We start from the raw sequence: 228,710 nt of genomic DNA, 5'->3' as shown, positions 1-228,710 counted from the left end.
CCACCCCTCTTTCCCCTTCCACGGCCCCGTCAACCAGAGGATGAAGCTGCTGGTGGCAGCATTTCCACACTGTCAGGTACATCAGGAACTGGAGGGGTTTCATCAGCTGTGAGCGCAACTGGAGCAGCAGGGGTTACAGTGACAGTGACAGTAGTCTGGACAGCGGGGGTGATGGCTGGTGCTAGTGCAGTGAGGGGAAAGGCAGGTGGTGCAGCCAGAGCGAGTGTCGGCGAACTGGGGGGAACCGGAGAAACACAGTGATCATCAGTAGTTGGAGAGTCAGATTCTGGATCTTTGCGCCCTGCATTGGTGAGGGCCAATGTCATATCCTGCGTTCCGGACCCGGACCTATCACACTTATCATTTCCGGATTTCCGGATCCGGCCGACTTCTATGTATCATCCGGATCTGACCCGCGTCTAACTTCCGTGCCTTATCCCTTTGGTATTTCCCTTATCAGTTAGTACGCTTTATTTTCCGTCCCTTATTCATTTCTGTCTTCATTTTACTAAGTTCCGATAGACTAGTGATAGTCGTCCCATATGTTTTCTTCATAGCTTTACATAGCTTCGCACTGCACTTACTGTTCTCCGTTATGTCCTCAGTAGTATATAAACCCCTGTACAATCTCTGTAGTTTCCTCAGTTCGAATATCATATTAGACTCTGCTCATTCTCTCCTCCGTCCGACTTGAGTTTCTCTCTCGTCGACCTCCGCTCGTCTTAGGATCGACTCCTATAGACTTGTCACCTCCGCCTCTACCTCTGGTAGTCCTCCGCTGTTTCCTTTCTAGTTCGGACTTCGTCCAGATTAGTCTTATCTCTTGTTTCTGAACGTCCGCCGGAATTCCCGCGCATCGGACATCGCCCGACGCTCTCCGGACATCGTCCGGTAACCTTCGGACATCGTTCGACAACCCTCGGAAGTTAGGGGCACGTACTCGGGTAAGGGGCGCAGCGCACGAGCTGAAGCCAAGCCCTTCGGATCCGACCCTTGAGCACGTTCTTAACAGCCAAGCACATTAGATCAGATGTCAAATCCTCGCCTTCAGCATCTGAAGTCGCAATATTGGAAGATGATGTTGACTGCCAGACATGGCAATCAATTTGTCGGCGGATTGACAGAATGCGTGGCTCTTCCCAAAGTGTCACCCACAACTGTTTGTAGGCTGTGAATATTGCCGCATATGGTAGACAAGACTTTGCGCCAACTCCATCTTTGGTGAATGAAGTGTCAGGGGACAGAATGAAGATTAACTAAAGAAATGTTAGATACTGTGAATTGATTGTAGTGAAGGCTTAAAGAACTCACTGCAACCCAACCCCAGGCAAGAAGACCAGGGGTGCATGAGGTGATGCCCCATTTTCAAGCATTGCACTTGGCATGAGGCCATCCAGCAATATCTAGCGAATTTTTTCCAAACATCATGATCCTGATTGCTTAGGTGAATTTGGACCAGACAGCATAAGAATAGATTCAGACAGTGATAAATAAAACAAGTACCTTTGAGAGCGGCTCCCAATTTTTGAAAACCATGGACATCGTAGGGTCCCTTTCTTGCATTGTAAAAAGGACAGGTGGGAACTTCGACAATGTTGAATGACTACCTGGACCAGTCATACCGAGCATCTTCTGGATTTCAGGGATTGTATCTCAATTTGTAAAACCAATGTCGAAGTACGACAGATTGAGACTGAAAATTTGACCTGCCATCACCCTTAACTTGCCGATTTCGCTCGAGCGACCGCCTTGAAGTTGTTGTTCTAGCTGCAGTACATATTAATAATCATTGTTAGGTCACACAACATAATAGACTGACGTACCAACAATTGAAAATGTGAAGTCTTCACAAACTGATGGAGATGGTCTGGAAGAAGTGAGTATAGCTCAGTCATGAGACCAAGCTCTTCGGCACTTTTGCTGGCATAGCGACTCCTGGATATGATTGCAGATGGAGGGTTTGGCACAGGGAGTTTGAGGATACGATGCTCAGGTGGGAACATATCCGCAACAATTCCGTACTTGTGGGAAAAGGTTGAGAGCTCGACATCGAAAACTTTCAGCTCATCTGGAACTTGAGCGCTTGAATGCCAGCGTTGATTAGATGACAAAGTCTTGTTCTTCTCGCCCAGAGTGCAGTTATCATTCTTGAGTGCCTGGTTTTCCAACTGCAAGCGCCGAACAATCTTAAGACATGAGAATCAGTATATTGAATAGTTGCAAGCATGACATGACTACAATACCTCAATGTCCCCATGCAACTGTTGCCTGTGGCTGTTGGAGGCTGTTTCAGATGACTGATGACTAGCAGTTGATGAGATCCCTGCTGTAATAGATGGAGAGTCCAAATCGTCGAAGTCCAATTCAGACTAGTGATGTGCACAGCCTGGCCTCAGGCTGTGGGCCAGCCAAAGCCAGGCCTGTATAGGCCAGGCCCAGCCAGGCCAAAGCTTTGGTCAGGCCGCAACTTTGGCCTGGTGTCATATCCCATATTCCGGACCTACATCCGACAATATTCCCACGCCTCATCCGGACCTTCGGACGCCCTATCCATGTCTCCAGTCCTCTATCCATCCGGATCCCTGCACCCCTGCACATCCACATCCACATCCACATCCACATCCACATCCACATCCCTTTACCTCCATACCTCAGCTAGCCTGCATCAGTCATCCTTTGTTCCCATCACCCTCATGTCTATCCACGCGTCACATCTGATCCGATCCGGTCCAGTCCGGTCCGATGTATAGATCTGCTTCCGATCCGATATACGATAAGCTTCTTAATTCATTCCTGTGCATATAATGTTAACACAGCCTATTCCTCTATTCAGTATTCCTTGTCCTCGGTATCTCGGTTATACTTACTACCGGTACACTTACTGATCCGTTGTAGAGACTCATGCCTCTCATGGTGTGATATGGCACTTTTCACTAGGGAGTTCATTGCACGAACTTGCAGCACCATTCTGTGTGCTATCTGCAGCTATCCCTATATGAGGCGCAGCTATCCCGCGCAACGCGCGCCATGCGCGCACCATTCCCACGCTTTACGATGTATACGCGCGCGCGCTTTCCCGCGCTTGATCGCCCTATAGCGCCAGCCTTCCGGAAGCATCCATCCACTGTCCACCAAGCTCTCTAGTGCGTGTATTTCCATTTCCCTTATTTACATATCATTCCACCTTTATTTATATCATGGACCCTTACTTACATACATATATCTTTACATACCTTACTCGGTAGCGATTCGGCTCCGCATGACAGCGCTTAGGCGCCATATAAGCACCAACATCACGGACCACTAGGAGATTACTGGACCTCCCACTTACCCACTTACTACCTAGCAGAGTATAGTTGCAATCTATTCCTTGGCACCTCGCACTCACATCTCTTGTCTTGCATCATATCACCACTTAAGCAAACTCACTCTTACTCTCACTTGTTTCCGCTCACGCGCGTACCTTCGCTTTCCCGCGCTTCACATCAGCCGACCAGTAGCACCTTCGGTGCGCACTACTAGATCCTTGCTGCACTCGCTTCCCCTTTAGGGTCGAACGCACTTGTCATCTCAAGTATAGCAGACTAGGCAACGCGCTGTAGGGATTCATTTCTGGCTGGGCTTGTAGAGACTGTTTTTACCTTACCTTATGTTGGCACTTTTGTAGCTTACATAAGAAGTTATCTTTTCACCAGTTACCAGTAGGAGTCAGAGTCTTCAGTAGTTTTCTATCATATTTCCTCTTCTCTGAGCCTTGAGCCTGGTCCAGAAACCCTTTAGGGTCGAATAGCAGCTAGGTTCTGCAAGACCCAACATTGTTCAGACTCACTCTCTGAATTGTTGTACCTTCAGCGCGACCTTACAACATTTACAGATACAGTCTGGAGCATCATTAGTTCCTCTCGGTATTGTTGTTTCTACACCGTTAACCTATGCTTCATTTCCGACTCGCGCTTGATAACTTTGCTTATGCTTCATACATAGCCTCGGACACTTGCTTACTGATCTTTACATTATTTCCTTAGTATATAAACTCTTGTATATGTCCTGTAGTTCCTCAGTCTGAATATCATATTAGTCCTCACACTAGTCTTCACACTAAGTCCTCGTATCAGTTCTAGTCTTCCGACTTAGTCAATATCCATCTCAGGCCTAGGGAGGAATTCCCTAGGCCGGAACTCTGCTTATCCGATACTCTGCTCATCTGCTCATCCGATCCTCCGAAGTTTCCGGAAGTTCATCCGGATCTTTCCCATGGTCCTCCGGACCTATTCTGCTTCGGACTTTGTCCTTGCAGCCTTTCCTCTGTTTGCTTCTACTTAGGACTTGTCCTAAGTAGCCATTACACGTATTCATATCAGGATGAAACCTCATCATAATTTCCGGAAGTTCCTCCGGAACTTTCCTGCACTTGTCCGGAAGTTACTTGCACTTGTCCAGAAAGTCCTTCCGAACTTTCCTGCACTTCAGATGTCCTTCGGATGTCCTTGGACTTTCTTTGGACATCATTCTGAAATTAAGGGCACATACTTGGGTAAGGGGCGCAGCGCACGAGCTGAAGCCAAGCCCCTCAGAATCAGTCCTACCCTTTGTGCACGGTCTTAACACCTGGCCTATGGTTCTGAAAAGCCAGGGGCCATGGCTTTGCGCACTATTTGGTGAGATGTTTACCAAAAAAAAATAGAATGTGTATTCAAGCCAAAATTGGTTTCAGCATCTGGCACAATGTTCTCCGGCTTCGATCTTGCTCCCAACATGTGCACTCAGGTGTCTCAAATTCATCAACATTTCAAATATACTTCCAGGAACATGGTATGTCTCTGTCCCCTCTGCAATATCAGGCATCTGAACATCCAAAACAAAGTCTCAAACTTGTCAAAATTTCGAATATATCAATATTTAACTCTAGGAACATGGTATGTCTCTGTTCTCTCTGCAATATTAGGCATCTGATCATCGAAAATGACCAAACTAGCTACAAAAAGACCAGCAATATAATATGAGGTGAGATACTCGTCTTCCCCTTGTTGAACTGACCCTATGCTGCCCACTATTCTCTCAGATGACAAGGGCGAAACTCATGTTGCTGTACGTCCAGTCCACAAAACCAAACCTACTGCAGCACTCCTTCATTCAGCGGAACTGGCAACTCTTTACCTCGGACAAGGACGAAGACATTCCGACAATAGTGCCGTCAACTTGGGCTAAACCATGGCAGGCCGATTTCATGAACTATATTGACACATTTGAGGCACCACCTTTGCCTGGCACGAGCATGATCCAATGGTGGGGTGTATGTTCATTTTTTTACTATCTGTTTCATATTCCTCACCTTTGAACAAGATTAATGGTCAAAGATATGGGCCAGTATGGTCCTCGATTGCGCGTGACTATCTATCTATTATGGCATTGTCTGTTTTGAGCGAGCATGCATTTTCTCAAGGTGGAATAACTATCAGCAAACGATGCAACTGGCTCAAAGGGGATGTCATTGAGGCCCTTCAATGTGTCAAATGTGCTATCCGCCACGATCTTCTGTTCCGTGAACCAGGGCCATTGTCTGTTGTGGAGGATGAACTTCAAGTTGACGAGTTCGAAATTGAGGATGGATTGGCAGAGAAGAGTGAAGATGCAGAGAAGGCTAAAGATGTGGGTTGGGATTGTCTATTGCTTGATGATGATGGTGATTCGGATTCAGAATCTAATAGTACTGACATCGAAACCTAGTACATATGTTTGTTACATTTCTTGCACCAAAATTTCACATTTCATGTACTCAGGCCATGGCTCAAGCCAAAGCCAGGCCGAAGCCAGCCGTCAATCATGGCTTTGACCTGGCCTGAAGATTCTATGGGCCAGAGCCTTGAAAAGCTGGGCCAAAGCCACGGCTTTTGAGCCAAGCCAGGCCAGAATAACACTAATAATTTAATTTCAGACGCATCAGATTGAATGATGTGATGGGGAGCCTGCTGGGGCATAATGTTAATGAGAGAGATATCTGCAGTGGGTTGAAAGACTCAGTGGTCATAAAAAATACGATGGGGTGGACAACTTATAGGTGCAATAGTTGACGGGCAATGTCGGAACAAAAGGAACACATGGTCATACATGAGGTAGCTTGATATTGCAGTATAGCACCAATAATCAAACAAATTAGCCTCATGGCTTGATGGGAGGCAGAGAAAACGATGTAACTTACCTGTAGACACGGCGACATGAGTCATAGCTGCATCACATTTATGTCGAGAGGTTGTAACTGCCGTTCCATGATCCTTGAAGTATCATCAAACTGAGTCTTGTCGATGTAACAATTACAGTTACAGTGTCAATGAATGATGAAGTTGGTTGAATCTAGGTTGGAAGACTGATTGAAACCAATGGACTTGGCAAAAATTTCAGCATATTATTACATAATCATCTGTCATTGACAAATTACAATGCGGCACTCAGTGTGTGGTATAGTGCATGTGGAGAGCTGTAATTAAGTACAATGACACATCTAGAAGTCCTCTTCCAATGAGTTAGGTTCCATCACGTGACTGACATTCACCTTTGAGTAGTCCAACACATGCTTTTTGAAGAAGTTGCCTTGCTTGAATCCTCAATGGCGACAGCCTGAGGATGGTGTGGACAACGTTTGAGGTGGCTAAAGAGCAAGCAGGCAAATCAGTGTGCATGCCCTCATCACGGTGTAGAAACAACAATACTGAGAGGAACAAATGATGCTCCTGACTGTATCTATAATGTTGTGAGGTCACACGTTGCCTAGTCTGCTATACTTGAGAAGACAAGTGCGTTCGACCCTAAAGGGGAAGCGAGTGCAGCAAAGATCTAGAGGTACGCACTGAAGCGAAGCGCGAGAAAGCGCAGGTGCGCGCAAGGCGCGGGATACACGCGCGCGCGTATGCAGAAACGATAGAGAGTAAGAGTAAGTTTGCTTAAGTGATGATATGATGTAAGACAAGAGGTATGAGATGCGATGTGTTAAGGAATAGATTTCTACTACGTTCTGCTAAGTAGTAAGTGAGTGCAAAGTTGGGTAGTGAAAAGTAAGTGAGTAATGGTATGTACTGCTGGCACTTATATATGGCGCTTAAGCGCTGTCATACGGAGCCGAAGCGCTTCCGAGTAAGGTATGTAAAGATATATATGAGTGAGAGTCCATGATAAAAATAAAGGTGGAACGATATGCAAATAAGGGAAATGGAAATATACGCACTAGAGAGCTTGGTGGACGGTGGATGGATGCTTCTGGATGGCTGGCGCTATATGGCGCTCAAGCGCGGGAACACGTGCACATATATACATCGCAAAGCGCGGGAAAGCTGCGCCTCATATAGGGATAGCTGCAGATAGCACACAGAATGGTGCTGCAAGTTCGTGCAATGAACTCCCTAGTGAAAAGTGCCATATCACACCATGAGAGGCATGAGTCTCTACAACAGTTGATGCGCTCATTGGAGAACATAAGGCCAGGTAGTCTCCATGGCATCAAAGAGATATTCGGGGTGGGTGGAATCCTTGATGTAAGTGTCGATGGGGAGCAAGTGGGTTTGGAAGCGACGGCGGGCTCAGAAAGTTGAGGGATACCATCAATCCAGACTTGTTGCGGTGTTGGACCAGTGGTTGTGCTGTCCTGGGTGCCTAAGCGACGGATTCAAGGCTACCCGCTGACATGCACAAAACTTGTTTTGTACATGAACATGGCAAATATTTAGCTTGTAATACCCTTCATAATAGCCTATGATGCTATCTAGAATTTTATGTGTAGCACCCATATTTTATTTGAGTAACTTCAGACTCAAAATTGAGTGCACTACTAAATGTTCAAAATAACACTTATCTTTCTGAAAGATTGGTTTCAAATGCACAATTCTTTACTTAGTCAGCAATTTCTCACACCTCCTATAATTTTCTCACACATTTTCACATGTTCTGGAACATACTTTGTGACATATCCTGACATCATATTACATAATCGGCATGTTTTGTGTCACATCTTGAACATGTTCACTTACGCGAGCCTTTCATTTTCTTACGCGAGCCTCTTAGTTTTCACAACGCTCAGAGGAAAGACTGAGATACTTTATACCTTATTACATAATCGGACTCATGAGATTTGGTGGCACATTAGGAAACCATGCAGAGACTTCATTATGACAAATATGCAGGACCAACACTATGGTATTTAACAAGTTAACATCAGACTGCAATAATCTCAACAAAGTTTGAACACAGCTTTGGAGTACAGCATTCAGGCAGTGCAAAGGCAGTGTATACAGCTTGCTAGCACAGGTTAGCATAGCCACAGAGCACAGCCACTAATGTTGATTTGAAAGCAGCATTAGAATCTGGTGGAATAGTCTGGAAAGTTCTATGGTATTCTTTGAAACTTTAGTAGTAGATTAGTAATCAGTAGCACAGCCACTAGTAGAGTAGTATATAAGGGGCCCATTTTCCCTTCTAATAAAAAGAGCTCCATCTCAGAGCCCATTTCCAAGTATCATCTAAAGTTTGAGAGTGAAAGAGTGAGTGAAAGATAAAGAAGAGTGACCATAAGGCTCTTTTTAAATTCTCACCTCAAAGATTACTGAGTGACACACTGAGTGAAATATTAGCTTATTTCATTCCACTTTTTGACACTGTTTCCCACGACATACAGAGGCATAATTGAGGCCACCATTGAGCCATACATTTTACACTAGCTGGTACATGGTTATCAGTCATCTAGTGCAGATATATTCCAGTTCTCTTTCAGACACAGGAAATCGATTCTGTGGGGAGAATATACATATTTTCATTAGCAAGAGAAGACAAATAAGACTAACAGTCAGTCACTAATATTAAGAACTTGGCCCACTTAAGACTACATCAATAGGGTGTACTCTGTTCTGTCCTGTGTCATACTCATCGTGTAGTGCCTGAGCAGCAGAGAGTAGGTTTCGAAGCCACGTATTAGTTCGGGCTGATCCGTGTTAGAGGCTTAGTTTGATCTCCAATTGGTTTGTGAAGGTAGGGAGTATTGATATAGCTCTGAGAATCATCACATAGACATCCATCTGTATTCGTTGAAGTCATAGCACTGCATCACGCCAGTTATTGACTTTCTTTAGGATCATAGCACTGCATCAAGCCAGTTACTGATTCTACTTTCCCCTTTTTAGTCACTGAGTCATTCCTTTGAAACTCAACACACTTTTTCCCACGAACAACCACATTATCGACTGTTGGTATTTGTCTGAACCGTTGACCGTGGTAGGATACTGAAAATTGGTGAATTTTACTGTTTTCACATCCTAGTAAGACACCACTATGGAGAGCCAATGACCAATATTGTGCAAATCTTCCAGGTCGCCAGCTACAGAGAGCCAATGACCAATATTGTGCAAATCTTCTGGGTCAGCAGCTGCAGAGAGCCAACGATCAGTATTGTGCAAATCTTCTAGATTGCCACACTGTCATGAGTGCCCAATGCCCCTGCCAGCTGAAACAGGACGGCTGAAGACAGCAGCCAAATTTTCCAGGAGGGTCCAGGACCATTTCATTCTGCGCGGTCCAGGTGAACGAAAGAAGGGGGGGAGGGAGATGATGCTTACCCCCCTGCAACAATAGCACAGACACAGAACATGACAGAGGAGGCCCATTTCATCCCACTCGTGCAACTCCCTGCACATCCACCTGCTAGCGTGCGAGCTTGGACTGGACACACGATGAGATGCCTGCAAGAATGTCCATAGTACATTTACCATATCTAAAAAGTTAAGTTGAAGATTGATTCACAAATGAAATTAAGTCACTGACTTTCAGGTAGGTCAATTTCACCAACAAACTTCTTGCAAAGCTCTTCAAGCTTGTCCTCAGTGTTCTGAGAGTCCAGCGAGACTGAACACTTGTGATAACTGATCAAAACAGGAAGGGTGTCCTCATCATCAGCGGTCTAAGAGTCCAGCATCGAGACTGAACACTTGCGATCATCAATCAAAACAGGAAGGGTGTTTGTTCAGATGGCTTGGTTGGCAAGACTAGTGAGGTATTTGCCAGGGATGTAGCAGCCTAATTATTCAGGACATGTTAGCTAGGACAACATAGATTAAGTTAAAAATGTGCGAACCTTCTTGCTTGGTGTTGGAGCAGGTGATGATACACGAACTGGTGCAAGAGTAGAAGCGGTAGGTGGCATTACTATCTCTAAATGTCAGTTCAACGAAGAGGCTGCCGCTGAGGCATGTATATTCTTGGTCTGCGAAATTAAGTTGTAACATCAGGTCACTGACAAAACAAAGACTGGGCCTTCATTACCTTCAAGTAATCATTGGTCCAGTGTCATATCCCGTATTCCGGACCTACATCCGACAATGTTCCCACGCCTCATCTGGACCTTCGGACACCCTATCCATGTCTCCAGTCCTCTATCCGTCTGGATCCCTGCACCTCTGCACATCCACATCTGCACATCCAGATCCCTTTACCTCCATACCTCAGCTAGCCTGCATCATTCATCCTTTGTCCCATCACCCTAATGTCTATCCACGCGTCACATCCGATCTGATCTGATCTGGTCCGGTCCGATGTATAGATCCGCTTCCGATACGATATACGATAAGCTTCTTAATTCATTCCTGTGCATATAACGTTAACACAGCCTATTCCTCTATTCGGTATTCCTTGTCCTCGGTATCTCAGTTATACTTACTACCGGTACACTTACTGATCTGTTAACCTATGCTTCATTTCCGACTCGCGCTTGATAACTTTGCTTATGCTTCATACATAGCCTCGGACACTTGCTTACTGATCTTTCCGTTATTTCCTTAGTATATAAACTCTTGTATATGTCCTGTAGTTCCTCAGTCTGAATATCATATTAGTCCTCGCACTAGATCTCACTCTAAGTCCTCACATCAGTTCTAGTCTATCGACTTAGTCAATATCCATCTCGGGCCTAGGGAGAAATTCCCTAGGCCAGAGCTCCGCTTATCCGATCCCCGCTCATCCGCTCATCCGATCCTCTGAAGTTTCCGGAAGTTCATCCGGATCTTTCCCACGGTCCTCCGGACCTATTCTGCTTCGGACTTTGTCCTTGCAGCCTTTCCTCTGTTTGCTTCTACTTAGGACTTGTCCTAAGTAGCCATTACATGTATCCGTATCAGGACGAAACCTCATCGTAATTTCCGGAAGTTCCTCCGGAACTTTTCTGCACTCGTCTGGAAGTTACTTGCACTCGTCCAGAAAGTCCTTCCGAACTTTCCTGCACTTCGGATGTCCTTGGACTTTCTTTGGACATCATTCTGAAATTAAGGGCACATACTCGGGTAAGGGGCACAGTGCACGAGCTGAAGCCAAGCCCCTCGGAATCAGTCCTACCCTTTGTGCATGGTCTTAACACAGTGTTACTTCACTGTATGTCTTATGCAGTCGTTAATGGACTGTTATTCTGTTGTCCTTCTGCCACATGTTTGGCGTGCTTGTCAGCTTCTTCATTGCCATGTACGTCTGAGTGGCCGGGAAGCCATCTCAAGGTGACATGGTGTTGGCATCAGTTCTCGACAAGGTATTCAGACGTTCCCGGAAACGGTCAATTAAGTATGAACCTGGGTTCGAGGAGAAGCTCTCACCGGCTTGAATAACTGCCTGATTGTCCACGAAGACAGATACAGGGTAAGTGATGTCTATCTCTGTTGCAATGAGCTCGGCCACCAACGCCAATCCCACGGCTTCCACCTCAAAGACGGTGTGCTCCTCGTCTGTTCCCAGGTGCAATAATAACTTGCGGGGGTACACCCCTTTGAGCTGGTAGGTGGCCTTTGGTCTGGAATCAGAGTCTCAATCTCCATAGGATTAATGTGATATTGCCTTGTGAGATGGTGGAAGGAGGTGTGATGGGAGCCTACAAAGCATCTGTTGGTATTCATGGTATGTAGCATACAAAGGACTACAGGGAGTCTGAGAGCAGTGAGAGTAGATGTCTATCGAGATTTATTGGAATCTGTGTTCCTCTACAAGACATACCTGATCGAATCGCAAAGTGAAGCTGGTCCTAGCAGTAATTGAAATATCAACAGTATTCTTCTTCATGTTGCACTTTGCTATAGTTAGGATCTCACCGCGAGAATCACTGTCCAGAATGAGACACTTTTGGTTTTTTTTTGCGTGGCGGAGCTGGACTTAAATCACTGACGTTAATATGGTAGTGTTGAAGCGCGGCTCCAGCACCGTTGGATGTGCAAAACACCACGACGCAGCCATCAGGTGCGGGTCCATTGTCACTGCAGAACGGGTCGGGACAAGCTGTGGATACAAAGCGATTATGCAGCCTGCCTCCCATGAAATTTGGTGATACTTTTAGTACCACGTGATATTGAGTCAACTTCAATGCAAACTCCTTGTTGATCAACCAAGGTAAGGGGCCTGTAATGAAATAAGCCGAATGTTAAGGAGTTTACGTTGGAGACTTACTGTCGTTTTGCTGCTTCTCCTTTCTGTCTGCAATGGCATCCTCGATATCCTCTGCATTGTTAGTAACCCAGGGGTCGTATGCAGACCACTCACTGGAGCTGGGATCCATACTGGAACTGGATGGGACTACGGGGTCAGGTGGTGGGGTCTTGCTTCGACATTGGGGCGTTAGGTACGATCTCCTCTGCATGTCGCAGAAGGAGATCATGTCTGGTCCTTCTAGTATTGACCCATTTAACCTCATGCTGTACCTTAAGCAGTCGTGAATAAAAATGAAACAGACAGTATGCTCTGTGCTCACCTAGTAGCAATGTCCTCATGTTTGACTGTGGTGCGCGCTTGCCCATGCACAGCAATGGAGCAAGTCTCCTGACCGAGTTGGTATAGTGTGGCTCAATAACCCTTCCATGCACCTCCAATAATGAAAACTTCTTTTCCGATGACATCGCAAAACAAATCCAGGTTCAAATCGGATACTTTCATGACAAATCCAATAGGAACGTCCACCTGTCATAACTCAGACACGGTCAATTCAAGGAAAATAGTACTTACGAGTGCGCAATCACCCTCAGATATCAGGGTCAGGTGCGCATTTGGAAAGTCCATGGTTTGCATGACCCCTTTTGTCTGGAACTCTGGCCCACGGGTGACAATCACAACATCTCCAGGCCTAACATCATAACCCCTTTCCTTAGTAAACTGGAGAGTCTTGAAGGGGCGGATGCGCTGTATGAATGCCGCAGGGACGTTAATGAGCTGGTCCTGGATGACGCCCCCAGCCCGAAACCACAGCGTATTTTCTCCCATATGAAACCACATCACAATCCTGCGTCGTCCCATGTACTCTCCCACACACACTTCTATGTCGTCGCCGATTTGAAGAGATTTGAGCTCGGGGAGAGGGTCGAAATCTGGCTGTGTTGGCAGCCGGGATTGAAGCACGTGATTTAGAGGGCGACAATCTAAGTAGTATTTAGATACTTCCACCTATGTAATGTCAGACAGGGTTATAGGACATTATATTCACTCATACCTCTTCATTGGTGGCCTCTTGACACACATGAAACAAGTCCTCAGACTTTTTAATGATGTACCCTTCTAAACCTGTGTAAGTGCCCGCTACAACTTGAACCATGTTGCCAACCCAAAAGACACGTTCGATGTCCTGGAGTTGGAATTCCACTTCTTGTCGATGTCCATCAAGGGTGAACTCTAAGCGTGCAGAGCCAGACGCATGGTCTGTCGAGACGACCGTACCCATTTCTGAACGGATTTCTCCTGTGATGGGCCTGGCCGAATCTCCGACACGCAAGAATTGCAGTGAAAAGGCCGCCAGAGTTTTCTTGAAGAAAGGTACATCCCACCCGGATTGCAGATGTAGTCGAATATCGTTAGCATGAGGGGAGGTAACTAGCTCCAGGCTGTCATGGCAAAAGTTTTTTGATAAAAGCCCCATGTAGTACCGCTCTCCTTTGTAGGACCATCCTACAACTCTATCGTCCTGAAGGATGTCGGACACTGTCTTGTTATTTGGCAACCAAGCTCGGTTGAGAAGCGCCACAGATCTCTTAGGCATGTCATAGGGAAAGTCGTGTGGGGGAATTAATACTGTAACAAATTCATTCGATTGTTTAGAATCGAAGACATAACCGATGTCGCCTTTATACTCTCCCTGAGTAATTTTCACCCACCCTGGGTTGGGGAGTGTGAAGCGTGAACGCCCGACCACTGCTTGTTCTTCTTCCAAAATGCAAATATAATCTTTCACGGAGGAAGAGAGTAGATCAAGCGACATCGCAATCGTTCTAGGGCTATCTGAGATAGCATAAATCTGGCTTGGTATCCAAGGTGATATGGTAACCGCAAATCCCTTGCTCCTGAGATGTTCAGCGACATGTTGCGTGGCAGATCCTGCAATGCATTCAGTATCATGCCAGGTCATTAAAATATACACTCACTGTGAACATGGAGAAGGTACATCCTGCTTTGGACTGCACCAGAGGACAAGGCTGCTCTAGGATACGTGTTTGGCGCATTCCCTTCGTACCTGTCAAAGATGTGATCGATCGCTACAGATAACTTATCCTTGGCCGATAAAGTTGCTGGCAAGCGTGCAACATTTAACAACCCCATAGAAGAGCCATCATCGCCCTCCAACTGGAAGTTTTCCTCTTCTTCTTCCTCCTCCTCCTCCTCCTCCTCTTCCTCATTATCAGATGCTTCATCATTGATAAAGGGATTTTTTAACTACATTCATTATTTAATATAAATGTTGCGGACAAAATGAATGCATTTCTTACTCTTCGGACACGTGCATTTTTCAAGCGACTGGCCGCCTTTGGGGCAGACATGGATGTGGCAAAATCTTTGCGCCGAGTCACGATTGTCAATGGACCGGAGGCGCACTGGGGCACATGTCTGGCCTTCAAGGCAAGAAGATTTGCTAAGGTGAGGCTGTCATTACCATCACCGGAGAACAACACATCACAAGCTTCTTTCCAATCGTCAGCATTGTATCGATCGCCCAAGTGCAAAGTAATGGCTGCCTCCATCTGAGGGTAGGTCATGTCTGTGGTGAGATATTGTTCCAGGATGTGCTGAAGGTACAACAATTCAGATGGTGAGTCTGAACAATGTTGGGTCTTGCAGAACCTAGCTGCTATTCGACCCTAAAGGGTTTCTGGACTAGGCTCAAGGCTCAGAGGAGAGGAAATATCATGAAAAACTACTGAAGACTCAGACTCATACTGATAACTGGTGAAAAGATAACTTGCTTATGTAAGCTACAAAAGTGCCAACATAAGGTAAGGTAAAAACAGTCTCTACAAGCCCAGCCAGAAATGAATCCCTACAGCGCCATGCACCATGATCTGCCAACGGTGATGGCGCTCTCATCCCTGTGTTATCCGCATGAGAGAAAATACAGACGGCATGATACAACAACTCACCTTCATGGTTCCTGATGCGTTTCAGGATAGGTTCATCACCATGAGACTTGGATGCTGTGCGCTTGGACATCCTGCAGTTGACATTGATTAATTGAACATACATAGTTTTGTTGTAATGAAATGCTCACAGTGCACTATTCTTTCTATATATTCAATATTCTGAAGACTATGATTATCTATCTATCAACGTATTGAGGTAGTGGTGATGACGGAAAGAGAGATATTAATGTGCAGGAACCATATTTATAGTGAATGACTAATTTGGAGGCGCTTAGCAAATACAAGACAGACAAGAATGTCATTGTGGAGACAGTATTGTATAATCACCCACATATCACCGTCATACATGCCGAAAACTAATATGTCTCTACTTGCAGCATGGTTGAAATTTATGGTATGCGGGATGGTAGTAGCGAGTTTGATGCTGAAAATCGGTATCAACAGTCCTTTGAAGTCAAACACCCAAACTTGAACGTGTCTGTCGCGGGTCCCACTTGCAATATGAGTGTCATCCCCAGTATGGTCATATGTAAGACACATGATCTCCTTACCTGTTCCAATCCTCCTTGACACTTTTGCATCAAAGTCCTGCAAACCTTCTCCCTGCTGTTGCCAAATCCCTATGAGACCAAGCCCTGTGCCATAACATAATGTTTCGTGCATCGCTTCATGGTGGGTAATCCAGCATGTGCAAGTCACCGGATCGCCTGGATTTCGAATGGCTGGGGTTTGAGGTGGAATTGGGAGCTGAACTCGCCTCTTAAGGTCCCAAATTCTCATTCTGTCACAGCCTGGTGCTCAATGAGTTAAGTCAAGTTGTATTTCATCATGTCGGACTCACCCCCGCTTGCTAATGTACTGCCATTGCGAGAGACCACTAAACAATTAATGGTGTTCCTGTGCCCGACAAGGTGCCCTTCAAGGCGATAATCGTTGGAATGATTGATAGGGAGTAAAAACATTGGGAGCGTCAATGTAAGTCCATCGATGTCTTGCAAGTCTTTAATATTGGCTGACACAATAAGGTCCATAAAAACTGACGACAACCAATAACGACATCCTGCCTAACAACGTTATCCTGTGGGTGTCCGGTCTATACCCAGCCTACACCACTCGCATAAAAACGTCTTCTTGCTCAAGTTGGGTATCAGGTCAGTCATGCTTTCATCCTCTGTGCCTGTAGCTCCTTTTTATGAGTCTGAAGGCCCTCCCCAGGCTCTCCCATTATTGACGTATCACACAGAAATGTTTTGTCCAATGACAACGTTAATCTCGATATCTTGGCAAGAAGAGATTATATTCTTCCCTCGTAAACCCAAACTCACGGGGCGGACTCTAACTCCTTCGTGCATGTTCACTACCACATCTTGCGCGGTGACACCTATCCCTTTGAGCCCGCTTACCTCCAAAGTCACCAAGGTTGTCTCATTTTTGGCAGAGCAGATCAGCCAGCCATCAATGGGTTCTTCCTTGTCGTCCATAGCTTCCTATGAATACAAAATCCCCAAACCAGATGGTGAGGCAGGACGTCCTAGCCATGGTGGATACAACCTTGAAAAGGCCCTCAAGTGGGATGCTGGCCGCTTCAAGGCGTTCAAAGTGAGACCTCATTCAATTAATGACATTAGGAGTGTACTCACGCTTTGATCCAAAAAAATTGTGACACAATGTAGAGACTCATGCCTCTCATTGCATGATATGGCAGTTTTCACTAGGGAGTACATGGCACAAACTTGTAGCATCACTCTGTATGCTATCCACAGCTATTCCTATACGAGGCGCAGCTTTCCTGCGCAATACGCAGCATGTGCGCACAACTTCCCGCTGTAGAAACAACAATACTGAGAGGAACAAATGATGCTCCAGACTGTATCTATAATGTTGTGAGGTCGCGCGTTGCCTAGTCTGCTATACTTGAGACGACAAGTGCGTTCGACCCTAAAGGGGAAGCAAGTGCAGCAAGGATCTTGTAGTGCGTGCTGAATGCGCTACTGGTAGGCTGATGCGAAGCGCGAGAAAGCGCAGGTGCGCGCAAGGCGCGGGAAGCGCGCGCGCGCGCGTGAGCGGTAATGAGAGAGAGTAAGAGTGAGTTTGCTTAAGTGGTGATTAGATACTAGACAAGAGATACAAGCGCAAGGTGTCAAAGAATAGATTTCTACTATGTTCTCCTAGGTAGTAGGTGGGTGGTAAGTGGGAGGTCAAGTAATTGTTCCTGGTAGGTAATGCTGGCGCTTATATGGCGCCTAAGCGCTGTCATGTGGAGCCGAATCGCTACCGAGTAAGGTATGTAAAGCCATATGTAAGTAAGGGTCCAAAATAAAGGTGGAACGATACACAGATAAGAGAAATGGAAACATACGCACTAGAGAACTTGGTGGACAGTGGATGGATGCTTCCGGATGGCTGGCGCTATAGGGCGCTCAAGCGCGGGAAAGCGCGCGCGTATATACATCGTAAAGCGCGGGAAGTCGTGCGCGCTTGCTGCGCCTTGCGCGGGAAAGCTGCGCCTTGTAAGGGAATAGCTGTGGATAGCACACAGAGTGATGCTACAAGTTCGTGCTATGTACTCCCTAGTGAATACTGCCATATCATGCAATGAGAGGCATGAGTCTCTACACCGCGCTTTACGATGTATACGCACGCGCGCTTTCCCGCGCTTGATCGCCCTATAGCGCCAGCCTTCCGGAAGCATTCATCCACTGTCCACCAAGCTCTCTAGTGCGTGTATTTCCATTTCCCTTATTTACATATCATTCCACCTTTATTTATATCATGGACCCTTACTTACATACATATATCTTTACATACCTTACTCGGTAGCGATTCGGCTCTGCATGACAGCGCTTAGGTGCCATATAAGCGCCAGCATTACCTACCAGGAGAACAATTACTCTACCTCCCACTTACCCACTTACCACCTAGCAGAATATAGTTGAAATCTATTCCTTGGCACCTCGCACTCACATCTCTTGTCTTGCATCATATCACCACTTAAGCAAACTCACACTTACTCTCACTTGTTTCCGCTCACGCGCGCTGAAGGTGAGGAATCTTGACTGTGGGTGAAAACACTAAAAGTAAGGGGGCTCTACAGCGAGACCTGGATACGAGAATACAACTCGACCCAAAGGACAGCTACTGAGAGAAGTTCCTCGCGAATAAGGTGGAGGGAAACTCTGTCAACTAGATGGGTGCTGGTAGGCACGAGAAGATAACGCGCACGAAGGCGCGCGTGAGGCGCGCGTGAGCGATGCGAGGGCGCGTGAGATGCGAGAGGCGCGCGCGTATGCGGGAGCGCACTTATGAGTGATAAGGGATGTGGTTTCAAGTATAGTAGAGGCGTGAGCTGTAGCAGATGGAGAAGTATAATCAGATTTCTAGTACTAAGGTGCACTATACAACTTGCAGTATACTGAGATAAATGGGGGGAAAAGTAGTAACCGAAGTAAAAGAACTTCCCTCTATTTAAGAAGGGAGATAGCGCTATGCGGCGCTTCCGAGCGCGGTACTGAACCGAGTAACCATATCAACTCTAAATATAATCTAAAGTCTAAGATAGACTTTCTGTATGTAAGCGCGGGGATCGGACCGAGTGCACATCAATTCAGTGAAAGAGATAAGAATAACGCACCAGTAAATCAGTGAGGACATAGGACGGACAGACAGACAGGTAGGCGCGAGAAGACCTAAGGGGAGGCGCATGGACGCGCGGCGCGGAGGTGCGTGAGTGCGTATAAGGCGCGCGAACGAGGCGCGTACGTATGGCGCGCGCAGGAGCGCGTATGACTGATCCTTCGGATAAGAGCTGGAATATGTAAGGAATATGTGGTTTGTGGGGCCATATGTCCGGCATTGAGAGGCGCGAGTCTCTACATCTCCTGGGGACTTACATTCTGAGTGTCCCCACTCAGCGCTATAGCGCGGGATTTTGGACTTGGTGAGATGGTGATAGACAGGGTCATGTGATCGCGAGAGTAGGACCATTCCTTTGATGATCGCGAGCATTGCTGATCTAATTGATAGAGATCATTGATAAGAAGGTGGACGTGTTCTCACGATCTCTTGACTTCTCCCTTATCATTACCATCATGGCCCCCTTCACTGCCACTATGCTGAGCCCCTTCAGTGACAAATTCTGTATTATACGGGCCACCCGACCTACATAATATCCCATATGAGACGGGCCAGCGGATTATGGGCCCATGTTGTGTATATCCTCGATGATGACGGATGGGCCGGGACACATATTATTTCTGATGGAGACGGGTGGGCCCATGTATGCCAATGATATATATATCCTTGATGTTGACGGATGGGCCGGGGGAATATGATCATTGATGGAGATGGGTGGGCCCATCAGGGTAATATGTAGAGTAGGATATTATAGACAGCTGGGCTGAAGAGAGATGTAAGGCAAATATTGTTATATAGACGGGTGGGCCGACGGGGGTGTATTACATATATGGGTGGGCCGAGGTAGGGGAATATTACATAGATGGGTGGGCTGACGCGGGGTGTATTACATATACAGGTGGGCCGACATAAAAAGTATTACATATACGGGTGGGCCGAGGGTGTGATAAAATATTTATTACATAGACAGGTGGGCCGCGGTGGGGTATAATTATATAGACGGGTGGGCCGACGTAGTATGTATTATATAGACGGGTGGGCCAACATAGGATGTATTACATAGACGGGTGGGCCGACGTGGGGGATAATACATAGATGGGTGGGCTGACGTGGGGAAATTGTACATAGATGGGTACATATATGGGTGAGCCTGGATACGTATAAATGTCAAATTTTCAGTGCAAAACCCCAAACCGAGATTTACCAACCCCCGAAACCCGAAATTGTGGACTGCCGGGTGTCGGGTTTCGGGGTTTGGGGGTCCCGGAACTCGGAACTCGGTATGTGAGACAAAAATATATTTCATACACGGGTAAGTCAATGTGTCCGTCAATCAACTCGATTGTAAATTATATTTTATTGATCTCCACAAATATCCCAAGTTCCGAGTTCCGAGTTCCGGGACCCCCAAACCCCGAAACCCGAAACCCGGCAGTCCACAATTTCGAGGTTCGGGAGTTGGTAAAATGTGTATGGATAGATGAAAGGTTGATTTAAACATTTTTGAAAGATGTCCCATATGAAATGTTAAGTCCCGAATTTTGAACTCCGGGTTTTGGGACTCCGGGTGTCGGGACTTCGGGCTTCGGGACTCGGGACTCCAGAAAGCCGGAAATCGAAACTTGGGACTTGACATTTCATATGGGACATCTTTCAAAAATGTTTAAATCAACCTTTCATCTATCCATACACATTTTACCAACTCCCGAACCTCGAAATTGTGGACTGCCGGGTTTCGGGTTTTGGGGTTCGGGGGTCCCGGAACTCGGAACTCGGTATGTGAGACAAACATATATTTCATACACGGGTAAGTCAATGTGTTCGTCAATCAACTCGATTGTAAATTATATTTTATTGATCTCCCCAAATTTCCCAAGTTCCGAGTTCCGAGTTCCGGGACCCCCGAACCCCGAAACCCGGCAGTCCACAATTTCGGGGTTCGGGAGTTGGGTCCCGGCACTCGGAACTCGGTATGTGAGACAAGCAAAATATATTTCAAACACGGGTAAGTCAATGTGTCCGTCAATCACCCGAACCCCGAAATTGTGGACTGCCGGGTTTTGGGTTTTGGGGTTCAGGGGTCCCAGAACTCAGAACTCGGAACTTGGGAAATTTGGGGAGATCAATAAAATATAATTTACAATCGAGTTGATTGACGGACACATTGACTTACCCGTGTTTGAAATATATTTTGCTTGTCTCACATACCGAGTTCTGAGTTCCGGGACCCAACTCCCGAACCCCGAAATTGTTGACTGCCGGGGTTCGGGGGTCCCGGAACTCGGAACTCGGTATGAGACAACAAAAATATATTTCGGGGGTTGGAGGTTAGTAAAATGTTTATAGATATACGGAGGTTGATAGAAACATGTTTGAAAAATGTCGTTCGTCTCAAATGTCAAATCCTGAGTTCCGGGCTTTGGGACTCGGCACCCGGCACCCGGCACTCGGGGTTCGGCACTGAAAATTTGACATTCGGGTGTTAGGGTGTAGGGTGATATCTACCTCAATCTACAGTTTCGAGTTCTGGATATTGGGACTGATTATTGAATCATTCAATTGTGGCATAGGTAACATGCATTGAAAAAGATTTATGTACATCTATCACTGAGCAATTATGTAGCCATTGCAACCTCCTCACCAGGAAGATCAACCTTCCCCTCAACATCCATATCCTCATCAGAGGAATCATATTCTGGCAGGAGGTTACCTTGTTCATTAGGGACCACAATATCGCCGGAGGATTCTGGCAAGAGGTTGCCTGGTTCATCCGGGAGCACAATTTTGCCGGAGGATTGTGGACCCTCAGGCTGAACTTGGGTGGGCTCAACATTGAGACCTACCATAGCAGATCCATCCTCAACCATCAAGGGTGTGGGTTCCATGACTGACATGTCCAAATCAATGAGGTTGGAAAGTGTGGAGGGGAGGGGTGAAATGGATGGGGGGGGACCAGATTGATCAAGCAAGATTGTTGCATCGGCCGGTGTGTCCGGAAGTGAAAATGAAGGGTGCGGGTCGACCATCGTGCGCCGGAGGCTCTCATGGAGGTGTTGCAGGGTATCAATCTTAGCATCCTGCTCCTGCACCCGAGCCTCAAGAATAGCGATGCGAGCTGCACCATCCCAAATCGTGATTGCCATGGAATGGAGATCCGGCATGGGAACATCTAGTGCTGCACGAGGCACTGCGGAACTCGAAGACCGAACAGCTAAGTAAAAAGTAAGGTCAGCCGGTCATCAAAAGTGTTGGTGACCTACGAGCTGGCGCAGGTGCAGGGGCAGGTGCAGGTGCAGGTGCAGGTGCAGGTGCAGGTGCAGGTGCAGGTGCAGGTGCAGGTGTCTTCTTGGTAGTGATGGTCTTGCTGCGACCACGTGACTGCACCTGGGGTGTACTTGCAGCAGGGATGGCCGGAGTTCGGGACGGGCCACAAGATTGACTACGAGTCCGGGCCCTTGACCCGGAGGGAGACGGAGCAGTGGATGGAGCAGGGGCAGGTGTCTTGGAACGCGTCCGTCCCGTGGTAGACTTCCCTCGGGTCCGTTTGGGCGGGGATCCCAGAGATGCTGGGTTGCATTTGATCTTCTTGGTGGAGCAGCGGATGCAAGACAGGCAGGGGAGGCTGGACCTCTTGTCCAAACGAGTCGCACAGGGCCAATTCTCCTTGACGCAATAATGGCAGGGGTTGTTCTGTGGTATCCATTAGTAGATGGACTAGGGGAATTAATTGAGCACTCACTGGGCCGGGAATGGTGATATCAAATGTGGTAGTGGCCGGAGGGTCACCGTCCGAAGCGCTGGAAGTATCACCAGTGGACTCCTCAACTTCCGGATGACTGCCGGAGGTTGCCTGATAAATTGTAAGTACACATGTGAATTCCGGGCGAGCTTGTAAGACTTACCCGAGCCTCCGGACGACTGATGGGAGATTCCTAATGCGATGGGCATGAGTATGAATGATACATGCGAGTTCCGGACCTGTCCGGAAGACTCACCATGACCTCCAGACGCTTGCCGGCAGTCAGCTGTGGACACATGAGCATATATATGAGTTCCGGACGACTAAATCAGACTTACCGAAGCAGGCCCAAATGATTGCTTCTTGGGGGAACCAGGTGAACGAGGCAACTGGGGCTTCCTTACAACAATGGTGGAGAGCTGGGGAAGGACGACCTCCGGCACTCCACGCGAAATCGGCTACAACAAATTGAGAGCATGTCACAAATGAGCCAGAACACATACCTGAACAATTGGGTCTTCATCATCTTCCGACTCCACAAACGGCTTTGACTTGGGGAGTCCAGTTGACTTGACACGCTTGTGACCCTTCATCGCCGACTTCGTAGGTTGGGAGGAGTGTCCAGAAATCATGGGGGACTTCCTCTTGTTGCTCCCTCCGACTTCCGGCTCCAAGTCAACAGAAATGGCCTTACCTTTCCCTTTGTCCCGGAACTCGGAGGTCGTCTTGCCGGAAGGTCCGGCGACATTGCCGGCGACGACGGGAGGGGAGTGAATGACAGTGGCGGGGGAAGGGACAGGTGCGGGGGAAGGGACAGGTGGAGACGGAAGATTGACAGTCAGTGGGCCAGTGGAAGGATTAGAAACAACAGGGAGATCACAGGAATTGTCACCCAACGCCTCCCAGGCACGGACCTGCTTGCGCCAGGTGTGTCTAGCCACCCAGGGATCATCATGGCCAATGCTGTGCCAGTTGGGCAACACCTGGGGAGTCATGGAACGCACCCTCATCAGCTCCTTAGAACAGGAAGCCACAATGCCAGGGATGTAATCCCCTTTCTCATGCACCCGGATGATGTCAGCCTACCCGGATATTAGAAACATCAATGGTAAACTAATTTAATAAGTGCAACTTACCAACAGATTGGTGACCTGCCTTGCCAGAGCAATGTGGACGTGCCGGGCGCCGGCAATGACGCCCACAAGTTGAGCAGTGGATGCCTTGAGGTCGGCCAATGAAGATTGAACTGGAGTAGACATTTGGATTGAGTTGACAGATGTGAGAATGTTGAAAGCAGGGTGAAATCTGTTATCACTAGAATGAAGTTTCAAAGAAACAATACAATTGAAGGACAATGTTGAAAATCGTTGATTGTTTGTCTTTGTTTGGTCATGGTTCAACTTTCGGCAATCGCTGGCCATGTGTTGAACTTCGATGTTATCTGTTATCAATCAGTTCATCAGTTCATCAGCTCATCAGATATCATGAGCTCTCAACCTGGGGTCAGATTTCATGACCCTCCGGTCACTGAATCCACCTCAATGGATGTGGATGAGACCTCCCAGTCCCGGATGTCCCTTGGTATGTTTTGTTTCTGCTGATTTCAGTGAATTGATCTTACATGGTTTAGATCCATTAGATGATATATACCTTGGGCCGGATGATGAGTTAGACTCTGATTCTGGGTCATCCGGTGGTTTGGATTCGTTAAATGCGATTCCCGGTATGTTTCTCAATTCAAATGTACATATTCTCCATGTGCAAATCCATCACATACTTCCAGATCCATCATATCCGGCCCTGGCAGATGGACTGGCCCTGTACGATGACCCGGACTTGTATCTTGGTCCGGAGGATACCTTTATTTCGTCTGATGATGCTCTGGCTGTACCCGATTTTCCTATGGCTGGTGAGGTTATTCTTTTCATCTCATGTTCATTTTTCATGGCATTTCCCCAGTGAATGAATCGACTCCCGAACCTCATCCGGCCACTCCGGCTGTACCAGAGGCACCCATACCTTGTACGTGTATTCATATCATGTCATGTGTTCCATTCATGTTATCTCCCAAGCGAATTCAGAAACTCCCGAACGTCAATCGCCCGAGCCGGAACTCAACAATGCAGAACTGCGTGCCATGGTTCAGGAGTTCATGCCAATCGGATCTTATGATCAAGCTGAAAGTATGTATACAACAGTTTATTATTTATCTCTGCTAATGTTCTGCAAGTTCAAACAATTGTAGATCGCCTGGGTGATTACGAACAGAGTCATGGAAATCTTCCTGCCCCTACAGTAGCACAACTTCTTGAGGCTGACAGACCATTCAGGATGGCATGGGCTGAAACATGCGACAAACTGCGGAAAGCAGATGCGGACCTCCGGAGGATGCAACGGGTAAGGGAGTCAACCTCCGAAATGCTGAAGGTATTAGATACCCTCATTGAGTTCTTTGAGGACTCAAGTAACATGTAAATATCGATCAATGTCTGATAGTAGACATATTGCAGTATACTTTACCTACTCAGTACTTAGTCCTTCCTCGCTGCCCGGTGTTCTGTGCTCGGTACTCGGTGCTCGGTGCTCGGTGCCCGGTGATCGGGGTTCGGGGTTCAGTACTCGGGGTTCGGTGCAGTATACTTTGCCTGCTCAGTACTTAGTACTTGGTACTTGTATACTTTACCTACTCAGTACTTAGTCCTTGGTACTTGTATACTCCACCTACTCAGTCCTCGCTGCCTGGTGTTCTGTGCTCGGTACTCGGTACTCGGTACTCGGTACTCAGTGCCCGGTGATTGTTACGACTAGGATAGGTCGAGCTCTCCCTAGGCGGATTGCCTAATCTGATAGCGGGCTCGCTACTGGAGAGACGGGGATCTTCTCTCGAATGAGAGGTTCTGGGGTTCCACTAAAGGTAGCGTCGGCTTTCCTTTAGGTGCGGCTTAGACTGAGTGATTGGGATGATCACACAGAGGAAGTTCTGATGAAAACCTAGTAGAATCAAGTAGGGAATATACATGATTCTGTCTGCTCTATATACTGTCGTCCGTGTGCACAGACCAATACTTTGTATGGTAGGTAAGTATAAGTGTGTCTATACAAGGGCATCTTATCTGATGCCATGCGGGCGATTATCTGTACATGAGGCGTTGCACGCCTCTTCTATCAGTCCTCAAGGCTAAACATGCCTTGTAGTTTAACTGCGCATGCTGCGGCATGCGGCTTCTCTTCTGACCATGAGGCAGAGCTTCCTCATGATCCGGGTCGAGGACCATCTAGGTCCATCCAGATGTTGCCTAGGCTGGTCTAGGTCATCTAACGGCATCCAGGCCGTTCTAGGCGTCTCTATGAGTCTCCGTTGAGTCGGTAAGTCTTTCCAAGACGGTATATATGGCGGGATAGGGGCTAAGGTCATGGTGACCTCTGTAGGAGGGGTTCTCGGTTACATGTTATTGTAACAGTGATCGGGGTTCGGGGTTCGGAACTCGGGGTTCGGTACTCGGGCCTTGGTACTGGAGATTTGGGATTTAAGATTAGGTCGTTAGTACTTTGACATATACACAATAGCACATATGACATTACACATGACGGCAGGAAGATATATCTACATTAAGTGCGTCCCCATGCTCTGGTTACTCTAGGTGTACTGTCTACTGGCATTTGCAACTTACTCCGGGTCGTCCTCGTGGATGGTTCAACTGTGACTTTCTTGCCCCGCCCCCTTTTCTGTGCCGGCGGCGTGATACTCTCTTCCATTTCAACATCCTCTCTAACTTCTCTGGTCGCGTCTTCAGTTAACCCAGCAAGGAGGTCGCCCATTCTTGATGTCAGTAATGCACCTTTTTTGGCCGGCTTGGCCCGGCGAGGCTTTGGAATTGCACGTGGGACTGCCGTCCCTTTTGGTGTAGGACCTCCTGTCCTGGGTTTCTTCAGCGGATGTCTCCCGTCAGCCAGGTCATCATCCACATCATCCTCTGTATGATTAGTGGCACTCTCCTTATCACTCTCAGCTTCTGTCGACGAATCCCGAGGCCCTCGGATGGTAACCCTCTGCTGCTTTCTCACTATACTAGTCTGAGGAGAGGGCGACTTGCCAGATATGACAGATGGTACCATGTCCCCATCTTTGTTCTTCCATGCTTTGAACAGAAATGTGGGACCTTCTCCTGTTTCCTGCCGAGCATGCCAGAAATGGAGCAAGGCAGTCGTGTCCCAATTTTGCAGCTTTGAAGGCTCCTTCAAGTCAACATCTGCCGGAAGATACGTCCGGGCCAAGAAGTCATCCTGACTTTGTACAATGGCACTCCATGGTACAACCGCCTTGTCCTTCCCGGAACATATCCCTGTGTCCATGCATTGAACAATTTGTCAGATGATGCGACGAGAAACTCACGATAGTGCGATGTAAGAAAGGCCCTCACTATGGCCTTCTTCTCCTCAAGTTTCGTGTCGGTGATGTCGGGAAGGAGTGGCATACCCTCCCCGTCCATTTCGAGTTCGAAAGCTGGTTTTCGAATTCTTTTTCGACCTCCCTTGACCTGACGTCCTCCATCCCGTGCCCCGGCACCTATCATCTTGATGCTCAACATGTTCAATCTGGTATACATGGTTCAAACACTCACCGAACTGTTCCTGCGCGTACTCCTGCCACACTGGCTCAATGTCCTCCCAGTCCTTCGTCTTCATGAAGCTGTGCCCGTCTCCTAAGGCCTCGTTATCATCATGCCTGCATGAATATTTTGAGATGAAAGATCCGTGTCAATGGGTAAATGTACTCACATCCCGAACAGCACCTCTCCCTTTTCATTCTTCCAAGCCGACATCACAAAAACTCTCATCCCACATTGCCTCCACATCTCGTTCGAAAAGTGCTCCATATATGCCGGACCCTTCTTACGGGCGACTTGTGCTTGTATCTCCGGAGGCGGACAGTTGTTGGACCACTCTTCCGCTGTTTCTTTCGCCTTCTCCAACTCGTCGTCGTCCAATTCAGCCATGACTCTCTTCACCGCCGCCTGATAATGTTTGAACATACCAGGATCTCCGGGCTTTACCCCCGACTCGTCCTCAATCCTCTTCAGCACCTCTTCACGTTTCTGCTGGTAGACCACCATCCTGGGCGTCCATTTCCTCCCATACTTGATGGTGTCCTTCCTTTCCTTCTTTTTCTTGTTGTTGAACAACCAAGTCTTGTACACCTAAGATTTGATGAAAAAATGTGATGTTGAAAATTTAGTTTTTCAACGCAACAAAGGAGCATCACCTGCTTCCTCTTTTTCCATTGTTTTTGGTCCACCTTAGGAGCAAACAACCTGGCCGCCCTTGCTATGGCAGTGAAAATCCCCCTCTTCTCACTCCTTTTGGCGGCAGTCCACTCAGGAAGGTAGTTCTTCAACTCCAAAATCTCCTTGTCTGTGAGCTTCTGAGACTGTGGTTGACGCGCCCTGTGTCTTCCGGAAGTCGTGTTGGTGGAATGACCTGTTCTTGCCATAGTGAATCAGAATGCAGAACGGGCTGAGGATTTGCAAGGTAGAAGTATCAATGAATTGTGCGAAGTTGAACTTCGAGCAAAGCCTAATAATCTGTTAATCGGCCCATATTTGACAAGAATCCATTAATGGAAATGAATTTGTAATGAGCCAACAGGACTGCACAGCATCATATTGCAATAACAATTCATTACACCTGAGCTGATGCCTTGCTTGCAACATTAGTAAACAAGATGAAGATAGGTAGATGCACCCCAGTGCAAAAATCTCACAGGGTGGAAGCAAGGGGCAGCAAAGGTAGGAAGACTTGGGTCAAGGTCCCACTTGCAAGCACGAGGCGACATGCCTACAGATCCATGCCTAACTCTCCCCCAGAATCACCAACAATTCAGCCTGTTGAGGCACCACCTCCTTGGGAAGACTTTCCTGACAATACTTATGAGCAGGACCAAGGCTCCTTTGAGCCTTTGCAACTCCCAAAAACCATGGCAAGTTCATGTACAATGTTGGAGTGTCATTCAAACTATGGCTAAGCATTCGAAAATACAGAGTCAAAATGACTACCTCAGGCAATGGCTGCCAAGGCAGGAATCATATCTACATCACCTCCTTGATCGAGAAGCTCCACCAGAAGACAGGAGATGCATCATCTGCGAACAGGATGGGGTGTACAAATGTCAAGATTGTCTTGGCGAGCCACTCTATTGCACGGGCTGTTGCAGGAGTCAACATCGTAGCAATCCTTTCCACTGGATCAGTCAATGGAATGGGCGATTCTTCGAGCGGAGTTGTCTCGCTCATGTGGGACTCATTATACACCTTGGCCATGATGGCAAACAATGTCCGGAGGTCACTGATCGGTGGAATTTGTTTGAAGAAGATAAACCTGAAGACCTGCTCGAGCCTGAAGATCTGCCATTTGTGTCCGGACCCGAGTTCCAGCCAAAGGAAAACACCATGGTCATTGTAGACAAGTCCGGAGTTCATCGCCTGGAGATTCGATGTTGTGAATGTCCGAATGCCATGAGTCCGGACATTCAAATGTTTCGACATGGATTTTTCCCTGCATCTTTCAACAGGCCAAAGACTGTGTTCACCTTCAGAGTGCTCAATGATTTTCTACTGGACAGCCTTGAATGCGGCACCTCGGCGATGAACTATTACAGCAAGCTCCGGCGAATGACCTCCAGCATGTTTCCACACCTTGTTCCGGTAATGCCTTACCCTCTTCATCTACTGGACATCATATTGACAAAGCACATTGCAAGGACCGATACAGAGAGCTCATGAGGGTCGCTCGACAGTGGAGGCAGTTGAAGACAATGAAATGGCATGGCTTTGGCCATCGTTCTGATAACCCGAGCACAGGAGAACTCGCATTATTTTGCCCGGCGTGTCCTCAGCCAGGGATTAATGTGCTGTTGTCAGAGGATGAATCGCTTAATGAGTGAGTCCTATTCTCAACCAATGTGGCCTCCATAATAATACTAGCGATCCAAGCTGGAAATACACCTGGTCATTTGTAATGGACGGAAATTTCAAAGCCGAACATCTGCATCCCATTAAGCCATTCGATGAAGTTTGGCTATCCGATGGGCTTGGATTCATGGTAGGAAAGGACCGGTATAAAATGCATCTGGCATAGGCTGCTGACACGGTGGAAAAATCAAGCTGCAACAACCACCGGGCAGTAAATCAAGCTAATGCTGCTCGGCACAAGCTGGAGTCCACCGGTATCGGGGGAGTTGCCTGTGCCAGACACGGTTGCTTTGTCCCTCACTCCATGGTGGATTTTCAGAAAGGCGAAAGGCAAGCCACATCCACCATTCCTCATTCACGAGTTAACCATGGGTCACTTGCAGACAAATGAACATGGACTACGCCCTTTGCGAGGCTTCCCGGCACAACATGGAAGGCATCACCAGGGCTGTCACCTTCTATGATATTAATTGTCAATACAACAAACACTTTCGGGTTCGGGTGGATCGAAGTCGATTTCTAGACATGGCACCACAACTAACCATCATTCCTGGAATTGGGTTGTGGCACATTCATGGCCATCAGGACAGCTGCTATGTCCGATATGCTTCTAACTTTATTGAAGGCATTGGTCGGATTGATGGAGAGATCATGGAGACGCTATGGGCACAGCTCAATCTGATTTCCCCTGCTGCTCGGGGAATGTCATCTCCGCACCGAAAGGAATGCCTTGATTATCAGATGAATGACTCCAATTTCTGCAAGATGATTTGCATGAAAAGGACTCTATGCCGGAAATACAAGCTGGCGAGGAATGGCATCTCGGAAAGTGGAAAGGCATTCGACAGACTCGATGAAGCAGCACCCTCACATTTGAAGACAGAATGGTTAGCCAGGGAGAGGATAGCTCAGTCAAGCAGATTGAATGATCCTGCGGTGATGGATGAATATGAGATCAATATAAAAAAGGGTACGTTGAGTTCCATTGTCTCCATCGAGGTCTGAATTAATATTGCACTCAGCACCAAGCAAAAAGGAGATTGAGCTTAGATTATTAGAGGAGGGTAACGCCCGGAATGCAGCACCCTCTCGCAGATCTGTGGCGACGTGGATATCAACAGGGTTAGCAATTGAAGAGGCTCAGATTGCATTGCTCATAGAGGTCCGAAGGATCGGAAGAAGATCCACTGAGACACAGAGATTAGACATTGCCCGTCAACGCGATCGGCTCCAAGGCCAGATAGATGGATTTGCTCGGTCTGCTCTAACACATCTCGGGGAGGGATTTGATGCAGATGATGAACCTGAGGACTTGAACGTAGACATTCTAGATGATCTCGATGATGACCCGGCGGATTTCACAGAGACATCTCATACATGGACAAACTCTCCCGAGCTCACTGTAATCCCGTTGCCATCAAACCTGGGTGTTGATAGATGCAGACGATGCATGGCAGAGAATCTGATTCCCCTGGAGATGTCTCTTCGTGAAGGGCAGGCCAATGATGCCCTTCACAATCTCCGCATTTACCTTTGCAACAAGGCCATCCTGTTCCGAACAACCGTTCGGCAGGCCAAATCCCAGGCCCTGAAAACTCGAGCTTGGTCCCAGGTGACGTCGGTGCAGCAGGCAGTCTCCCTCCATGCCAGCATATATACAAAGACCAGGAAGCAAATGATGAAACTTGAGCCGGGGCAAGACCAGCTTCAGAAATACAAACCCCTGCTTCGCGAGCAACTCAAAATCAGCACTGCAGTGGGTGACCCAAATGCCCGAGGTCAACGAAATGAATCTTTGGCTTGGTTTTGGTCTGTTGAAGTCGACCTCGGGGGTCCCGATCAATCGTGGAATGAGGAATGTGAGTTCCTGCTTGCATGTCATATCCCACGGTTACCTGACTGGACCCATCCCAAGTTTACCGAGTCCATTGGCTGCGGGCAAAGGCACTACGAGATCGATGGAGGGAAGAAATGATATTGGTCAAATTGGAGATGGATTGGACATGTAAGTTCTTTTTGTGGAAAGCAACCCAATGGGGCGACCACATGCAGGAATCATTGGAGAAACACCTTCCGGGTCATGGATGCTATGCCGGAAGGCAATCGCGAATGTATTCATTGCTCGCACAGGATGCGCAGGCAGCTTTTCAAGACCTACAAAACGTGTTGATAGAGGCTGGAGATGAATGAACATTGTTTTCTCATGAAGTCCCTTTTTCCACATACATAATTGAGGCCCGGGAATTGTCCGGGTCAGCCCATGTCGGAGTTTGAATTTCGTATCCATCCATCAGTGATTCTTATCTTCACATCTTCACCATCTTTCACTTGCATTGCCAGCACCATAGTCCTGTATTAGCCATGCCTGCAACTCCTGCATCCACTTCTGGCACTCTGAATGCCGGAAGCCATTACCGACCCCTGAAGCTGAGCCTTGGAACTATTTCCTGCACATTGGCAATGGCTGGATCGCGGGTCCGTGCATGCATCTCTCAATATCAGACGGAAGCTGCCAACAATGGTCTATCTTCTGACCGGATAAAGTATTTTAAAGCCGGGCTGCAATGGGAGATGAATGTATGTTACCACTGCCCTGATGACTTTGTTGGTCAATGCTAAAAATTTGAGCAGACTTTTGTCACACCACTCCTGCAGTACTCAGCTTCACAGAATATCGTGTCGGTTCTTCCGGTCCCTGTCGCTTATATCCTTAAGTTGTATCCCATGCTAACCTGGAACACGGTTCCGGATGACGTCTTTTCATTCCACCTCCTTTCATTTGATGATGAGGCAATTGCAGGACATCCGTCCCGGATTGTGTTTGCATATACATGTCCATGGTGGATGGGAAACACCACAATCCCGGATCAACCATGGCAGTGGGATGAAATAATGGCTTCCTGCGTCTCTCACTACCAGTATTGGGCGGTAAGATGTTAGCTGAATTGCCTTGATTGATGACTTATCTGTTCTAGCTTAATGTTGAGGATGATGCTTTGGTTCTTCCAGAGAAGTTGAGAAACACTTCGACTCCACCACTTATGGGACTGAGGTGGATTAAAGAACGCATGGAAGCATTGATGGAGGAGCAAGATGAGGGCATCAAAGCCAAGATGGCAGAGGTGAAGATGTACACTGACATGTTAGAGAAATTGAGGAAAGGCAAAGGAGTGTAGTCCCATTCAGTGTTCATTGTATACAAGATGTAAAATATTCTATGCATTCAAAAATCTTGCATCCGAGTCCCGGAAGCCCAGGTCCCGAGTCCCGAATTTCGGAGTTCGGGGTTCGGCGACCCGGAGCTCGGCAACTGTGTTGGGTGTCAGGGTATGCGGAGCATTGGAGATAGCATGTGTCAGTATTTTGCGTTTCATGGTTCATGTTTGGCTGACACATGTGATCTCCAATGTTCAGGATACCCTGACACCCAACACAGTTGCCGAGCTCCGGGTCGCCGAACCCCGAACTCCGAAATTCGGGACTCGGGTTTCGGGACTCGGGACTCGGAGTTCGTGACCTGGGACTCGACAGTGTTCTGAATACCGAGTCCCTGACGCCTGATTCCATAATCACGAAAGATGAACCATGAAACGCAGAATACTGACACATGCGATCTCCAATGCTCTGGATACCCTGACACCCAACACAGTTGCCGAGCTCCGAGTCCCGAGTCCCGAAACCCGAGTCCTGAGTCCCGAATTTCGGAGTTCGGGGTTCGGTGACCCGGAGCTCGGCAACTGTGTTGGGTGTCAGGGTATCCGGAGCATTGGAGATCGCATGTGTCAGTATTCTGCGTTTCATGGTTCATCTTTCGTGATTATGGAATCGGGCGTCAGGGACTCGGTATTCAGAACACTGTCGAGTCCCAGGTCACGAGCTCCGAGTCCCGAGTCCCAAAACCCAGGTCCCGAGTCCCAAATTTCGGAGTTCGGGGTTCGGCGACCCGGAGCTCGGCAACTGTGTTGGGTGTCAGGGTATGCGGAGCATTGGAGATAGCATGTGTCACTATTTTGCGTTTCATGGTTCATGTTTGGCTGACACATGCGATCTCCAATGCTCCGGATACCCTGACACCCAACACAGTTGCCGAGCTCCGGGTCACCGAACCCCGAACTCCGAAATTCGGGACTCAGGACTCGGGTTTCGGGACTCGGGACTCGGAGCTCGGCAACTGTGTTGGGTGTCAGGGTATCCAGAGCATTGGAGATCGCATGTGTCAGTATTCTGCGTTTCATGGTTCATCTTTCGTGATTATGGAATCAGGCGTCAGGGACTCGGTATTCAGAACACTGTCGAGTCCCAGGTCACGAACTCCGAGTCCCGAGTCCCGAAACCCGAGTCCCGAATTTCGGAGTTCGGGGTTCGGCGACCCGGAGCTCGGCAACTGTGTTGGGTGTCAGGGTATCCTGAACATTGGAGATCACATGTGTCAGCCAAACATGAACCATGAAACGCAAAATACTGACACATGCTATCTCCAATGCTCCGCATACCCTGACACCCAACACAGTTGCCGAGCTCCGGGTCGCCGAACCCCGAACTCCGAAATTCGGGACTCGGGACCTGGGCTTCCGGGACTCGGTATTCAGAACAGTGTCGAGTCCCGAGTTCACAATGTCGGGGTTCAGGGTTTTGTCAAATGTGTACAGCAATAACAAATGTTAATTCGAGCATATTTATACATCTTCCCCCAGTCTCAAATATCAAGTGCTGAGGTCCGGGTGTCGGGACTCAGTACCCCGGCACTCGGGACTCCCATATGTCAAGTCCCGAGTTCCGATTATCGAATACCGAGGCTCGCATCCAAATTATTCAGTCCCATATATCACTTCGCAAATGCTCACAATTGAGTATTGAGGTCCAGATAACTATTGGTACATGGTATTCATTTGTTGGAATGTATATAGGTCACAATGCATGCTCTTTGTTTGATCTTTCACACACTGTATGGACCATCCACACTAGCCCATCCACATGATGGAACACCAGCGTAAATGTGAACAGAATCCCTCATATACCATGCCCAAGCAATCCGATCCCCTTCCACATCATAAACTCCATGTCTCACAATCCTTCCGGAAAACGCAATCATACAGCCGGAATTGTACTTGAACTCCAGCTGAAGGCTTGGCATTGTCATCCGAGCATTAGAATAGTTCCCCACGGTGGTGAGAATGTCGAAGCATTCAGCAATGGACAAATGGTCTCGATGATTTGGGGTTTCCCGATTGGAAATGATGGAGAGGGTGTTAAACACCGATGCCCAGTACTGCAGGGCCTCCGGCATCTGTGGCAGATCCTTGCTTACTGCTATATGTCCGAGGTTTGACAAGGTTCGCAACCCTGCCCAGTACTGCTCAGGATGCATGACTCTGAGTGCCGCGGACGCGATGGCTGCTGGCCTTGAAATGGCTTTGAGGATATTCTCGCAGGAAGGTCCCTTCAATGATGCAGATACCTCCGGATCGGACACATTCTTTGGGATTGGTGAGTATGACTGCCGGAATCACCATCTCATCAGATCCTACCTCGTGTCCCTGTTGAAACCATGCCGGAGATAAATTGATGCATCCGGGAGTTGCCCCAACATCTTCCGAGCCCCGGTTGAACCACTTTTGATTAGTTCGCCAATTGCCATCAGCCCTTACACTTTTTTCGAGGCTTGGAGCGAGCAAATTGGTGGCTTCCCTGATTTCCTTCTGTAGGTTCCATTTGATATTCAATATCCATTGAGTAACAATGTATATTACACACCTGGGTGGTGTCGGTCAGGGCGTCTGGGAGGTACCATGCAATGATGGCACCGGATGCATCGAGAATTGTGGCAGGTTCGTCGACCAACCTTTTGCCTTCATGGCCAGGAGGACACCTCTCAAGCAACCTAGCCTCTCTCTGTTCATTATGCCCGGTGTCCTTCGGGGAGATCAATTTGCTATATCTTGCAATATCCACCTGCATCTGAACTGTCATGCAGGAATTTGAATGATAAAACGAATTTTCCGAATCTGCAGGAAGACCCACTGGGATTTTTATATGCCTTTATGAGTACATCAGCCAAGCGATCGCACGCCATCACCAGATCAGTGTCTAGGTTGGGGGAAGGTATGACTGGGCCTCCTCCAGTCTTCTCTGCCTTGAATTTCTGTTCGGTATATTCCCCTGCTTCATAAGTCACAGTCAGGGCCCAAGTGCGCCAGATGTTTATACTATCAGGAGTGGAAGGGGAAGAACCGTTCATGCTGGATGTTAATCTTGGGAAATCAGACACTGAATGCTGAATGTCCGGACTTTGGTGTTAAAGGGGGTGGAGATAGAGAGGATCAGATAAGGGAGCCTGAGATAATTTTGGCTGTCAAAGATGTATTATTATCCATTGCTCAATGAAATACTACCTGATTGGAAGTGTGCTGGTCATCAGATATTCATTTGTCGACTCCCGGGTCCCGGAACTCGGAAGTCGGTACGGTTGACCCAAATTTGGGTGGTCGGAACTTGGCTTCTTGTAGGGCAACACAAGCCTCGCACCCCGGATTCCAAATTCTGCAAGACAACCTGTGCACCATCAAAGGCCATGTCAGGAGATCACCTGCTGCTCCGGGAACTCGGTAACTTTGATTTATTACCTCCTCTGAGTACGGTTGACTCACATTTTGGTGGTCGGAACTTGGCTTCTCGTAGGGCAACACAAGCTTCGCACCCCGGATTCCACATTCTGCCAGACAACCTACGCACCATCAAAGGCCATGTCAAGAGAGCACCTGCTGCTCTCTTCAGAAACATCTCAACTTCGGTTGGCCATTTAACACGGAAAGTATTAACTAAATTATGTGTTGAGTTCCGGGTCCCGGAACTCGGAACTCGGTACAGTTGACTCAAATTCTGGTGGTCAGAACTTGGCTTCTCGTAGGGCAACACAAGCTTCGCACCCCGGATTCCACATTCTGCAAGACAACCTGTGCACCATCAAAGGCCATGTCAGGAGATTACCTGCTGCTCCGGGAACTTGGTAACTTTGATTTATTACCTCCTCTGATTTGGTTGATGTACAACTACCTCAGCTCCATCATGTCTACAATTATGATACACATGGGCCCACCCATCTATATTTTATACCACCCTCGGCCCACCCGTCTAATACAACATCCCATACAACACCCTCGGCCCACCCGTCTAATTAATATGCGTCTGGGCCCACCCGTCTAATACAATATTTTATAATACCCTTGGCCCACCCGTCTAATTTAATATGTGTCTGGGCCCACCCGTGAATGTGATAACAAGTACCTACCCATCTATCCCATACACATCTACCTTAATACACCCATCTGCATAATATCCAACTACCTCGGCCCACCCGTCTACCTAATATTCATGTACATCGGCCCACTCATCTACTCTATATATTCCCTGCATGGGCCCACCCGTCGCCATCGGGAATAATTTGCCTCCCGGCCCATCCGTCATAGTCGAGGATATTTTTATCATGGGCCCATGGTCCGCTGGCCCGTATCATACGGGATATTATGCACGTCCGTTCCCTCGTATTATACGAAGATAGGTCACTGTAATATGTGATAGTGCTCCCGGTTGTTGAACTGCTGTGCGATGAGCCCACACGTTGGGACTTGACCTACATCATTCTTAATCGCTTAAGAACACTTCGGCAGGTAAGGCCTCATTTCATAATCCTTGGCATCAGCTAAACAGCAGCCCAGGCTGTTGACGACTTCCTTGATGATAATGATCAAAGGGCTATATTCCATCTGAAGTTAGAGCCAGTGGAATGGCAAATTTTGCAAGATCTTGAGGTGGTCCTAGAGGTCGGCCTTAATTTGTCCAAAATTGAGATATACTTACCATTTTATATTAGGCACCGCATGCCATTCAGCAAAGCATGTCTAGCGAAAGCACGCCTGTGCTAAGTTGTACCATTCCAGCTTTCGAAAGGTTGGTCAAAAAGTGGAAGGACTTGGCACAGCGCTTTGCGCACTTGGCACCTTTTGTCGCCATTGGTTTAACTTGGACTGATAAATACCATGACCGGATGAACCACACAGGAGCATATGGAGTCGCCATGTGTCAGTCCCACGCATTTCTTTTATTCAAGGCTGATTCTCATGTGTGTTTGTGTTTGTACAGTCGTTGATCCTGCGATTCGTATGTCTTGGATGAATGATAATTGGGACATGGTCCGAGTCAACAAGGCCAGGGATTATATTCTCGAACTGGTGCGTTTATTTACCCTCATAAAAGTGCAACTTTGATCTGATATGCTGTAGATGCGGAAGAAAAGAGCAAGAGATACCTCTGACTCCGCACTCTCTCTACCCTTGGAACAGTCAGATCACCAGGCACGCGCTGCTGCAACACTAGGCTCAATGATCTATGGACTTTCTGACATAGATATGCTGCCGCATAATGAGGGTGGCACCCAAACAGTAGAACAGGAATTTAGCTCTTACAGCACGGCTGTCCGCAGCCCACGGGGAACAAATTTACTTGCATTTTGGATGGTAAGAGTTCTATGTCTCCATTACATTTTGCTAATCATGATGTGTCGACTAGACTGCACAGCCCATATTTCTGACCATCTATTCAATCGCAATGGACTATCTCCCCATCCAGGCCTCCGCTGTTCCCTGCGAACACATTTTTTCATCCAGCAGTGAGACATACACAAAGAGAAGAAATCACATCAGCCCACCTCTGATGGAGGCCTTACAAATGGTCAAGTTTTCGCTGAAGAAAGAGCGACTCAACTTCACTGAAGGTTGGCAAGCCTCGCAGAAGGACATGGAGTATGACTTGATGTGCGCCCTAAGCTCGGGTGATTCTTCGATGTTTGGCTCTGGTGATCTTTTGACCTCTTTCACTCCCGAGACTCCTGAATATGAGGCCCTTCTCAGAATCATCGCAGAGCAAGAATGTGATGATGTTCCAGATGTTCCTGCTGTTGTATGATCATAATTTTCACTCAATTCTTGCTCATGTTTGCTTCTTGTCTACTACTACCCATACTTGTCCTAGTGTCTTGCTCCTCCTCGCTCTGTTTTTCTAGACTAGCTTTAATTGTTGACTCGTTTTTCCTCGTGATTCTTGAAAATGTCTTTCTAACTGTGCAACCAACATTCAGCACCTCTCTACTTTGGCGTGTTGAGTCTCCAACAAATCTATTGATTATATTTACAAGATCCAAGCAGTTATCAAGTCAGCTGTATGTCAGCGCCTTGTTGATCTACTCATGCACAGTTCAACCTCCATGCAAACACCCGCTCTTTGTTCAATTGGCAACATTGTTACTGGAGATGATCTTCAGACTCAGGTCGTTATCGCGTCTGGGGCTTTACCCGCTCTTCTTTAGCTGCTATCTTCCCCAAAAGAGGGTATCAGGAAAGAAGCATGCTGGGCGATCTCCAACATCACTGTTGGGTCACCTCCCCAAATTCAGGCAGTCATTGATGCCAACATCATTCCTCCACTCATCAACATCCTTTCCAATGCCGACTTCAAAACACGGAAGGAGGCCTGCTGGGCAATTTCGAACGCAATGTCTGGCGGTCTTCACAAATCAGCGCAGATCCACTATCTCATCTCACAAGGTTGTATCAAGCCACTCCGTGACCTGCTCACTATGATGGATAATGTCATATCCCACGTTCCGGGTCCGGACCTATCACACTCATCATTTCCGGATTTCCGGATCCGGCCAACTTCTATGTATTGTCCGGATCTGACCCGCGTCTAACTTCCGTGCCTTATCCCTTTGGTATTTCCTCTATCAGTTAGTACGCTTTATTTTCCGTCCCTTATTCATTTCCGTCTTCATTTTACTAAGTTCCGATAGACTAGTGATAGTCGTCCCATATGTTTTCTCCATAGCTTTACATAGCCTCGCACTGCACTTACTGTTCTCCGTTATGTCCTCAGTAGTATATAAACCCTGTACAGTCTCTGTAGTTTCCTCAGTTCGAATATCATCTTAGACTCTGCTCATTCTCTCCTCCGTCCGACTTGAGTTTCTCTCTCGTCAACCTCCGCTCATCTTAGGATTGATTCCTATAGACTCGTCACCTCCGCCTCTACCTTTGGTAGTCCTCCGCTGTTTCCTTTCTAGTTCGGACTTCGTCCGGATTAGTCTTATCTCTTGTTCCCGAACGTCCTCCGGAATTCCCGCACATCGGACATCGGACTCCGGACATCGCCCAACGCCCTCCGGACATCGTCCAGTAACCTTCAGACATCGTTCGACAGCCTTCAGAAGTTAGGGGCACGTACTCGGGTAAGGGGCGCAGCGCACGAGCTGAAGCCAAGCCCTTTGGATCCGACCCTTGAGCACGTTCTTAACAGATAACAAGATCATTTAAGTTGCCCTTGATGGTCTCGATAACATTCTGAAGGTCAGCGAGATGGACAAACAGGCTGGAGGTCCCAGATTCATCAACCAATATGCTCTATATGTCGAAGAGGCGGGCAGTATGATCACCATCCACAACCTCCAATCACACGACAACCTAGAGATATATAAGAATGCATTCAATATCATGGACAAGTACTTCCCAGATGAGGAGGAAGTGGATGCAGCAATTAGCACACCTAGCCTTGATGCTACTGGTACATTTGCTGTGAGTTCGCTGATATTGTCCTTTTTCATGTACTAATTATCTGCACATTTCCAGGATGTCACTGCTCCTCAAGGAGGCTTTAGTTTCAGTCAGCAGTAAACTGTTGATCTTGTTGATTCACCTATCTCTTCCACTGTGTGCTACTCTCACTTATATCTTGCACCAACCATTATCGCTCAACTCCCCATTCTGTTTGCAATCTGTGATCTCTCCTTACCCTTTATGCTTGTGCGGTATGTTACATGTAACACGTCTAACGGATGCAAATTCCTTTATGACAACAATATATGTCAGAGCACGAGAAAATGATTCAGTGTAGTAGCTGATAATGCTTATTATTGGTAACCTGTACTACCCAATGATGTCTGTTATGCGATACATGAAATTTACAACATTGATCTGAATGCTGATACCAACATGTCTCGCCCGTCTTGCTTTGTGCCACCACAAACTGTACCATCATGGCTTCTCAAATCCTCCCGCTAGGCGAGTACAAAAGACAACAAAATTATTGATCACTTTCCTGACAGCTGTCGCAGAGCTGAAAAAAATGCTGTGGGAAACATTATGTCAGCTTGCATTCATGTCATCTGTCTCTGTCATGCGTACACAGCGCTTTCTGTCACATCTGAAATTTTTGCACCAAGCCCAACTTCGTCACCGCCATTTCCTGCCATTTTCTCGAACTGTGTGCCACTCTCATCATGAAGTCTATGCCCGAAGTATTGAGTGAGTGAATCCGCTGTTGTTCAAGCGTTGACTTCCAATCCGTTGACACTGTCCGATCATATCTGTCGCGAACAAAAAGAGTTGTGCATGTCAGTTGTGGCCGAGCAGACCATTGAACGGCAGAACCAATGGCCAGTCCTCGTTCCTAAACATACTGTGACTGGGCACCAGGATGCATATTTGAGAGCTTCGCGGTGGACTGTCCCCAACAAATCTATTGATTATTTTTATAAATATAATGGCTGCCAGCTGGCTTGACCTGCCAGCCATGGCTAAATTGGCCGAGCCGAGCCCTTGAGTATGTAAGCTGTGCATTTGTAACGGCTTGGACAGCTACATTTTAATTTCGGCTGCAGCCGGGCTCGAAGCCGGAGCCGCGGCAACACTACAAGTTGCGGTGTATGGACTTTCATCTTTAGAATTACGCATTGTTTCTAATTATTACAGCCATCCTCTCTCTCACCTCCGAGGAATGGATCTAGACTCAAGTGGTCCTCGTCCCTATCATGTGAACTGTATGTACTCATCACTGGGGGGTGCCGCATCACCGCCGGCCTCCATGTACTTTAACTGGGAGCAATAGTGAAAGACTACTTACATGGTATGTTGTTCTGCTACACAAGCGACGGCACTGCAAAAAAATGGTTATATGGAGGAGGTGCCAGGCCATTCACCAGGGCACTCATCCCCAATGTTGTCAAGTTCTTGTTTTCGAATCACCACTGCCTGCAGAGTGAAATGAGCTCCTGCAGGTAGGTATACGAGTGCTTGGGAGGCCTTCGCATGATTGATAGCACCACAGGTGAGTCACTGCGAAAACCTATCGTCTCACATAGTAATTAAATACATTTTATCTTAAAGTGTTCATTTCACTCCCAGTCCTATTAGGTCCTTCTTTCTATGTACACTCATGTGTCTCGCAAGTTGGTCCGGCCTCGCGAAAGACTTTTCACACCCACCCTGAGGACAGGGGTAAGGGCGTGCACCCGTGTGCGTTCGCAACTAGAAACATGGTTGAATTCAGAAACTAGACCTACAATAACCGCAAAAAAGCCTACGTGTTTTGACAGATTCGACGACTCAGCGAAGGCCCTGAAGAAAGACAATAAAAAGACAATAAATCAGCACTCTAACATCAAAAAGAAGAAACTCATACTTCTCGCAATACTTGCACTTGAACGGCTTGAAGCCATTGTGCGTCCGCTTGTGGATCGTTAGTGCACCCGTGATAGCAAACGCCTTGCCGCACCCGGGAAAATCGCAGACGTATGGTTCTACAGTGCCCAATGAGCTGATTGTCGAACACGAAACAACAGAAAACGGAAAAGTACACACTCTCTTGGGTATGTCTCCGCATATGTTGCTGCAATGTAGCTGTTTCCGAGAAATGTGCATTACATATTTTACACTTAAATGGTTTATGTCCTGTGTGCGACTGCATGTGCCGCGCCACCTTTTGTTTACTTGAAAATCCTTGCGTGCCATTCCGAGAGCAACCCTCCCAGCAGCACTCGTAGTGCGCTTTACCGCTGCCGATGTGGGCAAAGAGGATGTGGTTTGTAAGGTCATCAGGAGAAGAGAATGTTTGCGTGCATCCGCTCCATTTACAAGGTTTGATGGCGTCTGTGAACGAGGAGTCTGGCGAAGAAGACTTGTCCCGAGGTGAAGGATAGGGCGGGGCGTCTGTGGGTGACTCATCACAGGAAATAATTTCTGTGCGAGTTGGTGGTGTTTTCGGTGGTGGTGCAGTGCGCACCATCGTCGATTGTGTGAAGGGGTAATTGATACCAAGATGATCTTGCATCAAATGCGTGGTAAGAACATCAAGGACAGTATCCGTAAATCCAGTTGTCGAGGAGCTTGAAATTGATTCTGTACAGGGTAGCATAGCACAGTCTCCCCAGTGGCACGACAAAGCATTGGGGTCGAATTGTTGATTCTGGAAAGAGTCTGAGCATACCTGTTGAAGGGCTGATCCCTCCGTTAAATTGGGGGGGCGGAGATGGTCCAAGTTCACATGCCCGACTAGCTCCATAAGGGACGGGAATATCACCTTGCAGTCTGCCCACAAACAAGGAAACACATGTGGTGAGAACTGTGGCAGATGTTGCGGCAGGCCAACGGGTGTGAATTGAGTCGCCGCCTGGGAAATGTGGGGTGAAGAAAACGCTGAGCTAGTAGATGACACTGGGCATTCGGGAGATGCGATACCCAAAGGCCGTGCTATGTCACTGCGTTCTGACAAGAATTGGGACACATGTTGTTCGCTGTAGTCGCTCTCGTCGCATCCACACAAATCATTTGCGGACTGCGGGTTCCAGTTGAACTGTGTGAGGCTTGGGTCAAGGGTTTTTGGCTGAGACAGATAAGAATGATAGTCAGTGCAACATTGCAGCTTAAAATACAAGAAATTAGAAAATGCGTGCAGACACACAATATGGCGTACCAATTCTTCAAGACCAGAACAATTGCCGCAGTCCTCATCAGGGACACACGCGCCATCGCACACAACGTCGTCATCAGCCACATGGCAACTGGGCTCAGGGTGGGTAGGATCGTTACAGGCGACGACGACACACTGGTCGGTGCACTGCGAGGTCATCTCTAGTATGGGGCATGCCGCTTCTTTGCATTGATTCATCGACCCTTGTGGACAGTGTGAGCACGGCGGATACAGCGGGTGAATTGATGAATCTCCACAATCCATACTAGCGTCAAAGTCTGGGAGGTCATAAGGGCGGAAAGATTGGTCATGGAGCTGCATGAACAAATAAGTGTTCCTCGTCCGCAAATCGGAAAGCTTGTGGTAAGGTGGGCTGATCCTCAACGACGCCGATGACGACAAGCAAAGGGGATCTTTATGTGATGAATACCTGGAGAAATAATGAGTTAGAGAAAGGGAGATGTTCCCTTGATTGACTGGGTGTGTGATTGCGGTGTTTTCCATTGCGAGCTTTATTGGCTTGATGACTGTGGAGGTCCTCTTCAACGTTACTTGGTACGGTACGGGAAAATTGGTTATGGCAAGGGTGTCCGCCGAACCGCAGTTAGGAGTCACCGGTCAATTTCCAAAATAGGTGCTCTCCCGGTCAACTTCCGAATTAAGTCGCCCCTATTCGGAAGTAACAACGTCACGTGCCGGTTTGCCCGAGTTTTAAAAACAGTCGTATATTATTTGAGTCGTGGCCCGGGAATCCTTGTCAAGCAAGGTCCAGGTAATCACTCGAGTTGAACCAGTTGTATGCCTGCAACTTATCTTATGCAAACAATCAATCTACACGTAGTATTGGCTGTGAGATGGAAACGACGATACCTGTGGTATGCCTGGGTGACGCAATTAATCGAACATATGCATAATCTATGATAGCATGCGAAACTTTGAACGTTAAACCTCACTCGAGCTTGAAAGGTTTGACTACAAGTTAGGAACTTTCCCTCTGATGGTGTTACGAAGTAACGGACTATTCAGATCGTTGTGCATGTAGTGCTTACCCGGGCAAAGTAAGTCTCCACGCGCGAAGTGAGACATACCGCTAGAGCCCTTTTAAGAAACGGTGCCCTGTGAGTTCCGATGCATGGGTGTAAGGTGTAGGTATAGGCACGAAGTGAGAATCATAGAACGCTCAGGGTAAGTAGTGCCAAAAACAAAACAAAACAAAATTCCATGACAGGTCAATACGTACGTCCAGAAAGTTAGACCAATATGACAAAGCAAGAACGGCTAAATAGCGTAAGTAGCAACACAGCACAGGTTGATAAAAGCCCATCATACATAGTCACTGTGTATCAACAGCGCGCATCAATTTCCCCGGTATCTACCCTCTGGCTGGCTGCCTCTGCTTCCGAGCGCACCTCTCTGCTAACTCGTTCGACATGGCTTCTAGGGCCTCCATCGCCCCAAGGGCCTCAAGGTCATGAGTCTTGCTGTCGGCGGACGTGGTAGTAGAAGTTGTCGGAGGTGGGTGCGTAAATGTACTGCGACCAGGTTGTTCTAACACCATTTCGGCAAGTTCTCGGAATGGTGTGGTGTCTGCCGATGCATTATAGGAAACCAAAAGTGGAGCAGCAGTTAGTCCGGTAGTCATTCGGGTGGGTAGCACTCGTCCTGGGTCCTTCTTCAGTATGTGTAACTTTTGCGAGAAGGGATGGATTATACCTAGTCTCTTCGCGACATCGTATCCCTTCAGTCGTTCCTTATCAAATTCAGGGTTAACAGAAGAGCCTTCCTCCAACGCAAGATAATCAATACGCTTGTCGATAATAAAGCGATCGTTCACTGTCCAAGGTGCGTCATGTAGCACTTCGTCTACCCAGCGACAGTGCCGCATAAGCTCGCAACGCTCGAGATGTGAGAAATGAGGTGTAGTATTGTGAGCTCGACATTGCTCATCCGAAAGCACTCCAACGATAAGATGTACGGAAGGGAACGAGAGCTTCGCTTGACGGAGTTGATGTACGTGCCTAGATGAACTTTAGTGATCATGCAGCAGTTACTGGTGGTGTACTCACCCAATGGTTAACACATCGAAAACGCCGTCAACATACACTCTAAGAGTGACATTGTCCCGTGGGTACTTTCCTGTACTAGATGAGTTAAGTGCATTCTGCACATATGCTTGTATATCCCCGGGACTCAGCGCCACCGCGCTGAGTCTTTCCCTGGCTGCATCAGACGGGGGAATCTCATAAGTATTCAAGGCTGGAATATGATGCAAGTCGGCAATGCTGGACTCCAAGGAGCGCTGACCAGGGTTAGAGATGAGATCATAGTCCTCGTCGCTCAGGACAGACGAACTATCCATGATGGAATAGAAAACACGTCAAGACCGTACGTACGCGGTGGCGTTGGAGGCCTATGCCAGTAAAAATGCGAGACACGAGGCCATTCCTCCTTCTGCAAGGAACATCGAAGTAGAACTTGATCTGCTTCGTGGGAATTTATAAATTGGCCATAACCAGTAACCCGGCTTTAGCTAGGCTTGTACATTAATGTAGGCGATATGATTGTAGCATGTTGTCCTGACTGACATCTTTCTTTCTCTGGGACTCCACTCTATCACTCAGAGCAACCTCGTGCTTCTCCCGCGAAGAGGACAATTGCAAATACACTAATAACTGATATTCATGCAGCCAATGGCAATATGTTACCAGGCAAGAAGGCAGACCCCTTGTTCTCTTCATACCACTTCGAATCGTGAGCAATCAATACCTGCACTCTCGGAATTTCCAACAGCAACCGGATCCTCTCGATATTCTCCACAGCTTTATCTTTATCTTCATGCATGCACCTGACGCAACCTGACGAATCAATGCGACGTGCCACCTCTTTCTCGCCCGTAATCAATCTGTAGTCGTGAGCAGAATCTCCTCCAAGGAGAATCCATGCGCCATCTGAGCTGGTGCGCGCAAGTATGTTTATGTGTCCTCTGACGTGCCCTATAATGCTGACTTATTAGGTCATACGTTCTAAGGGTTCCCATACCACAAACCTGGCGCGTCAATCACATACATGCTGCCATCGCCGAAAAAATCCAATGCAAGCGGAAATGGTCCGATCGGGAGACTGAAGTCGGATAGAGGAAGAAATTTAGTGCGCTCATGCGGAAGAGCGGTCGAAGAGAAGTGGGAGTCCGGGTTCATAGGATATCCTGAAGCCAGGAGCTCCCTGCATCCTTCTCCCACAACAAATGTAGCTCTGGTGAATGGCTCGTGGTCCCCGATGCTAATACCGAACAGTCAATTTTTTGGATCTGTCAGCTCTCCCTAACACTCACTGATCCCAGTGTAAGTGGCTAATGATGACAGTTTCAACTTCATCAGGGGAAATACCTCCCTTAACCAGTGACTCCGCGACCGTCTGGTTCACAACAGGGGCGAACCCCACGGCCTTGATGCGCTCCTGGGACAGAGGGGTGTATCCTTCGAGGTCGCGCCGTATACCTAAGTCGAAGACAACCCATGACTTGGTCTCGGAGTGTCGTAGCGCAAAGGCGAGAGATGGACACGACACAAACTCTCCCTGCGAGTTGTCGTCTACAACCAAATCGCAGGGGATGCGAAGATGTCCTCCCTCAAGCGCCGATACATACATAAAAGGCTGGTCTGCATTGGGCGGAGGAAGCATCAGCCCAGTCGATTGCCCTGACTTGATTGATGGTGGGAGGCGAAGGGGCAGTATGCTCACATATATGATTTCCCCATTTATATACCCCCTCGGAACATGACTCAGATGCCTGGGCAAGAACTCCCCTTACTCGTGCGAAAGACTTTGGTTCCCTGCAGTTACACCAAGGTACGAGCAAAAAATTTATTGACACGCGATACACAAGACCGTTCTTGCTCGTATAGGCCCCCCCCCCCCCCGCTTTTAGCGACGCATTTACTGTCGTGTCCGCAGTACATCTGCATATCTCTTTAACGTGAAGACTACGTGTGTGATATGATAATACAAGATAAAGATCGACGGTTCTTCATAGGCTCCGGCCGCAAAGCGTTTGCATGGTTGACGTTGGAAGGGTAAATGAATGGTGGAGACCAGAGCGTGATAGCGACGGGTCAACGGTGTGTTTGTGATTCGAACAGTGTGAACAGTGGGCGCTTGGATGAGTTAGAGTTTGGACTACACAAAGGGAGACGAGTTTTGTCGAACGAGAGCGTTGGACTGACTCGGCATATATGGATGGATAACAGAGGAGTGAGCAGCAGGTACAATGCTGGGGGCCAAGAAATGCGGCGTCAGCGAAAGAATGACTGTTGGAACCAATGAAGATGGGCTCCTTAGAATCTTGCATGGACTTGAAGGAGCAATGCTCGTACCTTGAAAGTGACGCGAATCCGGGAACCGAGAATTTTTGGAGGGGACTGGTCACTCCTGAGCAAGTGTTTGGAGCTGGGATATCGACTTCACAGGTCTCCGCCCGATTTCCGCCGTATATTCAATGCTGTACTGAGTGCGTGCAGTTGCACTGAATGACCTTTGTAACTGCGACAAACTTACTGCAGAGAAATTGTAATTTCTTTCAGTGGAATGATGCTTCCATCTAATCAGGTAGCTACCAATAAAGTCGGCCCTGATATATCCTCTTTCTGAAGGTCATGCTTTTCTGGAATGACTCCAGGGTAGAAAGCTGTCCACCCCTGATAAAGAAACGTCATGGGGCATTCAGCACCTGGACCTTCGAATTGCTGAGCAATCCCCTGGTTCTCCGAATATTCTCCAGGGCGAGTTACTCGTTCACGTGAATGCGTCTAAAGCACCCATTGACATCGGTATAGTGTCCGATGTCGGTTTCTCCTGCGATTGATCTGAAGTCTCCTGCAGAATTACCCCAGAGCAGTATCCATAAGTCCATGACCCTCCAGCAGATGTACGCGCTGGTGTGTTCCCCCTGCGTGTGTGTCCCGCGTATATCAAGGTGATTTGAATGTCAATGAAATGGTATGCGACAATGAACTAACCTGGTGAATATATTATATGCATACTTTCTCAAGTGGCTCTGGATACGTGTGGCTGATGAGGAATGGTCTTCAAAGAATGTCGTACTCACTGGTCCCAGTGAATATGACTGACGACGGTGTCAGTCTGTTCTGGTGGTGTCACACCTGCTTTCAGAAACTCTGCCGCATAAGTTGTAAAACTTCCGGCCGGAGACACGGTCGTTATCTTGATAAATATCCTGAGTACTGACAGCAGGAGACAGTAGATTATTAGTAAGGATCGATATACATAGATGAGCCTCACAAGGAATGTCTGCCGTGTTATGATTCATCCCCTTCACGGGTCTCCGTCGTTCCATGTCATCCCTACCAACGGATGCTATGATGTGAGTATAAGAGCTCGGCATAGTATATGGCCTCAGTTACTAGGCTAAGGAATCCAATTCAATCTTTTGGTAAATCTGCACTGGCAAGCCGAGTTGAGATTCAACGTCAGGCAGTACATTACCTGCTCAGACTCGGAGTATTAGTAGGCAAGAGTCGAAGACCGTCGTTTTAAAGAAATACAATGACTTCGAGGGAGCGAGTTTTGTCTTCATTTACATACATAGATGATGGAGTCATCGCGCACATGCATGGAAAAAATGAAAGTACGGTGACGCGAGCCTGAGGCCCGGGGCCGTACTGAGTAAGTAGTGCCAGACTGAGGCAAGACGCGTTCGAGGTCACGTTCTTGCAAAATAAAACTTTCGGTTCCGTCGATCACGTATTTACCGTCAGCCGTATTGAATTGAGTCAGTGAACCGAGCTATACCTAATTAATTGCCATCGCGCATAATGCATCAAACTTTCCCAAGAGTCATCATACCTCGCATATGGCACCCGCACATTTAGATGTATGTCGTTCCACCAATGGCAGAACACCGAGGAAGCACTGGCATGAAAGTGGCTGGTCTAGGTCGCTGCTTACATTTCGAGTGCTGATGTACAGCCTGGTAATCATTTCACTAGTGCTCTATACGTTCTGCGACTCCGCTTTCTTTCCAATCTGCTATCTTCCTCGTTTTTGGCTTGCAGGTCATTGTAATGGGCTTGCTGAGTCGCTATCTCCGGGCGTTAATTCTACCACATGCCCCCAGTGGACGGCTTTACATCCGACTAAGTATCGTGGGCTCAGCGAAGACTTGGATGTGGCGTACAACTCAGAAGACTTCAAGCAAAGAGCTATTCAGGCCCTCGGAGATGCAGTCCGCGTACCGTAAGTCCTAATGTTGCATATCACTGTGGAAACATGGACGTGCTCTTAGGACCGAATCATACGACGATAATGGACCGGTCGGTGAAGACAGCCGATGGGATACATTCGCAGAACTTCATCGAGTTCTTGAAGCCTCGTTTCCTCGCATGTACGTCGGGTTCTTCAAGTCTGTTGACGTTTTCTAACTCAATTTTTTAAATTTCTAGTTACAAGTCCCTAAATGTCACCAAGGTCAACACATATGGTCTGGTTTTTCACTGGCAGGGATCGACTCCTGCAAAGCCTTACATCTTGACCGCTCATCAAGGTTATCCTCTTTTGAACGTCCTACTGAATCTCGATTGACGTCGTTCCAGATGTTGTGCCAGTTGAAGAACAAACAGTTGAAGAGTGGAAACACGATCCATATTCAGGGTACTATGACGGTAGGCAAATTTTAAACCCCATGAGGTGCTACTTACATTTGTATCATCACAGGCACGTGGATATGGGGTCGTGGTACTTGTGATGACAAAGGCGACTTGATACGACAATTGCTAGCCATCGATTCCTTGTTGAAGCAAGGTTTCTCTCCTGCACGCACCCTTATACTTTCGTATGGATTCGACGAAGAGTCCAAAGGCATAGAGGTCAGTAAAGCCTCTACATACGAGCTCCATTATTGATAAGTAGCTTCAGGGTGCTGGTCATCTTTCTCGATACTTGGAAGAAACGTACGGGCGCGATTCTTTTGCCTTGCTTCTTGACGAAGGAGGTACGTGGACTAAATGTTGCACAGTGGTACAACTCAACTTTGCGTTAGATCTTTACACGGACATGGGTGGCATTGTTTTTGCGACTCCCTCGACATCCGAGAAGGGATATCTTGATGTGAAGATCACTGTTTCGACTCTGGGTGGTCATTCGAGTGTACCACCTTCTCATACGGTGCGCGTTGATTGCCACGCTTTCTTACTAATAACTAATCAGCAATATCGCACAGAGCATTGGTCTCCTCTCCCGTTTCATAGCAGAGGTGGAAGATAACCCGCACCAAGCCAGCCTTTCCCGAAGAGGAACCCCGTTTGCGACGACGCAGTGCCTTGCAGCGTACGATCCAGCGTACCCCGAAGACTTGCGAAAGCTCGCAAGAAAAGCAGTTGCAGATGATGCAGCTCTGAAGGTGCTTCAAGAGCGACTTCTGGCTTCAGATCCCCTGTACAAAGCAATGCTTGGGACTACACAAGCAGTAGATCTCATTGAAGGTGGTGTGAAAGTTAACGCTCTCCCAGAGCGTGCTAGCGCAGTGGTGAATCACCGCATCGCAGAGCATAGGTCTTACTTCTTTTGTATGATTTCTAGGACTTTGTTCACTCCTTACTTTTAGTTCTGTTGCTGAGTTGCAGCAGCACATGATCGACCTTTTGACCCCATTGGCAACCAAGTACGACCTCGCACTCCTCGCGTTTGGGAACAACGTGACTCGTGGTGGTGCTGGTCAAGTCGTTCTGTCTGACTTCCTCGGGACAGCCTTGGAACCTTCACCCGTGACGCCTACCGGGTATGGTCCTTGGGCACTCTTGCAAGGAAGCATTAAAGCTGCTTTTGAGAGCTCCCCCACCCGTAACAGCAGCAAGGTCGTGGTTGTACCCTCTCTATCAATTGGTACGTTGGTTGAACTGGTTTGTACTGTACGATTCTAATTAATGGTATCAACCAGGCAACACTGGTGAGCAACTGTGATCTCCTAACAAATCGTCCCTTCATGTAGTCTCAGACACACAATTCTACTGGAATTTGACCAAGCATATTTTCCGCTTCTCGCCGTCCTTTGACACGGATCGTTTCAATGGAGAACACACTGTCAATGAAGGCAAGCGTTGTAGTGTTACGTTGTTTTCCTTGCTGATGCAGTTCTCAAACCTAGCTTTCCGTGCAGACAGCTTGAATGAAGGTGTTCGTTTCTACACCAAGTTTATCTTGAATGTGGATGAAAGTGATTTACCGTGAACCATTGTTTTTTTGTTTTGCTGTCGTTGGTGTCGGGAGTCCTTACGCCCGCACCTAATAACTATTTTGCTGTGAATAAATGTTTTTGCACTGCTTTTGGATACCCAATACGCATTTGTTGGAAATGCTGCACAACTACAGGCTTATAGATACACACCAGTATATGATATACAACTACAACACTTCACATTTTTACGTGTTATTATTCTGCCTCGGTCTCCGTCTCTGTGCCACTGGTCCTGCTATTGACTTCAGATCCCTCTTGTCCTGTCGAAACAACACGACCTCGTCCATCTGTCGCAGCTGCTCCAGTCTCAGATGTCTGACGTCGAGCTTTGATAGCAGAATTCGAGCAGCGTCGCTCACGTGCCTCCACTTGAGCCTGAGCATGAGATGGACCACGTACAGTCCTGCTCCACACTACTCTGCCTCTGCCATCAGTGACAAATGGGGGATCCGCATCGTGTTCGCATTGCGGTCGGCCAGTCGGCGTCGTCTGCTCCTCCGTACAGTCTGCTGGTGCTTCAGCAGCTCCCGAAGACATAGATAACGACTCGTTGCTCTCTGGTGGGTCAGGCATAGTACTTGTAAGTGTAGATGATAGGTAAGGGTCGTTATCATTGTCATTGTCATTGTCATTGTCGATGTTGAGAGGATGTGACATAATATTCTCATCTGCTTCGTCCTCTTCGTCCTCGTCCGAGATGTCAATAACCATGGTCTCCCGACTGCGGGAGTTCAGTACCGTACTGAATCTGGACGTATTTGATTGCTGAACGGTAGATGTCATGGAGGCTGGGGAGATAGACGAGGGACGGGGGGACGGTGTGCGGGGCATTGCCCAGGGAAGGAAGCTGTGAGAAAGTGGTCCAGAAACCTCCGCAGAGGATGATGGCCTAAAAGGCACTGGATGTGTTGTTGAGGGTCCCACAATTGGAGATGCACTCCTAGCCCTAGGTGGTATTGAAGCAGTGGGTACTGTTACAAGACTTTCGACAAGTGGATGTGGACTTTCCTCGACAGCGAGGGATACGAGGGTAACAGGAGCCACAAAATGCGCAATTTCTAGTGACTGCTCTGTAGCTATACTCTCCGCCTATGGTAGAGTCAAAGCTACTAAACATACACATGTCATGCAACTAAGTGATCTTAAAAAGGCTCACCAGTAATTCGAAGGACTGATTGTCTTCGTCATCATCATCCATTAGAGTATCTGTGCCTGCACCAGACTCCGCATCCATGCCATTCAATAATGCTGGAAGATGTTGTCGGACGAAGCTGAGGGTGACATGTAGATTATTCGTTGGGTCTCCGAGGATGCTCTGCAGAAGCCTAAGGCGATCTGCGAGATCTGCTTCCGAAGCAGACCCAACAAACGTACGGCCACGCTGCCGTTGTTGTCTCCTAAATACCTGAGAAGACATAAATATAAAGGTACAAGATGCAAATGACGCTATACCTTCATAAAGTGATTTGCTCCATATTGGAAAACGTGTCGTGTACCATCAGGATTGAGATGTTGGTAGAAGCAATCGAGACCAAATGGACAACAGGGCTTGCCAGAAGCTGATGTTTCGACAAAATATCTACATGACTGTGATCAGGCCGGCGAGAGGAATATAGGGAGATCGTACTGACTTGCATGGAACGCGAGCCATACTATTCTTGTAACTGTCTATTATCTCCTGCTTGCGTGGGTGATCATGAGGGAAGAAATGCGTGGAAGGTGTAATGAAACGCGATGGACTGCGGCAGTAAGGACAGCGTTTTATTACTCCTGACATCACCATGTCCGGCGACTTTCCTTGTGGCTCTCGCCACTGGCGAATACACTGCGTGACAGTGTGAGTTTGTGCATCGAAAGAAAGATAATGAGAGGATCGACCTGAAGACAGAATACATGGCCGCAGCCAACTGGGGGACGATGTCAGAAGACGTTCAAAAAGCCAAGATAGTGACTCGCTTAGAAGACCGTATGTTTGAGGTTTCTCCATGCATATGTTACACATATTTTCATCCAAGTGCTTTAGCTCCTCATCAACAGGGTCCTTCACAAGTTCATGACGAAACCAACACCGAGTACCCCGAGTGCAGTGTCCTGATATTCGGTCAGTTATACCACGTTATCATCGAACTGCACCTTGCTTGCCTTGAATGTAGTATCTGCACACCTTGGATTTGTCGTACGGAGTAAGCTTTTCTTCAGCACCGTGGAGGAACTTGCAATCATCACCAGCGTAGCAGCCCCTGGGGGTTTTGTAGTATCGACAGATTCCCCGTGGCTTGGAGGTCACCGGGCGATCCATGTGAACATCTGGTGTTTATCCTTCAAAACTACAGATGATGAGTATTAGAATATTCCACTGCCAGCAAATGATCAGTTGTAGACAGTCGTGGACGACTAATATTGGTGGGACGAGAAACTTTGGAAGGTCAGCTGTTTCCCACGATGCTGTTTGAGTCCTAAGCTTTTACGAGATCAAATGCATGTACACCGCGGTCATATCAGATTAGATATTCGAGCGCCTGCGTCGCGGCAATCTCAAAATATTTAGCAGCTCCGAGTAAGCCTCATATTTCCCGCAGGGGACTGTCATCGTTTGTCTAACAATCTTGATGGCCGCGGCCATCCTCCTTCTATGTACTAGTAGAAGCCATTCCAGAGTCAAAGCACAGGTTAACTTCATTGAGGCATCAAATACTCGTCTGTTAGACAAACACTGGGTCCATAGTGAAACTAAAATTACACAAAGTGTTCGCGGACACAAGAAATGCGGTACGGAAAGCGATAAGTTTCATCGGTAATTTGCGCGCCGAGCATGAACGCCTACAACGCCAAAGGAATTCTAAATCCACCAGTTCTCCCCATCATGTTGTCAGAATCGTATTTTGCGCGGATTGCTATAAGCTTTGGCAAATGTTCCTTGTAGATGTCCTGGACTGGAGTATCGGCGAGCGAGGTGTTGCAATACTTTGGCAACTTGTCATTAGTGCACCCCTCTGCCTCCGCCACCTTTTGAATGGACTGCAGGATCTGCTTCATCATCCCGATCCAGAAACTATCGTTGCTCTCTCCTTCCCATTGGAAGCAGGCGAGCAATGGCCCATTCGGCCGGCCTTTCTCGTGTGGCCAGGCAGCGGAAGTGCTTGTGTCAAACATGGACGGTAGGAATGGCCAAATATCGATGACGGCTGTCTTTCCCTCGTATTCCTTCAGCTTGCTGGCAGCGAGCTGAGAATAAGAGCAATGAGAAAGATATTGAAACATTTGGATGCTAAGGATGATCATACCTTCGATTGGACCTCGATCTCATCCAAGAGCTTTTGGGTGAAGTGCGAAACCATCACAGTCCCCCAACGCGCCCTGCAGAGATGTGAGTGAGCCGAACGTCAAATTTTTTGTTTATAACATACCTAACATTCTCTTCTCCGACACCAGATTTAGGGGGATTCTTCGCGTACGTCTGCAAAGAGAGTTGCGTCCCATCAACTTGACGGTGCGACGGCGGTGCAGAGATGCGGGACGGATCATGGATGTGGGAAAAAAGCTGGTCCATGAATGCAAAGTTTTCAGCAAGCTTTTTGTCCGCTTCGTCGTGGTCCTCGTGATGAATCCATTTATCGTCAGAAAGCTCGAGGAGCTCCTCAAAAGGATTGTCAGAAGGAAGCGGCCCGTCATAGAAAAGGTCAACAGTAATCTTGTCCTTGTATCGACAGTTAATGTCAGTGGGCAGTAAACTTCAAGGGTTGGACATACCTCCCGCTCTCCACGGATGCAGAAATGTCTGTATGCACCAACGATCGCTGCCTTCTTGTCTTTGCACTTATCAATGAAGTTCATAATTGCTTCCTTCACCTTTGCGGCCTTATCTATTGGAAACGTCAACATGTTCCGCTATATACGAGATCAGCATGAAAGACACAGTAAAAGCATGTTGACACTGACGTAGATAGGCCCAAGTGGATAGGTTTTGACAGTGAACGAAGTAACAATGCCGAAGTTGTTTCCGCCCCCCTATTTCCGTAAGGACTAGGATTATACCTGTGTATTTGATAGACTCACTCTTATAGCAAAGAAAAGGTCACTGTTGCGTTCAGCGGATGCCTTCACTGATTCTCCGTTGCACAAGACGACTTGAACCTCGACTAGATTGTCTATTCCAATACCGTGCTGGTTGGTCAAGAGGGAGTAACCACCACCCAATAGCCAACCAGCTACTCCGACACCAGCAGCGGTAGCCCCGCCGACGATGTTTCGCTTATACTGGGCTATTTCCTTGTAGACCTCATCGAAGAGACATCCCGCTCCAATGCGCAGATTCTGGGTTTTGCTGTTATATTCGAGTTCATTGAAGTTGGCCATGGAGATCTGGATGCCTGTAGTGGAGCTGAATCCAGGATTGGTGGAATGTCCACCCCCTTTGACCTACATAGTAAAGTCATGAAATGGTGAGAAGACTGATAATAAAATACTCACCGCAAATTTCACTTTATCATATTTCATGAAGACTTTCATCTAAACAACATTCAATCGGACAAAATCCAGTCAGAAATAGAGCACTGACGATCTTTTTCAAGTCATCAATGTTGCCAGGTTGAACTGCGCAGCGGGCTACTTCAGAGCTGCTCTCGAATTGGTGAGAGACACTGAGATTATAACCAGCGCCACCTTTAACATGATACTTCAATGCTGTGGTGTAATGACCAAATGAACGCTTTACCAAAACGCAAAAACTGCGAAACATGCTTCGAGTTTTTGCAAATCTTCTGCATTTCCTTGGTAGCTTTGACATATTCTTCCTCGGACCAAAAATCGGTGTCGTAACTAGCATCTGGGTCCCTGTCACTGTGGTTGTCCGAGTGATCCGGCTCGTCATTGTAGTCAATCGATGCATGAATTCCTTGGGCTATGGAATGTTTGCCAGTATTTCCCTAAACTTTGTATCGGCGAGATAGACTGATAACACAGTAGCAGTGCGTACCATACTGCAAGCACAGTTATTACCCTACGGTAGAGTGGCTTGGGTTAGAATTCAAAAGCTGCTTCAGTGAGTGACGCACTGGATCATCTGAATTGGCGCGGCCTGCGTGAACATCACCATTAACCTGCTGTAGAGCAAGTCAAATTGGAAGTCCGAATCAAAGCTGGTGTGATCAGGGACGTACTGAATCAGCTGGATCGTGGGATCCTGCAGCATCGGCAAGATGCTGCAACACAAAATAATATTAGTGTCGCCAGTGGTGAACCAACTCAGCGATACAAAAAACATACAAGAATCATGATAGTGAATAACTTGAAGTCGCTTTAAAGGTTTGTGAATTGAAGAAGGATCTCTCAGCCAGCGGATGTGTTGTGGACTAAAATCCTCGATTGGGTTTTCTTATAAGGTCCACGTACCACACAGCAATGCTTTGATCCGGCGTAGTGTATGACTTATTCTAGAGCCTCGCGCCCATGCTGCGGAGACAGGCACGAGCTCCATTAAGTGACGAACTATCAATTGTCCGTGGACTGACTATCAGCGAACCGAGGAGTTCTTTAGGGTGCGTTACGCTGATTGCGAGGCCTTTGCGTCGTAATAATCAGATTCAGACGTTCCATATGCCATAAATTAGTACATTCTGAATTGAGAACCGAGAATGGATATCGGACCTTGATGCATGATGGCTGTGATCCATCAGAGCGCGGTCCAAGGAAGAATCAATATATCGTCTAAGGAAACAAGATGGCGTTACTAAATTCGTGAGCCGCAGATATCACTAGTAGTAGTAGATATCACGGCATTTTATAAGCGCCTATGCATTACATAGGAGACAAAACAATATAATCACGCTCGGGTCAGACTTTTACATTGCTTTATCACGTTATGGCAGTGGCTCACCATTTCGACTGCGTACCCCGGCCTGCATTAATCTGGACTGGATACCGTAGTTCAAAGCAAAGTGGAAGACAGCCCAATTTGGATCTGAAATTATGTAAATTAGACCTCCAGCATAATTGAAATGTGTGCATAATACTCATAATGAAGATGCATGCATCTGCATCAAACTTCGAGCCACTAGTACTGGCACAAATGGAGAACATGTGACTGATGTATCTTCGCTTCTGATCAGCAGACACAGCGGGGAAACTGACCTTGAAATTACATTACATTCGAAGGGTGCTCTAGCCAGGTCCAGATCATGTTGAAACCCCCATTAATAGCATCCTACCGTACGAGAAGTACTAGTAGTCTTGCCCGCATTTATGTAAACACAGGAGTCTTCCAAAGTACTTCGTGCTGCCGTTTGAGCGATCACCAGGCAAGCGAACAAACGCGTTATCTCGCCTCCATCTCGCTTTCACCTCGCACTGCATTCGCTTCATAGTCGAGAGTTGCCAACTAAAGGGTGTTGTGGGTGTTATTGCGACTTCTGAGTCACAGCATTGTTGCTCTTCCAGATATCCAAACGAAAAAAAAATGGCGATACAACAGATTCATCGCCGCGCCAGATATCGGTGTGTAAATGTGATCACATTTGGTGCCAACACCAGCTGCTTGAAGCTTGTATCTATTAGATCTTGGCACGGACGGTTATAGTAAATAGTACAAGACAGAAGTAAATTTGATCACGGAGGACAAGGAGCCATGTCTCTTGGCTTCAACGAAGGATCCCGAAATGAACGACATGTCATGTCTAAGTCATCGTTGCTGTCCGCGAGTGCCGGGGTGATATCGATAGAGGTAGTCCAGCGCATGGATAGTGGTGCCGGCAAGATATGAGCAGTGCAGTCCAGGGTTGAACGTTGAACGTTGAACGTTAACGTTGAGGCCTGATAGTCGATGCAAAATAACTCGGTGACAACGTGTCCGGCATTGTTGGCAGGATGATGTAGAATATGTTTGGCGGAGAGAAGGTAGACTTTGGCGAAGAACGTCGATTGTAGCCATACGAGAGTGGGCGCCAAAAGTTTAGAGTGCGCCCTCAATCACCGGAGAAGGACGCGCGCAGCGAAGATGGCGGACGAGTAGAATTTTTGGTACGGTGGAGGGCGCACGCTGCTGTATGCACTGACTTGGGAGCTAGACGACACGGTCTGGACAAGCTAAGAGATAAGTAATTAAAAATAGGCACGCTCAAAGTTAGGTGCGCACTTCGCACACCGCACACCGCACACGACCCCCTCGCAAATGGAGGGCATCTAGGAATTCGAATTTCCGGGTCCGTCCGGCCGAGTCCGGCTGGATCTGTCCGGCACTATAATTTGTATGCAAAGGAGCAACAAAGGAGTATGACACTAATATATACATTACACGAACATCCGAACTGCAGCGCAGTGCACAGATGTGGTCCGAGAGATACCCTCGTGAGTCACGAGTACAAATATGTAACAGTTTAGAATCTGCAACAAATCTGCAAGGTTCACAGTTGAGTCCATTGCAATTGGCAGGCAAGCACATAAATGTAGCACCTTTGATGGAGGATGAGAAAGCCAGTTATTGGTAGTAGGTGAGCACAAAAGTGTAGCGGAAGAAAGCCGGCCAGCCCGGTGCACGAGGAGGACAGGCAAATGCCCAAACCATATCTATAACTACACAAAGCTGTAACCCGACAAGGCAAGGCTGGTATATTGCTAACTTAATATTGTGTTTGAGACAGTAACGAGTCGTAAAAATGAGCTCATTGTGTGATGCGACGTTAAGAACTGACAAGTTGTGCACAGACGGATCTGGACAGACCCGCACGCAGCCGGACGGAGACTGCCGGAAATTCGGATTCCCAGACTTTCTGCGCAAATGCACCCCCACCCAAAATGGTAACCTTAGATAATCGTCGGACTTTGGACTAAACTTTGTGGCACGCAGCGCCGAACAGTAACTAGTAGTCGTGAATTGTCTAAGGCAGCATTCCTAAACCTATACCAATTGTGACCCTTAGGCCTTAATCCTTGCCAATAGAGTACTTTGTTAGTATGTTGTACATAAGTATTTTGATTATTTTAATCAATTCAAAGTCGTATTTTGAGTGATCACATGATCCATGTGATATATGATATAGTAGTTGTGAATTGTCTAAGGCAGCATTCCTAAACCTTACCTGAACCAGTTCCAAACCTCATCATCCCCAAACCTTATGGGCCTGTTTTTAACCTTTCTGCGCAGTATATTGTTCAGTATATAGGATGTGCTTTTCCATATATCATGTGGATCATGTGATCACTCGAAATACGACTTTGAATTGAATTGATTAAAATAATCAAAATACTTATGTCGAGAAATTTACAGTGGCACTCGGCCAAAAGTCCCACGTGCGCTCATGTGGTCTCGATCTTTGCCCTTTTCGAGCCGGATCACTGTGTGACGGCGGTCATGACCTGTGATTGTGCCAAACGGACACAAATGGGTACAAAAAAGCAGAGCGCGTGATGCCCGCTGACGTGCAGGCTCAGGCCTGCTCTCTCACTCGCTCGCTCAGATGTTTGTCGTTGGTGTGGACCTCCCGGACCTTAGAGGACGTTGGACACAACAGCTTCTCTCAGCGTGAGTGCAGGACTACTTCAAGAAAGCTTGGGGTTGCCCACTAAGTCCATCAATGTTTCTGTAAGTCTGGCTTCCTTTTTTCTCGACCACTGATGAATACCTTGTGTAGCCCCCTCGGGTGGGAACATCTGGCATCCTGCAGGCCCATGAGCTGGCCAAAGCCAGCCCCCATTAAGCCGGGCCTAGCCAAGCCAAAGTCATGGCCTGTGCAGGGCTTTGGCCCGGCCCATCATTTTGATCGATGAGACCACATTAGTGACCTCAAGCGGCTGAATCAAGTTCGCGCTCATCCAGCTATTCCCAATCACGATTGCTGCAAGCCACCTTCACCTGCACACTTTGATGTGGCATTTGTAGTCGAGGATCACCAGCTATGGGAGAGTGGTACAGGCTTGGATGGTATGTCTGAATCACTCTCGTTGTTGTTGGCCCATGATGCTGATACCTTGGCCACAGGCTTGCGGCTCGCACAGATACGTGCAATTTTCAAATTGCCCTCTCACTACAGCAAATTTCCTCATTCATTGGCATATGTCGAATGGTTTCGACCTCTGCGCGATCTGGAACTTGTGACCAACCTTTATCGACTTGCACGTTTGACTCGTAACCAACGGCATTTCACATCCGTTATCAGTGTTCGAGACCTTCTGCAAGCAGCACACCTGATGCCCAGGTTTGGATTGAGTAAGGTAGATGTATCATGGATCAACGGTGATGTTCTTGAGCTTGCTGACGAGTTTTATGTTAACCCTGACATTAATTTTCACATCTTTGATACTATAGAGCACTTGTACTAGCGGTCACGCACAGCTTGTTGTTCATGTAGTTGCATTGCTATAACATGGCCCTTCGCATTGACGACTAGACTACCTACAGCTATGGAACACAAGGGTATGTCTACTGTTGCTCAGGTGTTACATGACTGTCTACCCCGGGCTACTGAGTCTCCCAGTCACGACATAGTGTTGATGTGGTGCTACGACCCGAATTGCTTTTTCCAGATGCATTCACTCCAATGTTGGAAGGGGCTTGCTGGGCACCACAATTACGCGGTACTCACTCTTGTGCCTCAGTATGTAGTTGAAATTCAGTGTGATGCTTTACTAGTGTAGTTCTATGTGTTACAAGTCTTACGACAGTGCGGGTCAATCAAAATTGAGAGCCAAGTGAATTTTAAAACACGGAGTGACATCATACCTCTGAAATTTTGGAACTGTCCCACCAATTACCTCTGTCTTGTGTTTTTACCCTCCCACATGGCACAATCAAAGAAGGGGGCATCGGACATCATTCAAAAGAAGCCAAGGCGGAGGAAATAATCAGCTACCCTGAAGTCAGCTTTGGCTGACATCCAGAAATGCAAGGAACTTGGAATTGAGACGCACCTCCAGGCAAACAAGATGAGGAGCAGCTATGCTGGCCATGTACACCGGGGACACGAGTGGCTTGCAAGCCATTTTGATGCACCAAGCTGCTCTGCTGATGAGGGGGACTGCTCTGTGCCCAAAGAGCCTTCGGTACAGCCAGTGGCACTGTCAGTGCTTTCTTTCATTAGAAACAATCCAGACAGCAATGTGTATGCAGATCCTGCCTTCAAAGATGCATTTGGGTGCATGCCAAACAGGTGCTTGGACAAAGCGCTGGCACTCTTCATGTCCCTGAAGGGGTTCCATGAAAACCTCAGCAAGAACACAGTCAAAAGTATCCGTGCAGCATTCAAAAAGCTCTGGGAGCAAGCGTGAGCAACACCATGCAGGGCTGGTATGGATGAGCAGTGAGCACTGACTTGTGGCCACTTTCAGGGACAGTGGCACCTTTCGTGGAAAGTGGAGTTTCAATGAGGCGAGACAGCACTGGGAGGGCAATCCAGCTGACTCGGCAGAGGTCTACGACATGATGGCTTCTGTCAAGCACAAGGCAAGCGCAGAAGGCGGGGACCGAACTCACTCAATGGCAATGACAAAAGACTTCATGGATCGCATGCTCCAATGGCATGAGGCCGCATGTCCACTGGAGATTGCACTGCAGGCCATCCAGCTAGTGATGAGCGGCACACTGCCTTCGCAGGTCCAACTGACTCTTGACACAAGGACAGCTCACTCACCATCTTGAACAAGTCACTTTCGATGCTGGTGCATGGACCTTATGGAGCAGGTATTGTCCCGCCTGCCCAAATTGATGTGCGCTCACTGACTTGCCATTTTGGTAGATGCTTTGAACTCGTCAAATTGCAGCGCAAAGACGTCTCGCTCGACACGATCCTGCTGGACACTGTTGTGAAAAAGTATATTGCACACGAGCCACTGACACTCAGCGACAGCAACACCTATTTCGAGATATTCCTCTCGAACCGAAAAGGATGGCAGAAAAGGGTCGATAAGGGTATCTGCGAGGCAGACCTTAGGTGTAAGTTGATTCAGATTAGCATGGAGTGATGCCCTGCTAATGTAGTGGTGTATGTGCCTCGTACCAGCCAACCACTACAAGATATTTCCCCACCCAGACATGCCTTCCTGTGACAGCTTCATCTGGATGTTGCTCTGGATCAAATGGCTTGAGTTTTTTCATTACGGGCGCACACTCAGGCCAAACAACTTCATCTTCCCTTCAATGGGTGCCAATGGCATCATGCAGCCCGGACAGCCTCTCTCGCATGACACTGTGCAAAAGTGGATCAATGAGGCGACGACAGGTGCTGGCATCCTAGGCTGTTTTTCAACTCACTGCTTCTGCTGTGGAGGTGCCCAGTATTGGTTCATGTTCGCACCAGTTGGTCAGCGGTGGTCACTTGCCATGGTTTGATGGTGGGGAGGATGGGCTGATGGTGAACAGGTAGGTGCCTTCAATGGCCTATGTTTTCTTGCTCTCACTCATTCATTCCATTCTCAGCGAAACATGCTCATTTGTTACCTTCTTGATGAACTACACACCTATGAGACTGACTACAGTGATGCCCTCGCTCCCTTCTCCTGCAAAGCTAAATCCTCCCTTGCAGGCGAGCAGGCACTCGTGAGGCCAGCATCCACTGAGGAGCTGCGCATGGTTCATGCATCTGTGACTGCAGATGTCAATCGTTTGCGAGTTGATGTCAGTGCAGTCAACGACTTGCTTCGGTCACTCACCAGCATGGTTCAGGCCACTTCAAGTTGCCTGAAGGCTGCTGGACACCTACACCTACCTCACCTGACCATGGCAACACAACTCGAAGAAGATCCCTGCTTCACCCTTCTCTCTGCATCCAGTGCAGAGTCTCCTCATAGTATTTCAACTCCTCGGCATGTCCATCCACCAGCAACACACTCCCATCCTCTGTCATCTGTCCACAGGAGCCATGGCCATGCACACATCACTCCAACTACTCAACCACTGCCATCTGCTGCTGCCTCGACTCAACAACTCCCAAGCAATGGTCTCATCATTCCAAGGCTGCCACTCGTCTGTTTGAATGGGTTGAAGAATCCAAAGGCTGAGTCCTGGAAGGACATCATCATGCACTGGCTCGTTGGTGACCCCGACAGAGGGTTGAAGACGCTGCTCAAGGACTGGCCGCAGGAGTGGTACCAAGGCCCGAACTGGAAGCTCGCAATGCAGTTCCAGAACAGGGCTGTTGTCGCGTGCGAGTTCATCAACCAGTGAGTGCTTCCAGCTGTGATCCATACGACGGTGCTCACACTGACCATATTGTCTAAGTCACTATTTATGGCAACTGAGTAGGATGGGGAGGGCGGAAGGACAGGCAAGGTAGAGTAAAGTGCAGTAAACTGCGAATTCTGGTGGGTAAAGTGAGTGAAGTGCGGGACAGTGAAAAATTTACGGTAAAGTTTGTAAAGTTTGTAAATTTTCCGCCTGCCGGGATATCCCTCAACATCTACTAATAATTGTAAATTTTCACTCACCTTCTCGTTGATTTACAACGGGAGGCCTGCAGAACCAAGGTGTGACTCTGATGCATCTTTGTCGTTCTCGAACCCTCATTTGAAATCTTTGATTTCACACTTGCATTCATTCTGAATTTCTGACTTTGTTCTACTAAATGATGGTCCGTGGAATCATGTATAACAATCTCCTACTACTCTACTGATACAATCCATCTATCCATCCATCTTCTAAGCCCAACTGTCCGTTGTCGCAGCTGCATCTACCATCGTGGGGGCTGCGCGTAGTATCTTCAGGTTGCTCGGCATTGTGTGACCATGACATACCCTTGTTGGGTAGCGGAGGAATCTTGGGAGGAATCTGCTTTACAGCATTTACATTAGGTAATTGTAAATTTTCGCAGATAAACAGACTTATGTACAACATACTAACAAAGTACTCTATTGGCAAGGATTAAGGCCTAAGGGTCACAATTGGTATAGGTTTAGGAATGCTGCCTTAGACAATTCACGACTACTAGTTACTGTTCGGCGCTGCGTGCCACAAAGTTTAGTCCAAAGTCTGATGATTATCTAAGGTTACCATTTTGGGTGGGGGTGCATTTGCGAGGGGGTCGTGTGCGGTGTGCGGTGTAGAAACAACAATACTGAGTGGAACAAATGATGCTCCAGGCTGTATCTGTAAATGTTGTGAGGTCGCACGTTGCCTAGTCTGCTATACCTGAGATGACAAGTGCGTTCGACCCTAAAGGGGAAGCAAGTGCAGCAAGGATCTGGTAGTAGGCGCTGAAGGCGCTACTGGTCAGCCAATGCGAAGCGCGGGAAAGCGAAGGTACGCGCGCACGTGAGCGGAAACAAGTGAGAGTAAGTGGTGAGTTTGCTTAAGTGATGATAGATGAATAACAAGAGATACCAGATGCGATGTGCTAAGGAATAGATTGCAACTATACTCTGGTAGGTAGTAAGTGGGTGGTAAGTGGGAGGTAAAGTCCTCTGAAAAGTAAGTGAAGTCAAAGTATGTAATGCTGGCGCTTAAGTATGGCGCCTAAGCGCTGTCATGCGGAGCCGAAGCGCTACCGAGAAAGGTATGTAAAGATATATGTAAGTAAGGGTCCATGGTAATAATAAGAGTGGAACGATATGCAAATATGGGAAATGGAAATATACGCACTAGAGAGCTTGGTGGACAGTGGATGGATGCTTCTGGATGACTGGCGCTGTATGGCGCTCAAGCGCGGGAACACGCGCATATATACATCGCGAAGCGCGGGAATGGTGCGCGCATGGCGCGTGTTGTGCGGGAAAGCTGCGCCTCATATAGGGATAGCTGCAGATAGCACACAGAATGGTGCTGCAAGTTCGTGCAATGAACTCCCTAGTGAAAAGTACCATATCACACCATGCGAGGCACGAGTCTCTACAGCGGTGTGTGGTGTGCGAAGTGTGCACCTAACTTTGAGCGTCCCTAATATGTCTCGCAGGGCCACATCTGTGGCAGGGCCTGCTATGAGTCGTGTGTGGGAATCATCCTTCCTTTCTAAAACTACTGCCATGTTTATCTGATGTGAATCAGGCCCAAGCTGCACGCTGAGCGGATCGAACACTTAGCAAAGATATATAGGATGTCAGTGTGTGATGAGTCCTTTTCTCACTCTGCAATCCCGTCCTAGCTTCTCAGGCCTGAACAGGTGCGCTGACCATGCGCGGTTTGCTTTCTATAGACCTGACCGTGGTCTTGCAAGCCCCGTAGTCGCGATGGAGGGATCATTGGTGTCAACTTTATGTTTCAGATCTCTTCCTAGCTTCTCAGGCCTCAGAAGGCGCGCTGACCGTGCACGGTTTGCTTTCCATAGACCTGACTGTGGTCTTGCAAGCCCTGTAGTCGTGATGGAGGGATCAATCTCATTCCGCTCTTATTCTCTGTTTTCTTTGACATTTTCAGTTACTCAGTATGTTCCTCTTGTTCAATCTTAGTCTGTTCGTGTCGATGAAGATGTCATTTTATGTTTTTTAGTGCTATGTTATTCAATGGGATGTTTGGTCACTAGAGTGGTGTAGAAACAACAATACTGAGAGGAACAAATGATGTGTTCGACCCTAAAGGGGAAGCGAGTGCAGCAAGGATCTAGAAGTAGGTGCTGCTGGTTGGCTGATGCGAAGCGCGGGAAAGTGCAGGTGCGCGCAAGGCGCGGGAAACGAAGGCGCGTGCAAGGCGCAGGAAAGCGAAGGTGCGCGCACGCGCGTGAGCGGAAATGAGAGAGTAAGATTGAGTTTGCTTAAGTGGTGATATGATGCAAGACCAGAGATGTGAGTGCGAGGTGCCAAGGAATAGATTGCAACTATATTCTGCTAGGTAGTAAGTGGGTAAGTGGGAGGTAAAGTGGAAAGTGAGTTAGGTGAGTAATATTATGTACTGTTGGCGCTTATATACGGCGCCTAAGCGCTGTCATGCGGAGCCGAAGCGCTACCGAGTGAGGTATGTAAAGATATATGTAAGTAAGGGTCCATGATGAGAATAAAGGTGGTATGATATGCAAATAAGGGCAAATGGAAATACACGCACTAGAGAACTTGGTGGACAGTGGATGGATGCTTCCAGATGGTGGGCGCTATAGGGCGCTCAAGCGCGGGAAAGCGCGCGCGCATATACATCGTGAAGCGCGGGAAGTGTGCACACATGTTGCGCGTTGCGTGGTGTCTTACTAGGATGTGAAAACAGTAAAATTCACCAATTTTCAGTATCCTACCACGGTCAACAGTTCAGACAAATACCAACAGTCGATAACGTGGTCGTTCGTGGGAAAAAGTGTGTTGAGTTTTCAAAGGAAGTACTCAGTGACTAAAAAGGGGGGAAACAGAATCAGTAACTGGCTTGATGCAGTGCTATGATCCTAAAGAAAGTCAATAACTGGCGCGATGCAGTGCTATGACTTCAACGAATACAGATGTATGTCTTATGCGATGATTCTCAGAGCTATAATAATACTCCCTATCTTCACAAACCAATTGGAGATCAAACTAAGCCTCTAACACGGATCAGCCCGAACTAATACGTGACTTCGAAACCTACTCTCTGCTGCTCAGGCACTACACGATGAGTTTGATGCAGGACAGAACAGAGTACACCCTATTGATGTAGTCTTAAGTGGGCCAAGTTCTTAATATTAGTGACTGACTGTTAGTCTTATTTGTCTTCCCTTGCTAATGAAAATACGTATATTCTCCCCACAGAATTGATTTCCTGTGTCTGAAAAAGAACTGGAATATATCTGCACTAGATGACTGATAACCGTGTACCAGCTAGTGTAAAATGTATGGCTCAATGGTGGCCTCAATTATGCCTCTGTATGTCGTGGGAAACAGTGTCAAAAAGTGGAATGAAATAAGCTAATATTTCACTCAGTGTGTCACTCAGTAATCTTTGAAGTGAGAATCTAAAAAGAGCCTTATGGTCACTCTTCTTATCTTTCACTCACTCTTTCACTCTCAAACTTAGATGGTACTTGGAAATGGGCTCTGAGATGGGAGCTCTCTTTATTAAAAAGGAAAATGGGCCCCTTATATACTACTCTACTAGTGGCTGTGCTACTGATTACTAATCTACTACTAAAGTGTCAAAGAATGCCATAGAATGTTCCAGATTATTCTACCAAATTCCAGTATTGCTTTCAAATCAACATTTAGTGGCTGTGCTCTGTGGCTATGCTAACCTGTGCTAGCAAGCTGTGTACACTTCCTCTGCACTGCCTGAATGCTGTACTCCAAAGCTGTGTTCAAACTTTGTTGGAATTCTTGCAGTCTAATGTTAACTTGTTAAATACCACAGTGTTGGTCTTGCATATTTGTCATAATGAAGTCTCTGCATGGTTTCCTAATGTGTCACCAAGTCACATGAGTCCGATTATGTAATGAGGTATGAAGTCTTTCAGGTCTTTCCTCTGAGTATTGTGAAAAACGAGAAAGGCTCGCGTAACAGTGAACATGTTCAAGATGTGACACAAAACATACCAATTATGTAATATGATGTCAGGATATGTCACAAAGTATGTTCCAGAACATGTGAAAATGTGTGAGAAAATTATAGGAAGTGTGAGAAATTGCTGACTAAGTGAAGAATTGTGCGTTTGAAACCGATCTTTCATAAGGATAAGTATTATTCTGAATGTTAAGTAGTGATGCACTCATTTTTGAATCCGAAATTACTCAAATAAAATATGGGTGCTGCACAGAAAATTCTAGATAGCATCATGGGCTATTATAAAGAGTACTACAGCTAAATATTTGCCATGTTCATGTACAAAACAAGTTTTGTGCATGTCAGCGGGAAAGCTGTGCCTCATATAGGAATAGCTGCGGAAAGCATGCAGAGTGATGCTGCAAGTTTGTGCCATGTACTCCCTAGTGACAACTGCCATATCACGCAATGAGAGGCATGAGTCTCTACAGCGGCTCATCCATGAGCGCTCTGTTCTTTTGGGACTGGCATGCGCTCCTCACTGTCCTCCATCCAGCCTTCACTGCATGCTCTACCAAGCCTGGTTGCGGATATGACACTTTACAACACTCTCCTATCACAAGCGACTTCCTTTACATCTCTCAGACAGCTCATCTTCCGCAGTATGATTCTTCCCAGAAATTTCCACTCCATCGTGTATGACTTTCCACACTTGCATGATTTGGCGGTTGTGCTCTGCACCATTCCCTTCGTCCGCGTTGAAGGTTCAACAATACAGCAAGGCACAAATGAGGCTCCTGACTGTATCTATAAATGTTGTAAGGTCGCGCGTTGCCTAGTCTGCTATACTTGAGACAACAAGTGTGTTCGACCCTAAAGGGGAAGCGAGTGCAGCAAAGATCTAGTAGTAGGCGCTGAAGGCGCTACTGGTTGGCTGATGCAAAGTGCGGGAAAGCGCAGGCACGCGCGCGTATATAGAGATAAGAGATGTAAGTGCTACTTTCTAGGGAGAGATTCCAACTAAGCTGAGTTGTGTGGTATGAACATGGGGGTTGCTAAACTACTCTCTGGTATGTACTACTGGCGCTTATGTATGGCGCCTAAGCGCTGTCATGCGGAGCTGAAGTGCTAGTGAGTAAGGTATGTAAAGATATATGTAAGTAAGGGTCCATGATAAAAATAAAGGTGGAACGATACACAGATAAGAGAAATGGAAATATACGCACTAGAGAGCTTGGTGGACAGTGGATAGATGTGTCTGCATGGCTGGTGCTATAGGGTGCTCAAGCGCGGGAAAGCGCGCACGCATATACGTCGTGAAGCGCAGGAAGTGTGCGCGCATGATGCGCGTTGCGTGGGAAAGCTGCGCCTCATATAGGAATAGCTGCAGATAGCATGCAGAGTGATGCTACAAGTTCGTGCCATGTACTCCCTTGTGAAAACTGCCATATCACCCAATGAGAGGCACGAGTCTCTACAGTGTTCCTCCAGATATTGGCCACACTTGCTTGAAAAGATCTGACGATGATGACTTGAATTTCCCTGTACTTGTCTATGCCTGCTTGCAAAAGCCTCAACCCTCCGCACTCTCACATATGATCATACCATCTGGGTCCACGGTGCTTTTACATCTTCCTCTCCATCTCCCTTGCTTACTGCTCTCGACGTCAAGTTCCCTGTCCAGAAAGACTGTTTCAGAGTTCCACTGGGTTTCATCCCATTCCTTGAGACTCTTTCCTCCCTGCGCATTCTCATCTTGCAAAACCACAAACCAGCCCTCTCATTATCGCCAATCGCTCTTCCAGCTCTCTGTGCAATTTCTGCCCTATTCTCTGCCATCACTTCTCTCAGTTCTGGCCATAGTATTGTTAAACTTGACATCCGTGACGAGGCTGCGCTTACGCCGCTTTACAAAGCATTTGCAGCAGTGCACTCTGATTGGTCAATGGTGCAAGAGCTTTCACTGTTCGTAGGGGACTGGGATGATGAGCTTATGCTGGTCATCATCACACATTTTCCTAAGGGGAGGGCCAAGCAAGGTGCGCTAAATTTCTCTCATTTTCGACGACACTGATACTCATTTCCAGGACACCATCATCGGGATGCATGTGTGCGTGTGATGTAGCCTAGTTCTTTTAGATTGCTATTCTTCCTAGCTTTGTCGGAAATAAAAATTTGGGACATGTGTTTCCTGTCAGAGTCAACGGTGGAATCGTCAAAATACATGGGAATCATCTTATTGACGAGCAGCTGCAGATTACAACATTGGACGGTGCTTGTGCAATGCCAATGTCGTAAAGACCATTCTTGGGGATCGGATCTTGCACTTGACAGCGATATCTTAGAAATAACATCGCTTGATGACAATTGGAAGCTTACCTTGACTTCTCCACTGTAGTGTGTTTGGAATCATCTGCCACTGGCAGTGGAGGGAAGATAAACTCTGACATGGGTAGCCAGTGCAAAAAGTTGATATAGGCACGCTGAAAAGTTGTCTTGGCCTCCCCTCCTGCCTTTGACCAGAATGTCGGGCCAAAAAGGTACTCCAGAAACTCGACAATGGAGACCTTCTGACAGTCTAGCAGTTCGGCATCCACACTTCTGCTATATTGTAAATCCTGGACCATGCCTTCAGAGGGGTCTGACTGGCGTATACAGAGATCCTTAGCAAGAAGCAGTAAAAGTCTGCTGGTCAACTCTCTGGTCTGTCCAATGTCGACCATCCCACCATCGACCTTCTCCCTCAAGACCTGCAAAGCATTCTTCAAATGCTTGGGTGCTTCATGGAGCAACATTGCTGCGACGCAAGACAGAAGGGGCTCTGATGGGTAACCAGTAAAACTCCAGAACCTATCTTCAGTCATTGAAAAGCATATCCACAAGTGACTAGCCACTCCTGTTTTGAGATAAGAAATGACATGGGGGTGACCAAGGCAGATGTTGAGACTGGATCTCTGAGACAGTACTGCAAGAGCCTGGTCGGTAGCCTTTGAATCAAATCTCACAGATTTGCATAACTTCTGTGCAGCCAACAACAGAACCCCATCGATAATCTCCTTTTGCATGTATGTTTTCCATCTATTCAAGTTCATGGTGATTAATAAAACTGAACACGAGGATAAAAATAAAAGACAAAGAGTGGACGACCGAATCCGATGATGTGGCAAAACTTTCCAGCATCCTCAGTGCGTGTACCAAGGAGAGGGCTCGCGAGTTGATCCCAACCAAGGGCAGTGTAAGGCAGATACAATAGTTTTCCACCTACCGATACCCGCTCAGAATTGTCTGCAATATTGTGTGTGAAGGCTCAAAACTGAGATGTAAAGTACAGTGATCAACCGGACCATTGTACACCAAATTGGAAAATCTTACATTTTGACTCAATTGTGCAGGTATGGTATATTCTGTCTGGTACATTTTAAAGTATATGGTCTCATCATTGACTGGTTGAATTTTTTGCTTTTTTTATCAAGTGGTTGGCAAGCATTGGCCTGTACAACTGGCAGTGTACTTTCACACATTCCCGGCTCATTTGTACACATCCTGTTACTATATTTGGATTATATGTCACACTATGTTACTATTGTCACACTGCCCTTATGTTGGGACAACTTCGAAAAAAAAACAAGATAACTCACAATCCACCATGAATGTGCGCACTACATGCTTTCAGCATGACATTTCCGACACTTTATTTCATTGCAGACATAAGGATTGGAGAAAACTGTGTGATGTTACACCTGTTTTAAGGCTAAATCATTTCATATCCATGATTCTTGGCCACTATCACCACCTTTCTACATTTTTCACTCTTTGAAATAATACAAAAATTAGTGTAGCTTACAGAGTGATAACAATAGAGTATGATGTGCTAATTCTTTTGGCACATTGATGCAGAATTGAGTGAGAAATAATGATTGTACAGATGACCAGTGGTGTACACAGGACTGGTTGATCACTGTAGGTACTTACTTATCACCTGAGGAGCTGCAAAATCGGCCACATGTGAGGTTGTAGCTGCAAAAACGATCCAGACTGGTGTGTTAACCTTGCAGGAGTAGAAGTTGATTGCCCTGCACAGAATATGCGATGGACAAAAACCCTTGCTGCTTGACTTGTGGAGAGGGTGTGCCTCGTCGAATGCAATCACAAGTTTTGGCTCATCACCGGAAACCTCCTCTTTCTTCCCCTTCCCCTTGCCCTCCTTACTGCCCTTCCCGATAGCAAATATTTGTGGCATGGCATCCACCATATCCTGGGAAGCCTTCTTGAGAAATAACTTGCCTTCCAATTTCGGAACGTCAACCTCCGGAACCTTGACCTTTGGAACCTCGATGTTAAGACCATGCACAAAGGGTAGGACTGATTCCAAGGGGCTTGGCTTCAGCTCGTGCGCTGTGCCCCTTACCCGAGTATGTGCCCTTAACTTCAGAATGAAGTCCGGAGAAAGTCCAGTGAAGTCCGAAGGACTTCTGGAGGAGCGTGGGAAACTTCGGAAGGACTTTCCAGACGAGTGCAAGAAACTTCCGGATGAGTGCAGGAAAGTTCCGGAAATTACAATGGAGTTTCGTCCTGACGGGGATATGTGTAATGGCTACTCAGGACAAGTCCTGAGTAGAAGCAAACAGAGGAAAGGCTGCAAGGACAAAGTCCGAAGCAGAATAGGTCCAGAGGACCACAGGAAAGTTCCAGAGGAACTTCCAGAAACTTGGAGGATCAGAGGAATGGTGGATCGGAGGGTCGGAGAAGCGGAAGAGCGGAGGAGCGGAGCTCCGGCCTAGGGAATTCCTCCCTAGGCCTGAGATGGATGATTACTAAGTCGGACGAATAGAACTGTTACGAGGACTTAGTGTGAAGACTAGTGCGAGGACTAATATGTGTAATATTCAGACTGAGGAGATACAAAGATTCTACAGAGTTTATATACTACAGAGGACTTAACAGAGAGTCAGTCAGCGCAGTCCGAAGCTATGTGAGCCTGTGGACAGAGGATGTAGAAAAGTCAAACACTAGTCTATCGGAAAATAGTAAATGAAGACGGAGATGAAGACATAGGAAAATAAAGCCGGAAATGAAACGAGGTACAGAAAATGAGGAAGTCTAACTCAAAAAGGAACATACAAAGGGATAAGGCACGGAAGATAGATGCGGGTCGGATCTGGATGTCCGGAGATGAATGCGTGATAGGTCCGGGTCCGGAACGCGGGATATGACACTAACTTGAGAAGGAACATACAAAGGGAAAAGGCAAGGAAGATAGATGTGGGTCGGATCTGGATGTTCGGAAGTCCAGAGACAGGTGATTACCATAAGGGGATGGGCGCTGATTTAAGGTTTGGGTTTGGACATGACAGATAGGTCAGATCCAGAGATCCGGAGATGTGGATATCAGATCTGGCGTCCGGATATCAGATGCAGGAGTACAGGGATCCGGACAGATAGAGGATTGGGTCTGGAGACATGGACAGGAGGTCCGGAGGTTCGGATGAGGCATGGGAACATCATCGGATGTTGGTCCGGAATGCAGGATATGACACTCGACCTTCTTATCTGTTGGGTGTGAGCTAGTAGAGCAAACACTACATTCAAAACACAATATGTACCCTTCAAAGACATGCCCCCTAGTTGTGTGAGGGTCTTCTTCAACCTTGACTTAACACTGATACTCCCTTGGGGCACTTTCAGCTTGCTAGAGAACTGAAATAAAAGTTAGCTTGGTTCCATTTGTCGAGCAACTATCAGTACTAGACCTACTGTTACAATAACATTTAGAGAGGCCCCTATACTCATTTTCCTTTGCTTCTTAAACGGGCCGTCCGTACCACGCTTATCTCTTATCATGCCTATCTCTTATCTTGACTCTTATCTCGCCAAGCGGGCTGTCCGCCTTTCCTTTCTGCTTCTATCTTGATAACGCATTTACAAGCTCCGCTTGAACACTGGTATATAAACCTACATACCTACAGTTGTATTCTCTACTTTAATCTACTGGGTTTTACCTGGAACATTGTCCTTCAGTAAGGTCTCCAACCTTACTGTCTAAGAACCACTATTCTAAGGGAGTCAGCGACACTCGCCTTAGCCAGAATACTTGATCTCTCAATCGAGAGCAGACTTACGTCTATCTGGCATTCCGCCGATTGTCTAATCAGACAGAGATAGCTCGACTCATCCCAGTTGTAACAAAAGATTAAAGTCTTATTACCTGAACCGTTGCCATCTGCAACGAAACCGACACCACGACTTCATTAACTCCTTTGATCGGAGCCTTGAACTTAGGAGCTCTACCAACCATTCCTCCTTTGAACACCATGACGACCCAGAACAAAGAAATAGAACTAAAGATCGGTTCCCCTCCTGAATTCGATGGAGACAGAGAAGAATCAAAGAGATTCATGATGAAATGTCACGCATACCTCGACATTAACGACAAAGTCTACGTTGATGATAAGAAAAAAATCATCCTCGTGTTATCCTACATGACGAAAGGAAACGCAGCAGCTTGGGCGGAAGACTTCATGGAAGCAGCCCTAGACCCCAAGAGGAAAGACACCTCTGGACAAATGATCGGCTACGGAACCTGGGCCAAATTCAAAAAGGACTTCGACGAAGCCTTTAAACCCATGGACCCAGCCGGAACTGCCATGATGAAGATACGAGGATTAGAGATGAAAGGAGATCTCCATACCTATATCTCCAATTACAAACTCCTCGCACACCGAGCAGGAATGACCGAACAAGCCCCCCTCATCGAATTCTTTCGACAAGGCCTAGACTACGGACTTCAGGACAACCTGCACCGGACAGGTGAAACTCTCGATAACTTCGACACCGTCGTCAACTCCTGCATTAATCTCGATAACGCCTTCCAAAGATGGAAAGCCATCAAGAAGAAAGAAAGACCCCAGCAACAGAAGAAAAAGAACTTCGGAAATAGACACTACGTTCCAAAAAGGGACGACGACATGGAAGTCGACCGCATAAGCCGTCTCTCAGATGCAGAATTAAAAAAGCATCTCAAAGAAGGACGATGCTTCAAATGTCACCAAGTAGGACACCGTGCCAACGACACCTCCTTCCACCCCAGAGAAAGAGGACAGATCCGGAGAAACAAAGAGGAAGAAAGTAGCAGCGACGACGAAGTCGAAAGTCGCACTTCCTCCTCCAGAACCCCCATCAGAAGAAAGAAGGAGAGGAACGAAGAAGAAACTCCAAAAAGGAAAGCACCTATCCGAAGGAAGACTATGAAAGAGAAAGCCAAAGAAGTCGAAGAAGAGGAAGACAGCGACTTCACTGAAGTAGAATGTCGCTTCGTGGAGATGGATTTTTAGAAAGGGACACTGCCTCGACGTCAGTAACTCCCACTCATGTACGACTAATACGTTCTATCGGAACCAGAAATGAATTAAGAATCCCTGCATCCATTTTTTCCGATAAACGCGTACAAACCGTCGAAACATCCATGGTCATCGATTCCGGAGCATCCGGCACCTTTATCAGTGACACCTTCTGTAAAAGGCACAAAATAAGAACCCATAAACTCTCACGACCCTTCCCTGTTATCACCGCCGATGGATCAGATGCTCAAGGAGGGCTTATCTCTCGCTATTGCGTACTCACGATCAAAATCGATCAACGAACCATGATCGGGAAATTCAATGTGGCAAAGCTAGCCAAACAGGACAAAATCCTCCTAGGATTCCCCTGGCTTGCTGCACTGAAACCCCAGATCAATTGGGAAGCCAAGACCGTATCACTCCCATCAACGAAGAGGTCGCTTGCCATAGAGAAGAACATTGACAAAAAGAGACGCCAGAAATCTCTCCCGCCACTTTTCAGAAAGAAGAAAGAAGTCAGAAAAGAAACGACCCGAACTTGGACAAATTCCAAACTACGGAAGCCGATACAGGTGAAGGTGGCAACTAAAGAAACCACCTCCCCCTATACCGCTTCTGTGGAAGAAATAGCTGACGAAGAAATACCCAATTATGACACGAAGGAAGACGTCTGGTCAGAAAACTTCAAATCTCCGGTCATTGATCCACTAGCCTATCAATTGGCCAATGACGAAGTACTCGTCGAATATGCCACTGATGGATCCACCGTACGCATCATAGAAGATATAACTTTCGATACCCCGCTCGTTCGAGACGGGACATCAAAAAGGGAACAAAACTACGGAAAGACGAGTAATAAAGCCCAAGAATTCGCGGTCGCAGGAGAAATAGAAAAACAGAAAAAAACTTTCGAAGAACTCGTCCCCCACTTCCTCCACCAGTATCAAGACGTCTTCGCCAAGGATGGTCTTAACAAACTCCCGCCGGAAAGGCCTGGGGTAGACCATCGTATCGACCTCAAACCAGGATTCGTACCCAAGACTTCGAAAGTCTATCCATTATCAGGAAAAGAACGAGAAGCTGTCAAAATGTTTATCGAAGAAAACACCAGAAAAGGTTTCATTGTTCCCCTCTAAGTCACCTCAAGCCAGCGGATTCTTTTTCGTAGGAAAGAAAAGCGGGGAACTACGTCCCTGTCAAGATTATCGGTATCTCAACGATTGGACCGTACGAAATCAATATCCCCTCCCCTTACCAAAATCCCTCATTGAACAACTCTATGACGCCAAGTACTTCACGAAGATCGACATAAGATCAGGGTACAATAACGTAAGGATCCACCCAGAAGATCGATGGAAAGCGGCGTTTACCACTCAAGAAGGGCTGTTCGAGCCAACAGTCATGTTCTTTGGATTAACAAATTCCCCCGCAACCTTTCAGGCGTTCATGACCAATCTCTGCCAGAAACAGATAAACCAAGGATGGTTAGTCATATACATGGACGATCTTCTGATCTTCTCGAAGGATCTTCAGCAGCACCAAGCACGAACCATCGAAATCCTCGACATCCTTCGAAGAGAGAAACTATTCGTTAAGCCAGAAAAATGTACCTTCGATGCACGAGAAGTAGAATATCTTGGAATGATGATCCGACCAGGAGAAGTAGGGATGGAACCCGCCAAAGTAGACGGGATTAAACATTGGCCAACCCCGGGAAACCTAAAAGACACGCGGTCTTTCCTGGGATTCTGCAATTTCTACCGAACATTCATCGCTCATTACTCGGATATCGCTCGACCCCTTATCGACCTCACGAAGAAAGACCACCCTTTCGTCTGGACTGACAAATGCCAGGAATGCTTTTGACCTGCCTTAAGAACGCCTTTTTATCGCAACCAGTACTACGAAACCCGGACCCGACTCGTCAGTTCGCAATTGCTACCGATGCGTCGTTAGCAGCAACCGGAGCAGTATTACTGCAGACTGATGAAAATGGAATGTACCACCCATGCGGTTACCTATCCCAATCACTCAACCCCGCAGAACGAAACTATGAAATTTTTGACAGAGAACTGCTGGCGGTCATCCGAGCACTCTCGGAATGGCGCCACTATTTGGAAGGAAGCCCCCACACCGTGGTAGTATTCACGGATCATATGAACCTCCTATACTTCCGCTCCGCCCAAAAGCTGACACGAAGACAGGCTCGTTGGCAGCTCGTCCTTTCCAATTATCAGTTAGAATTGCATCACGTCGCAGGGACCAAATTAGCCGCCCCCTGATGCCCTTTCCAGACGCCCGGACCATTCACTCGGAAAAGACGATAACGAAAATCGTGTTCTCCTCCCTGATACCATGTTCGTGCGACTAATTGACAATGACTTGTCAGAAAGTATTGCACGCAACTCCGCCGAAGACCCCGTGTACCAGAAAGCCCTAGAAGCATTGGACGGAGTATGCCTTCCCCCAATGAAATCCGCCCTCTCCGACTGGACGTGCATCGATGGCGTCCTCTTTTATAAAAATAGAGCCTACGTACCAGCAGCCCAACGGCATGATGTGTTATTTAAACACCATGATCATCCCACGGCGGGACATCCCGGCCGGTTCAAGACGGAAGAACTCGTCAAACGAGATTTTTGGTGGCCAGCCATGGGAACTTACATCCGTAAATACGTCGACGGATGCGCTTTATGTCAGCAGATGAAGGCCGACACACACCCTGTTACTCCGCCATTGCGCCCGATCCCCTCCATCGCCACTCGCCCCTTCTCTCAAGTCTCCGTCGACCTCATCACCGACCTGCCTGTGTCGGGAGGTTTTGACTCTATCATGGTCGTGGTAGACCATGGGCTTACGAAGGGGGTAATTATTTCACCCTGTAACAAAAACATCACCTCTGAAGGAGTGGCTAAACTATTTCTCAAAAACGTATTCAAGAGATTCAGTCTCCACGAGAAAGTGATCTCAGATAGAGGACCGCAGTTCATTTCGAAGTTTTCCCGAGAACTCGCCCGACTCCTCGGATATCAAATCGCCGCATCAACTGCCTACCACCCCCAAACGGACGGACAAACGGAATGTCTTAACCAAGAACTAGAAACCTACCTACGGATCTATTGCAGGAATAACCCGTTAGAATGGTCTAATCATCTTCCTATTGCCGAATTCGTCCACAATCATCGAAAACATGATGCCAGAAACACGTCCCCGTTCTTCCTCATGATGGGCTACGAACCACGTGGGATCCCTCACATCTTATCAGTATCAGACACGCCAGCAGCAGAAGAAAGACTCAGAAACCTCCAAAAGATACGTGAAGAGGCACTTGCCTGCCATAACATCGCTATGCAACAAATGGCGGAAAGATCTCGCCATGAGAAGTACCGACCATGGAAGAGAGGAGATAAGGTATGGCTCACAGCCACCAATCTCCTGACATCGTTACCTTCTAGGAAACTTGCGCCCAAACGATACGGCCCATTCGTTATCACCGCAGTCTTATCTCCCATCACGTTTACCCTGAAACTCCCAGATCAGTGGAAAGTTCACCCCATGTTCCATGCTTCTGAACTATCGTCCTATCGCGAAACAGAGATACACGGACCGAACTACACCGAACCTCCACCTGACATTATCAATGGCGAAGAAGAATATGAAATAGAAGCTATTCTTAGCCATAAGGGCACGGGTAAACGAAGACGCTATCTCGTATCGTGGATAGGCTACTCTTCCGGAAGCAACGAATGGATACCCGAGGAGAACTTGCGGAGTTCAAAAGAACTTCTGACAACATATAAGAAGAGGCACAAGCTGAACTGAACGAACCATTCCCCTGCAAACGAAACCCAAGTAACATGACTCCCCCATTGACACCTTCCCCCACTGGATCCTCTTCATCCTCGCACTCTCTCGGAAATTCTTCGTACAAAACGAACATCCTTAATCTAGACGACGACGCCATCGTCGAGACCACTCTACTATCCCTTCCCCACGCAATTGAGCTTGAGAAACAGCTCGCTGAAGCACCCGCGTCCGCTGCCGCCCCTGTCATATCCCAGATTCACATCATACGCGCCACCGCCGCCCTTGAGCTCAGACTCAAAGAAATCGAAAACGATGCCCTCAGACTCGCATGCCAGCACCTCCAAAGACAAATACGCAGCCTTGAGATTCAGCTGCTTCCTTCTGCTTTTAGCACTATCTGCAAGTCAGTTATACGGACTGTTGAAGAACGAAACCAGACCGAAGTCGGTCGCCCACCAAGCCCTTTTACTAGCGCTCCCCCCAGCAACGTACTTGCTGCAGATACGGCTGGAGAAGAAACTCAGCCTGCTGCTCAACCAGCACCAGTCGAAGAACCACTCCCCATCCCCGAACCCACCGTCGTCTTCAAATGAAAGACCCGCAGAGGGGCTACCGTGCACGGAGTGTCGAAGACTAGAGCTTCTAAGGGAAAGAAGCGTGAAGTCATTGACCTCACCGAAACCCCCGACGTCATCACTGTAAAACAACCTCAGTTTTCCGCAGACAATTTCGTCTGCCGCGTCTGCAAGAAACTTGGGCATCGTCACAAGAATTGCCCCGAATATTACTGCCGCATCTGCCAGGCCCAGAAACCCGGCCATCTTTCCATCTATTGCCCTTACGCTGCAAAGAAAGAACTGTTCCCATTGGTTTATACCGATGACGGCTTCTACGAAGCATTAGCGGCATGGGAGGCCAGGAAGGATGAAGAACTTCTGGAAGAAATAGAGAGGGCGAACCGGGATTACGCCACCAGGTATAATGAACCAGAGTTCTGCAACGCTGACGCAGATCCCATCCACTACGACTACATGAACGAATACTGCGACAACGAAGAAAATTGAAGTCGGTGACTTCAACCGTAACAGGGGGGTAATGTTACAATAACATTTAGAGAGGCCCCTATACTCATTTTCCTTTGCTTCTTAAACGGGCCGTCCGTACCACGCTTATCTCTTATCATGCCTATCTCTTATCTTGACTCTTATCTCGCCAAGCGGGCTGTCCGCCTTTCCTTTCTGCTTCTATCTTGATAACGCATTTACAAGCTCCGCTTGAACACTGGTATATAAACCTACATACCTACAGTTGTATTCTCTACTTTAATCTACTGGGTTTTACCTGGAACATTGTCCTTCAGTAAGGTCTCCAACCTTACTGTCTAAGAACCACTATTCTAAGGGAGTCAGCGACACTCGCCTTAGCCAGAATACTTGATCTCTCAATCGAGAGCAGACTTACGTCTATCTGGCATTCCGCCGATTGTCTAATCAGACAGAGATAGCTCGACTCATCCCAGTCGTAACACCTACTTCCAATGGTGTATGAGAAGAAGTTCTTATTTTTGTGATCTTGTCAAGAGTCTGGATTAAGCTTGAGTATTGTTCCATCTGTCTAGCATGATTTGGCTGTGCTTACCACCTCGTAATGAGAATTGACTATATTAAAGAACTTGATACGAGCTTCGGAGTGCATATCACACATTGCATCATTCCATACTTTGATAACAGCATCAGGATTACCAGAGCGTTGTGCAGGTAGTCTGTCACTCAGATCCTGCTGGAGCGTCTGGAATATAGCTGTGCAAAAGGCACAACAACGAGCAGTGTACTCGGCCTGAGTACAGTCCATATTGTCCATCAATATATGTGCAGGTACTGAGTCTTGCTTAGGAAAGCCTCTATTGCCTGGTTCACGAAGGTTCATGTACAAAACTAGAACACCTTTGTGCCGGAGCTACTTTGATACCATTAGCCACCTAATACATGCATGCACAGCATAATCCTGACCTCAGTCATCAGTCTTGATTTACCTGTCCCAGAACTTTGAACAATGGAACAGAACTTTGCGTAATAATCCCTAGAAAACTTGATGTTGTTACTTCTTAGATATGCATAGAAGCCATCCACCGCCTCCCCGATGTAAGGTCCCTTGACAAATGAATCATAAAGGAGTTGGAACTTGCTCTCATCTAAAATATGTGAGATAAGACTGTGCATGACACAGCACAAAAGCCTGTCTGTATGCCAACTCCAAGTCAGCTCTGATTATGGTGGAAAAACTATTGTTTGATATTTGTAGGACCTCTGCCGCATTGCCAGTAACTTAGAGGGGGCATCTATATAACTTGAACACTCACTTGTATCGCAGATATGGGAAAAAGATCCTGTCATACAAGCATGGTGGATTATCTTGTGCAGTTGATGTTGTTCCATTGCCTCCAATGTGAGCATGCTGGCATTCAAGTTGAGCGGGTTTTTCCAATTATCATGTGTGAGCACATGGTTAGTCCTCAAAAATGTGAGGGCAAGCACTGCAGCATAATCCTGCCAGTGTGACTGTAAGGCCAAAGGCGAGTTTGAGTCTGAGTTGCAAATTGCCTGCAGTATATCAGGTTTAATTGCCTGGTGTATTGTTTGATCAAGCTTGTTGTGTTGTGTTGGTGTGAGTGGCAGGGGTTCTACAGCAATATCCAGTGACCCTGATTGCCCTGGTTGAAAGGACATCTGTCATATCCCACATTCCGGACCAACATCCGACGACATTCCCACGCCTCATCCGAACCTCCGGACCTCCTGTCCATGTCTTCAAACCCAATCCTCTATCTGTCCAGATCCCTGTACTCCTGCATCTGATATCCGGACGCCAGATCTGATATCCACATCTCCGGATCTCTGGATCTGACCTATCTGTCATGTCCAAACCCAAACCTTAAATCAGCGCCCATCCCCTTATGGTAATCACCTGTCTCTGGACTTCCGAACATCCAGATCCGACCCGCATCTATCTTCCGTGCCTTTTCCCTTTGTATGTTCCTTCTCAAGTTAGACTATACTCATTTTCTGTACCTCATTTCATCTCCGAGTTCATTTCCTATGATCTGTCTTATTTTCTAATACATTTCCACATGCTCATACATAGCCTTACCCCTCTGCTTACTGATCTGCACAAACTTGCCTCTAGTATATAAACCCCAGTAGATACTCCTGTATTTCCTCAGTCTGAATATTACACATATTAGTCCTCGCACTAGCCTTCACCCTAAGTCCTCGTAACAGTTCTAGTCCTCCGACTTGGTCATTATCCATCTCAGGCCTAGGGAGGAATTCCCTAGGCCGGAGCTCCGATCCTCTGATCCTCCGCTCATCCACTCATCCACTCATCCGATCCTCCATTCCTCCGATCCTCCAAGTTTCTGGAAGTTCCTCTGGAACTTTCCCGTGGTCCTCCGGACCTATTCTGCTTCGGACTTTGTCCTTGCAGCCTTTCCTCTGTTTGCTTCTACTCAGGACTTGTCCTGAGTAGCCATTACACATATCCCCGTCAGGACGAAACTCCATTGTAATTTCCGGAAGTTCCTCCGGAACTTTCCTGCACTCATCCGGAAGTTTCTTGCACTCGTCTGGAAAGTCCTTCCGAAGTTTCCCACGCTCCTCCAGAAGTCCTTCGGACTTCACTGGACTTTCTCCGGACTTCATTCTGAAGTTAAGGGCACATACTCAGGTAAGGGGCACAGCGCACGAGCTGAAGCCAAGCCCCTTGGAATCAGTCCTACCCTTTGTGCATGGTCTTAACAACATCATGGGGCGAGACTGTTGATGTATGTTGAAGGAAATCACTAAAAGAGCCAGTTTGGTGACGGACAAGAGTTGGACAGCACTTGAAAGTTAAAACTATCACATGTTCAACGAGCTATCACAAAATATTGACAACAATAATGTAGAATGAAACATAGCGACTTCATGAGTTCTCATAGCAATACTACACAGAAGTTGGCACATGCAAATGCCACATAGGCCAGTTAAATGGTTTCAGTGATGATTGTTATCAATAACAATAATGGCACCTACGCACTGAGTTAGACTGGTGACCTGTCTATCAATGGTTTACCTCATAGACAGGCTGGTCACCAGTCTAGTGCTGAATCCCCGACACCATTTCCGCATGATGCCAATAGATTGGTTATCAATGACCAGTCAGAGTTGAGCGTTACAATGCCTGTATATTCATCTCCAGAAGTGTATTTCTTTCCATCCAAGCTGGAAACATGCCAGAAACGGTTTGACAAAATGTATGTACCACGTAAAAATAAATACTCACAAATGTATTGCCTGTGACCTGGCTTGTGGCAGTCTTCACATAAGGTATGTTGGTCCCGATCCAGGTATTTTGTCTGTATGAAATCAACAGCGCATCAGATAAAGAAATGGTAGGAGCATGAGCAACTTACAGTACGTCAGTGGACTCCCCACATCGATGTCAGTGGTGTATGTTGTCACATCATTGATTACACTGATGGAAGAGCTGCCACCAGCTTGTCGGGCTTGGATTTGAGCACTATCTGAAGCTACAATGTTCTTGATCCCGTACAAGTTTATTCTAACAGCGAGCTTAAGAGTAGCCATGCTTGATGCTGTTCGAGGATGAGGGGAAGTGCTCACTGATAGTGAGAGGAAGGCAAGTGCCAGCAGGGCAAGAAGAGATGATAGTGATCTGGAGGGAATCATCTTCTTGATGCAGCATCCTGTATAAAAGCATCAGAATGTTATTCTGGCAATATCTGAATCACAGAAGTGGACAGAACCCTACGATAAAGCCCGAAGAAGCCTGAAGAAAGCGGATACTAGTAGAGTCGGCAGAGGTTTTAGGAGACGGGAGTACATTTGAGTTCGACAAGAGCCCTCCTCCACTAATGTGGGAGTTGGGGATAGTACAAGACAGAAGATAACACAAGTAAATTTGATCACTTCTCTGAAGGAGCCATGTCGCTTGTCCAGCTGGCTTCGACGAAGGATCCAGAAATGAATGACATGTCATTTCTAAGTCATCCTTGCTGTCCGCAAGTGCAGGGGTGATATTGATGGCTGATAGGGGTAGTCCAGCGTGGGCTCATGTTTTGGATAATGGTGCTGGCAAGATATGAGCAGTACGGTCCAGGAAAATATGGGGTTGAGGCCCAATAGTCGATGCGAAATAACTCGTTGACAATGTGTCTGGCGTTGTTGGCAGGATAATATAGGATGAGTTTGATGGAGAGAACATCAGTAAACTACAATTTTGTTCCCAGCACTCACAGTGTTAACACCAACTGTGACAGTTCTCCCCAGTGCCCCACAGCATTCCAGACCAACACAGTGTGCTACAGCGACGTCGCAATTCTCACACGCTCAATCTAGTTCAAAGCAAATTTTCAACTAAGTCCCAACTTCTACTGACTCTCACCACAAGTATACGGGTAAGTAAACCTTTTTTCTCTCTAGTAAGTATGTAAGTTGATATGCAGTCAATCAGCTCTCACACCCTCTTGCAGCATTCTCACACCCTCACAATTCGCACCTCACCCGCATGTCACTCAGCAGCTGATGACGACGATGTTGTCTAGGTATGTTCATTTATCTACACTCATTAATTGATTTTTGCATGTAATATAGCAACTACAACATGACAACGACAACGACTCGACTTGGCCATGACAACTCAATGACAACGACTCAACAACAACAACAACTCAATGATGACAATGACGACTACAATGACTTGATGACGGCTCGATGACAATGACTCAATGACACGACCAATGACTCGATGATGACTCAACAACGATGACGACAATAACGATGACTCAATGACGACAACAACAATGACTCGACGACACGACTGATGACTCAATGAATACAACTCAATGACAACACCAACAATGACTCGACAACAACAACTCAAGGATGACAACGACTTGACGACTCAAACTTGACAGCTCAACGACGACGGCTTGATGACGATGATGACGATGAATCAACGATGACAACTTGACGACGACAACTCGATGACAACACGACAACTCGATGATGATGTGGACGACTCAATGACACAACTCGACTCAAGTAGATTACTCAATGTCTAGTAGTACTTGTTCATTTTGCAATGCATTTGTTTTCATTTACTTTTACATGTGTTTGAGTTGCAAAAAAAGCGATTTCTAATGTATTCTGTATAACTAGAGGGCTACTGTGGAGCTCTGGGAAGTTCTGTACAGAGCTGTACAGAGATTTACAGAGATGGGCCTGTCTGTCCAGTGGGGACCAAGCTGTGGCTCTTGTGAACTGTACAGCTCTGTACACATCACCAAAATTACCAAATCCAGAGATGGTCATATATTACCATGTCGGAGCTACCATACCTGCCATATGTATCTGGTGCAAGGTCTCAATGTAGGGCAATGTTAGGAAACTCAATTCTGACATTGCGACTGCCATATGACATTAAGCTAGTGTACCGATATATCAGACATTGCTATGTACATCAGGCATTTGAATTCCACTCAGATTTATCAGATATTGTAATTGTGTTCAGATACAACAATGAAATGCATCAAATTACTGGTAGTACAAAGCAGTAAGGTACAATTGAGTGAACGGCTCCGAGCCTAGTTCAGAACACATTCAAACTCTCAAATGCAAAAAAAATCTTACAGTACAAATAGCTACTAGACTCTCACGACTGCGGGCACCAGCTCGAGGCACTGGTGCTGCTCATTTTGTTTTGTGTCCAGTAGGTGGAAGAGATGTCGGAGGTTCGCTCGGAGGAGAAGGTTCACGTTGAACAGGCGCCAGGGAGCTGCAAGGAGGTGCCGGCCCAGGGGAACTGCAAGGAGGCACTGGAGAGGCATTGTTCTGAGGACTGCTGGGGTTGCTCTGATAATTGATTTAGAGTAAGATGCCATCAGTCATATATTCTGCAAGCCCGTCTCAAAGGACAAAGATGTACTGCTATAATAGTGTGAGGTGAATGTCCATGACCATAACCAGTGGTTATCTTGAGAGCTCTAGCGCAAAGTCGAGTTAAAAGCAGAAATGGAAGTGATCGAACCACTGTCGATGATGCAGACATCAATCACTCTCGCATTTGCCAGGGCCAGCAGCAATAATGACAATGAGAACCTCGACTTCAGAGTGGCGTACGAACAGAACAGGCATCACAAATTTCAAAAGAACTATAACTTAACAATGGGGAAAATGTAGAGGAGTGCATCAAACACTTCGAACACTAAGCAAGATAAGACAGAGTAACATTGACTGTGCAAAGCACAAAGATGGGCAACTCACCTTTCTTTCTGTCTGAATCTGACATATGATGTCTTATAAGTGTATGTTGGATTTGCAGAAGGTAGTAATGGTCAGACAAACTTACATATAGTAGATAGTTTCGTACCTGATGTGCAGATGAGTCCGTGGAAGCTGTACAATCAATATCGATGATGCGAGTAGACGATGCTGGATCTATCCAATGTATGAAATAAGTACATAACACATGCATATATGCGCATACACTCACCTAAGTTGGCCATCCAGACAATGGAAAAACACTGTGCTGTTGGCCAGGTTGAGGTGGTCTTCAGTATGAGTGATGGTGACAATTGCAGAGACGTGTCAAGTGATTGGAATTAATGTGTTGGTATTGGTATAGAATTAGTGGGAGATCATAGCAAAGATAGCACGTCAACATAGTTGATAGGAATTTGCCGGCGGGCTTTGAACAGTCATGTGATTGTATTTTGCAATGTCGTTACGACACATGCTTCGAGTGTGCATCAATATTTGACCTTACACACCAATATCAATGTTTGGATGGGATTTTGTCATCGTTCCAGCTTCCTGACCTCCCAACATGCTTGCCACTGACAGCACTTCGACAATTCATTGCCCAAACACTGGATCAGACCACAGCTCGCCTTTGTCATATCCTGTATTCCGGACCTACATCCAACAATATTCCCATGCCTCATCCGGACCTTCGGATGCCCTATCCATGTCTCCAGTCCTCTACCCATCCGGATCCCTGCACATCCGCACATCCACATCCAGATCCCTTTACCTCCGTACATCAGACCTCCATACCTCTGCAGCTAGCCTGCATCATTCATCCTTTGTCCTATCGCCCTAATGTCATATCCTGCATTCCGGACCAACATCCGACGATGTTCCCACGCCTCATCCGGACCTCCGGACCTCCTGTCCATGTCTCCAGACCCAATCCTCTATCCGTCCGGATCCCTGTACTCCTGCATCTGATATCCACATCTCCGGATCTCTGGATCTGACCTATCTGTCATGTCCAAACCCAAACCTTAAATCAGCGCCCATCCCCTTATGGTAATCACCTGTCTCTGGACTTCCGAACATCCAGATCCGACCCGCATCTATCTTCCGTGCCTTTTCCCTTTGTATGTTCCTTCTCAAGTTAGACTATACTCATTTTCTGTACCTCATTTCATCTCCGAGTTCATTTCCTATGATCTGTCTTATTTTCTAATACATTTCCACATGCTTGTACATAGCCTTACCCCTCTGCTTACTGATCTGCACAGACTTGCCTCTAGTATATAAACCCCAGTAGATACTCCTGTATTTCCTCAGTCTGAATATTACACATATTAGTCCTCGCACTAGATCTCACTCTAAGTCCTCACATCAGTTCTAGTCTATCAACTTAGTCAATATCCATCTCGGGCCTAGGGAGAAATTCCCTAGGCCAGAGCTCCGCTTATCCGATCCTCCACTCATCCACTTATCTGATCCTCCGAAGTTTCCGGACGTTCGTCCGAAACTTTCCCGCAGTCCTCCGGACCTATTCTGCTTCGGACTTTGTCCTTGCAGCCTTTCCTCTGTTTGCTTCTACTTAGGACTTGTCCTAAGTAGCCATTACATGTATCCGTATCAGGACGAAACCTCATCGTAATTTCCGGAAGTTCCTCCAGAACTTTCCCGCACTCGTCCGGAAGTTACTTGCACTCGTCCAGAAAGTCCTTCCGAACTTTCCCGCGCTTCGGACGTCCTTCGGACATCATTCTGAAATTAAGGGCACATACTCGGGTAAGGGGCGCAGCGCACGAGCTGAAGCCAAGCCCCTCGGAATCAGTCCTACCCTTTGTGCATGGTCTTAACAGCCTTCCAACCTATCACACCTACATAGGCTGAAAAGCTGGACCTTCGCATTGCCCATATCGTACATGATTAGTTTCCCTTCTCCTTCCATTCTGGTTTCCTCTCATTGCCTATTGCACTTTTCGGTTTCAGTTTCTCTAGTATTTCACGGCTGAATGCTTCTGCTGTCGTCCAGCATGACCTGAACCATCCCATCAATGCCTTTTGTACCATGGCACGGATCACACTCATGGACTGGTTGTGCATGCTGAATGGTTGTCACTACCCCTTAGCAAGATGATCAGTCCTTTGTTCATGCCCATCAGCGCCTCCCCTGGGCATGGATTTGGGCACGACAAACCCTCCTTGATGTCAATTGCTCTATTGTGCCCACTGATCAGTCTCATTTGCTTGAGGGGCACGTCAGCATATGTTATATCCTAAACATTTCGCCATGGCTTGCTTCATCCTTCCTGAGCGCTGCCTTGCCAGCACCGACACGACATGGTTTCACGCAACTCTCTCGCTTCAGATCTTGGTCTGCACAAAATACGGCCTCACTATTCCGTGTTGAGCCTTCACATAACTTGACGGCTGAACTGTCTACTGCTGCGCCATCGCTACGGCGTCATCTCCCTTCGTTGATATCTTGGCTTGAACATCTCTGCCTCAGCACGCTACTAAATGGATCATGTGAGTCGCTGTTTTACTGTCTATTCACGCTAACCCACAAGAGCCCTACTCCGTTTTGACAGATCACAAAAATGCAGTCCACATGATACAAGAAGTACTTCTTGGTGCTCTACCCCACGTCTGGAACAATCAGCCAGTGCGTTCCTTGTACCGCTGGTTGTTTTCACTTCTACACTCTCCAACACCTGCACCATCGCTCGTCTGGACCATTGCTCATACCAATGGCCTAACGCCAGAATGTCTCACCAACAATTATGTTGATTGGATGGCTTCGTTTGCGCAATAACACTGTGGTGCCCCCGCAGCTGGATAGTACGATGATAGAACCTAAGGTGTTGTTACGATTAGTGCAGGCATGGCACATGCATAGTATTCGGTTGGCGGGACGTATTTGGGGAGAGTACAAACGATGTATAAGGTCTCTGAATGCCGTTCCTTCTGATAGGGTGGCATATGAGTCTTTGGACACTTATGCGTACCTGTTACCAACAAGTTTACGAGCTTTGCTTTAATTTTGAATGTTTGACTGGATTCGCAGGATGTTTTTGTGTCATTGGTAGTTGCAACATTGAGCCATTGAGGAACCTAGTTACCTGAGCTCATGTGAGTGTAGATAGCCAAATATAAAAATTCAAAAGTCAAAACATTTTGCTGTAGTGTACCCTCACTTTCCCCGCTGCAGCATGAACTCTCCATGAGGATGAGATTGTGGCGGACGATGGCGAGGAACTCGATGATAAAATACTTATGGAGGAAGGTTCTGGCACCCTTTAGGTACTTTACTTCAGTTTCACCCATTTTTCATTGTATTACTCTATATAATACATTGGATGTATCTGGATATGTCTGATATCTAGCTGACAGCTACTCTACTGGATGACTTGTGTCTGACAGATAGTATGTTTGATGTCATTGTATCGCTACGATATTTCAAATGTCGGATATCACAGGTATATATAATTGGCGACATCAGAAAATTCAATATGTCATGTGATGTCCGGATTCGGTAATTTTGGTGATGCAGCTCTGCACAGAACAAAGCAATTTACTGATGAAGGCAGGCTTTGGCGAAGAACATTGATTGTAGCCATACGAGAGTGCGGGCGCCAAAAGTTTAAAGTGTGCCCTCAATCACCGGAGAAGGACGAGGGCAGCGAAGATGGCAGACGAGGAGAGTTTGGTATGGTGAAGGGCGCGCGCTGCTGTATGCACTGACTTGGGAGCTAGATGTCACAAGCTAAGAGATAAGTAATTAATTTGGTTGAGTGGTGGGATACAGGGGTTTAGTGAGGATTTCAAACTCAGCGAGACGCCACAGTGCCACACCAGTAGTTCAGCGTACTCAATTACTCAAGTTTGCTCTAACGGCTAGCCATTAGTTACTAATGTCACTATCCTCGACGTCGACAATCAAGAACCAGCTCAATGCTGCTCTGGGGCAGAAGGCCCCAGCCTACTTTGAAACACTCAGCCAGTTTGTTTCTGGCAAGGTATCCAGGATAGAATTTGATGAATCCGTTCGCCAGGCGCTGGATGCTCCGAATTTAGGTAAGTGCAATTACTCTTGGTGTTTCGCAATGACACTGACATCACTCTAGTCCAGCTACACAACTCCCTTATCATCTCGTTATTCGACTTTACCGTCCACCGTCGACTACCCACACCCCCTCCTGATGTATCGAAGCCCCCGCCACGTAAACGTCACCGAACGTTGCCTTACCAAGGCCCGAATGACAACGATGATACTTTGCGATCGTCTAGACTTAAGCGATGGACTGTGTCTCTGGGGAAACGCGAACGCGACCGCATACGAACACTGCAGTCTGTTCCCACCGAACGCCCGAGACCTCGGAAAGAAACTGATGAGATAGCATGTGATAGAGGGGTGTTGTTGTTAGGCGAGCGCGGAGGTGCGCATAATGGTTCGTTACATTTCTATGACCACTGAAATTCTAGTTCGTCAAAGATCCGCCTGGCAGTCGCTTGTCATTAAATCTTGCATCGGTCTCAAGAGCTCCGACATTACAACATATCTCGGATAGAGTCAATCTCATAGCAGCACAACATAACCTTGGCGCACCATCACGAGCAGTATCGTCGCTATTGATGCTTGCATTTGAGGTCCGTTATCCTTGAAGTATTGGCATGCAATCCTCACATTTTACGCAGGCCAAACTAAAGCAACTCATAACACACGCACTTTCTCTTACTTCGACGTCGCATGCAATCGCCTCCATAACTCCATCCACACGTCACTCGCATAGCCGTGTTCTCACTGCATCGTCTTTCGATACCCTATTCACAATTTCGCCTGCTGTGCTGCCGAATAAATCAGCCGCGGCTATGCGCTTAGCCATTGGCGACAACGACATTATGGATGATGAAGATGTCATCCTACTAAAGGATCGGGAGGTCCGAGATCAGCGATGGCAGATACTTGCTCTGCTTGGCGAACGAAGCACAGTCAATGAAGCCCTTAGGAATCTCAGATGACAACCTCTGTTATTTCAATTGCTACCCGCTACTTACTACCCAGTCATCTCACTAGCACAGGACGTGCATCAAGGACTCGAAGGCCGAAGTCCTTTACGAATTACGGCAGCACAATTTACCGGATAGTGGTCTTGACCAGGGCATCATGAGTCAGATGTTGGGTGTCGAATACTCAGTCTATGATATGATTGATATCCTAATGATTTACATTTAGCCTATCATCCACAAATATAAGCTTTGTTCCCAGCCTGAGGCCTGAGCGCCATATATTTCAGCATCCACCAACATCAATTTTTATATCGTTCAAACAGCTTTAATTATTCCTTCTAGCTCATATAAAAATGAAATCTTTGGTATATATTGTCTGCGAAACATCCAGGCTCGGGGTTGTTTAGTCAGTCACGTTGGAGCTTACCAGGCGAAATCAATTTAGGCAGAGGACGCATTGCATCGAGTACTTAGATGAAGTAGAACAAAAAATATGGCCAACGTGGGGATCGAACCCAAGACCTTCGCGTACCAGGAGATTGGTATTAGCACGACGCTCTAACCAACTGAGCTAGTCGGCCATGTCGAAACGGATTAAATATGTCGTAAAATTGCGCGTGCCTCTTGCCATTAGATTCCTAACTATAACAAACACCCAGCGGCATTGACAGGATAAGCCCAAGTATGTATAAAGCAATTCACTGGCACAAGTTAATATCAAACTATGCCCGCTTCTGAAGTCTTACCACGTCGAGGACAGCGCAGTCGAAATTATGCAGGTACCCAAACAGCCCGGACAACACGATAGAAAAATACCTGAGACTAGTTTCCCTCTTACTAAAGCCAGACATCAAGCTGGACCTATCACTTCGTTGACAGACCCGACGTGTTGCTGAATGGCAAGTTTGCACACGGTCTTCATCCTGAATCGCCTCCTTTGCAGCCAAAAGAGCACGAAACGTCCAAAACCAAGCAAATTCCAGATGGTAGGTTTCTTACATTGCAATTTGCGCTATACTGTTTGTTGAGCCTTTTGTTATAGTTTTGCGCAATCGCATTATCACTTTTTTGAAAGATTTCTCAATGGAGAGTGAGACTGTGAGTTCTGATACCTAGTTCAAGATCTCTCACGATAATCTTCCTAACTAACACGTTTTGCAGTGCTTCTCTAACGTTTCAGATGAAGATTACGATTTTATCCTGAGGGCGATCGTCGAAGATGACAATCGACACTACAAGTAAGCAATAGGTATTAATTCAATAGTATCTACAGCTCTTTCCTTGCGGCAGATTATCATACACTCCATCATCACAGCAACTCGTTGTAAGCCCGCCTACCCCAATCCACGAGAGTGTTCTCGCGTCTCTGCGTACCTCCATTGATGCAGCACTTCTGTCAATCGGCATCGACGAGTCTTTTGGCAGCTTTATAACGCAGATGAACTCTACGCTTAGGGGAGTTGGGCAAAGCGGGTCCACGCAGGAACCCCTCGGCATCCCAGAGCTCTCCCAGCTCATCCCCCCTCCGACACGTCACATGACATCATGTGACTTCGTTGAATGAACACTCGCAGCGCTGAGCGTGCTGTACTTCACTGACCTCTTGCTAATACAAGTTACAACTAGGCCATACTACTGCTTTTCATCCTCATCCACGCACTTCCACCTGCCTTTCATATGGTTACCTATGTTTTGCATTATTTAACCCAACCCACGTGCGTTGTGTTCACTGTTCTGGGTGCTCTAGTAAGTTTTTCCCTAATTTTTAATGCTTTCCACCTTGTCTCTCAGGCTACTGCTCATCATTTTCTTGCCCGCTAACATCCAACATCATATGGTTCATACAGAATCATGTTACCCTCCTATGCTTAGAGCCATGTAGCACCCTTCCTACTACTAGTACTAGCTCTCAGGAGGTTAACTTCGCATTTTTTACTATATATGCATGTTAAATTAATACAATCAATCTCATTTTATGCACTGTTCATTCATGAAGTGAACCAACTACAAAAAATGATATAATACTCGAGCTCGCCGAGCGTTGACTCCACGCTGAAAAGTTGATAGTAAGTCACATGAGGTCATGTGACGTGTCGGAGGGGGGATGAGCAAGGTTCTATGTCAAACGGTGCCATATGCATGCGCGCGATATAAGTCCCGAAGTCACGTGGGAAACCACTTTCGTCTGGCCGCAGCTGGATACTCTTACCAGGGCATAGCGCCTGATGAGAGGCATCCTCATCGAGTATCCACTAACCCAATCCGTAGTACCTCCCTAGATCGGGTCGTGCCGCAGACGGACACTGTTCCCACCTGCCCTAATCTCTGGGGTCTGTGCGCCAACTCCCTTTCTACATAAAAGGCTTAGAGGTAGCGTAGCTAAACAGAAACAGAGGTAAGGCGGTTGGGGCAGCGGTAAGCCCCCTGACGAGACCCTTCGCGAGGTCGAAACCGCTACTGACCCATAACCGTCTTACTTACCCTTCCCTCCCATCTCCTAACTGCACCTTATCTTAGGAGACGGTGGTCAGCAGGGTTGGTGCATAGGGGCGGACAGCCTGGGCACCTAGGCATAGACATTATTCTATGCTACCTCGCGGAGGCCTCGTGCCTCGGCCCCCACTGCGGGCCTAGAATTCAAGAGCTGTACTCAGTACTCAATTTGAACGCAAGACAAAGTAAGAGCGACCTAGATGAAAAAGAGAAGTAATCACAGTGAGATTCAGAGCCTTGAGGCACGCTAGTTACTTCTTGAAAACGAATAATAATATTAGTGAGATAATTAAAAATGTCGTCAAGCAGAACGAAAACTTACGGAGGCTGGACCAGGCCTGGATGTCTTTCTCCGCTTGGCAGATTCTCCGGTATTGGTCCCGCCTTGCGCTTCAGAATCAAGGCCTCGTGCCATGTGGCGTAACGCGTGTAGCCAGTTTGCCTTGCAGCATTCTTTAGGTGGAAAAGTATGGTTTTCCAATTGATGGGTAATTCAGGAGGCGTCCACGCATGGGTGGCCTCGAAAGGGTCAACACTGTCACATGTAAGTGCTCAGTGTTGTATGTCATGATAAGTTTGAAAATAATACCTGTCGTTGGATTCTTGAGCGACGTTGGACTCGTCCTCTTCCATGGCACAGGCGTCCTCACGCTCGTCGTCCTCATCGTTCTCGTCCTCTTCTTCGTCCTCTTCCTTCAACACTGTGTCTAGATGTTGCAGCGTGCGGTCTCTGACCTTCAGTAGTGCGCGAGCGATTATATTTTGCACCGCTCCAAGGCCAACTTCGTCCATTTCAGGACTTAATTGCTATTATCAACTTGAGTTAATATTACACTTGAAACTGGAGGCGAAACTCACCGCGCTTGCAAAATGGGTAGGATTATCATCCACCCCGTCACTTCGCCAAAGACAGGGTTGTCGCGCTTATGAAGCCATTTGCGATAATCGGCTACCTGGTTCCCAGTCTTCTGTTCGATCTCTTTAGAAATTGTCGAGGACGCTGATGGCGGGTGATAGCGTTTGTTTTCTGAGATAGATAGTAGCGTGATAACTTGGATATCTTGATTTAGATTGGCGCCACGTTGCAGCTGCGTGAGAACGTCGAAATCAGCCTGTGAAGAAGTAATCTCTGTATTCCAGAGCTGTAAACATCCACCATCGACGTCATGGAACTCCAAGAGCAACTCTGGGATGCAGCTCACCTTGCTCATCCCCCCTCCGACACGTCACATGACCTCATGTGACTTACTATCAACTTTTCAGCGTGGAGTCAACGCTCGGCGAGCTCGAGTATTATATCATTTTTTGTAGTTGGTTCACTTCATGAATGAACAGTGCATAAAATGAGATTGATTGTATTAATTTAACATGCATATATAGTAAAAAATGCGAAGTTAACCTCCTGAGAGCTAGTACTAGTAGTAGGAAGGGTGCTACATGGCTCTAAGCATAGGAGGGTAACATGATTCTGTATGAACCATATGATGTTGGATGTTAGCGGGCAAGAAAATGATGAGCAGTAGCCTGAGAGACAAGGTGGAAAGCATTAAAAATTAGGGAAAAACTTACTAGAGCACCCAGAACAGTGAACACAACGCACGTGGGTTGGGTTAAATAATGCAAAACATAGGTAACCATATGAAAGGCAGGTGGAAGTGCGTGGATGAGGATGAAAAGCAGTAGTATGGCCTAGTTGTAACTTGTATTAGCAAGAGGTCAGTGAAGTACAGCACGCTCAGCGCTGCGAGTGTTCATTCAACGAAGTCACATGATGTCATGTGACGTGTCGGAGGGGGGATGAGCTGGGAGAGCTCTGGGATGCCGAGGGGTTCCTGCGTGGACCCGCTTTGCCCAACTCCCCTAAGCGTAGAGTTCATCTGCGTTATAAAGCTGCCAAAAGACTCGTCGATGCCGATTGACAGAAGTGCTGCATCAATGGAGGTACGCAGAGACGCGAGAACACTCTCGTGGATTGGGGTAGGCGGGCTTACAACGAGTTGCTGTGATGATGGAGTGTATGATAACTCAGCGCTGCGAGTGTTCATTCAACGAAGTCACATGATGTCATGTGACGTGTCGGAGGGGGGATGAGCTGGGAGAGCTACTGAGTACTGAGTCGATGTATTGTCTTGTTAGTGAGTTTTGGTCCGACATTACGTGTACTAGTATTGCATCCACTTTATTGCGTACAAGAGTTCCCTCCGGACGGTCTCCATTCATAATAATTAGTATACTACGTTTGCCGTTGTTTCTTCCTCCTCTCGAAAAAGCGCCTGAATGTCTCTACGACAACTTGACAGCGCAGTGTACAGTTGTCCGTGTGCGAACGAATCGGTGCGCAAGTCGGGCCTTCTGTAACGTTAGCCCTTGGCTTCGGTTGATCGTCGTAGCATAAGCCGCACGCAATGGAAACTGCTTTCGATTGACCGTCCAGCTCGAACCCGGCGGATTGAAGGTGAAATCGCAGTGTCGTAACGTCATTCGTAGCGATTGGAATATTCAGCTCCGAATTTTGTTCTCGCGATCTGATTCTTCTGATCATAAAGTTTTGGAAAAACCAGGATGGTTCATGGTGCCACTCTAAATCTCAGACCCTCGATCCGTACATATCAGTTTTCTGTCTCAGTATGGCGACTGACTCGTTTCCCCAACGCTTACCTACGCTGGATCGGCTTGGGGTCACTGATCCTTCCAATGTCTCCTCATCCGAGGTAGCCACCGAGTGGCTCAACGCTTTCTCAGCTGCAATAACTCAAAGTGATACCGCAGCTGTTGGCGACCCCTTTCTCGAGGATGGCTTCTGGAAGGACGTGATCGCACTGACGTGGGATTTCAGGACATTCGAAGGAAGGAAGGACATCAAGAAACTCTTGGATGCTCGTCTCGTTGCTACGGGTCTTAAGGAACTGCGTCTCCTACAGGAGCCCTTGAATGAACCTGTTCTGCAAAAAGTTTATCATGATTTAATTTGGTTGCGGTTTTGCTTTGGTTTTACCACCAAGTATGGCAAGGGTACTGCAGTCGTTTATCTCGTTCCCCTTCCAGATTCAAAGTGGAAGGCGTACACTCTGTTGACCTGTCTGAATTCGTTGACCAATTTCCCTCAAAAGGTGTGCAATCACATTCCTTCGAGCTTTCTGACTCTGCGGAAGCTCGGTCCCCTCAGAAACAGGGAGGCTGATAATGGCAGTTGGGAAGAGAAGCGGCGCCAAGAGACTGAGTTCTCAAACAATGACCCAACGGTGATCGTCATCGGTGCGGGGCACAGTGGCCTGGAGACCGCGGCACGCTTAAAGTACATTGGTGTATCCACGCTTGTCATCGATAAGAAGCCTCGGGTTGGGGATAGCGTTCGTCCCATAACAATTTTGGTATTCAAATATAGCTGAAGGCTTGAGGGCGGGTTCATAGTGGAGAGACCGTTACAAGGCTCTTTGTCTGCATGATACCATTTGTTCGTGCCTTTTCTTCTACGGAAAGGGAGTGACCAACAAACTTACAGGGTACAACCAAACGCCTTACCTGAAGTAAGCGGTTTGTCAGAACTCCTTTGGTTCTTTTGTAATCCGGTTTGCAGCTTTCCACCAACATGGCCAGTCTACACCCCAGCTGCAAAAGTACGTGTAGAAATCAAAGCAATAGAAGAAGGTATTTTGAATTAGGCGGATATTGTTATTTGATGACGTTTCGAAGATCTGCTTATGATCAGGGCTGGAAGACCTGTACAATGTGCGAGTACTTATTGTGTGAATTAAAAATTGTATGTACAATGAATTCAAGGGAATTTTCACTAGAGCCCCTCATACAATGGTGACGGTAGTGCTTGACGGGCTGAACACAATTGATACCGAGCCGACAGCTATTCGTGTTTAAATATGTCAGATATCCAGTTGTGTCCAAGTACAACACTTGTTTTGACGTAGCATAAGTCTAGCAGCATATATGATAAACGTTAAACCTCAGTCGATTGATCGCCGTAGATAATGCATCTGTGCAATACATAAACCGGCTATAGGGACATCTCCAGATCATCCTCAAGTTTTCTTCTCTTCCTACTCCTTTCACGATCAATGGTCTCCAGCTTCTCTTCCCAACACGCAATGGACCGTTGTCTTTTGAGCTCTCGTCTTTGTTCCTCGACAGTTTTGTCTCCCACCTTCCCCCACAACTTTCTGCCCCACTCATCCAGGTCCTTATACTTCTCGGCATTATGAGCCTCTAGCCCAACCGTCTCGAGAGCTATAGTCCGCAGGCCTCGGAGGGTGAGGCACTCCATGTAGGACCTCTCAGACGGACGGAAGGGTTTCGTGATGCGTGGAAAACGGAGCTCGTAGTACTAGATTATCTGTAAATGTGAACTGCAACTACAAGGTGTGGACAAAACGTACCTTACTCTGTGGCGCCTTGGTGAACCCCGCGCCACATAACTCTACCAGAATCGGGTTTCGAACGAACACAGATGGCCTTGGCAGCGTTTGGGACATAGTGTACGTGTAGCACAATTCACCAATAGACGGCTGGGTGTTCAGTATTCATTATAATCCTAAGCCCTAGCACAAACAGATCACCTTGGGCCCATCAACCGCATCTGCGCGTATCCAGAAATTGAATTCCTCAAGCTGCTCACGAGATAAACCATATGAGGCAGTGAAGTATGCAACAAAGTGAGGTTTGCAACCAGGCTAAGAGAGGCATATTAAACCGCATGACAATGATGATTTCTGCACTTACATCGATGTTAATTTGTGACGAGTTGCTTAGGACGGCAATGTAGAATGTAGTTAGAGTTGATGGCGACACTAAACAACCGTGGTTCATCTTCACAACTTCAAGGTCCCGTAGAGAAGACACACCTCTCAGCTCTCTAGCTCTGTCTTTCTCCCAAGCAGCAGCAATTACGACAAGGTCTATAGTATCACCATATCCAGGGACATAATCCTTTTTCAGCTATACGCATGTGTTTCAGAAAACCTTGAGATGTCATACATAGGTCGATGAATTGTTGGCCTACCTTGACCCAAGGGAGTTTCCAATCTCCATAGGTGCTATCTGAAGCTTTGAGTACCAGCCCTTCCTCATGTTCTGTGATACATTTGGCCCATGTTTCCCTCAGTCTCTTTTGTCCTTCAGCCTCTTGTACTTGCCCGTCTATGATAACTGTCCGCTCGGCCAACATAGAACGCCCTGGAACTGGGGTGATGATACTTTCAAGTAGTGACCGGCGCATATAATATGGAGCATTCAACATGGAAGCTGCGCCCACCTGCAAGACATCAAAGAAAACGAGTGCGAGATGCAAGGTGGATGCCGTTGTTGAATTCGAATGAAGTGAAGGGCAAGAGTCTCTGTGGCTGTGGGGTGAATTGAGAGTCACGAGCACAAAAGAAATACATGCTGTGTGTGCGAATTATGCTGGGTCTCACTCCTTCGATATCCGCCTGCCCGGGCACCCTCGGCAGTGCGCGATATTAAGCCACGTATGTGCCAAAACTCTGGAATAAATCCAGGTTATGTAGATGCCACAGTATGTGGAAAGTAGAATTACCTTCTATTCTATGCCGTTCGTCAGAATACGCAACCATCTCCGCATCAAGTATGATGTCTCCCATGCTATAGCCGGCAAGAGCCTGTATGATGATACTTTCCAAGACGTGCTCAGAGCATGAAGTGGGAGTATTGCGAGATGAAAAAAAAAACATACGGGTGTACTGCAATGCGGTCCAGCGTAGAGTCCCTCTTGCTCTTACTGAAAATCGTGATTTGTGGATCACTTTGGCCGCCAAATCTTACATGAATTTGTGCACGCTCGCCATCATACTTGGTTTCCGCCCAGATAGCGTCACTTGGCTCGAGAACATTGAGTGCATGCATCGGGCTCCGGCCCTTGGCAGATTTCGGTATCTTCAGATGATTTGAATTAGTTGGCGAGTCACCACATACTTCAAAGAGCGCACCTCAACCGGGATACCCCAGCGCGGCCTTGGGTGGGAAATCGCACCTCCAGCTTCAAAGCATAGGGCAGCTTCAGTTATGTTAGCACGCTTTTTGTACATCTTCAACATGGAGCCACTTGGGTCCCAAGTCTTCATGAACTGCTCCTTTGTCAACACCGACTTGCTATTAGTGTTGTAGTTAAGAAGAGCGCGACTGGTGGATGTAACAGGGGGAGCGTATAGGATGGGTCTTAGATCTTTCAGAATGATCTGCGTGAGATATGCAGCATCGAGGGCAGGAAGAGATTCAAATAAAGACCGCAAAATAGCAGATTTAGACCGAGGTGGCGAGAGTGAATGGACCGTATGGAGAGTCTTGTCAGAAAACGCGGAGGTAGATGCCAGCTCGTCCAACAATACGTTGATATCCTGGAGACTCTTTGGCCCAATGAATGGCTACGTTTTGGTTAACTGAAGCTTTCAAACCAAATATTCAGTGAGATACCTCGGCATTTGATGATCGTAAAGCAAAAATTTCCTGGCCGAGGCATCCTGAGTTCTGCTGCTTACTCCACTGTTTCAAACGGGCAGTAGAGATAGGCGGAAAGGTAGAAGTATCTAGGCAGTCTGGCAGGAGCTGTGAAAGCATTGCTTCTTGTAGGTCATACTTCCTGTGTGAGTCCTCTTCAGGAAATAGAAGACGGAGAACGTGTGTAGTAGTATCCCGAGGTAAGGGTGAATAGTTATTCTGAAGGTTTTCGACCCATTTTGCAAGAATTTCGGAGGGAGAACGGCAAGAAGGCGTCTTTTTGTTGACCCGTGACGATGTAATATGTACTGGAACATTGGCAATTTGGTGCAGCAAAGAAACAAAGCTGAAGTCAGGGGTTTTAAGTTTGACCGACTCAAATGATAACAACTTTTGAACGCACAAGGAAAACGGAATTTGCTTTGCTTGCTCGTTAGCCATCCTGCTCAAACATGTTTAGTCGAACCAAGGTCATGTTCAGAAAATCATGGTGTACATCACCCGGGAGATTCGACGACTGAGAAAGTAGAGTGAGAATCAAACACGTCGCGTAAACGTGAACGCGTGCTAACACGCTACAAATAATCGCAAATAGCCAAGAATATATGATACATTGGACATTTCAGATCGCTAGCTATTTCGAAGCAGGGTATCTACGAAAAAATCAACGAGCTGGCGGACCAAACATATGAGACGGGTATAGATGAAAACAAATGACCACGATCGAGACAGGTAAATAGAGTACAAGCCTTGATCTCGAACGCAGGGTAAAGTAACAAGGGTAAGGTCGTCAACTGTGTCTGGCCGTGTGCATTGGTGAATGTATAGGGGACGATGGTGCATCAACTGGTAATCGGGCCGACGCGGGAAGGCCTATCATACGACTGTGTCTGTTGCCTTTCTTGCCAACCGCAATGTTTAGGCCACGACTGGCGGCAAGATTAGATGCTCGTGACCGCTGCTCCAACGAAGATCCTTCAGATCGGAGGAGCGAGACATGATCGACACTTTGTTGTGAGTCTTGTGGGTGGTGGTGACTTGAAGATAGGTGAGCACTTGATTGAGTTAAGTTCGACTCAATGGTTGCATCCTCGGTGGTATCATTTCCACTTTCATAATGAAGGGAAATGCTGTCACCGTCTTCAGAGGGTGTTTCGTCGGAAGGAGCTAAACATAATTGTAAGGAGTGGGAGATGAACTTGGACAAATACATACCATTCAAGGTCCTTCCAGACAAGCCCAACAACTGATCAGCAGCAGCATCCGTATACTGTCGACTATTCCTGCGACTCAGCTCCTCAACGTTGTCCTCATCACCCTGTTCAGAGTCAACATTGAACACGCGGTTGAACTCGCCTAGCATCAGACTAAACACGCCCGCAGGGATCCCAAGAGTAGGGCTGAAGACAATGCCGACGTTGCGCATCGTCATTTTGTTCGCCGACGAGTTTTGAACTATGAGTATGAGATGGGCTGTGAGAGCACGCAATAGGCTATAGTTGGCGATCGGCAAGGAGGCGATGAGGTCAGATAGCTCTCGAATGCGTTCCTGAGCGTCGACGAAGTCTGCTACAGATGTCAGCATAGGCAGGCCAACAAATTATAAGGACACTCACCGATCACTGCTAGGAATTTCAGATGCAACTCGCGTGTCAGTATACTGGCGGGCAACTCCCGCAAAAAACTCTTCAAGAGCCCAGCGATGGCGTGAGGATCCCAATATTCATCTGATGCAACAAGATCTACGTCCCCCTCTGCGAATAAGAAGTCAGACATTCATTCAGAACTCAGAGTGTCATATAACTGACCAGCATTGAAGCGATCTTTGAGCCCTTTGATAACAGCTGAGCTCCCGCTGAGACGGTATATGCCCTCTTCTTGCTCTGCCTTCTTTGCCTCCAGATACTGGATACACCTGAAAACTACTGCAGGCAGACGAGCAATCTCTGCGACCTCAATGGACTCTTCGAGTGGCACACCAAAGACAGCTCTGGGGATATGAACTATCGCCTTGTCCACAGGCCGTCCAAAGTTCCAGAAGGACCGTGACTTCGCCTTCTCTCGTCTGTCATTCGAAGATGCGGAACTCTCGGAAAGAGGGTCCTTGCCGCCAAACTTGTATCCTGCTGGTATGGGTGCTCCGTTCATTGGAGCAGATATCTTTGCGCGATCACCTTTTAGAGGTGTAGCGCTAGGTTCGGGTGATGGTGCACGATCACCAAAGTTTGCTGCGGTAGGACTAACTATAGCAGATAATCCTGGGTGGACTGACTTCCTATCACGTCGCTGCTCCCTTGACTTGTTCTCCGGTGAAAATGGTTCCAGCTTAGGGTGGGAACCACGCTGTAGATCCGAATAGTGCCCAAGCTCAGAGTTCGCTCTCAAATACAACAGATTTCCACTACTTCCCTCTAGCGGCGAGGAAGTGGGCAACGAGTTTGAAAGCTGCTCTGTGCTCCCAGAAGACAGCCCTCGCTCCAAAATCCGCCGAGCAGTCTCCTCTGCAGTGTAATGGTCTCGCTCGTGGTGAGCTGAAGGATCAAGTTCTTTGGTGGGACTGGCCGAGTGTGGGCGCGAATCCTGGTTGACCACAGGAACTGGTGCAGAGTGGAAGAGCTTCGCGTTGGTACCGTCTTGAACAAGCTGGCTGATGGGGACTGCGGCACCGCGCAAGATATCATCCTTAGACATTGTCCGCATGGCACGCTTTCCGTTAGGCGTAGACACTGAACCATCTTGAGTGGAACTCGTGCTCGATCTTGGCTGCGCGGATCCAAGTCCTTGCCCAGGAGGAACATTGACATTGATGGATATCGGACTCGGGGAAGCGGAAATGGATGTGGCAGGATCTTCGTTGAACGTTCCAGATACATATCGCACAAGAATGTCAACCCAGCTGTCACGCTCCACGTCGCTTTCTGCACAGAGGACATGGCGCGAGTGAGATCCATTTGGAGCTTTCTTTGCCTCGATGATGAGGAAAGCATGACGGTAATTTCTTTCGTCATCATTGTCAGCTGTGCGTTGTTGTCGCCCGATCTGCGCAGAGGTAATCACGATCGAGCCAAGATGGGCGCCTCCACGCTAAGGGAGACAATAAGACGACTGCGGATGATGACAAACGGAGGTTGCTTACGCTTTCATAATACTCTAATACCGGTCCCTGGAGGACAAAGTATCGTGACTTCCACCCACCAAAGTTCTTCCCCCGCTTCGTCAGGTATCCTTCCTTGTGTCCAGCCTGCATGACGGGCTTATGGGTCTCTCGAACAATGTCGGAAGTGAAGAAGGCAATAATTTCATCCTTATTTTTCACAGGTAGATCGACCAATGATTGGAGGTACACCTCGAGTGCGACCTGGGCATCGATCGTGTATAGATATGACTATCACTTATGAGCATATTATACTCACCTTGCGTTGATCGGACTTCGCAGGTGCGTGGTCCCTCCAAATCTTTCCCTCTGGTAATATCGCCATCTTCTTCCCGATACCCTTCCCAACGCTAGCTCGCATGCGATTATCGAGGGTCAGTACATCCGAGTACAGCTTCTCCACTTTCCATGGCTCTTTACCATGTCCCGGGTGTACATCGACGACGAATGATAAAACCTCCTTCCCACGGTCATTTGGTTTTACAGACGAGTGCGAGACAGCGACCCGCGTCGTCACGAGGTCGTCTGGTAACAGAGGAAGCGCACGGAACGTTGCGCTGGTACCGGATGAAGTCGGATTTATCGGCGACAAGTAGGAAGTAGGTAGAGGAGATTCAGGGATAAGAACAGAAGCATTGTCGGATTGTAGCAGCTCCCGCTGCGGCCAGTGCGCTCGTGAAGGCGTGCTCGCCGCTGCAGATGGCTGTGGGTTTGACTGTGTCGGCGTGAGCATTAATGCAGGATCCAAGGGTTGCACATGAGATGAAGGAATGTGAATAGCGCCGTGCGAGGGAGGCATTGGAAAATCTTCTACTGCTGCATGAGGCTTGTTCTTCGAATTTGAGTGCTTTGCTATCGTCTCATCTTCACGTTCATCATCATCCATATCTAGGAACTCTCCCACCTCATCCCTTTGCTCCTTTGTCAGCATGATCGTGGGAGATTCCATCCGGGGCGCAAGAGACTCCTGTCCAGCATGACACTGCATATCATCGCTAAACCCAGCCATATGCTGGCACATAGATGGACTTGGCAATGGACTCTCACCCATGTTGGTAATATAAAGCTTCGCCTCATCTGGGAGTGAAACAGAAGATATTCGGGACGCCTGTGATGGGTGCTGTGAGTTATCAACCGTTGGGCTGAGCATGCCTGTCTGAGATGCAGTGCTTGAGATATTGGTGGGAGATATGGCTGAGCCGTTGGGAGACACAGCTGAACCATGAATGGTGATGAGAGTATTGATGGATGATGTAGGGGGCTGGAGTGTAGCGGTAAGAGGATGGGCTGGTCGAAGGGAGGCAGGTGGTGGCAGGTGAACAGACTGGAGAGATGGTGGTGGTGCAGGGGGTTGCTGCGAGGGAGGTCGTGAGTCGGTTGTACGCGGTACTGGAGGCCTATCTAGGTCAATACTTGATTGTGAAGTTGAGCCTGGCGAGGTGGCCCCACTAGAGGAAGTAGCAGCAGATGCGGCAGCAAGTGATAGTGAGATACCTCGAGGAGGTACAACCAAAGGAGAGTTGAATGGACGCGTAGACATTGTGGTTTGAGGCGTTTGAGGTATTTGGAGATCAGAATCACGAGTATTAGTTTCTGGGAGGCAAGGTGGAGTAACGGGGCGGTCGTCGTTACGAGACGGTGATGCTGGGAAGGCAGTATTCAGAAATGTGACCAGCACGAAATGAAATAATAACTCACATGTGGCATCCAATTGGTTGCGAACCATCCTTGATCGCAAGTCAGTGGACCCATTGACAGACATACTCGACATCGTAGCATTGGATCCTGACGACCTCAAACTCCTGGCTTTGTCCTTCTCGCGATCCTTTTCCTTCTTTGCCAGCTCAGTGCCCATTCCTGCTGCTTGTAAGCGAGTCTTGTAGGTATCTCGTTCGCTACGGACACGTTCAATTTCCTTGAGCACCTGGTTGTATGCGGCACGTTGCTTCTCAATAAGTTTCCAAAGCTGTGTATTTTGAGTTGAGAGAACGTTGCGTTCTGATAGAACTTGATCCAATGCAGCGAGTATTGGATTTGGTGCGCTGGCATGCGTGGCAAGGAGTGTTTCGAGAGTAATAGGGTATGTGGTGGTGTTGGCAGTTTGACCCAATGTAGAGGCCGTGACTGAAGCAGCGGAAGAGGATGCCTGAGGTTTCATTGTCATTGGAGATGATGCTGACTGTGAAGTCGAGCTTCGTTCGCGGGAGGGCGTGGCAGTAGCAACTGGAGTAGACATCGTAGCAAGTTGTAGCAGGTCAAGCTTTCGTGATATTGCACAACAACAAAAACTTTGAACAAAACTAGGGAGCCAAGCGAAGCCTGAGATGATATTATGGCAAGTGAGCCCCAGTCGCCGTACAAGCGCTGTGCACGATTCAACGATCCGTCCTAATAATTCAAAGTGTGAAATTGAGTTATGGCGGCCTATGATTATCACATTCATATACATACCAGTTCAAAGTCTGGTTGTAAAGACGACAATAAGATCTTCTTTTTTTTTCGCAAGTCCGTGTTCTGGACCGTCGCTCACGGTGTTAGATGTCAAGCTCGCGACTGTAGGAAATTTGAAGGAAGTCACGTCGAAGGCTCGAAGCTCAAATTTAGTGGCTGTCCAGCAACCACACAGTGACATGGACACACAATCAATATTAATGAATTATTGAGTCAGATCTGTCAGACTAATTAGTACCAATTCGTGTTGTTGACCAGCTCCAGCCCGAAATCCCCGGACTCCATTCACCAAAAACACAGAACTATCCAAGGATAATCATGATCTACAATGCTGTTTATGCGCAATCTCAACATTCCAGCAGGCACCGGCCAGGAATTTCAATGTTGTAGACGATTGCACGTTTCTACTAGTACTATGATCTGCACCGTGAAAACTTAGTGGTCATCATGATGATACATACCCCGGCGCGCGCGTGAACCCTTCCTTGATCGGTGCTGGCACCTTTATAACACTATCCGATTCGCCGGATCATCTATCCCTGCCGTCCAGGAGCTCCATAGCTTAACATCGTGCAGTGTAGAACATGCAAACATCCAGAGTCGACGGCGGCCATAGAGAGGCCTGCCAGTGGAGTTTCATTGTATTTATGCAAGTATGTATGTACTTCATTGATGGATCAACGTTGATTTTGTGGGCGAGTCCAGGCTAATAATATTCATCATCCTTATTGCATATTCTGTTGTCAGTAAACTGTAAAGCTCACATCAAAATTTCGAGGCACCAATTGGAGCAGAAATGGGCAAGTCAATGTTTCATTGACCACGTGCACCACATCGTGACTTATGGAATGAACCGGCGGAGATCTCCCGGGCAGTCGCATGTTCGCAACCATCAAAAGTGTAACAATCGCATGCAAGTATGTTTTCATACTTGCCATGGATTGCCCGTTGCTTACCGTGAGCATACTATGCCGTGGAACTGATGTTTGCTTCGTGCCTGATAAGTGACATTACGGATAGTGTTATAAAACCTCTGTCCGCAAAGTTCCTACATCTAGGGTGTGTTCCCCGATCAAACCATTTCGCTAAAAATGTAGATGTGAGCATCAGATGTCATTTTAAAATACACAGCCTAGGGTTGCCACATGATGCATGATTCCGCGGCTGTAAAACGGGCTATGCAGCTCAAATGCAGCTTGCGTCGTCTTTGCAAACCATCAGCATGGCAGGAAACGAAGTGTGGCGCACATTCTCGTTTGAGACGTGCGTTCAATTCATTAGTACGTGACCTTTGGAAAGCGCGCGCTATGATACTACTGAGTCGGGGTATGCGCTGGTCGCCTCAAAAGCGCCTCCTACCTCATACATGATACACCCTAGCTACCGGCTCATTAAAACTAGTAGAACCTGTCAAATACGCCGTGCGCCAGCGTGATAGTGAGTACCTTCACTCACCAAGTTGCCGCCAGGATTCGATCTTTTTCTAGGGGAGTAGTGCTGGATGCTTGATAGAAGACGTCGTTTCAGCCCGTCGCAGTGTGACGGCAAACCCCCCCCCCCCCACACACACACCGGGCGCCACCTAGTGTTGCGGAGGTAAAGAAGGCTGGTAGAAGAAGTTCAAAATCTCCCACTGAGTTGTAGGGCTCTCGGTTGTACGGACTGGGTGAGTTTCTGAAGATACGGAAGACGCCCTCTGGTATATGCGAGTGGCACAGTGGTAGAGAGGAGAAGGAAAGGAGGGAGTGTCTCTTAAATAGCACACGCACGTATATCTTATTTATTTATTGAGGGGGAAAGAGTGGTAAGGATGACAGTGACGGGCGGGTCCTCTGGGAGTCTGCGCTTGCCTTTCCGAGCTGGTTTGTTGATCGAGGGGTTGGGAAGGCTGGGTAGTGCATCTGTTCCTTTTGTCTGAGAATCCCAAAGCGTCTTAGCGGAATTGATGGTCCTGGAGGAACGGAAGATGGGCTAGAGTAGGGTATAGAGCCAGCAGCGGTGTGCGATGAGGGTTGCTGCGATCGAGCTGAGCCAAATGAGTTATTGACGCTTTGTCTACGGTGATAGTCTTGATATGAAGAGCTTACTCAATACCCAGCTGCGTGAAAGGAGATGCTAGATAACACTCGGGGAGATATAGGAGGCGCCCGGAACATAGGGTGAGCTGGCGGGGTCTATAACTATTCGGAGTTGAAACAGGTAGGGGGCCCTGCGCGCTGGTAACGGGGCCGGCATAAAAGCATATTAAGAATGTAGCATGAGGAAAGGGAGAGAGGAAATGGAGACGAACAGACAGGAAAAGATGGTTACGAGGAGCGTGGAGACTCGGAGAACACGGTTTATAAGTTATATCAGTATGGAGTGTGACACATTGCAATGAATCGAGCTTCATTAAGTTAGACATTGCTCCCCTCGTTGTTGATGACGGCGTACCTTTGTCACATGGTGGGTCAGTAAGTTATGGCAGATCATTGGACCACGGAGTCGCTCCTCCTTATCGAGAACCGCCTAGACTGCACTATTAGAATTGAAATCAAGCTGGTTCCTGTGTAAGAGACGGCCGAGTTCACGCAGATTAAACGTACCTTGGTGCCTTCCGGCGTTATTATATAACCCATCCTCTGAGAACGAAGGTCAGGCCCACCGTGACGGCGTACGAATACACACTTGCCAATGTATTTCTGCTCGAAAGGCACGTGCGATCGATAAGTACTCAGAGTCTGCAAATTCGTTTAACTTGAAGCAGCAGAAAATGTGTTGTTTTCTATGAGACCTGTAAAACCGTAGACAAGCCCAGCCTGAGACTGATACTCTGCCAGGTCTGAACAGCACTATTCTCCCCTAGGCGGCCAAATGGAAGGAAGACAGTCGAACGAACCTAATTTTAGAACAGCATTGATCCGTGAATACAGCACCTTCCTTTCTAGGATAAGCAGCGGATAATACCAAAAGATGAACCTTGAACCTTTCCAAGTTTGACTCAATTGACCTTTAGTTTTTCTTTCGCTGGCAGGTTCAGCTGAGCTGAATCATAACAGCACAGAACGACAGGCATACGTAGACCGTTTAGTCCTCAGCTCTTTTCCTCTATTCATCATGATCTCTTCAACAATCCGCATTGCATTTCGTGCGCGACCGCCGCACTTTCTTCGGCTTGTTCCAGTGGGCAGGAACAGAAAGATATCCCACTCGATAGCCTCACAGTATCCTACAAACACTTTAACATCGAGTCGGGCAAGAGATGACACTGCTCTCGTAGAAACGGAAAAAGTAAAACCAGGTCATGCTGTCATTTCCACATTCGATTTGTTCAGCATCGGTGGTGAGTCCTTGTATCATTGAGTTTTGAGTGCGTGAACATGAGGCTGAATGGATAATTGGCTTGTTCAGTGGGCCCAAGTAGCTCTCACACAGTTGGGCCCATGCGCGCTGGCAAGATTTTTATTGCTGACCTGCAGGAGTTGCAAGTGTTGGAGAAGGTACGTGCTTCCGCTCTCCACCTCAAATACGTTTGAATGAACTTGTTTTGGAAGGTCAAAACTGTGAAAATAGTCCTGTGAGTGCAAGAGCGTGATTCTTTCTGCATCAAGCTGATAGTAGAGGTCTGCATGATAGCTATGGATCGCTGGCTGCTACGGGTAAATATCTGGATTTCCGAGTTCTGTTCGCTAATCGACAGCTCTCTTCACATAGGAAAAGGGTGAATATATTATTCCACCCCTCCATGATGTCAATTTCTCGCTGTTTACCATTGGAATCCTATTTCTGCAGGCATCACACTCCGCAAGCGGTCCTCCTCGGGCTTGAAGGTTCAGACCCTGAAACCATCGACACGGGAACAATCTCTTCCCGTTACGAAGCTATACTTGCAAATAGAACTCTTCATCTTGGAGGTATTCGCCGCATTACCTTTGATATGGACCGTGATATGCTATGGCGGTGGGATCAAGTACTGAAGACACACCCGAATGGCATGCGTTTCTCGTGCTTTGGCGAAGAAGGCGAACTCTTGGCAACTAACGAATACTACAGGTATGTATAATAACCTTGAGATTTGATGAAGAAGTTGAATAAATCATTAGCGTTGGAGGAGGATTTGTAGTAAATGAGAAGACAAAGAGTATATCTCCCAATATCAATTTTGGATATGGGTCAGCGGCTAACTAATACAACAGTAGACGAGAATTTATTTTACAAAGGTGTCGACAAGAGCGCGGTGCATGGAGCAAGGTTGCATCAGACCCACAACGCCATCGAAGGTGATCAGACCCCAGCTCAACCGGCAGCGAACGATCCTGGGCATCCGCCGTATCCGTTTGAGTCTGGAAACAGTCTCCTAGCACTCACAAGAAAACACAACGTACGTTTCACTCCTTCATGGAGGTGTCTGATTGTCATTGGTCAAATAGCTCACTATCGCACAAATCGTGCATGATAATGAACGCTATTTTGGTCTATCCGAGGCTGATATCAACGACAAGGTATTCTTCTGCTTTTCCATATTAGCTTCAAATATGGTTAATTGCATGTAGCTCATGCGGATATGGGCGGTGATGGACGATTGCATCCGATCAGGGGTGAGCACTGCTGAGAAGACTCTCCCCGGTCGTCTGGGTCTCCGACGCCGTGCCCCGATGCTGTACAAACGCTTGATGCGAGGGTCAGTTATAGTTCGCCGATTACTTACCAATAAACATGATCCTTAACCAGTTGGTGAAACAGGTTCTATCCTGGGATTGCAACACCTGATTTGCAACTCATCGGCTCCGCATCTACCCCTCCTGTCGCGGCAATAGATGCACCAGAATCAGATATACAATCTTCGCCTTATGCAGACGGAAGTGACGGACGTGGTGGAGTACGTGCATCAGGAAAAAATACGCATGCCCCATGGGTTACAGGCTCGTTCGACCATGCAATTCTGCCAATGCCTCCGGTAATAATTCACTTTCACCAATCTGCAGGATCTTAACATTGCTTACAGCGTAAGACAATGATACCCGCTGTCGACTTCCTTTCTTGTTATGCAATTGCTGTAAACGAAGTCAATGCCAGTGGGGGGCGCATCGTCACCTCACCAACGAACGGTGCGGCGGGTGTCATCCCTGCTGTGCTGAAATATGTCATCGAATTCATCAGCGATGACCCCGAGAAATCGATCAAGACCTTCTTACTGACCGCAGCGGTATGCGATGCAGATCAAATTCAAGCGAAAATCAGATACTTAACCAAAGTTTACAGGCAGTGGGCATGCTATTCAAGAGGGGCAGCACAATTTCAGCTGCGGAAGGAGGGTGTCAGGCGGAAGTTGGTGGTGCGCTGATTCAAATTGTTACAGAAAATGATGGTGTTCATGCCACTATCATCAGTTGCGTGTTCTATGGCCAGTGCTGGTTTTGCTGCCTGCATGGGTGCGTCGCCCGAAACTGTCCTTCAGGTCCGTGTTTCTGTTTTGTTCCATGTCAGCTTCTATTGAGTATTTTTCAGGCTGCAGAAATTGGCATTGGTAAGATCATCTTATTTTCTAATTTTATGCCTTTTGTTTATGGTCCGCAGAACATAATCTGGGATTAACTTGTGACCCCATCGACGGGCTGGTCCAAGTGCCTTGTATCGTAAGTGATTGTGAGAGTATCATGAAGCTCACCTGCTCATCTACCCCTGCAGGAACGAAATAGCCTGGGCGGTACGTCCGCGTTTCTCCATTTGATGATGCTATTTATTGATGTGGGACTCGCAATGTAGCTGTGAAGGCTGTGACCGCGGCTCAGCTTTCCATGGCTAGCACTGGTGTATACCGTGTAACCTTGGACGAGGCAATTGAGGCGATGCGCCTCACCGCGGCTGATATGAGCGTCAAATATAAAGAAACTAGTCTATCCGTACGTTACTGATTCATTTTCAACATCTTTTTCTCGCTCAATGCCGAATTTAGGGACTTGCTGTAAGCTCGCTTGAGTCTCAGACGATTCACGACCATGACATCTTTTTGTAGACAACCGTGAAAATTCCGCTGACTGTGCCTGCATGCTAAGTAATCCGCTTAACCAACCACAATGACTGGATTTCATTCTTTGTTGAATATACCTGCTTTCTAGAATATAGATGGTCTGCTTCTGATTCTGATCAATAGATGACTCAGTAATTTTTATCTGTACCTTGAATAATTGACATTGGTTTTTTTGCATATAATCTATGGAAAGTGTCAGATCGGTTTAGGAATGTTATGTAAGTAAGGATTAGGTCTGAGATCTGAATGATCGCAACTCCCAGACGCTCGAATTAATTTCGTTCACATCGAGTTAACTTGGGTCTGCTCATGCTTTTGCCTGCATCAACTAGGCGCGACATCACTAGATCTGGACCACTGCAAATCCTGCACTCTCAGCCTCCTGATGCAACCCAAGCTGCAGCTTGGGTAGTAGGCTCCCATCATCTGGGATTGTCATCATCCTGTTACCACCACCTGCAGCAACTGGAATACGAGGCTGTGTCCCGTCACTCTCGTCAGTCCGAGTCGAAGACAAACGGACAGAGACAAACCTCATACACCATCTTCACGAGCTCTGGGTGCTCTGAGCCTGCGTTTTTCATTTTCCACGAAGGTTATCGTTGAATCCCAGTTTTTGAATTTCATCTCGTGCTAGTCACTTCGTCATCCTCGTAACGACTCAACGAGTCCGCAGCTCCATCGACGCAGTCCAGTTCCACCCTCTGGGCGTCCGAGTCTTTGAACCAGGTAGCATATGGCTCATGTGCATCTCTTAATGCTAAGTGAGAGTGATATTATCAATACGAGAGTCACGCAGTATTAAGCTTCAAGTGTTGTCTCACTGCGTCAAGCCTCGACCTCACCCTGTCAAGTCCGATCCACTCTCTATACTCCGAGTCTGCACCACCACGTCAAGCCCCAACCATGGCATGTCAGAAGCCTCGTTTAGGCTGGGTCAAGCACCACTCACACCACGACAGGTTCTCCCAAACATCTTCGCAGTCTCTGTACTAATATCAACATCCACACTCTGCGGCGTCCAGGCTTACTATCAGTGCCGCGTCAACCATAGCACATACCGCGTCAGACCTCGTCCATCCTCACTACCTCAACTGTCACACTGTCCGTATCACTTAGGTATATTTTAACGATAACATGCTGTTGAAGATGGCTGATCTCATGATAAGCTATCCCACCAACAGCTCCGTGGCTGACGTCGACCTCGAGTGTCTGACCGCACTAGAAGCAAGGATGTTCGAGGATTCCGAAGAAGCAGGACCTGCAGGCAACCAGCAGTGGGGTTTGGATGCTGGCCAACATCACAGGCGATGGAATGTGTATCTCGACATTCCTGATGAATGGGTTCCTGGAAGAGGTTATAGCGAGAGTGAACTTGAAGTAAGGAAGACATTACCTGCTCCGTTCGATAGATATCTAACTTATGTGATTGACAGCACGCCTTATTCAGTGATAACTCTGATGCTGCATCTTTGGAGTCTGCAGACGAGTTATCCGAAGCTGTAGTTCCTTCGCTGCCGGCTGAAAAATGTCCGCCCGTTAAACGTCGATGTGTTCCACAGGCTCGAAGGGTCCGGAGAGGGAGGAAAAGAAAATAGGCATTGGCTTATGTACCTAGTTGCACATGTCCCTACGGCAAATAACATAACAAAGGAATGGTCGTAAACTCATCCAACTTGATCTGGAAGTAGAATGTGGAACATATAGGAATGGCGCGTCAGTGGCCGCGTCAAGGCTCGTTAGTGCCGCGTCACATGCGCGTCACGACCGCGCTACGCCCTTTAGTGACGCCCACCTAGCGTGTGCCACATTGGCTCCCAAACGACGACGACACTTTGAGCATCCCTATCATAATCGTCTATATCTCGAGTAGTACTATGGATTCAGGACATTCCAGAGTTCCATCGCCATCACAACTGCCAGCTTCATTCTCAAAATATCATCATCCCTATTTCACGTCAGCTGAAGTACAACACCTATCCGAGAAACAACGCGGAAAGCTGTCTGCCACGCAAGAGGAGAAAGCAAGGCAACAAGCGTGTGGATTTATAGAAGCCGTGGGCTCGAAGATTGGCTTGTGCGTTTCTGCCTACAGAGAAATATATGCTGATGTTGACGGCAAAAGGACAGTCCTAGGAAGACTTTAGCTACTGCCCAGAATCTGTACCACCGCTTTCACCTGTTCTTCCCTCGAAAGGACTTCAACTATCACGATGTCACTCTGGCAGCATTGTACGTCTCCACCAAGATGCACGACACGCTCAAAAAGCCTCGGGAGATTCTCATGGTCTCATATGCTGTGCGATTCCCAGAGCTTGCAGCCAAGTCGAAGTCTGTTGGCGGAGAAGTCGATATGGATCCCCCGGTGAGTGATGATCTATGGATTTCAACTGCTCTTCTACTGACGTGGTGTATTTAGACGGCTGAGAACGACCGCCAGAGACTGCTGGCTGTGGAGCGACTGATTTTAGAGACAATATGTTTCAATTTTACCAGCAAAATGCCGTTTTCGTATGTGATCAAAATTGGGAGGAAGTTGAAAGGTGTGTCTATTCCATTCAATGCTTTCTACACTTTGACACTCAACCTTCTGCATATTTAGCATCGAAGAAGTTGATTAAATGTGCATGGCGGCTCACTATCGACAGGCGTGTCACATTCTTTATTGTAGTTCACCTTATATTCATATCTGAGCGAAATTACAGTCACAGGACATTGGTACCAATCATGTATCCACCGAACACTGTCGCATTAGGATGTCTCTATACTGCATCCTTGCTGACGACCCTCGAACCGCCGCCATCTCCCCTTGTAGAGGCACAATTGGACTCGCGGGTGGCAACCATTCTAAAAGAAAAAGGCGATTGGGAGCGGACGTACATGGCTGAAGCCGAGGACTTGGAAGGTTGGGAACTTCTCCACTTACGTTCCCCAACTGATTATCGCCTCCCACAGAAATCGCGCATGTACTTATCGACCTACTTATACAAGCCGCGCAAAATCCGTCGGCCAATACGTCTCCACGCACTCCGGCATCCCCTTCCCCACACCCGTCACCACGAAATCAGCATTTGTCACCCGTTGGCACCCCGCAACCTCCGCCAATTCCATACAAAGCGGATCAGCTCATTCGTCTTAAGATTATGATGCGGCAAAATGAACACCCGCTGCGGCCACAGCAACCTCTCGGGAGTGCTGATCCAAGCGAGTTATATAATGGAAATGATATCGCCATGCTAGGGAGAAACCAAGGGACTGTTAGATTTTTGTTTGGACCTCCAGGAATTGTTGGTCAAGGAGTGTAGGGTGGCGAGGATTTGAACCGTGAATTTCACTTTACAAAATTATCTTTGAGTTAGGTTGTAGCGGGTCCGGTAGCGGCCTCCGTGTGAGTTAATTTTGAATCACAGCTCCAAGTTGAATTGCATCCAACTTGGTGGAAATTTAAACCCTTTATACACCTGTGACAGAGTCTTCAGACAAGATGGACCAAGATGAGACCTTGCAAGTTCTAGCACCGTTTGCTGGCACACAGACCATGCTTATCCTTGTTGGACTGGTGGCATCAGGAAAGGTAATTGCATTTGATTTTGGGATGGTAGTCCGGAAAGATGGCCGACGCAATTCTTGCAGTCCACGTTTGCTCAGGCACTCGAACATCACTTTCCGCAATTTCGTAGATGTAATCAAGATGAGCTTGGGACGAGGCAGCGCGTCGAGAGTTTAGCTCACCGCGCGCTCCGCGAAGGCTTATCGCCTTGTATTGACAGGTGCAACTTTGATGCAATGTAAGCCTTTTTCTATCACGTTGTATGCAAATTGAAGAAGCTGATATTACGGCTGTCACTACCTACAGACAGCGATCACACTGGATCAATATCGCTCGCCAGTTTCCTGGTACTTCGATCAGCGTTATTGTTTTCGATACCCCCTATCAGGTTCGTTGAGGTTCACGAGAAGGAATCAAAGCTAATCGTAGCTTTATCATACACTGCATCTATATATCTAGGTTTGCTCTGCTCGCCTTCAGGAACGTACGTGAACTTGTTTGTGAATTATTTATCGCAGAGATTGATGATGACGTATTGCTTAACAGGAAGTTCACATCCAACCATTAAGGACCCCCAACAAGGTCAATCTATTCTGGCTAGGTTTGCATCAGACCTCCAGTTTCCTCAACCGAACGAAGGGCATGATCACATTCTTTACTTAAAGCCTTCGGACCACCCTCGTACCGAGTATACGGGGGAAGACATTGGTTTGATATTACAACGGCTCCAAGCATCTTCTACAAATTTCAAACGGGGAAACCTTTCAGCCCCCAATCAGATACAAGGTCGCGGGTACGGGGCTCATCGCGGTGGCAGGGGCCACCGCTTTCCGTCTAGTAGACTTCCCAAGTCCTATTCTGGAGCAAGACTAAATGACAAGACAAGTACTTCGCACATAGCCCAGCGTTAAATTTTCAAATGACCGGAAACCACGCTTTCTGATGCCGACAAAACCCGCGCGGGAATCGGCATTACGAATCTGATTTTCTTGCTGAGCTGTCCGTGCTATCCGTGTTTTCCGCGATTTTTATGGTCTTGCCTAGAATCTTTGCGCTCACCTGTAGTTGAAGTAGTGATATATGAGATTTGAGATCACGATCGAGATTTGAATTACTAACGTTCCGAATATGCATTGCGGCACGCTCGACGCCGTATTCTTTGGCACGTTTATACTGCTTCAGAGCCTCTTCGAGTTGCCCAGCTTCACAAGGAGCGAAAGTTAATTTTAGGAACAATAAGCCATGTCATAATTTACTCACTGGCTTCCAAAACTGCGGCGAGATTGAAGGCGATCTCAGGGTCTTCCGGTGAGAGGGAAGCCGCAATACTGGAACACAATAGTCAGTGAACCGATAAGGAAGCTCTAAGCAGTTTACGTGCTGGAGATGATGCAAAGCGAGGTCAGGACGTGCAACAGGAGATATTATGTATGCGCTTGCGAGGTCTTTCGGATACTAATGTCGTCATCCAGATTTAGACAACTCTTAAGATGAGGCACGCACTTGTGTGAGCATCGGCACTAGCGGGTTGCAGTGCTATTGACTCCTTCCAAGCCGCAATGGCGTTGTCAAACTCCTCTAAGAATTAATTACTCAGCACCCTGAAATCTTTGGATAAGTGGGACAAACTGAGGTGATAATGCGTGACGCCCAAGTTGAACAGAGAGCTAGCGTTACGCTTGATTTCGACACTACGATTGTAAAGTTCTTTGGCGCCTTGAATGTCACCCTCCTCTAGCTTCTGGGTCCCCTGTTCTAGACATTGCATGGCTTCCATCTCTGCAGGATCCGATGCCGTCGAATGCAGTGTAGTGGAAGTTGCCCATCCTTAAAAATACCGGTTTAGCGCCAAATGAAAGTAGAAAATGCGGTGCTGACTTTTGAATACATTGTTCCATGATTCACCCGCACAATTGCGACGGAACGCATAGCCGGGACGCGCTGTGGCAATGACAGGTGCTTCGTGGCCTGCCGTGTGTACTAAAAGCCTTGAACGGGGAGCTCGGCTCGATTTGAAGGACGCATTTGTCCTCAAAGAGAAGCTAGCAGGCCTTGAGAGGGCGCGTGTGCTCGCGGTCGCAAAGGACATTTTTCTAATTGTTCAGGTTTAAAGCGGTAAGTACGTTTGGAGACGACCCAAGTAGGTGGTCCTTTAGGTAATCTATTCTCACGCACCCTCGCGCCGTTCCAAAATTTCGTCGGCTATCCGCTCGTTGCTCTCACTCGCCACCAAAGCTGGTTGTTCTTAAGCATGTCTTCAAGTGACCCTCAAAACTCGGCCTCCGGCTCGCAGGACCCAACGTCTTTTTTGCGGTCGGCCACTTTCTCGCGTGATGGACCAGCAGTGTCCGTGGAGAATGCTGTAACGGCTAACGACTTGCTCCTGGGTGCATACGACCCGGCCAAATTACATCCTCTGGCTCAACTTGGGGATCAATTAGACTATCTTGTACTAGATGACGATAAGACGAGCGAGTTGCCAGGGGCTGGCACAGCCATTCCTTCTCGAGGTTGGAGTGATGATTTATGCTACGGAACTGGCACAATGTATCTCAGTGGTAGGTCTTCTTTCTTTCGGCTCCTTAACATGAGTTTTGCACGAGTTTGTACGTCTACGGCTCGTGCCCTCTCTTATTCTATCTTCTCTCACCTTATCGTATTGCTGTCATCTCCAACTTCGGCCATTCTTATTGTTTTCTGTTGTCACATGCTCATTTATCTTTCCTTAAGGTCTGGCTTTGGGTGGCTTTTGGGGTGTGAGTGAAGGCGCTCGAAGACCTCTAGCCGTATCAAATACCCGCCTCCGGATCAACAGCGTTCTTAATTCTGTCACGCGAAGAGGAACGTTCATAGGTAACTCAGCTGGTGTACTTGGTGAGTTCACCTTTCCTGTTGGGGTATGTCACTGATTTTTCATTACTCATAGCCCTTGTCTATAACGGAATCAACTCCACCATTGACTCTTTTCGCGGAAAACATGACACAGCCGGCAGTATGGCTGCCGGTGCATTAACAGGCGCCCTCTACAAGTCAACAGGTACAAATGCTTTTCCCCCAGCCTCTCTGTTTACGTTCTCTAATAAAAAAACTTTTCTCCGTTAGCCGGGGTAAAACCCGCTCTTGCAGCAGCATCAGTGATATCGGGAGTGGCAGGGATTTGGAGCTACGTGAAGAAGAGCGTATGATAGACTGCTGTAACATATACCGTCCTAATATTTGCTTACCTATGTGAGATTTTATTCTGACATGTAAGCGTCCCAATGGGATTTACAGAACCTCGGCCGGTCGTTCAGGCCTGTTTTGATCACTACTGCGGGAGATCCAAAGAAGACGTGCCTTCAGCTTCCCAAATACTGCTCCGAACAGATTTGGAACCCTATATCGGTCGCCTTCAGATCTGTCAGTGTCAAACTTTTTGGGTACTGAGATTCAGAATTCTGATACCTTTCAGTCTTCCTCTGACCCCGAGCTCCGCTCCCTGGAAATAGGTATTATATGATATGATCACCTACAAACGAAATGGATAAATTCCAAGCTCCTATGCTCTAGAGTATTGATCAATCCTCCTGTAGGCTCAGCGTGCGCCTTGTCTCCCAGGCAAATATCTCGTGACATATGCATACTCGCTCTATTGACTCCTACTGGTCTAGGCAATACTCATGGGAAAAGGTGTCAGCCAAGAATGGTTTGAGCTCTCCCTACAAGTCGTTGAATTATCACGCTCACGATGTTGACCATGCGTCGCGCACGCGCTCCAGTGTCGAAGGAGATGTTGCAGTGAGTGCTTGCTCGCTGTCTATCCTCACGCACGCATCGGAGCCTAGCTCACTTTCCACCATCACAAATGTCTCAGCGTACACGTCAAATACGTCCGGTAACGCCTATCACACCCATAAAGTGTATATCATCGTACGTGGTCCATCTGTTCTAGGGCTCCGGCTTGCTGAGCAAATTACGCTTGATGCCCAGCAGCTACAAGAAGCTCTTTCACGAATTGCCCTGGGAAAGCCCTCAGGGTTCACCGAGGTCCGTAGCTGCCAGCGACCATTCGAACACACAGTCACCGCCGTCGTCCTGGAGTATGCCATCTCAGTCGGAGTCATCTAGCCAGCAGGGCACTGCTTGGAGCCAGGCTTCTTCCGTTGATCGCACTAGTCCATCCATGTCTAATCAATATATTTCGAGTCAATCTCGGGTCCAACACTCCTCCTTCCTAAACGATGGTCAAACGAGGCGAGTTATTTGTAGTATATTGATCTTTCTCGCGTTGATGAATTGGTAAGCTAGGTCATACCACCTTGATGTCGTGCAACACCCCCAAAGAACCGCGGAATTTGGTTCTGCTAGCCTCTCCCGTTTGCCACTAGCTCCGCCAGTAATCGTGCAGCTCACTGTACGCGATCGCTTTGGAAATTCCATCATTCCGTAAGTTCCGTCAGCACCTCACAAGGGTTAGCGTACACGAATATAATTTTTTCCGATAGTGAGATGGAGCTGCCATTCTTGATCGCCCACTTGTCACTATTCACGGATGATGGGTCACCGTTGGATATGGGCACCTCACCAAACGGAGAGGCACCTCCGCGGCGTTTGCTTTACGGAAACCTAGTGTCGTCACCTCAGAAATTGCGCGACCTTCAGGGCCGTCTTGGATTATATTTTCTGTTCCCCGACGCGAGTATACGTTGGCGCGGCCGCTTCCAGCTCGGGATTTCTCTATTACGGATATCAGAGTACGTGGAGCAGGAACGAGGCGGGTGACCATGACTGAATTTATGCAATTCATTTCTCATATTCGCAGGACTAATGCTTCTGGTACTATGAGTATTGCATCTCAGGGGACTGTGCTTGCACAGGCTCGCACACGGTCATTTGATGTCTGTGCCCATGAAAATTACGTCGCACCGCGTAAGGATCTGGCTTTGTTGTTGATCTTTCTTGCTGATGTGGCGACTCTTTCCAAAACAGCCATTACACGCTTAACGCAAAGCTTTTTGAGACAGGGTGCACGAATTCATACCTTCACGCCAAATGGTCCTTAGACCCTAGAATTTGCGTTCGGACTTTCCGACGCATGCCGGTCACTTTCGCATAACCTTCGCAATTTTTTTTCGTTTTCGCTTTCTGCTGTATATCATAGTTGGTGCACTCATTCGACCTTTTTACACTGACACCTGTTTCTGCTATTTCTTGTCGCTGCATGATGCTCTCGACCTGCTGACTGCATATATCATCTGGCTATAATTGCAAACACACGTTGAGGAGATAAGTTAGATTATTCAATTAGAGTTTGCATGCTGCATCGTTCAGTGTCTTGGTGAGGTAATAACGAGTGTAAAGTGAGCGAAGGGCGTCTGCATGACAATTAACCCGCAACGTTGACAGGTCGAGCGCCTCTGAGTGTCATCGTCGATCTAATGCCGCTAAGTGATCACAAGATTTCGCCTAAAGCATAACTGCGGCCGACGACGAGAGAGATCACGCAAATATTTTACTAGTACGCCTGCAGGGATTCATCTCCGGTCCATGAGCGATGGTTAGACGGCCAGTGGTAATGAATCTAATGATTGATGTGACACACCAAGCGCCATGTTTGCCTGCTCTGAGACAGGGTGGTTCCCCAGTAGTACTTAGCATGGAATTGGTAGTTCACAAGATATTTTGGCTCGAATGCGACTGCGGTCGGACCTATGACTTTGCTGCGGTTACAGTGTTGCACTGCCCAGGCCATTTGAATCACTGCTGGGAGTCAACCATGCCTCGTGCAGCGTGAGAAATGCGCACGAGATAAGTTTTGTGCAAAGCGACAGCGGGTTTAGTTCTACTAGTACCCTCTCCTTCTCATTGTCAACGTTAATTAACGGTTTCCTCTATTGAACAATGGCCAACAAGGATTACTACAGCGGTCAGCAACAACAATACTACCCACCCCAAGGTTGGTTACACATCTTTCGGTGTTTTGATATCTGAAACCTGAAGGACTCCAGGTCCACCACCAGGACAGGGGGGTTACTATCCCCAACAACCCCAACAATCGTACGGAGGCCAGCCTTACGGTCAATCTTATGGCGGCGGACCTGGTTACCAACCTCAACCGCCACCGCAGACAGTCTATGTGTCAGTACATAATCCTGCACGTCTGAACTGCGCGCTAACACGAGGCTGAAAATTTTCGTAGACAACAACCTGCTCAGTCCAGTGGTGCTGGTGGAGGCGCTGGCTGCCTGGCTTGTCTCGCTGGTGCATGTCTTTGCTGCTGTGCTGAGGGTAGGTGTTTTCCGAACCCTTGACAAATCACCGGCATACTAAAATTTACACCAACAGAGGCACTTTGCGACTGTCTATTGTAAGACTTGGAGATTGCGTAGCAGGGCTACTGTCCGCTGGCACGGCGCAATATTGCCTAGTTGATGAGAACCCGCTCATGATCACGCCGTATATGTCGGCCGGATGCCTTTATGCTACAATGGACACGAACCTTTACTTTCTCTCCTTAGTCATGAACCATCCTGATTTCTATTCGTTGGACTACGATACCGTACTTCGTGATAGTGTCGTTTCTGAATGACTTTGTGAGGCCTGAGACATTGTCATTTTTTTTTGTAAAATTATTCGTCAGAGATATCATACCCTTTCCACTTTTTGCATGTTTGGAGAAAGTCTGAAAGACGCAAAAGGCTGTGAAATCCAGGTGATTGTATTGGACGATCGGAAACTACGGTACTGCCGACTAGGCCTCCGGTTCGTTCCGTGACTGATATGTGTGATGCGTGACACTGACAGTCACCACTTCAAGCCTTTCCGCTCCTCGAAAATCTTGAGGACTTGAAACCAAAATGTTGTCGAGGCTTCCCGTGGCCGCGCTCAAGAGTCAGTCTGCAATAGGCGCATCTCGCTCTGCCTTCAGCGCCCTCAAAACGCGTGCTACGTCGGTCAGTTCTACTTCTCAATAACTAACCCGAAGTTTGTCTGCTCAACCTCCGACAGCAGGTCCGATTTACTTCATCCAGTTCAGCGTCCTCAGCTAAACTTGAGGTTGGTTCTCTATGTGTCTTGGAATGTTTCTCAAAGAATTCACTCATTTTTAAATGCAGTCACTGTTCACATCTCGCGCGTCACTCATCTCCGCTGCCCTTTTCTCTGCTGGCTCGATAGCATGGTATACCCATCTATACGGCTCCCTCCCCTTTGTTGGCGAGGTGCATGCAAATTCGCTGGCCGACGACGGTCTCCATCCCGCTGCGTATCCTTGGTCTCACAAGGGCTTGTTCGACAGCTTTGACCACTCTAGGTATGTCCGCGTTAACTACCGTGAAATATCTTATATGACACTTGTACCCTAGCATCCGTCGCGGTTTCCAGGTTTATCAGGAGGTTTGTGCTGCATGCCACTCGCTCGACCGTATTGCCTGGCGCAACCTTGTTGGGGTGTCCCATACTGCCGACGAAGCGCGTTTACTCGCCGAGGATGTAGAGTACACGGATGGCCCAGACGATAAAGGCGAGATGTTCCAGCGTCCCGGAAAGCTTTCCGACTACCTTCCTTCTCCATACCCCAATGAGGAGGCTGCTCGGGCTGGTAACAGTGGTGCCCTTCCTCCCGACTTAAGCCTAATCATCAAGGCTCGTCATGGTGGTGCGGTAAGTGGTTTGAATCGTTCTTATAATGAGGAAATTCGCTCATATGTCGCTTCGTCAACCAGGACTACGTGTTTTCCCTACTGACGGGTTATATCGACCCCCCTGCTGGTGTTGAAATTCGTGAAGGAATGAACTACAACCCTTACTTCCCTGGTGGTGCCATCTCTATGGCGCGTGTCCTCTGGGACAATCTCATTGAGTACGAAGATGGTATGTTCCTCTTCCGTAAGCTAGGCTGGCCATGTATTGAAGATTGTTATAGGCACCCCTGCCACAACCTCTCAGATGGCCAAAGATGTTGTCACCTTCTTAAACTGGGCAGCCGAGCCCGAGCATGACGAGCGGAAGAAGATGGGTATCAAAGCTGTTATCCTCTTCTCTGCACTATTCGCTGTTTCCATCGGGGTGAAGCGGTTCAAGTGGACCGTAATCAAGAACAGGAAAATTTGTAAGTTCTAAACCTCATTGATACTGTTAGCAGATCTTGATCGAGTTCGTAGTCTACAACCCGCCCAAGGATTTGAACCATTAGAGAACTTGCGTACATAGGGCGGATCGAGTATCCCATAGACTCTTACGGCCATCAGATGCTGCAATTTATGTTGCATCCTTCTAATGAGACTGCTTTTCAACCGCGAGAGTTTTTTCATGTGTGAATTTGGTTGCCTTACTGAGGTCTTTGGGAGCGAAAGCCTCAAGGCATATGAGAAAGACGCTGTACCACCGACGAACGTGGGAAACTCGGGATGGGACATGCTGGTGCTTCGTTTAGGAACGTTGTCCTTTCTTCTTGCAACCTTGCTCAAGCTTTGATTTCCCTTCACCAATTTCTATACCGACAATTGTCCTCATCCCAATATTACAGCATAACGCACACTAAAAGTCTATCACTAAATCACCATGTCGTCTGAGTCATGGCCTCCACCACTGAAGTAAGCGCCCATACCTTCACTTTAAGCTAGCGAAGCTGAAGTCGGTGGTTTAGAGAATGGGTGGCACGATGTCTGGGGCAAATGACAGATGCTAATAGGGCAGAGGCTCAGGCTGAGCTGAGAGAGTCAATTGCTAACGCTTTCGCTGAAAAGACTCTATGGACAACCGACTGGGCTGGTGTACAATTAAAAAGGTGCGGTCTGAGTTCGTCGCAAGCTGAGTTACAGATTTCAGTGACTTGCGACATCCAGTCTGATGCCCAAAGCTCCCCCGGTGCTCAATACCCTCAAGCGCAAAATGTCAGTGTCATGCGCTTCCAATGTTACCATGACCCATTGATGCTTTAAAGGAATGACACTCCACCGATGAGCAAGAAAGCAAAGAAAGCTGCGGCGCAGAAGCGCAATGATGCCAACCTCGACTTCGGGGATCAGGCGGCTCTTAATCGCCGAGCCGAACGTTTTCAGCGAGAACATGATATAGAGCGACAGAAGAGTATGCGTGGTCAGGCCTCTCTCCAGGCTAATAATCAGAATGCTCACCTCTTCAACCGGATATCGCGTTCTGACTCGCCGAGTGCCTTTGGTACTAATCCTGACGACCCTGAGGCGGATCCCGTCCGTCTATGTCCATTCCCGCACCCAATGTGAATGCTTATCTTATTGCTTAGAACGTGCTTGACTGGGATAAGTATACAATCGTTGGGACGAATCAGGAGTTATTTAAGGACTATCTGCGTCTTACCTCAGTATGAGATTTAATCATTCGATACAATCGTTTTTTTCTTCTGACTTTTCGCACAGGAACCAAAACCAGAAACGATCCGCCCATACTCAGTTCTCCAACAGACACTCGTCGAACTCAAGAAGCGCTGGAAGGACAAGGTGTCATATAATTGGATATGTAATCAGTTCAAGAGCCTGCGGCAAGATCTCACCGTGCGTTATCCATCGCTTGTATATTTCATGTTGACACGTGCCCCTCTTGGTAGGTGCAACGAATAAAAAATGAGTTTACAGTACAGGTATACGAGATCCATGCACGCATGGCACTCGAAAGCGTAGGTGCTGGATCTTTTATACGGCTTACAGCTGATCTGCTGCTGCAGTCGGACATGGTAGAATATAACCAATGTCAGGCAACACTTAAGAATTTATACGACCTCGGCATACCAGGCAAACACGAAGAATTTACCGCCTATCGTATTCTCATGCTCCTGCATGGACGGAATAAAAGCGGTGTGCCCCTTCTTCCCTTCTCGTCAGTTCAGGATATGACTCATACTTGCATTCCCGCTTTACTGCGTAGAGCTTAATCTCTACGTAGGTACGCTAACACCACGACAGAAAAGGGATCCCGCAGTGCAGCACGCACTTCAGGTCCAGCGCGCTATCTCCATGGGCAACTACCATGCTTTGTTTGAGATGTATTTCAATGCACCAAACATGGGGGCGTATATTATGGATTATTTCATTGATCGGGAGAGGACCAGGGCGTTGATGACTATGACAAAAGCGTGAGTATCTATCATCTCCATACGATTATAACCGTATCTTATTCGTCTCCATCAGATACCGCACAATAACAGTGTACTTCATCCAGAATGAGCTCGGATTTGAATCAGTGTCAGACACACTCAAGTTCTTAGGAACGCACGGTTCTGCCTTTTTCGTCAACCCGAACGCCCTCGATCGGGACAAGACGGTTGAGTGTAAATCTGCTGCACCACAGTTGGCACAGATTTACGAGGAGAAATACCGCAAGGTTGGGATCAAGGGTGCAATATAGTTTGCCTCATGCACACTGGCGCATCCCCCTTTCTGCTTCCAACATCTTCCTTACCGCTCTTATCCTCCTGCATCGCTCCCTGCATCACCTGTCCGTCTTTTCCGTCCCATTCACATGTCATCAACTTCATCTTGCCCGCTCGATCTCACCTGGATGGTATACCATAGAAGGAGGAGAGAAAACGATAACTTATATATCGCAGCGACTACTCCGTTCCCCAGCCTTTCCTCAGGCCTGTTTCTTCTCTCACCACAGTCACAACAGTCTTCAAGCCTCGCGTCAAGAGAACCATGAACAGAACACGGTATAGAGTCTTATTCTTGGCGTCTTGCGATTGTAGTTTCTTTAAGCCAGAGGGAGAGGATCGGAATCAGGATGGTTTTATTTTGGGGGTAGCTGATTCCGGTCTTCCAGCAATGTAACAGTTTGTTGATGGAACTTGACTTGTTGGGTTTATGTGGTGAGCGTGTTGGGGTGGGAGGAGGTTACTTTTGTGTATCTTATGTATCGTCTTACAATTGAAGTTAATGCCATGCGCGTTATATATAATTTTTAACTGAGTGTGATCGTTGAAAACGTTAATCAGTGGCAACGATGAAGTCGGTGCTAGCGCAATGTCAATGTAACACTGAACAACTTTAACAAGTCGGATATGGTGTAACGGTTAACATTGCTGTCTTTCACACAGCGGCCCCGGGTTCGACTCCCGGTATCCGAATCATTTTTCGTTTCCCGCGCAGAGAGCGTATGTTGCAATTCGGTCCATACGCTCTCTACGCGGGATTTGATTTTGAGGTGTAGCTGGTGGACCTGATTTTTTAGGGATCCGAGTAAGCGCGGACCGTCGACATCGCACGTAACTTGCACTTGAACTGATGGCTGTAGCCTAAATGTGAGCTTAGGTCTCTCTTACGAATCGAAGTGATGTGCACTGTGCAGGGCGTTCCACCGTGGTGACTACATTATATAGCAAGAACTAAGAACTCCCTAAAGCTAAAACATTTCCATCCTTACGTTTGCATTTCCGGTAGCGGGACCCCCACAGTGAGACTGAAACAGCAGAGTAGCGATACGCAGGAGGGAGGGATCATTCTCCGTTCTCCGTGCTTGAGTTTGTTGAAGAAACTCAGTGTGGCTGAGTCGGATGTTTTATAACGCGTCTTACACCACCCCCTAGTCACTACCAAACCCTCTTTCAGATCTCATCAATGTCAGACAAGCGGAGAGCAGAGATCGAAGCTAAACGTGCAAAACTCGCAGAACTTCGGAAAGCTAGAGCAGACCGCCAACGAGCAGAAACTGAGCGACGCCAGGCAGAAGTTCGTTCACCTTCCCTTTACTCTTACGAAGCTCAAGCTTCTCTAGCCCGGTCCATCTAGCGGAGCCCGTCGCGACGTTGACGACCTCGTCAACCAACTCGTCGGAAGTCGCAGTGGCCTAGACACAGGCGGGGACCTTACCCCCTCCTCGTCCCTCCCCAACACCCCACCCCGATCGTCTACAAATCTACTCCACGGCTTGACGGTCTCACCGTCTGGCAGGGTGAGCAGGCAGAGCGATGTCGGGAGCGATAAAGTGAGTATGGGTACGACTATGGTGGGGATGATGGAGCATGTTGATAGGTATGTACTCCCGTGGCTTCTTCGACGCTGGCGGTGATGCTCATACTACGTGAAGGGTGTTGACGCCGAGGTTCATACCTGACCTTATAGATGTCGAGCAGGAGCTATTCGAGCTTCCACAACGCGTAAGTTCCTCGACGCCATCCTCTCCCATCTAAAATCCTCACTCATACCCAGGAACGCGTGATCTACAACAAAGAGGTGCAAACGACAGCCATAGAAACTGAAACACCCCAAATATCAGAGAATGAGATCCGACAACAGATCATGCGCGAACGGGAGTTGGAGGCGGAGAGGATTGCCCAGGATAAGGAGCTCGAGGAGGAGAGTGTACAGCTTGAGAAGGAGATTGAGGAGGAGATTCGGGGTACGTTCTCCTTCAGTTCTCTTCACTTCACTCTGATACTTCGAAACTGAGACTGTTCAAACTTATAGAGCTTACGGAAGAGGAACGCTCGCATATACTCAGTGCACCTGAATTCCTGGACTTTGTGGAACAATCGTCGAAGATCGTACAACGTGCGTTGAACGATGGGTATGACTACATTCGTGATTATACTATAGGCACGGAGGCGAATGGGTGCGTTTCCTTTCATTTTGCTCATGTGGTGTCAGTGTGTTAATACTTATTTCAGGGACGATTCAGAGGGAAAGCGCGTCAAGCGTATTTGTGCATTCTATGATGAACGCTACGGCAAGAATAGGTCGATTACAGATATCGATTGGTCACCCAAGGTCTCGGATGTCGTTCAAGCACGATGATTCTTACTGACTTTGATACAGTACCCGGAGTTGAGCGTAGCGTCGTATAACAAGAACCCTGCTGCATTGAATGAGCCAGATGGGATTGTTGCAGTATGGAACCTCCACCTACTCGACAGACCGGAGTTCGTGTTTCACTCACAGGTCGGTGAGCATCTCTATAAGTCATGTGTTTATTTGACTGATATCTTGTCAAGTCTGATGTCCTCTCCGTCACGTTCTCCCCATTCCACTCAAACTTGGTGTTTGGTGGCACGTACTCGGGGCAGATTCTACTGTGGGACACGCGATCAAAACATCTACCTGTGCTGAAGACGCCCCTCTCTGCTGCTGGACATACACACCCTGTGTATGCGATGCAAATGGTCGGTACTCAGAACGCGCACAACTTGATTACCAGCAGTACAGATGGCACCGTGTGTAGTTGGCTCGTTGACATGCTCGCCCAACCACAAGTAAGGCTCTTTCTACCAAATATTGAGCTTAATTGATGCCTAAACTGCTAAATTTGTCCTCAGGAAACCCTAGAGCTTATTCATGCAGGTCACAACAAAACAGGCGAAGTAGCCATCACAACGCTGGACTTCCCGGATAATGAAACGACCACGTTTTGGGTCGGCACCGAAGAAGGCAATGTCTATCAAGCCAATCGCTACGACCGCGCGGGTGCGAAAGCCGGATTGAATCAGTATGATATCTACAAGGGACACGCGGGGCCTGTCATGGGGCTGCATTTTCATCCTCTTGTGGGACCTATAGACTTCTCCGATCTGTTCCTGACTGCGAGTGTGGATTGGACGGTGAAGCTTTGGCGCGCAAAATCACTTGCGAAACCGTCAACTGCTGCGCATGCTATTTCTCCTATCTACTCTTTCGACGAGGCGGATGATTATGTGTATGATGTGAAGTGGCATCCAGCGCATCCTGCTCTATTTGGAACGGTTGACGGGTCTGGGAGATTTGATGTTTGGAATCTGAATACGGATACTGAAGTGAGTTTTGGTTGCTTCAGTGATCCTGATCTAGATCGGGCACAATTTGATGCCGTGCACGGGACTCCGTTTCTAACTTGCACTTCCATTCCAGGTACCAATCGTCTCCACAAACGTCGGGTCCGGTCGAGCTATCAACAAGTTACAATGGGACAGAAAAGACGGACGACGGGCCGCACTCGGAGGGAGCGACGGGAAGTTGTATGTCTATGATATCGGTGACATGGCACTTCCACGTGAATCTGAGTGGACGGATCTCCAGAAGACGGTGGCGGGTTTTATTGGGGGTGCGCAGGCGAACGGAGTGGTAGACGGAGATGCGACGCGGATCGTTGCTGGGCGGTAGTGCTTGGGAATTTCTGTTGTTGTTCCGTGCCGTGTCAGGTTTATGATACTTGCATTTTTCCCATGATACTTTAGTCTTTAGGACGGAATTAGAGTGGGTTACGCGAGGTCTCAACAAAAATATGGAGAGCAATTAATAGTATTATATATGGGATTTTTATCTGGGAATGATAGTGGAACAGCGATTCCGCCCATCCCGAAGGTGCTAGTACATAGCAGCTGTTTTGCCGTGTTATGTTTCCCAATGAGTGCCCTGCGCAACGCCTCCATCAAGACCTCCTCTTCCATCTCCTACGCACTTGCCCGTACTAGTATATTCGGTTCTCTCTTTCCAAGTTCAACTCGTAAGATGTCTACAGATAGTAAATTTGTTCAGGTGCGTGTCGCTCGTTCAACTCTTGGGATTAACGCTGAGTGATGGCATAGGCTCCACACAAGTGAGTCATGGTTCAGGTCGTGTAAAAGTTGTCTGAGACTGACAGACCGCGTCCGTCATTTACAGGCTTCTGGTGTATGTCTACTCGTGCCTTTGCCTGTGTGGAATGTATCTCATCTGAGTCTTTGCGTTCTCAGCATCCCAGGACCGATTGAGGTCACGGATGAGGTGCGTATACTCTTGTGTCGTTTCTGCATGAATCGTAACGCTCATAAAAATGTTTATAGGTCCTCTTTGCCAATGCACATCCGTCGATGTCGCATATGTCACCCGACTTTGCAAGAGTCTTTGGTGACTGCATTCGCATGACTAGGCAAGGACACAGTTCACGGCCGAACAATAAACTCACGTGTTTGTCAGACAACTTCTTTACTCAGAGGACGCGCAGCCGTTCCTGATCGCTGGGTCAGGCACATTGGGATGGGATCAGGTATGAGTCTGATGTCAATTTCACGGCGCAAAATGTGTTTATTGATGGCGCTAGGTCTCTGCAAATCTCGTAGAACCGGGCGAAAACGCGCTCGTTCTGCATAGTGGTTATTTTGCCGATAGTTTTGCAGACTGGTAGGGACAATGATGGGGCAAGCGTCGTGGTGTTTGCTCATTCTTCATGGTTCTCCAGTTTGCAGACCTATGGTGCCAATGTCGACCAGATCAAGGCTGAGATTGGTGGTGCTGTTAAGGAGGCTGATATTGAGAGCGCACTTCAAGCGAAGAAGTACAAGATTGTTACAGTAACTCACGTCGACACCTCGACAGGTTAGTTATATTTTTCAGGGTGCCTGATATTACATAGGTTCCTGATATCGGACTGATCTATCTTGGGTAGCCGTTTTGTCCGACATCAAAGCTATTGCAAACGTCGTGAAGAGAGTTTCTCCAGACACACTTGTAATTCCCCAAAAGACTCCTCAGTTCACGTGTACTCATTATGGATTGATACTAGGTCGTTGTTGATGCTGTCTGCTCTGTGGCGAGCGAAGAAATCCAAATGGATGCCTGGGGCATTGATGTCGTATTGACAGCCAGCCAGAAAGGTTTGGGCACGCCACCGGGTCTCAGCATCCTCGTTGCTTCTCAGAAAGCCGTCCAGGTTTGCCTTTTCCCCGATACCATGACGTGCAGCTACTGATACAAACTTCTCAAGGTATTCGAGAACCGTTCAACACCAGTCACAACCTACTACGGCAGCTGGAAGAAGTGCGTTCAGTCCATGTTTTCTATCCTAACATAGATTTATTCCCAAATAGATGGCTACCCGTAATGAAAGCCTACGAGAACAACTCTGCCGCCTACTTCGCCACTCCACCCGTCAACCTCATCTATGCGTTCCACGCGTCCCTCACCCAGATCATGCAAGGCTCTGTCTCGCTCGAGCAACGATTCAAGCTCCACCAGGAGGTCAGCAGACGCGTCAAGAAGGCAGCAGAGGAAATCGGATTCAAGGGCGTGCCTCTCAGTGAGGACGTCCAGGCGAATGGCATGTCTGCAGTGCGTACAGTATTTTGATTACTTTGCGACCGAGACGTTGATACCGTATACAGCTTTACTTCCCCGACGGTTTCACAGCGAGCGATATCGTTCCTCGTCTGTTGAAGAAAGACGTCGTTGTCGCTGGCGGATTACATGCTAGCATCAAAGGTCAGTAAAGTTTTCTGCGAGAAGTATTTGTTACTGAAAATCATCCTGCTCCAAAAAGACAAATACTTCCGTATAGGGTGCGTTGTTTTCTGTGAAATACTTGTGAGGTGGTGTGACTGACATACTCTCAGGCACATGGGTGTTTCTGTAGTTGACCCTAGTCGAGGGGACATTGACAAGGTTATCAGCGCCGTGAAGGAGTCACTCGCAGAAGCTAAGGTTAGCAAGCAATAGGAATTAGAGTGAGATGATTTTATGTGGCACATACGATACAGTGTTCGAATGGACATCTCAATTTCATACGTCATTCCATGACCAGCAAGTTGTAAGGTGACTTGATACCCAAAAATATATCTCATAGATGTAGCGATTGTAAAAGGTCGAGGACCTCATGCGGCGGCGGCGGCCTCACGATACTGCCCTTCTCCGCCCATGCCTTCGTACCACTCTTTCCCGGATGTTGTTGGAGCAATGTATCCCGCCCTGATGACAAAGTCACCAAAATGCTCGCCCTCGTTTCGCTCGAGCGCATATCGCTTGATCATAGGTTTAAGGATGGCGAGGATCTCGGGTTCCGATACTGTTTCCCGGTAAATCTTGTTCAGGCGCTGGCCGTAGTATCCACCACCAAGAAGCATGGAATAAGATCCAGGCGCTTTGCCTACGAAGGCGACCTCTGTAGAGATATTGAGCGGGCACTTTATCGAGGCGAGAGTGTCTTACCAGCGACATATGGTCTTGCGCAGCCGTTGGGGCAACCAGTCATCCGCATGACAATGGAATCGTTGCGAAGCCCATTCTCCTCACAGACTTTCTCGACCTTGTCAATGAGTACTGGCAGATACTAGAAGACATCACGATGAGATCAAATTTTTGTAGGAGTTCTACAAAGTCGCTACTCACACGCTCAGACTCAGCCATTGCGAGACCTGAGTGTATTCTCATGTCAGAAACGATATATATAAGTGCAAAATTACTTACCGCACGTCGGGAAAGCCACACAAGCCGATGACGACAGCCGCAAACCAGTGTGGTTCAAGTTGTCCAACTTGTATTTGGCGAGTATTCTCTTGATCTCGGGCACGTCTTCCGTAGAGATTTCTGAGACCATAATATGCTGGTTCGCGGTCAGACGGAATGTGCCCTTGTGTATTTTGGCAATTTCGCGAAGACCAGTTTTAAAATCACGGTCGGGCTCGTCCTGAATACGCCCGTTCTCGATGAAGAGCATAACGTGGTGCCTGCCATCATCTCCCGTTGACCAGCCAAAGTCATCGATGTTGCGGTCGAACGTGTATGATCGTGCTGGAGCCAATGGATAACCAAGTCGACTCTCAACCTCTGCTTTGAATGCATCCAGTCCCATTCGGTCAATAGTGTATTTCAATCGAGCGTTTTTGCGACTGAAGACTAATTAGAACGTGAAAGTGTGGAACATTTAGAAGACTTACTCTGCACGATTACCGTTGTCGCGCTGTGTAAGCATGATCTTTTCTGCTACGGCAGGACCTTGTTGGACGGTACAGAAACCAATAACATCGGCAACTCGAGGGTATGTTTTCTTATTGCCGTGGGTTACTCCCATGCCACCACCGATAGCAACATTGAAACCAGCCAATTCTCCTTGCTCATCGACGATGGCGATGAAGCCCAAGTCGTTTGCAAAGACATCAACGTCATTAGTAGGTGGTACCGCAACTGCAATTTTGAACTGTGGCAACGTCAGGATTGGTTTGAAACGAGTGCAGCACGAAGCGTACCTTTCGAGGAAGATAGAACTCGCCGTAGAGCGGCTCAAAGTCCTTCACAGCCTCACCGGCAACCATTTTCTTGTCCAACCAAATTTCATGGTATGCTGTTGTTCTAGGCAATAAGTGAGCGCTGACAAGCTTCGCGAAGTTGTAGACCTGCGCATGAAGTCGGGACAAAGAAGGAATAGCGGAACAGATAACATTCCTAAGGCGGACGATCAGCAAGAAACATCACCGCAAGCTGCAGAACTCACCGATTGACGTCGCCACACGCAGCTAAAGTGTCCAACAAGACCTTGTTGATTTCCTGAATGGAAGGCTTCAAGTGTTGCTTGATGACACCGTGGAACTGGAATGTCGCTCTTGTAGTGATCTTGAACGTCCCATTGCCATGTTCATCAGCGATCCGGTCCATTTGTAACCACTGCTCAGGCGTGCACACACCACCGGGCGTGCGAACGCGAATCATGAAGCTGTAGGCAGGTTCGACTCCTTGAGCTTGACGCTCGTCACGGATGTCGCGGTCATCTTGTTGGTAGATACCGTGGAACTTTGTGAGCTGGGTGTCACTGGGATCGAGGGCGCCCGTGCTAGTATCTTCGAGACCCTCAGCAATCGTGCCGCGAAGGTAACCCGAGGCCGCCTTGATATGCTCATTGGTGATCGGGTCAGGTTCTGCTTCTTTCACTTCAATGCTGTCGACACCGAACGTTTTCCACACGAGGGGCTCCCACACTTTGTACCCGGTGTCTGGTCCATCTGCATCCTGGTCATCAGCGAGCCCGATATCTGCAAAACGCTCTCCCCCCAGCTGCTCCAAACGAGCGTCGAGGTCCTTGCCCGGCTTGTTGTAGTAGTGAGCATCTTCTGGGCGTGGCCAGTAGTGGCTGTCACCAAGGGCGAAGACCGAGTATCGAAGCTTCGAGAAGGGCTTCTCTCCACGAAGAGCAGCAGCGTTGAGCGCCTTGAACAAAGTCCGACCGTTCTGTGGGGGCTCACCCTGACCTGCCACAGATGTAACGAAGGCCACATACTCCTCTTGAGAGAGGGTATCGATGGACATAGAGTCAATGGTGCCGATGGATGTTGACAAGCCTCTGGCTTTACCGCGGTTGGCCAATCGCTTCGCAAACTTCTCTGCGGTGCCACCGTCCGATGCATACAGCACTACCAACGGTGGTGCATCAAGCGAGACAACCAAGTCATCATATGCCTGTTGTGCCTTCTTCCTTCTCGCCTCCTTCACATTCTCACCCAAGCTGCTTACCAGTTCCGTAGCAAGCTCGGGCTTGGAGCGTACGAGTTGTGACAGATGGTTCTGCCTGTCAAGGAACTGCTGTAGGTCGTTCTTCACAGCGTCCGAGTCGAGCGCGAATGGCTCTTTGCCTTGTGCTTCCTTCACAGGGTCCCAACGGTAAAGCGGCCAGTACCCAGCGTCGACAGCGAGCTTGGTCTCCTTCAAAACCTCAAGTGCTGGTGCATCCTCATTTTGGTAAGGCAGGTATGCGAGCACGACGCTGGGGCCCTTGTGCCTGTCCGCCTCCATCACTGCTTGCAGTACTTGAGCATACGACGAATACACTGCGACACTCGCTACATAAACATCGCCGTGGTTCATTGCATACAGACCGGCGTCTTGCTTACGGCGGTGTGGATCGGCGGAGTTGCGGGATGTGTAGGGAAGGGTGTCGATGATGAGAATGTTGATGTTGAGTCCGGATGCGATGGCGTGGTGTAGACCAGAGGCGCCAAGATCGTAAGACCAGGCGTCTGAGCCAATGATCCATCTCGAGCGTGTGGGGAAGTGTGCACGGAGTGCAAGAATGCGGTCGATGATAGGACTCGAGAACTTTGAAGACTCGAGAGCGGTGATGAGTTCATTTCCCACCGAGCGACTCTTGGCATCGTCGTCCTTGACAAGGACCCACTGGCTACAAAGTTTATGCAGCTCGGGGCTGATGTCCTTAACCTCCAATAACTTCTGCACAGAGCGAGTGAGTTCATTTCGTTGATCGAGTTGTCCTCGGACGCGGCCCAATGCAAACTCCGGACTGGTGGCAATAGCACCTTGTTTAAGCACCAAGTCAGGCGAATTGGAAACTTCGAGACGTTCGCCAAAGACGTGAGACAAGATCTTCGTATAAGACGACTCGTGCTTGGGTACGTGTGGCACTTCTAGCGAAAGATTTGAGGAGGTGCTGGTGCTTCCAAGTTGAATTGGAGCAGAAGAGGGAGCTGCTTGGAGAAGTTTCAAAATTGCAAGGGGAATCACTTGAGCAGGGTCACTGAAGTAAACGCTCTGAATGTGGGGTCGCTGCTCTACTTCCCGCTGATGAATTGCATTGACAAGTTCAAGGTACAAAGGCGTCCATTTAGTGTTCCAGCGTTGCAGCTGCTCGAGAATGATGACACGTGATGCAGATGGTGGAATGACATCGAGTATGCGGGAGGGGAGGAGGGGAGTGAGCAAGCTGAGTGAGACAATCGACACTCCGTCGATATCCACAGAAGGGATATCACCCAACCCAAAGATGACAGTGTGGGGTTCGCTGGGACCATGTACAGAAAACGGGGGGCATGCGCGACGAATACGAACGACCGTAGATAGCGCTGCGCGCTCGTAAAGCTTGAAAAGCTCTGAGCCAGGAGATACTATAGTTGCTGAATGACCGTTGAGACCATTGGTGCCATTTGCACTGATTGCATGACCATTGTGCTCGTTCATTCCATTGTGCCCATTCATTCCATTGGTCGACGCAAGCTTCTCCGAGAGAAGGAAAGGCTGCACCTCACTCTCCGGTATTACCTCCACTGGATCATTTACTGCGTTATAAAAGACATGCACGACTGCCTTCTTCTCCGTCCGTGCTAACCGAGATGCCAGGAGTGAGTTATCGTGTGCTTGTTGCGGGGTTCTGGAGACGAGGAAAAAAGGGATGGCAGAATGGAGCAAAAGGACTTCGGACAAGTCATTTTTCACGGCAAGATGCAAGACAAGGGGAAGTGAAGAAAGTTCAGCGGCATCCAGAACAAGCCTGATTACAGTCTGTGCTGCTGCTGAAGAGGTAAACGAGATGAGTCCAGCAGCCGATCCGTTTCTGAGTAATGTTGACCCTGGATCGCCGCCTAGGGGCACCGACAAGATTGTCGGACGTCGACTGGAAGTTGCAGAGAGTGAGCTATACTCTTTTGCGAATTGTGAGGTGGATGGAAGGGTGGGCTGGGAATCTACGATGATATCCGAAGCCAAATAAGCCACTCGGGCCACACTGGAGGTAGCGCTTGACATAATGACTTTGATGAATGTCGGCTGCAACACATTATTAAGCAAATTGTCAGTAAGAAAAACGATGACCTACCCTAACTGCAAGCAGAGCGGATGGAGAAAACACTGAAGATGCGATGAGACCATTTGAACTCTGGATTCAAATCGGCTGACAGCAAAAGCACATCATCTTGTGCCATTTGTTTGTCCGCATCCCACCGAATTCCGAATTCAAGTTTGCCTGTTCACCCACGGGTGACATGGGCAGGTGACCTTACGAAACTACCAAGTAGTACTAGTCCCTGGTAAAATAACAAAAATATCATTCAAGATACAGGTATATCGGAGCCCTTCGCAATATGGAACAACGCGGAACTCCCCCTCCTGGAGTTACCCATGACACAACTCGAGTAACAAGCAGTCATCTTATCAAATTCACATCGTAGGAGTCTGCCCGGCTTGCTCCTCCAGCTCATTCAGATAGTGATACGCTCTTCCAAGCATCCAAATGGGGAATGAAAATTTGAAGTTCGGGTATGATATAGTGCAATTCTTGTTAAACACTCCTTCAATCGCCTCCTGTGGCCATGATCCATCCTGCGTCGTGACTAAGTTTTTGGAGATCGTCATTATTTTGTGCTGAACTCACGGGTAATTGCCTATCGATGACCAACTTGACAGCCTTTCGAATAGGCTCGGGATCGGGATATTTCGCGTACATGAGGGCCATGGTCGCCCAACAGGTCTGTACGACCTGAGAGTTCTCGTGCTGTATCCAGGTACCCTGTTCACAGGACTACGGAACAGATTAGGAATCCAGTCCCGGATGTAAATTTGGATCCACCTACTTTGTAACTTTCGCCCCAACCACCATCTTCTCTTTGCCATGAGAGAAGGAACCTACACGCCCGTTGTGCGTGGGAGCTGTTTGAATAATTCTCTCCAACTAGCGAAAGACTCTCAAGAGCAAACTGCGTTGCATATGTGAAGCAGATTCCCCAGGAGCCAACCCAGCCGCCATCGGCTTTTTGCGCCTTGTGTAAGAACTTGATCGCACCTTTGATAGTTTTTCTGAAATAGTTGTCAGGACGGTAAGCAGAACAGCGGCTCCTTGCTTACTCAATGTCAGCAGGCCGGTAGTCAGGATAATGTTTCCTAAAGATAGACAGCGACGTAATCACGGAGGTTGTGCACTCTGGATAACAGAACTCGATCATGATGTCACCTACAAGTCGTCATTTGAATAGTGAAAGTTATGAGAGTAAATGACTCACCAAAAACCTCTGCAGGGTTCAGCCATTCCAGCCACTTGGGACCCCTGACCAACTCATAACTGGCAAAACCGCCATTCGAGTTCTGCATAGTTAACATGACGTCTACAGCATCAAAAAGTCGTTCGTCTGAGATGATTTTCTCCGAGCCTCTGTCAGAGTGTTCAGTTGACAGTCCAAAAAGATCACAGTGATACTAACTCGACTTGGTTTTGTAAATACAAGACCGCTTTCAGCCCCTCGCCGGTACAATCGCTGACCGTGTACCCCTGCTCTTTGGTGCTAAATGGCCAAGCTCCCTTGGTGGTGTGACGGTAAGATGTCTCGTAGTGCTTCGGGTTCTCTCTGATCTGGCAAACGTCCAACCATCCAAGCGCCTTCGACAAACTCTCCTTATTCACCTCCTCCTTCGCAAGGCCGGTCTCAACGAGCGCCTGCGTGATGAAGCCAATATCCCATAGCTGGCTCCCATTCGTCCCACACATCATCATGCCTTCCTGGCCAAGCCACATAAAGTCTGCGCGTTTAATAGCGTGCTGCTTGTACGCTTCACTGTTGGGGCCTTCGACATGAGCACGGCAGATGAGGTTCATCATTTTGGAGACAGGCCCAAGGGTCTGGTATTCGGTGTTCTCGTCCTCGAGAACGATAAGGTGGTATGCACGTGCGAGAGCTGCCCTGCGGAGGGGAGGGATAACGCAGCCCTCGTACATTGAAAGAACAGAGTTCATAACGTCCAGGACAGTGGTATGAGGGGAATACAAGTCTGCTGCACACACGTTATTACGTTGCGAGGGCCAGTGGATCTGATAATAGTTAGTTGGGTATAGTTCCTGCAAGTTGGAGCGTCAGCAAACAAAATGTAAGATTCAGCAATAGAATTCTCGCATCTCGGAGGGCTCGAATCAAATCATTTTCCTGCATTTTAAATCGGATGCCGTAGAGATAGCTCATTGGCACATAGACAGTCCGGGTATGTATCCACCAGCGATGAGGATGGAAAGGCAGCCAATCAGGGAGGAGCCTTTCAAATAATTGAGGCGTTAGTTCAGGCGTCAAGATGAAAGCTTGCAAACGGACCAAAGCTCCGCAGGGACTGGGTTCACACCAGCCCAATCATACACATTCAAGATTGCGAGCCAGAACTTGCCCCATGCGGGAGCACCAGTGGCTCCTCCTGTACTTGAAGAATTAGGCCACATACACCAACAAAGTTGAAGGATGAGCGCACCAAGTTTGTGCAATGTCTCACGGGCTCTTACAGCAGCTGGATGGTCTTTCTGCACACCGAGAATCCGGAGAGCGGTATAGTTTAACGCTGTCCCAAAAACGGTCGAGTGTCCTTCAATGTGTCTGTATGGACTTATAAAACGGGGCGAATAGCAAATATTGCATTACAACTTACATTCCCCAACCACCGTCTTCCGGGTTGACATGGTTCAGAAGATAGCGAATCATCTCCAGACGCTCCTCCTCCTTGAAGCTCATGCCAGACACGTATGACCCAATAACAAGGCCGGGGAGAAGGAACATGGGGCCACCGTACTCGCCCGGCCAATGTCCATCATGAGACTGAAGGTGCTTGTAGAATGTATATCCATTGCGGGCTGCATCCAGCGCATCCTTGGGCTTAGGAAGGTCGGGCAAATTCTATTCGGCTGAGGCCTGAGCGCGTTTGCGAGCCAAAATTTGAATGACACGCTTACGAGTGGAATACCAATCCAGTACTTGTCTACATCATTCTGAGGCCACTTCTCGCATTCCTCGTCTGTTTGGAGGTAGTGCCATGTGTGCCTTCCGCTGTCATTTACGAGCAACCTCCAACGGCTGTAGTCAGTGAAGGGCTTGTTTCCAGACTCTGAGATGTCGAGCTGGGGCCACAGCACAGAAACTTCAGCTTCCGTTGGCATGTACATCATGGTTGGAGAATGAGAGACAAGATTCGAAGTCTGCTGAATCCGTTTGTATGATACAGCCGAGTAACCAGTATCCCGGATAGTAAAGTTGGTTCATGATGTAAACAACGTGTCCACAACCGAAATCACGTATTTCTAGCGTTCCACGATGGTCAGTTTCCGAGACTCGTCCGTCGTTATCATCGAGTCCGGCAGAACACTCATCAGAGCAGGCGTTGGCTTGCAAGATCTGCTCAAGGCGCCATCTATTGTTCGTATCATTCATTTTCGTATCTGAGATTCCATATTGATACATGCTACAGGAAATACAAGCTCGCGTCGGTCTGCGACGCAATCCAGGTGATAGTGCAAATGGCTCATTCTCTCTGAAGCCAGGCGAGAGTAGCGATAATCTGCGTCCCTCTGCATCCAGCAGTCGTGCATCGACTTTGCCTTCTCAGCCTAATCCCTCGGCGAAGGTTCACGACTATCTCGTCGGCTCACAACTAGACGAAGCTCTCGAAGCTGGTCATGATATTATCGTCTCATGGCCATTTGCAGATGGTGATGTTCGTGATTGGACTCAAGCGGAGGCACTCTGGTATGTTTGTAATTCTATTCTTGTGTCCTCACCTCACATAGTGTGACCAAGGAAATATGTTCTGTTCCATACACTTCAACTCAAGCGAACTCAGAACGAGTGTCCTGTTATGCTGTCCATGCCAGCAGGCCTCTTCAGAGATTCGTCAGAACGCATATGCCAAATCTTTTTCGAGCGCTTCAATGTCGCAGGCTTCGGTCTTCTTGACCGCCCCATGGCCCAGCTCTATGCCGCTGGACAGCTCAGCGGAGTCGTGGTCGATATCGGTCACGAAATAACCGACATCACCCCAATTTACGATGGATTCATTATGCAAAACGCTCGTTCGTCTACACCTGTAGGCATCAGAGATTGTCAAGTTTACCTCGCCAACCTCCTGCGCTTCAATCAGTCAGTCATGGCGGCGGCATCACCTCCGGACAAACCGAGTGACCCGGAGGTTACTCAGAGATTCTTAGACGATCTGGTTAAGCATGTTTGGGTGGAAGGCCTTGTCCGCGTTCCATCAGACGGGCAAACGGTAGATATACCAGAAGATGAAATCACAGATATAGCGGCAGTCCTCGTTGCTGGCAAGGAAAAGGCCGTCATTGAGACGGGGATGAAAAAAAAGCTGACTGCCAAGGCTTCTGCTGCAGAGCAAGCTCGGGCGAGGGAGATTGAAGCACTTGATCTTGTCACTGTGGAGTTCCGCGGACACTCTATCACTCTGGGCAAAGAGCGGCATCGGTTTTGCGAGCCGCTTTTTGATCCTATGCTGCTGAACGAGCTGCCTGTCGAGCGTGTGGATCCTTATGAAGGGAGAATATTGCCCTTGCAGGAGGCTGTTGCATTTTCGGTTCGCCAAACGGATGTCGCCCAAAGGCAATACATTTGGCAAGGTTTGTTTATTAATGGCGATCTTACAAATCATGTCAAAGGTGCGTGATCATGTACCACCAGTAAAGTCGGAATTAATCGTGCAAAGGCATCGGAGCTGCACTGCAGTCGCGGTTAGCGCCTTTCATCCTTAGCACTCCAGATCAGGCAACTGACGTGCAGCCGCGCTCGATTCGAGTACTGACTGTGCCTGAATACTTTGCTGAATACCGAGAAAAAGGAGATGGCTTTGCGGCTTTCCTTGGTACTAGCATTGTTGCGAAGGTATGTGTATTGTTCGATCGCATTCAAGGTCTTTCGGTTGATGAGCCCCCTTAGATCGCGTTCAATGAGTCGCATGGGAAGAACTTTGTGTCAAAGACTGATTATAATGAGAAGGGGCCACACGCTATTCTAGAAATGTCTCTAGCTTCGTTGTAACGACTTTTGCTATGTTCACTGCAGTTCTGTAAAAATTGACCCCTCGATTGGGGGTGGTTCTGTCGGAGTTGAACCCGTTTTGGCCAAAACTGTACAGTTCATCCATCATTCTGAAAGTTAGATTTTGTCATATCCACAAGCCGCTCGTCGTCATCAAGCTCCTCAAGACTCCCCGACATACCTAAATCTACCAATGGCCCCTTCCAAGAAGTCTAAGGCAACCAAGTCGTCCGAGTCCATCTCGTCTCGTCTTGCGCTCGTCGTTAAGTCGGGGAAATACACCCTTGGTTACAAGTCTGCCCTCAAGCAGATGCGCAGCGGCAAAGGTGAGCACTCTTTCGCACTCACGGGGACTGGAGCGTGAGGCTGAGAAGGTCCCTTGTACTGACAATAAATTTGCTTTGTGTTTGTTTTACTCGCATCCGCGATGATTTAGCCAAGCTCGTTCTGATTGCTGGCAACTGCCCACCACTACGCAAATCTGAGCTCGAGTACTATGCCATGTTGTCAAAGACGACCGTGCACCACTTCTCTGGCACGAATGTCGCACTTGGCACTGCCGCTGGAAAGCTTTTCCGTGTCGGGTGCGTCGTCCCATATATCTCGATTCCTAACTCACGCAAGCTAAACGGATTCTCTCAGCGTCATGACTGTTACCGATCCTGGAGACTCTGATCTCCTCACCTTCGCAGAGGGAAACACTGCATAGACCCAAAATTGCAATGAGACGTCGGAAGTATAGGCTTATGCTATTATAGCCATACTTTGTGCATCAGTATGCTAGTAATTATGTTTACTACTTGTCGTTATGATTCATGCATGTAAGGATGCCGCACAATGTTCACTGCACATAGCCTATCTTGTCTTTAAACGTCGAGGGAACAAGTACGACAAACTCCAACTCTCGATGTCCTCTATCCATGAGCGCACAAGAATTGTACAGCCAAGCCGCAAGCTCCAGGGTCTCCCAAACAGAAGATCAATTCCATGAGTAGGCACAGTTAACGGCAGAAATAAACCTCGAGAGCCGGAAAACAAAACGGAGAGAAAGAAAAGTCATCATATTGAACTATACACCACAGAAAAGCAGTGCAATACTGTCGAATAGCAGTATATAATGTATCAGTTAGCAGTATGGGACAATGAAGGCAGTACAAGATGACGACAACGAACAGTACATGATGCGACAACGACAGCCAATCAGCGACCACGGCTCTCTGTCTCTCGCCCCTACAGTCGCAAGACTTAAGCTATGTTCCTCCATTGACCACTCCATCTTTTGCAAGCTCCCCGAATTTCCGCTCGAAGATGGAAATACCGATGGTCGTAGGAACGAAATCATTGCGCGGAAGTGGGCTAGGCATGGATTGAGGATACGAGAGCCTTTGGTTCTCGTTCAATGACGGCGGCTGCCTTCGTACGTGGAGCACAAGTGGCTTCGACTGCTGAGGTGGAATCACTTGGCGGACCAGATCATCGAGTGGAATGATGTGGTTCAAATTTGAGTCATCTTCGTCTGGTGCATCCAATCGTCTCCATTTTCGGGAAATTGGTTCCACCGGCGCGAGTGGACCAAATGGTTTGTGAGGTGGCAGTGAGACGAGAGGAACGGTGAATTGCCAATTAGGTAGTTGATGATACGACGGTAATGGTGGGGGATGAGTCACAATTCGTCGTGATGGTGGTGCGGTAGCAACGAGCCTGTCAAAGGCCAGAGTCACTGGGCTATTGACGAGATCTTTATGATCGGTCGTGAAGTGGAGCTCCAGTTGAGATGCTCGCGGAAAAACTCGCTCACAATCTGAAAATAGGACACTGAAAATGAAGTAGATTGCCATTTTTAGAGTGTGACATACCTTGGACTGGACAACTGATTGCAAGACGAGACAAATGGCTGAGGTCCACATGTGCTTTCAGTGCATCCTTTGTGACGTGCACACGACCTGCACATCTAAGATATCGACATTGGTACTGTCCCTCCTACAAGGACAGTAGATAAGCAAAATGAGGTAAGTTATGGATGAAAAAAAACTCACTATGTTGGATATGCGATCACAGTGTCTTAAGGTATGCTGTGTAATAAGGAAGTATGTATTAGTACTGACCAGTAATGGAGGATGATGCAGATGAAATGGGCAGAGTGAGTGAATACTCACTCCAAGAGCACATTAGAAAACCTTCAGCATGGCCACTCAGCACTGTTGACTGGAGAGCAAAGTGTGACAGCTGAAGATTTTCTAATGGACCCCCAGAGAGAAGTACAGCTCAGCACACCACCATCAGAACATCTATGACTAGTCTCTAGTACATCTAAAGTAGATCAAGAGCAAATCTAAATTCACCTTTGTTAAATTATACCAACTGTTGAGAATAACTGTGCACCCTTCCCACTCGCATGGCATGGGTCTGATTACTTGATGAGCGATATTAGTAATTTCATGAGGGGAAAGGAGAAGATCTGAGGGCCCAGCAACCTCAGACATCTAACAGAAGATTGGTGGTTGAAAAGGTTGAATGATGTGTTTTTCATGACAAAAATAAACATAGGTAAACATTCATGACCACCTTGTGGTCAGACGATGACTAATGTTTTCACCATATTGTCTTCGCTGTTGGACTCTACTAGGCTCTGCCAAATATACCACATTCACCTGATTGTCTGCGAAGTGTAACATAGTCACTTGAGATCAACTCCCATTACAATCTAAATGGACTAGGCTGGCATGTCACCATCACTCGCTCGTGGGATGATTCAGATTCATTCTCAGCTGAACATGATTTCGAGTACTAATGGTTGTTCTTGAGTCATAGGGACATCTCTAGGCTTCGTAAATCAAGGGTTGGAAGTCACATTTGTATCCACACTACTTATATGTGAAGTACTGTGCCTCATGGCAGGGTCAAAATGCTTTGTTGACAATCATGTCCTGAAAGTGCAGTCACCAGAGTCTGTTAGTAGGGCAGGGATGTGGCCTAATGCCCATTCTCATTCATTTCATTTTTGTGGGTTTATGCAATTTTGTTCCATCAGGCTGGTAATGAACTACATCTACTATCATGCTCCAGTAAGCATTTTCAACCGTGCTTCAGCCGCTCGGGCCCTTCGTTCCCGTTCCACCTTTGCTCTCAACTCAGCAGTTAAGCCAACGACGCCATCAACTGCGCCGGACGAACCTCCGAGCTTTCGGGGAGCTGTAGGGTCTTGAGAACGAGGCTCCGACTTTGCTTCCACCTGTTCGTCATCAATGTCAGACTGTTTACTTTCTCGTTCTCTCTCTCTGGCCTCCCGTTCCCGCATTTTCTCTTTCAGGCCTTTCTTTCTTTGTTTTTTCTTCTCGTCCCTCGCTTCTTCCCTTTCCTTGTTGAAGGTGCTTGGTACATGTGCCGCCCCGAACCAGTCCCACCAGTCAGGGTGATCTCCCGCGCACTGGCGAAAAATGTCACGGATTGCTCTTGCACGAGCTAAGTCATAGGCAGTACGGCGCGAACCTGTACCCTGTAAAGGAGGCGCGTTCGATATGTCAGATTCGTTGGCAGCTTCCTGATATACGCCTGAAGACGGAACAAGGATAGTCGGATCGGCGTGCAGTTCGTACAACAGCCAGCGTGTAACGTCTTCCTGGCCTGATTGCACAGCGACCTGGAGCAACGATGCATGTCTATCTCCTATCCATTCTGGTATGAGGGCATCGATACCACCGAGGGAAGCGCCTTCGCGCTCCCAGAAGGATTTCAGAGGCTCTGAGCGACCTTTGCTGATCATTTCTAGTAATCGAGACCACTTCTCACGGTAGGCTTCCTCCTCCTTAGTCAATCGTTGTGGTTTTGCCTTTTCAGGCACCGCTGCGGGCACGACGGAAGGTGTGGCTTTGGGCTTGGGCAAGGAGGCAAGGAACGCTTCGTCCTGCGCTCTAAGTGCTTCTTCTGTAAGGTGTGACGTCTTCACTTGAGTGAGCTCCAGGAGACATCGCACAAGCTCAGATTGAGTCTGAAAGTAGAAAATATAAGAATTACGCGAGTGACAACGGTAAAAAAAACGTACTGGTCGGCGCGTCGGAAAAGGGAACGTTCTCAGACGATCGTCTCCTTTGTTGATGACGCAATTTTCATAGTCGAGAAATATGCGCCTGTTAGAGACACTAGCACGTAACCAAATTCTTTCGCAGTCCTGAATGTCATCAGCCCAGTCAAGAAGAAGGTTGCGGATATCCTAGGAGTGTATGTTCAGCTATAGCGAACGAAAAGGAAGGCTCGCTTACATCTCGGAGAGCTTGCTCGCCGTAACGACGAAGCATGGCACCTGCACTAATCGCAGCACCCTTGGAATTGTCATTTACCGATTGCGAACCACCCTGTTTACGGCGAGCTAGACGCGATTTTTTTTTCAGTACAATGAATAAGACGATCATAAATACACTTACTAGTGTAACGGTGAAATGTCTTATGTTTCAGAATTGACGTCTCCGGCTTGGGTTTTGGCGGTTTCTTCTTCGTTTTTGCAGAGAAAGTAGAATCCTGGTCTTCTGCAGGTCTACTGACTTCTACTATTGCGCCCGCAAAGTGACCTCCGGCAACCATAAACATAGCCCACTTTCGTCCACCTTCCACACGTTCTTGAATGCTCTTCAGCTCCGCCAAGTACGACGGAGCAGGGGTATCTATTGGAAATAGCATTCTGTACACCCCGATTTGAGTGGATGGAGGCGAATGAAACCAGGTAAGCGCTGTAAGTGGTGTTTGTCGCTCCTCGCTGAGCGAAGGTGATCTCGACGTTCGCTTGATTTTGTTCACCAGGACCTTGACTGCATCGGAGTCATCAGAACTCTCATCAGATGATGCAGACCCTGAAAGGGAATCTTCAAGGCCTAGCTTATACGAGGTATATTTCGTAAAAGCGAATGACGAGTAGTTTGAAGTGCGTACCGTCAACAAGCTGCGCAAAGGCTAGCTCCGTCACAGGGCTGCCACCCCTCAGGCGAATCTTTACATTGTATCGATGCCAGTCGGATCGAAAATGGGATCGTTGCTCAGTTACATCTGCAAATGTCGCTCCGAGACAAATGTTACACGCTCTCGCGTTGTCTGATACTAGAGGAGCTGTGTGTATGAGAGTCGAGACTTCCGGGGGTGGTGGTTGACTGATTAGATTCCGAGGTATAAGGGTCTCCAGCAATTCGGGAGGAAGCGAAAAGACATGGTATCTCTGGGCCATTTGCGCAGGGTTTGTTATGAGTCTGCGAATAAAACCTGAGCGAAAAATGGTAGCATAGGGCAAACCACGGACCCGTTAAGATGACTGGATGAGAGTCACCGCTAATGTCATACTTCGGAGATGGCCGAATTTAGTAGTTGGACTGATTGGCCACTAAAATAGGTTTACAACCGTACCATCATGGTGTCTGCAGATTTCGCTGAACGGCCAGTCAAGAAGCTCGTGCTATTCGATGTCGATGAGACGTTAACGCCCGCACGCCAGGTAATCCAGCTTCCAGATGACTATCATGCTTGATGTCAAGATCTCCCGACAGAGGGCATCTCCAGAAATGATCCAGCTCTTACGCGACCTCAGAAAGCATGTTGCTATAGGCTTTGTTGGTGGGTCTGATTTCGTCAAGATATCCGACCAGCTTAATGTTGGTGATTTCAATGGTACGAAGCTTTTCCTCATTGACTGCTAACATACTCATACGCATCTGCAGTTCTGGAGTTCGACTTTGGCTTCGCTGAGAATGGCCTTATCGCGTATCGACTCGGAAAGCTGCTGGAGTCTCAGTCCTTCATCAAAATGGTAGGCGAAAAGGACTATCAGGAGCTGGTCAACTTCATCTTGCATTACATTGCTGACGTGAACATCCCAATCAAACGGTGAATTTCTCTGATCCTTGGCGGTCGATCGACCCATTCACTTGCAATTTATAGTGGAACATTCGTCGAGTTCCGCAATGGCATGATCAATGTCAGCCCTATCGGCCGCAATGCAACGTGGGTTCATTACGTGCTATTCCCTAGACTTGTGTTAACACCCCTTGGCTCCGCAGTATCAAGGAACGCAAAGATTTTCAGGCTTACGACAAGGTAGTAACATGAGACAATCATTCATTATGTTACTCATCGATTCTCGGCAGGAACACCACATTAGGGCGGACTTTGTAGAAATTCTCCGGGAGAAATTCAAACGACTGAATTTAACGTTCTCTATCGGTGGCGAGATATCATTTGATGTCTTTCCACATGGATGGGACAAGACTTACTGCCTTAGACATGTCGAGAAAGATGACTTCGAAGAAATCCACTTTTTCGGGGACAAGACAAGCAAGGTAAGAGTCGAGTTTGTTACTAGGTCAAATTTCGTCCCCTTGACAATTTCTGTAAAGGGGGGTAACGACTACGAGATTTTCAGTGATCCTCGTACTGTCGGGCACACCGTTAAAAATCCCGCAGATACGATGAGAATCTGCACAGAACTTTTCCTGTCATGAAGTGCTCAACGTAAGTTCGAAAGTCATATGAAGTTGTAAATTCAAAACCCATGGACTCGCGTAGAATTTCGGATAACAGTTACGACTATACCAATGACTCTTCGTAACTATACATGGACTAGCTTGCTATCACTCCTGGGGTTCTGCAACATTTTCAATAAACCTTTTGTAACTCCTCAACCACATCATATTTTCTTCTACGGATTTGCACCGTCATAGATTCATAGCTGCTCTATATGAATAAGATTTTTGCTGATTTTTGCTGATTTTGTGGTGGAATGTCGGATGAAGGCCCTGCAAAATATTGTCACGTCCTGTCACACATCGGCACAGTAGCGGCACTGTGAACTTTCACCCTCCGAAGACTGAGCTCTTGCACATCGAATCAATGTTGTACGAAGCTTTGAAAATGACTATTATTGAGGATCGTGTGTTCATATACTAATTATTGTGATTATAATAGTACTGTCGATGGAGTCCTGAGTTATACAGCTGACTGCCTGCATTACCAGATTCCCATGTCATACATCTGTGTTCCACCACCAACTCGAAAATCCTTAGACATGCCAGCAACTCGCGAGAGGTTTACCAACCGGTATGAAGTGAGGGCAGAGAAAAGGTGGAGACAATGATGCATTGGATAATATGGAAGTGCATAGCTGGGTGGGGGCCGATCCATGCCTGACATTGAGGAATGTTGATGAGTGACGCGGATGCCTGGCGGCTGCGGTGGCTGGTGAATCACATTGAAAGGATGCGAGAATGAGATGTGGACGCTGTACAATCAAGCCGAGTGTGCCGTAGAGGAGATTGAATTTCTTACATCACTCTCCTATCTGCTGTCACGCTTTCATACACGTCGTCAATCCTATAGCATCTTAAAACAAGAGAATGAACTCTATCGAAATTGTGTTCTGACACCCTGACAAGGTATTCGATATGTTCCAGGTGTAACTTTTTGAATATCTCTCTAGGATCTATGGGATTTGGATCATTTATGATTATACTATGAGGTTGCAAATAATCACTATTCCGTCTCTCACAGCTGCAACATTCAAGAATTTTTTATTCCACTTGGACAGTACATTATCTCTAGATAGCCTACATGCGCCTGATTTTTTTCGAGGTGATTTAAGCAGCATGTTGAGTTGTGTTGAGGCGTTTTGAACATTTTGCATATTACATGCCAGTTGCAGATTCCCAGGAATGATAGTGAATTGTGTACATAAGCCAAACATAAGCGAACAAATACGACCATACGTGTTTTAATTCAAAACGCGTCCTCTCAAGTCTTGTCCATTAGTACTTTTAGTACTTGGTGACCAGGTCTACATCGTCTACTCCCGGCGCGCTTGTGACACGTCGTTGTTTGTACTATTCCTCTCATCTACTGAGACGTAACGATGGTTGGCCCGACAAATTCCACACGACAAAATCAGCTAACGGCGCGCACGCGGTAAGGATCAGAGCGCGTCACAAACGTCTTTACTCAGATACATGTTTGACAGCACCAAGCCGGATGTAAGCTCGGAACCCGCCGCGAAAAGGCGCAAACTTGGCCCAACCAACTCCCAGAAAACGCAAGATTCGTCCTTCGCAGATGTATTAGAACAGCTGAGTCAGGACAGAGCACATGACGGTGTCGGTACGTAGCGTGGAGAACTCACCATTACTTTGATTATTGATAGTTAGAAAAGCTGCTGAGGGTGGGGCTGATAGCTGGGCCCGCCCGAATCTTCCCTCCATTAATGAGAAGCGAAATAGCATCAGTGTGTACACATGTTGCCTGAGGCTCATTAACTTACGATGCTCCCCCTTACAGTATTTCAGCAAATCGATGTCGACGAAACAACGGACTACAGCAATGGGTCCATCGTGTTGAGGTTGTTTGGCGTGACAGAGGTACCTTCTTTATACTCGCGCTTTCACGCAGTTCTCAAATTATCTTGCAGGACGGAAATAGCGTACTCGCATATGTCACTGGTTTCCTTCCTTACTTCTATGTCGCCGTCCCTCGCGGCTTTGATGAGTCAGATATTGACGCATTTGCAGATCAGTTAAACGTATGCGTCATGGTTACGTACAAGGTGTATCGTGGCTGAACTTGCCTACAGAAACAGGCTCAAGGCAACTTCGTGAGGCATATAGAGATTGTCAAGCGGCGTAGCCTTTGGGGTTATCGTGGAGATGACTGGGTTCTTTTCATGAAACTCACAATATCCGAACCGAGGAATCTCCCGAAAATTCGAGATGAGTTTTTTTTGTTTCGTCCTGCACCAGCGCTTTCTGCATGTACTTATTGTTCTTTGACCAATACGCTTGTTTGAGAGGGGCGAGTGTGGGTTTCGAGACTTTTTCCCCACCGGACAACCTTGTTCAACATTCGAGAGTAACATTGCGTACACCCTGCGTTTCATGATCGATACCAAGGTATGGAAACACATGTCGCAAGAACTCTGAGATGACACTTCTGCAGGTTGTAGGCATGAACTGGATTGAGATTCCTGCCGGTCAATACAAACTTGTGTCCGAAAAAGACAAGAAATCCACATGTCAGATCGAGCTTAAAGTCAGGTAATTTTCACTCTGCTTTGTCGTGTGCATAGATGTCTGATGATGCTTTGCACTAGGTGGGATGCCTTCATCTCGCACCCACCGGAAGAAAACTGGCAAAAGTTTGCACCTCTTCGTATACTGAGCTTCGATATTGAGTGTGCTGGCCGGAAGGGCATATTCCCTGAGGCACAGGTTGATCCAGTCATCCAAATTGCTAACATGGTGACGAGGCAAGGTATGGGATCTGAAGTTTTCTATGTATTCGCTCACCCTGGATTTCAAGGCGAGACCAAGCCGTTCATTCGCAATATTTTCACCTTGAATACATGTTCACACATCGTCGGCTCACAAGTGATGTCGTTTGACGACGAGGCTGAGATGCTGCAGGCCTGGCGAGACTTTATTGAAGAGGTTGACCCAGATCTTGTCATTGGGTACAATATTGCAAACTTCGATTTTCCATATCTCATGGATCGAGCAAAGCATCTCAAGGCAAATAAGTTCCCTTTCCTTGGTCGCATGAAGGGTACGCATCTCTGTTTGCTGTTATAAGATCATATTTATTTTATCTCAAAGGTTCCAAAACTCAAACGAAGGAAACGCATTTCTCTTCGAAGGCATACGGGCAGCGTGATTCCAAAGATACAGAGCTAGAAGGTCGACTACAACTCGACGTCTTGCAATTCATGCAACGTGAACACAAGCTACGTAGTTATACCCTCAACTCTGTTTGCGCACAATTCCTTGGTGAGCAAAAGGAGGATGTGCACCACTCCGTTATCACCGAGTTGCAGAATGGTACTCCGGAGTCCAGACGTCGGCTGGCCGTCTACTGTTTGAAGGTGATCGAGTCTTTTTGTGTCATCTTTATCGTTCTTATAATTACTAGGATGCATATCTCCCCCAGCGACTGATGGACAAGCTTATGTGCTTCGTCAACTACACTGAGATGGCACGTGTCACAGGCGTTCCCTTTAACTACCTCCTTTCTCGTGGCCAGTCTATCAAGGTGCTTTCCCAGCTATTTCGTAAAGCCAACGAAGAGGGATATGTCATTCCTGTTTTGAAGGGCGAGGGCTCGGATGAGCAGTACGAAGGTGCCACTGTCATCGAGCCGAAGAAAGGCTACTACGATACACCGATTGCAACTCTTGATTTCAGCTCATTGTATCCGTCTATCATGATGGCCCATAATTTGTGTTATACGACGCTCCTCGAAAAGAGTACCATTGATCGCTTGCAGCTTGTCAAGGACGTAGACTATATCCAAACCCCCAATAACGGTATGTCAGAGCTGGTGGTATGCAGTTTTTAGATCAACTGGCTAATGCTTCTGAATAGATTTATTCGCTACTACGGCAAAACGAAAGGGTCTACTACCTACTGTCTTAGAAGATTTGATCTCTGCTCGTAAGCGTGCGAAGGCAGATCTCAAGAAGGAGACCGATCCATCCAAGCGTGCAGTCTTGGACGGTCGTCAGCTTGCCTTGAAGGTGCTGTGGATTCAGCTAGTAGTACAGTGGCCCTATCTGATGTCACTGAATTGCAGATCAGTGCTAACTCTGTCTATGGATTCACTGGTGCGACGATTGGAAAATTGCCCTGCCTTCCTATCTCCTCCAGTGTGACAGCATATGGGCGTCAGATGATCGAGAAGACTAAGCAGGCAAGCCGTAGTCTGTCCGCCAATGAACACCTGACTAATGGCCCTTTGTAGGAAGTCGAAGCAGAGTTCTCCATCAATAATGGACACGCTTATAATGCCGAAGTAATTTATGGTGACACTGACTCTGTCATGGTCAAGTTTGGGCCTGCGGAGTTGGAAAAGGTCATGGCTCTTGGTTAGTACCCAACCAATAACCTAACTTGCATGCGACTTACAATGTTCTACAGGAGCAGAGGCGGCGGATTTTGTGACGGCAAAATTTATCAGACCTATCAAGCTCGAGTTCGAGAAAGTTTATTACCCGTATCTTCTCATCAACAAGAAGCGGTACGCTGGACTGTACTGGACAAAGCCAGACAAATGGGACAAGATGGACTCAAAGGGGATCGAAGTTTGTTCTCATCTTTAGTAGGTTACCGTGGATATACTGAATTATGGGATCTAGACGGTCCGGAGAGACAACTGTCGGCTAGTATCGACAGTCATTGAGACTTGCCTACATAAGATGTTGATCGATCGAGACGTCAGAGGAGCTGAGGAGTAAGTATACATTTCTTGTCTTTTGGTTGGTAGCTCAACTATCTCAGGTATACAAAACGCATCATATCCGATCTTCTGCAGAATAAAGTGGATATGTCCCAACTGGTGATTACAAAGGCTCTGGCCAAAGCAGGTGTGTGAGTTTTGAACAAGAAGTGACTGGTGCTCTAATGTCTATAGACTATGCTGCGAAGCAAGCGCATGTGGAGTTAGCAGAGCGCATGCGGCAACGTGACGCAGGTTTGTGACTGATGTAGACGTCCGATATGAGTCCTAATATCCATGGTCAGGTTCTGCACCGGCCTTGGGTGACCGTGTCGCCTACGTTATTGTTAAGGGGATTAAAGGTCGAATTCTTGTCAACTATCATAGCTCTATGCTGACTTGAGAATAGGTGCTGCTGCGTACGAAAAATCCGAGGATCCTCTTTATGTATTGGAGAATAACATTCCCATCGATACTAAATACTACCTCGAAAACCAGCTCTCGAATCCTCTTATGAGAATTTTTGAACCCATCCTGGGTGAGAAGGCAGCATCGCTGTGTAGGTCGCTTCATTGGCTGCATGAATCTCGTCTTTTGATACGTTCCACAGTATCTGGCGCGCACACCAGGACAATTCAGATCGCAACGCCAACAGTCGGAGGTTTGATGAAGTTCGCAGTGAAGACGGTAACATGCCTTGGCTGCAAGACTTCACTGCGGTCGAATAACAGCGTAAAAAGTGAGCCGAAACAAGTAAGCTTCTGATCCTATCTCACTATCGCCTTTGCTGCAGATGGCGCCGTATGCAATAACTGTCGACCAAAGATGGGGGAATTATATCAAAAGCAAATCACCAGCGCATCGCAACTGCAAGTACGGTTCTCGCGACTGTGGACGCAATGCCAACGTTGTCAGGGCTCTTTGCATCAAGTGAGGTTATGTCTGTGATTGCTTTGACTGTCACTGACACTGGTTGATAGGATGTGCTATGTTCTAGCAAGGACTGTCCGATATTCTACATGCGAAAGAAGGCGCAAAAGGATGTAGAAGATGCGAACTCTGTCCTCGAGCGATTTGATGCAGATCTATGGTAGTTCATATCGATGTATCGTTATTTCTCGTTTCGCTTGGTTTCTCTGCACTCTTGTATCATTAACCATCATAGAAATGCTTCCTTCCAATCTGGTATAGCCTGATATCTAAGGCAGTTGTAGGCACTGGGTTAAACGTCTGATCCTCGACCACTGGGAGCTTTAGGCAACTGACACGGTGAAGGTCTTGATTAGAGCAGCTATGCGTGCGCACGAGCATCTTTGTTCCTGACCATCACGGATCACCTTCGCCTACCTTTTTGCAAAACATCTGAAGCAGTGCCTGTGAAATTGGGACGGGGACAACCCAACACCTGTATGCCAGTGCGCTCTCATCTTCGTCAGTGAACGTGTCTGGAGCTCGGAGCAGTGCATGTCGTTTCCACGTCCCATACGATACTTAAGTCACGCAGCTGGCTCGTGCAGGATCTCTCGCAGCCAGTCATATCTCTTATCTTCGGCGCCTAACTGTAGGTTTTAGAAGTTTCATTTTCAGTTATAGCGCAGTGTTCAACTTGCATTGAAGAGTATTCCCCAGCATCGAAGTGTGCTTAGTATATTCGTCAGGCGTAAAATGTGAGAGCACTCAGGAGTTTCAAACGGAGGGGTCCTAGGAAAAGTGTATTAACCGTGAGTGTACAACAAATTATTATTATTATTATGAGCGACGAGCATAAAGCCAGAACCAGTCACGATGGCCTGAAAATTAAAAAATAAACTTTGTTCCGATGCAAGTACCATTATGTGTGTCCATAATGATGGTGTAAGTGAGTTTGAACTATACAGAAAGAACATGAACGGTATGCCCTGTTTTGTAAAACGTCGAGTTTCTAGGAGTTGAATTGCATGTGCGTTACATATGATTTCTGTGATGCTTACCTCAGAGCGATGCGATGGTATGCAAGTGGGAACCCCGGCGAGGACAGACGGAACCTAATCCTTAGTCAAATCGAGGATCTCTATAGAGGGTTTCTGCCGTCGTGAGACCCCGCATTCCAACTTAACGCGCGAGGGCTTCTGGTCCTCAGATATCGAGGCCAACTGGGCACGTAAACGCTGGAGCTCTATCTGCGAGTAAAGAATGAGGCGAGGGCCCTGAAAATGTCGCCGAGGCTAGAGTTTACCTCAAGATGTTGAATTCGGGGCTTCACGTCCTTTGGGGGCAATGGCAAACTTGAAGGCTCATAAGGTCCGTCAATGATTTCGATGTCATCGCCATAATCATTTGCCTCTTCCTTGCTTGAGTTATTCGGTGTCGATGGCGCTATGCCCATTGCCTGCAATATGTCTAAGGTTCAAAATGGGTGAGTGGCGTATATCCGTAAAAATAATATGGCCTACCCAAGCGCGTGTATTTAAACACAAATACAGTCGTAGGACGGTCATCCGGTTTGAACGCGACGCGGGATGTGGAACGACCTGGTTGATAATGCGCTTGTCGGGGAACTTCTTCTGCGAAGCTTAACATATGATAGTTATCAAGAGTGAGACATAGGGTGAAATTCTACGCACATGACACGATGAGCACATGCCTTCTTAGACCGTTCATGTACCTTGCCTTCTCGCACATGGAGGGTATGATTTTTCGATTTAACTACCTGCTTCGTCCTAAACTCCCCCGTTTCTACCCTCAACACAATCTGGCCTATGTCCTTCGAACTTTGATCATCAAGCATGGAGTCATCGTCTGAAGTTTAGTGTTACGAGGAGGTTCTATACTCCTTTTGCATACTGACCAGTAAGCTGAATGTTTGAAAACATAAAATCTCTGGTGACTGATTTATTGCTCAAGTATGTGCGTTCCTTTGTGCCGACCCAGCCTGGGCGCACAGTCTGTCCAGAACAGCGAACACCGTCGACAGAGACAGCTGCTCGGATGACCCAGGACTGCTCGGCTGCGTTCATCCACCTGACTCCAAATTTCTGGTAGAGGCATGTAAGGCTTCCGCCAGTATATATGATGAATAACACACCTTGCCCTCTTCCGATGCGATCCAGCAGGTTATTATGTTCTCTGTTGGTGTGCTGGAAGCAACAACAGTATACTCCGAGAGCTCCTGGTCGTCGATGAATACATGAGCAGACAAGTCTCCAAATATCATGATGTACAGCAGATGTGAAGCAATACTTATTGCAAGACTTATGAGAGATGCGAATTCGGTAAGTAGGCAAGTGACAAGTCAAACGGTTTGACTATATGTATTACCGGCATGGACGATTTCCAAACAATGGCGTCACAAAACACGTGATGAAATTCAACAAAGCCTGACACCGGCCCCTGACATGGACAGCCATGCTCGATTTTGACACAAATGTGGCAATTGCTTCCTGTAAGACCCCCCAATAAGTAGTTTCCTCTTTCTCTCCCACTAAAAACGTTACGCGGTTAAGAACTGCCTCTCCACCACCTGCTACTGAATAGCTTGTGCAGTGCCTTGTTTGAGCCTTGGAAAGTGAGGGACGTTGCATGTCATTCGGTGAAATGGTATCGAATCAAGCGCCGGCGGAGTCACAATAGTACGCAAACATAGTAGCAAGTGTTCGAAGTCACCTGCAAGTCGTGTTCGCAATTCGAAAACGCGCTAAATCAGCTCACTGTCAATGAAATCGTCTCCGCTGTTGGCCAAGCAGCTGCAATAGAATAGGTATACAAAATTCAATCGGACGTTGAAAATAGTGCCAGCATCGCTGTACTGTCAGAAAAATCCGAGACCAGCAAGCAAGGACAACGCGTCACGTGCTTTTGAGAACCTTTTGTTGAACGCTGAACGCGTTACGCGACCAATCCACAGTAATCAAACAGTAACAGCGAGCTCATTTTACGACATTGCCAAGGACGATCGATACAAAACTCAACGGAAAATGAATACCAGGCGTGCCAGGCGTGCCAGGATTGCAGATACAGATGATCATGACTCGGACTCAGGCGGCGATACTGAACCAGATACACCAAGACCGACACTTCGACAGGGCAGCAAGAAACGGATCAGCGACATGTACGGAGGTGAGAGTGAAGCACACTCTGACACTGGACGCCTTCCACTAAGGGCGGTCAACATCAATGACGACGCGGCTGAGAAGCGCAGGCGGAGGAAGAGCAATAAACTAGCCGTCATAGAAAACGCGGAAGCTGGGCCTTCGACAGAGCGTCAAGATCAGGCAGAATCTTCCAAGGCTGCGCAGGCGAAGCTGAAGCAACAGCAGCTCAACTCTGTGGCCCCACCTCCTGTCATCAACGTACCCCTAGATGTCATGAGCTCCAACTTTGAGGAATGGATGAAAATGGCGACAGACAACGTGCGTGTATTAGTGTATAATCTAGATCTTGCTACTTATCATAATGATCGCCAGAAAATCAATGCTGCGAACTCATGGAACTTCGCGCTGATCGATTACTTCCATGATATGTCGCTGCTCCGAAATAATATCGACAACTCCATCAACTTCCAGCGCGCTTCATGTACCCTTGATGGCTGCGTCAAAATTTGGACCAGTCGCGTCGACTCTGTTGGCACAGAAACAGGGAAGCTGCTCAGCAACCTCGCCAACGAAGGCATGGTCGGCGCAGAAGACGATGACGCGCTGTCGGACAATCCTGATAGTCAAGACGCGACACAGGCGAAGAAAAAGAAAAAATCGCATCGACCCGACTCGACGCTCGCTAAAGACGCCTCACAGCTTCACAGCAAGAAGCTAGAACTTGACCTCGGCATTGACCCCCTTTTCCGCAAAACTTGCGAAGATTTTGATGAGGGGGGCGCACAGGGTCTGCTCATGAACCACCTTAGTTTGGGGGTTGGAAGTGATGGTGGCATGCGCGTCGTCTTTGACGCGAGTGATTCCATGGGCCGAGTGGCGGAAGATGAAGAAGATGAGGAGGAGCGGGAAGAATATGTGGACATAAGTTACCTACGAGGTATGTTGCAAAAGTCCTCTTGGATGATAAAATACTCATCCTTGTGTTAGGTCAATTTTTTCCTGACTTAGATGTTCTTGACGACAAGGCGATCTCCCATTCACTGGCCGACTTCTCATTCGCCAAAGACAGTAATCACACATTTGACGACTCTCTTTACCGTGATGATACAGTTAACAATCAAGCTGGCGACGAAGATGATGATGATCCGGGCTTCGGAGACTACGGCGCAAATGATGCACCCATGGATGTTGATGGCGATCGTGATGGCCAAGATTTCTTCCAGGGCGACCAAGCTGTTGATGATGATTATGATGGTGGGGATGCTTTTGGAGGGGGCGACTATGGGGGCGGTGAGAATGGGTCTGTCGGCGCTGAAGGTGATCAACGACATGCGGTACGACCAGGAGGCGCACTTGTCCCTTTCGACCCACGACATGCGCCAAACAAGCCAGATCGTGTGATAGCCATTACAGACGCGGACGGAGAAAACGTGATGATGGGTTACTTTGATAAGAACCTCATGAAAAACTGGGCGGGTCCTGAACACTGGAAGTTGAGGAAAGTCATTCGGAAACGTGAGTCCTTCAGCTCAGTCGGATCTGCTATATCACTGATGTCGCGCTACAGCAGAGGCTGATGCCCCCAAACCCCGGCGAGAAAAAAAGGAAGCATTTAAGATCGACTTCCTGACGCCCGCCGAGAAAGACATCAAGACGATTGCAAACGAAATGTTTGCGAAAGTGACGCGGGGAGCTGGTATCACTTTGCCCAGCTACGGAGGTTCAAAGACTGGGAAAAAAGGTCGGGGCGGCCGCAAAGCGAAGGAGGAGAAGCGTGATGAACATACTCTTCCTGATGACATGCATTTCTCAAGCAGGCAACTCGTTACTCTTTTCCTGAAGCCCAAATTCTCGGTAAGCGCAATCATTTTTGTGACGACTTGAATTGACATCTGTACACTTCCAGTTGAAGATGCGTGGGCAACCTGTCAGGTTTAATGAGAACGGCGACGGAGAGGTCGACGAGCAATTTTGGGCACAGGCTGCGGCGAACCAAGCTGCAGAACGTGCTGCAGCTGAAAATGATGAAAGTAAGAATATTTTGTATTCACGCTTTATATGTTTTAAACTCATTGCTCCGCAAGCCGGTGATGGACTAAATATACCATTCAATACCCAGTTCTTCGACAATGACTACGATGACGGCCCGGGCTTTGATGATGGTTTTGATGGCGACGGTGCAGCGCTGCAGGATGCTGGAGAGCAGGATCTCTTGGCTGCCACGCAAGGTCAGACGCGGCGGGTTCGACCAGAATTTGTCAATTATGCCAAGCGTGCCAAACGGGTAGATGTGAGGAAACTGAAAGAGAATATTTGGAAAGGCTTGGATATCAAGGTTGGGAAGCCGAAGGAGGGTGAAGAAGACGACGATATGGTTTGTCTCTTTTGAATTACCCCTCCTTCTCTGCTCACTTGCTTCCAGGATGTTGATGATACATCTCTTACTAACCCCGAAGAACATAGAGTTTTCAGCTCCGTGATTTCTGGACTACAGAAATCGTATCCGAAGGACAAGATGGAAGAGATCAGCACGAGCTTCTGCTTCATATGTCTACTGCATCTTGCCAATGAGCAGGGACTGAAGCTACAGACTGCTCCCGGTGGCCAGCTAGACCAGGAGGAGAATGAAGTCATGGACTCTGAAGACAGAGACAAAGTGGGAGATATATGGAGTTTAAAAGTGCGCCCACTGCTTCTTTCATTGATCATCGCTGACCCTTTGCGCCCATAGGTGTTTAGGGACCCGGATGCTACCTCGGCTGCTTAGTTGCAGACCAATGTAGTTCTTGGTTTGCGGTCGACTTATCGATATTTTTATTTCCATATGCTACTAGACCATTTCTGTGTTGTTCTTGCTTTCTCTTATTTTTCCTACTAGTAATCTGTTGTATACCGCGAAATGAACGTAAAGTTTTAAAATTCTACCAAGTTACAGTTTTGCATTCAGGTACTAAGGCTACAGTGTGACAGTGTGTATCATAATGTGAGGTGGTATCTAGTTCTAGCTACAATTCGGGATGGGGAAATGATAAAGTGTTAAAAATACAAGTAATTCCGTGTAGTCTTGCTCAGCTGACCACAGCACGCAAAATAAATCGACGTCTTCCATAGAACGGACCATATTCAGCGCAACTTGGCTTTCCAGGCGCGCCACAAATTCTCCTGTTTCTTCTGATGCTTGGCTTTGAGCTGCAGGAACTCCTGATATTCCTGTGCAGGCAGTTCAATCATGTCCGTGGTGGTGGTGCGAAACGGGAAGACGGTAAGAAGATCTGAGGGGGCGATGCGCGCCTGAGGGACAGATGAAGCTAGGAACAGGTGGTCGCCAAAAGGCGTATAAGTGTACACATCTAACCATCGGTCTCTACGACGGTGAGAGTGGTCCGATGCGGCTGTGTAGGCAATTTTTAAGAGATTTGTTCTTGAGCAGTTTCAGTGGGTACGTACCTTGTACGAGTTGTATGATCATCACTTGGTGTTGCACAACAGCGATGGCGACTGTTCCGCGATTCATGATAGATAGCGGTGAAAGATAATTGATGCAATGGCAAATAATACAGCAAAAGAGACGGCTCTCTGGTAGTAAACAGAGCCTGGATGATTGAGACTTGGGAACGCTTGGGATATAAACTTGCTGAGATATCCCCAGCTATATGAGCATTTCTGTCGCAGGTCAATATAATCACAGTGACATGTACAAGTGTCTGTCAATTCAGTGGCCCTTGTCATACATACAACATTCGATTCCCTTGTCCAGTGAAGAATAAAAACAACCTTGTGGCCCGCCAAAGTAGTCCAACACGTGACGGACAACAAGCTAATGACCAAAAGGGTTTGCTCCTTCTGTTACTCTTGAAAAGAAAGTACAACGGCGTAGAACTTTAGAAGAACGCTGACTCGGAGGTTACTCGGGGTCGAAAATTGGACGATAAGGATATTAATTACGCATTTTGGAGTTTGACTTTCATTGAAACCGAAGATCCTTGAATTGCAGAATAAGAATTCGGGTATGATCCGATGGATAGCTACGAAAACAAGACGACAGAAAGCATGATGCATAACATTGAATATGAAGGAAGAGGAAAGTGTAATGGCTTGCAATAGAATGAATCTGCACGCGAGTAGTGGCCGCCGTTGGCAAAGTTGGAAAGAAATATTGGTCCTGTGACAGAAGCACATGAGATTGCGCAAGAGATAAGAAATCGAACTCTCGGTAGCGAGGGAAGTGAACTGAGCCTGAGAAATTTGAATTGAACACTGTCTCCCACCTCAAAATGAAACGGGCCTCAGGATTGTCAAGCTCTGCTGGATGCACCCCGCATCTGTCGCCGAAGTTGTAACTGAGGCTGCCAACTTCCTTGCGACACGTGCTCTAAACTGATGAGTATGAGTTCTTCAAATTTTATGTGATGGGGGCTAATCCTCCACATAGGATCAGAGTCGTCCTCCACGCGGTGATTCGCCATTTTCTGAAAAAAAATCGTCAAAAGAAATGATTAGAGACAAACGTGAAGTGTCACCTGAATAAATTTGCGTATGCAGGTTGCAAGTTTCTTTGCAAGTTTTGCTTTAGTGATAGGGCCTGGTGTCTTGCGACAGTCTCTGGTAGGGAGCTGATAACTCCAGGGAGGATAACCAGGCCACTGTCATTCAAGCAATTAGTTCATAAGGTCCATCAAGATATCGCCATGTTCTCGACAGACCTCTAATCTCACTGAGATAGATCGGCCGCCCCCTTCGAACACCAGGTCATCCCTATCGCTGAGACATCTCGAATTTTTGAGAATCTCTTCCAAGGCTATACCCAGCTCATGTGGCTTCTCTGCGTAGAAGAGGATAGGCAAAGATAAATTCGCTGCTTGCACGTATTTCTCTCGCTCAGTTTCTCCTCGCGGCTGATACAATCTTTGAGGAACACGAGTAGCGGTATCAATCGGGACTATTGCACGCTGGAAATCCCGTTCCGAATCGTCGACACGTTGATCGAGACTACTTTCCCCGGTATCCTTGTGCAATTTCGATAAGAACGCACTGAATCAAACAAAAAAAACTTACCCGGCTCTCCAATGGAGGAAACTGGCTGGTCTCATCGAGATCATTCATATAGTCTCCGTATACACCATCTGTGATGCCGGAAACATGCAGCTGCTGCACTTCACAATCACGCTTCGGTAGTGGGACGCAACTGTCGAAAGTCGTTATGAGGGTTGCAAAGGTATCCCATTCCAGCCAAAGCTCTGAAGTAGGCCGCGGAGACTGTTCCAGAAATCCTGCAGAACGTGGTGACTTCGAGGATAGTTGGTTCGAGAATTTGACATTTCAAGAAGAAAAGAGGCAACTGACATTACCAGCCAATGTACGATTGTCCGGCGAAGCCAGCCAAATCGTCCCGCCGTTCAACGATATAGGTACTTCAGGGGTGGCAAGCTTGTCGAAAGAAAAGGTATTGGCGTTGTTGAACGACATGGATGATGAATACTGTACGTCTGATGGCCACTTCTACGATTCCTTATGAATCTCGTCGGTCAACTTTTGTACCGACACGGAGGATTGAGTGACTGATTGAATATTCCAGATGTAGCGCACACCCAAACAGTCAGTCTCCTTGGGAGAACCATAAGCTGCAAGTTGCTGTAAAAAACTTCTACAGCTCATGGAATGTCGGGTATAATGGCGACCCGAAGTGACACCCTTGAGGCTGAACTTAGAAACTTGGGTAGCACGGTGATCCCAGGTCTGCCTTTGTAGATGACTCTAGATATCCATTAGCTCAGACCGTAAACACATGATATATAATTTTTTTTCACTTACAGTTACGAGTGTAATTTACGAGAAAATTGACGTTAGCAGGGTTGCTTCACCCCCTCCACTGGCGTGAAAGCCCCCACGGCAGGATAAAACTCTTTGCTGGAACTCCGGTCTTATTCTGGCATAATATCTCCGATCGCCGGCATAAGACTTCAGGTTTCATGCATACGTGACTTGGCAGGAAGGCAGTGTGCCGTGGTTATTCCGCCGAGTGACACAAATTCCGGAACAGAATTCGTAAGATGATGATGACATGTTGGTGTACATTTGGCGTACATGCGTTTATAATGGTGAACTGCCATTCAGCTCCACAACGGACATGAAACTGTAAATGGTATAATTAAGCCGCTAAGTGGGGGTTGGTGTCCCTAGTAGGTGAACCATCGGAGTCGGATAAGTACCACTTGAATTCCAGATTAGAACAATTTTACTCTTGATGTTGTTTCTGCGGAGGTGATTTTGTACGTCATACTTTCGTTCGACCAAGAAAACGGGTCGCACTCCGTTCAATTTCTCGAGGAACTGGGCGGGGAAGCGGCCCGGGGAAGGTGATATCTCTAAGAAAGGTTTGAATAGGTCAATGTATCAGATGGCAGTACATTGTCTAGTTTCATACCTAAATGAATTTGGTCGGCGTAGAGGGCCCGGTGCGATGTGAGTATGTGCATTAGCCAGACTACAACCTGACAACGCGAACCGTGCAATTTACACGCACTTCTGAGCCTTGGGGGATAAGATGTTACGAGATGTCATTTGAATATCCATGACTATCGGAGTTGGTTGGGTCACATCTGCCAGGCAGGGTGAAAAGAATGAGTAAGCCTTAGAATCAAAGAATATGAGGAACGTTGCTACACAGCAAAAAGGTAAGACGTGACGATGCAATTAGACCGTCTGCACTGTCTGCATTTCACAGTCGCATTCCTGGCTTGACTTTAGACGTTTTTTTATATCTTTTTCAATATTCTGGTTAAGATAGATATCGGGGGGGCCTAATTCAGAAGGAACATTGTGTGCAAGACTCGGATACTGTGTCTTCAAGCGGAGTTGAAAGACAGCTGCCCACAACCTGAAGCCTGAAGCTTTGAAGCCCAAGGTGCCCGCTTCCCCAGCGGCATCTTCGATATATATGTGTAGGCGCGCGCCACCCAAACTATGCCTGGGGTCAATAAGCTTATTTCCTCCCCAGTACTCAGTGAGTCACTGCTCGTTCACGTGCATCTCTGGCATTGCATCGCTGTGATGGCGCTGTCTTGCATTGAAATGCCGACCAACTCCGAGTCAATGATCACGGTGAGCTACACTTTATTACTTTTATGTCAATATTTGATGGTTGCAAGAGCATAAATCAATCATAGTAATTGTATTCGCACCATGTGAAAGCCTAAATGCAAATTTCATTCAATTGAGTTTGCTGTCGTACACGACGAGCATGAGTGCGGCGGGAGAGTGTCTTGTTCGGGAGGTGTCAGCAGCTTCAAACTCCGCAATCTGATGTACTACGCTACACGATGGGCAACACATTGCGTACAACATAGAATGATCGTCGCACAATAATATTTGAGGGGAAAAAAATCAGCCCAGAACCTCAAAGCCCAGGCATTAGTATCAACTCGAATCCAGTAGCCTGAGAGGCCCGTACAAAACACATATCGCGTACTTTCATAGCGGTACAACACTCCATAGAACATTTTGAGGAAACATCGAAAGCAAAGAAATATATGAAGCGAGTTTTAACGCCTGAGCCGAACTGTAGGTCATGGTATCATCCTGGTAGGGTATTCCGTCCTTCAGTGCTATGCGATGGAAAGTGGGACTTGAGGTTGAAGGCGCCGGAGTTGAATGTCACCTAGTGCAGTGCGTAGACGTAGCTGAGGCTGCCAACTGCCCTTAGAGATGTGGTGCAGGGACACCAAGATAAGGTCCTCCATTCTGATGTAGCGTGTTCCAACCCTCCACCTACGGTCTGCCTCCATCTCCATACGTTCTTTTTCCTTTTCCTGGAATCAATGTGAGATTGATTTACAGACGATACACACAAGGATCGTGAAACATACTTCGATGAATCGTTTCACGCAGTTGGCGATAGTTTTAGCCAACTTAGCTCTGGTGATAGGGCCTTTCGGACTTTTGAAGTCCAACGTGGGGATCTGCCTGGTCCATGCACGATACCCGGGCCACTAAAGGCGTGAATGTGAGGAAACAGTCGAGCCAGGGAAGAAATAGCATACCTGAAGCCGGATGGACACGGAGGGCCCGCAGTTCTCGAACATGTTGTCATCTTTATCGAGAAGGTCTTTCATCTTTGCTTTCAGGGCGTCATCGAGTGCTATGCCCCACTGGTCAGGATGTGCTGTCTTAAAGATGATGGGCTCCTTGAAATCGGCTTTCTCGATGTAGCGGACACGATCTGCCTCAGTATATGGTTGATATATCGACTGAGGAATGTAGACGGTGGTGCCTGTGACGATAATCGCTTGATCGCGAATGGCTTTCCATTTTACGACATGTTCCATTGGTTGAGGCGCGTCTTCCTGTATTCATCCATCTTTTAATAACATGTACGTCAATCGAATCAATTGCTACGAACCTCGTCGTCGTCGAAAGCCTGCAAAAAAGACCCCTCGTCAGAGCTACCCATGGCGGCGGGCGAATGAGGTGATATTGGGGAGAGAATAGGAGACAGGCCCTTCGACTTCTGACGCATAGATTGTCAGTGATTAGTATGATTGGTTCATCGAGACATACTGAATGTGAGAATGCAGGAAATTGAATGTTTGAAGGAGGTGATGGAGTTCCTAGGGGTGCATGGACATGAAGGCGACCATCTGCCCAAGAATAAGGAGCCTGGGGCATCATCGACCCTGCTGGAGTCGTCGAAGAATCCGATACTATCAATAACCGCGGCAGAGCAGCCTTCGTATCAATGCGAGGAAGCCCATTCCTAGTAGCATCTTGACTGGGTGAAGAGAACGGTACATTGAACCCGGACTGTAGCTGTCCAGGGAATTCAACATGACCTGAATAGAAAGCATCCTCGTGAGTGGCAGTAAATGGTACATCGTGGTACTCGAACAGTAGCTGACCATGAAAGTCGTGACCTCCATTCGTGTGGCCGGTTTTCTGCATGATGAGGTGGTGAGCGAGGCAACTACCGTATAGGAAAACGCGCACATGAGTAACAGATTGTAGGGGATCCGGTAGCTGTGGTTGCTGCCCGAAATGACTGTGATCATCAGCGCTGCAAAGGTCTGGAAAAGAGTCGGATGGAGGTGCGTCACTCATCGTGGGGAATGGTCTGGGATGGGAAAGAGGCAGGTCAGTGAAGATATACCTAGCCAGTGGCACAGTTGTGTATAGATACTCACATGATGGCAGATTCAGATCAGCAAATCAAATGATCAGCCGCATCAAAACATCATGATGGATCTATCTGGCCCCTGTGCAAAATTCAGCATTGACTGCATCATGCGATGGTTTAGTATAGCGCGCAAGTTTTGCATCGGTTTTGCATCAGAGCTGGCAGTTGCTAGGGACCAGGGTGTCACCTTACCCGGGCCAAAATTCTTGGCTAATGATGATCTTATCACCTGGTGTGACCCAGACAGACGCCTGAGAGGGGGAGGATGAAAGGTGCACGTTAGAGGGATGATTGGCAGTGTACCCTGGGTGAGAGTGATGTGAACCATGCGGCCTCATCGAGATGGCAGAAGGGTCATCAGACCTCCTGTGTTAGAACCATGACTACAGAGCAAAAAAGCGATTCGTTTGTTAGGGGCATGCGGCCTATGACGGAGGCTGAGCAGATAAGTCTGCTTCTATTCGATGTTTCTGACATCGCTTGAAAACAGCGACACATGATGTACATGAAACGCACCATAAATATCCTGTGACTCGTACGTGCACGTGGTACCGAAATATTGACTCAGCACTGACTCTACTGAGCGCGCTAGCCTTCGACAAGCACATAAATTTGTAGTATAGTCCTGTTGTGCAGGGTATATGCATCAATGTAGAAAGTTACATACAATATTGTCCTATCGTTTGAGGTCATTTGATAGCTATCGAAATAGTTACAAAGCAGCAAGAAAAGACCGAATAAAGCCTATAGCGGAATGTCACGGCTATACATGGCAAACGGCACGGTAAGCGAGTAAAGTACGAAAACCTGGAAGCCCGGCGTTAAAAAGGTATAAGTCTAACGGCAATGAGAGGCTCGCGCAAAGCGTATCTAAAACGTGAAACTCCATAAACGACAAGCACATTTTGAGAACACATCAAAGAACAAAAGGCACATTTAGAGACATGGAGCGAGTACCAAAGACTCGAACGGAACAGGCAAGAGCATGGTAGCATCCAGATGGCACCCAGAGTATTCACCGCAGACTGAGCATTGGAATTGGCGAGGAATTTTCTTTACCTCTGTGAATAGGTCTATGCGGAAGGCGGGGCTTGAGGTTGAGGTTGAAGGCGCCGGAGTTGAATGTCAACTAGTGGAGTGCGTAGACGTAGCTGAGGCTGCCAACTACCCTTAGAGATGTGGTGCAGGGACACCAAGATAAGGTCCTCCATTCTGATGTAGCGTGTTCCAACCCTCCACCTACGATCTGCCTCCATCTCCATACGTTCTTTTTCCTTTTCCTGGAATCAATGTGAGATACAATTTACAGGCGATACACAAGGATCGTGAAACATACTTCGATGAATCGTTTCACGCAGTTTGCGATATTTTTAGCCAATTTAGCTCTGGTGATAGGACCTTTCGGACTTTTGAAGTCCATCGTGGGGATCTGCTTGGTCCATGCACGATACCCGGGCCACTAAAGGCGTGAATGTGAGGAAACAGTCGAGCCAGGGAGAAATCACCATACCTGAAGCCGGATGGACACGGAGGGCCCGCAGTTCTCGAACATGTTGTCATCTTTATCGAGAAGGTCTTTCATCTTAGCTTTCAGGGCGTCATCAAGGGCTATGCCCCACTGGTCAGGATGCGCTGTCTTAAAGATGATGGGCTCCTTAAGATCGGCTTTCTCGATGTAGCGGACACGATCTGCCTCAGTATATGGTTGATATATCGACTGAGGAATGTAGACGGTGGTGCCTGTGACGATAATCGCTTGATCGCGAATGGCCTTCCACTTTACGACATGTTCCATTGGTTGAGGCGCGTCTTCCTGTATTCATCCATCTTTTAACAACATGTACGTCAATCGAATCAATCGCTACGAACCTCGTCGTCGTCGAAAGCCTGCAAAAAAGACCCCTCATCAGAGCTACCCATGGCAGCGGGCGAATGGGGTGACATTGGTGAGGGAATAGGAGATAGGCCTTTCGGCTTCTGACACATCGATTGTCAATGATTAGTGTGATTGGTTCATCGAGACATACCGAAGGTGAGAATGTATGATACTGAGTATTTGAAGGAGATAATGGGGTTCCTAGGGGTGCATGGACATGAAGGCGACTGGCATCTGCCCAAGAATAAGGAGTCTGCGGCATCATGGACCCTGCTGAAGTCGAAGAATCAGATACTATCGATAACCGCGGCAAAGCGGCCTTCGTATCAATGCGAGGAAGCCCGTTCCTAGCAGCATCTTGAAAGTGTGAAGGGAATGGTACATTGAACTCGGACTGTAGCTGGCCAGGGAATCCAACGTAATCTGCATAGTCATACGTATCCATCGGACTCATGTGCTGTGTATTCTGGTGGTGAGCGAGGTGACAAGCATACAAAAGCATACATACAGGAGCAAGGGGATACGAAGCTCTTGGTATTTGTTGTTGCTGCTGCTGCTGCTCCTCAAAATTCAAACTCGCCCATACATCATTTTCTGAACTGAAGACGCCGCCGAAGCTGTTGTATGAGGGTGTGTCACTCATGGGTAGATGATGTCAAGAAAGATTGGGTTCCCCGGTTGAGAGCTCCATTTATATGACATAGAATGGGTAAAAAATACAGCTAGTTGCTGTGCTGAGCCAAGGGGGGTGGCTGATTTTGCGGCCGGGGCGCCCATTCCAAAGAGATTGTCGGGATAACGAAATATGTCTAGTGAATCGTAGTAAGTGAGACAGGGCCTATACCAATACCGCTAGGCAGTACAATTGCAAGTATGCTGATCATGGAGTCAGGTTATATTATATTATGGGGAACATAGAGATGAGATTGAATTCCGCGGTCACCTTAAGCGCGCTGGCGGGCGTAGTTTCCAAACGAAACGTCCACACAGAAATGGGCAAGCTTTGATAAACGGCCAAGTGACAGTGGCATTCTAGATGGGTCCAAGTCACGGAACATCTAGGAACGGAACCAGGCCATGGCTGAGCGCTGCGGGAAGATCACCGGAATAAGTTGGTTTGTCACAACAAATGGCAGCATGGCTAGAGAACCGCCCCGTGGCGTGAATGAGATTTATCATTACTCTCTCCAGTATAGTCACTGGGGCTTGATAGCACAGCATTTTGAACTGCCTCTGCCACATGTCAATGCCCCAAATAACCAGTTCGTGCCAAGTATTACATTGAATGATTCGTCTTGTTTGGGAGATTGGGAGTAAAGATGAACGTATTGAATATGTATCAACTTTCGTTCGAATGTTGCGGCAAGACACGTACTAGTACTACGAGCAGTGCACACGATTTCCTTTTTTAGAACAAGTCTCTTTGAACTCACGCTCGAAGGGAGGGATTAGTACTTGGTCTAACAAGTCAAACCCAAACCTAGTATGTCATCTCTCGCTGGTGCACTGTACCAGCCCGCAAGCTACAGTCATGGTTTCTCCACCGGACTACCACCTGCAAACCCAGGAGAATTCAATGACCGGGATGTGGACATGAAACCTCCGAGCACTGACGTTCTTCCGAAGGAGGAAGAGGACACCGCGGCAATTTCGGGGGTGCTTGACGACGGAGCACATGAGGAAGAAATGGAAGACCTCTTTGGAAACGAGGCAGACGAAAAGCACGATGCCGCAGATACGAAATCAGACAGGTGAATACACTATGTTCGAGGACTCTTTGACGAGTACAACTGCTATCATCCTAGTGCTCCTGCCGTTACCCCTGCCGAATCAGGATTTGAGTCAGACGATCTCTCGCAAACGGAGAAAGAGCATCGACAAGCGCTAGAATATCCGGAACCTGAAGAGCCAGGTATCGTCGTGGAGCAAGTCCGGGAGGCTGATGTGCGCATTCCCAACATTCCCGTTCCAAAGAGCTCAGACGGCGATGTATGTAATATTGTCTCATTATTATTTATGTACGCTGAAGGCCTTATTTCCATAGCACTGGGTAATTAGAATGCCAACCTTTGTAAAAATGGACTCAAAGCCTTTTCATCCGGACACATACATTGGCCCAGAGCACGACGAGGATGATGGCCACCACAATGAGAATATCCGTGAGAAGAGCATGTCTATCAAGCTCAAAGTCGAAAACACCGTACGTTGGCGATGGACAAAAGATGAATTTGGCCAAGATGTAAGTGATGTAAACTTAAATCCTACAAGCCTCTGACGCCTAACCTCCTTATCACAGAAAAGACAATCAAATAGTCGCGTGATCCGTTGGTCCGACGGTTCTCTCAGCCTGAGACTAGGAAAGGAGCTGTTTGATATTACGAAGACTGTCGACACATCCGGTGGTATCGTACGCCAATCGTTGGGAGGTACTCAGTCGTCGCAACCGTCACAGAGCCAGCCAGCATCACAAGGTCTGCTTTCTAGCTCAAGATCTCAAGGTTTAACATACCTTGTCGCACAACACAAACGGTCAGAGGTGCTGCAAGCCGAAGCTGTAGTCACAGGGTATATGACACTGCGACCGACGGGCATGCAATCCGAAACACATCGTATGCTGGTGCGCGCGGTGGGTCAGAAACATAACAAGGTGGCTCGATTACGTATGGCTCCTGATCCAACCATGGACCCCGAGCGCGAGAAGATGGAATTAATGAAGCAATCGGCTCGAAAATCCAAAAAGAAAATTGACGACACTGGATTTGGCGTACGTAAAAAGAGGTATGGCCAATCGAGGAAAAGGCAGGGACGCGATATCTGGTCGGAAGATGAAGAAGAACCAGAATATGAGGGTTCAGAAGATGATGATGATTTGGGTGCTTCCAAACGTAAAGCAGATGAACAAAAGAAAAGGGGTCCCGGCGAATATCAGGAGGACGATTTCGTGGTTGCGGATGAGTCAGATGACGATGCGGAGTTTGATGGTGAGGCTGGGTCCAGGAAGAAACGGAAACGTCGAGAGCAAGAAGAGGAGGATCCTCTGGACCAGCTTGATGCTAAAATTATTCAACGCCAGCAAGATGACCGGAAACGGAAACACCATGACATCGGGATCGATGGGGGGACAACAGAAACTGCGGAAGATGGCGCAGAAGTAGGCGAAGATGATGGTGACCAAGACATGGATATCGAAAGCGAAGAAGAGGAAGAGGAGCATAGGGTTCGGAAAGCCGGGTCTGGCGCACGGAAAAAGAGAACGATGGCGCTTGACGATGACGACGAATAATCTTGTGGTCACCTGTCTTCATTCATCATTGTTCTATGTAGAATTACACATGGTCTGATGCTTTGACAGCTGTTGGTCGTATCTATCTCAGCGTAGCTCCGACTTTCTCGCGCAACATGCCCGCCTCATCCCAATATCCCGATGGTTGAATGCTGTTCACTTCATCCTGATTTTCCTTGTTGCTGTCCAACAGGTTCCGAAGTGCTAATATAGCATGTTCCCGAAGGTCTAGAAATTCAGCGTCATGAAGTCTCGTACACTCTCACAGACAAAAGTTTGACATACACGGGTTGCGTTCGTCCACAACACACATATTCATAATAACAGGAATGCCCCCGCATACCCTAATGCGGTCCTGGAATGTCTTATCTCGATGGCAAAGCACCCCGACTAAACGCACAAGATCGCGTTTCAAATACGAGAATCCATTGGCTCCTGCGACTGACGATGGGATGCTTTGATCTGTCGCAGGATTCAAGACGGGCTTGCCAAAGTAAATGCGTGGAAGAAACGCGTCAAGAAGCCGTAAGAGTTCTGGATAAACATGGTCAGGTGATATGTTCTGATCTAGCTTGACAGCCTAGACTTGCCTATAATGCTCTCGGCGGTGCACTGACCGTCAGTTGAGCAGGCATCTCGAAAGATCGCTCGTAATTCTACAGCGGATGGATCCATAGTCCGCTGGTCCTCGGATAGTAATGAGATTTTGACGATACATTGAGTTGCTAATACGAGTGCCTCGCATGATTTTGGCAGTAATAAATCAAGTTCTTGCAGGTGTTCGATGGAACTATCCAAATTTGGCTCCGAATTGATGGGATTGATAGCTCGCTTAATAGCTGACTGAGAATATGACGAGAGCGAGAGGAAAATTTCCGACAGCATAGGGCACATATCGCAATGTACAGGACAGGTTTGAGACGATTGTAGGTATGAGTCGAGGAGTTTCAGAAGAGTAGTTTGGTGCTGCGCAATTACCTCCCCTTCACTGCCTCAGAGCATGAGTACTTTGTCTGCATGAGATAAGAGTATTCCACGTACACGGACAATGAATTGTACAGATCTGGTGCAAAACCGCCATCAAATAAGTGGGCAAACAAATGATACCTATTAAAGAGAGTCGTCATGAAGTTTTACAACACACAGTTACAGTTACCCATAGTCAAACGCTTTTGCGCCGTCAGTGGATTCCTCCGCGTCGTACAATAGGACCATGCGGTCCAAAAGCGTTACGCATATTCGGGCTCCCCCGCGTGATTTCGTGAGTAAAGAACTGGATGCAAAAGGAACAGGTCAAGGGTAAACAGAGCAACCGAAACATTACGTACCGACGCTCAGTACTATCGTGAATGCAATTTACCATAAGTACCAGGAGTGATAGGATGATCTTATGGTCAGGGGAGCCGAGCAAGCGACTGGATTTGTTCCAAAGAAACAAGTCAACTCCTGTAGCTCAGCAAGTAGCTGTGGTGGCTTACATGAGAATGGCCCGTTCCTCAGGCAGAGTGAGATAAGTACTCCAAAGGCGGGATGTGAGATCCTCGTTAGTAGTAACAATGTTCGAAAGTGCTTGAACGGCCATCCTAGTAGCCGGAAAAGCTGTAGATGAAAGGCATCCTATTTGAATTGATATGTGTATTGCAAGATGGGTGACTCACAATCCGTAACTTGAAACGCAGACCAGGAGCTGTACAAATGCAGAACACGGCGAAGAGCTGGCTCGACTCCACTTGAAACTCGCCGGGCCGTTAGGACATCAGTACCAACTGACATGTTTCAGACTCACAATGCATTCTGCTGGTTCACTGCAACGCCTGCGACAATGTTCCTAGTAAATCTGGCGACACTTATTACGAGGACGCGCAACTCTGCGACATCTGCATCTGCTGAAGGATACTCAGCAAGGAAATCCCACAGCTGTTGGAGGGACAGCCATATCGAAGGGTTTTCGGACCCCATACGAATCCTGATTTTTATTTATTTCGAATTCATATGGAAGATGGCTTACGGTCTCACCTCAGGTCCCCGCTCCTTGCAAGATCATCAGCGATCGTATCAAGTACCTTTGTTAGAGATGGGACACTGTCCTTGCCGTTCTTGCTGAGAAAACCAGCACAGATCTCGCAAAAGCGGACGTTGAGCGAATTTTGGTCGGAGCCCATCTGGATGAGGAACAAGCTTTGTTGAAGGGCGGAGTGGCGGTGATCACAAGTGATTCCGTGACAACTCAGCCGACTACTGATAGCGCTGAGCCGCGGCGCTCGTGCACGGTGCCGCATCTTACATTACGCGCTCAATGGGCTCCTCTCGAAAGCCCACAGTATGTTAAACGGCTATCATATCCGACTTGAATTGTACAGAAAGATTATTGATGATTCACTGTCGCATCCTGACACTGTCGACACTTTCACGCCGAAGGCCTTATTTCAAAGCTTACCGTCACATCGCCCCAAATCAACTACCAGGAGGAACGCTTTATTCAACTCAGCTCACAAGGATTACAGATTTGGTCCAATAAGACTCGACTGGATTGATTTTGAGGGTTCGAATTCTGCTATGTATGCTGGTAAAGAGAAACAAGCAGGGCGAGGTGCGAGTAGTCATATATTTTACGAACAAGAGTTCAAGCCGTCTGTTTGATGTTTCAGGCCCCTCCACAGCAGAGTTTATCCCTAATAGGACAACGAAGTCTGGCTCGACGAATTTGCCCGAGGGCACAGTTCATGTGTACCGCCAATGTAGCGAACGGCGACATAACGGTGTGGACGAGTCTAATGAACCCTCTGCCGCAAGTGCAAGCGAGACCGTTACAGAAGATGGCCCCATGCTTGGTGTGTTAGCAGTTCCTGCATGGATGACACCTTCAGACTTTCTCGCTTTCGTGGCACCCGCTGCGGAGGGTATGGCTCATCTTCGCCTCATCCGGTGTGCACTTACATTCAATTATTCACATCCTGAGGCTTATAGTATATTTTAAGAGATTCCCTTCCGAATCGCTCTATCGCTATTATCAAGTTCCGGCAGGCCGATCAAGCCCTTGAATTTGCAGAAGCATACAACGGCAAACCATTCAATTCTATGGACGCAAGTGGTTCAACGCTTCTCTTAGCTCGACACTGAGTGTTATCACAGGCCGAGACGTGTCATATTGTGCGTGTCCTATCTGTCGAGATAGATTCAGACACATCAGTTTCCTTCGCTACTGCTGCGCGTTTGCCTCAATCGGTTTACGAACTCCCGACCTGTCCTGTATGTCTGGAAAGGATGGATTCGGCTGTCACTGGTCTCATCACAGTCCCTTGCTCGCATACATTCCATTGCATGTGTCTTAGTAAATGGGGCGACAGCCGGTATGCTGCATTTCGTGGCAGTTCCTCATTTAGTGACTTATGATTGTCACCAGATGTCCCGTTTGTCGATATTCGCAAACACTTCTCTCTTCACATCCCACATCGTCAACCTCGCGTTCACGGCCCATCCCATTTGCAAATGCTGCCACCACCTCTCTTTCTACGTGCGCCGACTGTTCCTCCACCGCGAACTTGTGGATCTGTCTGATATGTGGCAATATCGGCTGCGGGCGCTATGGCCGTGCTCATGCACACGCACATTACGAAAAGACAACTCATCTCTATGCTCTCGAGCTTGAAACACAACGCGTATGGGATTACGCGGGCGATGGTTATGTTCATCGTCTCATTCAGAACAAAGCGGATGGTAAACTCGTCGAACTTCCTTCCGCTGCGTCCTCAATGGGTGTCAATTCCCGGGATGACGGCACGTTAGGTCCAAGCCATGCAGACTCTCTCAGTGCTGAGAAGATCGAGGCGATTGGAATTGAGTATTCCTATCTGCTCACATCGCAGTTGGATTCGCAGCGGTTATTTTATGAGGAACAGACAACTGAGCTGAAGACACAGGTGGAAGAGCTGCGAAACTTGGTAGAAAAGCTGAGTCTAGACCTAGACAAGGACAAGACTGAAGCGAAGGAACGCGAAGCACAATGTCATCGGGAACAGGAAGAAAGATTAAACGAGGTATACAAGGATAAGATCAAGGCAGAGAAGAAAGCGGAACGCATCGCAGAAATCGCAAGGAAGTTTGAAAAAGAATTGAAGGAAGAGAAGGCCGTTAGTGAGGGACTTTTGAAGAATCTAACCAAAATGAAGGAGACAAACGCACAATCGGAGGTGCAGCGTCAAGAATACCAGGCTAAGATCGATGATCTTCAGGATCAGGTCAGAGATGTGATGTTCTTCTTAGAAGCTCGGGCGAAGATTGAGCAGGAGGACGGTGCGAGTGCTGAAGCGGCAGGAGGCACTGTTGAATTGCCCCCTGCCTCCGGCGCGAGTAGTGGCACGGGGAATAGAAAAAGGAAGACAAAGAAGGGCTGATGACTCATTGGGTTGGTACTGGTGCTGTACAACTCTCGGCCGACTCATACTCCGCAGCACATGTACTAGGCGTATGACTCCTTTTTGATGTCGACCCAGCCAATATCTTTATAATGTTATTCATTACTGCCTATTTGCTCCACAGCATGGCACATCGGCGAAGGCGCTGTTAACTTCACAGGATGACGTGTGAGATACTGTCGCACTACACTCGCCCGCCGAGATAAGAGTGAGAAACGGAGGATCTCGTGTCACTCATGCAAACTATCGTGAGGAATGGAAGCAGGTTGAACTAGGCGTTGGCGTAATGCAGAGTGATATGGGTCTGTGCTGGAAGAAGCTGCGGTGGCATCCACTATGTCAGCTTTATCAGAGTCTTTCACGAGCTTCTCATTCCTCGATAGTATGCGCGGAGCATGTCCTGTTTTCGTGTTTGATCGGCGAGAGTCCCATATCATGAACAGTATAATTTCTGCAAGGGCAACAACGAGAGCAACAGATGTTGCGAACAAAACTCTCTGCATAGACATATATGAGTATCAGATAACACCCAGCGGATGATTCATACCCATTCAAGGCGCAGGCCCATACGTTCACTTGCCCACCATGTTGCAAAACCGGTTCCTGCAACGCTGAGGACGCCATTAACGACCGTAGACACTGCCTTCTTGTCATTTGCTGCCTGCCGGCGCTCTGTTTCTGGATCCTTTGCCACGTATGCTGGAAACTTCTTTTCTGGTGATGTTCGCGTGCCAGCAAGCAGAGAGACCATGGAATAAGATTGAGGATCCAGCGAAGAGCTCTGCAGTGCTTTGAGACCTGCTGGTGAACGAGACCATTGGGATATCTTGAGGAGAATGTAGTACGGAATGACAGTGCTTGATGGTGTTATGAAGGCTGACAATTCGACAGCCAGGTCGTCGGGTAAGATAGTCGGAAGAGCATTTAGAACTTCCAGAAGATGATCCTCTAGAGATATGTCCAACTCATGTGTTCGGTTCATGCTTCGTTGTGGCCAAAATATCCCAGAATGTCAGAGATTTGGCCGGACCGGAGTTTGAACCAACTTGAACGCGCCCGCCCAACATCAATTCCATTTCAACTCTGGCCGCTCATTCACCTCGCTTGTCTAGGACCTTTCCTGCCCGCTGCCCTTTTTTCGTACCCCCTAGCCCCCTGTCCTATACCTGCTACCTGCCTGGTGATAACAACTGTGAATCTCAAGTTGCCTTTCTTGCTAGCTTCAGTTTTTCTATCGGCATTTGGTATCGTTCTTGATTGTGCAGGCTGCGGCGTTGCCATTCCTCTTTTGATCTGTCGCAGATAAACAGAAACTCGGGCAAGCCGATGGCAAGGGTATGTCTTCACTGTATGGCTGATTGATGTTAGATTAATACAGTCTATAATGATATATTGATTCATCAAATATATTATAACTACTTTATAAGTGGGATCGTGCTTTTAAAAAGCTCTCGATGTTCATGGAAGTATGTCCACACAGTAAGCAGGCCCAACGAGCTTCACTGCACACACGGGGGGTACCGATGGGCCTTGTCATGTCCCAGACATTGGCCCAGACTTCATTCCAAACCGGTCATTTCAGGGATGGCCTCAGCGTGGGCACCACATCAATTCTAGCACAGTGCATGGGCAATCAGATTCAGCGATAATCGCATCTTTTCTCTAATATTTCCGTCGAGTTTCCAGATTTTGCGATGCATGCCGCTTTGCAGTTGAACGACATCATTTACATGGTTTTCCGCCACGTCAATGACCCCTCTTTGAAAAATATAAACCAGGAGGGAATGTTGGGCATTCGACCCTTGCGGCTCTTGCGAGGAGGACATGCAAAACATTCCATAAACCCGCCTTGGATGTGTTGTGGGGAGATCTATACTTTCCACACCCCTTTATTTATTGCTTGCCGGACTCAAGATCTGGATGGGTTCATAAAGTACTGTAACGGCAGAGTTTTTCACTAACAGCTGAATGTTGCTAGGATCGTACGGAGTTCGGACGCCCTGACCACTAGGGATTGGGAGGTTCTGCAGAAATACGTCCCGCGAATCCGGTCTTTGAGATCCATGTAGCAGCGGGACGGGGACCTCGATGTTGCAACATCTTGAAGGCTCTTCGACAGTCACCTGTTGCTCAACCGCCCCTCCCAAACTTGCAGCGACTTGATTACCGCTGCTACGTTTCCAAAGACTATCATCTCCTGGATATTTTCTTCGTGCCATCCCTGATAGATCTCACTATCGAGGTTCATCCTGCCAGCTTTCCCGATGTTTCATTCATCTCACCCCTTGCCATCTTTCCGTCTTTTCGGTTAAATCTCCCACGAACTCATCATGGCCACTGTGTCAAATGTCGTTATGAGCCTTCCTCATCTTCGGATGCTCCATTGCGATCAATTCAGCCAAGCAGCGATCACTTTCGTCGCATGGCACCCATCCCATCACTGACCGAGCTGGACATCAGTATCCCAAGCGGCCTTCCATACAATCTTCCACAATTTCCGCATCCTACTCTCCCTAGGCTACCACCCTTTTCCCAGATCAAAAGCTTTGGTATGAATTCCGTTCGTCTGACCACCATCAGTGCATTTATCAAGGCGATCCAATCATCTTCTTCTCACTTGCGTTTGCGACAAGCCAGGCGTCGTCACCTGAAGATTTAGAGGGATTTTTCAGTATCTTGTCAAATCAATGGAAACATGAATTTCTTCAAATTCTTCAACTGAAGTCATCTCTCCCGGGTGCACCCATTGATACAAACACCATCAAGCCTCTACTTCACTTCTCAAAGTGCGAGAACTTCACCTCTTGACGGGAAACCCCATCCGGGTGTTCTCTGCTATGGGCGATTCTTGGCCTGACTTCGAAGTCATCAACCTCAATGACGGATATGCGGAGGCGGACCCACCCACGACCACTCTGTGTGGCCTCATCTTACTGGTAAACAAGGTAATACCGGGAGCAAGGTATGTATAGTAGGTACAGCGCGCTAAATATGGATGGATGAGTGCTAAATATGGACGGCGCAGCCCAAATATGTACCGGATGGATGATGCATAACTGTCAGATCCCTGATGCATTAATGATGCATCACACAATGAGCAAGCTTGATGCATGATGCATCACAAAACTAGGCTACGTAGCCTGTTTTGATGCATCAAAATGACAGTATTGCCTGAAATATGAGTTTTATCTTCGAAGAAGAGCACGTCCATACCGTTCGCAGGCGGGTGGATCGTTGCAACACCAGTGCTATCGCATTAAGGATGGAGAAGACTTTTGATTACTAGCACATTCAAGATCTGGATCCCTCCGCCGCTACCGCTTACACTGAAAAATACAGGTCTCGAATAGACCAAGGACATCCAAATGCTCCTACCACCCCGCGACAGATTCATTCTATAAGTTAAGCACGTAACCAACTCTACCAGACCCACTCCCACCAGTCATCTTGTACGATCCAAACCTCGCTCCACGAACGACACCGAATAAGCCACTGTCGGGATAAGACAATCACGCCGCGGAATTTGCAAAGGAAATGTCGGACATTGGAACATGCACGAGGGTGCTAGTAGAGTCGTGTGGATGTTGATTCACCTGCCAGAGATGCAGGTGCATGCGCGTGGCAAGAATTGGAAACATGATGAACTGGCAACTATATGTGGGTGTACATTTGGGGCATTGTTAGCAGGAGGATGTGGAGGTACATACTTATACAAAATGGTTTCGTAGGACCACTGGGGCGCAGAACATCAACGGCTCGATCATAAAAAGCATTTGATAGATTATCGCACCTGGAGGAGCAGCGATGCGAAAATGTTCGTAACCGAGAACACTTCAGGAAAGAGAATGATAATGGCTGAGTACGGGAAAACGGCTCGAACGATTGTAAACTCACCAAAACCGCATGCATAATAGGATATGTTATGGTTCACCAGGACAACGTACAAACGGCTTGAGTTTATCCGCCAGTTCTGTACGGCGCGTATGAGGGTGAGTATCATGAGTCCTGGGGAGAACACCTGTCAGCGCGTGTTTATACATATACATGCTCTCCTTGTTACCCACCCATTTGGAACACGGAAAGGAGAAGAAATGGTACGAAGGACTGGTAACTGGTTGAACTCCGGTAGCACCCTGTGATTCCCGGGATTGTGCTAGTTGCATCTGTGAAAGTGAACAGAATGTTTAGTGGTCATGGAACTCAGGGGGAAGGTGAAAGCATGTACATGTTGTGGGGACGGTAATGTCGAAAGTAACGCTGAAGGATGCTACGACAAAAATCTGGCTGGCATCTACCACTAATTTGGGTATGGTGAGTGGATTTGGAACTCACGAAGGCGGAGCACAGCATAGCTATGAGCAATTTTCTATTCTTGTTCCAGAGCACATATGTTCTAAGGATAAAAAAACCTGGGTGGATCAGATCAGAAAAACACATAAGACGGGGGGAACGAGAGATACTTTCGGAGACAATGACTAGTACTATTCCAAGACCTGTGAGAGGAAAGTAGTAGCCTTCAGAAAGGACGTCCATACATGAATGCACCACGCACGCACCTGATTGAATATTTTCCAACTCCTGGCATTTCTAGCGAATTCACGCAGTAATCTTTAACCTTCCACCACATCACATACACCTAGGTTCTCATTTGGGGTAAAGTAAACTAAAAAAACAAGTGTCAATTCACCATCAGGACGATGTGTGCTGGAGCGGGACGCACTAGATAGATTTGTGGCCAGAAAGACAACAGGGAGGCATCGTGTAATGATATAGAGGCCTTTCATCTTGTTCCAGCGTGATCGAAGCAAAAATGACCACTGTGCACAGCAATGATATTGTCGATATCAAAACCGAAGTGCATCATGGAGCAGGTGTATTACCTCTTCATGAAGTGAACATGCATAGTCATAGGTCTGAATAAGCGAGTTTGTCAGCGGATGTGGACAGATCAGAATAAGCCTACCCAGAATGTAGCCATCGATGCTGAACTGTGTTAGGACAAAGAATTTTGGGTTCAGGCGGTACGCACCCAGTGTGTACTGATGGTTACATGATTTGTCAATTGTGAATCGCCCTCATATCGACAAGGGGACACACCTTAACGGACTGCAAGCTCATCGCTTCTGCGATATCGTCAGTTGAATACACCATCTAGAGGTCAAAAATGTGTTTCACACACACGTACACACATCGTGCGCCCTCTTAGCTCTTATGAATGGGCTGTGAACCCATCAAGGCGGTGACGTAGACGCTGGGATATCATTGAAATTAGTGAGTTCAAACTTGGCTAGCTTGCTGCGGTCGGAGCGTTTTACCGTTCACTGGATGTACCGGCCGGGGAGTAACTTGATAAGAGATACATTGGACAAGCGCTCCAGTCCCCTTTGGGCGCACATTGATTCATAATAATAGACGTCTGTATACTACGTTAGCCATTGTCTCTTCCTCTCCTAGGCCCTTCTGGCTGTCAGTATGTTTCGTCATTGTCCGTGTGATTCCATGCTCACCATAATCTCCTGGCGATGCATAGTTGAATTCGTCTAAAAGGTGTAGCATTTTGAATGCCAACGAAATTTGGAGTGCGAAAGGAGCATGCGGAGACCGAAATGAAAAGGAGCCTCAAGATGTTGGAGCGCCAGTGGAGCTCAAGTGGCGCGCGCACATGGCAGTCACACATATTGGAAATCGCTCCGTCCTTACAATAAATGCTCTCTTTTGAGGAGGGCTCACCTAGCGATCAACATGAATGTGATAGAGGAGCGTCCCGTACCCATACTTGGTGCAAAGTATCTCGTGCTTGCGGACACCATTGTTGAAAATCCGAGAGCTGTTGCTTTCATAGTCTCTCTAGTGTTCCCGAAGGCAAAGAAAATAGTGGCGGGTGAATAGCGTATATTTGGACAAGGTGAATGAGCACCTCGAGATATTCAGATCGGTCCCATAGAAGTCGTTGGAGTCCTTGGACTGATTTTGTCGATATCGGTTGAATGGGTAGGATTATGTTGTTGTTACGTCCGAGAACTGTCTAGATCTACAGTTGAATCAGTAGCCGATTGCATATGAAACGGAGTGCAAATGAAATGTGCTAAGAAAATTCAAAATAAATATTGAGACCCGTAGGTCTACCACTCCGGGAAAGCGTGTCATCCTTGTGCAGGGGCCATGCTAATCTTCTCTGTATCGTTCCAATTTTTCGTATGTCACCCCGAAGGGGACAATACTTGGTATGAGGGGAAAGTCGAGGTCAACACAAAATTGCATTTGTGATGGAGGCCGGGTTCGCAAATTACCTAAAATGGCAGGCACTGGACTCGTTGCTCGATTCGATCACTCGACTTGCGACGACTATGTATGTTATGTTAGTTCTACCGGACAGGTAAGGCTGGGAGCCTAATGTCAATCATTCGGGTGTGCACATCGGTAACACCACATTCCATGCACGTTCATGCGAGTTCCACTCAATCGATTGCTAGATATGATTGCGTCATTGGCAGGTAAGAGGGCGACAAAGTATGACCATGCGTTATATGTAAGTATGTGTAGGTATTAAGGAATGATGAAGAGCGTCGCGGACGAACGAACCAAAGAAAAAAAGCATCGCAATCAGATCAACCACAAAGCACCCCAATAAGGAACCAAGAATGAGAAAATATCAGTAGTGAAGGATGGAATAATGTACATGAGAAGTCATTGTCAGTTTGTGGTAGGGACATTATATGACACCACTTCTATGTTGCACGGGGAAGGCAGAGGACATTGGTGAAACCTGATTTTGGTTCGCACCCTCAGTGTCGAGGGAGACGGAAGGTCCACTGCTAAGTGCGGGGGCGGAGCTCGTACTTGGCGTCGGTGGCACCGCGCCAGGGGTAGGCACTTTGCCAATGAACCATGACTAGTAAGGACAAGGATGGTTAGTGGAGCTCCACAGGTACGAAAAACGTAAACGCACAGGTACCCATCCTCGATCACCACCATCTTCTTTGACAGCCTGCATAACAAGTGAGCTGGATATCACAGACGGTAAACTATAACTCACATATGACCAGTGATTGTATTTCTTGAACACCCTTAGCGCATCATCTTTCACTAGATCCAACTCCTCTTCCCCTTTCTTCTTGTAGTCCATAAGAGCTATTCCTGGGAAACTCGTCGATATGATGCTCAAGGGGAGGATGGGCGTCTTAGAATCAGCTGCTAATGGCAATTCAGAGGATCCTGCTGCTTTCGAAAGTGCGGTAGCCTCTGCAATAGCGGATGCAACTGGGACATTGGTCTCAAGCAGGCAACCTGCAGGTACCCAGCCCTGCTTTGAGGTGTCGGTGTCGACCACACCCGAACCTGTCGGGTCCCGTTGCACCACCCACCACCCTCGTGCGCGCGATAAGATGACGAATGTATCACCACTAGATGAGACTTGAGTATAGCCAACGCTAGTCAGTAGTAAAAACACTTACACAACCACGTCAAACTCATCTTCCTGCTCAGCCATATACGGGTATATTGCAACCGCGTATGATACTCCAGACATTGGTGGAGGCATCTCCCTCCTTGCTGTGTCTGCATCAGCGGTGCTCGTGCTCCGTGTTTTTGGAACCTCTATGGTGCTCGTATGGCCAACGAGTGTCGTCGAAGTTGAACATGTGTCTCGGTTATTCACAACTTCCTGTTCTTGCTTCTCCAATACCGGTGACATAACCTCTGGCCATCCAGCTTGTGGTGTTGTGCCTGTTAACAGGGGTGCAGGAGGTGTGATGTCGTTAACTTCCAATCTCGGTGGCCGTGTGGCTGCTCTGCCCTGTCCTGATGATGAAGACTTATTGTTCGATTGGCCAGATGATGACTCGGATGCAACGGACGCCTTGCGCAACGCGTGTTTTTGCTGTGCAACAGCGATAGGAGAACGGATGTCTTTGATGTGCTTGAGCATGAAAACAGGGTTTTTCTTCGCGTCTTTGAGTTTTTGGAAGAGTAGAAGAGGCTTTTCATCGTAACTGAGACATCGCTCGATGCGGTTTCCTGCAGACCAAATAAGACATTTCTGATCGTAGAAACTGTCCTGCTTACCAGGGGAGCCGTAACATATGAACATGGCATAATTCTGCCAATGATCGTTGTTGATCTTGTACTTCTTGAGGGCAGCGGGAAGCACTTTCCACGTCGGGTCCTCTAGACTGACCTTGAAACTCTTGAGATTGTCGGTACTGTCTTGCCGGCTTGGTCGCGATGATGATGTTGAAGGTGACGGCTGTACGGGTGACTCTACAGGTGCTGGTGGATGCTTGTGGGATTGATTTTGTTGGATCCCGCGACTATGAGAAATATCAGGTTCCACTTGTTGGGGGGAAGGATGGGGAGATTCAGCGTCGGGTTTGGTTGGTGACTTGGTAGGGTTGACATACTGAGCCCACTTGAAAGAGGGCTGTCGCTTCAGTGGAGTATGGCTGATCTCTTCAACAAGCAGTTGAAACCTTTCGTTCAGACGTTTGTTGTCTTCCTCAAGTGAATGAACTTTTTGTGCTGGTGCATGGAATAATCTTAGCACAGTGCCATGATGTGTGGAAAAGCTGATGACAGACCTTGTTCCCTGACGAGGTCGTGTAGTTTCTCCACCGTTACATTGCGTTCCTGCACTTCTGCTAGAGATAAAAAGTCAAATTTTGAAGCAATAGCCATCACAGAAGTGCGCACAAGGAGGAATGTAGTGGTCGGCTTCGACAGGCACATGGTGGGCGAGCTTAGCCTGATAGACGGCTTTAAGGATGGCCAATCTCTGACCCACTGTGCTTATCCCGATTGCCTTGAGATCCTCCGCATCTAGCATGCAAAGGACATCACCAGATATATTGTGCTCTGATATATGGGATGTATTCAACATTTGAACATTCGGAGATGACACGAGCAGCACCTTTGATCTGAGCTTCATACTGCGCAAAACCAAGACTTGAAAGCCATCGGTGGACATGGTCTTCATCCCAATCCAATATGTTACGTTCACCGTTTGCAATATCCATGGCCATGGCGAAGACAGCCGCAACTGAATGCTAAGGGGGATCAGACAAGGGCAACTTGAGAGAAGACCTGACACCGCCAGTCAATTCTTATTTACCAGGTGCAAAATGGATCAAGCACTTCCACACAATTCCACATACCATTTTTGGTACAAATCACATGACTTTATTACTAATTATAGAAGGTGCATATTGCCATTGTCTCTATTTAAAAGATTCATTGGCAGCGACGTCGACCACCTTATACATTAGAAAGTGAGGCCTAGGTGAGGACCTGCACTCTAACATGCTTTCCTTCAGTACGTTACTGTGCTTAACCATTACAGTCATGCTGAAACCGTCCAAATTTTTCGTGAACTCAGGGACAACCCCACCGGCTGAGTATATCGTCACGGTGGGGTTGATTGAATTTAAACGCAGGCTGTCTTCGATATTCTTAGCAACTGGCAAGGAAAAGCAAAGCCCAGGGCAGAGCATCCAGCAAAGAATCGCGAGACAGACCACGTCCTTAGGTTCCCGCTGCAGACACACATGTCCTAGGATAAGGATCTGTTAGCTGGGATAAGAGGGATGCTAGGGTGGCGGGGATGGTAGCGGTTTCGAACCTGCGAAAGTTCTTGTCGACCGCGCCAACCTTCTCCTTCGGTTTAGAATTGATATCACTAACCCTATATACCTAGTGGGAGTAAAAGTTCCGAGGCACGACTTAGTACAACCGCATCCTATGGCCGGCTAGCTGCATACGGTAACTGTGGCCCACCGAGAGGGTGGTTTACGGCTGGATGAGGGCTAGTGGGTGAAGGGGAAGCTTCATATCGCAGATCTGGGCCTTTAGCTCAAACTGGATCCTAATCCCACTTGCCAAGGTACTGCGGCGGCCGTTTCCGGTTCGCGTCAGATTTGGCGTCTCCACGCAGAGACGATGCTGGATAGTGCACAGCGAATGCTAAAATAGAGTTCTTGCTTCAATAAATTCTGTGGGGTTTAGTTGCAGTTCTCACCGTATATGATCGGCCGAGCACAGATAGCTTTCATGAAGCTCCGTATGAAAACATACGGAAACTGATGGAAATCCACTGCAGCGCATACGGTTCATCATCATGATAAGGGACCGCTACGTGTGATGGGTGATGTTCTAGACCCAAGGTCAACCAGCGGGGGGTTGCACGATGATTGATGTAGAGTTGAGCAGGCTCCCATGAATCCACGAACACACTCGAGTACTTGACGCAACGACACCGCCGATGGTACCGAGAAAATGTAAGTCCTTGTTCAGATCAATCCCAGCTTGACCTTCAAAAGGATAGATCGTCATCATAAACATGCGGCTGAGGTCGAACAACCCGATACTGAGCGCTGAGCAGCCAGCCAATTTGCACGATCTCGACCTGCCATGACAGTGATGGTACAAGAACGAATATTAGTATTCCCACGGGACCCCCCACAACTTGAGTCATGCAACTTTCACTTGAAGTGTTTGAGTTTGACGTTCTTTTAGGGTAAGGGTATGTATAGCTGCATCCTGGACAAACTATAGAGTCTGCCCAGTGTCACGAGTGAACGGCTGAAACATTCTTCTTCAGTGGCAGCCTGAACCGGTTCAACTTACTTGCTATGAACAACCCTTGGGCCACAACCTGGGAGCAGCCAGACAATCAGCCAAACAATCGCAAGACACCCATCCCGACACCGTCCTGGAACTATACCATTGGAAATAAAACTCAGGATCAAGAGGAAGATATAGGACTTCCATCATGGTCCGCAAGCAACGATGCACAATGGCCAGAATCATCTCACACCAGCGACGCTCTCTGGACCTCTTCCATCGACGACAGTGGCGTGTGGGGCTCTTCGACGTACGCAAAGATAAACCTTTCTCGTCGGAGAATAACAGAAGCAGTTGTTGATTCAGAGACTCAAGATGAAGTCGTATGTCCCGTACCCGCAGCCAGCGAAGAAGACAACGTTGTAGGACCTGCTCCCCCAGATTCCGTAGAGCCTCACCTAGTGCCACCAACAGTCGATCTTACTCCCCAAGTTCCAGACAGCCCTAATGTAGATGGTGATTTTGAAGCCAGCCCGTCTGTCAAAGGGGAAGACGAGGAAACCGAGGATGACAGTGAAGTATGGGCAGACCCAATAAACCTCTCAATAGACGATGGTGATGAGTGGGGTGCCGCTTGGGTGGATACATCTGCATCGGAGGTATCTGTCGGTGCTGAAGAGCCACCAGATGAATGGGAATCGGCGCGACAAGAGAAAGAGAAGTTGAATCGTGCAGTGGTATGAATGGTATTTATGTGCGTGAATCTGACTAACCAGTGTTTAGCCTCCAGAAATGATGGCAGCTCTCGTTCAGAAGTGCCAGGAAGTCTCTAGTGAGCTCTGGCCAGGGACGGCCTCCGACTCGGATACTAGCAACTGGAGGACTGGTGTTGATGGACTTGAGAACATGTATGTACATAACCCGGTATTTCCCTACGGTGCAATTTACATACCTTTTACTTCAGTGCGGTTTTATTAAACGACTTAATCCCCGAGGACATGGCTTTGTCCCCTCCAATGCAGTTCTCACAGACAGCCACTGCAAAAGAGTTAAATAACGCGCTCAAGCTCACGAGGCATATGCCTTTGACACGTAAGAGCCCAATGGCCCTCCTCCTTAGTTCGAAGGGATCAACGGACTGGGAGAAATCAGTCAAAGCTAGGAAAGATATTCCTGTGGACGATGCTCCAGTGGGGTGGCGAATCCTAGAAAAAGACGAACGCGCTACTATTACTGATGCAAGTCATCCAAAGAAGCCTGGTGCAGGACTGCTCTCGTTCTGGAACCGCAAGGCATCATCATCAATACTTTCTGCAGACGCAAAGGTGGAAAATGCGCGACCACCGTCTATACCCGCGCGTTCTAGCATCGATAACACGAAGCCCCAGGTGCCAGATAAACGTGATGTTTCTCCCGTTCGCACTCCAACCGTCTTCGTACCTTCATCCCCAGTGGCCAGCTCATCCGCAGTTCCTGATGTCGTGATTCCAACGGTCACACCTGCACCATCGGCCGTTTCGCGCTTTCTGAACCGTTTCTCACGTGCCAGAGGTACTGGATCTGAGCGCAAGTCTATTGCTCTGTCAACAGACGACCTTGATTTCCTTTCCGATATTGTGCCAAGTGCACATGACCCCGATTACGACACGGATGATGCCCCGCTGAAAGCGCTGTCGAGTTTGATAAATTCAAATCCAGCACCATTGCCTACAAAGCTTCCACCCCCACTCGCACCACCACCAAAACCTCCATCTGTGAACGCCAGCCGACCTTCTTCCGTCGGTCTGAGTGGCTTGGGCATTACGCTGGAGCCTGCGCGTAGTTCTCCGCATCATGCTTCTGCTCGTGCTCTATCGCTGCCGCCACCATTGTCCCCAGTGACGTCAGAGATGTCGTTCTCGCGTCCTCATAGCCCGGCGGTACCTCCAAAACCATATTCACCAATTAATACAACTTTTTCTGCTTACACCAACCCAATAATACCAGCTGCAATATCCTCGCCACCTCAACCATCTTCAAGAACGCACTCGCCTCTTCAACTTCCTCCGCCACCCAAGGCGCCTTCTGCACTTTCGATACCACCACTCCTGCCACCCCCTGTCTCACCGCCGCAGACACCACGGCCCAGCGTGCATCCCATACCGGGAGCTACTCTCACATCATTCCCAAACACCGGCTGGGCAGCAGCCGCATTTCAGGATGATGACGATGACGATGACTCATTCTCCGCTTTCTCAACCCTCCCTCGCGCAGTTCCCTTCCCAGCACCTCGCGAGTCCATAGACTCATCTCTCAATTCACCATCCTCTGCACAAGCACTGAACTCCAGCAAGTCATCAAATTCGATGTCTTTCGACGACTTTGACGACTTTGTGACTTCATCACAGATCCGCACGCCCTCCCCGCCGCCCGTCCCAGCAAAGCCCTCAAAGATGGTTGGAGGAGCAGTAGCGGCAATGCCAAGCTCGCGGCCTGGCACATCTATACACATACGCACTCAGAGTCTTCTCGAACATGCTGCCACACAGCGCGGGCAGTGGCCATCCCCACTGAATGCGCATGCCAGCCACCCCGTGCTGCCACCACCACCATCTGCTTCTCCGTCATTTGGTCGGGATATGGATCTGTTGAGCGATAGTGGCGCAGTGCTGTCGGCGCCGAAGTTTGGGACACCGCCACCGAAGGTGCAGTCTACGATGGTACCTCAGTTGTCGCCGTCCCCGCCGCTTGCGCCGTTGCCCCAGCCGCTATTGTCATTTGCATCGTTGTCACCGTCGTCGTCGCGAGCCGAGAGGCCGCCTGCGAAGCCGGTTCAGACGGGTGGGCTGACTGCACAAGATCTGTCTTTCTTTGAAGGGTTGTGAGCAGTGAGATTGAAGTATTGGTTTATCACGGCGCAGATATGTAATAACGATTAATGAAATTTGGAAAATTTTGTTGAGCATAGTTAATTCTTCCATCGTCAGCAGCCCTGCTACATCAGTAAGACACGGCTGAGTTCTCCATAGGGAGGTAACAAAATGGAACACAACATATAATAGATGAAGGTACAAAATGAAAACATACAAATAACAAATATATCGCAGGGATAAACAGAACCATAAGCAACCAGAAATGAGTGATCAGGTATGGAGTAAAAAATAATTCCATCATCTTGATCATAGCTTCACTCACTTCCAGAAGTTCCACGCAGACTCACCCCGCGCATCGTCAACGCCATCGCGGCTCTTGTTCTTCCGACGATGTCCTGTGGAAGAAAAACACGACCGTGAGTTAGCGTTCGTGGACGCACGCAAACCGGATACGCACCAGGTGAATTCGGATCCGCATACTGCGAGGCGTAAGGCGCCTGTGGCTGCATTGAGTAAGTATCATATGTGAGGTTAGGATCTTGGGGTTGCCTTACGTAGTTCCGGGATCTGGATTGAGTGCTCCGTAATGAGCGCGTAGATCCTGCAGCTGGCGGTGGGACATGAGCTTCATATGGTGGAGGGCCTTGACTTGGCGGCGGTGCAGCGATGGCACGATTGTTATGATGAGATGGGAGAGGGTTAGGGTTCGAGGGTTGCTCGGCCCCATTGATCAGGTGGCGCTCAGTACCATCCGGGAATGAGTAGGTGACATGCTCGTTGCCCTAATGAATAACGAATGATTGTCGAGATAGAGAAAAATAAATAAACATCACTGACATGTGAATCTCTACGAACAGCTTTGGTGTGAGTAACGCCGTTTACAGTAGAGGTTGTGTAGCTCTCAGAAACCCATCTAGAGCCATTCGAGCCACTAGCGGGTGCCCCACGGGAAGAAGAGCTGTATACATTTACGTTTCCCCCGGTGAGGAATCCAAATGGTGAACTCGTAATGGGAGACATGGACATTGGAGACATGAACCCTCGACCAAAACCATCATCCCAATGGCTGAATGGATTACCGAATGGATCCCTTGAAAATGCTTGGTGGAGATCTCCAAACATCCGATTAAAGAGTATGAAAGGGTCTGTGAAGTCTTGGAAGTGCGGATGACGTGAGGATGGGAAGAATGGGTCTGCTTGGTGATTGCGACCGAAAAATGGATGTTGGGAAAAGGGGTCTTGAAAAAATGGATCTTGGAAGAGTTGTCTAGTAGGACGTTGCCAGTTGCCCTGAGTGTAACTCTCCTGGGCAGTCGGAGGAGGCCATACTCCGCACTGATCATAGGTCTGAAAGATAATTAGAATAGAATATAAAACAGTACAATTGATACGAACCTTGCGGTTTTCTGGGTCACTGAGGACTTCGTAAGCGTTATTAACCTAAAATACTTGATGAGTTCAATCTGCTTCGAAGAAATGAGCGTCTTGCCTCCGAAAGTTACCTTACGGAACATTTCCTCTGATGCAGATTTCTGCGCTGGAGAAGCGCCTTGAGGCAAGCGGTCAGGATGAGTTTCTAAGGCTTTCTTCCTATAAGCCTTGCGAACTGCAGTAGGGTCGTTAATTGCAAGACTCGGCCTATGATTGTGTGTTTGACTACATACTCTGGTCTGGAGTAGCATCTCTGCTCAAGCCAAGTGTTTCGTAGAGGTTGGTGGCCATACTTGAAGAGTGTCTGGAACGTCAAGAGCAGTACAAATACAATGGTCGTCTAGGTAGACTAGCACGAGAAGTGGAGAAGCTTAACGTTCAACGGCAGAAGGGGCTCAGAGTCTATGACATTCTATTGCCTCCGAAGTCTCCCGGGGCCTCGAGGCATGACAATATTTGCCTTTTCCGGATTTCTGCCAAACCTCTAAGCTTACAGCCAGAGCAAAGGTCAACGTTCAACCGTTTTTGGTATCTCGTTCCCACCTCTCTGCCACGTCAGAAGCATAAGGCCGTCACCTACTCCGACTTAACGATAGCAGGAACGTCACTTACAATATTCTTGAAGTCAATTACCAAGTGTCGTGATCCATTAGACTGCAACATCTTGCAATCAGATCCAAGCGGTCTGTACTAGTCGGACTCAATCTGCTACCAGTATCTCCTGCCGACTCGGATATTGTAATCGAGAACGGCTGCTCCCAGTAACGTTCCTAGTTCAAAGTTCATTTGATCAAACAGAGTTCAAACCCACTTCAATACGGCCGCCGCAACAAGGCTGATTGGTTGCTGTGGTGTTATTACTAGGTATGAACCACACGGTGTATATGATAATGCTTGGTTTTTCATCAGCGAAACGTTCCGCTAGGTTCGAGTTGCTTGCACGGTAGCCAAGTATATCCAGCAATTCATCATCAAGTAATAGAACAGGAAATTGAGCATAGCAAGAGTCGAGCTGATGTAACGTCCACGGTGCTCTCATCATGCCAAGTAATTCCTATCGAAACCTACCTCATCCAGCACTTCGAGCCTCATTTCACATTAATGGAACGGGGACTTGAGTTCATGATCAGAGTCGATGACACGTTCTCATGAATAGTATGCCAGTTCTGAGCATTCTTAATCTCACATGATTCTCAGCCGAACATACTGCTTCCTCTTCCTTCCATCGCCATCGAATGGATTCGAAATACTCTGTCGACGCCATCATAGCTGCTAGGAGTCTCCAAGTCTTTACGGTAAATTTTCCTCTAGACAATGCAAACAGCCTCTGATGAAACCAATCACTTCTAGTTCATATACAGTATGTGTTTCTTCGATGATTAGCAAATTGCGTCTGCTAAGCGACAATTCAGCGTCGATGGCTACATTTTGGGTATGATCGTCCCCATCTTCTTACTCTTGTATTCATCTTCGATTCCTATCTAGACATACGACTATGCCTGCTCGATGCGTGAGGAGGTGACAGATCATTTGCAAGATCAACTTCCTATCCTCACAATGCACCCTTTCAAGGGAATATTTTTGCTTTATTCCAGCTGGAACAGGGTAAAAATGTTGTACGTTGTGACACGATATGTGCCTTTCCTTCTTTTTTCTGTGCACCTGTATTGTAAGTCCTTAATTTCAATGAGTCTAAGATTACATATTGAAAGACTGTTGCCAGTGAACTTCGTCCCAAATGAGACCTCCAACGTACGTTGGCTCGTAATAGATAAGAACCCTGCTTACCTGAGGGCCAATCTAGATGTGCCAATTTATCAACAATATTTGCTCAAGTGCATCAAATTACATGTCGAAATTACGAGTCACTGACCTTCCCCCCTACAGCTTTTAGCCTGATATCCAGCATCTGCTCAGAATGTAATTGCTCTATTATCTTTATCACGGGTGTAGGGTCTTGATTTCTCCAGGCTTCTTCATCCTTAGGACTTACGCGCTATGGAATAACGATAAGGTCGTTTTGGCAGCTATGCTATCAACTTTTGCAGTGAGTTATGTGTAATGATGTGGCTTTCTGATGCGAACGCAGCATCAGGCTGTAATTATGGGGTCCATGGTTGCCCTCTTCACTGCGACTGCGACTGCGCCGTGTACGAATTACTCTCTTTCCCTGTCTGGAAATTTTGACCCAATTTTCATTTCACAGTTGAGACCAGTGCAATTCCAGGCATCACAGGCTGTTACCAGTCCTCAGGAAGTGCCAGGCTTTTTGTCCCCTTCCTTCTTTTGTTTGGATTAGAATTGAGTACGTCAATGAGAATTGATCCGTAAACGCCTTTTAACTCATGCTTGATACAGTGCTGATTTCCCTCACGCTCACATGTGCCATACGAAATTGGCGTACAAATAACAGCAGTTTGTATGTTGTTATATTGAAACACAATGTGTTATATTATGCATGTGGTCTATGTAAGTAAGAGTGTGGAGTGGTCAATTCTTGCTCATCTTTCCCACAGTTTTCTCGACCGTGAATGTTCTGACATCGCTGCTGCTCGATGTATGTCATCCATCTGCTACAATATTTCCTTGTAACTGAGATCTCATGCAGTACGCATATAGCGGCATGTTTCAAGAGTACGTCTTTGCCGAGGTTTACTAGCAAGCAACACTTATAACTTGAATTCTCAATCATGCGTTTAGTTTCCAATTTATCATTCATGCCATGCTCGCCACTCGAATGCACCTCCATCTATGGCATGCCGACTACAAACGTGATTGTAATGCCTCGGATCTAATCTCTCTCTCCCAGTTGGAACCCGCACCCTATATCGAGTCAGCCTAAGTATTAGCGTATTTGCTCTCACAGAGCGGTCTGGAAAGAAGGGAAGATTGCGATTGACTGCTACAGTTGGTTTGCCCGGCGAGAACAGATCATCACTTGTGATGCTGTGACGGGGAAACTTACGCATGCGTCCGAAGTGGCTCCTGGAGGGCCACAAACGATTCTCATTGGATGGCCCGTCGGGATCGGTGGAGGTCTTCGAATCAGTGCAAATTTACTGTATAATAAGTACAATACTGTTTATGATGTGCACTCCTTTGTATGAGCATGCAGATATTTACGAGTGGAACTCGTGAAACTTGTCCTCTCTACGAACGCCCAGAGACAGCGTCATGTACACTTGTGTAGGGTGCGGCATCTCTCTGGCAGACCAGGCGGTGAAGACATCGAGTTCCACGAGGGGCCGAGCGTCCCTCAGCGGTTGTCGATGTTCCGTATGCTAAGGGCAAACGTGTCTGTCATCTTCAAGTTTGTCCTTCTCGAATATCCAACCCATCTCATATCACGTAGAGGAATGTATCAGCAAGAGAAAAATAGATGAAAATCATTCCATTGAAACCCGGAAAGCCTGCCGCAAGCACCGCATGTCCCCCCAATAGCAACGCCACAGCACACTCTAATGGTGCGGCTCAAGCAAAATCTTTGCAAGCACAAGCTGCTGTCTCCGTCTCCGCCGCACTTCCGGCCGTAAGTCGGACGAGTACTAACATGCAATTTAACGTCCAGTCATAATTCCCACGGCTGCTACTGATCAAAACTTTGAATTGACCGTGACGCATCAACATCCCCGAAATTTATGATTCTGCAAGAAGTGGTACTATGTGCCACTGCACCCCAGGCCCTCGGTTCTGGCTCAGGCGCAATCGTTCTCCATGACGTACAGACTGGTACGTCGCTCGCATCCTTCAAGCAATCCAGCTCTGCACCGCACTGCACGTCATTCGTCGAAACGCGCGATGGTCAAGGAGGGTTCATCCTCGCAGCACAACAAGACAAATCCATTTTAAATGTCTACAACTTCCAAAAGGTAGGTCTTATGTTTCTGATATGGCTTTCATCTTTCTTAGTGCATCATAGGACCAACTTGCTTTCAAAATAGTCCTTCCTGAGAGGCTTTCGTGTATTGCGTTGGATAATGCGGGAAGCTTCTGCGCGGGAGGGACGGCCCAAGGTCGAATATATTTGTGGGAGGCGCGTCAGAGAATATAATATGTCAGGTGGACCCCAGCTCAATTTCTGACAGTAGGTCGCGTCAGGCATCTTGTACAACTCTTGGGACGCCCACTATCGTCACGTTAATGTCCTGAAATTCACCCATGACAGTGCTGCCCTTATTTCAGGCAGCGATGACTCTGGTGTTAGTGTTTGGTCTGTAGCAAGGTCCGTTGTGAATTTCTTGTCCTTGTCGTGTTGTTGACAGCAATGTAGACTTGTCGACAATGACACCCAAAATGAACTTCCGACTCCATATTGTACACTATCAGACCACACCCTACCAGTGAAAGATATCATTTGCGGCCTTGGTGCATTCCCTACTTGTCGTGTCCTTACCGCGTCCCTCGATCATAGTGTAAAAGTGAGCTCGTCTTTCTAGTTGCGGTTGCTTTTTTTCACCTCGGATACGAAGATCTGGGATCTATCTTCTCAGTCGTTGTTGACTACCTTCCACTTCCCCAAACCCATATCATCAGCAGTTTGGGACATCACCGAACGCTCATTTTTCGCTGCCTCACCGGATGGCTCCATATACCAAGTCAACCTTTTTCGCCAGCGAACTGAAAAACACGCTGGCCAGACGATCGAAGCTGTTGGAGGCGCAGGCGTCAGCGATATCATCCGTGTCGCTGACGAAGACAGCAACAGTCGAAAACGACTCATATCAGTCGAGTATGCCTTTCTCGTACATTCCCTAGCATATGACTAGCTGACGCGTCTCGAATACAGTCAACCAATAACAGTTCTCACCATCTCCCTCACCAGCTCGCTTCTTCTCGTGGGTACCGCCACGGGGCTCATCCACATCTACGACATTGCCTCCCACCAGCTCCTTCGTACCATCTCGACGCACAAGGGCATGTCAATATCCCATCTCACGACTATGCTCAAGCCGCCTGACCTTGTTGGACACATCAGCTTGTCCCTCAACCTTGGAAGTTCCGCCGATGCAAAAGACATCATTCCTATCCGCTCTGTTGTCCCGTTTCACCGCATGAAAGATTCAAAGGCAAGGGAGGCGCACGAGGTGGCGATGATGCTTCCCGTGCAGGACGAGGTAGGTTTTCTTCTGTTGTAATGGGTACTCTGCTTATGTTGATATTCGCCCCTTAAGACCCCTGGAGGCATACCAAGCGCTTACGACTACCCCGAAGCCGATTTTCAACGGGACCATGCGTTTTTCGTACAACCGAACGCGATTGGCACCTCTGAGGCATCGAGTGCGCGCGTTGCTGAGCTTGAAGCTGAGGTAGAGAACTTGAGAGAACAACTTGGGAAGGCAAAGGGGATTAACGACGTGATGTGGGAGACGGTTGTGCAGAAGATCATGACACAGGAAAAACAAAAGGCAGCTGTGGAAGGCCAGAATGCCACTGTACCAGGTGAAGGCGAGAATGAAAATGATGTAGAGAGGCCGAGAAAGAAAGGCAAGAAGACGGAAAGTAAGAAGTAAATGATCTTCCTACTCAAATAATTATTCTAATTTTCTTCAAGTTAACACAGGAAGGATTCCCTGATGAGATCACGCAGTCTTCTGATGGCCACGGTGATTTTTTGCCGTGGGGTTTTGAAGCAGATGCGACACACTGTCCATTAGTCCCTGACTCACCGTGCCAACCAACGTTTATCTATCTACTGTTCTCCCGCGCCCAGTCACCTATAAGCTCCTATAGGTTGATTGTAGTAGTCCGGACAATGTAATGGAGCCATACGCGAAGTTCGACTATAACATGAGGACTCATCTTTTCTGTTCTTTCGTCACTCAGCTTCCTTCTTGTTTATTCACTTCTGCTAGGTTGTGTTAACGCTCTGAATCAACGTCACTTGGCTGGACCTGTGTCTTGCTGGTATCGGAGTATATCTGCTCGATCATGTGTTGAACAAGAATCCTGCATGATGTCCCCAGGCCCCCGTGAGTAGCCTCTCGGTGGGAACATACGAGACACGTCAATCCTCGGCTCACCTTTGCAGGGTGGGACAAGAAGTATATACGCAGGGTGAGTGTCTCCTGTTGTTCCAAGATAGATCCATTCCAACTCTGTGCCTTCCGAATGCTATGTCGTATTCAGCAGACAAAGTACGATCTGCCAGGAGATTCAAGGTGAGGCATCGAGACAATACCACTATCCTGTAAAATGTTTAACTCATGATTGCAACACCACAGATGTCTGTTATTATTTGATCCTTGACAAATTTGTATTGAGCATCAACCATCTCGTCGACGCACAAGGCCGATAAACCCACAGTATTTGCCCAGGTATGACCAACCTAGAAGGTGTCGATTAACACACTCCTCTGAGTCTTTTATTTTTGATTAGATCGGTATTCATCTCGACCTGCATATCTACCGCGATGTTACTCGCCATTTTTGACATCTCCAAGGTCGTCGAGAACGGCGTTGGGATCACCCCCGAGCTTAACCCTTCATCAGGTATGTTTTATATCTTATCTCGTCTAGATAAAAACCCTTCAAGTACTTTATCAAGCCTCGCTCTGCGAAAGCCATTGCGCTCATTCAGCAGGATGCTAATTACTGATTATATAAGCGCCCAAGGATCACATACACGTAGGGATTTACCTATGGGTAGCCGTTTTTTCACACCGACACCTAGATCAGTCACATTATTTGTATTTCACATCACAGGGCAAAAACTGTGGTGCCACGTATCGAGATATCCTACATTGTCATCGGAATGACTCATGATACATATTCTCGTATGAAAAGCGTATCAGCGTATCTGGCGCCTCCTGCCCATTGGTCGCGATTTCCGTTCAAGGCTTTGCGCATGCTGACACCCTCGACTACTTCCCCCTCAGCTCGCATATCAGTTTGTAAGCCCTTTTCCTATAGTTACTGTCTCCATGCCTTGTTATTAACGCTATTGGCTGCAGCCTACGATTATATCGTGCTTTCCCTCGCTAAATTTTCCCTGCAATAACCATAAAGATTCTAGGGCCGTCGCAATATTGCTGTTGGTTTGCAGTCAGCCGGTCACAAATGACCGGACACAATAATGGCCATTAATCACTGTGCCAAAACTTTGTCCGCCTTCTTGAACTTTGGATCGTTCCTTGATTTTTTAGCATGGAGATCGGGACTTGTATTCATCTAGTCACATATAGGTTGATCACACGTAGGCAGCCTAGCTGCCTACGCATATAATGTCCAGGAGAGGACTCCTCTTACCAATATCTCATCGCTCACTACACGATCTCTTGCTCTTTCTCAGCTAGCATGCTGATCTTCACCAATATCACTTGGCTGGACCTATGTCTTGCTAGTGCCGGAGTGTATCTGATCAAGCAAGCATTCAGCAAGAAGAACCCTGCACCATATCCCCCTGGACCTCTGGGGTGGCCTCTCGTTGGGAACGTCGCAGACATGCCTCACACCAAGGCCTGGCTGACTTTTGCCCAGTGGGGCAAGAAATATGGTGAGTACCTCGTGTTTCCCACCACAATACACTTCAATTCCATGCCGGCCAGGTGACATCTCGCATGTCGAAGTTCTGGGTCGGCACATCATTGTACTGAATTCTGTCAAGGCAGCGATAGAATTGCTAGACAAAAAAAGCTCTGTGTACTCGGACCGTCCGGTTCTTACCATGGGTGGTGAACTTGTTGGCTGGAAGTACGCTTTGGGTCTTCTCTCTTATGGTGACCGTTTTCGCTATTACCGCAAGAACATTCACCGCCTCATTGGCAATCGCGCTGCTATGGATATCTACGAACCAATCGAGGAAATCGAGACCCGCCAATTACTGAAGCGCATATTTGCAAAACCCGAGCAATTGCAAGCACATATTCGACAGTATGTGGCATTTGTCATTGCATGAATGGGGCCTTGATTTTTATAGCACCGCTGGCGCTATCATTCTGCGAATCTCTTATGGATATGAGGTGAAGGAGAACCATGATCCCTTCATTGACGTTGCAGACCGCGCTATGAACCAATTATCGCGGTCCACCGATACTGGTGCCTTCATGGTTGACATCATGCCATGGCGTAAGACTACGGAATTCTGACATGTGCAATGACCTGACTATCTCTAGTGGCCAAGGCTCCCGAGTGGTTTCCTGGTGCTGGATTCAAGTGCTTGGCCCGTGAATGGCGTCAGACCCTCGAAGAGATGGTTGATGGACCATACAAATTCGTCAAGGATCAGATGGTAACCAACACCTACAGTTCAGCGATCACGAGTTGAACATATCACAGGCTGCCGGAGTTGCCCCAGTATCTTTCACCTCGAATCTGTTGCAAGGCCGTACTTTGTCTGCGGAAGAGGATCACATGGTGAAATGGTCTGCTCTATCCCTATACTCCGGTGGCGCCGACACGGTTAGCTCTTCCCTTCATATTACAGATTAGTTGTTATATCTTGAAACTAACACCTATCTCCACAGACAGTCTCTACAATTTATTCGATTTTCCTGGCGATGACACTGTTCCCTGATGTGCAGAAGAAGGCTCAGGTTGAAATAGATGCTGTTGTTGGCACTGATCGTCTTCCCTCCTTCGCAGACCGTAACTCCCTCCCCTATATCGAGGCCCTTGTGAAGGAAGCTCTGCGCTGGAATGTTGTCGCCCCTACAGGTATGCATTTATTGTATTCTTTTGATTGCCGAACGATATTAATCGCTTCAAGACAGGTATCATCCACTGTGCCTCTGAGAACGATATCCATGACGGGTACTACATTCCGAAAGGATCCTTGATCATGTCTAACATTTGGTTAGTGCTCACATTTATTTAGATTCGACATGCTAGAATTTCATGCCAGGTTCATGCTCAATGACCCGCAGACATATGCTAACCCCTCGCAATTCAACCCTGAACGCTTCTTAGACAATGACGGAAAGGATCCCGAACGCGAGCCTCGCACGATCTGCTTTGGCTTTGGTAGACGGTATGATGCCATGGAGTTGATTTTGAGTGGAATGATAACTTTCTGCTTCGCAGGATCTGCCCCGGTATGCCCAACTCACAGAAGTACCCTCAATAAGACATTATTGTGATATTTGCTTGCTTTTGATGTACAGGTCTCCACCTCGCTGATGCTTCCATCTGGTTATCTACGGTGATGTCACTCGCTGTGTTTGACATTTCCAAGATCGTCGAGAACGGCGTTGAGCACACCCCTGAGGTTGACTCCTCGTCAGGCACGATCAGGTATGTTGTGTATCCTATCGTATTCGCGGTGCTAGTTTGGATAGACGTACTCCCAGCCATCCCAAACCCTTCAAGTGCTCTATTAAGCCTCGCTCTGCGAAGGCTGTTGCGCTCATTCAGGAGAATGTTAACTATTAAGGCCACGAAGATTATCCTTGTTTGTCATGCATTCCGATATCGTACATATCTTGTTGTATCGATGCTACTCATGATGACCTGGTCCACATATAATACACACACATCTGGCACCTTGATGGCACCCGGCGACTCAACAAGGAGCAGGCTCACGTACTTAAGATCTCCTGTCGATGGCCAACACCTTTATGCGTGGCAACCATCCTTGACTCAACCGTACCCTTCTCCCGGCGTGCTCAGTCACCTATCAGCTCCAATAGGTTGACTCCAATAGTTCCGATAAGCTCTACGCGAAGTTCGAGTATAACATCGTGTTCATGGCCGATGACTCGCGGACATATGCTAACCCCTCGTAATTCGACCCTGGACACTTCTTGGCTGAGGGTGGAAAGGAACCTGAGACGCAAGATCTGGTTTGGCTTTGGCAGACGGTGACCCTGGAGTTAGTTTCGAGCTAAATGCCCCACAGTATTTGCCCAGGTATGACCAACCCAGAAGGTGTCGATCAACACAGTCCTCTGACTCGCTTGTTTTTGATTGGATAGGAGTTCATCTCGCCGATGCCTCGACCTGTATATCTACTGTAACATTACTCGCCGTTCTTTTTGCATCTCCTAGGCCGTCGAGAACGGTGTTGAGATCACCCCCGAGCTTGACCCTTGATCAGGTTCTGTTCTAGATAAACACGCTCTCAAAAACCCTTCAAGTGCCTCGCTCTGCGAAAGCCATTGCACTCATTTAGCAGGATGCTCATTACGAAACGGACAAGGAGTTTATTCGCTGTGAGTGGCCGATTTCACATCTGACACCTAGATCCGTCACATGATTTGTATTTTATGTGACAGGGCAAAGAGATATCGTAGTGACATTGCCTTCACAATACACATACTGGTATGTCATAAAAGCGTTCACGGTCTACCTAACGAGCCTGATCAGCGTACCTGGCGCCTCCTGCCCATATTATGCTCTTCTTCCGTTCGAGGCTTTGCGCAAATATTGTGGTCACCCTGAATTACTTCCCCAACAGCTCGCGAACAACTTCTCGTCCTGAGTGCAGTATCTCGCATGCACGCATGCACGCATGGTCTTCGCTTCTTCTTGTTGTCGCTCATTTGAGAGGCCAAGGCACGTGGGATACGAATTCACCTGTAAGCACACTGGCTTACTAGAGTTCCTAAAATACTGACCGCGATAATGAAACACAAGCTTTCAGTGTCACTAGTACCTGGACGATAGTCTTGACTACTTACGTCATCTTCTAATATAATCCTATCCTCCCAAATCGGTTTCAACTTTCCTATGTGGGCCTATAGTTACTGTCTCCGTGTCTTGTTATTAACGCTATCAGCCGCAGCCTACGATTACATCGCATCTTTCCTCGCTAAACTCCGCCTACGATAACATAAATATTCCAGGGCCACCACAACATTCATATTGCTCTTTGACCGTCCATCAATCACCTCCTTGAACTTTGCATCGTTCCCTCATTTTCTAGGGTGGAGAGCGGGACTTGTATTCGTCATCTGACTCGGACTCATCGCTCACTACACGATCTTTTGCTCTTCCTCAGCTAGCATGCTGATATTTACCAATATCACTTGGTTGGACCTATGTCTTGCTGGTGCCGGAGTGTATCTGGTCAAGCAGGCATTCAGAAAGAACCCTGCACCATATCCCCCTGGACCTCCGGGATGGCCTCTCATTGGGAACGTCGCAGACATGCCCCACAACAAGGCTTGGCTCACCTTTGCCAAGTGGCGCAAAAAATATGGTGTGCCTCATGTTTCCCAACACGATACATTTCAATTACAGTAGTTTGCAGGTGACATCTCGCATGTCGAAGTTCTGGGTCGGCACATCATTGTGCTGAATTCTGTCGAGGCAGCGATGGCATTGCTAGACAAAAAAAGTTCTGTGTACTCTGACCGTCCGGTTCTTACAATGGGTGGTGAACTTGTTGGCTGGAAGTACTGTATGGGTTTTCTCTCTTATGGTGATCGTTTTCGCTATTACCGCAAGAACATCCACCGCATAATTGGCAGTCGCGCTGCTATGGCTGTCTATGAACCGATTGAGGAGATTGAGACCCGCCGGTTCCTGAAGCGTGTGTTTGCAAAACCCGAGCAACTGCAAGCACATATTCGACAGTATGTAGTGTTTATCATTGCATGAATTGGGCCTTGATTTTATATAGCACTGCTGGCGCTATCATTCTGCGAATCTCTCATGGATATGAGGTGAAGGAGAACAATGATCGCTTCGTCGACCTTGCAGACCGCGCTATGGACCAATTATCGCGGTCTACCGATACTGGTGCCTTCATGGTTGACATCATGCCATGGCGTAAGACTACGGAATTCTGACATTTGCAATGACCTGACTATCTCTAGTGGCCAAGGTTCCCGAGTGGTTTCCTGGTGCTGGATTCAAGTGCTTGGCCCGTGAATGGCGCCAGACCCTCGAAGAGTTGGTTGAAGCACCACACAAATTGGTCAAGGATCAGATGGCAAGCAACTTGAACATATACAGTTCGGCGATCGCGAGTTGAACACATCACAGGCTGCCGGAGTTGCCCCAGTGTCTTTCACCTCGAATCTGTTGAAAGGCCGAACTTTGTCTGCGGAAGAGGATAACATGGTGAAATGGTCTGCTGTATCCCTATACACCGGTGGTGCCGACACGGTTAGCTCTTCCCTTTATATTACAGATTGATTATTATATTTTGAGACTAACACCTGTCTCCACAGACAGTTTCTACAATCTATTCTATTTTCCTGGCGATGACACTGTTCCCTGATGTGCAGAAGAAGGCTCAGGCTGAAATAGATGCTGTTGTTGGCACTGATCGTCTTCCCTCCTTCGCAGACCGTAACTCCCTCCCCTATATCGAGGCCCTTATGAAAGAATCCCTGCGCTGGAATGTTGTCGTCCCTATAGGTATGTGTTTATGTATTCTTTTCGTTGCCGAGTGGTATCAATCGCCTAAAGACAGGGATCCCCCACTGTGTCTCTGAGGACGATATCTATGATGGGTACTACATTCCGAAAGGATCCTTGATCATACCTAACATCTGGTTAGTGCTCGCATCTTTCTGGATTCGACATGCTAGAATTTCATGCCAGGTTCATGCTCAATGACCCGCAGACATATGCTAATCCTTCGCAATTCAACCCTGAACGCTTCTTAGGTAATGACGGAAAGGATCCTGAATGCGAGCCTCGCACGATCTCCTTCGGCTTTGGTAGACGGTACGCATGAAGTTAATTTGGAGTAGAATGCTAACTTTCTGCTCCACAGGATCTGCCCCGGTATGCACAAGTACCCTCAATAAAACAGTATTGTGATGTTTGCTTGCTTCTGATGTACAGGCCTCCACCTCGCTGATGCTTCTGTCTGGCTATCTACCATGATGTCGCTCGCCGTGTTTGATATTTCCAAGATCGTCGAGAACGGCGTTGAGCACACCCCTGAGGTTGACTCCTCATCAGGCGCGATTAGGTATGTCTTGTATCCTATCACGGAAATTCGCGGTGCTAGTTTGGATACGTACTCCCAGCCATCCTAAACCCTTCAAGTGCTTTATCAAGCCTCGCTCTGCAAAAGCTATTGCGCTCATTCAGGAGGATGTTAACTATTAAGGGCACAAATATTATCCTTGTTGTCTCAATCTGTCATGAATTCCGATATCGTACATATCTACAAATGTTTTATCTTGTTGAATCAATGCTACTCATGATGACCTGGTCCACATATAATACACATCTGGCACCTCACCACCTCCCAGGGACCCAACAAGTAGCAGCTCACGTCCTTAAGATCTCCTGTCAATGGCCAACACCTTTATGCATGGCAACTATCCTCTGTTGTGACCCCTCATCAGTAAACTCCTATGTACTGTACAGTGTCCAAGGGTGACAGCTTGGTCCCTTTTGGACAGAGACTCAAAGAAGCACATGGTTCTGTTGCACTCTGCACAGATGCTCACAGATGCCCACAGATGGTCTAGCAACTTGCTCGTGCACAGGACTCATGCTAAAATATGTGACTACTACTAGTATACTAGATATTATTGATCACACACTAATACCAGGATAAGATGCAAATTAGATCATATTGATAACACATTAGTAAAACATCAACATAATAAAATATGGTAACAGATGTATGCAGATATACATGAATAGGAGGTAGACTGAGATGTGAGCACCCATACCATCATTTACATTATGAGCTAACAAGTCCGTTTAGAATAACATTCTATCTAGGTACATACAAGAGTCCTTTACCTCGAGACTGAGATAATAACATTCTATCTAGCTCACTGTCCCCATGCCCGTTAGCGTCAAGTCTCTACACAAAGTTCAATATATGACCAAAGTCTTGATGCAAACTCGGAATGATGAGTACAAGAGCAATTCAATTCTCTCCAAAGGTCTTGACTTTGTTGTTGAAGAAGAGCAGATTACACATCAAACTTTCAAGTTTGATCCTAATGCCAACCTGGGGAATGAGGAAGAATACACATCTGTCAAGGCTGAGATTCAAGGCAAAGATTCAAAAGAGCCATCTGGCCACTATTCACTTATGTATAAGGTTGAGGTGCACTGTATTTGAGACCTGCTCTTCTCTTGCTTTTTGAAAGTGTTGTATTGCAGTCTGTTTTCAATTCATCTGTTCAGCTGAGGGAAAACATTGCGAGTCACAGGGAACAGTACACTTGCCTTGCAGATTCACTTTTGAATGTTTTCTTTAAACATGCATCTAACTGGTGTTAGTCAAACAGTTGCTACAACAGAATCCACATCTATTTCAAATCTGTCTGTGTGGTTCAAAACCCGCTAAAGATGAAATTGCTAGTGATTATCAGAGTCAAAATCTGTTTCTCTTGGACTGTGCAGGTTTGAAACCTACCAATGATAAAATTTCAATTTTTTTTATGAAACTACACCTTGACATATGCTCATGGTCGGTATGCTTACAAGCTCATCAGAGTTGTGTTTAGCCAAGTGGTTGATTTATGAACTTCAATGTCTGAGATGCTGTCTGTGTGTCATATCCCGCGTTCCAGACCCGGACCTATCATGCATTCATCTCTGGACATCCTGACATCCGGATCTGACCCGAGTCTATCTTCTGTGCCTTATCCCTTTGTATGTTCCTTCTTGAGTTAGACTTCCTCATTTTCCGTACCTCGTTTCATTTCCGGCTTTATTTTCGTATGTCTTCATCTCCGTCTTCATTTACTATTTTCCAATAGACTAGTGTTTGACTTTTCTATATTCTCCGTCCACAGCCTCGCATAGCTTCAGACTGCGCTGACTGATTCTCCGTTAAGTCCTCTGTAGTATATAAACTCTGTAGAATCTTTGTACCTCCTTAGTTCGAATATTATCTTAGACTCTGCTCATTCCCTCCTCCGTCCGACTTGATTTTCTCCTCTCGTCGTCCTCCACTAGTCTTAGGATTGACTCCTATAGACTTGTCACCTCCACCTCTACCTCTGGTAGTCCTCCGCTGTTTCCTTTCTAGTTCGGACATCGTCCGGATTAGTCTTATCACTTGTTTCCGAACATCCGCCGGAATTCCCGTGCATCGGACATCGGACTCCGGACATCGTCCATTAGCCTTCGGAAGTTAGGGGCACGTACTCGGGTAAGGGGCGCAGCGCACGAGTTGAAGCCAAGCCCTTCAGATCCGACCCTTGAGCACGTTCTTAACACTGTGAGCCAATATTCATGACATATTCTTATAAGGCTAATGTTTGAGTTCAAAGGGGAAAGTGAACAAGGATGAGTTTTTAGATATAAAATGAGCGCAAATGTTATGACGTGGATGAGACATTTTGAGACTGATACATTTGAGACCTTCTGGTGTTCTTGGAGCGGGGGTCTGGGTATATGATTTGCTGCTAATACAAAAGTACATGAGCTGTATATAAGTGCACAATGGCAAGGGTCCTCAGTTAGTTTGACCAAAACAATTAGGATGTGACAGATGCAGAAGGGAGTGGCATTGAGCCTGACAGGTGACTAGTGTGAGCAAAAGGGAGAAAGTACGAGAGAGTGAATTAATGGCAGTAAGAAAGAGTTCGGTTTGGACAGAATAACAAGAGTTTCATAGCAGTTTTGACAGGTTTCGGTATGGCAAAGTGAGAATGGAGCAGTCCCTGACCAAAGGACAGGGTCTGAGGGTCGGTTATAGCAAGGGTTTTGTCTAGGTAACAAGTATAGTGGTTTGTGCAAGTCAACATGATGATGAAAGAGTGAAAAAGAAGAGGAATGTATCTGCGTGACTTGGATGCAAAGCATGATGCTTCTTCGCATCAATGAGTCACATGGAGGTTTGCAAACATTGGTTCTACAATTTCCTTTTGAAGTCATGGTCAGGGCGTAGAGGACATGTGATCCTTACATTCTTATGGGAAAAATGTTACATCCAACAAATTTCAAAATCATTGCACTCTAATGGAAACAGATTTTGATTCTTTGATGACAGCCACTTGTCTAAACACAACTGTGATCAGCCTGCCAGCCAACCAACCATGAGCATATTTCAAGGTGTGTAAATCATAGAAAATGAATTTTATCATTGGTAGGTTTCAAACCTGCACAGTCCAAGAGCAACAGATTTTGACTTTGATGGTCACTTGGCAAATTCATCTTTAGCAGGTTTTGAACCCACACAGACAGATTTAGATTCTGGTGCATCAACTCCTTGACTAAGATGATGTAGGACTTAGCCTAGCACTGGACTCGTATTCAGCTATTTCATAATATATGTCAAATGCATGTCACACACCAATCACTTCCCAATTATATTCTGACAGTCTCCATAGCCCATAGTGGACCCAACACTTTGACTGGCGGACCTGATGTTTTGGCCGCATTGGCCAACCAAATATTGTGCACTTGTCCTCCCTATGTCCCATCCCATCTTGCTAGCCCCACTAGGTGCATAGTTGATTATTTTGCACATTACTCATGTCGTAGCCACCACTATTACATTTTTTCCCATCATCCACAGTGCCACATGTCTTTTTACATGTACTTCAGATCTGAAATATTTCACTACTGCTTTCACCTATGTATTCTGGATTTCTACATATCTACATAAATATTGGACTCTCCACAGTATCATCCATCATCCAAGTAGTAGGGAGCCATTTCCTGACACATAGGAGTCAAATCCAATATTTCATAGTTCTTCTTTGACATTGTGAATATTACCACTCTCCTTATCTGAAATACCCATCATCATCATTTCATAAAATAAAAAATGTTATCATTGGCATGTTTTGAACCTGCGCAGTCCAAGAGAAACAGATTTTGACTCTGGTGATCACTTGACAATTTTATCTTTAGCAGGTTTTGAACCCACGCAGACAGATTTGAATTCTGTTGTATCAACTGCTTGGCTAAGACCAGTTAGATTCACTTCCAATGAACCCATTCAGAAGCGAGTCCTCAAGGTACATTTATCTGCATTTTGTCAGCTCTTTTAATAGCATGGTCACTGTCTTCAAGCAGTCGATACAACAGAATCTAAATCTGTCTGTGTGGGTTCAAAACCTGCCAAAGATTAAATTGTCAAGTGATCGCCAGAGTCAAAATCTGTTTCTCTTGGACTGTGCAGGTTTAAAACCTGCCAAGGATAATTTTTTTCATTTTCTATAAAAATGCACCTTGACATATGCTCATGGTCAGTTTGCTTACAAGCTCGTCAGAGTTGTGTTTAGCCAAGTGGTTGTCATAACAGAATCAAAATCTGTTTCCATTGAAGTGCAACAGGTTTGAAACCTGTTGAATCTCGCATTTTTTTGTTCTATTAGAACATGCCTTGAATATTTGCTCATAGACAGCATCCCAGATGCTGATATTCATTGGTCTTAGTCTTATTTCATGAAATCACACTTTGACATTTCCTCATGAATGATATACATATGTTTTTGTTTTTGTTTTTTTCCTGTTCAAACACACCTCGACATGGACTCATGTGTGCTTTCCTGAGAGCACCATCTTGCTGGTGGTGTGATGTCATAAAACAAAAATAGTGTTATTGGCAGGTTTCAAATCTGCGCAGTCCAAGAGAAACAGATTTTGACTCTGATAATCACTTGCAATTTCATCTTAAGCAGGTTTTGAACCCACACAGACAGATTTGGATTCTGTCTTATCAACTGCTTGGCTAAGACCAGTTAGATGCACTCCAAATGTGGCCATTCAGAAGTGAATACTCAAGGTACATTTATCTGCATTTTGTCAGTTCTAATATTAATTTCCAACATCCCCCTTAAGTCCAATCATATGTGATCCTTCCATTGTCAGTTGTCACTCATGACCCAGTTGTAAAGAATGAGTTTATTGGAAGTGCATCTCACTAGTCTTAGCCAAGCAGTCAATACAACAGAATCTAAATCTGTCTGTGTGGGTTCAAAACCTGCTAAAGATAAAATTGTCAAGTGATCACCAGAGTCAAAATCTGTTTCTCTTGGACTGTGCGGGTTTGAAACCTGCCGATGATGAATTTTATTTTCTATAAAAACACACCTTGACAATAGCATTTTTATTTTTATTATATGAATAATCAAATCACACCTTCACATTTCCACACGAATGTATAGCAAGCAAACACTGATGATCTCAAGCTTGATTGACATTGCTGTTGGTTTCATGCATCCTTTTTTGCTGGGTGAATGCGAGTATTTTTGACACAGAGTTCAATATATGACCAAAATCTCGATAAAAACTCGGAAGGATAAGCATAAGAACAATTTAATTCTTTCTGAAGGTCTTGACTCTGTTGAAGAAGAAGAAGAAGAAGAGCAGATTACACATCAAACTTGCAAGTTTCATCCTAATGACCTGGGGAATGAGGAAATATACAAATATATCAAGGCTGAGATTGTGCCTTGAGGATTCACTTTTGAATGAGTTCATTGGAAGTGCATTCAACTAGTCTTAGCCGAGCAGTTAATACAACAGAATCTAAATCTGTCCATGTGGGTTCAAAACCCGCTAAAGATTAAATTGTCAAGTGACCGCCAGAGTCAAAATCTGTTTCTCTTGGACTGCGCAGGTTTGAAACCTGCCAATGATAAAATTCATTTTTTTTCTATGAAAACACACCTTGAAATTTGCTCATGGTCGCTTTGCTTGCAAGCTGATCAAAGTTGTGTTTAGCCATGTGACTGTCATAACAGAGTCATGCTCATCCTTTGTCCATCCATTCAGTTCATCGGTGCATATTTCTATTCTATTTCTGTGAAGCTTCTCAGTTCGCTTTAGCGCTTAACATTACTTACATAGTTCATGTATGTTTTTCTCTCTTGACAAATTAACCACCATCATCTTGCTGTGACGCTCAGAACTGCGCTGGGCAGGAATGAGCCTATTTTTATATATGCATCAAGGAGTATAGAGCACTATCAGTTTCCCTATCCTTGTTCATCATTTGTCCAACAATTAACTCCTGTGCAAACCTGAACCTGCACTTTCCTGTGCACTAGACAGTATAAGTTGACTATACTTGGGACTACTACTACATTACTTCCCTCGTACTGTATACCTCTCCCTATAGGTTTACCTTTGAAGTAGTCCCTTGTGGTATGCACTTTTTAGCCCCTATTAGGTCCCCCTTCAACTCATCTAGAGTCGCTGTGCTCCAACCACCTGTGTTACGACTGGGATCGGTCGAGCTATCAGAGTCCGAATGGACAATCGGCGATAAGCCTGATAGACAAGGGTCTTCTCTTGAATGAGAGGATCAAGGGTCTAGGCTAAGACGAGTGTCGCTGACTCTCTTAGAATCGTAGTTCTTAGACAACAAGGTTGGAGACCTTGTTGAAGGAATGTTCCAGGTAAAACCCAGTAGATTAAAGTAAGGAATACAATCGTGCATAGTACAATCTATATAGGAAATGTTCAAGCGGAGCTTGTAAATGCGTCATCAAGATAAGAGAGATAAGGCGGACAGCCCGCTTGGATAAGAGATAAGAGATAGGGCGGACAGCCCGTGCAGATAAGAAAAAGGTACGGACAGCCCGTTTAGTATGTAACAAGAAAAGAAATGATAGGAGTAAATGTTATCGTAACATTACCCCATTACTATGGTCGAAGTCACCGACTTCGACGTTAATCGTCCTGACTGACGTACTTGTCCATGTGGGCGTAGTAGATGACGTCTGCGTCGGCGTTTTGGAACTCTAATTCCTGGTCTTGATGAGCAGCATTATATGCGGCGTTCACGCTGTCCAACTCAGCGAGGAGTTCTTCGTCCTTTCCTGCTTCCCAGGTTGCCAAGGCCTCGTAGAAGCCATCGTCGGTATAAACCAACGGAAATTGCTCCTTCTTTGGAGCATAGGGGCAGTAGATAGAGAAGTGACCAGGCGCATGGGCCTGGCATATACGACAGTAGTATTTGGGACAGTTCTTGTGGTGATGCCCAAGCTTCTTACAGACGCGGCATACAAAGTTGTCTGGGGAGAACTGCGGTTGTTTTACTGTGATGACGTCGGGGGATTCGGTGAGGTCAATGACCTCGCGCTTCTTTCCTTTAGAAGCTCTGGTCTTCATCACTCCATGTACGACGGTTCCCTTACGGGTCTTTCGTTTGTAGATGGTGGCGGGCTCGGGGATGGGTAATACTTCTTCAGCCCGTGCTGGTTGCTCAGCCGGCTGAGGTTCTTCTCTAGGTATATCTGCAGCAGGTACGCTGCTGGAGGGAGCACTAACAGGAGCGCTTGGCGGGCAACCGACCTCGGTCGTGTTCCGTTCTGCAACAGTTCGTATAACTGTTTTGCAGACAGTACTAAAAGCAGCAGGAAGAAGCTGAATCTCAAGACTGCGAATGCATCTCTGGATGTGTTGACATGTGAGTCTGAGGGCGTCGTTTTCGATTTCTTTGAGTCGGAGCTCAAGGGCGGCGGTGGCGTGTATGACATGGATTTGGGAGAATATGGGGGCTGCTACAACTGCAGGTTCTTTGGCGAGTTGTCTTTCAAGTTCTTCTGCGTGGGCGAGCGATAATAGGGTGGTTTCGACAATAGCGTCGTCGTCGACGTTGATGATGTTCTGTTTGTAGGACGTGTCTCTGAGAGAGACGTGGGAGATGTTTGATTCGGTGGGCGATGGTGTCTGGGGAGGAGTCATGTTACTGAAGAGATGTTTGTGTTTTGTCTGAGGGAATGATTTGTTCAGTTCAGCTTGTGTCTTCCTTTATATGTCGCAAGGAGATCTTTCGAACTCCGCAAATTCTCTTCGGGTATCCATTCGTTGCTACCGGAAGAATAGCCGGTCCAAGATACGAGATAGCGTCTTCGTTTTCCCGTTCCCTTGTGGCCAAGAATAGCTTCGACTTCGTATTCTTCTTCGCCATTGACTATATCGGGCGGTGGTTCGGTATAGTTCGGTCCGTGTATCTCTGTTTCGCGATAGGACGATAGTTCCGAAGCATGGAACGTGGGATGAACTTTCCATTGTTTGGGGAGTTTCAGGGTGAACGTGATGGGAGATAAGACTGCTGTGATTATGAATGGTCCGTGCCTCTTGGGCACAAGTTTCCTGGATGGTAGGGAGGTGAGGAGATTGGTGGCGTTTAACCATACCTTATCTCCTATCTTCCACGGTTGGTACTTCTTCCTTCGAGATCTTTCTGCCATTCATTGCATGGCTATGTTGTGACAGGCGATTGCTTCTTCGCGAGTCTTCTGGAGGTTCCTGAGTCTTTCTTCTGCTGCGGGGACGTCTGATATAGCTAGGACGTGGGGAATCCCCCTTGGTTCATAACCCATCATTAGGAAGAAAGGGGACGTGTTTCTTGCGTCGTGTTTCCTGTGATTGTGGACGAATTCGGCAAGGGGGAGGTGTTGCGACCATTCTAGGGGGTTATTTCTGCAATAGATTCGCAAGTAGGTTTCGAGTTCCTGGTTAAGGCATTCAGTCTGTCCATCAGTCTGGGGGTGATATGCGGTGGAGGCTGCGATTTGATATCCAAGGAGTCTGGCTAATTCTTTGGAGAATTTCGAGATAAATTGGGGTCCGCGGTCGGAGATGACTTTATCATGGAGGCCGAATCTTTTGAAAATGTTCTTAATGAACAACTTTGCCACACCTTCTGAGGTGATGTTCTTGTTACAAGGTGAAATAATTGCCCCCTTCGTAAGCCCGTGGTTGACCACAACCATAACAGAATTGAAGCCGCTGGATTCAGGGAGGTCGGTGATGAGGTCCACAGAGACCTGAGAGAAGGGTCGAGTGGCGGAGGAGGGGATCGGGCATAATGGAGGAGTCGTAGGATGGGTGTCCACCTTCATTTGTTGGCACAATGCGCAACCGTCGACGTATTTCCGAATGTAAGTGCCCATGGCTGGCCACCAATAATCCCTCTTAATTAACTCTTCTGTTTTAAATCATCCCGGATGCCCGGCGGTGGGATGGTCATGATGCTTGAATAAGACATCTGGCCGTTGAGAGGGTGGGACATAGGCCCTGTTTTTATAAAACAGGATTCCTCCATGGAGCGTCCAATCAGATAACGCCGACTTCATGGGCGGAAGACAGATTCCATCCAATGCGTCTGTAGCTATTTGGACGATGGTATCTTCGGCGGAGTCAATGGCGATGGATTTAGAGAGGTTCTCGTCAATCAATCGTACAAACATGGAATCTGGTAGAAGGATTTTATCCTTGTTATCATTCTTTCCTAATGAGTGATCTGGTCGCCTTGAGAGAGCGTCGGGGGCAACGAGCTTAGTTCCTGCGACGTGATGGAGCTCTAAATTGAAATTTGACAAGGTCAGCTGCCAACGTGCCTGTCGTCTAGACAGCTTTTGTGCAATTCGGAAGTAGAGAAGGTTCATGTGGTCGGTGAATACAATCACCGGATGAGGGTTTCCTTCTAGATAGTGGCACCATTCAGAGAGTGCTCTGATGACCGCCAATAATTCTCTGTCGAAGATTTCGTAGTTTCATTCTGCAGAATTGAATGATTGGGATAGATACCCGCATGGGTGATACATCCCATTTTCGTCAGTTTGGAGAAGGACTGCGCCTGTTGCGGCGAGAGAGGCGTCCGTTGCAATGGCAAACTGTCTGTTTGGGTCGGGGTTTCATAATACTGGTTGGGATAAGAAGGCTCCTTTCAACCGATCGAAGGAGTTTTGGCATTCAATGGTCCATTGAAAGGGGTGATCCTTCTTTGTTAGGTCGATCAGAGGTCGTGTGATGTCGGAATAATGAGAGATGAATGATCTATAGAAATTGCAAAATCCGAGGAAAGATCGTGTATCTTTTAGGTTCTCCGGTTTTGGCCAGTGTTTTATTCCATCGACCTTGGCTGGTTCCATCCCTACTTCTCCTGGCCGAATTATCATCCCTAGATATTCCACTTCTTCTGCGTCGAAGGTACACTTCTCAGGTTTGACAAATAATTTCTCTTTCCGTAACGTGTTGAGTACTCGTTTCGTCTGTTTTCGATGTTCGTCCAGGTCTTTAGAGAAAATTAAGAGGTCGTCCATGTAGATGACTAGCCATCCTTCATTTATCTCTTGCTGATAGAGTTTTCCCATGAAGGCTTGGAACATTGCAGGAGAGTTGGTTAGTCCAAAGAACATAACTGTAGGTTCGAATAACCCTTCTTCAGTGGTAAACGCGGCCTTCCACCGATCCTGAGGGTGGATGCGGACATTATTATATCCTGATCTAATGTCAATTTTAGTGAAATATTTGGCATCATAGAGTCGTTCAATCAAGGATTTTGGCAGGGGAAGAGGGTACTGGTTTCAGATCGTCCAGTCATTAAGATATTGATAATCCTGGCAGGGTCGTAACTCTCCGCTTTTCTTTCCTACGAAGAAAAATCCGCTGGCTTGAGGTGATTTTGAGGGGACAATAAACCCTTTTTTAGTGTTTTCTTCAATGAAGGTTTTGACCGCTTCACGTTCCTTTCCGGATAATGGATAGATTTTGGATGTTTTTGGTACGAATCCAGGCTTTAGATCGATACGGTGATCTACTCCTGGTCTTTCGGGGGGTACTTTATTGAGTCCGTCTTTGGCGAAGACGTCGGCATACTGATGGAGGAAGGTGGGGACTAATTCTTCGAAGGTTTTGTTCTGCTCTGCTATTTCTCCAGCGATGGCAAATTCTTGGGCTTTGTTACTCGTCTTTCCAAAATTTTGTTCTCTTTTCGACGTTCCGTCACGAGTTAACGGAGTATTGAAAGATAGGTCTTCAATTATTCGCACTGTTGAGCCGTCAGTGGCATATTCAACGAGTACTTCGTCATCCGCTAGTTTGTAGGCGAGCGGGTCGTTGACGGCGGGTTGGAAGTTATCGGACCATACATCTTCTTTGGTGTCGTAATTGGGGGTTTCTTCATCTACAACCTCTTCTATAGAAGCGGTATAGGGGAGGGCGGTTTCATTAGTTGCCACCTTCACCTGTACCGGCTTCTTTAGTTTGGAGTTTGTCCAGATTCGAGATGTTTCCTTCTGGACAGAAATTTTCTTGCGGAAGAGCGGGGGAAGATTTCTTTTCTTTCTTTCTTGGTCCATTCTCTTTTCTATTGCGCGGGATCTCTTCGTGGATGGTAGGGATACAGTCTTTTGTTCCCAATCGATCAAAGGTTTTGACGCAGCGAGCCAAGGAAATCCCAAGAGGATTTTATCTTGTTTAGCAAGTGTCGCTACATTGAATTTCCCAATCATCATTCTTTGGTCGATTTTAACGGTCAGGATGCAGTAGTGAGAAATAAGACCTCCTTGGGCTTCCGATCCATCTGCGGTTACGACGGGAAATGATCGGGAGAGTTTATGTGTTCGTATCTTGTGTTTCTTGCAGAAGGCACTGCTTATGAAGGTTCCGGACGCTCCGGAATCAATGACCATAGAGGTTTCGACAGTTTTCATACATTTGTTGGAAAAGATTGATGCGGGGATTCTCAACTCATTTCTATTTCCAATGGATCGTATTAGTCGTACAGGGGTAGGAAGTACTGACGTCGAGGCAGTCTTCCTGTCATATCCTGTATTCCGGACCTACATCCAACAATATTCCCACGCCTCATCCGGACCTTCGGATGCCCTATCCATGTCTCCAGTCCTCTACCCATCCGGATCCCTGCACCTCTGCACATCCACATCCACGCATCCATGTCCAGATCCCTTTACCTCCGTACATCACACCTCCATACCTCCGCAGCTAGCCTGCATCATTCATCCTTTGTCCTATTGCCCTAATATCATATCCTGTATATCCACGCTTCTTGTCCGGACATCCGGTCCAATCCGGTCCGGTCCGGTCCGATCTGATATACAATAAGCTTCCTAATTCATTTCCTGTGCATATAACGTTGACACAGCCTATTCCTCTATTCGGTATTCCTTGTCCTCGGTATCTCGGTTATACTCACTACCGGTACGCTTACTGATCCGTTAACCTATGCTTCATTTCCGACTCGCGCTTGATAACTTTGCTTATGCTTCATACATAGCCTCGGACGCTTGCTTACTGATCTTTCCGTTATTTCCTTAGTATATAAACTCTTGTATATGTCCTGTAGTTCCTCAGTCTGAATATCATATTAGTCCTCGCACTAGATCTCACTCTAAGTCCTCACATCAGTTCTAGTCTATCGACTTAGTCAATATCCATCTCGGGCCTAGGGAGAAATTCCCTAGGCCAGAGCTCCGCTTATCCACTCATCCGATCCTCCGAGGTTTCCGGACGTTCGTCCGAAACTTTCCCGCGGTCCTCCGGACCTATTCTGCTTCGGACTTTGTCCTTGCAGCCTTTCCTCTGTTTGCTTCTACTTAGGACTTGTCCTAAGTAGCCATTACACATATCCGTATCAGGACGAAACCTCATCATAATTTCCGGAAGTTCCTCCGGAACTTTCCCGCACTCGTCCGGAAGTTACTTGCACTCGTCCGGAAAGTCCTTCCAAACTTTCCCGTGCTTCGGACGTCCTTGGACTTTCTTCGGACATCATTCTGAAATTAAGGGCACATACTCGGGTAAGGGGCGCAGCGCACGAGCTGAAGCCAAGCCCCTCGGAATCAGTCCTACCCTTTGTGCATGGTCTTAACACTTCCCGTTTAAAAATCCAACTCCACAAAGCGGTGTTCCACTTCAGTGAAATCACTATCTTCCTCATCTTCTTCTTCTTCTTCTTCTACCTTCGTGGTTTTCCTTCTGATCGGGGCTTTCCTCTTTGAAGAGGTACTTTCCCTCTCTTTGTTCTCCTTTTCCTTCTTTCTTCTGATAGGTGTTTTCCTAGAGGTGGAGGCGCAACTTTCGACTTCATTGTCGCTACTTTCCTCCTCCTTGTTTCTCCTGATTTGGTCTCTCTCTCTTGGGTGGAAGGAGGTGTCGTTGGCACGATGTCCTACTTGGTGACACTTGAAGCATCTTCCTTCCTTGAGATGTTTCTTTAACTCTGCGTCAGATAGACAGCTTATGCAATCGACCTCCATGTCGTCACTTCTTCTAGGAACATAGTGTCTGTTTCCGAAGTTCTTCTTCTTCTGTTGGTTGGGCCTTTCTCGTTTCTTGATGGCTTTTAACCTTTGGAAGGCATTATCAAGATTGATACAGGTATTGACCACGGTGTCAAAATCATCAAGACTTTCACCGGTACGGTGAAGACTGTCTTGAAGCCCGTAATCTAAACCTTGTCTAAAGAATTCGATAAGGGGGGCTTGTTCGGACATTCCTGCCCTATGTGCGAGGAGTCGATAGTTGGAAATGTAGGTGTGGAGGTCTCCTCTCATTTCTAATCCTCGGATCTTCATCATAGCGGTTCCGGCGGGATCCATGGGTTTAAAGGCTTCGTTGAAGTCCTTTTTGAATGTGGCCCATGTTCCGTAACCGATCTGTTGTCCAGAGGTGTCTTTCCTCTTGGGGTCTAGGGCTGCTTCCATGAAGTCTTCGGCCCAGGCTGCTGCGTTTCCTTTTGTCATATAGGACAATACAAGGATGATCTTCTTCTTATCTTCATCGTATACCTTATCATTGATGTCGAGGTATGCGTGGCATTTCATCATGAATCTCTTGGATTCTTCTCTGTCTCCATCGAATTCCGGAGGAGAGCCGATCTTTAGTTCTATATCTTTGGCTTTCGTAGTCATGTTGTTCAATGGGGGGAAGGTTGGTAGTGCCCCTAAGTTCAAGGCTCCGATCAAAGGAGTAAGTGAAGTCGTGGTGCTGGTTACGTTGCAGATGGCAATGGTTCAGGTGATAAAGACTTTAATCTTTTGTTACGACTGGGATCGGTCGAGCTATCAGAGTCCGAATGGACAATCGGCGATAAGCCTGATAGACAAGGGTCTTCTCTTGAATGAGAGGATCAAGGGTCTAGGCTAAGACGAGTGTCGCTGACTCTCTTAGAATCGTAGTTCTTAGACAACAAGGTTGGAGACCTTGTTGAAGGAATGTTCCAGGTAAAACCCAGTAGATTAAAGTAAGGAATACAATCGTGCATAGTACAATCTATATAGGAAATGTTCAAGCGGAGCTTGTAAATGCGTCATCAAGATAAGAGAGATAAGGCGGACAGCCCGCTTGGATAAGAGATAAGAGATAGGGCGGACAGCCCGTGCAGATAAGAAAAAGGTACGGACAGCCCGTTTAGTATGTAACAAGAAAAGAAATGATAGGAGTAAATGTTATCGTAACAACCTGCATGCGCGCCTCACATCTGCTTAGCGCGCTGTAGGACACAAGCTGGTGCTGGGCTCGTATCGAGCTATTTTACAGTACACGTCAAATACCCGTCACATGCTAATCACTTCCCAATGTTATCCGACACTAACCCGCTAACCCGACGTTTAGGCCGCATCGGCCGATGCAAATTCCCGCGCACTCGTCCTTCCCGTGTCTTGTCCTGTCTTGCTAAGCCCCACTAGGTGCGTAGTTCATTATTTCGCACATTACTCACGTCGTAGCAAGCGCTATTACATGTTTTCCCATAGTCCGCAGAGCCTCATGTTTATTTACATGTACTTCGGATCTGAAATCATCGGCCGCTACCTTCGCCTACGGGTTCCGCATTTCTACGTACTTACATATATATTGGACTGACCTCAAGCATTATTCATTATCCAAGTAGAGGGGAGCAGTTCCCCGACGCTTAGTGGTCAAACCCGATATTTTGTAGTTCTTAGTTGATATTGCGAATATCATCGCTCTTTCATTATCCGTATCAATCATCATTGTCATCACGCATACCGCTCGCTTTTCCGACGCCCACATAACGCGTCACTATTAGTTTCCGCATACCCAACCCGAATCCGATTACCCGACCCGACAAACCCGACACTTTTGCATCAGACATCGTAAATATACCTTCGGACATTGTTTCCCGTGCTCGGACTATTGATCTCACATCACTCACTTACCCCCAAGACTATTCCCAGACTGCAGACCCCTGGGTCGAACACACTTGTCAGGCAAGTATAGCAGACTAGGCAGTGCAAAGACCACAACACAAATATATCAGTTTGGATCCATCTTTCATTTGTTCCTCTCGGTATTGTTGTTTCTACAACTGGAGCCCACCGCGAGGGGAACAGTCAGCAAGATCTAGTTCTATGCACTTTCGCACTTAGCGCCATTTAGCGCATATAGGTCAATCTCTTTGCATTTTCACAAGCTAACCATTTCTAGTTGCGCATTCTCGCGCCTCGCGCGCGCCTTTCCCACGCTTCAATGCCTTATAGAATGCCCATCCGTGGCACGACAAACGTGCCCAAATTCGACGGCACTACAGACAACCTCGCTGATTTCATTGACGCATATGAGCAGCTCGCTGATGAAGCAGGACTCCAAGGGCTCGACTGCATCAAAGGTATTATTCGCTACCTTGAACGTGATGATCGAGAACTATGGGGAGGCATGCCTGAAGCGGCAGTAGATGATTATGACACATTCATGGCAGAAGTTAAGGTAATGTATCCTGGATGGGATGGAAAGAGGCGCTACGCGCTCGTGGATCTATGCGCCATCGCGCGTGAATACACTAACAAACTGATGCCCTCTTGCACAGAACTAAGCAATTACTTGTGTGCATTTAGGAAGGTTATGCAGCCACTTATGGATGAAGACCGTATTGGAAAGGCTGAACGTGACTGCTTATTCATGGAAGGAATCCCCAGAGATGCACAGGCACAAATTCACCTGCGCCTTATGATCAAGTTCCCCGACCACTATCCACACGACCCATATCCATTTATGGACGTCTTTGCAGCTGCACAGTTCCTATTACCTGCGTGCGCTTTTCCTGCGCCAAGCGCGCCAGTTAGCGCGCCCGTGGTAGTGCCAATTGCGAACTTAGTTACAGCGACTGCGCCAGTGCAAGCACCGGTGCAAGCCATGGTAACTAAGCACAAAGATCAATACCACGCGAGCCGCGCAACTCAGGATACGACCACTAGCGCTAGTGTGACAGCTGGACTCTTCTATCGCACACCCTCAGATATTGTACTTGACAAAAGGCCACCAGTTCCTATTCTCGCGCCTTTCCCGCGCCTTCGCGCGATTCACACGCACCTGAACCATCAACTGCGCCAGCACACAAAGCTATACTAGACTGCATCGCTTTAGATCATGAACTTGAGCATGCGCTCGCGAAAGAAGCGCACTGCAGGCGCCTCTCTGCCCTCATCATCATCTCTTTCATCACCTGTTTTGCACGCTGACAATTCTCATTTGCTGCCCACGCCAGCATCAATCGCATCGCCTATAGTCAGGGATGACTCTAAACATCTATTGCACATTAACGCACCGCTAGAAACACACTCGCCCATTGCCATCACATCGCCCAAAGTTAGGGATGACTCTAAACATCTATTGCACAATAACGCGCCCATCATGGAAGTTATTACGCCATCGCTTGAAACACGCTCGCCTATCGCATCGCTTAAGGAAGAAACCTCGCCAACCACACCATCACCATCACCACCATCGCCACTCGCATCACCAGAGGTCAGGGATGACCCTAAAAATCTATTGCGCCTTAGCGCGCCTATAGAGGAGCCTTCTACTGCATCAGAGGCTCAAGTTACACCTCGCATCAACCAGAGTTTGTCTCTGGTAATTCAATCTGTCACTAACGATCACGCGCACGTCGCGCTTTTTGCTTCTAGTGACTATCGCTTGCCAGTAAAGCATCCATGTATCACGCTGCCCAACCACCAAGCAGAACATGTCTCAGGCGACCCTGGGGTGACTCAGGCGCACCATATTGCGCCTGAGGACGCGCAAAGCGCGCGCCTAGAGGCATTGTATATTTACCCTCGTCTCATTTCGCGCTTTTTGTCTTTTTCATGTTTAAAGCTCTTAAGGAGCTATATGACAATTCCAAACTCTTTAATTTCATCTTCGCACCGCCCCTTGTTCATGCGCCATGATCGCGCGCCTCGTGCATTCATCATTTTAGCAGAGTTTCCACACTATCACATTTCTATCGTTTCTCCCCTTTTAAATCACATTTCTGTCATTCAACACAAAATATATTCCAATCAGCCATCCAGGCGCGACTTAGGCGCGCGCCTGACACATACATATGCGCCTAACTTCCCCATCATCATCTTCAACTTCGCACTTTCCACATTTATTTGCATTCTTCATGTTTTTGCTTACCATGTCAATTTCGTTCCTGCACACCCTGACATGCACTATTCTCTTTCACCTATGCGCCTATTGCGCCTTGATGAACCACCCTTACAGCCCATTTGCGCAACATTTGCGCCTAATTCCACACTATATACGTCTCTCGCTAATGCATTTGCAGAGAACTGGCCGTTCCTCGCATGTTTGGCCAATATAATCAAATTCACGCGAAATCGCCCCAAGGCGCGCACATCAGGCGCATCCTATCAGCTTGTAGAGCACTTCTACACCCCTTGCAGCGCCTCCAATTGGCGCGCCTTCAACCTGCAGCGCGTTGTGCAGGAATTCATTCTGCCGGTTACTAGCCCCCCTTGGAGGCGCAATCAAAGAGGCTTGATGAAGAGGAACCAAGCACCCCAAGTGCGCCAGCCTTGCACATTCCAACCCTACCTTGGGTAAAGCGTCAGCTCGCAAGAGACGCAAAGTGCGCTAGTCATGCGCACTCGCACGCGCTCAAGGAGGAGGAACCAAGCACCCCAAGCGCGCCAGCCTTGCGCCTTCTGACCCTCGCCTATGCCACATACACCACGCGCTTCGAGCGCTTCAGCTGCGCATCAATGAAAAACACATAACAATGCTGTTTCATAGGATACCGTTCGTTTTACCCTGGGTTTCGTCCAGCGCTCTTTCATTTTTATTTTCTCTCATTATAACACCGTCCAAAGGACTAATAACACACTGATATATATGCATATAGGAATCACCTAGAAGAACATAGAAGAAAAACAACAAAAAAACCTTAGATTGTGCCCGCCTAGCTCAATAGGATATTATTTTCTCTTCTTACGCATGACACGGCACCATGCTCTTTTTACCTTAGAACGCGCCCATATGCGCGCAATCTTCCTGCGCCAATGCGCCTCATGCGCGCGCACGCACGCTTCCTGCGCCTTGCTCATAGGAAGGTGTAGATGTTGGCAGCAGCACGAAGAAGACAAGTCGGATAGGACATCCGCAAAGTTTACTGTTTTTCCTTCGCATTTTCACATATAGTTTTACTCATGCTGTTCAAACCTTTAGCACCTAATATTTAGCGCGCCTAGCAGGACTTGGTTTGGACATGGATTGGATCGCTCTTGGACCGCGCCACTTCGCACCATGCCCACGCACGCATATTGGACTCTGAGATCATTGCGTGACAGCACCTTGTGTCCCCACAGAATACAACACAGGTGACACTCACGCGCCTTCTCGCGCCTTGTGCGCGCGCACCTTCCCACGCTTCGCGCGCCACATCTAGATCACTCTTGCATCATCGCCTCACGCCCATGGCGCATTATTCACATCAGAGTCACCCTCGCAATTCACCATGCTATGCTTCATTCCTGCACCTCTGCGCCTAATGCGCGCACATTCCTGCGCCCTCGTGCCTAACGCGCGCACATTCCTGCGCACCGCACAATGCGCGTGCAACTTCCCGTGCCTCACGCATACCATGTGATATATTCATGCACTCGCACATTCATTGCCCAACAACCCAAGCATCGTACATGCATCGCACTTGCATCACTCGAGATCCTCACCACACGCGCGCTGAGTGGGGACACTCAGAATTTAAGTCCCTGGGAGATGTAAAGACTCATGCCTCTCATGGTGTGATATGGCAGTATTCACTAGGGAGTACGTGGCACGAACTTGCAGCATCACTCTGTATGCTACCTACAGCTATTCCTACATGAGGCGCAGCTTTCCCGCGCAACGCGCAACATGCGCGCACACTTCCCGCGCTTCACGATGTATACCCGCGCGCGCTTTCCCGCGCTTGAGCGCCCTATAGCGCCAGCCATCCGGAAGCATCCATCCACTGTCCACCAAGTTCTCTAGTGCGTATATTCCCATTTCTCTTATCTGTGTATCATTCCACCTCTATTTTTATCATGAACCCTTACTAACATATATCCTTACATACCTCACTCGGTAGCGCTTCGGCTCCACATGACAGCGCTTAGGCACCATACTTAAGCACCAGCATTACATACCTAACTAACTTTCCACTTGACCTCCCACTTACCCACTTACTACCTAGCAGAGTATAGTTGCAATCTATTCCTTGGCACCTCACACTCACATCTCTTGTCTTGCATCATATCACCACTTAAGCAAACTCACACTTACTCTCACTTGTTTCCGCTCACGCGCGCGCTTCCCGTGCCTCGCGCATACCTTCGCTTTCCCACGCCTCACGCACACCTGCGCGCTTTCTCGCGCTTCGCATTGGCAAACCAGTAGCGCCTTCAGCGCCTACTACCAGATCCTTGCTGCACTCGCTTCCCCTTTAGGGTCGAACACACTTGTCGTCTCAGGTATAGCAGACTAGGCAACGCACGACCTTACAACATTTACAGATACAGTCTGGAGCTTCATTTGTTCCTCTCGGTATTGTTGTTTCTACAGCGCGCCAATGCATAGTAGCACTTCCGCTTAACTGCGCTCCGCACATCATCGTGTGCCTAACCAGGCTTGACTAAGCATCTGGTTCAGTCACTCGCAATGTTTTCCCTCAGCTGAACAGATGAATTGAAAACAGACTGCAATACAACACTTTCAAAAAGCAAGAGAAGAGCAGGTCTCAAATACAGTGCACCTCAACCTTATACATAAGTGAATAGTGGCCAGATGGCTCTTTTGAATCTTTGCCTTGAATCTCAGCCTTGACAGATGTGTATTCTTCCTCATTCCCCAGGTTGGCATTAGGATCAAACTTGAAAGTTTGATGTGTAATCTGCTCTTCTTCAACAACAAAGTCAAGACCTTTGGAGAGAATTGAATTGCTCTTGTACTCATCATTCCGAGTTTGCATCAAGACTTTGGTCATATATTGAACTTTGTGTAGAGACTTGACGCTAACGGGCACGGGGACAGTGAGCTAGATAGAATGTTATTATCTCAGTCTCGAGGTAAAGGACTCTTGTATGTACCTAGATAGAATGTTATTCTAAACGGACTTGTTAGCTCATAATGTAAATGATGGTATGGGTGCTCACATCTCAGTCTCGAGGTAAAGGACTGAGATGCTTCGACATAGGTACTGCAGATTTTATCATACGGGAAAAGTAGGAATAGAATAGAAATTTGTTTGAAACCTTTTGACGAGGCGACTCGACCGAACGCTGACACATTGCGCTCGTACCTGTTATGACATTGTTTAGCCGTCGTCTTCCTCCAACTCCGACACTTTGCATCAAGGATAAAAGAATCAACAGTGACCATGCTATTGAAAGAACTGACAAAGTGCAGATGAACATGCCTCGAGGATTCACTTCTGAATGAGTTCATTGGAAGTGCATCTCACTGGTCTTAGCCAAGCAGTCGATATGACAGAATCTAAATCTGTCTGCGTGGGTTCAAAACCCACCAAAGATCAAATTGTCAAGCGATCACCAGAGTCAAAATCTGTTTCTCTTGGAATGTGCGGGTTTAAAACCTGCCAATGATAACATTTTTATTCCATGAAATCGCACCTTGACATTTCCTCATGATTTATATATGTTTGTTTTTTTCCCTGTTAGAACACACCTTGACATCGACCCATGTGTACGTTCCTGAGAGCTTCATATCACTGGTCTTAGCCAAGTAGATGTTGCAACAGAGTCAAAATCAGTTTCTTTCAAACCATGCAGGTTCAAAACCTGCTTGCAAAATATTTTGCAGTGTATAGATTCTCAGAGACCCAAGTCCCAAGTGCAAGCAAATAGGGACAGTTAGACATTTTGAAGTATTCATCAAAGTGATGTCATTCGTGTCAGTTTTATCTTTTTCAATGCAACCCAGGTGTGACTGCTTTGTACTAGTTTTGCAGCAGAATGTAGCGAGAATGCTTCTGTTGCATCTATACATTGTGGTCTGTAGCTGGGAGTATCCTTCAGCATGACATGAAAATAAAATGATGAAAATATAAATATACCAGCAGTGTTGAATTGGACAACAGATGGACGTATAATGTAGGACGCGCACAGAAATGCAGTGCTTGGTATGGGACAGGATGTGATTTCATAAAATAAAAATGTTATCATTGGCAGGTTTCAAACCTGCGCAGTCCAAGAGAAACAGATTTTGACTCTGATGATCACTTGCAATTTCATCTTTGACAGGTTTTGAACCTGTCACAGACAGATTTGGATTCTGTCATATTAACTGCTTGGCTAAGACCAGTTAGATGCACTCCCATTTAATCCATTCAGAAGTGAATCCTCAAGGTACATTTATCCTGCATTTTGTCAGTTCTAACATTAATTTCTAACATCACCCTTGAGCTCAACCATATGCGATCCTTCCGTTGTTAGTTGTCACTCGTGACCCGGTTGTTAATCCCAAGATATCACGAACATCATTGGCCCACTGTGGTGGTCTGCCATCAGCACTTTTTTTGAGCAATTGCTGGATAAACAGGTCTTGAAGTAGAGGCCCAGGAGAAGTCTGATGTCTTTTGCGATAAGAGTAGAAAAAAAGAATCAATTGCGGTGACCATATTATTGAAAGAACTGACAAAATGCAGATAAATATGCCTTGAGGATTCACTTGTGAATGGGTCCATTGGAGGTGCATCTAACTGTTCTTAGCCAAGCAGTTAATATGACAGAATATAAATCTGTCTGCGTGGGTTCAAAACCCACCAAAGATGAAATTGTTGAGTGATCACCAGAGTTAAAATCTGTTTCTCTTGGACCATGCAGGTTTGAAACCTGCCAGTTGCAACATTTGTTTTCTATAAAAATGCACCTTGAAATATGCTCATGGTCGGTCAGCTTGCAAGCTGATCAAAGTTGTCTTTAGCCAAGTGGTTGTCGCAACAGAATCAAAATCTGTTTCGATTGGAATGTGGCAGGTTTAAAACCTGTTGAATGTCACATTTTTTCTATGAGAACGTGTCTTGAATGTTGGCTCATAGACGGTATCTCAGACATTGATCTTCATTGGTCTTAGTCAAGTTGTCGCCAGAGTTAAAATCTGTGTCTCTTGAACTTTGCAGATTTGAAACCTGCCGATGACGATATTTTTATTCTATGAAATTAAACCCTGATATTTCCCCGTGGATAGTTTTCTTCAAAACCCATCATAAATGCTCTTTTCCATATCATTGCCACAATAGATTCAAAATATGTTTCAATCAAAGCCTACAGGTTTGCAATCAGTCAAATGATGCATTTCTCAGATTTTGAATCTGTTATGGCAATAACATGGCTAAGATCATTTAAGATGAGTTTTTGAGAAAACTCTTCACTAGGAAATGTCAAGGTGTGATTTCATAGGATAAAAATATTATCATTAGCAGGTTTCAAACCTGCACGGTTCAAAGAGAAACAGATTTTGACTCTGGCGACAACTCAGCTAAGATTGATGAAGATGAGTCTCTGAGATACTGTCTATGATTCAATATTCAAGGCATTTTTTTATAGAAAAAAATGTGATGTTTCAACTGGTTTCAAACCTGTTGCACTCCAATAGAAACAGATTTTGATTCTGTTATGACAACCACTTGGCTAAACACTAGTCTCAGCGGCTTTAAAGCAAACCGACCATGAGCATATGTCAAGGTGTGTTTTCATAGAAAATGAATTTTATCATTGGCAGGTTTCAAACCTGCATGGTCCAAGAGAAACAGATTTTAACTCTGGTGATCACTTGATAATTTCATCTTTGGCGGGTTTCGAACCCACGCAGACAGATTTATATTCTGTCGCATTAACCGCTTGGCTGAGAGCAGTTGGGTTCAATTCCAATGAACCCATTCAGAAGTGAATCCTCGAGGCACATTTATCTGCATTTTGTCAGTTCTTTCAACAGCATGGTCACCGTTGATTCTTGTATACTGCTCTTATTGCAAAAGACACAGACTTCTGCTGGGGCTCTTAACTTCAAGACCTGTTTACCTAACAATTTCCTTGAAAAAGTGCTGATGGCAGACCATCACGGTGGGCTCATGAGTGAAAACTGACAATAAAAAGATTGCACAGTTGAATCCAAGGTGGATGTTAGAAATTGATGTCTGCGCCCAAGCAAATGTTGCAATTGGCAGGTTTGAGCAGGATAAAATAAATAAATGATGATCATGCTATTGAAAGAACCGACAAAATGCAGATAAATGTGCCTTGAGGATTCGCTTCTGAATGTATTTATTGGGAGTGCATCTAACTGGTCTCAGCCAAGCGGTTAATACAGCAGAATCTAAATCTGTCTACGTGGGTTCAAAACCTGCTGAAGATGAATTTGCCAAGTGATCACCAGAGTCAAAATCTGTTTCTCTTGGACCATGCAGGTTTGAAACCTGCCAGTGATACAATTCATTTTCTATGAAACCACACCTTGAAATTTGCTCATGGTCGGTTTGCTTGCAAGCTGATCACAGTTGTGTTTGGCCAAGCGGCTGTTATTGCAGAATAAAAATCTGTTTCCATCGGAGTGCAACAAGTTTGAAACTTGTGGGATGTCACATTTTTTCTATAAGAACATATCTTGAATATTTGCTCATACACAGCATCTCAGACATCAATCTTCATTGGTCTTGGTCAAGTTGTCGCCAGATTCAAAATCTGTTTCTCTTGAACTGCGCAGGTTCAAAACCTGCCAAAAGCAACATTTTTGTTCTATGAAATAATAACTTAACATTCCCTCATAGATATTTTTCTCACAAACTAATCTTCAATGGTCTTGGTCATGTTACTCCCAAAATGGATTCAAAATCTGATTCTCCTGGATTGAGCAGATTCAAAACATCACTCTCTGATCTAAAGCACGATCCTCGCCTTTAACATTAGATTGATCTGCTTTGAGAGCAGGAAAAGGACGGATCCATAGCAGAAGAGGGAGGACCTGAGATCAGACTCACATTTCACTTCACTTCCCATGCTATGAGTCATAGTTAGTAGAGTCGCTTTTGCATGGTTGTACTGTGTGCAATTGATCCTTCTTGTTCATTTGGAATGATTGTTTGGCTTGAGGCTTGACCACTGCCATTTTGCATCATGATATCTTTAAGTTCTTTTGATAGACTTTGCATAGTCATACTTTGGTACTCTTGCAAGTCTTATACTTAGACATACTTCAACATACTGACACATCTTCAGACACGAGGAAATATTTCATAGAATAAAAATATCATCATCGGCAGGTTTCAATCTGCAAAGTTCAAGAGACACAGATTTTAACTCTGGCGACAACTTGACTAAGAGCAATGAAGATCAATGTCTGAGATACTGTCTATGAGCCAACATTCAAGGCATGCTCTCATAGAAAAAATGTGACATTCACAGGTTTTAAACCTGTTGCATTCCAATAGAAACAGATTTTGATTCTGTTGCGACAACCACTTGGCTAAAGACAACTTTGATCATCTTGCAAGCGAACCAACCATGAGCATATTTCAAGGTGTGTTTTATAGAAAACAAATGTTGCAACTGGCAGGTTTCAAACCTGCATGGTCCAAGAGAAACAGATTTTAACTCTGGCAATCACTTGACAATTTCATCTTTGGCGGGTTTTGAACCCATGCAGACAGATTTAGATTCTGTCATATTAACTGCTTGGCTAATAACAGTTAGATGCACCTCCAATGGACCCATTCACCAGTGAGTCCTCAAGGCATATTTATCTGCATTTTGTCAGTTCTTTTAATAATATGGTCACTGCGATTGATTCTTTTATTCTACTCTTGTCGCAAAAGACATCTTGGTATTAACAACCAGGTCACGAGTGACAACTGACAATGGAAGGATCGCATATGGTTGAGCTCAAGGGTGATGTTAGAAATTAATGTTATAACTGACAAAATGCAGGATAAATGTACCTTGAGGATTCACTTCTGAATGTATTCAATGAGAGTGCATCTAACTGGTCTTAGCCAAGCAGTTAATACGA

At 47.3% G+C, this 228,710-nt stretch overlaps 68 protein-coding genes, 2 non-coding genes and 1 pseudogene across 71 annotated transcripts; 36 read left to right on the top strand and 35 right to left on the bottom strand.

Moving 5' to 3' along the window:
• Positions 1–1,082: 1,082 nt before the first annotated feature.
• HD556DRAFT_1194442 (uncharacterized protein) lies at positions 1,083–1,362 on the bottom strand (the record flags this gene model as incomplete). The annotated part of the gene is made up of 2 exons (XM_041296250.1): positions 1,083–1,256; positions 1,312–1,362. Coding segments are annotated over 2 exons (225 nt in total), but the record flags the coding sequence as incomplete, so codon positions are not given.
• A 10,152-nt stretch (positions 1,363–11,514) lies between these two features.
• HD556DRAFT_1445073 (uncharacterized protein) lies at positions 11,515–15,023 on the bottom strand (the record flags this gene model as incomplete). Its single annotated transcript, XM_041306879.1, has 9 exons — positions 11,515–11,802; positions 12,179–12,408; positions 12,457–12,707; positions 12,758–12,825; positions 12,886–12,963; positions 13,009–13,443; positions 13,490–14,367; positions 14,415–14,703; positions 14,757–15,023. 9 exons carry the CDS (start codon positions 15,021–15,023, stop codon positions 11,515–11,517), a joined length of 2,784 nt encoding a protein of 927 aa, XP_041158482.1.
• A 1,539-nt stretch (positions 15,024–16,562) lies between these two features.
• Positions 16,563–17,101, top strand: HD556DRAFT_1445072 (uncharacterized protein; the record flags this gene model as incomplete). Its single annotated transcript, XM_041306878.1, has 2 exons — positions 16,563–17,003; positions 17,078–17,101. 2 exons carry the CDS (start codon positions 16,563–16,565, stop codon positions 17,099–17,101), a joined length of 465 nt encoding a protein of 154 aa, XP_041158481.1.
• Positions 17,102–21,572: 4,471 nt separating this feature from the next.
• Positions 21,573–24,101, bottom strand: HD556DRAFT_1528330 (uncharacterized protein). The gene is made up of 8 exons (XM_041309379.1): positions 23,913–24,101; positions 23,280–23,858; positions 23,115–23,234; positions 23,033–23,062; positions 22,940–22,969; positions 22,777–22,887; positions 22,298–22,727; positions 21,573–22,248 (listed from the first exon to the last, which is right to left on the bottom strand). Exons 1-8 carry the CDS (start codon positions 24,033–24,035, stop codon positions 21,653–21,655), a joined length of 2,019 nt encoding a protein of 672 aa, XP_041158480.1. The 5' UTR covers positions 24,036–24,101; the 3' UTR covers positions 21,573–21,652.
• A 159-nt stretch (positions 24,102–24,260) lies between these two features.
• Positions 24,261–25,251, top strand: HD556DRAFT_1485372 (uncharacterized protein; the record flags this gene model as incomplete). The annotated part of the gene is made up of 6 exons (XM_041308707.1): positions 24,261–24,357; positions 24,407–24,499; positions 24,560–24,685; positions 24,736–24,798; positions 24,849–24,959; positions 25,007–25,251. The coding sequence occupies 6 exons, from the start codon at positions 24,261–24,263 to the stop codon at positions 25,249–25,251; spliced, it is 735 nt and encodes a 244-aa protein (XP_041158479.1).
• Positions 25,252–26,385: 1,134 nt separating this feature from the next.
• Positions 26,386–28,267, bottom strand: HD556DRAFT_1485371 (uncharacterized protein; the record flags this gene model as incomplete). The annotated part of the gene is made up of 5 exons (XM_041308706.1): positions 26,386–27,119; positions 27,170–27,343; positions 27,399–27,502; positions 27,556–27,974; positions 28,040–28,267. 5 exons carry the CDS (start codon positions 28,265–28,267, stop codon positions 26,386–26,388), a joined length of 1,659 nt encoding a protein of 552 aa, XP_041158478.1.
• A 523-nt stretch (positions 28,268–28,790) lies between these two features.
• On the top strand, positions 28,791–31,934 carry HD556DRAFT_1485368 (uncharacterized protein; the record flags this gene model as incomplete). Its single annotated transcript, XM_041308705.1, has 7 exons — positions 28,791–29,477; positions 29,534–29,688; positions 29,757–29,874; positions 29,911–30,074; positions 30,128–30,714; positions 30,767–31,603; positions 31,660–31,934. 7 exons carry the CDS (start codon positions 28,791–28,793, stop codon positions 31,932–31,934), a joined length of 2,823 nt encoding a protein of 940 aa, XP_041158477.1.
• A 152-nt stretch (positions 31,935–32,086) lies between these two features.
• Positions 32,087–32,960, top strand: HD556DRAFT_635839 (uncharacterized protein). The gene is made up of 3 exons (XM_041311149.1): positions 32,087–32,321; positions 32,376–32,672; positions 32,720–32,960. Exons 1-3 carry the CDS (start codon positions 32,106–32,108, stop codon positions 32,918–32,920), a joined length of 714 nt encoding a protein of 237 aa, XP_041158476.1. The 5' UTR covers positions 32,087–32,105; the 3' UTR covers positions 32,921–32,960.
• A 2,023-nt stretch (positions 32,961–34,983) lies between these two features.
• Positions 34,984–35,693, bottom strand: HD556DRAFT_1215902 (uncharacterized protein; the record flags this gene model as incomplete). Its single annotated transcript, XM_041296681.1, has 3 exons — positions 34,984–35,220; positions 35,273–35,443; positions 35,499–35,693. Coding segments are annotated over 3 exons (603 nt in total), but the record flags the coding sequence as incomplete, so codon positions are not given.
• A 1,534-nt stretch (positions 35,694–37,227) lies between these two features.
• Positions 37,228–38,008, top strand: HD556DRAFT_1309773 (ribonuclease H-like domain-containing protein; the record flags this gene model as incomplete). Its single annotated transcript, XM_041300327.1, has 5 exons — positions 37,228–37,273; positions 37,323–37,411; positions 37,460–37,564; positions 37,615–37,822; positions 37,884–38,008. 5 exons carry the CDS (start codon positions 37,228–37,230, stop codon positions 38,006–38,008), a joined length of 573 nt encoding a protein of 190 aa, XP_041158474.1.
• Positions 38,009–40,150: 2,142 nt separating this feature from the next.
• Positions 40,151–40,465, top strand: HD556DRAFT_1445063 (uncharacterized protein; the record flags this gene model as incomplete). Its single annotated transcript, XM_041306877.1, has 2 exons — positions 40,151–40,366; positions 40,421–40,465. 2 exons carry the CDS (start codon positions 40,151–40,153, stop codon positions 40,463–40,465), a joined length of 261 nt encoding a protein of 86 aa, XP_041158473.1.
• Positions 40,466–41,496: 1,031 nt separating this feature from the next.
• Positions 41,497–44,090, bottom strand: HD556DRAFT_1384247 (uncharacterized protein). The gene is made up of 5 exons (XM_041303332.1): positions 43,542–44,090; positions 42,431–43,490; positions 42,252–42,369; positions 42,154–42,187; positions 41,497–42,097 (listed from the first exon to the last, which is right to left on the bottom strand). Exons 1-5 carry the CDS (start codon positions 44,040–44,042, stop codon positions 41,960–41,962), a joined length of 1,851 nt encoding a protein of 616 aa, XP_041158472.1. The 5' UTR covers positions 44,043–44,090; the 3' UTR covers positions 41,497–41,959.
• A 677-nt stretch (positions 44,091–44,767) lies between these two features.
• On the bottom strand, positions 44,768–46,048 carry HD556DRAFT_635777 (uncharacterized protein). The gene is made up of 3 exons (XM_041311148.1): positions 45,605–46,048; positions 45,252–45,556; positions 44,768–45,200 (listed from the first exon to the last, which is right to left on the bottom strand). Exons 1-3 carry the CDS (start codon positions 45,895–45,897, stop codon positions 44,911–44,913), a joined length of 888 nt encoding a protein of 295 aa, XP_041158471.1. The 5' UTR covers positions 45,898–46,048; the 3' UTR covers positions 44,768–44,910.
• A 169-nt stretch (positions 46,049–46,217) lies between these two features.
• Positions 46,218–47,561, bottom strand: HD556DRAFT_1520107 (beta-lactamase-like protein; the record flags this gene model as incomplete). Its single annotated transcript, XM_041309146.1, has 3 exons — positions 46,870–47,561; positions 46,585–46,817; positions 46,218–46,531 (listed from the first exon to the last, which is right to left on the bottom strand). Exons 1-3 carry the CDS (start codon positions 47,217–47,219, stop codon positions 46,218–46,220), a joined length of 897 nt encoding a protein of 298 aa, XP_041158470.1. The 5' UTR covers positions 47,220–47,561.
• Positions 47,562–49,515: 1,954 nt separating this feature from the next.
• Positions 49,516–51,779, top strand: HD556DRAFT_1240226 (uncharacterized protein; the record flags this gene model as incomplete). Its single annotated transcript, XM_041298100.1, has 10 exons — positions 49,516–49,790; positions 49,840–49,938; positions 49,997–50,097; positions 50,147–50,215; positions 50,268–50,419; positions 50,469–50,717; positions 50,773–51,104; positions 51,157–51,434; positions 51,541–51,648; positions 51,697–51,779. The coding sequence occupies 10 exons, from the start codon at positions 49,516–49,518 to the stop codon at positions 51,777–51,779; spliced, it is 1,746 nt and encodes a 581-aa protein (XP_041158469.1).
• Positions 51,780–52,044: 265 nt separating this feature from the next.
• Positions 52,045–52,254, bottom strand: HD556DRAFT_1199156 (uncharacterized protein; the record flags this gene model as incomplete). The annotated part of the gene is made up of 1 exon (XM_041296343.1): positions 52,045–52,254. A coding segment is annotated over one exon (210 nt), but the record flags the coding sequence as incomplete, so codon positions are not given.
• A 497-nt stretch (positions 52,255–52,751) lies between these two features.
• Positions 52,752–54,219, bottom strand: HD556DRAFT_635580 (uncharacterized protein). The gene is made up of 7 exons (XM_041311147.1): positions 53,929–54,219; positions 53,743–53,877; positions 53,665–53,693; positions 53,418–53,611; positions 53,239–53,365; positions 52,943–53,191; positions 52,752–52,892 (listed from the first exon to the last, which is right to left on the bottom strand). The coding sequence occupies exons 1-7, from the start codon at positions 54,083–54,085 to the stop codon at positions 52,887–52,889; spliced, it is 897 nt and encodes a 298-aa protein (XP_041158467.1). The 5' UTR covers positions 54,086–54,219; the 3' UTR covers positions 52,752–52,886.
• Positions 54,220–54,606: 387 nt separating this feature from the next.
• On the bottom strand, positions 54,607–57,060 carry HD556DRAFT_1445057 (uncharacterized protein; the record flags this gene model as incomplete). Its single annotated transcript, XM_041306876.1, has 13 exons — positions 54,607–55,011; positions 55,071–55,143; positions 55,194–55,483; positions 55,537–55,674; positions 55,726–55,794; positions 55,843–56,205; positions 56,257–56,295; positions 56,345–56,448; positions 56,501–56,711; positions 56,762–56,785; positions 56,841–56,888; positions 56,946–56,987; positions 57,052–57,060. 13 exons carry the CDS (start codon positions 57,058–57,060, stop codon positions 54,607–54,609), a joined length of 1,815 nt encoding a protein of 604 aa, XP_041158466.1.
• Positions 57,061–60,236: 3,176 nt separating this feature from the next.
• HD556DRAFT_1309765 (uncharacterized protein) lies at positions 60,237–64,046 on the top strand (the record flags this gene model as incomplete). Its single annotated transcript, XM_041300326.1, has 15 exons — positions 60,237–60,301; positions 60,411–60,497; positions 60,558–60,700; positions 60,758–60,974; positions 61,128–61,192; positions 61,303–61,373; positions 61,657–61,835; positions 61,857–62,039; positions 62,104–62,368; positions 62,456–62,481; positions 62,511–62,707; positions 62,775–63,074; positions 63,114–63,133; positions 63,191–63,933; positions 64,016–64,046. 15 exons carry the CDS (start codon positions 60,237–60,239, stop codon positions 64,044–64,046), a joined length of 2,592 nt encoding a protein of 863 aa, XP_041158465.1.
• A 5,130-nt stretch (positions 64,047–69,176) lies between these two features.
• HD556DRAFT_1485343 (uncharacterized protein) lies at positions 69,177–70,256 on the top strand (the record flags this gene model as incomplete). Its single annotated transcript, XM_041308704.1, has 4 exons — positions 69,177–69,201; positions 69,510–69,545; positions 69,703–70,170; positions 70,219–70,256. The coding sequence occupies 4 exons, from the start codon at positions 69,177–69,179 to the stop codon at positions 70,254–70,256; spliced, it is 567 nt and encodes a 188-aa protein (XP_041158464.1).
• A 250-nt stretch (positions 70,257–70,506) lies between these two features.
• Positions 70,507–71,223, bottom strand: HD556DRAFT_1445054 (uncharacterized protein; the record flags this gene model as incomplete). Its single annotated transcript, XM_041306875.1, has 1 exon — positions 70,507–71,223. One exon carries the CDS (start codon positions 71,221–71,223, stop codon positions 70,507–70,509), a length of 717 nt encoding a protein of 238 aa, XP_041158463.1.
• Positions 71,224–80,850: 9,627 nt separating this feature from the next.
• On the bottom strand, positions 80,851–81,494 carry HD556DRAFT_1309762 (uncharacterized protein; the record flags this gene model as incomplete). Its single annotated transcript, XM_041300325.1, has 3 exons — positions 80,851–80,889; positions 80,914–81,074; positions 81,308–81,494. 3 exons carry the CDS (start codon positions 81,492–81,494, stop codon positions 80,851–80,853), a joined length of 387 nt encoding a protein of 128 aa, XP_041158462.1.
• A 2,136-nt stretch (positions 81,495–83,630) lies between these two features.
• HD556DRAFT_1309761 (uncharacterized protein) lies at positions 83,631–84,002 on the bottom strand (the record flags this gene model as incomplete). Its single annotated transcript, XM_041300324.1, has 2 exons — positions 83,631–83,668; positions 83,726–84,002. 2 exons carry the CDS (start codon positions 84,000–84,002, stop codon positions 83,631–83,633), a joined length of 315 nt encoding a protein of 104 aa, XP_041158461.1.
• Positions 84,003–90,432: 6,430 nt separating this feature from the next.
• Positions 90,433–92,036, top strand: HD556DRAFT_1384204 (transcriptional regulator of RNA polII, SAGA, subunit-domain-containing protein). Its single transcript, XM_041303331.1, has 5 exons — positions 90,433–90,656; positions 90,707–91,018; positions 91,075–91,229; positions 91,278–91,757; positions 91,816–92,036. Exons 1-4 carry the CDS (start codon positions 90,494–90,496, stop codon positions 91,599–91,601), a joined length of 954 nt encoding a protein of 317 aa, XP_041158460.1. The 5' UTR covers positions 90,433–90,493; the 3' UTR covers positions 91,602–91,757; positions 91,816–92,036.
• Positions 92,037–92,083: 47 nt separating this feature from the next.
• HD556DRAFT_t77 lies at positions 92,084–92,170 on the bottom strand. Its single transcript has one exon. It is a non-coding gene; the product is annotated as a tRNA-Ile (tRNA).
• A 2,230-nt stretch (positions 92,171–94,400) lies between these two features.
• Positions 94,401–95,636, bottom strand: HD556DRAFT_1485336 (uncharacterized protein; the record flags this gene model as incomplete). The annotated part of the gene is made up of 3 exons (XM_041308703.1): positions 94,941–95,636; positions 94,672–94,881; positions 94,401–94,617 (listed from the first exon to the last, which is right to left on the bottom strand). Exons 1-3 carry the CDS (start codon positions 95,291–95,293, stop codon positions 94,401–94,403), a joined length of 780 nt encoding a protein of 259 aa, XP_041158459.1. The 5' UTR covers positions 95,294–95,636.
• Positions 95,637–96,709: 1,073 nt separating this feature from the next.
• On the top strand, positions 96,710–97,744 carry HD556DRAFT_1445047 (uncharacterized protein; the record flags this gene model as incomplete). The annotated part of the gene is made up of 3 exons (XM_041306874.1): positions 96,710–97,432; positions 97,494–97,609; positions 97,660–97,744. 3 exons carry the CDS (start codon positions 96,710–96,712, stop codon positions 97,742–97,744), a joined length of 924 nt encoding a protein of 307 aa, XP_041158458.1.
• A 200-nt stretch (positions 97,745–97,944) lies between these two features.
• Positions 97,945–101,078, bottom strand: HD556DRAFT_1384177 (DNA ligase/mRNA capping enzyme). The gene is made up of 13 exons (XM_041303330.1): positions 101,041–101,078; positions 100,948–100,986; positions 100,521–100,890; positions 100,037–100,471; positions 99,784–99,983; positions 99,628–99,722; positions 99,478–99,574; positions 99,094–99,427; positions 98,936–99,029; positions 98,814–98,881; positions 98,651–98,764; positions 98,471–98,599; positions 97,945–98,418 (listed from the first exon to the last, which is right to left on the bottom strand). Coding segments are annotated over exons 1-13 (2,304 nt in total). The 5' UTR covers positions 101,043–101,078; the 3' UTR covers positions 97,945–98,091.
• Positions 101,079–101,334: 256 nt separating this feature from the next.
• Positions 101,335–105,934, bottom strand: HD556DRAFT_1432833 (uncharacterized protein; the record flags this gene model as incomplete). Its single annotated transcript, XM_041305164.1, has 7 exons — positions 101,335–101,711; positions 101,760–102,110; positions 102,161–102,298; positions 102,353–103,628; positions 103,681–103,902; positions 103,958–105,342; positions 105,397–105,934. 7 exons carry the CDS (start codon positions 105,932–105,934, stop codon positions 101,335–101,337), a joined length of 4,287 nt encoding a protein of 1,428 aa, XP_041158456.1.
• A 3,173-nt stretch (positions 105,935–109,107) lies between these two features.
• Positions 109,108–112,341, top strand: HD556DRAFT_1384114 (serine dehydratase alpha chain-domain-containing protein). The gene is made up of 17 exons (XM_041303329.1): positions 109,108–109,471; positions 109,540–109,632; positions 109,740–109,812; positions 109,921–110,181; positions 110,232–110,269; positions 110,325–110,509; positions 110,559–110,630; positions 110,682–110,809; positions 110,872–111,085; positions 111,134–111,334; positions 111,391–111,463; positions 111,519–111,586; positions 111,637–111,655; positions 111,706–111,764; positions 111,817–111,835; positions 111,895–112,031; positions 112,145–112,341. Exons 1-17 carry the CDS (start codon positions 109,246–109,248, stop codon positions 112,181–112,183), a joined length of 1,905 nt encoding a protein of 634 aa, XP_041158455.1. The 5' UTR covers positions 109,108–109,245; the 3' UTR covers positions 112,184–112,341.
• A 905-nt stretch (positions 112,342–113,246) lies between these two features.
• HD556DRAFT_1294297 (uncharacterized protein) lies at positions 113,247–113,863 on the top strand. The gene is made up of 2 exons (XM_041299416.1): positions 113,247–113,278; positions 113,329–113,863. The coding sequence occupies exon 2, from the start codon at positions 113,393–113,395 to the stop codon at positions 113,663–113,665; it is 273 nt and encodes a 90-aa protein (XP_041158454.1). The 5' UTR covers positions 113,247–113,278; positions 113,329–113,392; the 3' UTR covers positions 113,666–113,863.
• Positions 113,864–114,036: 173 nt separating this feature from the next.
• HD556DRAFT_1240431 (cyclin-like protein) lies at positions 114,037–115,464 on the top strand (the record flags this gene model as incomplete). The annotated part of the gene is made up of 5 exons (XM_041298110.1): positions 114,037–114,236; positions 114,290–114,524; positions 114,579–114,702; positions 114,762–115,064; positions 115,115–115,464. 5 exons carry the CDS (start codon positions 114,037–114,039, stop codon positions 115,462–115,464), a joined length of 1,212 nt encoding a protein of 403 aa, XP_041158453.1.
• A 179-nt stretch (positions 115,465–115,643) lies between these two features.
• On the top strand, positions 115,644–116,620 carry HD556DRAFT_1445042 (uncharacterized protein; the record flags this gene model as incomplete). Its single annotated transcript, XM_041306873.1, has 5 exons — positions 115,644–115,733; positions 115,793–115,947; positions 116,016–116,097; positions 116,169–116,193; positions 116,256–116,620. 5 exons carry the CDS (start codon positions 115,644–115,646, stop codon positions 116,618–116,620), a joined length of 717 nt encoding a protein of 238 aa, XP_041158452.1.
• A 30-nt stretch (positions 116,621–116,650) lies between these two features.
• HD556DRAFT_634025 (uncharacterized protein) lies at positions 116,651–117,842 on the bottom strand. The gene is made up of 6 exons (XM_041311146.1): positions 117,339–117,842; positions 117,213–117,287; positions 117,091–117,154; positions 116,970–117,037; positions 116,829–116,911; positions 116,651–116,768 (listed from the first exon to the last, which is right to left on the bottom strand). Exons 1-6 carry the CDS (start codon positions 117,484–117,486, stop codon positions 116,682–116,684), a joined length of 525 nt encoding a protein of 174 aa, XP_041158451.1. The 5' UTR covers positions 117,487–117,842; the 3' UTR covers positions 116,651–116,681.
• Positions 117,843–117,960: 118 nt separating this feature from the next.
• HD556DRAFT_1485292 (Tim17/Tim22/Tim23/Pmp24 family-domain-containing protein) lies at positions 117,961–119,105 on the top strand (the record flags this gene model as incomplete). Its single annotated transcript, XM_041308702.1, has 4 exons — positions 117,961–118,267; positions 118,440–118,583; positions 118,636–118,746; positions 118,812–119,105. The coding sequence occupies 4 exons, from the start codon at positions 117,961–117,963 to the stop codon at positions 118,892–118,894; spliced, it is 645 nt and encodes a 214-aa protein (XP_041158450.1). The 3' UTR covers positions 118,895–119,105.
• A 576-nt stretch (positions 119,106–119,681) lies between these two features.
• HD556DRAFT_1384041 (velvet factor-domain-containing protein) lies at positions 119,682–121,068 on the top strand. The gene is made up of 5 exons (XM_041303328.1): positions 119,682–119,942; positions 119,997–120,134; positions 120,194–120,442; positions 120,511–120,617; positions 120,678–121,068. The coding sequence occupies exons 1-5, from the start codon at positions 119,791–119,793 to the stop codon at positions 120,749–120,751; spliced, it is 720 nt and encodes a 239-aa protein (XP_041158449.1). The 5' UTR covers positions 119,682–119,790; the 3' UTR covers positions 120,752–121,068.
• Positions 121,069–121,589: 521 nt separating this feature from the next.
• On the top strand, positions 121,590–122,059 carry HD556DRAFT_1445039 (uncharacterized protein; the record flags this gene model as incomplete). Its single annotated transcript, XM_041306872.1, has 4 exons — positions 121,590–121,644; positions 121,697–121,826; positions 121,888–121,976; positions 122,034–122,059. The coding sequence occupies 4 exons, from the start codon at positions 121,590–121,592 to the stop codon at positions 122,057–122,059; spliced, it is 300 nt and encodes a 99-aa protein (XP_041158448.1).
• A 426-nt stretch (positions 122,060–122,485) lies between these two features.
• HD556DRAFT_1384030 (cytochrome c1, component of the mitochondrial respiratory chain) lies at positions 122,486–123,988 on the top strand. The gene is made up of 7 exons (XM_041303327.1): positions 122,486–122,641; positions 122,697–122,744; positions 122,804–123,000; positions 123,053–123,350; positions 123,413–123,560; positions 123,613–123,798; positions 123,851–123,988. The coding sequence occupies exons 1-7, from the start codon at positions 122,546–122,548 to the stop codon at positions 123,880–123,882; spliced, it is 1,005 nt and encodes a 334-aa protein (XP_041158447.1). The 5' UTR covers positions 122,486–122,545; the 3' UTR covers positions 123,883–123,988.
• An 83-nt stretch (positions 123,989–124,071) lies between these two features.
• Positions 124,072–126,071, top strand: HD556DRAFT_1485276 (SAC3/GANP/Nin1/mts3/eIF-3 p25 family-domain-containing protein; the record flags this gene model as incomplete). The annotated part of the gene is made up of 10 exons (XM_041308701.1): positions 124,072–124,282; positions 124,336–124,503; positions 124,535–124,582; positions 124,633–124,900; positions 124,954–125,031; positions 125,087–125,221; positions 125,275–125,343; positions 125,392–125,521; positions 125,592–125,799; positions 125,855–126,071. The coding sequence occupies exons 1-10, from the start codon at positions 124,251–124,253 to the stop codon at positions 126,069–126,071; spliced, it is 1,353 nt and encodes a 450-aa protein (XP_041158446.1). The 5' UTR covers positions 124,072–124,250.
• A 646-nt stretch (positions 126,072–126,717) lies between these two features.
• Positions 126,718–126,789, top strand: HD556DRAFT_t78. Its single transcript has one exon. It is a non-coding gene; the product is annotated as a tRNA-Glu (tRNA).
• Positions 126,790–127,023: 234 nt separating this feature from the next.
• On the top strand, positions 127,024–129,964 carry HD556DRAFT_1383996 (WD40-repeat-containing domain protein). The gene is made up of 10 exons (XM_041303326.1): positions 127,024–127,390; positions 127,437–127,693; positions 127,749–127,818; positions 127,871–128,060; positions 128,129–128,273; positions 128,329–128,428; positions 128,477–128,599; positions 128,653–128,910; positions 128,974–129,447; positions 129,542–129,964. Exons 1-10 carry the CDS (start codon positions 127,280–127,282, stop codon positions 129,791–129,793), a joined length of 1,980 nt encoding a protein of 659 aa, XP_041158445.1. The 5' UTR covers positions 127,024–127,279; the 3' UTR covers positions 129,794–129,964.
• HD556DRAFT_1383987 (alanine-glyoxylate transaminase) lies at positions 129,965–132,178 on the top strand. Its single transcript, XM_041303325.1, has 15 exons — positions 129,965–130,168; positions 130,219–130,229; positions 130,295–130,303; positions 130,366–130,396; positions 130,456–130,541; positions 130,589–130,658; positions 130,713–130,792; positions 130,851–130,987; positions 131,058–131,119; positions 131,175–131,321; positions 131,376–131,428; positions 131,479–131,719; positions 131,773–131,869; positions 131,928–131,946; positions 132,001–132,178. Exons 1-15 carry the CDS (start codon positions 130,037–130,039, stop codon positions 132,101–132,103), a joined length of 1,278 nt encoding a protein of 425 aa, XP_041158444.1. The 5' UTR covers positions 129,965–130,036; the 3' UTR covers positions 132,104–132,178.
• On the bottom strand, positions 131,998–137,101 carry HD556DRAFT_633375 (uncharacterized protein). The gene is made up of 8 exons (XM_041311144.1): positions 136,980–137,101; positions 133,875–136,930; positions 133,630–133,825; positions 133,321–133,580; positions 132,851–133,272; positions 132,773–132,798; positions 132,593–132,713; positions 131,998–132,545 (listed from the first exon to the last, which is right to left on the bottom strand). The coding sequence occupies exons 2-8, from the start codon at positions 136,907–136,909 to the stop codon at positions 132,259–132,261; spliced, it is 4,347 nt and encodes a 1,448-aa protein (XP_041158443.1). The 5' UTR covers positions 136,910–136,930; positions 136,980–137,101; the 3' UTR covers positions 131,998–132,258.
• A 219-nt stretch (positions 137,102–137,320) lies between these two features.
• On the bottom strand, positions 137,321–140,169 carry HD556DRAFT_1432823 (terpenoid cyclases/protein prenyltransferase alpha-alpha toroid; the record flags this gene model as incomplete). Its single annotated transcript, XM_041305163.1, has 12 exons — positions 137,321–137,482; positions 137,535–137,681; positions 137,734–137,956; positions 138,005–138,110; positions 138,160–138,308; positions 138,358–138,989; positions 139,045–139,180; positions 139,237–139,333; positions 139,388–139,509; positions 139,562–139,806; positions 139,863–140,027; positions 140,071–140,169. 12 exons carry the CDS (start codon positions 140,167–140,169, stop codon positions 137,321–137,323), a joined length of 2,283 nt encoding a protein of 760 aa, XP_041158442.1.
• A 51-nt stretch (positions 140,170–140,220) lies between these two features.
• Positions 140,221–141,951, top strand: HD556DRAFT_1240410 (actin family; the record flags this gene model as incomplete). The annotated part of the gene is made up of 5 exons (XM_041298108.1): positions 140,221–140,322; positions 140,375–140,652; positions 140,704–141,572; positions 141,620–141,795; positions 141,850–141,951. The coding sequence occupies 5 exons, from the start codon at positions 140,221–140,223 to the stop codon at positions 141,949–141,951; spliced, it is 1,527 nt and encodes a 508-aa protein (XP_041158441.1).
• An 11-nt stretch (positions 141,952–141,962) lies between these two features.
• On the top strand, positions 141,963–142,931 carry HD556DRAFT_633546 (60S ribosomal protein L30). The gene is made up of 3 exons (XM_041311145.1): positions 141,963–142,277; positions 142,388–142,535; positions 142,594–142,931. The coding sequence occupies exons 1-3, from the start codon at positions 142,145–142,147 to the stop codon at positions 142,658–142,660; spliced, it is 348 nt and encodes a 115-aa protein (XP_041158440.1). The 5' UTR covers positions 141,963–142,144; the 3' UTR covers positions 142,661–142,931.
• Positions 142,932–143,201: 270 nt separating this feature from the next.
• HD556DRAFT_1240428 (uncharacterized protein) lies at positions 143,202–143,931 on the bottom strand (the record flags this gene model as incomplete). Its single annotated transcript, XM_041298109.1, has 2 exons — positions 143,202–143,752; positions 143,808–143,931. Coding segments are annotated over 2 exons (675 nt in total), but the record flags the coding sequence as incomplete, so codon positions are not given.
• Positions 143,932–144,900: 969 nt separating this feature from the next.
• HD556DRAFT_1383947 (uncharacterized protein) lies at positions 144,901–147,258 on the bottom strand. Its single transcript, XM_041303324.1, has 5 exons — positions 146,875–147,258; positions 146,373–146,816; positions 146,211–146,317; positions 145,994–146,161; positions 144,901–145,939 (listed from the first exon to the last, which is right to left on the bottom strand). The coding sequence occupies exons 1-5, from the start codon at positions 147,161–147,163 to the stop codon at positions 145,007–145,009; spliced, it is 1,941 nt and encodes a 646-aa protein (XP_041158438.1). The 5' UTR covers positions 147,164–147,258; the 3' UTR covers positions 144,901–145,006.
• Positions 147,259–147,304: 46 nt separating this feature from the next.
• On the top strand, positions 147,305–148,825 carry HD556DRAFT_1383945 (eukaryotic phosphomannomutase). Its single transcript, XM_041303323.1, has 8 exons — positions 147,305–147,427; positions 147,480–147,600; positions 147,651–147,816; positions 147,871–147,933; positions 147,990–148,026; positions 148,077–148,268; positions 148,326–148,440; positions 148,495–148,825. Exons 1-7 carry the CDS (start codon positions 147,344–147,346, stop codon positions 148,428–148,430), a joined length of 768 nt encoding a protein of 255 aa, XP_041158437.1. The 5' UTR covers positions 147,305–147,343; the 3' UTR covers positions 148,431–148,440; positions 148,495–148,825.
• Positions 148,826–149,689: 864 nt separating this feature from the next.
• Positions 149,690–154,673, top strand: HD556DRAFT_1383937 (DNA polymerase family B-domain-containing protein). Its single transcript, XM_041303322.1, has 24 exons — positions 149,690–149,886; positions 149,939–150,075; positions 150,128–150,199; positions 150,253–150,332; positions 150,383–150,493; positions 150,545–150,680; positions 150,748–150,860; positions 150,907–151,004; positions 151,061–151,221; positions 151,270–151,512; positions 151,563–151,828; positions 151,876–152,269; positions 152,328–152,479; positions 152,536–152,652; positions 152,704–152,827; positions 152,880–153,043; positions 153,098–153,192; positions 153,240–153,325; positions 153,373–153,432; positions 153,483–153,539; positions 153,587–153,736; positions 153,788–153,916; positions 153,971–154,107; positions 154,158–154,673. The coding sequence occupies exons 1-24, from the start codon at positions 149,834–149,836 to the stop codon at positions 154,269–154,271; spliced, it is 3,249 nt and encodes a 1,082-aa protein (XP_041158436.1). The 5' UTR covers positions 149,690–149,833; the 3' UTR covers positions 154,272–154,673.
• Positions 154,674–154,873: 200 nt separating this feature from the next.
• Positions 154,874–156,552, bottom strand: HD556DRAFT_1383932 (uncharacterized protein). Its single transcript, XM_041303321.1, has 7 exons — positions 156,242–156,552; positions 156,005–156,191; positions 155,781–155,955; positions 155,610–155,728; positions 155,393–155,556; positions 155,148–155,336; positions 154,874–155,098 (listed from the first exon to the last, which is right to left on the bottom strand). The coding sequence occupies exons 1-6, from the start codon at positions 156,368–156,370 to the stop codon at positions 155,202–155,204; spliced, it is 909 nt and encodes a 302-aa protein (XP_041158435.1). The 5' UTR covers positions 156,371–156,552; the 3' UTR covers positions 154,874–155,098; positions 155,148–155,201.
• A 459-nt stretch (positions 156,553–157,011) lies between these two features.
• On the top strand, positions 157,012–160,185 carry HD556DRAFT_1383919 (condensin complex subunit 2/barren). The gene is made up of 8 exons (XM_041303320.1): positions 157,012–157,565; positions 157,620–158,184; positions 158,235–158,762; positions 158,815–159,101; positions 159,154–159,277; positions 159,332–159,621; positions 159,670–159,927; positions 159,979–160,185. The coding sequence occupies exons 1-8, from the start codon at positions 157,131–157,133 to the stop codon at positions 160,012–160,014; spliced, it is 2,523 nt and encodes an 840-aa protein (XP_041158434.1). The 5' UTR covers positions 157,012–157,130; the 3' UTR covers positions 160,015–160,185.
• A 185-nt stretch (positions 160,186–160,370) lies between these two features.
• HD556DRAFT_1240290 (uncharacterized protein) lies at positions 160,371–160,761 on the bottom strand (the record flags this gene model as incomplete). The annotated part of the gene is made up of 2 exons (XM_041298103.1): positions 160,371–160,639; positions 160,695–160,761. The coding sequence occupies 2 exons, from the start codon at positions 160,759–160,761 to the stop codon at positions 160,371–160,373; spliced, it is 336 nt and encodes a 111-aa protein (XP_041158433.1).
• Positions 160,762–161,151: 390 nt separating this feature from the next.
• Positions 161,152–162,519, bottom strand: HD556DRAFT_632663 (uncharacterized protein). Its single transcript, XM_041311141.1, has 4 exons — positions 162,303–162,519; positions 161,951–162,253; positions 161,768–161,890; positions 161,152–161,716 (listed from the first exon to the last, which is right to left on the bottom strand). The coding sequence occupies exons 1-4, from the start codon at positions 162,348–162,350 to the stop codon at positions 161,543–161,545; spliced, it is 648 nt and encodes a 215-aa protein (XP_041158432.1). The 5' UTR covers positions 162,351–162,519; the 3' UTR covers positions 161,152–161,542.
• A 2,332-nt stretch (positions 162,520–164,851) lies between these two features.
• Positions 164,852–165,571, bottom strand: HD556DRAFT_1240235 (uncharacterized protein; the record flags this gene model as incomplete). The annotated part of the gene is made up of 3 exons (XM_041298101.1): positions 164,852–165,055; positions 165,113–165,235; positions 165,287–165,571. The coding sequence occupies 3 exons, from the start codon at positions 165,569–165,571 to the stop codon at positions 164,852–164,854; spliced, it is 612 nt and encodes a 203-aa protein (XP_041158431.1).
• Positions 165,572–167,150: 1,579 nt separating this feature from the next.
• HD556DRAFT_632561 (uncharacterized protein) lies at positions 167,151–169,118 on the bottom strand. The gene is made up of 7 exons (XM_041311140.1): positions 168,801–169,118; positions 168,444–168,749; positions 168,286–168,390; positions 167,927–168,229; positions 167,753–167,875; positions 167,476–167,696; positions 167,151–167,223 (listed from the first exon to the last, which is right to left on the bottom strand). The coding sequence occupies exons 1-6, from the start codon at positions 168,933–168,935 to the stop codon at positions 167,490–167,492; spliced, it is 1,179 nt and encodes a 392-aa protein (XP_041158430.1). The 5' UTR covers positions 168,936–169,118; the 3' UTR covers positions 167,151–167,223; positions 167,476–167,489.
• A 659-nt stretch (positions 169,119–169,777) lies between these two features.
• On the top strand, positions 169,778–171,575 carry HD556DRAFT_1445020 (Leo1-like protein-domain-containing protein; the record flags this gene model as incomplete). The annotated part of the gene is made up of 4 exons (XM_041306871.1): positions 169,778–170,043; positions 170,098–170,281; positions 170,337–170,531; positions 170,589–171,575. 4 exons carry the CDS (start codon positions 169,778–169,780, stop codon positions 171,573–171,575), a joined length of 1,632 nt encoding a protein of 543 aa, XP_041158429.1.
• An 82-nt stretch (positions 171,576–171,657) lies between these two features.
• HD556DRAFT_1240380 (spinocerebellar ataxia type 10 protein domain-containing protein) lies at positions 171,658–173,737 on the bottom strand (the record flags this gene model as incomplete). Its single annotated transcript, XM_041298107.1, has 10 exons — positions 171,658–171,803; positions 171,861–172,109; positions 172,193–172,563; positions 172,617–172,682; positions 172,732–172,848; positions 172,904–172,990; positions 173,054–173,174; positions 173,234–173,304; positions 173,362–173,541; positions 173,592–173,737. 10 exons carry the CDS (start codon positions 173,735–173,737, stop codon positions 171,658–171,660), a joined length of 1,554 nt encoding a protein of 517 aa, XP_041158428.1.
• A 44-nt stretch (positions 173,738–173,781) lies between these two features.
• On the top strand, positions 173,782–176,250 carry HD556DRAFT_633059 (uncharacterized protein). Its single transcript, XM_041311143.1, has 5 exons — positions 173,782–174,165; positions 174,224–174,500; positions 174,554–174,659; positions 174,708–174,925; positions 174,979–176,250. The coding sequence occupies exons 1-5, from the start codon at positions 173,898–173,900 to the stop codon at positions 175,967–175,969; spliced, it is 1,860 nt and encodes a 619-aa protein (XP_041158427.1). The 5' UTR covers positions 173,782–173,897; the 3' UTR covers positions 175,970–176,250.
• HD556DRAFT_632669 (uncharacterized protein) lies at positions 176,251–177,019 on the bottom strand. The gene has a single exon (XM_041311142.1). It carries the CDS (start codon positions 176,970–176,972, stop codon positions 176,532–176,534), a length of 441 nt encoding a protein of 146 aa, XP_041158426.1. The 5' UTR covers positions 176,973–177,019; the 3' UTR covers positions 176,251–176,531.
• Positions 177,020–177,444: 425 nt separating this feature from the next.
• Positions 177,445–179,033, top strand: HD556DRAFT_1528290 (uncharacterized protein; the record flags this gene model as incomplete). The annotated part of the gene is made up of 2 exons (XM_041309378.1): positions 177,445–177,456; positions 178,002–179,033. 2 exons carry the CDS (start codon positions 177,445–177,447, stop codon positions 178,647–178,649), a joined length of 660 nt encoding a protein of 219 aa, XP_041158425.1. The 3' UTR covers positions 178,650–179,033.
• A 415-nt stretch (positions 179,034–179,448) lies between these two features.
• Positions 179,449–180,340, bottom strand: HD556DRAFT_1383852 (uncharacterized protein; the record flags this gene model as incomplete). The annotated part of the gene is made up of 5 exons (XM_041303319.1): positions 179,449–179,641; positions 179,698–179,723; positions 179,781–179,821; positions 179,885–179,960; positions 180,323–180,340. The coding sequence occupies 5 exons, from the start codon at positions 180,338–180,340 to the stop codon at positions 179,500–179,502; spliced, it is 303 nt and encodes a 100-aa protein (XP_041158424.1). The 3' UTR covers positions 179,449–179,499.
• Positions 180,341–180,566: 226 nt separating this feature from the next.
• Positions 180,567–181,290, bottom strand: HD556DRAFT_632451 (uncharacterized protein). The gene is made up of 6 exons (XM_041311139.1): positions 181,088–181,290; positions 181,020–181,029; positions 180,954–180,973; positions 180,871–180,903; positions 180,711–180,807; positions 180,567–180,653 (listed from the first exon to the last, which is right to left on the bottom strand). The coding sequence occupies exons 1-6, from the start codon at positions 181,139–181,141 to the stop codon at positions 180,601–180,603; spliced, it is 267 nt and encodes an 88-aa protein (XP_041158423.1). The 5' UTR covers positions 181,142–181,290; the 3' UTR covers positions 180,567–180,600.
• Positions 181,291–182,392: 1,102 nt separating this feature from the next.
• Positions 182,393–185,099, bottom strand: HD556DRAFT_1383844 (uncharacterized protein). The gene is made up of 8 exons (XM_041303318.1): positions 184,896–185,099; positions 184,679–184,840; positions 184,567–184,626; positions 184,055–184,507; positions 183,445–184,006; positions 183,027–183,393; positions 182,940–182,978; positions 182,393–182,882 (listed from the first exon to the last, which is right to left on the bottom strand). The coding sequence occupies exons 1-8, from the start codon at positions 185,005–185,007 to the stop codon at positions 182,703–182,705; spliced, it is 1,935 nt and encodes a 644-aa protein (XP_041158422.1). The 5' UTR covers positions 185,008–185,099; the 3' UTR covers positions 182,393–182,702.
• A 1,513-nt stretch (positions 185,100–186,612) lies between these two features.
• Positions 186,613–189,408, top strand: HD556DRAFT_1445013 (uncharacterized protein; the record flags this gene model as incomplete). The annotated part of the gene is made up of 3 exons (XM_041306870.1): positions 186,613–187,281; positions 187,328–187,452; positions 187,509–189,408. The coding sequence occupies 3 exons, from the start codon at positions 186,613–186,615 to the stop codon at positions 189,406–189,408; spliced, it is 2,694 nt and encodes an 897-aa protein (XP_041158421.1).
• A 306-nt stretch (positions 189,409–189,714) lies between these two features.
• On the bottom strand, positions 189,715–191,118 carry HD556DRAFT_1309732 (DnaJ domain-containing protein; the record flags this gene model as incomplete). The annotated part of the gene is made up of 7 exons (XM_041300323.1): positions 189,715–189,791; positions 189,854–189,899; positions 189,951–190,178; positions 190,234–190,743; positions 190,792–190,836; positions 190,899–191,002; positions 191,061–191,118. 7 exons carry the CDS (start codon positions 191,116–191,118, stop codon positions 189,715–189,717), a joined length of 1,068 nt encoding a protein of 355 aa, XP_041158420.1.
• An 848-nt stretch (positions 191,119–191,966) lies between these two features.
• Positions 191,967–193,698, top strand: HD556DRAFT_631481 (uncharacterized protein). The gene is made up of 14 exons (XM_041311138.1): positions 191,967–192,122; positions 192,178–192,187; positions 192,240–192,259; positions 192,313–192,496; positions 192,551–192,579; positions 192,632–192,662; positions 192,715–192,747; positions 192,798–192,874; positions 192,923–192,977; positions 193,034–193,132; positions 193,186–193,296; positions 193,344–193,384; positions 193,447–193,461; positions 193,528–193,698. Exons 1-14 carry the CDS (start codon positions 192,063–192,065, stop codon positions 193,600–193,602), a joined length of 840 nt encoding a protein of 279 aa, XP_041158419.1. The 5' UTR covers positions 191,967–192,062; the 3' UTR covers positions 193,603–193,698.
• A 767-nt stretch (positions 193,699–194,465) lies between these two features.
• Positions 194,466–196,805, top strand: HD556DRAFT_1485163 (WD40-repeat-containing domain protein; the record flags this gene model as incomplete). Its single annotated transcript, XM_041308700.1, has 7 exons — positions 194,466–194,696; positions 194,747–194,860; positions 194,916–195,049; positions 195,098–195,245; positions 195,297–195,556; positions 195,614–195,941; positions 195,999–196,805. The coding sequence occupies 7 exons, from the start codon at positions 194,466–194,468 to the stop codon at positions 196,335–196,337; spliced, it is 1,554 nt and encodes a 517-aa protein (XP_041158418.1). The 3' UTR covers positions 196,338–196,805.
• A 971-nt stretch (positions 196,806–197,776) lies between these two features.
• HD556DRAFT_1485135 (cytochrome P450) lies at positions 197,777–200,551 on the top strand. The gene is made up of 11 exons (XM_041308699.1): positions 197,777–198,318; positions 198,371–198,695; positions 198,742–198,890; positions 198,938–199,017; positions 199,071–199,223; positions 199,289–199,478; positions 199,535–199,604; positions 199,639–199,791; positions 199,845–199,855; positions 199,925–200,054; positions 200,111–200,551. Exons 1-11 carry the CDS (start codon positions 198,120–198,122, stop codon positions 200,190–200,192), a joined length of 1,542 nt encoding a protein of 513 aa, XP_041158417.1. The 5' UTR covers positions 197,777–198,119; the 3' UTR covers positions 200,193–200,551.
• Positions 200,552–201,764: 1,213 nt separating this feature from the next.
• HD556DRAFT_1485129 (cytochrome P450) lies at positions 201,765–203,828 on the top strand (the record flags this gene model as incomplete). Its single annotated transcript, XM_041308698.1, has 11 exons — positions 201,765–201,960; positions 202,012–202,336; positions 202,384–202,532; positions 202,580–202,680; positions 202,719–202,871; positions 202,937–203,126; positions 203,182–203,263; positions 203,313–203,438; positions 203,488–203,498; positions 203,559–203,688; positions 203,747–203,828. The coding sequence occupies 11 exons, from the start codon at positions 201,765–201,767 to the stop codon at positions 203,826–203,828; spliced, it is 1,545 nt and encodes a 514-aa protein (XP_041158416.1).
• Positions 203,829–226,488: 22,660 nt separating this feature from the next.
• On the bottom strand, positions 226,489–226,557 carry HD556DRAFT_t76 (annotated as a pseudogene). Its single transcript has one exon. The product of its transcript is annotated as a tRNA-OTHER (tRNA).
• Positions 226,558–228,710: the final 2,153 nt, after the last annotated feature.

The sequence above is a fragment of the Suillus plorans genome (genome assembly GCF_016647745.1).
Source record: "Suillus plorans strain S12 chromosome Unknown HD556scaffold_41, whole genome shotgun sequence".
NCBI lineage: Eukaryota > Fungi > Basidiomycota > Agaricomycetes > Boletales > Suillaceae > Suillus > Suillus plorans.
The sequence above is the reverse complement of the archived record's forward strand: the minus strand, read 5'-3'. Positions and strand labels throughout refer to the sequence as shown.

Bases quoted from the DNA above. Each gene is read 5' to 3' on its own strand.
- HD556DRAFT_1528330 (XM_041309379.1), bottom strand. From the start codon at position 24,035: ATGTCTACTCCAGTTCAATCTTCATTGGCCGACCTCAAGGCATCCACT. The intron at 22,970-23,032 runs GTGAGTCTTCCG...CCATCGCATTAG, and splicing joins GCAAGCGTCTGGAGGTCATG to GAATCTCCCATCAGTCGTCC. The intron at 22,249-22,297 runs GTAGGTCACCAA...CTTTTTACTTAG, and splicing joins CCCTGCACCTGCGCCAGCTC to CTGTTCGGTCTTCGAGTTCC.
- HD556DRAFT_635839 (XM_041311149.1), top strand. From the start codon at position 32,106: ATGCCTGCAACTCCTGCATCCACTTCTGGCACTCTGAATGCCGGAAGC. The intron at 32,322-32,375 runs GTATGTTACCAC...AAATTTGAGCAG, and splicing joins GGCTGCAATGGGAGATGAAT to ACTTTTGTCACACCACTCCT. The intron at 32,673-32,719 runs GTAAGATGTTAG...TATCTGTTCTAG, and splicing joins CTCACTACCAGTATTGGGCG to CTTAATGTTGAGGATGATGC.
- HD556DRAFT_1384247 (XM_041303332.1), bottom strand. From the start codon at position 44,042: ATGGAAAACACCGCAATCACACACCCAGTCAATCAAGGGAACATCTCC. The intron at 43,491-43,541 runs GTACGCCATATT...TTGTATTTTAAG, and splicing joins GTTCTGGTCTTGAAGAATTG to CTGCAATGTTGCACTGACTA. The intron at 42,098-42,153 runs GTAGGCTTTTTT...CCATGTTTCTAG, and splicing joins CGTCGAATCTGTCAAAACAC to TTGCGAACGCACACGGGTGC.
- HD556DRAFT_635777 (XM_041311148.1), bottom strand. From the start codon at position 45,897: ATGGATAGTTCGTCTGTCCTGAGCGACGAGGACTATGATCTCATCTCT. The intron at 45,557-45,604 runs GTGAGTACACCA...AAGTTCATCTAG, and splicing joins TTCGATGTGTTAACCATTGG to GCACGTACATCAACTCCGTC. The intron at 45,201-45,251 runs GTATAATCCATC...AGAAGGACCCAG, and splicing joins CGATGTCGCGAAGAGACTAG to GACGAGTGCTACCCACCCGA.
- HD556DRAFT_635580 (XM_041311147.1), bottom strand. From the start codon at position 54,085: ATGGATCGCCCGGTGACCTCCAAGCCACGGGGAATCTGTCGATACTAC. The intron at 53,694-53,742 runs GCGAGTCACTAT...ATCGTCCCCCAG, and splicing joins TCAAACATACGGTCTTCTAA to TTGGCTGCGGCCATGTATTC. The intron at 53,612-53,664 runs GTCGATCCTCTC...ACTGTCACGCAG, and splicing joins GCCATGTATTCTGTCTTCAG to TGTATTCGCCAGTGGCGAGA.
- HD556DRAFT_1384204 (XM_041303331.1), top strand. From the start codon at position 90,494: ATGTCACTATCCTCGACGTCGACAATCAAGAACCAGCTCAATGCTGCT. The intron at 90,657-90,706 runs GTAAGTGCAATT...ACATCACTCTAG, and splicing joins GCTGGATGCTCCGAATTTAG to TCCAGCTACACAACTCCCTT. The intron at 91,230-91,277 runs GTCCGTTATCCT...CATTTTACGCAG, and splicing joins TATTGATGCTTGCATTTGAG to GCCAAACTAAAGCAACTCAT.
- HD556DRAFT_1384177 (XM_041303330.1), bottom strand. The intron at 99,984-100,036 runs GTGCGCTCTTTG...AATCATCTGAAG, and splicing joins GCTGGGGTATCCCGGTTGAG to ATACCGAAATCTGCCAAGGG. The intron at 99,575-99,627 runs GTAATTCTACTT...GATTTATTCCAG, and splicing joins CGAACGGCATAGAATAGAAG to AGTTTTGGCACATACGTGGC.
- HD556DRAFT_1384114 (XM_041303329.1), top strand. From the start codon at position 109,246: ATGATCTCTTCAACAATCCGCATTGCATTTCGTGCGCGACCGCCGCAC. The intron at 109,633-109,739 runs GTGCTTCCGCTC...TTCTGCATCAAG, and splicing joins GCAAGTGTTGGAGAAGGTAC to CTGATAGTAGAGGTCTGCAT. The intron at 111,464-111,518 runs GTGCGCTGATTC...CACTATCATCAG, and splicing joins GTGTCAGGCGGAAGTTGGTG to TTGCGTGTTCTATGGCCAGT.
- HD556DRAFT_1294297 (XM_041299416.1), top strand. From the start codon at position 113,393: ATGTTCGAGGATTCCGAAGAAGCAGGACCTGCAGGCAACCAGCAGTGG.
- HD556DRAFT_634025 (XM_041311146.1), bottom strand. From the start codon at position 117,486: ATGGAAGCCATGCAATGTCTAGAACAGGGGACCCAGAAGCTAGAGGAG. The intron at 117,288-117,338 runs GTTTGTCCCACT...ATTAATTCTTAG, and splicing joins CGTCACGCATTATCACCTCA to AGGAGTTTGACAACGCCATT. The intron at 116,912-116,969 runs GTGAGTAAATTA...CTCCTTGTGAAG, and splicing joins CGCCGCAGTTTTGGAAGCCA to CTGGGCAACTCGAAGAGGCT.
- HD556DRAFT_1384041 (XM_041303328.1), top strand. From the start codon at position 119,791: ATGCCATCTCAGTCGGAGTCATCTAGCCAGCAGGGCACTGCTTGGAGC. The intron at 120,443-120,510 runs GTACGTGGAGCA...TCATATTCGCAG, and splicing joins TCTCTATTACGGATATCAGA to GACTAATGCTTCTGGTACTA. The intron at 120,618-120,677 runs GTAAGGATCTGG...TTTCCAAAACAG, and splicing joins TGAAAATTACGTCGCACCGC to CCATTACACGCTTAACGCAA.
- HD556DRAFT_1384030 (XM_041303327.1), top strand. From the start codon at position 122,546: ATGTTGTCGAGGCTTCCCGTGGCCGCGCTCAAGAGTCAGTCTGCAATA. The intron at 122,642-122,696 runs GTCAGTTCTACT...AACCTCCGACAG, and splicing joins TCAAAACGCGTGCTACGTCG to CAGGTCCGATTTACTTCATC. The intron at 123,351-123,412 runs GTAAGTGGTTTG...TTCGTCAACCAG, and splicing joins AGGCTCGTCATGGTGGTGCG to GACTACGTGTTTTCCCTACT.
- HD556DRAFT_1383996 (XM_041303326.1), top strand. From the start codon at position 127,280: ATGTCAGACAAGCGGAGAGCAGAGATCGAAGCTAAACGTGCAAAACTC. The intron at 127,819-127,870 runs GTAAGTTCCTCG...ACTCATACCCAG, and splicing joins TATTCGAGCTTCCACAACGC to GAACGCGTGATCTACAACAA. The intron at 128,429-128,476 runs GTCTCGGATGTC...ACTTTGATACAG, and splicing joins ATATCGATTGGTCACCCAAG to TACCCGGAGTTGAGCGTAGC.
- HD556DRAFT_1383987 (XM_041303325.1), top strand. From the start codon at position 130,037: ATGAGTGCCCTGCGCAACGCCTCCATCAAGACCTCCTCTTCCATCTCC. The intron at 131,120-131,174 runs GTAATTCCCCAA...GATTGATACTAG, and splicing joins GAGTTTCTCCAGACACACTT to GTCGTTGTTGATGCTGTCTG. The intron at 131,429-131,478 runs GTGCGTTCAGTC...ATTCCCAAATAG, and splicing joins TACTACGGCAGCTGGAAGAA to ATGGCTACCCGTAATGAAAG.
- HD556DRAFT_633375 (XM_041311144.1), bottom strand. From the start codon at position 136,909: ATGTCAAGCGCTACCTCCAGTGTGGCCCGAGTGGCTTATTTGGCTTCG. The intron at 133,826-133,874 runs GTGAGTTCTGCA...CGTCCGCCTTAG, and splicing joins GCGTGTGGCGACGTCAATCG to GAATGTTATCTGTTCCGCTA. The intron at 132,546-132,592 runs GTAAGACACTCT...ATATCTCTACAG, and splicing joins CGCAAGACCATATGTCGCTG to AGGTCGCCTTCGTAGGCAAA.
- HD556DRAFT_633546 (XM_041311145.1), top strand. From the start codon at position 142,145: ATGGCCCCTTCCAAGAAGTCTAAGGCAACCAAGTCGTCCGAGTCCATC. The intron at 142,278-142,387 runs GTGAGCACTCTT...GCGATGATTTAG, and splicing joins GCAGATGCGCAGCGGCAAAG to CCAAGCTCGTTCTGATTGCT. The intron at 142,536-142,593 runs GTGCGTCGTCCC...GGATTCTCTCAG, and splicing joins GGAAAGCTTTTCCGTGTCGG to CGTCATGACTGTTACCGATC.
- HD556DRAFT_1383947 (XM_041303324.1), bottom strand. From the start codon at position 147,163: ATGGCCCAGAGATACCATGTCTTTTCGCTTCCTCCCGAATTGCTGGAG. The intron at 146,162-146,210 runs GTAAGCGAGCCT...ATACACTCCTAG, and splicing joins GCGAGCAAGCTCTCCGAGAT to GATATCCGCAACCTTCTTCT. The intron at 145,940-145,993 runs GTACGTTTTTTT...TTCTACTTTCAG, and splicing joins CTTTTCCGACGCGCCGACCA to ACTCAATCTGAGCTTGTGCG.
- HD556DRAFT_1383945 (XM_041303323.1), top strand. From the start codon at position 147,344: ATGGTGTCTGCAGATTTCGCTGAACGGCCAGTCAAGAAGCTCGTGCTA. The intron at 147,934-147,989 runs GTGGGTTCATTA...TTGGCTCCGCAG, and splicing joins CCTATCGGCCGCAATGCAAC to TATCAAGGAACGCAAAGATT. The intron at 148,027-148,076 runs GTAGTAACATGA...GATTCTCGGCAG, and splicing joins ATTTTCAGGCTTACGACAAG to GAACACCACATTAGGGCGGA.
- HD556DRAFT_1383937 (XM_041303322.1), top strand. From the start codon at position 149,834: ATGGTTGGCCCGACAAATTCCACACGACAAAATCAGCTAACGGCGCGC. The intron at 150,861-150,906 runs GTATGGAAACAC...ACACTTCTGCAG, and splicing joins GTTTCATGATCGATACCAAG to GTTGTAGGCATGAACTGGAT. The intron at 153,326-153,372 runs GTGTGTGAGTTT...TAATGTCTATAG, and splicing joins AAAGGCTCTGGCCAAAGCAG to ACTATGCTGCGAAGCAAGCG.
- HD556DRAFT_1383932 (XM_041303321.1), bottom strand. From the start codon at position 156,370: ATGATATTTGGAGACTTGTCTGCTCATGTATTCATCGACGACCAGGAG. The intron at 155,956-156,004 runs GTCAGTATGCAA...ACTAAACTTCAG, and splicing joins TTCAAACATTCAGCTTACTG to ACGATGACTCCATGCTTGAT. The intron at 155,557-155,609 runs GTAGGCCATATT...TTTGAACCTTAG, and splicing joins GTTTAAATACACGCGCTTGG to ACATATTGCAGGCAATGGGC.
- HD556DRAFT_1383919 (XM_041303320.1), top strand. From the start codon at position 157,131: ATGAATACCAGGCGTGCCAGGCGTGCCAGGATTGCAGATACAGATGAT. The intron at 157,566-157,619 runs GTGCGTGTATTA...AATGATCGCCAG, and splicing joins TGAAAATGGCGACAGACAAC to AAAATCAATGCTGCGAACTC. The intron at 159,102-159,153 runs GTAAGCGCAATC...GTACACTTCCAG, and splicing joins TCCTGAAGCCCAAATTCTCG to TTGAAGATGCGTGGGCAACC.
- HD556DRAFT_632663 (XM_041311141.1), bottom strand. From the start codon at position 162,350: ATGAATGATCTCGATGAGACCAGCCAGTTTCCTCCATTGGAGAGCCGG. The intron at 161,891-161,950 runs GTCTGTCGAGAA...CTTGAATGACAG, and splicing joins CTATCTCAGTGAGATTAGAG to TGGCCTGGTTATCCTCCCTG. The intron at 161,717-161,767 runs GTGACACTTCAC...ATTTTTTTTCAG, and splicing joins GCATACGCAAATTTATTCAG to AAAATGGCGAATCACCGCGT.
- HD556DRAFT_632561 (XM_041311140.1), bottom strand. From the start codon at position 168,935: ATGAGTGACACACCCTCATACAACAGCTTCGGCGGCGTCTTCAGTTCA. The intron at 168,230-168,285 runs GTTCGTAGCGAT...GGATGAATACAG, and splicing joins AGGCTTTCGACGACGACGAG to GAAGACGCGCCTCAACCAAT. The intron at 167,876-167,926 runs GTATGGTGATTT...TCACGCCTTTAG, and splicing joins CCGTGTCCATCCGGCTTCAG to TGGCCCGGGTATCGTGCATG.
- HD556DRAFT_633059 (XM_041311143.1), top strand. From the start codon at position 173,898: ATGTTAAACGGCTATCATATCCGACTTGAATTGTACAGAAAGATTATT. The intron at 174,166-174,223 runs GTGCGAGTAGTC...TTGATGTTTCAG, and splicing joins AGAGAAACAAGCAGGGCGAG to GCCCCTCCACAGCAGAGTTT. The intron at 174,501-174,553 runs GTGTGCACTTAC...GTATATTTTAAG, and splicing joins GCTCATCTTCGCCTCATCCG to AGATTCCCTTCCGAATCGCT.
- HD556DRAFT_632669 (XM_041311142.1), bottom strand. From the start codon at position 176,972: ATGAACCGAACACATGAGTTGGACATATCTCTAGAGGATCATCTTCTG.
- HD556DRAFT_632451 (XM_041311139.1), bottom strand. From the start codon at position 181,141: ATGGTGTATTCAACTGACGATATCGCAGAAGCGATGAGCTTGCAGTCC. The intron at 180,904-180,953 runs GTAGGCTTATTC...TCGCTTATTCAG, and splicing joins CATCGATGGCTACATTCTGG to ACCTATGACTATGCATGTTC. The intron at 180,808-180,870 runs GTAATACACCTG...TGCTGTGCACAG, and splicing joins CATGTTCACTTCATGAAGAG to TGGTCATTTTTGCTTCGATC.
- HD556DRAFT_1383844 (XM_041303318.1), bottom strand. From the start codon at position 185,007: ATGGCCATGGATATTGCAAACGGTGAACGTAACATATTGGATTGGGAT. The intron at 184,841-184,895 runs GTGCTGCTCGTG...CCCATATATCAG, and splicing joins GTATGAAGCTCAGATCAAAG to AGCACAATATATCTGGTGAT. The intron at 184,627-184,678 runs GTGCGCACTTCT...TTTTATCTCTAG, and splicing joins CGACCACTACATTCCTCCTT to CAGAAGTGCAGGAACGCAAT.
- HD556DRAFT_631481 (XM_041311138.1), top strand. From the start codon at position 192,063: ATGGATTCGAAATACTCTGTCGACGCCATCATAGCTGCTAGGAGTCTC. The intron at 192,978-193,033 runs GTACGAATTACT...TTCATTTCACAG, and splicing joins TGCGACTGCGACTGCGCCGT to TTGAGACCAGTGCAATTCCA. The intron at 193,297-193,343 runs GTAAGTAAGAGT...TCTTTCCCACAG, and splicing joins ATATTATGCATGTGGTCTAT to TTTTCTCGACCGTGAATGTT.
- HD556DRAFT_1485135 (XM_041308699.1), top strand. From the start codon at position 198,120: ATGCTGATCTTCACCAATATCACTTGGCTGGACCTATGTCTTGCTAGT. The intron at 198,891-198,937 runs GTAAGACTACGG...GACTATCTCTAG, and splicing joins GGTTGACATCATGCCATGGC to TGGCCAAGGCTCCCGAGTGG. The intron at 200,055-200,110 runs GTATGTTGTGTA...ACGTACTCCCAG, and splicing joins TCCTCGTCAGGCACGATCAG to CCATCCCAAACCCTTCAAGT.